The 288,358-nt window shown below is 42.1% G+C and overlaps 12 protein-coding genes across 17 annotated transcripts in view; 5 read left to right on the top strand and 7 right to left on the bottom strand.

Annotated features, from left to right (window-relative positions):
* Positions 1 to 4,627: 4,627 nt before the first annotated feature.
* Positions 4,628 to 62,411, bottom strand: LOC134434835 (mucin-17). Of its 3 annotated transcripts, none has more exons than XM_063183456.1 (14): positions 62,233 to 62,411; positions 42,813 to 42,908; positions 25,546 to 25,641; positions 25,204 to 25,365; positions 23,659 to 23,808; positions 21,260 to 21,334; positions 17,878 to 18,047; positions 12,066 to 12,115; positions 11,026 to 11,076; positions 10,652 to 10,754; positions 9,119 to 9,152; positions 7,485 to 8,784; positions 6,683 to 6,765; positions 4,628 to 5,850 (listed from the first exon to the last, which is right to left on the bottom strand). In XM_063183456.1, exons 1-14 carry the CDS (start codon positions 62,242 to 62,244, stop codon positions 5,824 to 5,826), a joined length of 2,409 nt encoding a protein of 802 aa, XP_063039526.1. In that variant the 5' UTR covers positions 62,245 to 62,411; the 3' UTR covers positions 4,628 to 5,823. The 3 variants fall into 3 exon arrangements, with proteins under 3 accessions (XP_063039526.1, XP_063039525.1, XP_063039527.1); XM_063183455.1 differs by lacking the exon at positions 62,233 to 62,411 and adding an exon at positions 53,575 to 53,901; XM_063183457.1 differs by lacking the exons at positions 42,813 to 42,908; positions 62,233 to 62,411 and adding an exon at positions 27,091 to 27,187.
* A 2,558-nt stretch (positions 62,412 to 64,969) lies between these two features.
* mthfd1b (methylenetetrahydrofolate dehydrogenase (NADP+ dependent) 1b) lies at positions 64,970 to 88,204 on the bottom strand. The gene is made up of 28 exons (XM_063183441.1): positions 87,998 to 88,204; positions 86,024 to 86,108; positions 85,134 to 85,193; positions 84,598 to 84,651; positions 83,579 to 83,715; positions 82,875 to 82,975; positions 82,001 to 82,137; positions 80,817 to 80,928; positions 77,958 to 78,085; positions 75,216 to 75,313; positions 74,355 to 74,528; positions 73,112 to 73,248; positions 72,709 to 72,755; positions 72,179 to 72,286; positions 71,472 to 71,546; positions 71,049 to 71,151; positions 70,828 to 70,904; positions 70,571 to 70,711; positions 70,290 to 70,358; positions 69,407 to 69,518; positions 69,026 to 69,165; positions 68,799 to 68,840; positions 68,130 to 68,230; positions 67,493 to 67,670; positions 66,787 to 66,894; positions 66,247 to 66,399; positions 66,017 to 66,124; positions 64,970 to 65,831 (listed from the first exon to the last, which is right to left on the bottom strand). The coding sequence occupies exons 1-27, from the start codon at positions 88,030 to 88,032 to the stop codon at positions 66,035 to 66,037; spliced, it is 2,802 nt and encodes a 933-aa protein (XP_063039511.1). The 5' UTR covers positions 88,033 to 88,204; the 3' UTR covers positions 64,970 to 65,831; positions 66,017 to 66,034.
* A 721-nt stretch (positions 88,205 to 88,925) lies between these two features.
* Positions 88,926 to 96,509, top strand: c19h14orf28 (chromosome 19 C14orf28 homolog). Of its 2 annotated transcripts, none has more exons than XM_063183449.1 (6): positions 88,926 to 89,118; positions 90,907 to 91,057; positions 91,461 to 91,834; positions 92,988 to 93,077; positions 93,545 to 93,679; positions 94,637 to 96,509. In XM_063183449.1, exons 1-6 carry the CDS (start codon positions 89,033 to 89,035, stop codon positions 94,818 to 94,820), a joined length of 1,020 nt encoding a protein of 339 aa, XP_063039519.1. In that variant the 5' UTR covers positions 88,926 to 89,032; the 3' UTR covers positions 94,821 to 96,509. The 2 variants fall into 2 exon arrangements, with proteins under 2 accessions (XP_063039519.1, XP_063039520.1); XM_063183450.1 differs by lacking the exon at positions 88,926 to 89,118 and adding an exon at positions 89,765 to 90,703.
* A 528-nt stretch (positions 96,510 to 97,037) lies between these two features.
* On the bottom strand, positions 97,038 to 115,855 carry LOC134434826 (kelch-like protein 28). Of its 2 annotated transcripts, XM_063183444.1 has the most exons (7): positions 115,730 to 115,855; positions 114,540 to 114,614; positions 113,954 to 114,220; positions 112,488 to 113,125; positions 109,863 to 110,306; positions 103,658 to 103,866; positions 97,038 to 102,353 (listed from the first exon to the last, which is right to left on the bottom strand). In XM_063183444.1, exons 3-7 carry the CDS (start codon positions 114,218 to 114,220, stop codon positions 102,190 to 102,192), a joined length of 1,722 nt encoding a protein of 573 aa, XP_063039514.1. In that variant the 5' UTR covers positions 114,540 to 114,614; positions 115,730 to 115,855; the 3' UTR covers positions 97,038 to 102,189. The 2 variants fall into 2 exon arrangements, with proteins under 2 accessions (XP_063039514.1, XP_063039513.1); XM_063183443.1 differs by lacking the exon at positions 114,540 to 114,614.
* Positions 115,856 to 122,559: 6,704 nt separating this feature from the next.
* LOC134434822 (TOG array regulator of axonemal microtubules protein 1) lies at positions 122,560 to 150,326 on the top strand. Its single transcript, XM_063183440.1, has 24 exons — positions 122,560 to 124,681; positions 131,276 to 131,339; positions 131,876 to 131,989; positions 133,235 to 133,366; positions 134,517 to 134,660; positions 134,834 to 135,060; positions 135,658 to 135,738; positions 135,964 to 136,193; positions 139,162 to 139,244; positions 139,354 to 139,521; positions 139,810 to 139,887; positions 141,466 to 141,644; positions 141,937 to 142,108; positions 142,925 to 143,140; positions 143,677 to 143,800; positions 144,722 to 144,827; positions 145,019 to 145,254; positions 145,546 to 145,704; positions 146,728 to 146,854; positions 147,152 to 147,261; positions 148,142 to 148,325; positions 148,502 to 148,721; positions 149,290 to 149,376; positions 149,830 to 150,326. Exons 1-24 carry the CDS (start codon positions 123,620 to 123,622, stop codon positions 150,090 to 150,092), a joined length of 4,566 nt encoding a protein of 1,521 aa, XP_063039510.1. The 5' UTR covers positions 122,560 to 123,619; the 3' UTR covers positions 150,093 to 150,326.
* A 2,147-nt stretch (positions 150,327 to 152,473) lies between these two features.
* On the top strand, positions 152,474 to 217,529 carry fancm (FA complementation group M). Its single transcript, XM_063183454.1, is given in 24 exon segments — positions 152,474 to 153,344; positions 156,308 to 156,480; positions 156,751 to 156,828; positions 158,177 to 158,335; positions 185,598 to 185,729; positions 186,386 to 186,518; positions 187,513 to 187,605; positions 188,208 to 188,316; positions 189,179 to 189,335; positions 189,728 to 189,934; positions 190,501 to 190,744; positions 194,693 to 194,829; positions 194,988 to 195,170; positions 205,131 to 206,889; positions 207,478 to 207,536; positions 208,021 to 208,098; positions 208,538 to 208,711; positions 209,105 to 209,233; positions 209,751 to 209,913; positions 211,116 to 211,225; positions 211,727 to 212,287; positions 212,789 to 213,110; positions 214,988 to 215,279; positions 217,379 to 217,529. Coding segments are annotated over 24 exon segments (6,213 nt in total). The 5' UTR covers positions 152,474 to 152,692; the 3' UTR covers positions 217,488 to 217,529.
* Positions 161,150 to 176,820, bottom strand: soul3 (heme-binding protein soul3). The gene is made up of 5 exons (XM_063183453.1): positions 176,313 to 176,820; positions 168,898 to 168,992; positions 167,815 to 167,956; positions 165,198 to 165,381; positions 161,150 to 164,083 (listed from the first exon to the last, which is right to left on the bottom strand). Exons 1-5 carry the CDS (start codon positions 176,563 to 176,565, stop codon positions 163,912 to 163,914), a joined length of 846 nt encoding a protein of 281 aa, XP_063039523.1. The 5' UTR covers positions 176,566 to 176,820; the 3' UTR covers positions 161,150 to 163,911.
* Positions 217,530 to 221,015: 3,486 nt separating the features above from the next.
* On the bottom strand, positions 221,016 to 234,962 carry LOC134434830 (mitochondrial basic amino acids transporter). The gene is made up of 5 exons (XM_063183451.1): positions 234,638 to 234,962; positions 233,565 to 233,608; positions 230,065 to 230,148; positions 224,495 to 227,291; positions 221,016 to 222,369 (listed from the first exon to the last, which is right to left on the bottom strand). The coding sequence occupies exons 1-4, from the start codon at positions 234,669 to 234,671 to the stop codon at positions 226,506 to 226,508; spliced, it is 948 nt and encodes a 315-aa protein (XP_063039521.1). The 5' UTR covers positions 234,672 to 234,962; the 3' UTR covers positions 221,016 to 222,369; positions 224,495 to 226,505.
* A 1,314-nt stretch (positions 234,963 to 236,276) lies between these two features.
* Positions 236,277 to 242,054, top strand: slc25a47b (solute carrier family 25 member 47b). The gene is made up of 6 exons (XM_063183452.1): positions 236,277 to 236,581; positions 236,716 to 236,759; positions 236,846 to 236,917; positions 237,004 to 237,186; positions 238,197 to 238,455; positions 239,017 to 242,054. Exons 1-6 carry the CDS (start codon positions 236,545 to 236,547, stop codon positions 239,292 to 239,294), a joined length of 873 nt encoding a protein of 290 aa, XP_063039522.1. The 5' UTR covers positions 236,277 to 236,544; the 3' UTR covers positions 239,295 to 242,054.
* LOC134434828 (tryptophan--tRNA ligase, cytoplasmic) lies at positions 242,055 to 247,346 on the bottom strand. The gene is made up of 11 exons (XM_063183448.1): positions 247,126 to 247,346; positions 246,537 to 246,657; positions 246,248 to 246,458; positions 245,938 to 246,046; positions 245,731 to 245,850; positions 244,680 to 244,862; positions 244,420 to 244,520; positions 244,146 to 244,258; positions 243,564 to 243,737; positions 243,113 to 243,253; positions 242,055 to 242,712 (listed from the first exon to the last, which is right to left on the bottom strand). Exons 2-11 carry the CDS (start codon positions 246,648 to 246,650, stop codon positions 242,554 to 242,556), a joined length of 1,425 nt encoding a protein of 474 aa, XP_063039518.1. The 5' UTR covers positions 246,651 to 246,657; positions 247,126 to 247,346; the 3' UTR covers positions 242,055 to 242,553.
* Positions 247,347 to 247,598: 252 nt separating this feature from the next.
* Positions 247,599 to 264,154, top strand: wdr25 (WD repeat domain 25). 2 transcript variants are annotated; one of them, XM_063183447.1, is made up of 7 exons: positions 247,599 to 248,523; positions 249,273 to 249,410; positions 255,241 to 255,388; positions 261,365 to 261,495; positions 262,088 to 262,258; positions 262,792 to 262,932; positions 263,480 to 264,154. In XM_063183447.1, exons 1-7 carry the CDS (start codon positions 247,984 to 247,986, stop codon positions 263,699 to 263,701), a joined length of 1,491 nt encoding a protein of 496 aa, XP_063039517.1. In that variant the 5' UTR covers positions 247,599 to 247,983; the 3' UTR covers positions 263,702 to 264,154. The 2 variants fall into 2 exon arrangements, with proteins under 2 accessions (XP_063039517.1, XP_063039515.1); XM_063183445.1 differs by having other exon boundaries at positions 249,270 to 249,410; positions 263,480 to 264,152.
* Positions 264,155 to 269,987: 5,833 nt separating this feature from the next.
* LOC134434825 (brain-enriched guanylate kinase-associated protein) overlaps positions 269,988 to 288,358 on the bottom strand; it is a 25,311-nt gene continuing 6,940 nt past the window's right edge. Inside the window, exons 2-7 of the mRNA XM_063183442.1 lie at positions 280,261 to 280,425; positions 278,461 to 278,527; positions 273,650 to 273,757; positions 272,545 to 272,628; positions 270,866 to 272,039; positions 269,988 to 270,805 (exon numbers count right to left, since the gene is read on the bottom strand). Of these exons, the coding sequence (XP_063039512.1) occupies positions 270,219 to 270,805; positions 270,866 to 272,039; positions 272,545 to 272,628; positions 273,650 to 273,757; positions 278,461 to 278,527; positions 280,261 to 280,425 (2,185 nt within the window). The 3' untranslated portion in view covers positions 269,988 to 270,218. The remainder of the gene's footprint in view (positions 270,806 to 270,865; positions 272,040 to 272,544; positions 272,629 to 273,649; positions 273,758 to 278,460; positions 278,528 to 280,260; positions 280,426 to 288,358) is intronic.

Raw genomic sequence — 288,358 nt, 5'->3', positions numbered from 1 at the left:
ACCACCATTTACCGCTATGAGTTTTTTTGGAAATGTACAGTTTTCATACATTAATAGGTAGATATTCTCCATGCAAATCCGCCACTGTCATAGGCATCAAAGACATCTTTGGCTGCAAAACATACTCTGGTCAGACTAGACCTGGCTATATTCATGGCTGACAACTACTTCTCATTGATATGAATTGGTTTGTGGTTGAATGTTCAGATGTTTCGAAGTCAGTGTAATAAAGCTTGATAATGCACTAAGTTCTTGAAAATGTAACAAAGTGCAATAATAATATAATGATGTAATAATGTAATAATCGCCATACAAACATACGCATACTCTATAGTCATCAGCAAAGGTGCCAGTATTCCCTCAGTTACATGTACCTGTAAGGTTACAAAATGCTCTGTTTGATCAATTATATATCGTCTTTAATGGACTGGTCTCTCCTGTCCTATCACAGGATGTGTGCCAGTGGTGTAGTCTACGTAGGACGCAGGTATACGGAGAATACCCACTTCTAAATTTTAGGGGCTTCAGTATACCCACTTAAAATAGATTGATCCATTATTTAGAATAGCATTAATATATACAGTATACCCACTTCAAAAAACGCTCGAATATACAGTATACCCACTTCAAAAAAGTAGACTACACCGCTGATGTGTGCCAAGGTTCAAGAGAGCAGAAGTAAGGGGTCAATGCCAAAGTCAGTTGACCGAGGTGCAGAGTCCTGCCGGGCCAGGAGGCCGCCCTGGAGAGAGGCTGTGGAAAAAGATAATTAAAAGACTAACAGGCCTGTTGTGAGAGCAGACGTGTTGTGGGGTGGAGGTGTTGCCAGGACAACAGACTCCTGGGATGGGCTGCACTGGGACTTTTGAAATTAATCAAATGCTAATCCCATGACAGCATGCAGCTCGAAGGCAACAGTATGATATGGGTCGTTAGGCTTTTCAGCACGGGCTTCAGGTGAGACAATCATCATATCGAAAAGAGTGTTTTTAGCAACAGTTGATGCAAAACATATGATATTACACAGGGTGCGATTTGTAGGAGGGGATGGGGGGATTGTCTCCCTTCTGGTTTTGATATCACCACTTTTTCTACATGATTTTAATTTCAGTTTAATGTAATTCCATTGATATTGCTTAAAATCTGAACCATATCCCCCCTTCTGGTTTTCTGACAAATCGCAACCTGGTTACACACACCTGTGTCCAGGGCCGGATCTACTCAATATGGTGCCCTAGGCGAGCACCGATATTTTCTTTTGTGGAATTTGACATTGGCATCTGTAAACATACTGTCGTGCATCTGATCAAGCACAACTGATCTAGTACCATGTATATGTACTGAGAGCCCATTAACAAATATTGCCAATGTAGTTTCATGCTTAATTTTGCTTAATATTGTAATTCTATGGGCTGTGGTGCCCCCAAAAAACATTTGGTACCCTAGGCGACCGCCTAGTCTGCCTATGCCTAGCGCCTATGTCCTCATTCTCGACAGGGCCAAGTCTAGAATGACATAGGTCATCAGACCACTTAGTTTCTTATTTCTCAATATTGGAATATCATTGCATTGTATTAATATCCACTAAAGCCAGTGGTGTAGTCTATGTAGAACGCAGGTATACGGAGTATACCACTTCTAAATTTTAGGGGCTTCAGTATACCCACTTAAAATTGATTCATCCATTACTTAGAATAGCATAAACATGTACAGTATACCCACTTCAAAAAAATGCTCGAATATACAGTATACCCACTTCAAAAAAAGTAGACTACAACGCTGACTAAAGCTACCTGTTGTGGTGTGGTGGGGCAGTGGAAGATTCAGTGAAGCGTACCCTAAAATAACGGGAGCAGAAGGAGCCATAGTGACACTGGGAAACGTTTACGGGGATAAGAATCAGAGCAGATGCCCTGCCGTGACTTAACAGTAGGGCACTGGGTTACTACGCTGGCGACCGGGGTTCGATTCCGGCCTGGGTAATTTGCCGATCCTCCCGTCATCTCTCTCTCACACTCACTTCCTGTCGCCTCTCATACTGTCATATCGAAATAAAGGCAAAAACGCCCCTAAAAAATATGTTTTTTTTAAAAGACAAAAGAGCAGAGGGGCAGTCATTTGCTTCTTGTGGTGTGGAGCCTCCCTATGCAGATGGGTCTGTTGACGGGTCTACTCTCTCTTTGCTGAAAACACTCGACTGCAAAACAACATTGCTCTGACATCACCAATAATTTAAAGTAACAGGTTTTGAATTGTCTGTTACAATTATGGTGAAAATAAGTTTATAACAGAAGGGATCAAGGGGCCAAGAGTGCGACCTGTGATGCTGGCCACATGGCTTAGGGCTAAGATGTACTGTAACTGCTGTCTGTCAAAGTTGTGGTGCCGGAAAGTGGTAAGTGCAGTTGTACACATGGACTTGGACTGAGTCTCTCCAGATGTGACTGCTGCAGACCTGTTGTGTGCTTACAAGTGCACAGTGAAGCTATTCTACGCTAACAGGAGCTACGTACATGCAGGTCACACGATTATCTTTGGCACACAAGCTGACGAGAGAGAGAGAGAGACAGACACCACACTTGCTTGATACCATCTAAAGCAAATTTGTTTATCATGGTCTAGTCAGAGACAAACTGACTAAGGATATGGGTTACATGTCCTGTGGTCTGATGACACCAAGATAAACTCATTTGTTTTACATGGCGTCCAAACGTGTGTGGTGGTAACCAAGTGAGTAGTACAAATAAAATTGTCTACATGTATATTGAATATCAGATCCCCTAAACCACTGCTTTTCAAATCGAAGGGGTTGCTACGGGAGCAGTGGCAGGTCGGCAGGAAAAGTGCAGCAAAACAAAATGAAAAAAAAAAAACATAATAAACCAAAAATCAACTCAAAAATATTCTCATTAAAAGCTGCATTATAATAATATATTGCATTTATTTTTGAACATTTCTACTAATATAATTATTACTGTATTTTATATATCGCAGGGGGGCACTGCCTTACAGAACTAGACGGGATGTGCAAGAAAAAATAGCATCGCACGACACAGGTAAGTGGGCCCTTGGCTGGAATCTACCAGTATACACTATGGGGGTAAAGTTTGGGAACCCCTGTCTTAAGCCACCACATTGCAGTACACCTCCTGGTGCCCGGTGACAGGTGCCCGGTGGAGCCCGGTGACAGGTGCCCGGTGACAGGTGCCTGGTGGAGCCCGGTGACAGGTGCCTGGTGGAGCCCGGTGACAGGTGCCCGGTGACAGGTGACAGGTGACAGGTGACAGGTGACAGGTGACAGGTGCCCGGTGACAGGTGCCCGGTGACAGGTGCCCGGTGGAGCCCGGTGACAGGTGCCCGGTGGAGCCCGGTGACAGGTGCCCGGTGACAGGTGCCCGGTGGAGCCCAGTGACAGGTGCCCGGTGCCCGGTGCATATGTCTCCACCTCCTGCGATGATGCCAAATACTGTGACACCTGGCACAGGGATAGCCTGCTCTTACCTTACCATACCCTCCAATTCAGGGGTGTAGTCCACTTTTTTATGGTGGGTATACTGTATATTGGAGCATTTTTTGAAGTGGGTATACTGTATATATTTGTGCCATTCAAAATAATGGATCAATCAATTTTAAGTGGGTATACTGAAATCCCTGAAATTTAGAAGTGGGTATACTCTGTATACCCGCGTTCTACGTAGACTAACCCACTGCTCCAATTCATGTAACCCATTGATGCTGGATGCTGCGTGCCGTACGCATCATGGACCCAGGCGCCTGAAGCTGCATGGACACAGCAGCAGTCATGCTCATGAGATTCAAGTTTTTTTTTACTTTTCTTTTTTTAAAATGTGGGTAGGTTAGAGCTGATTGAACACATTCAAATGCAAGATGAGGGTCTTGGCTTTTAAATGCAGCGTATTTCCTGTTTTTATGTGCTTCGGAGGATGAGATAGGCCTATTTAGGTTTTTATAGGCTGAGGGCACCTTTTCCCAAAAAAAGGGCTCGGGTATTTAGCAGTGTTTTTGTTGCAGGTGCTTTAGGCATCAATGGGTTCATTCGTGCAGCAAATCTGGAACAAATCTGGAATTGAGTGGTGAACTTTGTTTATGTTTTAAACGTGCAGCCCCTCCCCTGTATGTTGATTGGCCAGTTGGCAACAACAACATCCAGCCAGTACACCCGACCCAGACGTAACATGAACAGAAATGTAAACTGACTGTAGCGTATGGATGGTTAAGACAGCCTATGATCAGGAGAAGCTGCATGTTACATTGCATGGAGCAGTACAAAAACACACAGACCCACTCATTGGTGGCACAGTTGCCATTTTGTTTTGGGTTTTTTTTTAGGAAAAAATACAGTATGATGTGGGAAAGCCTGATAGGATTATGCCACCATTGGATATCATATGATGTGACAATATGACACTACATTATAGTGTCAATGAGAATGGGAGAAACATTTACATTGACAAGTGGGTGGATACTGTAAGTGGTTCATAGTTGATAAACATGCAGATTGTGTTTAAAAAATATGTTGCATTCACCACGATACAGAGCAGATGCTTCTGGCAATCAGGGACATACAGTAAGATCACATCAAACAGCAGTCCAGAGTCAACAGGTGCAAATGGATGAGGAATTTTATTAAAGCTTTTTGATGGTCAACCACAATGTCTTTTTTGACTACCACTTGTTTTGCTTTAAGTTTCAAAGTATTATTCAACATAGACATAATAAGCCATAGCCTGTTAATCCCAAACCAGGGGTGCATTTCTCAAAAAAGAAGTTGTTAGCCTGTTAGCGACTTCGGTAGTTGCCAATGGGAAAATGCATTGAAAACAACAAAGTAGCTAATGTAGTAAGCAACTTTCATTTCGAGAAATCCACCCCTGTTTGGATGGTGTAACAATATGACTGAAGCAAATGTCCAGGTACAGCAACTTCCAAGTCTGTATTAGTTTCGCACGTGTGTCTGAACTGAACAGTGTTTATGATAATAGTGACAACAACAACAGATGTTAGACGTCCACTAGATTGCCTTTTTCTATTCCAAACAAAATAAACAAATCTGTTTTTTTTTGTCTTTTCACTTTGACTTTACATTAAATAATACTCATGATGACATGGTACAAATCCCAGGTTGAAGTCAATCTAAGGGAGCCCACGTCTAACTTTTCAAGGCCATCTGTAAACATTGAGTGACTATCATTAAAAGTTAATAGCTTATTTCTTCAGTGCAAACATATGTATGTTTAAGTCTTAAATACTGTCTTGCTGGCATAATACCTACCTCGCACACACTCCTATAGTACCATTAAGGCATGAATGGACACAGTCTATAAAATCACCAATACCATGCACTTCTTAGAATAATGGAGAGCATGGAGCTGGGGTTACTCCTTATGATCAGATGACCAGCTACTGTGTATCAAGAGTTTTTCGTTGTATTAAACCACAAACCCTCTGAGGGATTTTATTAATTTGAGAGAAATAAAGTGCTTGTATACAACATATCTTTAAGCAAAGATACCTAAAAAAATGTGTTTCCATCATTTGTTACAATCTAACGTTTTGTTTACCTTTGAGCAAACATTTATAGCCTTCATGATCCAGTGATCTGGTCTCTTCTAGAAATCGTCACGCGGACAAACTCTTCTAAAAATAAACACATTCATAGTGCTACTGAGACGTTTTAAGCATTACGTGAGCATTTGACATTTCTCTAACACAGTTAGGAATCAATATTTCGGAAAGAAAGGCATTCTTTTTTGGTTTCAGTTTGTATAATAAATTCACACGCCGAAGTGGGATATGCATCTCTTAAACCACTTTTCCATCTTCTCTTGCCTGGAAAAGAGAGACAAATATGTAATCAAACCACATTTTTTCAAACCACTTCATGTACATGAATCAGCAGTAATACCAGAGAGAATCGAAAATAGGCCCATTGTTTCTGGGTTCTAGACCCGCAAGGGGGGGTGGGGGGTGTTGGATGGGAGGTCCCCTTTATATAGACCTGAGGACCGTTCCATTGAAATGGAGGAGACGCATAGATTTTATACAAGAAATCGGTCATTGGAACCTTTGGGGGTTGTTGAGAGTGAAGGCCTACGTACTTGAATCTATGATCAAGAAAAGCCTACTGCTGTAACTTGTAGGCCTACAGTTTGAATTTTGAGGAAAAACAAACTTTTTATTTTGAGTCAATTGGCAATTGGGGGGCTATTGGCTAAAATAAACCTATCCGTGTTGATTGGTTTCCTCATAAACCCATAATGAATATAAGTTTATTCCATTTACATGAGCATTTGAATAATCGGATTACTCCAAAAACCTACATCATAATCGGTTTATTGATGCACACGTAAGCAAGCCCAGTATTTTGTACACTTACTATACGATTTCTGGTTATCCATTCATCTGTCCATTGTTAGTTTAGGTTGTCTGTTTGTCTGTGTGTGTGTGTGTGTGTGTGTGTGTGTGTGTGTGTGTGTGTGTGTGTGTGTGTGTGTGTGTGTGTGTGTGTGTGTGTGTGTGTGTGTGTGTGTGTGTGTGTGTGTGTTTATGTGTGTGTGTCTGTCTGTCTTTCTGTCTGTGGTTACATGCTGCTACATGACAAGGTCATTCATGAACACCTCATTCAAGGTCATTCATGCACATCATTGGCCTGCAGTCTCACCTTCTCTGTGCTGGTGAGATGGTGTGGATGCGTGTCGCATGTCTCCCGGTTCAACACAGACAGGCTGGAGTCAAGCAGCTCCTCTGAGTGGGGGGGCACAGAAGCAGAGTCATCATCACTAAGCTGTCTTCAAGTTTATGCACACACACACACACACACACACACATGCACTCACACATGCATGCAGGCACACACTCATACACATCATCTTCCTCCTCCTCATCATTATCAACCTCACTGGACACTTGTGTTTAAGCACGTCTCCACCTTCATGGTCCTTATGGGTCTTCAGGTGGGTGAAGAAGAGACCAATTTTCAACCATAATTTCACTGAGTCTGGTATGAATTAACCCAGTAAGACCTAGCGCGTCTAATTAATTGATCAGAATTGTTGATGCTGTTCCTAGCTGGACCCATAGGATTCAATGTTACTTGCTAGCTTGCGTGTGCACGTGTGTGTGTGTGTGTGTGTGTGTGTGTGTGTGTGTGAATGTGTTTGTGTGTTTATTTAACCTTTATTTAACCAGGAAAATACACCTGTTGAGATTAGAAATCTCTTTTACAAGGGTGTCCTGGCCATGTGGCAGCAGAAGTTACAAAATTAAAATTCCAGTTGCATTAAAATTTTGTAACTTGTATGTGTGTGTGTGTGTGTGTGTTTGTGTGTGTGTGTGTGTGTGTGTGTGTGTGTGTGTGTGTGTGTGTGTGTGTGTGTGTGTGTGTGTGTGTGTGTGTGTGTGTGTGTGTGTGTGTGTGTGTGTGTGTGTGTGTGATCGTGTGTATGGTACTGTATGTGACAAACCTGTGGCCCTGCTTGTGCTTGTCTTGGTGTGCTCTGGGCCTTGATGAGCTGGGGCGTGCGTGTTTGCGGCCTCTGTGTTTGGAGTATCCATAGGCTGTGTTTTCGGAACCGGTATGTTTGGCTCCTGTGTATCCACAGGTTGAGTGTTCGGAGCCGGTCTGTTTGGCTCTTGTGTATCCACAGGTTGTGTGTTGGGAACCAGTGTGTTTGGAGTATCCACAGGTTGTGTGTTCAGTACCGATACGTTCGGTTCCTGTGTGTCCACAGGTTGTGTGTTCGGAACCGGCATGTTTGGGTCTTGTGTGTCCACAGGCTGTGTGGTTGGAACCGGTGTGTTTGGCGCCGGTATGTTTAGAATATCCACAGGCTGTGTGTTTGCGGCCTCTGTGTTTGGAGTATCCACAGGTTGTGTGTTTGCAGTCGGTGTGATTGGGTTCTGTGCCTCCACAGGTTGTGTGTTCAGTGCCTGTGTGTTGGGGGCCTGCTGGACTGGTGACTTTGTGTTGCCGGCTGGTGTGTTTGTGTTTGCGTTTGCAGCCTGTGCAATAGTGTCCACCTGTGAGGCATGGGACTGCTCTTGCGGTGTGGGGGCTTCTTTGTCTTTATCTATGGTGGGGACTCTCCCTCCAGTCTCTTCTGTGTGTGAGGCTGTGGAGAGCTTCTCTGCTTCTCCCTCTGGTTGCTTTGCATTTTCTTGCGTTTTTTGTGTCTTTTTTTCACTCTCCTCATTGTCAGTCACTTTCTCGTCCTTCTTTTCGTCTGGCTTCTTTTCCTCTTCTTCATGCTGTGATGAAACAGCAGCATGGTGACAGTCCTTTGTGTGTGTGGCGATGGTGTCGTGGTTGTCCTGGTCCTCCGTCTGCTGCGGTGTTTTTTCCCCCGTGCTGTCGTTCCGCCCCTCGGCTCCAACCCCCACGCCTGTTTTCACCTTCACCTTCACGGGGACTGCTTTCAACGAGCTCCCCTTGGTCTCCACGGCGACAGCACTGGCATTCTTCAGGATGTGGGAGGTGGCACCTTGGACGAGCTCCTCGGAGAATCGCACCTTCTTCTCTGGTGTTGCTTTGGGGAGGGGTGTGATGTTCTGCACACTCCGCTGCTCCTCTGTGACTTCATCGGCAGCTGGTGATGGGGCGCATTTCTTTTCCAGAGTTATGGATCCCGTCTCGGTGCCGCTGTTGCCAGCACCGGGCGCTATCATGTCTGAGTTCTTACACATCTCCGAATCTGCGGAGAGGTCGTTGGGTTCACAGAGAGCATCTAGCTCCTCGAGGAACTCCTCTAGGCTTGCTTCTGATTCCTAGAGGTCAAACAGAGGTCAACATACATTCCCAAAGGCTTATTGATAATCTTAAGATCAGCAATACAAAGAAATACTCTATACAGTATACTTTCCTGAAATACTAACAGTGAAACAAATGGCTGCAACTGAGGCTTCAATGACAAGTGATTGTGTTGACTTAACAGGGAGACAATTGAAAGTCTGAATGTCTTGAGCTTGATCTTGAACACCATATAAACTCAATTAACAATATAATGAAAAAGTCAGTAATATAAAAAAGAATATAATTTATATAAGAATATAATTTATGAAAACAGTCAAGTGTATTTGAGGCCAAAGCATGGCTACTTGCCTGTTTGTTTCCATCCTTATCCTTTTCATCCCATCTGCATTGAAAAGAAAATATTGAAAATATTAAAAGGTGTTTTTTTTTACTCTTCTTGATTTCAACTGTTGGCAGGATCACATATCACTCCACGACTTCAATATACACAACAATTGCCTAAGATGTAAGGGTAACACTTTACTTGATATATTGATAGATTGCATATGTATGACATAACAGTGTCATAACAGTGTCAGAATAGTGTCATGTCTATGTCATGTAGTTCCAATGTCATAAACGTTTTATGGCCATGAAAATTTGACATTATTGGGCCTGTCTTTGTCATAACCAAATTTCACTTAAAGGCAGTCATACAATGTTTATGACATTGACATAATGTAATACAAGTGCAGCACTGTTGCCTAGGCTTGCATGAGTGAGACATAGCATAGGCCTACAGTGAGTGACATCTCTAAAGATTACATTGGCGTGAGATGGCAAAAGTGTGTATCCCTTGGGAGCAGAGGGAGAGAAAATACAGGAGTACCTAAAGTGGCAGACTCAGCCATCAAGTCACACATTATTTCTGCATCACTTGCTAGGTGTTGCTGCAATAGTGTGAGGTAAAGCTGTACTGTCGTTAAAGCTAAGTTTCATGAGACACTGTGATACTGTAGCACTAAAGAAGAACTACAATTATAGGGAACTACCCCAAGGGAAATATCCCATGTAAGACTTTTTGAAGCAATTAACTAGTCAGTGCTAATAACCAGGTTATATTTGGTTAACTAATATCTTCCACACCAATACACCACATCATAGGCTACTGTAGAATTATTGCATGCTGAGAGGTAAAAGTGAGGTCATTTAGGAGTAGTGCCATGGGGTTGAAGTATCCAAGGCAGTCTTTCAAAAAAGTTAAAATAGCTTTATTTAGATGGCTAAATCATCATAGAGAAGTTAAAAACGCCAACATGTTTCAGTCAAGGTGTAGCCTTCATCAGGAAACATGTTGGCGTTTTTAACTTTTCTGTGATGATTTAGCCTTTAAAAAGGGACACCGTGTGAGATTTTTAGTTGTTCATGTCAGAATTCATGCTACCCATTCACTAATGTTACCTTTTTCATGAATACTTACCACCACCATAAAATTCTAAGTATTCATTATGACTGTCCAAATTGCACTTTTCTTACATGAAAAAGGGGATCTTCTCCATGGTCCGCCATTCTGAATTTCCAGAAATAGTCATTTTTAGCTTTAAAAATGACTGTATTTGGGCCATGCTAGAAAATATTAGTTCATTACTTAGCAAATTTTCATGAAAAGATCAAATTTGGCAATAGGCAACTTAATTTCAATAAGCAGCATAGTTGCAGTACCCTTTTTGACCATTTCCTGTGTCCCTTTAAAAAATTTTGGAAAAGTGCCTTGGATACTTCAACTTTAGTGCTTTAAAAAAAAAAAATTCTACCAAAGAGCACCTTCGGACTACCAACCCAAGACTAACGCCATAGCCCTCCAAACTACCCTTTTGTTCCAGGAGTGCCACGGGGTTTTACCTTCGAGCTCTTCCAGTGAGCCGGTCAGTCCCTTTGGCCCTGCTGCCCACTACTTTTGGCACGTTCTTCTTCCCCTTCCTCTCTCGACCCCTGCCATGATGACCTGAGAGACAATAAAAGATTCAAGATTTCTTTTATTACATCTCATTATAGGTTTGAAGCCTATAATAGCGCAAACATTATTTTATATGATATATGATAAATAATGTATATATGATTATATAAATGAAAGGTGTGTGTGTGTGTGTGTGTGTGGGTGTGTGTGTGTGTGTGTGTGTGTGTGTGTGTGTGTGTGTTGTGGGGATTTTGTCAGGTATTGATACAGAGCATCACACCCACAAAGAGGAAAGACTAAATGAGACTCATTGGCTCACCTTGAGACTCGCTGGCTGATTTTGAGTGAGATTTTTTGGCGCTTTTGGATTCTGGAGGAAAACAGAAAAAAAAAATCTGGATAATTATTTTTTAATGGTAGTGTGAGTGATGCGTGCACATCCAGGAAAACAGGTGCAAAGACACGTAAAAGAAGAATGAAAAATCGGCACACTGTTGCTGCTCACCGATTTATTGAATACAATATTTCGACCTTAGGCGATCTTCATCAGGTGTATACTGTAGGTGACAACTGACGAAGACCGTCTGAGGTCGAAACGTGTTCAATAAATCGGTGAGCAGGAATAGTGTGCAGATTTTTCCTTCTTTTACCTAATTATTTTTTAACACCTTCCAGCTCATGTACTGCATTTGCCTGTTTTGAGGTCCCATGTAAATAAAAATACAGGTAAATACAGGGCAACCCACTTTGGGTTCAGATCCAGCATGCAGTTGTGGTAGATTATTTCCAAAATGTATGCTGTCCATTCGCAAAAGTGATCTTTCTTTTTTACGAGTATAGGACTGATCTGACTGGACAGAGTAGGTTTTGCAGACTGACTGATAATTACAAATTCTGGATTTACATGAAGAAGACCCACCTACTGATGTATCAAAAGGGTAGCCTAAATTTCCAAGCAATCACAAGAACTCCTAAATTGATGGTGGTAGTAAATATTAATGAAAAAGATAACATTTCTGGCAGCATACACTCTGGAAATAAACTAAAGATTTTTTTAAATTTATTTATTTTTTTTTACAAAATTTGTCATGTAGAAGATATGCTAATTAGTGGTCCTTCTGTGTGATATCATTTATTGTGGCATGGTCTTAAGGCACAAATGAACAAAATTGCTCCTCATTAAGACACATTGACAATTTAGGAACATAAAGTGACACACAATGGAATTTAGAAGTAGTAGAATAATGCCAAAGTAGTTTATAACATGTTTTGTTGAGAGGGTAAAATGAACAGGTAAACTGGCTGAACATGCTCAAAACAGGGCACATTAAAATATTTACTTCCACATCTTGTACTCACCTCCCGGAGCGTGTTGCCACTCTGATCTCCCTTGGGATTTATCTGCAAAACTGACAGTGTTTTTTTTAAGTGAGCTAACACAATACAGTACTGTGTTGTGGACATACATCTACAAAGATATGACACGTCAGGGGTTATGACATTTTTAAGCCAAGCAGATTCAGTAGATAATTGGTATACTAGTATACTCATGGGATGGTGAATCATAGATAGTGTACTCATGTGATGGTAGGGCATGACTCATTTGGAGACAGTGAGATGTATTATAAAACATGCACATGCAAACACAGACATTTTTGTGGTGCTGTCATATTTTCATAACTGATTAAAAAAGGGGCATCAGTTTTATTGGGCAAACTAAAAGAGGCATGTGGGACCTTCTTATTTGTAAAGCTTGGATAATACTACGTACAGCCAAAATGTCACTAATAATACTTTTTGTGGAGCATAGTGTGTCAGTCTTTTTTTAATCAATATTGCTCTGTCTCCTGATCAACAACTACTGTACAACAACATGGGCAGTCATGGGTAAGACTAAGTGGTTAGGGCGTCAGACTTGTAGCCCAAAGGTTGCCAGTACAACCAGAGAGAGTAGAGAGAGAGAGGTTCCATTGGCCCATTGTTTCACGGTTCTATTATTGCAAGGGGGCGGGGGCAGGGGGGGGGAATCCCCCTTTAGGCAGACCTAAGCAGACCTAAGGACTGTTTTTTTCAATGCTAGGAGTATTATGACACGCCCCTTTAGGCAGACCGGAACCTGGTCATGTTAGGTGCCCATAGCAACCTATTACATTGGCATCTCTATATACTTGAAGAGTTCAGATGCAAAACCCCCTAAGTGCCTTTTCAGAAAATAATCTTAATTCATTTTTATTTAATACAAAGCTATCAAAATTGCATATTTTTTCAATTTTATGTACAGTATGTAATATAACTATTTATATGTATTATCAAGTACATACATTTATACCAAACCAACAACCGGCTTCTCTAAAAATATAGAAGTGCAGGTCTTCAGAAATGGAGTTAGGGGGTTTTGCATCTGAACTCTTCACTTAAAGAATCTCTGGTACAACTCTCAACCAGCCGGGTTGGTGGGGGGAGTAATAAACCCCTGCTCTACCCCATCCTCTTTCATGGAGTTTCTCAGTTGGGCTTTGGCTTTCACTTTTAACACTAATACTGTAAAAGGTTACAAAAGGGTAGTTCCTCGCGCTTCTGCTTTATCATCTGGTGCATCGACGGGAGAGAGGCAGGAAATCTTCACTTGAAGGACAACACCGGAGCAGCACAGATGTATTTCTTTGTGTTTTTATTCAAGTGCACAACATGACTAACGTTTCGATGGTTAGACCATCTTCATGGACTCTGATGAAGATGGTCTAACCATCGAAACGTTAGTCATGTTGTGCACTTGAATAAAAACACAAAGAAATACATCTGTGCTGCTCCGGTGTTGTCCTTCAACTGTAAAAGGTTACGTTCATGAACTGAATAAGTACTGAGCAACTCTGCACATCTTGATGAATTAGTATGGGATGCATTGTGTCCTGTGATCTATCAACCTCAATGATTAAAAGCTGGACGAGACAGCAACTCAGTTTAATCCTGTGTAACATCCCTTTCCATTCTAAGAAGAGATACAAAAGTTCTGCCATCAACACAACCACAAATAGGAAAATGTCACAAGGTCCCTTGAATGACATATGTACAGTGTGCCACTGAAAAACGTGTTTTATGGACTGTGACAGATGAAAGTGATCCTGCTTGTGGAGAAAAGTTTTATGGGGAAAGGCAAATTGGCCCTCGCTACTCAAGGGAAGATGATCCTCGTTGTGATAATAAATACATCAATTTAATTTGTGTGCACAACAGCAGGCACTGCGCTGTGAAGGTTTTTTTTTAATGTTTCAAATGCTTCTAAAATTGGTTCAGTGGTACTCCTGAGCCACTTAACATCCATTCCTACCGGATTGCTTGTGTGGATGGATGGTGCAGGTCTCTGAGAGTGAGCGTGCATGCATGGGAATCTGATGTGAAACTTATCATAGCACACATATCTACTGTATGCCCTGATACTCCCTCCTGCTTTGCCTCCTCACAATGGAACAGCAAATATTGTATGAATGCAAAAAAAGTGTACGTATGATACATGCACAGTACACCTATACAGGTCCTTCTCAAATAATTAGCATATTGTGTTAAAGTTCATTTTTCCCCATAATGTAATGATAAAAAATAAACTTTCATATGTTTTACATTCATTGCACACCAACTGAAATATTTCAGGTCTTGTTTTGTTTTAATATTGATGATATTGGCATACAGCTCATGAAAACCAAATATTCATGTCTCACAAAATTAGCATATCATGAAAAGGTTGTCTAAACTCGCTATTAACCTAATCATCTGAATTAACCAATTAACTCTAAACACAGGTAAAAGCTTCCTGAGGCTTTAAAAAGTCTCAGCCTTGTTCATTACTCAAAAACGCAGTCATGGGTTAGACTGCTGACCTGACTGTGTTTAACATTGAAGTCAATGGAAGTGGCATTGCATGAGGGTTATGAAAGCCCAGATATCATTGATGTTTAGCTGTCAGCAGTTTTTTGTTCTTTGATCTGGTGACCCACACTTCCCTCTTCATTATACTCCATAGATTTCCATAAGTTTTTCTATTTTTGTTACAAATCTAATTCTAATTTCCCAAAATGGAAAAGTCAATGGAATGTTCTGGCAATTAGAATTAGATTTGTAACAAAAATAGAAACTTGGTATGGAAATTTATGGAGTATAATGAAGAGGGAAGTGTGGGTCACCAGATCAAAGAACAAAAAACTGCTGACAGCTAAGCATCAATGATGTCTGGGCTTTCATAACCCTCATGCAATGCCACTGCCATTGACTTCAATGTTAAACACAGTCAGGTCAGCAGTCTAACCCATGACTGCGGTTTTGAGTAATGAACAAGGCTGAGACTTTTTAATTCCTCAGGAAGCTTTACCAGTGTTTAGAGTTAATTTGTAAATTCAGATGATTAGGTTAATAGCGAGTTTAGACAACCTTTTCATGATATGCTAATTTTGTGAGACATGAATATTGGGTTTTCATGAGCTGTATGCCAAAATCATCAATATTAAGACAAAACAAGACCTGAAATATTTCAGTTGGTGTGCAATGAATGTAAAACATATGAAAGTTTATTTTTTATCATTACATTTTGGGGAAAAAAATGAAGTTTAACACAATATGCTAATTATTTGAGAAGGACCTATACATGAGGCTGACAGTGGTTCCTGACATGAACCAAAAGCGTTCCGTGTCTATTTCAGATTGAAGATTTTGTAAAATGGCTTTCAATTTTAAATAAGAGCCCACCCAATGAAGTATTTACCCTTTTTCCATTAAATAGGACACACTGGTAGTGTGGTAATGTGACAGTGTTGTTAAACCAAAGATTTTCATACAAGGCAATATTTTAAAAAGGTGCAGGTACTGATCATGATGCTGACTGCCAGCTCACAAAAAGTCATATAATTCCTGACTTTAGGTGCTGATGAGAAAAATGAAAAACAATGCACCAAAAATTCCAAATGTCAGATTCACAATATAGTGTATGCATTTACCAATGGTAAATTACTACTCTCTTTAGGTGCCGTTTCCACGTAGCTGGATATTTTTACATGTGGATATTTTTTTCTCCTGCTTGTATTGGTTTTGCATTGGTTTTGGCCTTCCGTTTCCACGTAGCAGATATTTAAAAATCCAGGTGCAGGAGAAAAAAATAGCAGGAGAAAAAAATATCCTGTTTAGGGGTCTGAAACGCATTTGTTACAATGGAGGATTTTTTTTATCCACATGTTGCGTTTACACCTAGCAGGAGAAAAAAATACCCTGCTAAAAAAATATCCGGCTACGTGGAAACAGCATCTTAGATTCCAAGTTAAATGTGTCCTGTTCTTTGTCCCACTATGCTGTAGATATAGATTAGACTTCTGTCTGCTATTTCACATAATTCCAGCTATACATGCAGCACATCCTATACATATTTCAGAATTCACATTAGCAGACTTTGGCTTTTTCCACTTATTTTAACTGTACACTTTCATCTGATTTGCATCTCGGTCACTGAGCGTGGTGGTCGTATGGTTGTCTTCCTGTGTCTGAGAGGTGTTTGTAAACACGTCCAGGTCCTAGGAGGAGCTGCAGGCTTTCCTGATCAGTAGCACTGTGCCCTGCTCTCCTCTCTTCTCTGGCGCTGGTGGGCTTCTGAAACTCTGCCTAATAAGGCAAGGTATTTCAAGACACTAAAAATAGTTTTCCTCTGTCTCTCTCTAAGCCCTTGTGTTTTCAGCTCCCTCGAAACTCCCTTAATCACTTGTTGGGCCTACTACTTATTCACATCCCTCCCCGTCATCCACTCTACCCCCAGCAAACATTTTTAGATGCCTGTGTCCTTTGTCGCCGTGTTGATTTTGCATATCGGAGGCAACGTCATCTAATGCCCCAGGAGATGACGTCGGCAGCTGTGCTCACTGATAGAAGTGAGACCTTGAAGAATATGACAAATGGAAATGAACGATTAGCCCAAACCAACCACTTCTTTACAAAGTGTGGCATCTTCAGTTGCTACAGTGTGCTTATTGTGGTAAGGGTAATTAAACCCATTTTAGCCTGATGACTCGTAAATGTTGTTTGACCTTTGGTGCCTGGAGCCACATACGCTGCATTCAGGCTCTTGAGATTTTAGCTTTTTTATAAAAAATATGGGTATGTTCCAGCTGAATGAACACATTCTAATGCAAGATGAGGGTCTTGGGGTTTAAATGCAATCATGTTCCATGTTTTCATGTGCATCAGAGGCTGACATATTTAGGTTTTTATAGGCTGAGGGCAACTCTCCCAACCAGGGCTTAGGCATTCAGCAGGCATTTTTGCTGGTGCTCTAGGCATCAATGGGTTAACTGCATTACATTGAATCAATATGACAGTGACACAAAGAGTAACAAGGCTTTACATCTGGTGATTGTCATGACAAGGGATGTCGGTGTAAGGTTAGGTCATAAACTGTATAGAGTACATTTTAAAATGTTAAAGGGACACTGTGCAGGAAATGGTCAAAAAAGGTACTGCAACTATGATGCTCATTGAAACTGGGCTGCCTATTGCCAAATTTGATCTTTACATGAAAGTTTACTGAGTAATAAACAAATATTTTCTAGTATGGTCCAAGTACAGTCATTTTTGCAGCTAAAAATGGCTATTTTTAGAAATTCAAAATGGCGGACCATGGAGAAGATCCCCCTTTTCATGTATGAAAACTGCAATTTTTCCAGTCATAATGAATACATAGAATTTGATGCTGGTGGTAAGTATTCATGAAAAAGGTAACATTAGTGAATGGGCAGCATGAATTCTGGAAATAAACAACTACAAATCTTACACAGTGTCCCTTTAAATGTTAAAAATGTTAGTTAGTTAATGTTAGCATGATTAGAGCAATGAAGGTTAGAAATGCAATGCATACAGTATGAAGATCAACTAAATACACACAGACAACACAATATGTTTCTTTCTTATTTAATAATTGAGTAGATTTTTTAAACAAATCAAAAGCATTAAGTCATGCAAACATGCAAGGTTATGCAAAACACATTTTAGATAAAGCTTGAATGCTTCCACTGCCAACAAAAAGGCACAAACAGAATGATCAAACAAAACACACGTGATGTAAATAAAGTTAACACAAACAAAATTAATGAAAAAAGAAGCAAAATAAAAAGGGTGGGGAGTGGGGAGGCACACTGCTTACGCAAGCTGTGGCTTGTCCATGTCCCAGGCTCTCCTCCACTGGCCCTGGGAGTTCTTGTGACGCGCCACCCGCTCCCGGTCGATCTGCTCACGCTCCGCTTTCCAGCGCAGGTACTCCTGCTGTTCCTCGGGGGACGTGGGGATGGTCAGGTCAGCCTCTGGCTGGGGCTCCTGGGAAGGATGCGGATACAAGTTAGGTGCTGTTTCCACGTAGCAGGATATTTTTTTAGCAGGGTATTTTTTTCTCCTGCTACGTGGAAACGCAACATGTGGATAAAAAAAATCCTCCATTGTAACAAATGCGTTTCAGACCCCTAAACAGGATATTTTTTTCTCCTGCTATTTTTTTCTCCTGCACCTGGATTTTTAAATATCTGCTACATGGAAACGGAAGGCCAAAACCAATGCAAAACCAATACAAGCAGGAGAAAAAAATATCCACATATAAAAATATCCAGCTACGTGGAAACGGCACCTTAGTTAGGCCCAGGAATATTTGGACAGCAACACACTCTCTCCTCCATGATTGAGGTACCATGAGCATGGTACCGACCGTCCCGCCGCACTGCTCCCTTGGGGCGCCATTGGGGGCTGCCCCCTTGCACGGGTGAGGCATAAATGCAATTTCGTTGTGTGTAGTGTGCAGTGTTCACTTATGTGCTGTGGAGTCCTAATTTAGTGAAAAGTGAAGTGAAAGCAAAGATTCTCTATTCTGCATTTAAACTGTCTCTGGTGAAAGCCCAACTGGGAAACTCCAGCTCCCATTGTCATTGTGACAGCACTCCACAGCCCAGAGTGTTCACTGCACACTGCATACAACAAAATTGCATTTATGCCTCACCCGTGCAAGGGGACAGGGTACCTCAGTCATGGAGGAGGATAGGGAAGAGCACTGGTTGATTACTCCCCCCACCAACCTGGCGGGTCAGGAGTCGAACCGGCAACCTCTGGGATGCAAGTCTGATGCCCTAACCCAGTGTTTCCCAACCTTTTTTGACTTGTGTACCCCCTAAGCCTTTTTGTTGTGCCATGAGTACCCCCTAAGTCAAGTTCTATATCGCTTTCTCCATCCCAATGTAACTAAGCTCCATATATTTGTTAAAATTTAATTTTTCCAAGTACCCCCTGCAGTGTGCTCGCGTACCCCTAGTGGTACACGTACCCCTGGTTGGGAAACACTGCCCTAACCGCTTACCCATGATGACTGCCCTTAAAGGGGTATGCCACTATTTTGGGGCTTAATACAGTTAAAATCGTTGGCTGGGGTTTATAAAGGTGGAAAAGTGTCTTATTTTTCATGTTAAGCATTGTCTTGCTTTAAGACAAGTTAAAAGAGGGAATATGTCGCTAAGCTAGTGAAAGTCAATGTATCCATGTAGCATGCTACAATGCTACACGGATACATTGACTTTCACTAGCTTAGCGACATATTCCCTCTTTTAACTTGTCTTAAAGCAAGACAATGCTTCACATGAAAAATAAGACACTTTTCCACCTTTATAAACCCCAGCCAACGATTTTAACTGTATTAAGCCCCAAAATAGTGGCATACCCCTTTAATAATGCCATGTGTGCCAGATTATCTGTCCAGCCCTGGCTGTGTATCAGGGATGGAAAGAAGAAAAAAGAAAACAACAAGACTAAGAGTGCTCTGGAGGTCTCACGAGGGAGGCAGGCAGTAGCAGCGGCAGAATAACAAGAATGACTTGACACCTGCGCACCTCACAAAGGGAGATGTAAGTTACATGACAAACACTCCCATACTGTACTGTACACCATCAGATCAGGTGGCGTAATAGGTGGCGTATAATAACTCTCAATCTGTGTCAGAGCCTAGACGACAAGCAACTCGTCTCTCCTTCTCATCCTCTTGACTGCCCTCATCCTTTGTTTCTGTCTCTCCATCTCTCTCTCTTTTCACCATGAGCTTCTCTTCTGTCAATCACCATCTGTGTGTGTGTGTGTGTGTGTGTGTGTGTGTGTGTGTGTGTGTGCGCGCACTACACATAGATTTATTCCTTAATGATCACAAGCTCAAACTGAAGTGTTGCACTCAAAAAAGGGGCTACTGTAGATATGTTCAATGGTGAGCTTCTCTTCTGTCAATCACCATCTGTGTGTGTGTGTGTGTGTGTGTGTGTGTGTGTGTGTGTGTGTGTGTGTGTGTGTGTGTGTGTGTGTGCACTACACCAGTGTTTCCCAACCTTTTTTGTCTCGCGTACCCCCTAAACCTCTTTGTTGTGCCATGAGTACCCCCTAATTCATGTTTTACATCGATTTCCCTGTCCTGATGTGACTGCTCCATACATTTGTTATAATAATATCTTTCCAAGTACCCCCTGCAGTGTGCTCGCGTACCCCTAGTGGTACACGTACCCCTGGTTGGGAAACACTGCACTACACATAGATTTATTCTTTAATGATCACAAGCTCAAACTGAAGTGTTGCACTCAAAAAGGGGCTACTGTAGATGTGTTCAATGGTGCACTCATCCTTTAACATTGCTCCCACGAGGACCCTGTCCAGGCACCATGCAGAAACAACACTTTGGTGTGGAACAGACAGCTCATGGACATAATAATAATAATAATAATAATAATAATAATAATAATAATAACTGTATTTGTATAGCACAATATCATACAAGGCATGCAGCTCAAAGTGCTTAACAAATGGATAAACATTTATCATATAGGACACCATAGTCTTGGTCTGTGAGGATATATGTAGCCTATAAAATAATAAACAATGGTAGTAATGTTCAGTGACTAATTGCACTAAGGGAATATCATCTACCTTATACTTATTTTTGTTTACTTTAGTTATTTGTTTTATTCAATTATTCTTTTTGTTTTGCCAATACATTTTTGACCAACCTGCCGCAGCCCCCCCAGGGGGTCCCGGTCCCCACTTTGAAAATCACAGCATTAGTGTGCTGCTCCACTAGCCTCAAAACAAATCAAAACAAATCTCCTGCGTTGCGATTGGTCTGCCAGTTTCAGGGCATGGGACAAAATAATGTTGGCTGCTGGCAGGTGGGGCTAGTTCACTAGGCTACTGCACCACAGCATTCCCGTGGGTGCAATTGTACTGGAGGCAGCCAATACCATGAGGAGGCGATATGGGGAAGAAGTCAACCATGACAAAACATGACTTTGCCGATTATTATGCCAATTATTTCAGAAAGCTGGCAATTTCACAAAAAGTCTGTTTCATTGGGTGAAACAGTTAGCAAAATTGTTCAATGAATGTCAACGAAGAATAAAAAGAACTGAAAATAAAGAAGGGTGTGTGTGTGTGTGTGTGTGTGTGTGTGTGTGTGTGTGTGTGTGTGTGTGTGTGTGTGTGTGTGTGTGTGTGTGTGTGTGTCTAACGACTCTCACCTGGTAATAGAGGTCACACTCCGCCTGCCAGTGAGCATCTCCTGCAGCCCTCCTGTCATGTCTCCCTCTATCCTCCTGCAGGCAGACATCGGAAAATATCAAAAGGGGTATGTGAGTGTGTGTGTGTGTGTGTAATAAAAACTAAAGAGGGATCGGTGAGATGAAACAAAAGGAAATAATGATGCCACACAGACCACAGCAAATGACAAATGTTCCTCTTATGCATAATCAGGCCTGAAGATGATTTTGCATTAACCTCAATTGATCTACCACTGTTTCAGTGCAAAAACATAACACAGTTATGATTTGCCTTCCTTGTGGAAAAAATGAGACATATCAATTGTGGAGACATCAATTCAGCCAATGCAAAATGTCTTCTGTCAAGCAGACATAAGATGTAACTTTAAAACTCCATGTCTCTCTCTCCCTCAAGAGCTATACATCAAGTTTGTTTGAAGCGTTAATCTACATGTACGCAAGGATGATTCACTAGTCTACAACACTTGCACACTCCAGAATCATACTGCACATGCAAACGAAAGGTCTGTACTGCCCCTCTGTGGGCAAAGTGCCTATTTCACACACCATAGCAGTACCTACCTACTACAGCCACAGGTCAAATGTCGCCCAGTCAACTATACATTCTTGTTAGATCCACCTTCTTTGACTATACATCCCTGAGTTAGTCTTATTTTACACTCATCAGCAGGTGGAAGAAGAGAGCACAGAGAGGCAATTTCTAAAAGGGACACTGTGCAGGAAATGGTCAAAAAAGGTACTGCAACTATGCTGCTCATTGAAACTGGGCTGCCTATTGCCAAAGTTGATGTTTACATGAAAGTTTACTAAGTAATAAACAAATGTTTCCTAGTATGATCCAAGTAGAGTCATTTTTGAAGCTAAAAATGGCTAATTTTCAAAATTCAAAATGGCGGACCATGGAGAAGATCCCCCTTTTCATGTATGAAAAGTGCAATTTTTCCAGTCATAAAGAATACTTAGAATTTGATGGTGGTGGTAAGTATTCATGAAAAGGTAACATTAGTGAATGGGCAGCATGAATTCTGGAAATAAACGACTAAAAATCTGACACAGTGTCCCTTTAAATCAAGATGGTCATTTGGAAAATACTGGTGGCACCAACTGTTCCAGATCATAAACACTGTAAATATTCCTTGTAAAATACTAGAGGTGCTCCGATTGCTCGGCTGCCGATCATGACCGGCCGATAATGGCCAAAAATAGCCTGATCGGTGATCGGAAAAACATGCCGATCAAAAAACCGATCGAGAGATATTAAATTCCTCACGCAACCATTTGCCTTTACACCTGGCGCTGCATGTAGGCTAGGCGCTGGCTCTGCACAGCTGCAACTGCACCAAAAGAAGGCATCTTTGCTTGTCTATAACTTTTCGCCATTCCCCCCTTCATTTCCACCATTCATAACCATATCTGCATCAACAATGATCTGATTTTCCGATCCATGCGCCGTTTACCTGACAATGTAATTTGCGATTGAGTACTCGCCAGTGAGCCATGTTACGTTATAACCTGTGTAGTTGCCTTGGTCAGCACGCGACAACTTCACGTTGTCAGCACAAACATGTCAATTATTGTTTTCAAAGTTGTAATTGGCAGTCAGTCGATTAGTTTGATAGTCGCTGAAACACCAAACGGCGACAGATGTGGTTAAAACTTGAGAGAGAGATTCAGAACGGTAGTGGAGCACTGCAACTGTGGACGGTGACAGAGAGGGGAGGGGCTCTCCTCACGAGGCTGCTCATTTAAAGCGACAGGTTGTTTTTTTCTCGTATGTGGAAGACTATTTGATGTAATGTTTCAGTTTCAATTCAATCTTAAATAGTTTAGTTATTCTATGCAATAACTTATACATTGATTAATACTGTAGACTGTATTACCAACACTAGTCTGAAAGATAATAATAATAATAATAATAATGATGATGATGATGATGATGATGATGATGATGATGATAATAATAGCCTAGTAATAGACATGTGCAAATTAAGATTGATTGGTTTATGGGCAGAAATGGTATTCAATAAGGATAATTAATAGGCTATTAAAAAAATAGGAAATCATTTTTGTGATCGGCAATGATCGGTAATCGGCAGATAAGGATTTTTGGTGATCGGTATCGGTGATCGGAGCCAAAAAATGGTGATCGGAGCACCTCTATAAAATACACAACAACATCAAGATGGAAAGAAAATGTTAGGACTAGTGCTTACATCTGGCAAGGGCAGGATAAGAACTCCCAATCCCAAAGTGTGTGAGTGAGTGTGTGTGTGTGTGTGTGTTGCATGCGAGAGAGAGAAACCGTGTGTGTGTGTGTGTGTGTGTGTAGCATGTGAGGTCCACAATATCTTCACTCTTACTTGTGTCTGAGAGTTCCTCTTGCGGGAATGTCCGGGCTTTCCTTTTTTGTGGAACTCTGTGTATTCCCCGTCCTCATCCTCAGGAGCGATCTTCCTCCCACCACCACCAGGCCTATGGGGCTCCGAACCCTCACTCACCACTCTGGTACCCTGGGACACCCAGCAACACACACACACCCAGCAACACACACACACCCAGCAACACACACACACACACACCCACACACACACACACACACACCCTGCAACACACACACACACACCCTGCAGCACACACAGGTACGCAACATGCTGCAACACACACACACACACCCTGCAACACACACACACACACACACACACAGCAGCAACACACACACACAGCAGCAACACACACACACACACCCACACACCCACACACACACACACACACACACACACACACGTCATCTCCACCATCGCTAGGGCTACATGACCGCGGATCTGACTGCAATTCACAGAGTTTGAGGTGCAATTGGTTGCTGACTGACAGCCCAAATTGTTTGGGAGGAATAGAAGTGTACGCTACTGGCCAATAGTACAATTACAACAGATTGTTCGAGTAGTTGATTAAAAAAAAGATTGTTTCAGTAATCGTTTAAAAAAAAAAAAAAAACAGGCCTACTGTTTTATCCACGGGCCGCATGTGGCCCCCGTGCCCCCAGTTGCCCATCTCTCCTCTCTTCTCCTTTCATATCTTCTCCTCTCCTCTCCTCTTCTCCTCCCCTCCCTTGTCCTCTCCTCTCCTCTCCTCCACTCATCTTCTCCTCCCCTATCTTCTCCTCTCCTCCTCCCCTCCCTTCTCCTCTCCTCCACTCCACTCCACTCCACTCATCTTCTCCTCCCCTCCCGTCTCCTCTCCTCTCATCTTCTCCTCACCTCCCTTCTCCTCTCCTCCCTTCTCCTCCCCTCCCGTCTCCTCTCCTCTCATCTTCTCCTCACCTCCCTTCTCCTCTCCTCTCCTCTTCTCCTCCACTCATCTTCTCCTCTCCTCTCCTCTTCTCCTCTGCTCATCTTCTCCTCTCCTCCCCTCCCTTCTCCTCTCCTCCTCTCATCTTCTCCTCCCCTCCCTTATCCTCTCCTCTCATCTTCTCCTCCCCTCCTCTCATCTTCTCCTCCCCTCCCTTCTCCTCTCCTCTCCTCCACTCATCTTCTCCTCCCCTCCCTTCTCCTCTCCTCCACTCCACTCATCTTCTCCTCCCCTCCCATCTCCTCTCCCCTCATCTTCTCCTCTCCTCTCCTCCACTCATCTTCTCCTCCCCTCCCTTCTCCTCTCCTCTCATCTTCTCCTCCCCTCCCTTCTCCTCTCCTCTCCTCCACTCCACTCATCTTCTCCTCCCCTCCCTTCTCCTCTCCTCTCCTCGACTCCTCTTCTCCTCCCTTCTCCTCTCCTCTCCTCCTCTCATCTTCTCCTCCACTCATCTTCTCCTCCACTCATCTTCTCCTCTCCTCCTCCACTCCTCTTCTCCTCTCCTCTCCTCCTCTCATTTTCTCCTCCCCTCCTGATCTATGGCTTGGGCTGCTCACCTTGTTGTTGCCCACCATGGTGACAAAAAGCTGGCGTCTCTTGCCCCGGCCCATGCCAAAGTGGTGGCCCCCGCCGTCGGCTGTCTCGCCCCCGTCTTTGGGGCTCCTCTCCTGGGGGCTGCCTCCACCAGACCCAGGGCTCTTCATACCCAGTCGCAGGTCCTGCTCCAATGATGTGATGGAGGAGGCAACAGAGAAAGAGGGGGGGAAACAGGGAAAAAGAGAAGAATATGCGCACAAGTAAGCGAAATGAGTTCAGACAAAGACATGGCAATAACTTCAATATTTTGATTTCAACTAAGTTACGCCCTTCTACACAGTATCCATTAAAGGAACACTCACACTGATGCCCTTGTTGATGGTGATGCAGACACCACTCTGGTCTTCTGACAGCGCCATCCCCTCTTTCTCTGCTTTTTTCTTATCTTCTTCCACTTCCTAAAAGAGGAGGAAACAAGACGGAGAGAAACACTTGTTGGTTAATGTTTATGAGTCACAGGGCAAGTTTGGCATTTTACACGTCCATGTGGGATTTATGTACGGTTTCCATTCAAAATCCACTATACATACAAGCAGTATGAAGAAATAATCCAACCGACATACCTTTCTTCGCAAATCATAGTTTTAAAAAACACCAAAATGGCACATGGTCACGGCATCATGCCATTTTCTTTTTTACTAGCGCATTTTTTTACTAGCGCTTTTTAACCATAGCGAATTCATTTTTAATAACAGCAAAAATAATGAAAACGTGATGCAAGGTGAGCGTTTCGTGTGTCTCCACGATCGTGTTGCAAGGGTGCCGCCATGTTGAAATAGATATTTACTTGCAAACGTTTTCTCAAAATTTCTCAGGTGTTCCTCAAACTTTTTTAGACTGAGGACCACACCGGAAAATTTTAGGCACTGCAAATTCAGATGCAAACCACATTTTTTTAAGTCGTTTTTTTTAGGGGATTTTATTCCTGTATTTGACAGGGCAGTGTGAGAAGGTAACTGGAAGCGGGTGGAAGAGGGAGATGGCAGAGAGAGTAGAGAGAGAGAGGTTCCATTGGCCCATTGTTTCCGGGTTCTACAATTGCAAGGGGAAGGGGGGGAAATCGCCCTTTAGGCAGACCTAAGGACTGTTCTATTCAATGCTAGGAGCATTATGACACGCCCCTTTAGGCAGACCGGAACCTGGTCATGTTAGGTGCCCATAGCAACCTATTACAGTGGCATATGTCTATATACTTAAAGAATCTCTGGAGATGGTGGACGACCGAGAAATGACATCAGGCCGGAACCGAACCCGGGTCCCCAGCATAACAGTATGATGCCTGAGCTGTTTGAGCCACGACCAAAGTCACTTTTAAAAAATAAATAATAGAAAGTACAGTTCTCTGTCGTTGTAATGAAATAACAACTTGGACTTGGAAAATATGTTCAGATGATGTTATAAATTCAAACTGTTGAGTACATGTGTGTGTGTGAGTGTGAGTGTGAGTGTGTGCGAGTGTGTGCGAGTGTGTGCGAGTGAGTGAGTGAGTGAGTGAGTGAGTGAGTGAGTGAGTGAGTGAGTGAGTGAGTGAGTGAGTGAGTGAGTGAGTGAGTGAGAGTGAGAGTGAGAGTGAGAGTGAGAGAGAGAGAGAGAGAGAGAGAGATTATTGTCAATCTCTTATTTATATGTTCTAGCTTTAACTGCACATTGGAGACTGGTCAAATGCAATTTCAAACTTTTGTGTTAACCCTGTTACATAGTTTTTTGACAATAAATTTCACTTGACTTGACTTGACATTTGCAGAAATCCCCATGCGACCACTCACAGACTATACTATCAGTGATCCCCTGACCACACTCTGAGAATCACTGAGCTAAACAATGTGTGTGAGAGCTGTGCCACCTACCTGGTATCTCTTCATACTGTAGTAGGCCAACTGAAAATTCAAATTAGAATGGTAGCCGTGGTAACCCATTCAAAAATGACCTGCAAGCAGCACCAGGGCATACTGGCGGCCCAGGCAGTTGAGGAGGAACTGTTACCTAGACAACAGTTCTTGGTTTGGTGCAGCTCTGGCCTAGCCCAGGCAGTATAACTGGGGATTTATCGCTCTTTGCCGGGATCTGGATCATATTGGCGCGTTCCTTTCAAAGAGCTGTTTTAAAAACCAGGCTCTTTTGAACATGTCTTCATTTTTTATTCAGAGTTAAGAAGACAGCATGTTTTACTCCACCTCTAGGTAATTTTGACACCAATTAGATGAACAGTTTAGGCTACCCAAACCATTGTGAATAACGGTCTTTACTTTGTAGTGTTGACGTAATGTACCGTGAGTGTGTATGCAACTCGGAGCCAGCTTTTATAGCTACGAGTCTTTCCCCATGATATTTCAGACGTTTTAATAAAAATAGGATGGAGATAACAATTATACCGGGTGTGATGTGGAACTAGATTTCATTGCACAGTTCTTTAATAAGTCATGAGGCTTAGCTTCTGGGTGTGTTTGTAGTGTAATCACAGCATAAGGCGAAGTGATCAAGCTCTGTCTTGCCACACAGAAGATGAGAAATGTAAACAGTGACGTCACAAACTGATTCCCTTATACATGGGTTCTCAGTGTTTATCAACACAATGTTATGAGGAGGGGAAAGACACTGGCAGCCAACCACGTGAGCTCTTTTTTGACAGACAGCGGTTTCTAACAATCAGAGGTTGAGTTATGCACAGCTAGGTTTGTGCAGTCAGGTTATAAACTAAATTTAGAACACATGTATAGACAACACCTTGTTAATGACTGCAGGTAAGGAATTTAAATTGTGGTGAATGGGGCTTTTCAATCCCTGCCCCACAATTCTCCTACTTAAATATTCATGATCTCGGACTTTCAACAATAGTGGATTCAAAGAGGCCTATATATGAATTACTTCAAACATTTAACCAAAATGAGGCTCATAATTAAAAGAAAAATAGTTTATGTCCAAGGTATTATGCACTGCCTGTTGCTAGTAGTAGACCTATTTACAAAGTATTTCCAGGCTATCTTTCTGTTTCACACATACTCATGGCTATTTGACTCGTATTTAATAGTGTGGGCGGGGCTGAAGCAATAGATAAGTAAAGGCAAAACCAGCTCACTTCATGTTGAATTCTCAGAGGCAAAATCCATCAGAGAACACCGCTCTCTCCATTGCATCAGCTGAGGAGAAGCAAAACGCAATTTTCATTGCTACTTAATCACATTTCTACCTTGAAGAATAAGAAGAAATACAAGAGAGGCAGACCATCACCATCACCATCACCAGAAGCTAGCCATGCAAGAGGAGATGGACCACCAGAAGCCATCACAAGACCTAAAAGCTCTTGCCAAGGCATTTAAGAGGTATGTAAAGGTACACCATCACCTTGACTTCTGCCTGAAATTCGTCAAGACAACAAAGGATAAGCGATGCTTCCCAGATGCACACAAAGTGCTCAGACTGGCTGTGCAGAGCAAACCAAGTGCCTGGAAAGTGCACACAGAGGTGAAAAGAGCCTGATGGGATTGGACAGAGGAGACGGTTGCAGCCATCACTGGATATTTCCAGGAGGAATTGGAAAGATTCAGCTTCAATGCCCCCAAACTGGTACGAGGCATGGGACATGGCGGTAAGGTGGTCCAAGAAAGAACTGATAGGTTTCAGCATGGACGTGGCAAAGAGAGCCAAAGCCAAGCTGAGGGAGAAAATGGCGGAGGAGACAGCGTAATTTACCAGACACCAGCATTTTAATGAGAAGATTACGACAACGTCAAGAGAGTATAGGGGACTCGTACTCAGCGGCTAAGCTGTGCCACACCTTTCTGGAGAACACAAAGAAATCGGATCATGTACACAAAGTTATTCTCTCGTTTGGACTCATGGACAAAAACGCCAGGGATGGAGGGCAGCAGATCAAAAGGGACCTAGCGGAAGAAAGATTTCCAAAAGCCGCTGTGGTCATGCCAGTGATCTCTTTCTCAAAGAACTTGTCTGAAAAATGCCAGAATGTCCTCTCCTGCATCAACATATTGATTGAAGTATCACCACACCTTCCAAGGTTACCCAAAGCAATGTTTCAACTGTACATGATGACCTACAGTGTTCTCCCAGGACTGCAGAGCATATGCTGTCTCACTGGAAGAGCATGTTTCATTTTTATTTCTCAATGTTAATCAAAAGCAGTTGTATTGGTTAATTTAGGCATACACTAGATATAGCCAATTTTGCTGTCATAACTCTAATTACTACAAAGAAAATAGCAACACATGCATTATGACTGCATGTAAATGCTAACTACAGTGGCACTATCTTTTTTATAGACAGTGCCTCAATGTCATTGGATGTGGCTACACAATATAGGCCTACTGTATAATTTCTATATAATTACTATGTAATTTCTCTTACATGCGCTGCACTATAGTTTCATCTTTTAAGTGACAATGCTCTTAGTATCAGGTGGTTCCCGACTGATGACCCTGCAGCTGACCCATGGGCACCGGAGGAGGTGCGACAGGCAGCAATGCCCAGCAGGATGTATCACCTTCCTGTACAAATTCTTTGTTTGTTTTCTTCTTTTTAGTTTAACTTGCGAGGGGAAAAGCTTTGCATTTTATACTCTCATGAGTCACCATATCAAAATATTTGATCGCTTTCTATCTTCCAGTGTTGATATTTTATACCTTTGGACAGAATAATAAACTACCCCCCAGTCTTACAATGCCATGTTTGTTTGTTTATAAATTCACTATTCTTGCATTGTGAATGTATTCACTATTCTTGCATTATGAATATAGTGAAAGTTGTTTGTGTAAAAAATTCCATTATTGGAACATACATGATTTGTAAAATGCTCACCCTTGTCATCCTATAACCTATAAGTGAATAAACAGTAATTTTGCATGTTATCTCCTTCTTTTGTATTTCTGTTCTCAAGGGTGCACTGTGTAGAATTGTGGCCAGAGAAGGTATTGCTACTATCCTGTTCATTGAAATTGTGCTGCCTATTGCCAAATTCGACCTGTTCATGAATATTTATGAAGTAATGAACTAGTAGCCTATTTACTAATATGACCAAAGTACAGTATGTTTTGCAGCTAAAAATATTATCTTTTTGGTAATTCAAAATGGCGGACAACATCCACATTTCCATGTTGGCCTAAGCGCAATTTGCGGGCAACAAAGAGTAAAACGCTATGAAAACTGCTTAGCAAGCAACTGCTTAGCAAGCCTATTTTTTCTACTTTGAACTAAAAACACCTAGTCAATCTTCATTGTCCACACTGGGAAACGAGATGACGGGTAAAAAAAAGTAGGTAATGATAATAATGGATTTTTTTCTATGCTGTCTGTCAAAATACATACTATGAAACATCTTATGCACGCCACTTTGTTTAAAACTTTATACTCGTATATAAATAAGCAAAATAAAGATATATTTAGGGTTCACAAGTTCACATGGATCAACCAGGCATCCTATCTAAACGAGGAGCTATCAAGGCCACTTATAGTACATTTGAATACTACAACTCTACTCTACTGAGTAGAGGTAGTGTTGGTATGTAGAGCAATTAATGTTGGCGCATATCGAGGGGAGGGTATTTGGAAGACAAACCTATCAAAGTCACTTGCATTTGAATACTACAACCAAAAATAGTCCATCAGAGCAAGATATCGCAAAACACGCCCACTCAATGCAAAGCGTGTGCTCAAGTTGGGTCTCCTAAGGGGGCGTTGTCCCCTTTGCAGGTGTTTGCACAAGACGTGCGCTACCGCCATCTACAGAGCTAAGGGGACTTAATTTATTCTCAACCTCAGGACTCTGAAGGTCTCCTAACCGAAGGTCTCCTAAAGGGGCGTTCACCCGACGTAAAGTGGATACCGGAACAGAATTCGAATTACTTATCTCTGTCTAGAATATCTCTGCTACAACTCTACTACTACTCTACTCTTCTGAATAGAGGTGGTGTTGGTACTATGTGGAGCAATTAGTGTTGGCACATATCAATTAGACCCATGCCATCTGTAAATGAGGGGAGGGTATTTGGAGTGAAACCTATCAAAGCCACTTGCATCTGAATGGAGGCAGTGATAGAGGTAGGCCTATGCTCAATAATTACTGTCCACGCAGATCAAACCGAGCAAATACAAATGAATTAAGGAAATCTCAAGGAAAGTAGTCAAAATAATGATTGAATTGCATCTAGAGTCGATTGCTGGAAAAATAAGGCTATTGACCTACCAACATTTTCACAGTGTATTGTTGACCCAAAGGCCTATTCCAAAAGAATAAGAAATTAAGATATTTCAAGATGGTAAGATCTATATTCATTTTATTTGTCTAGTCAACCTAATGTCTGTAAGGGGATAGTACAGAATTGTGCTGAAAACAGGTAATCTTTTATGAACATAGCCTTACAGCATAATGGAAAATGCATGAAAATCGGCCACCATATTGAAATCTGGGGCAAAGTTGAGATGGCCCCAAGTTTTAATTTTCACCCTAGAGAGTGAACATAATGTGCAAAATCAGCCAACAGACAACTCACTGGATGAAGCTTTATCAGTGTACCATGTGTGAAAATCTAACTGCTCGTCACCATCAGAGCCCTTCTCAGTCTCTGGAACCGATAACAGCTCTTACACAACGACTCCCACTCCAATTTACACCTTGATGGTTGACTCATCTGACCCTTTTAAAAATATTAATGAGGGGGTTGGTCTACAGCTCCACCTCCAGTGGCCCAGAGATGAAGCTCCTGGCTCCCCACCATCAGGACATCAGGTCGAATTCGATGGGCCATCAAGCACCGCCGAGGCTCGGAGGCGGGGTCAACCTCGGGCAGAGGTCAGGAAGGGGTCGGGGAGGGGTTAGTGTCCGAGACCAAATAAAGGGCAGATGTTGAGACTGAAGCATACAGTATTTCATTTTTTTATACACTACAAGAACGAAGAAAGAAGAAGATGGCTGCTGAGCGCGTGATCTGGTCTGTGGAGGACGTGAAGACGCTCCTCACCATCTGGGCTGAAGACTCAGTCCAGAGAAAAATCGATGGGGTATGCAGAAACGAAGACGTGATGAAGTTCATTTCTTCAGAGATGGCCAAGGTCGGTGTGTTCCGAACAACACGACAAGTCCGTGAGAAGCTAAAGAAACTGCGGGCGTCCTACAAAGCGGCCAAAATACACAACGGTCGCAGTGGTGTGGCGCCAAAGAAGTTCCCTTTTTATGACTTGATGGACAGCGTGTTGGGTCACCGGCCTAGTCAATCCACGGGACGGAACACATTTCAGCAGGACCTGCTGGCTAGTCTCGAGAGGGTAGCTCGAGAAGACCGGGAGTGTGAGGTGATGCTGCGGGAAACAGAGATGAAGAGAGAGCAGGAAATGCGAGAGAGAGAGATGGAAAACACACAGCAACTAGGGCAGGAACTCGGCCTCCAGATGCAACTTGCGAGGGAAGCGTGGGCAGAGCAGATGAGAAGAGAGGACAGCAGGGGCAAGGAGATGCTGAGTCTGCTAGCCGCCATGATCCACAAGAAGTAGACACTTCACAACACTGCGCAAGAGTAGAAGTCTATTTTTTGGCCTACTCATTTTTTTTTTATTTGAAAAGCTCTTTTTCAAATCCACCATTTTTGACTTTTTGTATTTTTATAGGATATTGGATTTGAATGTGATTTGCCTTTATTTATTTGTTATTGTTATTGTCATTTCCATCCATTTGACATTAAAGCCCTTGTGTAAATTTCAAACTGTGTTTGGCGATCTGTCTGAAACGTGCGATATAGCCTACCAGACCTTCGGCGATAATAGCGCAAAAGCTAAATAAGCCGACATAAATGTCATGTGTGAGTATTTGTGAGACACTTTTTATTGGTGTCCAGTGGAAAGCATGCCAAATCACGATAATGGCACAAGAGTTGGCGGCTAAAAGCAGAAAAAAGCCGACATGACTTAGCTATGACATCCCAAGTTTAAGTGTAGTGGTGCCCATGATGCCCTGATAACAACAAAAAAGTTATGTTGGCTAAATAACTTTAAAAACACAAACAGAAGTGCCAAAGTTGCATCTTATGAAATTATGCCATAAGAAAGCCAAACACCCCAAACTAATGCTTAACCATAATTTGCCCAGAATTTAGCGATAAGTCCCCCATGCAGCCACATTATTACACAGTAAAGCACAGCTGTTATTGACTTAGGCCTATTTAAAATCATCCTCACTGCTGCCCTAGTGTCTCATGTTTTGCAGACATACTAAACCATAGGCATACGTTTTGCAGACATGTGCCATAGTGCGCACACTTAGAATTCCCTGCAGGACACACACCGATGTTATGCAGATTGAACGACTTGTAGGCTACGCTACTTCCGTGGCTACTTTAATAAATAGTCGCTATTCCCCTGGCTCATAATTTTCTATAGGTACTGATGAAGGTGCTATGTCTCCGGGATTTGGTCTCTTTTCACATGGTAACTTATTCAATTACCTGCACATTCACCATGAATAGACAGGTGGCACGCCGCAACGAGGGGGTGTGTCGCTATGTCCGGGGCCCATCATTTTCTATAGCAGCTGATGAAGATGCTATGTCTCCGGGATTTGGTCTCTTTTCACATGGTAACTTATTCAATTACCTGCACATTCACCATGAATAGACAGGTGGCACGCCGCAACGAGGGGGTGTGTCGCTATGTCCGGGGCTCATAATTTTCTATAGCAACTGATGAAGGTGCTATGTCTCCGGGATTTGGTCTCCTTTCACATGGTAACTTATTCAATTACCTGCACATTCATGTCTCGCTATGTCCGGGGCTCATGCTTCTGTGCGCGATTGGGGGGATTAACTGGGCATGATGACAACACCTATTCACAGCAGCTAGGTGTCTGACATTGGGGGGACACTGGGAGGCTATGCTTGCTGTATTTGCCTTAGGCCTACGTGTCTTACATTTGAAATATAGTAATAGGCCTATTGTAGTGTAATGGATTATTTTGAAAAGACTGTCTAACACGAAATCAGTAGGCCTAATGCATTAGACCTACAGTTTCACTGGTGATGGTGAATACACCATAAGGCAGGGGTATGTCGTTGTGCGCGCTTGTGCATACGTTTGAGATTACTTGTTTGCATCACAGCTTATTATTTAAAAAAAAAAAAAAGCTTCATGTGCTGGACAAAGTGGACATGAAATAAATAACCTGTATTCCCATCATCCTACTGGGAGGTTATGCCTGCTGTAGGCTATTTGGGAAGACATTTGTCTACCCAGCAGACAACTATCAAAACCACATGTTCGGATAGAAAGGACAGAGACGTGTCTTCGATACATTCATTCCTTTATTTGTAGGCACAAAGGTCATAACGGTGGCTAAGCACGCCAACATAGGCAACATCAAACACACATAAGGTCAGAAAAACACCTGTCGCTAACGAAGAGGACGTTCATTTTGTGTTGCCCATCAATCTGCTGTTTCCATAGCAGCTAAGCTTTAGGCTACTGCTGTTCAGCGAACCACTGCTCCAATGCACGTCTTACGACAGCTCCAGCGTCGGCATTTTCCCCTTCCTCTGCCACGCGGAGAGGTTGAGCAAGTTGTGACGGAACGTCCCACTCTGCAAGGAATGCGTCCAGGTTTTGCTCGCAAAGATTGTGCAGTGTACAGCAAGCCAGCACCATGTCCTCAACAACTGTGACACTGCATTCATTTTTTTTGCCCAGACACCTCCATCTTCCTTTTAACCGCCCAAAGGCATGCTCAACAACACAGCGGGCACGGCTTGTCCTCTTGTTGTACAGCTCTTGACTTTGTGTCAGTCGACCAGTGTCCGGGAAAGGTTTCATCAACCAGCTCTGCAGAGGATACGCAGAGTCGCCAAGGATGAAGTAGCCCACGTCGGTACCACAGATGTTTCTGACTCTGCCTGACAAAGCATCCGAACCGAGGGCCCACCACCAGATGCTTGACTTCTTCAGCACCGTGGCATCGTGTTCTCGACCAGGTATGCCAACGTTCAAATCCCAGAACATCCCTTTCCCGTCAACAACCGCTTGCAGAATGATGGAATGCCATCCCTTTCTGTTGCAGTAGTCTGACTGGTATTGCGGTGGTTTGGTGATGGGGATGTGCGACCCATCTATGGCGCCCACACACTGAGGAATGCCGTATCTTGTTTCGAAGTAGTCTGCCATCTCTGCCAGTTTTGCTTGGCTGGGTAGCTTGATGTGTTTTGGTGTGAGGTAGGATATGACGGCCCGGCAGAAGGCGTGCACAGTCGTCACCACGGTAGTTTTCCCCACAGCAAACAAGTTGGCTACAGTCCTGTATTCAACGGTTGATGCCAGTTTATACAGCGCGATGGCCACTCGTTTCTCCAATGGAATAGCCAGCCGAAAGGAGGTGTTTCGTCGCTGCAATGCCGGCCTCAGTGCCCTACAGAGGTAGTCGAACGTTTCTCTGGACACTCTGAAGTCGTTCAGCCACTGCTCATCGTTGTAGGCCATGGCGGTGAGCTCCCACCAGTCACTCGATCGTGGATATGTCCACACTGATTTCAGACACATCACATCAGTGCAGTAGCTGTGAACAAGCTGCGTCAAATAAACAGAAGGGGTTTGGTTAGCGACGTTATGCTACTCAGTTCGCCGGGTCAGTTACCTACTTAATTCCAAACCTAGCCTGCTAGCATTCAGCCATGTTTACGAGCATAGCCTAGACTCAGTGGCGGCTGGTAGTCTGTCAAACAGGGGAGGCTGTTCAATTACAATATGTCCAGAACGCAAAATAAAGGGGGGCTGTCAATTTTGACACACATCTTACATTGGTCCAGAGCCACATATGGCCTCACACACTAAAGGACTCTCGTTGAAACAAATTTGTTAATCATTAATCATTATCCCCCTTGTAGGCTATAGGGAAATGTTTTATTATTATTATTATTATTATTATTATTATTATTATTATTATTATTATTATTATCATTAGGCCTACCTCCGCCACATAATGATGTGATTGAGTGATTGCTGGGTGCACGGCTTAACTTACCACTAAAGGTCGCAAAATCTTTAATTATTTACCAGACATTGCCAACACAGTAGGAAACAAGGACTCGCCACTCACGGGACTTGGCAGTTAACCAGTTGATCAGACACCACGAAAGCTCAAAAGAAACGGTTGTTCTTCCCTACCTTTTTCACCAAGTCAATATTAGGCAGTGCTCTGCTCTGCTCCTTGATATTCATTTTCTCCTCATAAGCACGACTGGAATTCGCCAGAATTTAATCCACAATGCTTGGCATGTTGCATAGCTCTCTAGCTTTCTTGCAAGCTAGCCCTAAAGAAAAGTAGGCAACCTCAACTTTTGAATTGGGAGATTAAAAAGGATAAGGACAAGGACGTGCCACTATTAAGACTTTATTCGCAACACTAGGTTTACAAGAATATGTACACAAAACTGTAGTACACCGCAATGAATAGCTTCCCCACTGGTTACCACGACGAAACTTCTCAGTCAAATTAATAACATGTCCGCATTTCGAAATGAAATCAACTACTGTACTGTACTGACACGGGGTTCACCCAATCACAAGTCGGAGCTCCAGTCTCCGGTCCCTCCCCCCTCCTCTCTCTTCTCCATTCACTCCCAGTGAGGCTCAGTCTCAAAATCAAAAAAATTTCACGGCAATAGCCAATGACCGTTTAGCATTTTGCCATTGAAAAAGCGTAATATCCCACATGCCATTGAAGTCCATTGAGACTCGACTCGCTTGCGTTGTCATGAGCGGAAAAAAAACTCGTGCTAGCCACGGGATCTTATGACAGATCGGTTTCATCTCTAAGTTGAGCACATGCATTTTCTATGGAGCTGGGTCTGAAATAGCAATGTTATTAAGTCGTGTAAAGCATTAGTTTACATACTATTCTCCGTGATTTGGACAGGAGGCGGCGCCTCCCTTGTACTCAAAGAGGAATCGCCTCTGCCTAGACTACTGGCAAACACTACACACATAATACGGACATAATACGGACTTTTTTATTCGAAATGCATGTTGGAAAAATTCCACCAATTTTATGATACATACCTGTGCTCTCGCACGTCTCCTTCTGTTCACTCTCAGTTGTCGAGCTGCTCGTATTTTCATGCGTCTTTGTCTTCTTAACATGCGCTGCGTCCCATACAGCTTCTGAATCGACAACTTTGCAGTTCTTGTCGTCTTTGTCCGTAGGCTACGAGCCAAACGGCGACCTGCTCCAGCAGAGTTTGCTCCATTTTCTTCTCCTTCTTTGTCGTTGTTCTGTTGTTGTCCTTCTGTGATTTGGCTTGTTGCGTGTTGCTCATGTTGACTCTATATGCTGATGCAGGGCGAAAGTGGGCTGTGCCCGACTGACGTTTCACAAACAAGGCGTGTACCTGAATGTGCCTGGGGTCGGCTATGAGTCCGATCAGGCAAAAAATGGCCCGGGGCCGGCAGCTCCGAGCCGGCCACTCTCCTGAGCCCCGGGCGGCCCCGGGCCGCTGAAGCGCGGCTAATGAGATCAAGGCTATTAGGGTTGAAAAACAACACGTCCTCAAGCTGTAGAGGCCAGTCCTGCTGGTGATATCAGCAGTCTCTTAATGACGATGACTTCGATGACTGAGATTAAAGAAGAAGACTTTAATATCTTGCAATTAGAGTGAGCGTTTGGGCAGAACCTTAGAATATATTGTTACTGTCACACCACAGTGCAAAGACGAAATGTCGTTAGGGTTGAAAAACAACACGTCCTCAAGCTGTAGAGGCCAGTCCTGCTGGTGATATCAGCAGTCTCTTAACGACGATGACTTCGATGACTGAGATTAAAGAAGAAGACTTTAATATCTTGCAATTAGAGTGAGCGTTTGGGCAGAACCTTAGAATATATTGTTACTGTCACACCACAGTGCAAAGAAGAAATGTCGTTGTCTCGTGGAATTCAGGTAGAAACAGAGGACAATATTATGGAATGTGGTGGCGTCACTTCTACTATTCAACCAACATCGGACATACCCACAGATGTGGTTAAAGAAGTCTTTCCAGAGCATTTAAAAGAACAAGAGGGACAAGAGTCTTACCATATGAATTATGACAATGGAGACATGACCACCACAGGTAAGTTTCAGAGCATAGAAACAGGGACTGAAAGTAATTCACATTAGATTTGATCTATCTAACGGCTTTGAATGTATGTAAAATATTATAGGATAGGCTTGGAGAAAGTCTATCCCTTTGTGATAAAGTAAACAAATGTATTCCTCTCTTCGTCTTTTATGTACTAAGATGAACCCCAGAGACGTAGCAGTGGAACAAAATGCCAGTGTACAACATGTGTACAGACCTTTGCTAATCTATCAACACACCAAAGAACCCATCCTGGAGAAAAACCTTACCAGTGCTCTACATGCGGAAAGGTATTTGCCCGGCTGGGCACATTAAATGACCATCAGAGAACCCATACTGGAGAAAAGCCCTACCGGTGTTCTACATGTGGAAAGGAATTTCCTTACCTGTATTGTTTAAGGGGACACCAGAGAATCCATAGTGGAGAAAAACCTTACCAGTGCTCTACATGTGGAATGGCATTTGCACATCGAAAGACTTTTACCACTCACCAGAGAATACATACTGGGGAAAAGCCTTACCAGTGTGCTGTATGTGGAAAGGCATTTGCTCACCGGACTGGATTAAGCTATCACCACAGAATCCATACCGGAGAAAAGCCTTACCACTGTTTTGTATGTGGAAAGGACTTCACACAGTTAAGTAACCTCAACACACATAAGAAAATACACACTGCCCGCAACTAATACCAGTGCACAGTACCTGCACTGCTCATGATGAATAGTCACAGAACTCAAGAAATCCAAGTGAATTACTCATGCACTGTAGATACATTTCCACAGATAGAACACAGAAATCAACAGGAAACAAAACAGATTCTGAGAGTATGGAATTAGTGGAGAACTGAATAACTAAATTGTTATGTGTTGAACTGAACTGGACGGATTACAATGTTTTAAGATATTTTGCAACGATACTTTTGATGACTACATCTCCATCAGCATGCAAAGTAACTGTATTTGTCTATGCTTTGTACGATGCACATTGGGTTACAATATGCTATGTCTTCCACATTGTTTAGAAAATAATTGCTCTCATTCATATAGTGCTTTACCCCATTGTGTCCTGGAGACACATATACGCTGCATTCAGGTTCTTGAGATTTAAGCTGTTTTATTAAACATGTGGGTACATTAGAGCTGAATGAACACATTCTAAGGCAAAACGAGGGTCCTATCTTTTAAATGTATCTCATGTCGTGTGTATGTGCTTCGGAGGGTTAATCTACACCCCTTCCGGTTTTGATTAGATGCATCTTCCAATCCACTTCGCCATTTACCCTGGATCAAACATGCTGTACCTTAAAATTAATGATTATAAATTTGTCAACCATTACATCATTGATTACATTTTCTGTGTGCAAAAATATGCCATTATTTGGACTGCGCAAGAGAGGTCACAAATGTGACACGACAAGACACTTCAACCACGGTGGTCTTGGTAGGGTTCACTGCCTGGCTTCAGCCTCAGTTTACTTTAATATGTTAGACATGTTGTAATGTCTGCAAATTTCAGATTTAAACTATGTATGCAATAAAATGATTTGGTGGGAAATAGAATCTTGTGACATTCTTAGATTGAAGTAATAAGCCACAATGGGAAAGTCAGGCTGTGCCATCCAAAGCAACCAATAGCAACACACATCAAGCTTGAAGGTGCTATAGCCACAATTGTATGTCTGCACTGGATTGTTGAAATGGTTGTGGTAAAATAGCCTTTATATTGTTTTGAAAGCTGAGGGAGATTGTGATAGAAAGGTGACAATGCCCCAGGGATGCATAACAGAGCTATCCCTGTGAAAGCTGAGAATTATGGGTAATGTTGTGAAAAATACAATTCTTGATCTATCAGTCTACGCTGAGGTTTTTAGCTCATGAGGCCTTACAATGTTGGATCTACCATATTTGGGTTATAATTGTTCCTACAGTAACTTATGTTAACAACAAACACACACACACACACACACACACACACACACACACACACACACACACACACACACACACACACACACACACACACACACACACACACACACACACACACACACACACACCATGTGTTAGTGTTATAATTACACAACAAATGTACTTTTACTTTTAATTTTGACACCTCTGCCAATATCCCAATCTAATGACACACCTGCAGCTTTCAACCACACTCTCAATCTGCACACCAGTTACCAAAGGAAAAGAAGACACAATCACGTCACAAAGATTCCAAAATAAAATCACAAAAACTAAAACACTTTACAACTTAAATAGCTCTGCCTAGTCTACTGAGACAAGTGGAGAACATTGAGGTTTGCTGGGCAGATGGGCTGCAGAACTCAGGTGGTAAAATGACTGTTGAGCTGAGACAGTCCACTGAGAAGGGCAGGTGTAGCCTCGCGAGCCATCCTATGTACTTCCACCAAAGGATTGGCTCCACTACGGTAGTCCGGTCCCCCTTTTCTGTGGAGTGTTTGCAGCATTTTGATGCGCAACGCCCCCCAGAAAACAGCCAATAATCGAATAAGCGCCCCACGTGGGGGAAAAAGGGGGAAGACGCTCGTGACGATGATGTAAACGTCTGCGCCAATGGCTCTGGTCTGCGCTATGTTGTTGTTGAGTAACTGTCGGCGATTGGGTGAGAGCTGTCCAATCATTTCAAACCATAACTGAGAGCAAACTTCCCGCTTCCCACCACACAAGCTTCAGACCATGAATACTGTACGAAATGAAATGGTAGTATTATGGGATGGTCAGCACCAGGCTAAATATTCCCTTCCACTCTCGTTTTCTCAGTGAGTATTTTCCAGCTGGGGAAATAGCGCCCCCACCCCCTCCCATAGGGTAACCATATGGTGAAACAAAGTACTACACGTCTCTTGTTGCTGAATGGTGCCATTTCGAGTTTACAGCCTTAATTTTTTGGATGGTTTGAAAAAAACGAATGCTTGACCAATCAGATTGCTCAAAATTGGTCACGAGATTAATCATCGCGCCCGTCTATGCTTTGCTAAGGACGGATGATACTTCAGGATTTGCAGGATTTGAAATGTTACCGGTCAGTAGAAACTACAGCTAGAGCTACATAGAACTAGCAAAATCAGTGATAGTCTACAGTGGGTAAAGGCGAAAAAACACAGCCGAGGGCTCCAAATGTCAAGGCAGGTATAAAATGGATTTGACATAACAACAGGATCTTCCAATGGACACGTACACTTTCCGGATGATAACTATACCGGATGAATACTAAGGTAGGCAATATTGTTTCAGAAAGGTAGATTATAAGCAGGGCTCTAAATTAACTTTTTTCATCACCAGCCAAAATGGTTTCTAGCTAGATGTTGATTTTACTAGCTTCACTAATGGGTCAAAGTGGCTAGTAAGTTGATCTTTATACCAGCCAAACTCACCAGTATTTGTTAGAGATGCACAGGATCAAAGATCCGGTTCCGGATCCGGCAGGATAATAGGGTTTTTCAAGGGATCCGGATGCGGCAGGATCTTAAGCAGTGGATCCGGCATCCGGCAGTTACCTAAAAATCAGGATCTGGTGCATCTCTAGCCTAGGTTTTTCAGTCAGTCATTCACAACCCCAATTGCTGCATGGAGTGAAAGAACTTTGAAAGCGGCCAGTGCAGGCAGTGTGGCAGTAACCCAATGAGTCTAAAAAATAGTTTGAGCCAACGTAATAAAAAGGGCCCACGTGTGCAAGTAGGCTATGTTTTTCAACCTTTTCGTAGGATCCGGTATCCGGTTCCGGATCCGGCAGGATCTTAAGCAGTGGATCCGGTATCCGGCAGGATCCTATAAATCTGGATCCGGTGCATCTCTAGTATTTGTAGATCCCTGATTATAGTATCTAACGTTTTGTGCAGCTAGCTTTGTTTTTAGCGTTGATGCTAACTGCTTATTGCTCATAGCTCATAATTATTCAGCTATGGTGATTAGATGGCATAACGTGCCACCAGGTCCTAAATATACGGTAAATACTCATCATGCCACTTCTCTGTGCAATGTTTCAACCATGTGCTTCAGGATATGTTATTTTTCCTAGTGGGTTTTGAGCATGTTTGGGCTGGAAATCGCCATACATCTGGCAACCATGGAGAGCGCACACATTCATACAGCATTTGATATTCGCTACCAGACTTGTTTGGAGAAGAGTGTCTCTCAGCTATGATTCGGTTCCCACCCTTCACATCTAGGAGCCGTTCACGAGAATGGATTGGTTCATGAACGTCACAACAGCAGGCTACATGGATGCATTGACTTTCACTAGCTTAGCGACATGCTCCCTCTTTTAACTTGCCTATCGATAAAGGCTTACATGAAAAATAAGATACTTTACCACCTTTATAAACCTCAGCCAACGATTTTAACTGTATTAAGCTCCAAAACAGTGGCATACCCCTTTAAGTTCCTGGGCCAATGGCCCGCAGATTAAATGGGGCTAATGTGTGTGAGAGACCTGTGCCACCTACCTGGTATCTCTTCATGAGCATCTCATTTTTCCTCCTTAGCGCCTCAATCTTCTTGTCCAGCTCCTCGTCCTTCACCTTCAGCAGCTCTGTGTGGGTCTTCACAAACACACAGAGCAAAAGCACAAGACACACAATCAACACAAGGAAGGCCATCATCAATTCATTATTGCGCACACTCCAGCAGCCACTTTGTCCAGTATGGTCTTGTTCTCGCACATATTTAAGAACCTGCTGAAATCCATCTCAATTGAGTTTGCCATATCAAAAATGTACCTTTAAAAATATATATATATATATATTTTTTTTTTAAAATCCGGCAAGTAATGATTGATTGACAGAGGACCTTCAGTATCTACAAAGGGAAAGCTTTATTCATGGCTGGCATAACTATGCAGAGATATGCAATATGCCCATTGTTTCCAAGTCCATGAATGGAAAATAACAGATTCATCTGCTCAATCAGCTCTACAGTACTGCCAAACAATATTGGCACCCATGACGTGAAGATTTCACTACACATAAGCATAGCCTGTGTTTGATACTAAATAGAAAATGATTAACAACATAAAAAAAATAAACTATCGGAGGAAAAACAGGTAACAGTCAAATATTCTATCAAACAGCTTCCTTGGCGGAGGTCTGCACTCTTTGAGTGCATGATTATCTATTCCCATGGTGAAGTACAAATGGCGATGAATACTAAATTATTTAAAATATCTTCATTGATTTAAATGCCAGGAAATAAAAACTGAGATTCTGAACTTTTCTTTCATATTCATCTTTGGGTTTCAAATCCAAATGTCTCCCGTGGACAACAAAAACAAGACAATTTGGCTTATGACTTATGAAGGAGACTGTATAATGTAATTTTGATTCAGACAGCAGATTTTATGTATGTTACTTCATCACAACAGCTGTTAAAAAAGGCAAGTGTGCTCTGCTCAAGTGTGTGTTAGGGAAAGATGGATGTAGGTTTGACAGCACACTAACATGTCCCTACCACACGAGGGCGCAGAGTAACCTCTGGGTCTCTGGTCTACATAGCAATAAGAGGTCAGAGGGCTTTGAAAGGGAAAAGGTGAACACTGGAGGCACCAGGGGTGGATTCCAATATGCGGACTTCTGTCCTCCCTTGCTCACTTGCCTGCTTGTGACCTCATGATGACGTCATCCACGACAGAAAATTAATTAAATATCTTGCAAAAGCACAATTCTAATGTCATTTCCTAATTTGCAATTGGAGTGGTGAAAGAACAGTCCCCCAAAAAATTGTTTTGGCTAGGCTGACGGCGGGGAAACTTTATTGATTTTTGCTGAGGCGGGGCATCAGCAGAATGCGAGGCCACAAGCACAAGTGGAGGACGGAAGTCAGCATATTGGAATGCACTCCCAGTCGCACACGGGGCCCCTGAGGCTAGTGTCACAGCGTAGCCTTTAACATACCAATGGAAGTCTATGGTACCAAACATTATGAAAAAATGTACTTCAAAATGAATGTAAAATTCACCAGTCCAGAGTGCAAAACATCCATTTAATTCCGTCCAGTGATCACTTGTGGCTTGATGCTAATGTGGTACCATTTACTTCAAGTGATTATGCTAAGCTATGCTAATAATGTCAATCTGAGTACTGTTTGAACACACTAAGAAGAAATTATGCACCTGTAATACTTGGAAAAATTACAAATATGTGCAAATTGAAAAAAGGGTGGACTGTTCCTTTAAAGTATATGTAAAGAACATGTAAATATACAGTAGCCTATATTAATAGATAATGATATATTGATAACTTGGACACATTTACTCTATTTACTTTTATTATATTTACCAAGTTTACTGCATCATATACTGTAAGCTTACGCTGTGTTGTTTAATACACATACTATCTTCCTCTAAGTGGTTTACTTGTTTTTTTTCACACGAGCTTCCTAAGTAGAAAAAAGAACATGTTGATTAGGCTAGGTCACATGACTGCATTTCAAAGGGGTTCACAAGCGCTCAAGCTCAACTGGTATGTTAACCAGCCCACCAGACTGAGTGATTGTGTGTAACTTATGCAATCTGACAAGTGTGTATTTCTGAGCAATCTCTGTGTGTGCGCGAGTGTGTGTATTCAATATTACAGGTTATGTACAGCAGTGCTGCCCTATGACTCCATGCAGTGTGTGTATGTGTATGTGTGTGTGTGTGTGTGTGTGTGTGTGTGTGTGTGTGTGTGTGTGTGTGTGTGTGTGTGTGTGTGTGTGTGTGTGTGTTCGTGTGTGCATGTGTGTTCAATATTACAGGGTGTGTATGCATGTACAGCAGTGCTGCCCTATGACTCCATGCAGTGTGTGTGTGTGTGTGTGAGTGTGTGTGTGTGTGTGTGTGTGTGTGTGTTGTGTGTGTGTTCGTGTGTGCATGTGTGTTCAATATTACAGGGTGTGTATGCATGTACAGCAGTGCTGCCCTGTGACTCCCTGCAGTGTTGTACAGTGCAGCTGGTAGGGGTGTAAATCACAGCCTCCATGACGATACGATACGGTATCAATTTCTTAACACAGGGATTCGGTTATTTTCGAAACTTAAGAATTCAATGATACAATTCGATTAGGTTCTTTCCAACTACTTTTCCACTTCTATCATGTTCTGGAGCTAGGGTATTGGACAGGGGCCAGACATTTGATTGCTTTCGATACTTACGAATGCCCCACGATACGCTGCGATTCGATTAAAATGCCAGCCAAATGCATCAGTGCATTTTAGAGGTGCACCGAAAATTCGGCCGCAGAAAATATTCGGCCGAAAACGCAAAAAAAAGACACTTTCGGTTTTCGGCCGAAAGCCAATTGAGCGGCCGAATCGGAGGCCGAATAGAAAATGAATTGAAAATGGGCATTAATTAAACTAATTTCAGTTGTACTCTAACATTTGAAGACTTCAAATACACATTTATTTTCTATCAAAAATATCTCAAAACATTTATTGTAAACCGTAGATTTCAGCAATATTTAAAAATAGTGAAAAACTTAACTTTTGATCACTTTTGACTAAATTGTAAGCTTAATATTCGGTTTCGGTATTCGGCCAAGTGCTTAATTGTTATTCGGTTTCGGACACAAATTTTCATTTCGGTGCACCTCTAGTGCATTTCGATTATTATTTACACTCCTAGCAGCCGGGTGGGGCAGATGGGCAGAACATTACTGAGTCTGGTGTCACATGGGGGCAACATGAGACCAGAGCATCTGAAGTATTCAGCCATGACCAGTTACCATGGAGAGACGCACACACACATACACACGCACGTGTGCTAATGCCTGCACAGGCGCGCACAGACTCTCTTTTGTTTACACACACATATGCACACACTAGCATCTGCCTGTTGGGGTAAGACAAAACAGACTAGACCAGGGGTGTCAAACATACGGCCCGCGGGCCGCATCCGGCCCGCCAGAGGGTTCCATCCGGCCCGGATGTAAAAAAAAAAAAAAAAAAAAAAAATAAAAAAATTAATTAAATAACCGAAATGCGCAATTACGGCCCTCGGGGCAAAATCGAGACCTGCATGACATTAACCAAATGGTCCCTCTGTTACACTGTATATATGTAGTAAAGTGCACATCACACTTCTATTATAAATAGTGAATTTGTACTGTAACAGGCATTTGATAAAGCTCATATATTATAGACCTCATATATAGAGATAAAATGTTAATACTTCTTATTCGTATTGTATTGGTATTGGTTGTAATTAAATAATAAATATAATTGGATTTGTATTGGTTCCTATAAAGCTCAAACTGGAAACGGGATGTTAGAATGCGTGAAAATGCAGGAAATTACATATAAGAAATACAACATTTTCTGGGGGAAAACCCCCAGACCCCCTGCCAAAATGAACTGTCCCATATTGAATTAATTGACGGTTGCCAATGAATGAATGAGGTCAAGGAAAATTTGCATAGGATTATCAGTATTGCATTGCTTTCTACATATTCAACACACTTAAAACGTGATAGTACTGAACACTAATCCTCTGCTTTATGGGGTTTTTTTTTTTTTGCGACGATGTTACGGCCCGCTTGAGGTCCACATGGGTTGTATGCGGCCCCCGGACCAAAATGAGTTTGACACCCCTGGACTAGACTAAATGTCTTGTTTAAAGTCACCATGTGCCTCTAAGGCGATTGGTTTAAGAAGTCAAAGGATCTATAGACATTGACTAGACCTGTTCAATGAAAGACAATATCAAAGAGGGTCATCTCTGTCAGTTTTCAGATGTTCAGTGTTTCTCAAACTTTTCCAGACCGAGGACCACTTTGTCCCCCCCAAAATGTTCAAGGACCACCTGTCAACTGAATTGAGAGTTGACGGGTGCCAATTTGACACTGCTAATTTCGATGCACTTTTTATTCATATTACAGTACAAGCCTGTCTTAATGGGGTGAAATTATGACTTCAGCTATGTTTAGCTTTGTAATAATGTTACGCATGTAGCCTACTGCTAACTTGTCTTGGAAAAGTAGAAATCCCCACAGACCACCTGTCTTCCCCGGACCACACTTTGAGAACCACTGAGACAGAAAGTCTGAATAGAGCAGCAATGGATTATTAAAAAAAAAAAAAAACAATAACTTCAACTCAACGTGCCAGGATACACAGTCTTAGTTACCACAACATTGCACATGTAAAAAAAAAACAGCAAGAAAGAAATGAATAGGACGATGGTGTGTTTGAAAGTCATGCATTGGGCCTTTAAGGGCAGTTTGAATGGGGAGCCAGTGAGGAGGCTACCAGGGGCACGTCGCGTCCTACTGCGGACATGACGAACTTGTGAGTGTTTATCCCCACAGGCAACCGCTATTACAGGCCAGGCATTTCTGAGTAATGCTGTTACTTTAAATGGCCTCAGCTGGTGTGTGTGTGTGTGTGTGTGTGTGTGTGTGTGTGTGTGTGTGTGTGTGTGTGTGTGTGTGTGTGTGTGTGTGTATTTGGGGAGGGGGGGCAGAGAGAGTACAGAAAGAGAGAGAGAGAGAGAGAGACGGACAGAAAGAGAGAGAGAGACGGAGAGACAGTGAAAGTGTCTTCATTGCTCACTGTGCAGTGTGCACATCCTTTGTTTTTCTAACTGAACAACCATGATGTAATGATGCAATGGAAGGGTGCAGATCTAATGTCAGAAAAACACACTTTTGTGTGTCCCGCCCCAAATCTGACGTATGCAACTCCTACCATGCCATAAAAAAAACATTTCTGAAAACATGGGCCCACGAGGGTGCGGGGCCCAAATATATATATATATATATAAAAAACAAAAAAAAACATATCTGGGCACGGGGCCCACCGGGAAATGCCCGCTATGCCAGATGGCCAAAAGAGTCCCACGAGGTACAGGGCCCATCAGGAAATGCCCGCTATGCCAGATGGCCAGTTCAGCCCTGCACGCCACTGTAAATCACAGCTACACAGAGGGGAGGACTGTCATATCAATCAAAATGGTGATTATCTTTCTTGTTCATTTGCTTAGTTTGTAGAGGACTCGGGAACTGAACCCCTGATGTAATGCAAAAATGGCTGTGAAACCCTACAGCTCAATCTGGTGTCAATGAATTGGTTTTGATGTTCTAGCATGAGCCTGCCCATAAGCTTACTTCCTGTGATGCTGCACAAAAGTTTGAGCCCACATCACTCTGACCAAGCAGGCTCTATAGTGTTAGGATTTCAGTTGCTGTCACTATGCAATACGCATACCGTACATACCTATGCATACATTACATAGTTAACCTAACTATGTCTTGGCATGGTATAGAGAGAGAAGCGTAATTTCATTTTCCTTGTATGACTTCTGCATATGAAGAAAGTGACAATAAAAGCTGACTTGACTTCTTCTCAAATGATGAGGGACAAACTTAATGAAGGGGTACTGTGTTAGCCTTCAAATGGAAAATTATTTACACTTTTTGCAAATGTTTGTAAACAGGATACCCATCTGTAATAAGTATAGAGAACAAGATCACAGCTGCAATATGTCTGACTACTTCTATTGGTCGATCACATGGTCAAAAAGCATTCAACATATTATGCTGTATGTGAATATGTGCATTGGGGGTTCAAATAATAATCAAAATGTATCGATGCATCGATCCTACGACTGACGATTTAATCGAATTGTATCATACCGTGGGGCATTCTTAAAGGAGCACAATGTAGGATGACGTTGTTTGCGCGGTGCATGTGGCATGGTTTTTCATCACGGTTTTTCATCATATAAGTGGAAAAGTAATTGGAAAAAATCGAATCGAATCGTATAGCATCGTAAGGAATTCTTAAGTATGGAAAATAATCGAATCCCTCCTTTAAGTAATCGATACTGTATCGTATGGAGGCTGTGATTTACATACCTACTGTGTTAGCTAGGCCCCTGTATTAGTTCAATGGTTAGGCATATTTAGATAACTAAGGCGAAAAGGCCCTGAAAACACTCAAGAGTGAAAACACTCTGAAAACAGAGGAGTGAGTCAGAACATGCATACTCTCGCTCCCCCGTTCTCTCTCTACCTCTCTCTCACACGCTCTCTCACACGCGCTCTCTCTCTCTCTCTCTCCATCTCTCTATACCCCTTTCTCACGCACTCCCTCTCCTTCCTCCAGTAGTGCCATAAGCGGCTGGTCTGTGCAGTCCTCACCAGAGGCTTCCTGGGTAGGCAGCCTTCCATGACTACAACATTGAAAGCATACCATCCCAGAGCACTTGGGAGTAACACAACCACCCGGATTCTATCATTGACAATGCAAAAACGCTACAATAACATTATTTATTTACATAAATTGCCGTCCGTGTTGTTTTCTTTCCTTTAGCTGAAAAAGCAGGGAATCGAGTGATTTTAACATGTTTCCATCTGTGAACTTGACCGGCTCAGCAAGCATCAGTAACTCACTTAAGATTCCCTGCATTCCTCTTTTCCTGTGGGCATACCAGGACAGATTGAACGGTTAACACCACATACCCAAGAGAAAAAAACAAGCAAGTTTCAAACAATCAGGGCTCTCTTCTAGCTGGCAAAAAGTTCTAAAACACTTTTATCAAATGTCCTCGCAACTATTTCAGGGACTTCTAGAGGGGAATGACAGAAGGTCAGGAGAGGGTAGAGGTGACAATTTTTTCCAGAAAATGGAACATTTTAAGTATATAAAAGTATACTATGTAGTTCATATCTTAATGTGACTTACAGTAATTTTACAGGGTATTGATTACAGATCCTGGAGCAATGTAGGGTTAGGTGCCTTGATCAAGGGCTCTTTGGTCATGCATAGGGGAGAGGTAAAGATGGGATTCGAACCTGCCACCCTCTGAACTTAAGACCACCTCCCTTAACATTAGGCCACGGCTGCTCTCCATTTACTGTAGGAAGAGCATCGTCAGTTAGGCTACGTTTTCATATGGGGTTTCACACACCTCAACTCAACTCCCAGAAAATAGCAAACTTTCAAAACATTTACTAGATAGATGAAATAATGGAAACTAGATAATCAAAACTATTGCTGTTCTATTTCCAATTTGCCGTTTGTTGTTACTGTGTCACTCACATTCTACTATGAAGTTATTTGTCTAGTTGCTTGTCTTGTGTAGTTCAGCACTACTGTTCATTGTTGTCTCTCATATTTTTAGGGACCATCAACCCATCTAGGGTCTAAAGGTGGAAATTAGGGATGCAAACGATTAATCGATGAATCGACTTTAATCGATCAATGCGTTAATCGATTAAAAAACATTAATCGCAATTAATCGACAATTCAACCTACAAGAGACCCAGGTGAAATGGGCATGTGAAGAGTGTGTGTGAAGAGGGGTGTGAATAGTGGGAATATTTAAAACACCTTTGGATTAAAGAATTGAAATAGAACTTTTTAGAATTTTTTTTGAGAAACATTGAGATTTCGGGGGAAAAACGGCGCTAATCAATTAATCGTAAGTCGATCGATAAAGCTATCAACTAATGATTAATGAATTAATCGATAATTTGCATCCCTAGTGGAAATTATGACCTTCCTAACCTTCTTCTAAATGAATAAATGGATATCTATATCTAACTAACAATCTAACTTACAAACTAACTAAATAAATAAATATTATTTTATTGTGGCAATATGCCGCCCTGTCCCTGTGTTAAAGGGGCTTTATGTAGGATTAATTAAGCAATATGACCCGAGTGGGAGGGATGATGTGCACGGACATCCTCCCTGGTGTGGTTCGGCCATAGGCACGAAGCCGAAGGCTGAGTGCCGTCGGCAATCATTAGAGCCATTAGAGTACAATTAAAGCGTTTTTGAATGAACCTCCCAATGATAACGGTATTTTTTAAAATATTAAAAAACTTAAAATGCCCGAAATGCTCTGTTCCAAATTATTACGCAAAACAGTTTTGTAGTGTTGTTATCCAAATGTCTTTCTTTTTTTCCCATTTACATCAAAACAGTGGGCATTTGGTACCATCTAAATTACATTTCAATGTTCAAAACTTGGTTATAAGCTGTAACTGGAATGCTGCATTTAACATTGAAGTCAATGGCAGGGCATTGCATGGGAATTATGGAAGCCCAGATATCCTTGATGCTTTGCTCTCAGCTGTTTTTGTTTGTTTGGTCTAGTGACCCACACTTCACTCTTCAATATACCCGTAGATTTCTATGCCACGTTTAGGTGCTTTGAAGGTGATGACGTTCTAACTCACCAGACATAACATCCCATTCGTTTTCAATGGGGTTTTATGTCTGGTGAGTTAGACAAACAAGCAAAAACAGCTGAGAGCAAAGCATCAAGGATATCTGGGCTTCCATAACTCCCATGCAATGCCCTGCCTTTGACTTCAATGTTAAACGCAGAATTCCAGTTACTAAGACAAAGAGCTTATCATCAAGTATTGAACATTGAAATGTAATTTAGAAGGTACCAAATTCCAACTGTTTTGATGTAAATTGGAAATTTGGATTACAACACTACAAAACTATTTTGCTTAATAATGTGGAACAGAGCATTTTAAGTTTTTTATTATTTAAAAAAATACAGATATCATTGGAAGGTTCATTCAAAAACTTTTAAATTGTACTCTAATGACTGATGACTTGAAAATTATGATGACTGTCATTTGTATTGATTATTTGGGGAAACCGCGAAAAATGTCATTTGCGTAATAATGTGGAATGCGGTGTATTTGAGTCATTAGTAAGTGAACGACGACTCTCGCGACCACTTTCACGGTCCGGCGTCCACTAAAAAACCCCAAATGTAACTTGACAGAGTAACCCGCTACGAGTGTCGTGGGAAACGCTTCTCATACGAAAAATCACATACTGTATTCAGATTTGTATCAGCTGATGACATTCTGTGGTGAAAAACATTCCCTCATGACAGTGTGGATTTTGAGACAGGCATGCCACAGGCACCTCGCAAACTACATCATTCTCCATTGTGCCCCTTTAACTTCAAACTTCAAACCCCCAGTGCAGTGCCTTCCCAGCTGTTCCACTGTTGTCATGGGGTGACATAACACAACAAACCACTTCCACAGTGGGCACGGCCGGCATGAAGGGAGGAACGTGATGACCCAGGCATGTTGGCTCGCGCTCGCTCGCTCTCTCGCTCGCTCACTCGCACACTCACACACAGGGCCGCTGACAGCTTTTGCTGGGCCCAGGACAAAGTCATAACAAAGGGGCCCCTCACCCAATACCTACAATGTAACGGAAACCCAATTTTGGGCCCTCTCTCTCGCTGAGCCCAGGACAAATGACCCCTTTGTCCCCCCTCTCAGCTTCCCTGCTCAAACACTCACACACACACACACCCCTCTACCTCAACAACACAGTCAAGCATGGTCATAGAATGGTCTCTGTGTGCTATACCCTTGGCAAAGACTATAGCCTAAAGAAAACTTTGACAGCTTTCTGGAGCTATTAAAGCTACGCTCCTTTTTTAAAACTAGTAAAAGCACTGAGTAAAGACTGAATATGAGCTCCAGCAGAAAAATAAACAAAAACTCCTGCCGACAGCCTAACAAAACCACTGCAGCCCATCAGTGCCCACCTCCAACTCCTTAAATAGAGCTACCACATTAGCCCTTTGAAGGCCCAAAACACTAGCGCCACAGGAGCTGGACACCTCCGTCTTCTCCTCTCCTCTCTGGGCTATCCTACATCCCTGGCGGTACTCTCTTCTACTGTCTTCTCCTCTCTGGGCTATCCTACATCCCTGGCGGTTCTCTGTGCCTTCCTCAAAAGCTGAGTAGCACTGAAGAAATCCCTGGACCGTCTGGTGGTGGGCAATCTCTAACTGCTGCTGCTATCCATCGCCCAGACAACACAACATCTGTGGTGGCGACACTTCCATCGCCAATGACAGACACAAACTGCAGACAGACCATGAAAGTAGCAAATGAACTGCTCTGTTTGTTATTGCACTCCACTCCACTCCGCTCCACTCAGCTACTCTCTATTCAGCTCCAAAGGAACAATAAACAACACCCTATGTGGTCGGTCTCTGGTAAAATCAAGAAGTGCGTATGAGAAAGCCTGTCCAGAGTGTGGGGAGACGAGAAAGGGTTACAGTCAAAGATGAAACAGTGGGAGGGAGAAATATGAGAAGAGAGAGCGAGGGAGGGAGGGAGGTAGAGAGAGGGAAAGAGAAAGAGAGAGAGAGAGAGAGAGAGAGAGAGAGAGAGAGAGAGAGAGAGAGAGAGAGAGAGAGAGAGAGAGAGAGAGAGAGAGAGAGAGAGAGAACTCACGGGTTTCTGCATGTCAGTGGCTTATGCTGGGCTGGGATCCGTCCAAAGGCAAAGACAAGGCAGCCGACGAGGCAGGGGCAGGGGGAACTGCGTGGACTCTGCGATCATGCCTCGACTACAAAAAAGCCAAGTTGGGCTGCGAGCCAAGACGTCAGCGAAAACACCACACGAGCGGAGCGGAGCGGCCCTGCTGACGGATTTCACACCACCCGGCTGCCTGCCTGCCTGCCTGCCAGCCAGCCTCTCCCCTTCCCTCACAGACCCTCTGGCTCACACTCACTCGCTCGCTCCCACTCTCGTTATCCTGCCTGCTTTACCCCGTCTCTCCCCCCTCCCTCTCGCTGTCTACTCTCACTGCTCGCTCTCTCTCGCTCTCTCTCGCTCTCTCTCTCTCTCTCCCTCTACTCTCACCGCTCTCTCTCCCCCTGTCTGTCTGCCCTCACCCCTCCCTCCCTCCCTCCCTCTCTCTCTCGTGCTCTTGCTCTGCCTTGCTCACTCCCTCACGCCTGTCCTTTCCCCTCATAAGCACTTGGGTGTCTCTTTAGCGTTGGTATAGTTAAAATTACCCTTCAGTATGTCACAGCCTCTGCCAGAGAGCGCATGCGCACACAAAAAAAGACATTCAGTAGACAAGTCTGTGTGTCCACTTTCCCCAGCCATGACTGTCCTGTCCCCTAGCCACATGTGACTCCGCCTGCTACTCTCCAAAAGGCATACACATACCAATAGGATTTGTATAGCAGCACATTATCAATCATCACTGTCATTCAATGTACTTCGGGGGAAAGAAAGAAAAAAAAGTATAGAAAGCAGAGAGTATCATACATGTAGAGCAGGGGTGTCAAACTCAAATTGACAGAGGGCCAAAATCAAAATCTGTAGCGAAGTCGCGGGCCAAACTCTATATGTTTTTACAAAAGCTGACTTAAATTGCTCAAGTTTGAATTTATGGTTAAGCAGATTCTCATCTTCAAATTCAAATGTGCCTGCACATATTGTGTTGCATTAGAGTGTGTGCTGTTTCAATGGCCTGGGCCCACTCATACTCCTGTGATATACACATTTTCATGTTAAAATCTTAATACGCTATACAGTTATGGTGTAGGAGGGCCAATTCTAATACACATTTGAAAAGATCTCGCGGGCCAAATAAAATGGCTCCGCCGGCCAAATTTTGACATCCCTGATGTAGAGAGTAGGTACTGCCAGCTACACTCCCCTCACTTACACACAATAACTTAGTTAACAATATTGTTGGTTACCAACACCAATAGGATTTGTACAGCACATTATCAAACATCACTGTCATTCAATGTACTTCAGAGGAAAGAAAGAACAAGAGAGAAGAAAAATATAGAAAGCAGAAATTATCAGAAAGTAGAAAGTTGTTTTTACTATTTCTTTTCAAAGCACAACACTGACGGAGCGGTTCTAATTTGAACAGGAAGCTGGTTCCAGCATTTTATCAGCATAATGGCTTAATGCCATGCCACCCTGTCTGGAGTGGAGGCACAACCAGTAGTAGCCGGGGAGCCAAAGTCCCAAAATTGGGTTGGACCTGACATGGCTTGCCATACTTTTTATTTGTGATTTTTTGGATAGTTCTATTCCTTAGGAAAAATAATTGGAGGGTCTGCTCGGGCGGAAATATCGCGAAAAAAAGTTGTGCCTATTTGAATGCATGTACCCTTCATTTTTTTAGAGAAATTTCTGAAAAATGAAAAATGACCTGAAATCCTTGGTGGCTTGGGTAAGCTGTCAATAAAGGCTTTCCAGGTGCACAGGACATACATGCTGACAACATTCAATAGAAAAAATATTCTTAAACCACATTTCAATAGGATTTTGACTCAATTTTGTGCTTAAAAATTAGGCGTTTTTTCACTTTTTTGTTATATTTTCATCTTTACCTCATTGGCAATCAAGTTTTTCTTCATGTTTTGACAATAAACAATATGCCATTCTTTTTATTACGAAGTATAGTGATACCACAACAAAAATTATGAAAATACAACCAAAATCAATGGATCTGCGATGACTGTAGTGTATGTACCCTTCATTTTTAGAGAGAATTTTCTGAAAAATGAAAAATGACCTGAAATCCTTAGTGGCTTGGGTAAGCTGTCAATAAAGGCTTTCCAGGTGCAAAGGACCCATCTACTGATGATATCCAATAAAGAAAATATTGTTAAACCACATTTGTACATGATTTTGGCTCAATTTTATGACCTAAAATTAGTAATTTTTTCACTTTTTTTGCTATATTTTCATAATTTCTTCATTGGCAATCAAGTTTTTCTTCATGTTTTGACATCAAACAATATGCTATTCTTTTCATTAAGCAGTATAGTGATACCACAGCAAAAAACATGAAAATACAACCAAACTCAATGGATCTGTGGGGACTCCAACTCTATGAAGAGTTCAGATGCAAACCCCACTAAGTGCCTTTTCAGAAAATAATCTTAATTCATTTTTATTTAATACATCAAAATTGCATATTTCTTTATTTTATTTATGTAACATAACTATTTATATGTATTATCAAGTACATAAATGTAAACCAAACCAACAACAGGGTTCTCTAAAAATATAGAAGTGCAGGTCTTCAGAAATGGAGTTAGGGGGTTTTGCATCTGAACTCTTCAGTTGTTGATCAACAGGCCCAGAAAGTCAATAGAATGTCAGCCTACAATCAAAATGCTGAAATGCATGCGGAATACTGAGCAATATGACACACACACACACACACACACACACACACACACACACACACACACACACACACACACACACACACCTAATCTGGGGATCCTACAATGATCTCCACCCCAGGTGACAACCTGCATACTGTACATGCTTCGTACATACCCCACACATACATAGCCCTACTTCCTGGATGTGACACAGTGAGCTATTTACACAGATGGGGGCAAAGGCGGGCCTACACAAAGCCTGGAAAGCCTATATTTTCAGGAATAACATAACCCATTGCAGTTTGCACACAGGGCAAACTGTTCTACATAGGACATCATCGCCAGTATGCTTCATACACTACTGGAGAACATGGAGCTGAGGAACACATATGCACATTTTTGGACCACAGTTTGGCCTCCAGCACCATCCAGCCATAGAGTCTTTGTTCTAAACCCCACTATCTGAGACTGTACAACCATCATGTACTGTGGATTTCCTCTCTAACTGCTCCCTCTTGTTATCAACACCAGCACACCTCAAGGGTGTGTGCTAAGCCCTCTGCTCTACACCCTATCCACCCACAACTGCCTCTTTCTCCTCATTTGCTGACACGTTGTCGCACTAATTATGAATGAAGACAAGACATACTACAGGAACAAGACAAAACATCTTCCGCCGTGGTGTAACGACAATTTCTTCGTATTGGACTCCAAAAACAAGGGAATCATTGTGGACTTTCACAAAAACAATCACAGAAGTCACAGACCCCTCTGGTGACTCATACAGTGGTGGAGAGGGTCAGCAGCTTTAAATCCCTGGAGGACGTGTCCTGGAGTATTCACATGGCCTCAGTGGTCAGCAAGGCCCAACAATGTCTCTTCTACCAGAAGAAACTGATGGGCTACCAAATCCTGAAGCCACTGTTGATCAACTTCCACATCTGTGCCATCAGAGGACAAAAGTAGGCACTCCAGCATGTGATGACAACAGCTCAGAAAATCCCTGGGATGCCTCTACCAGAGATTAGTACTATCAACCACACGCACTGTCAGGATGTGGACACCAAAAGCAGAAGAAGTGCTGAAATATTGGTTTGAGTCCACTGATTGGTCTGTTCTGCAGCTGCTGAAACATCTGCATGGGGGAGTTCCCAGTAGTTTGGTACAAATTTGTGTATGTGCATGTTAAATGGGCAAACATCCTCTGTACACGTTTTAATGTCATCAACGGGGTATGACGGGGGAAAATTTTATCTCCAGCCTTATTCAATGCTTATATGGATGAAATGAGGTATGACAAACACGTTTTATAGTTGGTGATAGTTGGTGTTGACTAATCACTTGCTATATGCAGCCAACCTTACCATTCTATCTCCAAGTAGAGTTAGTTCCCAGCTCCTTTATATCTGTTCTGATTATGAGGTAGAGTTTGACATTAATAACAATGTTAGGAAGAGTGTGATATTGTGATTAAAGTTCCCTCCTGTCTATCTATCTAAGAGCTGGGAGTAGCAAATGCCACAAAATATCTGTGGTGCATCCTGCATCCTGATGGCTTAAACTGATAGCGCAATTAGTTGATCCAGGTCATAGCTCTGTTAGGGACATGTCTATGAGCTGGGAACACTGGTATAAGTGCCTTCATTAGCTTCCCTGTTTATATGTACTGTATGTAGGCTACTGTATGAAAGTATGCTGTTGTGAAGTATTGGTGTACTGTGTATTTCATGTATCCCTTTTGGTCCTCAAGCCTGTAATATTATTTAAAACATGTGCAAAAGAGGTAGCTGAGCCACTGCAACACATCTTCAACAAGAGTCTACAAACAGGTAAGGCACCTGTAGATAGTGCCTACAGTAGAAGACCTCTTCTCTCATACCAGTCCCCAAAAATCAACACAACAATGATTACAGACCAGCTGCTCTCACATAATGAGAACATTTGAGTGGGTACTGCTGCTCAACAGAAAGAAAACCCAGGTTTGCCATGCTCTGGATTCCATACAGTTTATTTATCAGGGTAATGTGGGAGTTGTGGACGTTGTCCTGTAACTGCTACATAGGGAACATTCTCACTTGGACAAAGGATACAGTGAGAATAATGTTCTTTGATTCTCTAGTAGTGCCTCAAACATCCAGACACTTTTGCTGAGAGACTAACTTCTGCAGATGGTGGATACAGCTCTGGTGACCTGGATAAATGACCCCAGTACATCAGACTAAATGACCTTACATCACAAACTCTGGTCAGCAGCACTGGAGTGCCACAAGGAATGGTGTTCTCCTTGGTGTTGTTCACCCTATACCACCTACTTTTGCTACAGCACTACCACATGCTTTTGCTATACCTACCACATGCAAGTTTCCATAATGACACTGCAATTGTGAGGTGTATCAAGGGTGGGTAGGATGGGGAGTACAGGCGACAGGTGGATAACTTGGTGCCGGACCAACTAGCTGCAGCAGAATTCCATAAAAACTAAGGAGACGGTGATTGACATAAGGTGAACCACCCCTCCACTCTATCAGAAAGGGTTTTTCACAGTGTGGTCTAAAACGTCAGCATCGGAAAGGTCTCACACACTGTTGTGTTGTATGACCACCCTTTTCTTAAATTATGATACAAATTTGGTGTTGTATTGTCTTAATAAATGTATACAATGTCTGGACTTACTTTCACCAAGTTTTCACCAATGCAAGATCTTGTATTGATGATGGTAGAGTCTGGACACTATGTAACACCTTCTCCAGCATATCCCAAAGATTCTCAGTGAGGTTGAGGTCTAGACTCTGTGGTGGCCAATCCATGTGTAACAATGATCGCTCATGCTTCCTGAACCATGATTTTATAATTTGAGCCTGATTAATCTTGAAATATGCCTGTATTGTTTTTTAAATTCCACTGATATAATTGCATTTAACAATAACAATAACAGCTTTTCAATACAAAGTATTTCAGTGACTGTTGATGGAAATTATTTAACCCCTCAAACAGACTAGCATATTTTATATGACCTTATATGGTCATTTCTTTAAAGAAGTTTTAAGAAGTTAGAAACAAGTTGTTGCACCTTTTGGTTCAGGGAACACAATTGGTATTAACCTCCTCAGAGTTTAGATCTCTCATTCAGATTCTTGAGGTTGGTTGGAGAAGGCTTTACATAGTGTACAAATTCTACCATCATACAATACCTTGGTAAAAACATAAAGCAACACTAGAAGGAAAAAGTCCAGATATTGCAGATTGAGTGTGACCTTATAATATGCACCATATGCATTTTTTGCATGCCTGAATTTGATACATATTATTATGGTTACCCCACCCTCTGGAAGATGAGGGCCCACAACTTTCAACCTATAAGTGAGCTTATTCCTGGTAATGAATGGGCATTTAATCGCTAGAACCTCATCTCCATGGCATACTGCTGTATGTATAGGTGCTGTATATGATGTGTATTACAGAACAGTATGTGTGTGGTTGTGTGAAATGCCTTACGGCTAAATGTGTGTTACATGTTAAAGATGTTGTGCAATAATATGTATCATGTTTTGCATATCTATCTATTTATGCTGCTAGAGACCTTAATCTCCTTCAGGATTGATAGTTATGTACTCTACTCAACAGTACACACAGTGTATCTTTCAGAATTTTGAGAGTAGTCTAGGCTTTCCACTGGGTTACTGTGCCTGCAGATGGCAGGAGGTGTTGAATGGTAGTTGTGTAATTCTGCGGTCTCCCCCTTCTGTGAAAATAGCTCACTGTTACATCCACAAAGTATGTACAGAGTGTACGAGTGATTTACTGTACATAGTAGTACATACGTTGTGGGTGGTGTCACCTGGTATGCAAATCATTGTAGAATCCCCAGATTACTTGTGTGCGTGTGTGTGAGAGGATGTATGTCATTGCTAAGTATACAGTGTGCTTTTCAGCATTTTGATTGTAGCCGGAAATCCTATTAAGTTTCCGGGCCTATTGATCACCAACTAGAGGTGAAATCGGCACAGATCCATTGATTTTCAAGATTAAAGATTCAAGATTCAAGATTAGTTTATTACGTCTTATTATAGGTTTGACGCCTATGAAGAGTAAAAATTGTTGTGTTTTTTGGTTGTATTTGTTTTGCTGTGGAATCAGTATACTGCTTAATAAAAAGAATGGCATATTGTTTGATGTCAAAACATGAAGAAAAACTTGATTGGCAATGAAGAAATTATGAAAATACAGCAAAAAATTGAAAAAACGCCTAATTTTAGGTCATAAAATTGAGCCAAAATCATGTACAACTGTGGTTTAACAATATTTTCCTTATTGGATATCATCAGTAGATGTGTCCTGTGCACCTGGAAAGCCTTTATTGACAGCTTACCCAAGCCACCAAGGATTTCAGGTCATTTTTCATTTTTCAGAAATTTCTCTCTAAAAATGAAGGGTACATACACTACAGTCATCACAGATCCATTGATTTTGGTTGTATTTTCATAATTGTTGTTTTGGTATCACTATACTTCCTAATAAAAAGAATAGCATATTGTTTGATGTCAAAACATGAAGAAAAACTTGATTGCCAATGAGGTAAAGATGAAAATATAGCAAAAAAGTGAAAAAACGCCTCATTTTTAAGCACAAAATTGAGTCAAAACCCTATTGAAATGTGATTTAAAAATATTTTTTCCATTGAATGTTGTCAGCATGTATGTCCTGTGCACCTGGAAAGCCTTTATTGACAGCTTACCCAAGCCACCAAGGATTTCTGGTCATTTTTCATTTTTCAGAAATTTCTCTCGAAAAATGAAGGGTACATACATTAAAATAGGCACAACTTTTTTTTTGCGATATTTCTGCCCGAGCAGACCCTCCAATTATTTGTCCTAAGGGATAGAACTAACCAAAAAATCACCAATAAAAAGTATGGCAGGCCATGTCAGGTTCCTCCCATTTTAAAGCACTTTTGAGAGTTTGGCTCCCCGGCTATAGAGGAGACTCTGAGGAGCTCAGACTCTTCGGTCTCGGATGGACATCAGAGCATCTTTTAGGATTATATCTTCGAGTTATTTAGGGCTTATGGCCTCAATTCTAAACGCCAATGTAAAATAATGTCATAGAATGATGATCTCTATTCTTTGTTTTGGTTAGAATTCTAGCAGCAGCATTTTGGATTAGTTGCACCTGCCCAAGCCCAAAGGCCACACACACACACACACGGCTCGACATTGGCACCTGCTTACTGGGAAGATGTGCTTGAGAAGATGCGCGTGTCATCTTTGAGTCAACTTTCACATTTGGATGGTTCTCACACATGGAATCATGGAGTCATGGAAGCATGTGACTCACTTTGTTGAATATTTTCCAAATGGGCTGTGGCTGTTTTGCATGAATAGAAGAACAGCTTAGGCCGATAGACTGGGCATGAAGGAACGCATCTGTCTGGCTTCTGACATGAACGACTTCAACACTCAAAAGATTGGGGGGTAGGCTACCAAACAAAGCCTAATAATGACAAGCAGGAATGTTTCCAAGACCACTCTACAACAACCCCACCTCATGCATCTCGATTTGGGAAGCAGACATTCGAGGATATCGATTATTTAAACTCAGATGGATGAAACTATCGATGGCAAGGCGGCAAATAGACTTCACTTCACTCAGTCAAAGCAACTAGCTAGGCCTAGCATGTGTAGCTGACTGTTGTTTATGGCAGCAACAAGCATGGTACAACAAAAGGCAGCTTCACTTGACTTGTGAAGTCCACATTGCATTGCCTTGTTGGAAAATGCTTTGTCAGAGAAAACAAACACGCGGCCAATGTTTGTTTCCACATATTTATGACATCCTGAAGCAAACTTCACATGTTGGACTTTCAGGTCTCAAACGTAGTACACTCTGTGGCGTGATGAACATCCTTTATTTTGGCACACAAATTGATGTGTGAACTTCAAGAAATGCATTTAGTCCTACTTACTTCTTCTGGCATGGAGGTTGCAGATGTCAACGAGTGTGCGTGGGATCAAGTTTGGTTGCGGACGTCCTTTGCTACAGGTGTTTCTGGTTTTAGCAGCACTGGAAACTGAAATTTAGATGTCGTGTGAACGCAGATCTAACTGGTGGTACGATTCTGATGATGAACCGGTAGGTGGTGCTTGCATCCCATGGTCGCCAGAGCCGTGGTCACCAATGAGAAATGTTAAAGGTGCACTGCGTAATATTTTCAGGAGTTTTTCCAGAATTCATGTTGCCGCTCATTCACAAATGCTACCTTTACCATGAATACTTACCACCACCATAATCAAATTCTATGGACTTGCATACCCAAGGGAACCCAGGTTTGAGTCATCCCATCCCTACCCCAACTCTCATTTTATTACTCCACTGTCGTCATAACAAAGCTTCATTAGCCCCCAAAATACATTAAATAAATAAATAATAATTATATATATATATATATAACTGTGTCTTGTTTTTACTTTATCTTAGTGTCCTTCAGTGCTTAAAGGATTAAATGCATTATTATTATTGATACTAGGCCTACAACCAGTGATGGGCAGTAGCTTCACTACTTGTAGCGAAGTTTAACTACATTCTCCAGTAGCTTGGTCGTAGCGTCACTACTTTATGTATCGAGTAACTTCTCTGTAGTTAAGCTATTTTTTGTCTCAAGTAGCGACGTAGCTTTCACAAAAGCTACATTTTGTCCCGCAATGTTGCTCGAAGAAAAAATGTTGACTCTCTCTCCTGAGATCTAGGCAGTCACACAGGGGTTCCAAGACCCACCTGCATGAAATGAAGTCAGAGGTGCGATACACTTGTAACTTCGTTCCATGCTACTTTTTAACACCTTACCTTAGCAGCAAATCGACAGTTTTTTCCATGTTACGTTCAATATTATGAAAGTTAACTGCGAGTAGCGACAGTTCTCAATAGCGATGCGATGCGCACATCGTATGCGCACAGCTCATGTAAGTAGGCCTATGTATGAAGTAAAGATTTTAGTGAAGTGGGGGTGCGCGCACACCAGGGAGGGGAGTGCCCCACACTGTCCCTCAGAGACATGTCACCCCTTGGACTTATTGGTCAGCCTAGGCCTGTGGCCTATAATGATATTTAAGACGTACTGAATGTATAATAAATCAATAAAGTATAATGAGGTCAATAAAGTTTTGTTTAATGAAGGTAGGCCTATCTGTTATTTTAAATCAAGCTGATATTATGGCGGGATAATGTAGCTTCTGGTGTAGTGAACTACATTTCCACACATTTTTGTAGCTTAGCTCACTACATTTCTGATGGTGGTAGCTTTAGTATAGTGAAGCTTAATTTATGGTTGAGTAGCTGATAGCTTAGCTCACTACATTTTACAAGTAGCTTGCCCAACACCATGGTGTATGCAGGCTATGCTGTTATGTAGATAAACATTTCATCAATGCGGGAAATGTATGCTAAATGTAGTCTTGAAACACCATACAGAGTATACAAAATGCAGCATTGTACTTCCACTGTAGCCTTGCCACTTTCCCACTTTCTTAACACCAGCACACTGCTGTATTTGAATACTCCAGAGTCTGTGTTAGCCTTGGCTTTATCTTTTTTTGACCTATTGATCAAACCAGTGCATGAATGTAATAGTAAAAAAACAAAAACCTAAGCATGCATTCAAAATATTCCAATGACACGAAAGTGTCAAGGCCAGCACTTATTTGCAGGGTAGACCTATTTCATAATGAAGGTCCACGAAAACTAACAGCAGTTTTGCCCAACTCAGTACAGACAAGGCACCTTTCCCTTGATATAGCGAGTTTGGTAGGGGTTAGAATACCCAACTAAAAACAATGAAATATACAATGGAAGCTTGCCAGTAAGGGCCTTATACAATGAAATAGATGCATATCCCTTCTTTGAGAAAAATTGTTGTCATTTCAATGGCAATGATAAATGCTGTAGGCATCTCCAGTAATAAATCAACGCGCTGAATGATAGACACGTTCAAGTGCCTTTGAGATTAGTGATAGAAGTGTGTCTGTAGATGACATCTCACATTTCTATCTCTAATTATGTAGAAACTGAGAAATATTGTCACTATATGGAAAAAATAAACAATCTTGAATCTTGGCAAGCCATTGTGGGTGCTCTCCTCCACCAAGATAGGGTGCGAGAGAGCAAGAGGGAGAGAGCGAGAGCGAGAGCAAGAGAGCATTCTCCAGGCCTGAGCCCCATTGAAAACATCTGGAATGTGATGGGAAGGTCGCCATCATACAAAGCTGACCAACTTCAATTCCTGCACCAAGACTGGAAAAAAAGTCATCCAAGAGCAATGTGAAGAATGACTGGTGGAGAGCATGCTAAAACGCATGAAAGCAGGGAGTAAAAATCGGGCTTACTCCACTAAATATTGATTTCTGAACACTTCCTTAGTTAAAAGACTACTAATATGTTGTTTTAAAATGAACATTTTCTTTGCATTTTTTGATATCTGAAAAAACATTGAATCTTGGTGATATTTTGAACATTTGTCATACCTGCAAAAATGTCCTAAATGACTATTATTTCTTATTACCTGCTGTTAATCCTATTTAAGAAATTCTATATTATAATGTAGTTTAAGCTCAGAAGATTACGTACTACGACAACAAAATCAAGTGCTATGAGCATAGCTTCTTACATGGAAATTAACTCAGAGAAATTAAATGGAAACTGAGACCCAATTCATTCCAGTAAGGAGAGTTGAAACTGCAAACCAGCAGTTTTTTTTATTATTATTTTTTTGTTTTCCAACAATACCAAAAGTGTACATCAGCCTTAATGTATGAAGAGCATTATTCACATCACAATTAAACAAACAAAACACACAACACAGTGAAATGCATTTAGGATTAGTACAAATGTGGCTACAACTTTGTTCAAATATACAACTTTTATGGGTACTTCAGACATTCATTTCTGTGCGTCAAAAGACGTGTACAGCATGTCAAAACATATGATGTTCCACTGGTTGTCAAAAAAGAAGAAATAAAACCCACAAATTCATATGGTAACATTGAACACAATGTCTGGTCCCTGTTGCACACAAACTCTACCAACAGTTCTGTCAACACGTCTATTGCGGAGGGAAATTTCGCTTAAAGTTAGTGCACGTTTATGTCAGTATGAGTGTACTAGAGATAAAGAGACAGCAGAAGAGACATTGATACACATATTAGATAAAATGGCTGAGATGAGATCGTTTCATTTCACATTTTGCTGAGACCAATAAGTCATAAGGGCATGGAGAGGGCAGTCCAAACGAGTCACCTGGGGAGCAGAAAGCTGCGGACAGAAACAAAACAAAAAAAGCTGTAGCTCTACCAACAGTGCTGTCTATTGCGGAGGGAAATGTGGCTTAAAGTTAGTGCATATTTATGTCAGTATTAGTGTACATTGAGGTGAGAGAGACAGAATAAGACATTTCTGCACATTTTAGATATAGGCTAATGGCTGAGCTGTAGGTGAGTGTTTCCCATTTCACTGAGACCAATTCATAAGGGCATAGAGAGGGCAGTCCAAACGAGTCACCTGGAGAGCAGAGAGCTGCGGAAAGAAAAACAAACAAACAAACAAGCTGTAGTGCAGAAAAGTAGTTGTAACTAAAATAACAAATAAATAATAAACAATAATAATAATAATAATAATAATAATAATAATAATAATAATAATAATAACAAATTACATACAATAATAACAATAAACAAATTACACAAACCATTACAACTCACCATGAAATGGAAGATGTCTCAAAAGAGTCCCTTCACCTCCCCAGTAACTGGGTCCAGGTCAATATCATAGAAGCAGGGGCGGGTTGGCAACCCCGGCATCGTTGGCATCTGGATGAAACCAAAAATCCAGTCATGAAAGCAAAGTGCCAATAACAAAAAAGAAGAGAGATGTTGAACACGAGTGCTTGCATTTATTTTGATTTTATAGCTTCTTGGTCAAATTGACTTACCGAGCCAACCAATGGGTACAGAAATCCCGCCCCTACACTGGCGCGGATGTCTCGGATTGGCAGAGTGAATCCTTTGGGTACTCCCTTCTTCTCGGGGTCATGTGACAGGGACAGGTGGGTCTTGGCCATGCAGATGGGCAAATTGGCAAATCCCTGCACACAAGAAATCCAGAGTTAGGGCTGTGCAATAATATAGAATTTAGACCACAATATTGATTTTGGTGTCAAACTGAACTATGAAAAGACAGAAAAAAATTCTATGCAAATTCTATGCTAAGTACCCCAAAGACTGCAAAAACATGCAAGAGAGACATTGATGTCTGCATCGTTCATCATGTCCTAGGAGAGAGAGAGAGAGAGAGAGAGAGAGAGAGAGAGAGAGAGAGAGAGAGAGAGAGAGAGAGAGAGAGAGAGAGAGAGAGAGAGAGAGAGAGAGAGAGTACAGACTTGATTTCTGGTACTCTACTAGAAGGAAAACCTGGCCATACCTGTCGGGTATAAAACCTGGCCATACCTGTCGGGTATAAGACCTGGCCATACCTGTCGGGTATAGCGCTCCACTTTCTGCTGTGCTTCAGGAAGCAACTCGATGTCATCCGCGCCGTAGATCTTCTGAGCAATGATTCTGATCTTGTCAGCAATGGGCAGCTATTGAGATGCCAAAAGGAGTGTGAAAAATAACTTAATTAACCAACAGATACAGTTAAAGCATCCAAACATGAACTAAGTGGGTGAAGAGCCAAGACATTACAACACAAACGATAAGCTTGACACCAGATGCTATGCAATAGGGGTGTGAAAAAGAACTGAAAAGGAGCACTGTGTAGGATTGTGGCCAGAGTAGTTATTTCAACTATGCTGCTCATTGTAACTGTGCTGCTTATTGCCAAATCTCGTTATGAACATTTACTCAGTAATTGAAATAACTTCTTACTATGACCAAAGTGCAGTAAGTTTTGCAGTTAAGAATGCCCATTTCTGGAAATTCAAAATGGCAGACATGGAGAAGATCCACCTTTTCAACTATGTAAAAAAGGTGCCATTTTCCCAGTAAATACTTCGAATTTCATGGTGGTGGTACGTATTTGTGGAAAAGGTAACATTTGTGAATGGGCAGCATGAATTCTGGAAATAAACCACTAGAAATATTACACAGTGTACCTTTAATGTCATGAAGGACATACCATATCAACCACCAGACATTGTCAGCTGCGGAGATGAAGTGTAAGTAGAATGGGTGTGGTACCTCTGTATCGTACAGGAACCTGAAGTTGCTTGGTGCTTCTGATGCTTTCCTGACAGATTCTCCGAGGGCCATTGCACCAGTGCCCCCCTCTGCCCAGTGAGTGCAAATCACAGCATCAAAGGCACCAGCCTCCTTGGCCAGTTTACACACCATGTCCAGTTCAGCGTCTGTGTCAGTCCTGCAAAGACGAGATGGAAAATTGAACATTCAGTCAGTGAGGTTCAAGGAAATATCATTCCAGATGTGGGAGACAGAGGTGGCAGACAAGCAGTCATGACTATTCTATTCTCTAAAGGTGCACTGTGTGGTGGTGGATGGTGGCCAGAGTAGGTATTGCAACTATGCTGCTCTTTGAAACTGTGCTGCCTATTGCCAAATTTGATCTTTTGAATATTTATAAAATAATAATAAACTAATTTACTAGTACGACCAAAGCACAGCAAGTTTTGCAGCTAAAAATGTCTATTTCTGGAAATTCAAAATGGCGGACATTGAGGAGATCTACCTTTTCATGAATGAAAAGTGCAATTTTCCCAGTCATAATGAATACTTAGAATATGGTGGTGGTGGTGGTGGTAAGTATTCATGAAAAAGGTAACATTTGTGATCTCGTGATGCATTTACAAGGGTGACTTACTTGAAGGCGTTTACACCCACAATAACAGGAACTCCGAAATGCCTGGCGTTCTCCACCTGCTTCTGCATGTTACTGCATCCCTTCTCCAGGAGCTCCAGGTTCTGCAGCGGGACAAGAGGGATAATGAATGCATGCATGCATGTATAGTATATGTACGTACTGTGTGTGTGTGTGTGTGTGTGTGTGTGTGTGTGTGTGCGTGCGTGTGTGTGTGTGTGTGTGTGTGTGTGTGTGTGTGTGTGTGCGTGCGTGCGTGCGTGCGTGCACGCGTTAATGTGGGGAGACACTGGGACGTAGGGCGGGGCGGTATACCGTAAAAAAAACGTGATAACGGTGTTCACAAACACAAGGTTCCCTTTTTGATGAGAAAGGGTTTTTTTTGTTTTTATTCCAAATTTTAATTGAATTTAAATTCAGGATGTTCTCATTTTTAAATTAAATTTCAGTCTTTTCTTCAGAAACATTGAGATGTGGGGGAAAATCGCCGCTTATAAAAAAAAAAAACGTGCAGAGAACCGTGATATCAATTTTCATCAAGAAAACCGTGATACACATTTTTTCCAGAACTGCCCAGCCCTACTGGGACTGCTTATAAAATGTTTGGATGGATTAATTTACAGGCCTGGAAAATACCAGTGCTATGGGGAATATTGAAAAAAAAAAGTTTACCTCCTCCAAGTACTCCTTTGGCAGAGGTACGCCTGCAGTCACCTGGAAATCAGTAACAGAAGGGGGAAACAAAAGACATAAAAAGTTGCTAAGCAAGTTCATTTTCATTGAAGGCTAACAATTAGTCTCTGCTTCCATCAACCCAAAATGGTCTATACCAGTAGTTCTCAACCTTTTTGTAACATACGCCCCCTGGACCTCATCATAAGCCTCTAGTCCAGACGTACCGTGGGACCTCCTCCGTGCATCTTCAGGGCCCGCACTGTAGCCACCAGAACCACCACATTGGGTCGCAACCCTGAGTGACGGCATTTGATGTTGAAGAACTTCTCCATGCCGATGTCAGCGCCGAAGCCTGCCTCAGTCACTAAAATGAAGGATTCAATTTCAATTCAATTTAATTGTATTGGGGACTATGTACTTGTACCAGAGTTAGCCTGAGGCTAATTTACATATTCAGTCCCTGACGGGACATAAAACATCAAAAATATGTAGGGAATTGTGTGAATTCATATGGAATGACCATTTATAAAAATCACTTTCTTCAATAATCACAAGTCTGTAGACATCTTAAGCAAGCTGCCTTTCAGCCAATCAGTCCGTCTTACCCACAAACCCCTCTGGTCCCACTAGCTTCAGGGCTATTTTATCCGCCAAGATGGAGGAGTTTCCGTGGGCGATGTTGGCGAAGGGGCCAGCATGCACAAACACTGGGGTTCCCTGAAACAAAACAGGTGTTCAAATCAAATCATCCTTCCCATACATGTCATCTGCCTGAAAATAAAGGCTCCTTTGCTCATTTTCTTTTTTAAAAGGTGGACTGTATGGGATGGTGGCCAGAGTAGGTATTGCAACTATGCTGCCCATTGAAACTGTGCTGCCTATTGCCAAATTTGACCTTTTCATGAATATTTACCAAATAATAAACAAAGATTTACTATGACCAAGGTACAGTAAGTTACTGTATTTTCAGTTACAAGTCTATCTCAGGAGAAGATCCACCTTTTCAAGTATGAAAAGTGCAATTTCCCCAGTGGTGGTAAGTTTTTGTTGTTGTTGAAAAAAGTAACATTTGTGAATGGCCAGCATGAATTCTGGACAGAACCTGCTAGAATATTACACAGTCCTCCTTTAAATTTAATAAATGGACATCATGGGCTTGTTTATCAACAGTTCATAGAAAGCTAAATCTCAAAATAAGTGAGAGTACAACAAAATCTGCAATTATCACAGTTTTGTAAACTGGTCGTATGCATACTCAGGACAGTTTGGATCCTAAAACTTACCCAGTAGACCTTATGTACGTGTAACTGTTCATTACAATAACATCTTGCCCATTTACAAACCAGTGCTTTTTAAGGGCATTCTTATTGATTTTAAATTACACGAAAGTAAACCAATTAAGTATGCAGCGCATGGGTTTTCTGGCAATGATAAATACTACAGCTCGCGCCAGGGCCATCTTAATTTCATCCAATGGAGCTTCCTCACCTCCAGCGTCTGCATGAGATTGGGCTTAATGGCATCCCTCATCAGGACAGTCAGAGCTCCACTGACACCCTGAGAGACGCAGAGAGACAGAGACACAGACAGAGACACAGACACAGTGAGAAATATGAGATAACAAGACAGGTTCAGTAGAAACTGCAGTTTTAAGTTGTTTTCGTAGCAGAGGTGCCTGTCTTTTTTTCTTGTAGTGTAGTTCTTTTACACATTTTAAGAAATCATACCCTTCCCAAACATAATCATTCAGCCAAACACAGTAAACTGACCAGGTCCTCTGTGGTGACTGGGACTCCACCGCGGCTGGAGGCGACCACCATTTTGGCCAGGCGCTGGCGCATGTCCTCCATGCTGCTGGTCAGGGCCAGCACAGCCATGATCTCACTGGCCACCGTGATGTCAAACTGACACTGCAGAGACGAGAGACATTTCTTTCATTACATCTCATTATGGGTGTATATTCTTTGAGTTTTGTCTCCACAAAAGATTAATACCGGTAAATGAAAGGGGTGTGTGTGTGACATACTGATCTGGTGTGTCCTTTCTCTGTTGCCGACTCTCCAACGGTGATCTTCCTCAGGAAACGGTCGTTGGTGTCCAAGACTGATGGAGACACAGAGACACTTATGTAATTAATTATCATCACAAAGTCTTAATAGATAGCATACAGTTTTAGTTTAAGATTAAGTAGTAGATGGCAGATAAATAGATTAGATGGCAAATTTGTGCTGGAAAACAATCCCCCACCTCTTTGCCAAGTTATGGTTTCGGGGTCAATGTCAAGCCGAGCAAATCTGGTGATCTCCTCTTCAGTTAAAGCAGTGGGATCAGTCTTCTCAATGCCAAGTTTCTATTCAGAAATCAAAACAAACCACCATTATTCAACACCCAGAAAGATTTAACACACACAAGGCACTTACTGCATGCAAACAGAGTTAAATGGTGGTTTTAAATGAGCCAACATGGGCAAAATGAACTTCAAAGTAGAGTAGAGCATCATTTATTGATCCCAGGGGGACATTAAGGTGTCGAGTAGCATACACACATACATACATACAAAAGACACAACACACATCCTTACACATATATTAACCATGTATAGCTCACTCCTACATACATACAGCCCTCTCTCTCTCTAAGCCCAATGTTACACTGGATGAATAAAATCACCTTCAGTCTGTTGATCTGGATGGGGGAAAATTTCCTCTGACCACCACTCAGTGGAACCAGCCGGTTATACAGAGCCTGTCCAGAGGAGGAGAGACAGGCAGAAAGAAAAGGAGAATCAAGTTTTTTTTTCCACACAGCATCAATGTATATAATAAATAATGTTAAAACAAATTGTTTAATAGAGAGAGAAGATCTGGGAGGTGAAAAAGAATATGAATGAAACAAAAAAGTATCCTCTGTACGATCAAAAAACATGATGTACGGTCATTTCAGAGTTCTCATTCAGTTCATTTAGTTGCCTTGAATTGAGTTACCATTTGGTTCTCGTACGATAATTTCCTCCCAAAAACAATCATTTTGATGTTTCGGTACGATAGTTCAGCATTTTCCATCTGGCAGCACTGGGTTGGTCCCTGGTGTGCAGGCTGCTTCAGCTTTTTTAATTGTATTATTTGTAGTGTATTTAACAGGGACAATGCCATGTCATGTTTGTAATAATGTGCACTGCAAAGCCCATGACAAAACTTGCAGATGTGAATACATAAAAGGTTTGTAGCTAGATCAATTACATGCCATCTTAAAACATGTTTCCTATGACATTAAAACCGTGTGCAGAAAGAAAAAACAATATGATGTGTGATGTATGAGTGTGACCCATATATGCTGTGTGTGTGTGTGTGTGTGTGTGTGTGTGTGTGTGTGTGCACCTTGTCGGTCTGTGTGGCCTCATGGAACATGCGGGCCTCAATGGCAGCTGCCACCAGGTTGTTGGCGGCCGTGATGGCATGGATGTCACCCGTCAGATGCAGGTTAAACTACAAATCAAACAACATACAAAATATTTGAGAACAAGGATTATTTATGTGGTAAAATCTTGCAGATTATATACATACATACAGCATAAAACAGTAATTCAGCAGACTGCATCGTAACACATGCACAAATGCATGTGTAGGGGCAGCCATGGCCTAGTGGTTAGAGAGTAGGTCTTTCAATCTAGGGGTTGCTGGTTCGAATTCCCCCCGACCTCTCCCTACATCTCCATCCATGGCTGAAGTGCCCTTGAGCAAGGCACCTAACCCCACATTGCTCCAGGGACTGTAACCAATATCCCTGAAAAATAATAGTTGTAAGTCGCTTTGAATAAATGAAAGCGTCAGCTAAGTGAAATGTAATGTAATTTTGAGGCACAGTAGCGCTCTTATCAGAATAGCATCTTAAAATAGAACTATAATACCTCCTCCATTGGAATGACCTGCGAGTATCCACCTCCTGCCGCACCACCTGAGTACATTAAAAAAAGAAAGATAAAGTATTTTAATACAGTATGTATAAAGCCAAAAAATGCTGTTGTCACTTTGAAAGTAATTTGAAGGTGTAAGACCATGATGGGGATTAAACGTGCATGCTCATTTGATTACATGCATTTCATACATAAATTAAAATAAAAACAAGTAGAACAAGTAGAATCCTCTGCTACAAAGTGAGTTCAATTTTCAAACCACTTCCAGTACTGCAAAAGCTCTGCATTTCAAGACTGTATTCACTTGATTTCTGAATGTTGACATTCCACAACAGACCTATGTTAAGCATGGATTAAGGGGGGAAGAAAGAGTAGAGGTCAGTCTAAGCCAGCATACCTTTAATGCCAAAGGTTGGACCCTGGGAAGGCTGTCTGACGCAGGCAAACACATTGAGCTTGAGATGGGCACCCAGAGCCTGCACCAGGCCAATGGTGGTGGTGCTCTTGCCCTCACCCAGGGGGGTTGGAGTGATCCTGTAGGGGGATGAAGAAAGAGAAAGAAAAAAAAGAGAGAAGGTGGGGGGGGGAGTAGGCTTTGATTGTACATATATATTGAGTGTACCTTAGGGTGCAGCAAATGCCCCCTATGAAAAGATAAAGCCTGGGCCCTATAGTAAAAATGTTCTACACCCAGTAAAAACACACTGTGTAAAATATTTTGAAATTTAGATGAAGTCTACCGGGGCCACCGGCCCCGGTAGACTTCATCCAAATTTCAAAATATTTGTATCTCAAAATATTTGTATCAAGGCAATATCTTTTCATAGGGGGCATTTGATGCACCCTAGTGTACCTGGGTGTCATGTTTACCCAACACTGAAGAAGGTTAAGACCAAAATGTCTGATTGACAATAAAGTCAAAAGTAACTAGGAGTTCTGTCCTTCATTTGCTTTTGTATCATTTCTTACGACATTAGTACCCAGTCGCTATACTTTTGGAAACAAATGATGGATTTTGTGTTACACACCTCATCAGTCTTTTGTACAGACAGTAATACCTCTTTTCCACTGCTGGTTTTCTGGTAGGCCTACAGCTCGACACAGCACGACTCGGCCGCCACTTTTTGCTCTGATTGAGCTGTTTACTATGTTACCATCTGGGAAACGGTACAGAAGCCTGAAATCTCATACTACCAGACTCCAAAGTAGTTTCTTCCACCAAGCAATAAGATTACTGAATTCATGCTGAAGACAACAAGGCACTTTCTTTGCACTTTTTTTCCACCACCCCCCCTCTCTTTTTTAATTTTTTATTTTTATTTTTAATATTTTTGAGGACACAGGAAAAACACAACAATTTTTACTCTTTATAGGTTTCAAACCTATCATAAGACGTAATAAACTTATCTTGAATCTTGAATCTTGAATCTTGAATCTTGAATCGTACCCAATCGAAAAGCAAAAAGTGGCGACCGAGTCGTGCTGTAGGCCTCCCGGAAAACCAGCAGTAGAAAAGAGGCATTAGTGGCTTAGTGGCCTTTTACACTTGTGAACCCTATTCTAAAGTGTTACTGGAGAAAAACCCCAAAACAAAAGGTATGGGTATACAACAAAAAAAACAACATGTATGGCATCCATACCCGGTGACCACCACGTATTTCCCGTCGGGCTGGGCCTTGAGGCGCTCGATGGTCTCCAGCTGGACCTTGGCCTTGGTCTTCCCATACAGCTCCACCTCCTCCCACAGCAGGCCGATCTCATTGGCCAGCCGGTCTATGGGCTTGGGAATGCAGGACCGCGAGATCACAATGTCACTGAGGGAGAAACAGAGACACAGGTAGTTTTTGTCATCAAACATCTTCTAGTCGAGTAAGATAAAAATCAGGCCTGTACTTTTCAGGGATCCATGTGACGTCAGGGCAACGTCCCTTCAGGAGACTTTAGACGAGTTCAGAATAAATGGAGTTTCCTTAGCGCTGTAGATGGCGGTAGCACACATCTTATGAAAGCCGCCACCAAAGGTCACAGAAAAGCAAGAAGGAGGAGGGGACAACGGCCCCTTTGGAGACCCTCCTTTAGACCCCCCTGAGCACACTCCTTTTGCATCGGGAAGGCAGCGTTTGATTCATCCTACTCTGAGAGTCTGTGTGTTCAAAGACAACCTTACAAGTGGTGACATCCAACCAGATCCATATAAGCAGCATGCTGTATATTTAATAAGTAAAGAACAGCGCTCCAGTTTTGAGTTCATTCGGCCACAAACATTTTCTGGGGGAGTAGCTATAGTCTGATAAATTTGAAAGAGCTAGCTGGTCTCATTGGGCTCAACAGCTAGCTTGGAGGTCAAATTTGCACTGCCATACTCAGAGAGCACAAGAAAGTACAGGAGAAAGGTAAAACTCAATCATTTAACTAAATGAGAGGTGCAAAACAAGCTTATTTCCAAAAATGGTGCTGCATCACTTTAAGTACGCAAGGTTGTTAACTGTATAGAGACTCACCTGGGCACTGGTTTCTGCAGGTGTAGCGCGGTGTAGGAGATGTTCCATTGGCCTGGTTTATGGGTATCAAGGAATCGCCTGGCACTCAGCACTGTGTTCTGAAGACGTTCACAGAAAAACATGAAGAGTAAAATCAAGGGATGGAAATGAGATAACTACTCAGGTTTCACTTACATTAGGGTGCATCAGTTGCCCCCTATGAAAAGATATTGCCTTGGCCCTATAGTAAAAATGTTCTACACCCAGTAAAAACACACTGTGTAAAATATTTTGAGTCTACCGGGGTCTACCGGGGCCACCAGCCCCATGAAAATAGAAAATAATGGTGATAGTCAGAATCTTGGAATAGAAATGGACATTTTGCTGCATAAAGCTACCCAATAAAAACATATTGTCTCAGCTGTGTGATAAAAATGTTCTATGCACAGTAAAAACACACTGTGTAAAATATTTTGAAATTTGGATGAAGTCTACCGGGGCCACCAGCCCCATGAAAATAGAAAATGATGGTGATATTCAAAATCTTGGATAGAAACAGGGCTGGACTGGCCATCTGGCATGGCGGGCATTTCCCGGTGAGCCCCGCACCCTTGTGGGCCCCCATTTTTTTTATTTTTTACATTACTGAAAATAGGGGCCCATGAGGGTGCGGGGCCCACCGGTGAGTCAGTTCTCCGGCACTAATAATAATTAGGGGGGCCCCTTAAATCCAAAAGTGCCCGGGCCCTATTTATCGCCCAGTCCAGCCCTGAATAGAAATTACATTTTGACATTTTGTTGCATAAAGCTACCCAATAAAAACATATTGCCTCTGCTGTGTGATAAAAAAAATTCTATGCACAGTAAAATCACTTTGTGGAAAATGTGTTGAACTTTAGATTAATTCTACTGGGTCCACCAGGCCCATGAAAATACAAAACAATGGCGATAGTGATGGGCAAACTGGATTCCAAAGTCCAGTGTCACATATTCCAAATATAGCCAATAGAATGAACCAGCTGACCCACTGCCAGTATCAAGCAAGAGATTGCGAAGTTGTATGACTTCTCTGTGCTTCACCTGTGGGCCTAGAGGATTGTACAGGTAGCTGTTAATACCTGGTGGAACATCTGTACTAAAGCTGTGAATGCTCCTTGGAATGACTTGTGTTTTTTCCAATAAATCCCTGCAGTAGTTCAATAGAGTACATACAATACAACTGTATGTGATGTTGGAAAGAGTGGCTTCCCAAAACCTGTACTTAAGTGGCTTCTAGGTATGTCATGGGTATCACCAGGTCCAGAGTCCATTGCCAAGGGCCTCTCAGATAAGTTATGGTACTCGTCTGATGGAGTAAAGTGAAATACTACCACAGGCGATGGGATAAAGAAGTAATGGCACTCTTCAATACAGTTGTATTCACTGCCTTGTAGCCTAGGCATTCCAAGGAACATTCACAGCTTTAGTACAGATGTTCCTCCATGAATTGTAGGCCCACAGGTGAAACACACAAATATAACAGTCATGCAGCTTTGCAATCTCTTGCTTGATACTAGCAGTGGTCCAAGGCAGCAAGGAATTGATATTGTGTTGCAAAAGAGCACATTTGCCTAAATATAGCAGCTTGACCATCAGTCTGTCCTGAGACTGAAGTCTGTGTAAGTGGATCGACTGAATACACAACCTGCTTAGATATTCCTTCTGTTTGTGTTCCCAATACAGGTGATCTCACTAATTACCTCATCAACCTGGCTTAAGTGGTAATTAGGCTCAGCTGGTTCCTTATATTGGCTGGGGCAAATGTGTCACACGGTTTGTCCACCTCTGTTTCAAGACAATGGGAAACCTGGATTCAAAAGCTACAATCCAGTGCCACAGATTTCAAATTACCTGGTTTTACCTGTCCAATTGCCCTAACTGGAAAGGTAACACTAGGTATGTCATTTGGAATATGTGGCACTGGACTTCAGCTTTGGAATCCAGGTTGCCCATCACCATCACCATTATTTTGTATTTTCATGGGCCTGGTGGACCCGGTAGAATTCATCTAAATTTCAACATATTTTACACAGAGTGATTTTACTGTGCATAGAACATTTTTATCATACAGCTGAGACAATGTGTTTTTATTGGGTAGCTTTATGCAGCAAAATGTCCATTTCTATTCCAAGATTCTGACTATCACCATTATTTTCTATTTTCATGGGGCTGGTGGCCCCGGTAGACTTCATCCAAATTTCAAAATATTTTACACAGTGTGTTTTTACTGGGTGTAGAACATTTTTACTATAGGGCCAAGGCGATATCTTTTCATAGGGGGCAACTGATGCACCCTAACTTACATCCATTAAAACAATATTACCATTAACACATGACAAGGTTGACAAGGCAGTGGTTTACAAGATGGGCAAAAATAAATGAAATGATCAGTGTTTTATGGTTTATGGTATGTTTTAGCATTTTTTAAGGATACCAAATGTCTACAACGCCCCCTTGACATCATCATAAGATGGATAACACCCCCCTTAGTATTAAAAAAATTAAATGGACTAATGCCCCCCAATGGCAACTAAACACCCTGCGCTGTGCTGTGCTGTGCTCAGCTGTATCCTTCTCAACGCTACCCTAGAGCTCTCCAACGCCCCCAGGGGAGCTGTACGGCCCCCGTTGAGAAACACTAGTCTACAGCACGTCACGTGAATGGAGAGGTTCAGGAAAGTGATGAGGAGTGAATTTCTTAATTCTAGTGGCAGGTGCATTCACCTTCATCAGCATAGCGACCGTCATGGGGCCAACGCCGCCCGGCACTGGTGTGATGAAGGATGCTCGCTGCTTAGCTGACTCATAGTCAACATCCCCCACCACACGCTTCCCACTTGGCTTACTGCTGTCTGTAGACACACACAACAACAAAAAACGTAAAGGTTGTAGTCGAAGATGGAGAAATGCCATAGTGGACACGAAACCACTGATTTCAATACTGCTGAAACAGACAGACAGACAGACAGACGCAAACACTACCGGAGAAATTCCATCCTGTATCTGTGCTAATCTCAAAAAAATTAATTACAGTCCCCTCCAAAAGTCCTCGTTTTCATTGTTCACTGAAACAAAGGGTGGAATGTCTAGAGACGTTTCACACATTTACATGGAAATGGACAATAAAACAAATATCACAGTTGGAAAAACAAAGGCTATGCATTTATTTTCATTGTATACTGGGGCAAAAGTAACAGTACTCGGTATCGGCAAGTACAGATATTAATGTACTCATACTTGCATTGGTTTTCAAAAAGTGGTATTGTGCATCCCATGTTCTCAAGAAGTCTATAGCCATTCAACACTAAAATCATTTTTTTCATATACACTACCGGTCAAAAGTTTAGGGTCACCACACTTTCCTCCCACAATGCTTCTTTCTGACAGTTAAGCTTATTCCTTTTCAATTTCAGTTCTGGTATAAAATCAGTGTATAGAGTAATTGTTCCTTGAAAATAATGCATGCAACAAATAAGCAATTTGATATTGGAAAAAGTAACTGTTGAATGGATTAACTTGTATAGACAAACCAAAATGTATCACTAACTTCTGACTAATCAAAGTGTACCTTTACTAAGGTAGTGTCTAGTCTGGTGTACTAATCAAAGTGTATACTCCTTTGGCATTAATAATAGCCAGTTGCGGTTCTACAAATTCATTCCTTGGATGAGATGAGGTCCAGAATTGCCCACGAGTTCTATGAGCCCCATGCATGCAAAAGTTGATGTCTAGTCCTGTCAATTCATACAATGCCGGATGATATACACATCATTTGAAAGAGGAGAATCGACACTTTCCAACGATGTATGGCACTGGCTTGCACACTAAAACATCGCTGAGACAATGGATCCTGCATTCATAAGTAGGTTCATTCTGATGGCTAGAAAATAATGCAGCAGACACTGAGCTTTCCAATAGTTCCATGCATTCTCTGATAAACCAAAGAAATGTCTGTAGAAAAATGGACTAAAACACGTATTTCTATGTAATAAATGGGTGAAAAAGCTTGGTTAGATTTCACTCTTCTGTCCAGTTTAACCAATTTTATGGGTAATCAAACCTTTTTTCACCTGTGGCTGTTCAGTACTTTCCATTATTCCATTTCAAGCTATTCAAAAGATGTTTGCGACTTGAATTGCAAACAGATAACTGGAAAAATGAAGGTGACCCCAAACTTTTGAACGGTAGTGTATATATTTTAGGGCTTTTTTATTTTGTTTTTGACAGGACAGTGGAGGAGAGACAGGAAATACGTGGGGAGAGAGAGAGAGAGAGACAGGGAAGGATCAGCAAATGACCCTGGATGGAATCGAACCCTGGTCGCCGGCGTAGTAACCCAGTGCCCTATTGTTAGGCCATGGCAGGGCCAAGCATCACAGGCTTGTAATAGAGTTCGGTCTTAAGGGCCGTACCAGAGAGTGTTTATGGGTAGTACGAGAGAGCAATCTCGCTACTTTTTCCGGGTGGTACTGTCCACTAAGTGGCGCCATCCAGACAGCGCAGAGGAGCGCCAAGGAGCGCAGAGGCTGTTGAAATGAATGTGGTCCCATGGAGCTCAACCACGATGCTGCCATTGCTTTGGGAGAGAATTGGTATCATCGTTTCATTTTATTTTTCCAAAAGGCAGGATAGATTATCCTTTCAAACAGCAGTTAGTTTGAATGTTTAAACTTGCTGGATCTTTGTAAAATACGTCTTTATTGTCAATATGACGTCACGAGTGGCTTCACACACTGCGTTTGGATTGGTCGGCCGGCTGCATTGCTGTGATCACGACGGCCGTAAAGCAATTTTGTTAGCAAGATGCTAGCGGAGCCTGACTCATAAATGCCAAAGCTGTAGGAAATCAGAAGGACATAACTCCCATGTTATTGTACATTTCATTGAAATCCACATTGGTTTCACAGAACTTACAGTAATATTGTCAAGTTTCAGCAGACAGCGAGCACAATTGTCAGTTATTAGCGCCAGCCTTATGACCTCTGCTGTCTCGACAGCGCTCCCTAGGTGAACTGCAGGCACGGGTTTGAGGGCGAGATTCAACACTGTATGTAAACCCACTGTGGCCGTACACACACGTCGCTGCTATTTACTCGCTACTTGCTCACTCGCCTACTTGCCACTCGCTCTGGGTGATTTTGTTTACTGGTTGTCATGGTCCCCGCTGTCCGCGCCAATAACGTCCGTACGAAACAAAATATAGGCCTACACTGTTTAACGTTGATCGTGTGCTGTGCACAACCATGCATATGAGCCTTTGATGGTGTACACTGTATGTATTTTCCTCAACACTTTTAACCAAAGTGTGATGGCGTGCAGAAGTTGGGTGGTCAGAACACCACAGGGGCAACGTCACCTGTCAATAATCTGTATTCTGCATTCCAATTGGTTACTCGCTTAACTCGCGTCGCTCGAAGATAAAATAAGTTTATCTCGGAACCCGCCCACATCGCATCGCGCATGTACTCTCCTCGCCTACTCGCCAGCGAGACTCGCTGGAACACGTAGACATTCTATTGACTTCATCCGCTGAGCGAGTAACTAGCAGCGACGTGTGTGTACGGCCCTTTATGAGCTAGTCACCTGGAATGTGGTTGATGCCACAGTCGATTACCACGGCTCCCTCCTTGATCCACTCCCCTTTCACGATCTGGGCTTTTCCAATGCCGGTCACCAGGATGTCTGCCTTGCCAATCTAGAGGGCAGATCAGATATGGCAGATATGAACGCTTTTTTCTATACACAGTTAAGGAATACCTGTTTAGACTGCTGCCCAGACAGATTTCAACTATTTGGGATCTAACCTATGAGTTAGCTAGAATGAGAGTGTAACTGGATGATAATTGGATATTTCCCTTCATGGTATCACAAAACAAGCTTTGATGATTGATATCAAAAAAAAAAAAAGAAAGATGGCTACACTGCCCTCAAGTGTTCATACACCTCAACAGCACTATGTAAAAAAAGGAAATCTGCACATGTCATGGACAAGCATTGCACAGTGATGCATCTGCCCTACATTTATGTTTCACTTCATTCTGCGCCATTCTAGCATGCAACCCATCGTCTTGGCAAAGCGGCTGAGCCACGGCAAAGCCCCAAAGGTCTAAGGCAGTGGTTCCCAACCTATGGGTCGCGACCCAACCTATGGGTCACCAAAGATCCACGGGGGGTCGCAAAGCCCTCTTGAGTTTTAAGGGGTGTCACTTTAATACCATATGTAGCCCATTTTGAATAAATGACAATTGCATAGAAGCAACAAAATTTAAGTGCTACATTAAATATTTATTCTGTTTTTGAACAAAGACGAATTGAGGAACAAAATGATAACTAAACTGAGTTTTCGCAGGAAACAGAGCGCATCACGTGACTCCCTCTCATGCGGGCGCTGGGTCACCAAAGCTTACAATGGTAAAAATATGGGTCCCTGGAGAAAAAGGTTGGGAACCACTGGTCTAAGGTCTCTTAAAGGGTTGTTCACCTGACATCCCATGGATTCTGGGAAAGTATGGGCTTGATTTATCTTATCTTATCTTTTAAAAAAATATATTTTAGGGGCTTTTTATGCCTTTATTGACAGGACAGTAGGAGATGCTGACAGGAAGTGAGCGATGGGGGAGGAGTGGGAAATGACCCCGTCCGGACTTGAACCGGGTTCCCCATGGGCATGCAAGCCCAAATGTGGGGGGCTTAGCGTGTTGCCACAGAGCCCCCATATCTTACCTTCTAGTAAAGATAAATCCATAAGATAAGATGTTTGCCCTTACTTCTGCAGCCAGATCGGCAGTCTTGGAGTGGCAGGTGGTCACTGTGGCATGGTTCCACAGCAGGAGGTCGTGCATAGGGGCGCCCACGATCTTACTCCGCCCCACTACCACTGCCCGCTTTCCGGCCACAGACACACCTGGACAAAACAAAAAACAAACAACAACAAAACAAACATTTGAAACAAAAGTTTAGGTCAGTGGCCCCAAAGGTGAGAACCAAAACTGCATACTCAAGCCTATCCCTCACAATATAATGATCATAATCATTGACACCAACTAAAGAGGACATCTGCTGTACAGCTACAAATGTGCGGAAGAACACATGAGTAACAGTCACTGCGCAAGTCATAATAACGTCAGTGAATGCAGAGTTCAGGAAAGTTGTGGTGAGTGGAGTTTGTTTTATCGTGAAGGACAGCACTCTCTGAAAATAGGAATAAGATGACTGCACTTGTTGCAGCTAGTAGCTTGTTCCACCATTGAGAGACAATGATAGAAAACAGTGTGGACTTGGATTGCTTGGATTGAGCATTGAGTAAAATGCAAGGCTACACAGCTTGTATTGGAGGATCAGTGTTCTGAAGGGTAGTGTAATGGCGTACCGTATATCCCTTCCAGAACAGAACAGCTGCGGCGCACCCAGAAGTTACTTTGAGTTCTACTTAATTCGATCGGACACTGACCGGTAGCCAATGACTGTTGACTAATAGGAGTGTGACACACGCCCAGAGGTAGTGGAACATAGGACTAGAGGCGTCAGGGCAATTCATGACAGCACTGGAAAACTGCAAGCAATTTCCAATGGGGTTTCATTTCCGGTGATTTAGAATTAAACTGGTGATGAACTCCCCCCCCCCTCAGAGCAATGCCCCACCTGTATTTCTGATCAACTCCATGCAGCCATTGGGGGTACAGGGCAGGAAACAGTCCCCCAGGTCTCCTCGAGAAAGCTTCCCAGCATTTATGCTGGTTAATCTGTACAATAAACAAATGCATGCATTACATTACATTACATTAGGCAGACACTTCTTAACCAAAGCGACTTACAATCGAGGACATAATCATAGCCAACAACACTTGCAGATACAAAGTTCACAGGAAATATACAGAACAACAAGTGCAAATGCCAAGTAGGATTAGTTGGGTTACTTTATATTTTTAAATGCATGTATTTACATTAGTACAGGGTTCAGTAGAGTGCACACATACAAACACAAACACACACAACATGCCATAGAGCGGGGGTTTTCAAATTGGGGGTGGCTTGCCATGGTTAAGCTTGGGAACCCCTGCCATAGAGTCTACCCCCGCATGCACAATAAACCCGAATGAAAGGGTTTGTAAACAATCCCTAGCTACGCAACCCTGGCTGCGCACTGTTCAACCTCTCATTGCTGGAAACTGCTGTCGTGGTTGAACGTGGTTGCCTGCTTAGCATCTTGCCCCTTCTCACAAGTCACAACAACGAAAAACCTATGTATTACCACATACAGTAAGAAGTACTTTTCCACACAATTGCGCATAGCTCATTTTACCGTTCGACTTTCATGACTACACACTTTCACTTTCCTCACTCACCCATCCACATCTTTCTCAGGAGCCACTGCATTGGTCACTTTCTCAGTGTCGATTTTGTTGATTGAGTCCATCGGCAGCTGTACTATTAGCCCGTGGATGCTGGAGTTCTCATTCACCTCTCTGACACTGTGCAAAACCTTCATATAGGGAGGGGGGTGGAGAGATCAGGGGGTCAGGATTTGGCTGATTAGCTTCGCCGATTAGCAAGGCACTTCCTCATCGCAATTCCACCACCACTTCGCTCAAAGAGGATGGACGCGATTGGTGGGTGCGCGAGTTTAGTGTTGGGCACACATACCTATACAGGTGTGTGGTTGGGCACCTCCATGCATCCAATGCCCGTCTTCCATATATCTTTCTGGTCAATCGTAAGTCAGTCATTAACGTGTCACGTAATTGGCTGAGTAAACTGGTGGTGGAAACGACTTCATCTTTGAAGCTGAAAAATTTGTTCAATTTTGGCTGAATTCACTAGCCTAGCATTTCCCATTGAAATGACTGGAGGCGGGACTTATTCACTATCTCCAGTTCTTATACTACCTCCATGGGAGAGATGGTAATAACAGCAGAGCATTAGGGTTGTAACAATAATGTATCGAACCAAGAAATTGTGATACTGAGTCACGATACTGTCTTGCGGTGCAAGAAGGCAGTATTGTGATACGTCCATCAAGTTATTTTGTAACTCTTTAGTCCACACAGCATCATACGATGCGATGCGATGCGATGTGATGTGATGTGATGTGATGTGATGTGATGTGATGTGATGTGATGTGATGTGATGTGATGTGATGTGATGTGATGTGATGTGATGTGATGTGATGTGATGTGATGTGATGTGATGTGATGTGATGCGATGCGATGCGATGTGATAGTGCTTCCAAGCTGGAAAGCATCACCACCAATTATTATTAAAAACTTTGAAATTATGAAAAGCCTCTTGTAACCTATTCTACTCTTGGGAAAATAATAGTCATTATATTTATACATGACAGTTTAAAATGGTCGGTCTTATTTACCTCTTCCTCTGTAGCAGTTTTGGGAAGCCTCAGGTGCGTGGCATTTATTCCAATCTTGGAGAAGAGAAAGAAAACAAGAACAAAACAGCATGAGCCACAATATATCTTTGCAATGGTGTAGGCACACCAGTCATGGCCAATTATGTCTGACAAGTTTCTCCCTTTTACTTGCTGAGACTCATTTCAAAGTTATTAGACTTAATTGATATCTAATTGGATACAAGTCCACTACATAAGTACTACCTCAACTGACACATCATTCGAGTTGTGTGTGTGTGGTAACAAAGAACCCCACTGATAAGTAAAAGAAATAAAATGTAAATATTGTGTGGAAAAGTACTTTTTACAGTATGTGGTAATACATAGGTTTTTCGTTGTTGTGACTTGTGAGAAGGGGCAAGATGCTAAGCAGGCAACCACGTTCAACCACGACAGCAGTTTCCAGCAGAGAGGTTGAACAGTGCGCAGCCAGGGTTGTGTAGCTAGGGATTGTTTACAAAGCCATGTACAGGGATCCTGGCCTGGCTTTTACTCACCTCAGCAGCAGCTTTCAGCTTCATGCTTATGTACAGATTAGAGTCGTCACGATCCCCAACCTGAAGGGAAAAGAAACCTTTGAATTAATTACTACAAAGAAGCTGTGGGGAAAGGATGCAAAGCAGCCCAGCAACTGAAAGTGAAAGTGAGAGTGGCCGGATGCTGCCCTACCAATGGTCAAAAACGCAGTGCATGAACGATGGACACGCACTAAACCACTGCCATGCTGTTAACGGAATGGAAGAAATGTGGCGTTCAGTTCAGTCAACAATCAACAATCTCTTAATTTAGTAAGTAACGTACAGGCACAAATGCAAAATAATGTCTTATTAGATTGTGATGACTACAGAGGATGAAGGATGCTGACATAAGCTTAATTAATCTCAAGCACTGTCCGTCTGAGGCTGGAATGTTTGACATAATTAACTAACGTAATACTCTAGAATAGATAAAACCCCATACAAATGCAAAGACAAATGCAATTTGCAAACACATGTGTGCAAGTATCACGATGGTGCAGGAGGCAGCAATCTGCGCACTGAGAAAGTCCTAAACAGAATGCATTGCAACTTTGCAGGGTGCACGCACGTTGCACAGATTGCTGCCTCCTGCACAATCACGAATGAGCTCATTCGTTCTCCATCACCACGACCAAGTACCAGACCCTTGGAGACAGAGCCTTCGCCATTGCTGCCCCCACCCTCTGGAACTCCCTCCCTCCCCCGGTCATCCGTAACCCTGATATAGGTGGTGGGTGGGTGTGTGTGTGTGTGTGTGTGTGCATGATATTTGAACCTCCTGTTAAGCATCCTTGAATACCTTGAAATACAAAACTGATTCCATACAAAATTGATGCAATACAAAACTGATGCATTATTATTATTCTGACCTGTAGGACGACGAGCCCCGGTTTGAAGTCGGGGTTATTGGCCTTCATAGACTCCACCTCCTTCTTCAGGCTCTCTCTTACCTGCCTGCAGACGAAGAGAGACGGACAGATTCAAGTTCAAGAGTTGTATTGTCATCGTCATTGAAGGTAACGAAATTGTGTGTGGAGCAACAACACTATGTGGTTTCCAGTAGTAGCCTATGTACTTCGAAGCAGGGTTGCGGATGTCTGTGCTTCAGCCTTGGTGGTGCTCAGTCAAGAACAGCAGTATCAAGACAAACTGGACTACGTTGCAGTGTCTAAACCCAGGAATGAATGGAGCACTCAGCAACTTAAGAGTTTTTTTTATTTTGGTGCACAGGGTGACTGACGTTTCGGCGCACCTGCGCCTTCCTCAGAATCGGAGGAAACCCAGTTTGTCTTGATAGTGGCCTATGTACTGTACATAGCACATAGTACAAGTGCAGCCCCCCTCCCCAATTAATTAACAAGTAAATTAACTAAATCAAAAAGTGCAGGCACCAACCACCACTCCTCCCACCCCCATTCATCATTATTACAGTCAAGGAGAGCAGTGGTGGACAAAACAAGTGTTGCAATTAAACTCTACAAATGAAGACAGTGTGTGAGTTTTTCTTTGTAACTTTTAACTTTAGTGACCTTGTGGATCTCCTCCAACACGCACACGCACACACACACACTCAAGTAGCCTACTACATTGGAAGAATTCACTGGAAGAATGCATCTGTGCAAGTTTTACTGATCTGAAGGGCGTTATCAAATTTGCAGATGCGTGGAATATACGGAGGGGATGTCTCGATCTGCATATTAATATGCAAGAACAAGAATATGACTTTGTCAGGGTGGCTTTGTAAAGGCTGTCAAAATGTGCAACCTTTCCTTTGTGGTTTTCCCAAACACAACCCACTAGACTAGTGTTGGCGCTGATTAGGGTCACTGGACCAGTGGGGAAGGTAATGCTCAACTGGTCTCCCTTAATGCCTACTGGAAGGAGGGAAGTCTACAGTGGGGGGCAAAGGGGTCAGTTGCCCGGGGAAATCGGACCACAAATTTGGGTTCTCAGTAAATTGCACTGGATTAGTGGGCCATTCATACGACTTTGTCCTGGGCCCGGCCACAGCTGTCAGAGGCTCTTCGTACTCAAAGAGAACTCTGGTCAAGGCCAGCTGGCTTGGCTAGTCGGTATGTCTTTGCCTACCATGATGCAATTATCCGATATCTCGTTTTAAGATAATGACAAAGGTCACGCCGGTTTGGCTACACCAGGCCTGTGCTTAACTTAGGGCCAGTCTTCATGAAATCATTAACAAATGAGTGAAGTGAGGCATCGCATTAGAACTCACTAAGTAATCTCGTGACAGACAGTCGTGCAAGTGAAAGTGTGCAGAAAGCGCTGGTTGCAAAAACATTGTTTAGAAGAATCACATCCAAATGTTGGCCAACATTCGATGAAGAATGTGATCAAGGAATGCATCTGAATCAATGGTCTTTGCAAGAACAGCGATGATTTAATGACTAGGATGTGCTTGTGCAGTGCACAAAATGTCTTTTCTTGAAATCCTTTATAGGTATAGCGAAAAAGACGACCATGCAGTGCACACACATTATTCAGTTTGTGCCGTCCTGACTGGATCAGCGTCCTACTCGGAAGGAATCGTGAAATGACAAGTTACAACCATGCAGAGAGAATTTCTTCAAAATACACGATGCGCTCTCTGCACAAATACACTTTGCACGTGGTCGATGATCAGTTGGATGCCTTAAAAACAATGGCTTACTGCACTGCAATCACGACACATGGCTGAATGGGCCGACATGGACCGTAGAAGCAAAAGCCTAGCGTAAACATGTGGTTAATAAATTAATGCTAGCCTGCAACATAATTCGCACACACACTTTCGTCCGCGATGTGCTGAAACAACAAACTGTTCCCCAAACTTTTTTGATACTTACGCGGACACCTCTTTACCGCTGATAACTTGAGCCATGGTGGACCTTTAGTTACTTTTTTTCAGGTTCGAGTAGAACAGGTAAAGGCAAAATAAAGCGTGGGCAGGCAGACTTTCAGCGGTGTGTGTTTGCTGTTTGTAGGACGAAGTTCGTGAGTGTCATGAAAAAGTTGTATGGCTTGGCCAAACATCGAACGTACGTGAACTGTGCGCTCAGCGTAATCGGTGGGTGGATTTGACTGCTGTCAATTGAACCAATCTCGTTTCAGTCCGCATGCGCTCTTTGAAGCACAGTGCACTCCGAAGTCCGTGTCCAGTTTTTAAATTTGTTACATAATTATACAGTAGTGGGGGATCTCGTCTGGCTACGGTGTCGCGCACAGTAGCAGTCTGTCTTTGATCGGTTCAGGGCATTTATTGATGTTTTGGTTTATGTACAAGATTTTAAAAGCATTCAAAAACCACCATACAGCTGTCACGTAGGCCTAGTGAGTTGGTAATCGCATACGGTACAACATGTTGTAGCCTGGTGCTGCAGCATACGTGTAATATTTACTGTGGAACAATTGAATTCTCACTGCTATATGTTGCTATTGGCTCAAAATGTGCATTCAAACACATAGTTCACCACATTGCACTGGCAGCAGTCACACCACTAGACCACTACACTGAAGTGATGCTCCCACGCTCAGGGTAGCTGCCATGCTGTCTTTCAGATCGGGACGATTGTGCAAAGCAACATGGTATTTCTCAGGCTACCAATGCAATATACAGCACTGTCTACTGTATAGTGCTATGACCAGGTATTATTATTGATTGATATGATTTTAACATCGCTTCCTGGATTCCTGCGCCTGTATTCTATCTCCTCCCTCGTCACGTGTGTGTGTGGGGCGGGGTTGGAAAGTGGGCGTGCCTAGCGCTAGCGACAGCAGGATGTTTGCAGGCAGCTATTGTGGTTGATGAGTAGCAGATCCAAAACACAGGCAACTATTTTGGCTTTCTATCTTTTTAAAGACATGAAGATATTCAAAAGAGGATGGAGAGTCATTTTTGCTCTTTAAATGAGCCCGAAGACTTCAACATTTTAATACCAAATCCCGGCGAAGGGGTACAGATTGAACGGTAACATTTTTATGGCGTTAGCTCGTGCACATAGATAGCACGCCAACACCCCCACAATTTCCTTAATCTTATTCTCTTGAATGACTAATTACCGCACTAGATCAATGTTGTTATCATATCTAGAAAGATGCATGATTTGTAAGGCAAGACAAGTTGAATGCAGTTCCTGCCTGTTTACATCACCACTCCACAACCATGGGGTTGTGCTTTGCATTGCATCGACTGAAACGTCAAACGCTATCAATCATGCATGAAGTTGTCCAAATCTTTTAGACTAGAGCAGTGGTTCCCAACCTTTTTCTTAAGGGACCCATGTTTTCACTATTGTAAGCTTTGGTGACCCAACCACGCGAGCGCCCGCACAAGACGGAGTCACAAGATGCCCTCTGTTTCCTGCGAAAACTTATTTTAGTTATTTTATTCCTCAATTCGTCTTTGGTCAAATATAAAATAAATGTTTAATGTAGCACTTACAATTTGTTGCGTCTATGCATTTATTAGTTAAATTCTTTTTCTTTTATTCAACATGGGCTATATACATTTAAAACGAAACCCCTTAAAATCAAGAGGGCTCCGCGACCCCCTGTGGATCTTTGGCGACCCATAAGGGGGGTCCCGACCCATAGGTTGGGAACCACTGGACTAGAGCAGCATGCATACTGTATGTGTAGAAATGTAATGCTACTATCACGACCTTCCTGATTAGTTGTTGAGTTGGAAAGATGTGCTGCTTATTGTTGGCATATAGCTGCATGACTAGGTGTTGGATGCAGGTTGTGTTTTAGGGACATGTTACAAGTTGAAAAATATGTAGGTCTTTATCTGCTCTCTTATGCATTGAGTATAGGAACAGTTTTTTCACAAATTAAGTCAAGATCTACCAGTATCTGTACATATGATCACATTACACTTCCTTGACACTTAAATCCATGGTTATTTACACTTTATTGCAGGGTATTGGTTACAGGAGCATTGAGGGGTTGGGTGCCTTTCTCTTGTACACTTCAGCTATGGCTGGTATTGGATTTGAATCCTCAACCCTCTGATTCCAAGACAAAGTCCATAGCCATTAGGCTACAGGTTCCCACATAAATTGTGAACATCATGTCATATAGCCTACTATTATGGTCATGCTGGTCAAAGCTTAATGGTATGGAGGAAGGCACCTCCTGTGGATGCATTATGAATGTGTATTCCCTATGTTTGTCTAGTAATTGATACAATAAAGATGTTTGTGTCACAAGTCTTATTTTCTCTCGCTGACCCATGGGCACCGGAGGAGGTGCGACAGATAGCAATGCCCAGCAGGTATTAACAGCTACCTGTACAATCTAGGCAGCAATGCCCAGCAGGTATTGACAGCTACCTGTACAATCCTGATCCCTATGGGCAGTCATGGGTACGCGGTTAGGGTCTCAGACTTGTAGCCCAAAGGTTTCGACTCCCGACCCGCCAGGTTAGTGGGAGGAGTAATTAACCAGTGCTCTCCCTCATCCTCCTCCATGACTGAGGTACCCTGAGCATGGTACCGTCCCGCCCCACTGCTCCCTTTCTGAGAGCCAATGGGGGCTGCCCCCTTGCACAGGTGAGGCATAAATACAATTCTGTTGTGTGCATTGTGCTGTGGTGTGGAGTGCTGTGTCACAATGACAATGGGAGTTGGAGTTTCCCAGTTGGGCTTTAACTCTCGGCTTTCTTTCATGATGTGTTCTCTGAAGAGTATCCATAGATAGTCAGATGAAGTGTAACTTTTTTTTCCCACTTGTTTGTGTGCCGTGTGTTGATAAGGGCCAAAACCTTGTTTGAGGAGATCCGGGCATCCCTCAGCAACAATAATGAAGAGGACCGCTCCTTCTGGCGGCCTGTCCTGCCCTGGGGAGGCATGTATTCCATCCGGGCAGGCCGCAAGGCCATCTCCTGCATCCCTCTGTACGTCAAGGTGAGCCTGAAGAAAAGTATGCATAGTAATATAATTCTTTTAACTTTCCTACATGATATTCATCATTAAAAACATTTGAAATGTTTTGATTATCTTGCTGCTTAAAAGGAATGAATTAAAATGTAAAATTAAATGAATTTTAAATTAAATTCCAATGTAGCCTACCTAGTATTTAAAAATCATTTAACTTATTGATAAAATGCAGCACTTCGACTGTGGTTACTTTTTGTATTGTGACAATATTTTGGTGTAATGCACGTGCTGAGGAAGAAAACGTTTTTTTAGCCATTTTGATCCCATATACTGTACCGAAAACGTACCGAACCATGACCCCAAGTACCGGTACGTAGTAGTACCGAACCATGATTTTTGTGTACCATTACACCCCTATCTTTACGTGAAGGTGAGTCTGAAGAACACCTGCACCATCGATGGCTTCCTCATGCTCCTGTACGTGATCCTGCGGGACAACCAGACTTTCCCACGGGAGGTGGCTGTGTTTCTGGGGCGGGAGTTTGTGGACCACTTCCTGCATCTCATGGACTCGTACGACTACACCACTGTCAAGATGCTGTGGATCCTGGACCGCATGTCCAAGCAGCAGTATCGCTCGGTCATCCACCAGACCGCCTTGGAGATCGACCTGTTTGGGAACGAGCACGAAAACTTCACCAAGAACCTTGAGGACCTCATGTCTACCATTCAAGAGAGCCTGTGCAACAATTGGAGTTGTCCGTCGCGCTTCCAAGAATTCCTCGAGAAGAGCATTACCATCAGGTATTTCATGTGGTGAAGTTGCTTGTGTTTAATTTTAGGCCATGCATTGTCATGACAATGCCTCAGTCAATCAGAGTGCTATTGCAGCATTTTGCTGTGCTCATTCTAGGCCTTCAGAAGACATACACTGCATTTGTACTCAACATAGACTTAAAACACTTCCACAAAAAGCAATGACCAGGGTCATGTCACATGAAATCAGAATCTTTGCGGGAAGTGCTACTCAGTGTGTCTTCTTTTAGTGGTAAGATAGAACCCCAGAACCAGGGTTGCCAGATGAGGCTGATTATTTCCAGCCCGAGAAAAGTTCAAAGCCCTCCTGGAAGCACTAAATCCTGCCTAATTCTATTGATTTCTATGGCCAAAATGTGGGTGTTTTTTCTTTCTACTGAATGCCATTTTTACCCGCAGACGGCCATCCCAAGCAGCCCAATTGGGCAGGAAACCTCCCAATCTGGCAACACTGCCTAGAACTGCTTTGTCATGAATCTGGCACCAATATTAAAGGAACAGTCCACCTCATTTCAAGAAATTGCTCATATGTAGTTACTGTAAGCCCTAGTAAAATATGATGATGCATAGGGTTTTTATTCTCTGTGTTTGCATTGCCTAGTTGAACAGCATAAGCCAATAGCATTACATAGCAATACAAGTCTATGGTACCAAACAAAAATATCATCAAATGTATTTATAAACCACTTACAGTAGTAATAGAGCAGTGTTAGAGATTACCCCACCTGACACTCAACATTAGCATTAGTATTTTGGGTACGATTACATCTTTTTATGAGACTGATGGATGTTAATCTCTACAATCATCTGTGTATCCTGAAAAACATGTTTGCACGGTTAGATGTTGATATTTCGATGGGGTGTGTGTGTGTGTGTGTGTGTGTGTGTGTGTGTGTGGGGGGGGGGGTTGTGGTATGACCCATGGCCTATGGATGTGCTTACTTGTTTATATTTTGTTTATGTTACTGTATTTTAATATTTGTTTTACCTGTCCAGGGACTGCAGATGGAAATTAGCTATATAGCTATAATCTGGCACAAGCCATCTTTTTATTTTACTTCTGTAATCAATGTGTATTGTGCATGGTCCCTGTTGAACTAAACTAAACTAAGTTCATTTTTCCATTCCTTTTCCCCCACAGCCCCCCACATCAGCTGCCTCAGAGGGACCCTATCCAGTCAGCTGTAGATGAGTTTTTCTGCCCCAGGATTGTGCTGTGTCAAGAGTTTGGGTAAGACGTTCACTCTATGCCAAATCTAGTGCATTCCTATTCCTAAGCTATCAGGCATGCATAGGAAGGAATAAAATACCGTACATTTTCCACAATACTCTGGCAGAGATGTATGTCGACTTGTGACTTGAACTTGAGTCAGATTTGAGTCACAAATGACTTGATTTGAGACTTGACATGGCAATATTAGGAATGACTTGTGACTTGACTCGAACTTGGACACTCTTGACTGGAGAGACTTGACTTGACTTGACCGTTTTAGCTTGTAATGACTTGCAATAGCATGCCAAGTCTGAATATATTCAATGTTTTGCATTTATATGTGTATATTATATGTGAAAAAATTACACGAAAAATTGGTCCCAACTCTGCTATGTTAGCAGCAGGCAGCGGCTAGTGTGTCGCTGACGAGTAGTTTTAACTTTGTTTTAATCTCTTGCCTCCCCTTTTCTCTGCGCTGTGTTCAGCTGCAGTGGTCTTCGGGAAGTGTCCCAGCGGGTCTTCTGCCATGGACCCCCACCCTTTGTTATTCTCAACATGGAGATGTGGAAGTCAGAGGAGTTGTCCTATGTGCCCTACCGCTTGGCACTATCTCAGCACAGGTACACCACTCACCTCCTGTAGCAGGGGTGCGGAAGCTTTTTCATTCGAGGGGCCACTTGGAATTCCTCCAAGGGCCATAAAAGTCCTCCGAGGGCCGTACTATGAACACAAACCAGAATACAAACCCCTGTACTTTAGGCCTATATTGAAGGTAGCCACCTTTTAAAACAGACCCCATCTTCTCTAGGTCCCCTGAATATAACTTAATTGTATTGCAAATGTAATTTCTAAGATTCCTGTACAAAATATGTCATATTTCATGTGAAGCTAGCCTGGTCCTGACCATCCCATAATACTACCATTTCATTTCATATTTATGGTCTGGCATTTGTTTGCTCTGAAGCGATTGTAGGGAGCAGGAAGTTTGCACTCAGTTATGGTTTGAAATGATCCCTCTCACCCAATCGCTGGCAGTTACTCAACAACAACATAGCGCAGACCAATGGCTCTGGCGCAGATGTGTACGTCATTGTCACGAGCGTCCTCCCCCTTTCGCCCCCACGTGGGGGGCGTATTCGATGATTGGCTGCTTTCTGGGGGGGCGTTGCGATCAAAATTCTACTGCTCCAGGCACTCCACAGAGAAGCACGGCCAGACTACAGTAGTGGAGCCAATCCTTTGGCGGAAGTACGTAGGATGGCTCGCGAGGCTAATGTGAAGCTGCATAACATTACATTTATATCGGGGGCTGGATAAAACGGCCTCAAGGGCTGTAAAGAGCCCTCGAGACATAGGTTCCCCACCCCTGTTCTATACTGTTTTCAGATGAACTGCAACCAGCCTGCCGCCCAGCCCAGCCCTCACCCAAACACCATGTCCACACCATTATCATAATTACTATGTCCTTACCATTATCATAATCACTATGTCCTCACCATAATCGTGGTGACCAGCGCTGCACTTTAATACCATAGAAAACTTGTTGGCTGACAACAATATAAATTGTGTTTTCTCAGATACTCTCTAGAGGGCGCCACACTCTTCAACAGGGATGAGCACCACTACTCTGCAGCCTTCCAGATCGACGGCTCTTGGATGCACTACGACGGCCTCCGCAGTGATAACCTAATCCTGCTCAACAAGCCACCAGAGCTCCTGCTCCTCTCTTCTCTTGTCTATGTCCGTTGTTCAGACAAGTGACCTGCCGTGGCCAGTGGCAATGGAGTTAGGCTTTTGGAGGATGCCTTTGAGCAGTGGTTCCCAGAATTTCTCCCCCTGCAAACCCCCTTGTACATTTCAATGTGGTTCGCGCAACCTCTTAAACGTATACCTGTATTTTAGTGTGCTGATGGCCACGCAAGTATGGATTCCCTGCGCATTCACTGCACAGTATGCACAGTCGTTTTGCGGAATCCTCTTTTCCAATAGTCAAGGAGTTAAACTACACTTCAGATGGACCCCCCTGCACGCACCCCAGTCTGGCAATGGAGTTGGGCTTTTTGGGGGATGCCTTAGAGGAACAAAATAGCAATATTACCGGCTGCTGCTGCCACACCTACAACAATGTGCACAGATGATGCAGGTCAGGGTTGGAGCGGCTTTTGCCGTCGCAGAACAGAATGATGTGAAAGATGCCTTCTCTCCTCCTCTCTGTTTCTTCTGCAGCTATTCTTGCATTGAGCATTGACTACAAGACAATTACTGCATTTCTACATGTTTCTATGCCCCCTGTCTGTCTTTTTTTAACAATATATGCATCCTTTGTTTTGTAGGCGATCTCTGCCCAGATTTGCGTATACTTGCTATTTATGGCATTTTTGATAATTCCTTCCTTGATATTTCACCAATTGCGTTTGGATTCTGTCCATGATGTGTCTTTAAAAATAAGCCAAGGTGAATCAAGCCAAAGCCATTTTTTTATATTTGATCTGCATGCTTGGAATCCAAGAAATGTTGTTTTATGGACTATAATAGTTCTGGGGTATCAAGTACAGGCTGAAGAGTAAGCGCAGGGTTAACCTGGTTAACTTTGGGGGTTCATTTTGGCCTCATCTACACTACCGTGCATGGATGGGTCCCTTTTTTAAAAATAAATAAAAACTAAAATAAAAATAAGTTGTGCTATTGATTCAGTGACTATTCAAGATTATCTAGGCCAGGGATGTCAAACTCGGGCCCTGTGACCCAACTTTGGCCCGTGGAGCAGTTCTATTTGGCGTTCAAAATCATTTCAATTGTGTATTACAGTTGGCCCACAACATATACCATTAATATATAGAACATATGACTTTAAGTCAAAATGTGTGCATCACAAGATTTATGAATGGGTAAAGTACTAGTGTAACAGCACAAATCTGCACAAAGCAGTATATGACAGTACAAGTAGGGCTTATATACGATGGATATGTGATATCTGCCTAGCTTTAACTCCTTAGCGCAGAGCCCATGTTATAACCTTACTGTCACCAAAATAGTAATGGTTATGTCTTAATGTTAAGGCTCTCAGTAATGTCATAGCAATGTTGTTACAATGTAGTTGAGTATTTTCAGCAAATATTAAACAGGCATCTGCCCCATCAGGCAATACCCCATCTGCATCCTCATCAGGGTACGTATTAAGCGTGTGTAGCCTACTGTACGCACGATGTACTTTATGTGCATTTAAAAAATATATATTTTGAATTCGGGCCGTGACTTCACGCCAGATTTTGATTTCGGCCTGCTGTGAATTTGAGTTTGACACCTCTGGTCTAGGTCCTCTTTTGCCACATGTACTGCAATTGGCTTATCAGGATTATGACCTGGTTCCTACTGTGCAACAACCTATGCACCCCTTTGTTTTTTTAAAGACATTTTTTAAGCATTAAAATTATTTTTGCGTACACTACAGTCATCTGTCTGTTTGACTTTGTTTGTCTGAGCAAGAGTTCAGCCAATCTTATTGACCTCCGTGTTCCATTTCTACACAAAGATGGCGGCTCATGAAGCCTTTAACACACAGATCTCCATGAACATAGTTCCAAAAGAGTTCCAGGAAGCGAGTGAACACATAAAGTGCAGTAAAGGAAAATGTAATTCATTTTAATGTCATCTTTGCTTGTTATGTAGTGGCTCTGTGTTAGTCTTTAAGCAAAAGAAAGACACTGTCTAGAATTATTTGAATTTATAGGAATCATGTCACCAACCGACTTCCTGTACCAGGGTTGTCACAACTCTGAATTCTTATCTACGGCTCTGGGGTGAATTTCTCAAAACCAAAGTTGCTTACTACATTAGCTACTTTATTGTTTTCAATGCATTTTCCCATTGGCAACTACCGAAGTTGCTAACAGGCTAACAACTTCTCTTTTGAGAAACTCACCCCTGGTCTGAGCCACCAAGATGAGGAGGATGAGAAAGTGAAGATGACCAGCGAGCAACCTTGTAAGGCAGGCATTTATTATGTATTAACTCCACATATGTACACCACACATAAATAAATAAACTAGCAAAAATCAAAATTGATTAACCAGTTAATGATTGTGCTGCTTCTAGTTAGGAAGTAGTAATAGACTAAGACTGGACTGACTGACTGATCATCATCAGCAGATGTGTCCAACCTAGTGGTGCAGTCCACAGAGATGTGACCACCAAGCTAACTCCAATCTCCTAATTCCAGTAATAATCAACTGCCAAGCTTATTTCCAAACAATGATCAGACATGATGACGTGAAATGTAAAAACAAGATTTTGACGTTTGGCTAAACATTGACATCAAGGTTTTTTTTGTTATGTTTTCTTAAGTTGCAACCCCAAATCTAGTCACTATGTATACGTAGGTCCTTAACTTTAATATCATTATTCTTTTTTTCTTTCTCTTTCTTATTTTACACATTTTTAGAAAAGCACTTGGGTGAAAAGTGGCAAAACAGGACATGGTAATAGAATCCGTATATTATATACACACATTATACAAACAGACATTCATACACACCTATCAGGAAACATATGGTACACACATATCCCTTCATTTTGCAGTTTCACGTTTTCAGATTTAGATTCGTTTTTCACAACAATATACATTGACAAACAAAAAAAACAAACAAAATAAAAACCCAACCTGACCACCCTCTCAGCAATGTCTGTGTGTGTGTGCGGTGGTTATGGGGGGGGGGGGGGGGTGTTATGACACATTTTGTTGGACATAGAAAAGTAGTAGACTTAAATAATATCCATGGATGGATATCTAGAAATTAGGTGAGCTTACTGATTTGTTTGTCCATTTCTCAAGCATGACCCATCTCCCATTTGAAATCAAAGTGAAGGGTGGTAAGGCGGTAGTGCCTTGCAAAAATATTCATAGGCCTACGACTTTTTGCCACGCTACACCCACAAACATATATTTGATTGATTTTTTTTTTGTAACATAACATAACACAATAATGAAGAGGAATGTAATTTAGATTTGTTTTACAAATAAAACAAACTGAAGTTTTCAAATAAGCTGACTCATGTCAGTGCCTGCTAACATCTTATTGGTAGGGTAGTTTACAGTGGTTTAACACCAATGTCAGGAATAGGCTAATAGACATGATTTTTCTTTAGATAAGGGATGTTGTGCATAAAGCAATCAAATCATACTTAGGGATGGCAAAATGTGAAGTAAATTTAAACCAAATAAGGCTACATGTAAAAATAAAAGTAAAGTAGTCCATGTTAACAAGTAAAACATTTTAGTAATTAGAGAGTAATTTCTCTAGCAGAACATTATTTCATCCAGATGGTCAGGTGTAACTAGCCTGGTTCTCAACGTCGGTGAGAACCAGGCTAAGGTGTAACGCCTTCTGTGATAGCTCTGGGGTATGAATCCCTTCACAAAGCTGACCTCCAAGCTTCTTCAGAACAAAACAAGACATGCATGTAGCATTCAGCCCCGTCTACATGGATTAAAAAAAACCAAAAAACAAATGGATTAAAACAAAAAAATTTTTAACAAAAATCTTCAAACAATGACGGCAAAAAGACATGTGCTGAGTGACGTGTCATGAAGTTGGGATCTCTAAAAGGAGCCCGGAATGGCTGTCAGTCTGTTAGTCACACAGCAATCACAGCTGATTTGATTCCTCCTCCTGGCTAGGCGTGGTTGTCCTCGAGCATGATCAGTCCAAACTGGTCCCGGTGTGCAGAATTACATCTGGCACAGTAGCCTTTGCAACCAGTGAATGGGTGAATATGAGGCATTCAATGTAAAGCGCTTCAGGTTACTCGTACAAGTACGAGAAGACGCTATAAATGCAGTTTTGTTAGTATCTACCAAATAAGTTAAGAACAAAGTGTACAAAATAAAATGTAGAAAATAAGTAAAAAAAAAAAAACATGACTTGAACACCAACAAACAAAATGAAGCTCACACCACGATTTCCAGACATTTGCCTTCACCTGACGATTAGCAGTCACTGACAAACACAGACATGCCACACAGTGGATCATAGCTGTAACCAGAAACACCTTGGCTTCATGAACACACAAAGAACATATCTCTGCTTGTAGAAGAATTGTCTTATTGCATTGTCTTGAAATGCCATACATCCTGGGGACAATTAATTTTTACCATGTACAACATATTGATATTAAAAGTATCAAATGGTTTGGTACATTAACCTACGCATACCAGCTCACATTTTCAAGTCCCAACCCACCTTAACTGTAATAGAAATGGTACTATATGATGAAACTATTCACACACAATGTTCTCACGAAATTGGATGCGTTTCTGGGCATCTTGTTTGCCTCATGTTGGGGTTGAGAAATTATACTGCATAAACTCCCTTATGTAAAACTTACTACCTTACTACAGTTACTCTAAATGCCCCTTCCATCAAGCCAAATGCAAAATGCTGAATGTAACATGTAAGCTTGCTGAGCTCAAAAAAAGAAAAAAGAAAAAAAGGTGTATTTTGGCACTTGTTCTCAGAAGGCCAGTGTGCATTTGTTAAGTGTAAAACTAAAAACAGTGACTAATTTCTTTCTGGAGACACACAGATAATACAGATACAGGTAAGAACAAGGACCGTTTCTAAGTATAACCAGTAAATAAGCAGCACATTTGTTGAAATGCTGCTGACTAAACAGGCGAAATGTTCCATCTAAAGAGACGGGGGTGGGATTGAATGAGAATAGTGGAATTGCCTCAAGCTGGAGGAGCCCCTCTAGAAGACACAAGAGGGCAACTCCAATCAAACACAGGTGAGAACATAATGTCCATTCAAGACACAGGTGGGAAAATAATGTCAAATCAAGACACAGTCACCATTTCCCAATGTCAAGTGTATGAGCCTTGGTAGTGCGTCAGCCTAATAAGTCACGCCCAGTGATTGGATACTCCGCAGAGTTCACCAAAGAGTATACAATCACTGGCCGTGTTTTTGCGAAGGCTAATACACTTCGAAGGATGCACACTAGACATTGGGAAACGGCCATCGTCTTGACTGACTGGCACAGACCTACAGCTATCCATAGCCAAACTATAAAAAAGGATGAATAGATGTCTGGCCAACATCAGCTTGGAGTCTGTTTTACATCAAGAACTGTGACCTTTTCTATATGGTGAAGAAAAAAAAAACACATTTACAGGCACGCATGCACGCACGCACACACGCGTACACAATTATTGCATGGATTTGTAAAGCAAGCTTTTATCCTCTCAGACAGGTTGAAAAGTGACCCAATTACCACAACATAAACAATGCCATACCATGAAGTAAATCCTACACTTTGACACAAAAGCTGAATCCTGAATCCTAAAAAATAGCACCATTAAAGTATTTAGTATTTAAACAAGTGACAAGATGAGACATGGCAAAGTAGTATGGTAAAACTAAGCAAGATCCAGTTTCATGCAGGTGATCAAAAGCACACATTCAGACATACACATATTAAATAACCTGATTAAAAGCAAAACAAGAGGAAACGGGGTGAAATATGAAGTGCTACAGGAGTGAATGTTTAGCTGTACTACAAGTACTACAGTGGTATTAGAACTTTTCCACAAAAAAGACAGAAATTAAATGAAAAGAACTTGCAAACCACCAATGTCATGAATGATCACCACACACACAAACACACAGTGCGGGAAACATTTACAGGCAATGCATTAGAGAACATATTCTCTTGTTCACTCACGCGTGCACGCACGCACACACGCACGCACGCACGCACGCACACACGTATGTACGCGCACACACACATGTACGAGATATGATGAGACACCTTTAAGATGCTTATATTTTCAAATCTAAACACGAGGGATAACAAATGTATTCCCAGGAAAGCTGACATTCATGGACTCTCATACATTGGGTAACTACTTCAGGGGAAAGATGTCTTAATAGGAACTGTCTGTAGGTCTGGGATTTTTTTTTTTTTTTAAACTGAATCAGTCAGGAACATTCCAAATAATAACCTTGTATCAGCATATACAATGGTCATTTACACATTGGAAAGATACATTACCAGTCTAAAATAATAATAAATATTTATTTCCAAACCTGTCCTTACGATGTAAGATATCTTTAATTTCATAGAGAAATGATCACATTTTGGCTTTCCGGTAATATATATTTGTTATTCTCTAGCATTTTGTAGATTCAAAGACATAAGCAAACGCGTCCCTTATTCTTGGCACACGCCATGGTTTGTGTGTGTGTGTGTCACTATCACTCGAGAGAGAGGTACAAGAGTGAGATAAAGGCAGCCCTTATTAAGTGCGTATAAATATTTAGTTTTTTTTTCTTTCAATTTTTTTGTGAAGCACTGTTTCTTTTTTTAGTGCAGACAACTTGGCCAGCAGAATCACCACCACTCTACCGGTTGTGTTTTGTCTTATACACACACAAACTTCCACGCTGATCAATTGCTTGGCCCAACATGCATACAGGAAGAGGTGAACATTAGTAATATGCTCACCTTGACCACACTGTACTAGGAAATGGGTCACACCCCACAGCTAACGCCCTGGTTAGAGCTGAGAGACCGATGACAGAAGACAAAACGACATGCATGTCAGGAGTGAGAAACTTAAGAAACACATCCAGTGCTACTGTGTAAACAAAAACATAACACAACAAATGAGAAAAAAATATATAAAATGTTGATGAAAGCAAAGACACTGAATTCTATCATTCTGTTAATGGCTCAAAGAGAGAAAAACACAACACTAGTTCTTCTCTTTGTAGGTCTCAAGACTGTTCTGCGACGATCTGTGCGTTCTTCCTCATCCTCTGTCGTCTCGTTTCTCCAACGGGACTCTGGTCATCTTTCTGGACCCAGATGCTTGCTCGTCAGCTTCAATATCCTGCATGCATTTTGTCCTCCAGTCCAACAGGGGGCGAGCTTTTACCACTCCATTCGCCTGCCTGCCCGTCTGCCCTCCATCTATCCATCAATCACCGCTGTAGAGCGAAACGAGGTTGATCTAGGGGACGAATAACAGAAGAAAACCCCAAAAGAAAACCATTCGTTTTTTTTCAATCCCTCCTTCTTTCTTGCTGTGCATCGGTGAAGAGAGTCTGTCCCCCAGGTGACCCTAGGGTCAAAGGGCAGTAAGGCCAAAGTTACAGCGACAGCACATCATGCCACTGGAGTCCTGCCAACTGTCCGTGATGGGGTTGTAGCGCTGCACAGTGTTCAGGTAGGAGGAGCCTGAGTGGCCCCCCACCACGTACAGGTAGTCGTCTACCACTGCAGCGCCAACTCCTGCCAGACAAAACAAATCAACAACACACACGCAGTCACATCTGAGGCCAGGGCACAGGGCACAGGGCAGCGCATCACATGATTTCACCATTAAGAACGGCCGCACACCGGCTCCGACAAAGTGCGGCGCACTTTTGCTTCCGACAGAATTCGGACCCCCAAACCCAATTTCACACAAACATTGCATTGATAGTCAATGGGCGGCGCCGACAAAATAGAACTTGTCTCTAATTGCTATCGGACATCGGCGAATGTCCGCGGACATCGGCGCCAGTGTGCGTGGTTCTATTGAAAACAATGGAATCGAATTTTAGCTGAGCAGTGCTCAGCACTTTGTCGGAGCCGGTGTGCGGAAGCCCTAACTCTAGAGCAAAGACTCTTGAATACACAAGCATAACCAAATACAATAGCCTTTTAAATCTCTGGAAGACCTGTGTATTTCATGCTGAAATGTCTAATTTCTTTACATGCACCGGTCATACAAAGAATTGTCATTACGTTTCCTTTCCACACAGACCAGTGTTAATTTTGTCAGCTTTTTTTGATTTAGTCATAGTCTTAGTCACAATGACAAAAATCAATTTTAGTCTTAGTCATATTCTAGTCATTGCCTTCCCAATTTAGTCTTAGTCTTTGTCTAAGTGACGAAAATCAATTTTAGTCTTAGTCAATTTTTAGTCATTTTAGTCATCACTGTACATAATAGAACTTCTCCACACACTGCTTCTCTTTTTAACATACGTATATCATTGACTGTACAGAATAAACCTTCTCCATACACTGCTTCTCTTTAACATATATCACACTGTGCAGAATTAAACTTCTTCACACACTGGTGTTAAATAAAATAGAGAAAAAGAGAACCAGTGTTAATTTAGTCAGTTTTTTAAAATGTAGTCTTAGTCTTAGTCACAATGACGAAAATCAATTTTAGTCTTAGTCATATTTTAGTCATTGCCTTCCCAATTTAGTCTTAGTCTTACTCTAAATGACGAAAATCAAAAAAGGGCTTTGACGAAATATTTTAGTCATAGTCATGGTTGACGAAATTAACACTGACACAGACATAGACATAGTTTAGGTAGAGACATAGACAAGAAGACATACAGACATTAAAGTGCAACACAGGACAACAAAAGACATAGTAAGAACATACAGTATGGTAAAAAAAATATTTGTGTTGTGCATATATTTACATTGCTGTCGGTGTAATGTCATCACAAATAAAAGAAACATGACCATAAAGTAATTAAATAAACTCAGCGAGCCGGGTATGGTGTATTGAGGGGGTTCACTTCATTTACCTGTGCGGGGCTCATTCATTGGTCGACACACTGTCCACTGGTTCTGGTAAGGGTCGTAGCGCTCGATGCTGGAGAGATGAGAGACGCCGTTGTGTCCCCCCACCACGAAGATGAAGCCCAGCATGACCCCCACCCCGAAGTTGATGCGCTTGTCTGCCATGGGGGCCACCATTTCCCAGGCATCTTTACTCGGGTCGTAGCGCTCAACACTGAGTGGTAAGTCCAAGTGCATAAAGACAACACAACAAAACAGATGACCGTTAAAAATACTGAAATACACAGACTGAAACACACACACACACACACACACACACACACACACACACACACACACACACGCAAGCCCGCCCGCCCGTCCACCCACCCACCCGCACGCATCACATTTAGGGTATTGACTAGGGCTGGGTATTGCAGCCATGTTCCTGTATCGATTCGATTTCGAAGATGCTGTTGCCTATTTTTATATAAAAATGTCAAAGGGCTGTAGCTTGACAGTGTTAACAGATTGCTAATTTGTAATAAGTAGGCCTAGGCCAAATTGACTAATACCTACTGGGTATTTTCCATAGACCTAAATTAAACAAAAAGAAAAAGAACCAAAAAAAACGATTTTGCGCCCTGTGAATCGATTATGTGAATTTTAAATGAAATGGATTGATTATCGAATAAATCGATCGATTATCGATTCAATCGATTATTTTACCCAGCTAGTATTGACATTTGCTAAAGTAATGTGTGGAGCAAGAACATCTGAATATATTCATCTACTTCTGGAAGGCTGCAAATAAAAGAAATGACAATCATTTTATTTCAGGACATATTCATACCAGCAGCAGCGCATATTATTTCCTACACTATTTTAATACTTATATCCATTCCAAATGTATATATAATGGTGGCAATTGATATTAAGGGGGCGTGTCAGTCATGTTTTTGTTTCGTTTACAAACACAGTGTTGTGAGGAGGGACAAGACACTGGCAACCACGTGAGCAAATTATTTGACAGACAGCGGTTTCCAACAATCAGAGGTTGAGTTGCACGCAGCCAGCGGGAAACAAAAATGTAGAACCCATCTATTGGTTAACTTATTAAGAGACTAAGCAACTCTGTATTTCTCTCACATCAGTTACAGTTTCAGTCTTGAATTAACTTGGCAGTGCAGGGTCCTCCTGAAACCATAACAAAGTTACAGGGGACTTAACTAGAGAACTGGCTTTCAGGGCATGCACTTTGGAAATTTGGTGAGACAGAGCGAGCATGTGTGCGTGTTTGGCTGTGTGTCTGCAATCAAAACAAAGTGTCTGCAGAGACTCAGGTGGTGTCAAGGAGATGGCTCCACAACAACAGAGCTCTGCAGCTCTGTAGGCAACGTGGTTGAAGCCAAGACAAAGGAGACATCTCAGGGGGAGAAACTGGCACTTATCGTCGTTCCCAAGAGGATCTGGCCATATGTTTTTTTCCACCATCACCATTAATTTTGATGAGAAGACATTGTCGATGACAAGAGACACTTAGAATGTTTTAACACTTGTAGTTTACAGCAGAGTAGTTTAGGAGAGAAGAGAGGTGCACCATGCCAAAAAGGACTTTTGCACCTTGGTAGACGACAAACATCTAGATCTCCATCTCAATCATTTTGCTGTTCAGCAATTAGCAAACAGCAATGAAAGTAGAAGAAATGAATCTAAGGTAAACAGTTGTGGTGAAGGGGTTGCTGATGCAGCAGATGGGTAGTAGTGTCTTCATTCATAGAAAGTGGAGAAATGTCATGTTCAAAACTAGACTGCCTGTGCAGTCGCCTTCGACTGCTTAAGGCAGGGCTATTCAATTGGAGGCCCGGGGGCCACATGCGGCCCAGATGCAGTCCACATGCGGCCCAGGCAAGGCCTCCAACTGAAGCAGTATACATTTCAGTTTTGTTACTGCAGTACAACACATTATTCGCTTGTGAATCTTCTGCTCGTCTTATACATTCACATTCAATGTGGTTAAGTTTTAGGTTAGAGGGACATGTTTAAAATTTGTTTGTGGACTACTGATTTTAAGTGTCATTTCAGTGGTCGTGATGTCTGAAAATGGGCGGCCCGACTGCAGTTCTTGGTTTCGAAATGTGGCCCAGATGAAATTCTAATTGAATAGCCCTGGCTTAAGGTATATCCCCTAAACGCGACGCTTCCAGTCCCCCATTATTCCTACCACTCCCGTCCACCATTTCGTAAACGTATATGATACATACAGACATGACATGACGTGCATAGGCTTAAAACCAAACGACTATTGTGAAAATGAAGCAAAAAATGGGGCAAATGGTAATACTGTTTTAATGGTTCAGTGGATATACCACATTAGGTACAGTGTAATAACCAGTGTAACAATATTTAATACAATGTTATACCAGTGTAACACCGTCATTTTTTTAAACTTACATCATGTGTTTGTGCGTAAGTGGTATTACATGGTATTGCATATTGTTACACTGGTATTACACTAGTATTACATGGTATTAAATATTGTTACATTGGTTATTACACTGTACCTAATATGGTAGATTCACTGAAATGGTGAACCATGAAAATAAGGTGTTACCGGGCAAATCAATCCACCCAGTCAGAAGTTATGGGCCAAATGAAAATTCCGCCATTTTGAAAGTGTTGTCTTCCAAACTCGAATCAGTTCATGACATGAACCTACCCTAGAGCATTCACACACAAAATCTGGGACAAATCCATCCACCCGGTCAGTAGTTATGGGCCAAACAATAATTCGGCCATCTTGAATTCAGCCATCTTGAAAGTGTTGACCTCCCAATTCGAAGCAGTTCATGAACCTACCCTAGAGCATTCACACACCAAATCTGGGACAAATCCATCCACCCGGTCAGAAGTTATGGACCAAACAAAAATTCGTCCATCTTGAATTCAGCCATCTTGAAAGTGTTGACCTCCCAACTCGAAGCAGTTCATGAACCTACCCTAGAGCATTCACACACCAAATCTGGGACAAATCCATCCACCCGGTCAGAAGTTATGGACCAAACAAAAATTCGGCCATCTTGAATTCAGCCATCTTGAAAGTGTTGACCTCCAAACTCGAATCAGTTCATGAACCTGCCCTAGAGCATTCACCCAAAAAATCTGGGAGAAATCCAAACATCCGTTCAAAAGTTATCGCGTTAACACGAAAGACCTTACGCGGCGGCGGCGGACGCGGCGCACGCAAAACCATTACATCCCCGACGCTCCGCGTTTCGGGGATAAAAAAATAGCAGTGTTGACATCGGTCTTTGGAAACTCTAAGATGGTCTGTACAAACTAAGAAATTCTTGTCAATTCACCTTTGCTGAGCATCCTAAACTAATATTTGGTTGCTTAACCATGGTTTGGGACAACTGTTTCGCATCTGTGGTGCATGGAATCAACCAAAGTCTTGACATCTGTCTTTGGAAACTCTAAGATGTTCTGTACAAATTCTTGTCAATTCACCTTTGATGAGCTTCCTAAACTAATATTTAGTTGCATAACCATGGTTTGGGACAACTGTTTCGCATCTGTGGTGCATGGAATCAACCAAAGCCTGGCAACGGTCAATGGGTAGTGCAGCCTAGGTTAACTGTAGGGCTGGGAATTGATCCAAATGTCCTGGATCGATTAAATTCCGATCCAGAAGGCTACGATCAGATTCGATCCACGATCCAATCCGATTCGATTCGATATCGATCTTTTGTATTGCTGGGCTGTCACTTTAACCCATTTATGCCTAGAATTCTAAGACCGGTTATAAAAACCTAAATATCTCAGCCTTTGATGCCCACACAAACATGAAATACCTTGGTATGTGAGAAATAAGTGGGAAACTGTGGAAGAGAGCTACATGATGTGGATGAGAAAATAGCGCCTATAATGACCAGCAAAAGATCGATCCACAAAGTTGTGAATCGATATCGCCCTTTTCGAACGTGAATCGATATTGGATCGCGATTGGATGTTTTGAACACAGACCTAGTTAATTGTACTACATTCCACAATTCCTCTGCATTTTTCTTGGCTTTTCCTCATGAACAGCATCTTTTATGTCCACCCACAAGTTTTCGATGGGATTAAGGTCCGGGAATTAGTTAGATGCGGTTGGTCTGGAACCATGATTCTGCTCACTTGTTGGTGTGTTTGGGGTCATTGTCTTGTTGAAACATCCACGTGAAAGGTAAGTCCTCTTCAGTATACTTATTCCAGTATCCCGATGTACTCAAACTGATCTATGATCCCTGGTATGCAGTAAATAGGACCAACATCATAGTACAAACGTAGTACAAAAACATACCCATCATGATACTTGCACCACCATTAGATAAGATTAGATAAGATTGTTCTTTTTGGGTCTAAGGGTCACAGACAGTTTGCCGGACATCCTGCAAATGAAGAATTCAACCCATAATACACAGTGAAGACGGTTGGGCATGATGATGCAAGCATCATTATATGTGGATGTTTTCGCACTAAGGTGTTGGTCTGATTTCCTACATGCCAGCTATCATGGGTCAGTTTGAGTACATTCTGACGGGGACCATTATTGCATGGTATGGGAACTGTTCTCAATCCAACAGGAGACCTCTTCAGAGGGTTGTACGTACAGCTCAGAACATATGCGGCTGTGACTTACCCTCCATATTGGAGCTACTCGAGGGAAGGAGCATCAGGAAGGAACACAATCTTGGCTGATCCTAGTCACCCCAACTGAACTGTTTTCTATATTACCATCTGGGAAACGGTACAGAAGCCTGAAATCTCACACTACTAGACTCCAAAGTAGTTTCTTCCAACAAGCAGTCAGATTACTGAATTCATGCTGAAGACAACAAGGCACTTTCTCTGCACCCCCCCTCTTTTTTATTTTTATTTTTTAAATCTTTTTGAGGACACAAAAAACACATTTTTTTTTACTCTTTATAGGCTTCAAACCTATAATAAGACGTAATAAACTAATCTTGAATCTTGAATCCATGTAGAGAGCAGAGAGAGGGTCCGAGGCACTCTGAAGTAAAGTTAAAAGTCCTTTATTTTTCTAAGTTAATGTCCCGCTTTGAAGTAAAGTTAAAAGTCCTTTATTTTTCTAAGTTAATGTCCCGCTTTGAAGTAAAGTTAAAAGTCCTTTATTTTTCTGAGTGCGTTGGACCCTCTCTCTGCTCTCTACAAAGATTTTCTTAGTTCCCAAATAGAATGTCTCTGGCACAACTGTAAAGTTGGAGACCAACATATTTGTAACCTCTCAGAAAGGGATAACTAGACACAAGTCCTCACTTTGACAAGATTAGGATAAAAAACAAAACAAAAACAAAACAAAACAAATTAGCACACATACACAAAACGGAAACTTTTCATATTCTTGGACCATTAAAATAAAGACGAAATTATCACAAGCTAGACATAAAGGCTACATTTAGGCTATCCTGTGCACAATAATACACTAATAACTAGTCTGCACTCTTGCAGAAAATGCAAAAAGTGAGCAACAACTGTTCCGATTCTGCCTACTGACAGTTAATGCTGAACACTGCTGAGTCATTCCAATGGCTTATATGTTAAAGTTTAACTTAAACTGCTGTTATTCAAAACCTATAGAGAATTTGCAAAAGAAATTTGCAGTCAGACCACAACCTCTCTGACAAACAATCCACTTTATACATGGGTCTTTCTTTAAACATTCGTGTTGTGAGGAGGGGCAAGATGCTAAGCAGCCAACCATGTGAGCTCATTTTTGGACCGACAGCAGTTTCCAACAATCAGAGGTTGAACAGTGCGCAGTCAGGGTCGTGCAGCCAGGGATTGTTCACAAATGTTTAACCCATGTTCAGATTTTATGGCTGAAAAACCTTTTTCTCACTCTGACCTCCTAGATACATTTCATCATTGTTTTCAATGGGCACAAGAAGTCGCACAAAATCGTCAGTAACAAAAAAATGACAAGAGGTACCCTCTCCAAACCAGGCCGGTCGTTTAAGTGTTTGAACAGTGAAGCCCTAGGAGGAGTAGTAACGTTTTAAAATTTCCACAAATTTCCAAACTTACGGCAGACAATAAGCAAGCAATAAAGAGGACTAGGATTACAGTAAGTGGGATTTGCTGGGTGAAGTCCTAATAATAACAACAACAACAACAATAAATCAACTTCAAACATCACAGGGAGGTCCCTGGAACTATGGTACTCACCTATTCATATGAGCAGGGCCATAGCCCCCGATGGCGTAGATCATGCCGTCTAGCACGGCCGTGGCGAAGCAGCTGCGCGACTCCGTCATGGGCGCCACGTGCTGCCACTCCTTCACCTTAGGCGAGTACCGCTCCACAGACTGCAGGTAGTACTGGCCGTCGTAGCCGCCGAGCGCGTACAGCTCGCCCCCGAGCACCACCAGCCCCAGTGTGCTGCGGCACTCAGCCATGCGCTCCACCGAGAGCCAGGTGTTGCTGTCAGGGTCCCAGCGCTCCACCGAGCTCTCGTGCCGCCGGTAGCTGATGCCCTGACGCATGTGTGTGGCGATGCCGCCCACCACGTACACCTTCTGGTCCACCACCGCCACGCCAAACTCGTAGCGGGGGACGCTGAGGGGCGCCAGGCCGATCCACGAGTCCGTCTGGGGGAAGTACATCTCCATGCTATATAGAAAAGTATTATTATTAGTAGTAGTAGTAGTAGTAGTAGTAGTAGTATTTATTATTATCTGTACTACACAGGGCTTTTTCTGAACGGGGAAATAGGGGCGCTCCACCCTCATACCTCCGCGGGTGCACCCTCCTACTTCTTTTTTTTTAATATATATAAATTACTTTTTTGAGCGCCCCTAGTAAATTCCCCCCTTCACCCCCCGCAACCTGTCATAATGCTCCCTCATGCCAAAAATTCCTAGAAAAAGCCCTGCTACATTTCATAACATTTACATTACATTATAACCAATATACACTAAAGATCAAAACGTCAGACCCTCTTCGATGTACTTTCATCATGAATGTTTAATGGTCAATAACAAGTTCATGTTTGTTTAATTTAGACTATTTCATTTTACTATGAGATGCAGTTCTATGCAGTGTCATGTCTGCTTGCTGGAAAACAATCCAAGACAACACAAGTGCTCATTCAATTTCTACAGGAAAATAACATTACAAATCTAAAAGGAAGACTGTTCAATGTCTTTTCAGAATCAAAACCATAACTATACTGCCTAAAGTATTCAGTAACCTGACTTGACTCACACATGACCTTAAAGGGGTATGCCACTTTTTTGGGGCTTAATACAGTTAAAATCGTTGGCTGGGGTTTATAAAGGTGGTAAAGTGTCTTATTTTTCATGTTAAGTGTTGTCTTGCTTTAAGACGAGTTAAAAGAGGGAATATGTCGCTAAGCTAGTGAAAGTCAATGGATCCGTGTAGCAGCATGCTACACGGATCCATTGACTTTCACTAGCTTAGCGACATGCTCCCTCTTTTAACTTGTCTTAAAGCAAGGCAATGGCTTACATGAAAAATAAGACACTTTACCACCTTTATAAACCCCAGCCAACGATTTTAACTGTATTAAGCCCCAAAATAGTGGCATACCCCTTTAACTGCAATCCCATCCCTAACCCATAGGGTTCAACATGATGTCAGTCCACCTTTAGCCGCTATTACAGCCAGTGTTGCCAGATTGGGCGGTTTCAATTGAATTGGGCGGGATTTAGTGCTTCCAGGCGGGTTTTGAGCAATTTTTGGACTGGAAATCATCAGTTTCATCTGGCAACCCTGATTACAGCCTCAACTTTTCTTGGAAGGCTATCCAGAAGATTGAAGAGCTTGTGGATTTTTTTGACAACTTTTTTCCAAAATTGCATTAGCTATCCAGTAATGCAAAAATGCATTAAGTTAGCTATCCAGTAATGCAACATGAGCTGTAAGGTACTTTGATTGAAATAGCTTTTGATCTCAGTGACTAATCTAACTACAGTATGTCCTGCTAATGCCACTAATGTCACAAATGACCACTTTCAGGTCTTTACAACAGTTAAACATTTTGAAACTCTGTTTTGCGTAATACTTTGGATGGAACAGTGCATTTCAAGCTTTTTCTTAAAAATAAAACACCAAACACAATCATCATTGGAAGGATCATTCAAAAACATGTGATCTACTCTAACTGCTAATTGCTTGACTATTAAGATGACCGTCATTTATATTCACTACTGATGAACATCAATGAACAATGTCATTTGCATAAAATATCATTTGCACACTATATGAACTTCACCTATTATTATTACAACCGATTTAAAGGGACACTGTGTGAGATTTTTAGTCGTTTATTTCCAGAATTCATGCTGCCCGTTCACTAATGTTACCTTTTTCATGAATACTTACCACCAGCATCAAATTCTAAGTATTCATTATGACTGGAAAAATTGCACTTTTCATACATGAAAAGTGGGATCTTCTCCATGGTCCGCCATTTTGAATTTCCAAAAATAGCCATTTTTAGCTGCAAAAATGACTGTACTTGGACCATACTAGAAAATATTTGTTTAATACTTAGTAAACTTTCATGTAAAGATCAAATTTGGCAATAGGCAGCCCAATTTCAATAAGCAGCATAGTTGCAGTACCTTTTTGACCATTTCCAGCACAGTGTCCATTTAAAACTCAAGTGGATAGAGGACCTCATACTTCAACAGAATTACAAAATTGTCAGAGCAGTTTTTTGCATTTTGAGTGAAATTAAGGCAACATACTATTTGTATAATTCTCTAACCATTTTTTTTTGTTGGCAGTCCCACACTCTTATCTGCAAAAAGAAAGTTTGGTCGTTACCTCTCGAGCGTAGCAAAGAGTCCAGTCTTGCCTCCGATGGCGAGCAGGACCTTCGGGGCGCACCGAGGTCTTGTGGAGAGCACAGTCTGGTAGGAAAGGCGGTGCTCTGGCATGAAGTGGTACTTTAGAGCCTCGTTCAGCAAGTGCTTACAGGCGTGGTCATCGCGGATTAAGTGGTTGGCCTCGTAGAGGCGAGTGAGGAACTTGACGCTGAGCAGCGGCAGCCGCACGCAGTGCAGGAGCTGGGACAGGTGCTGCTGGCGCTCGCTCACGTCGTACTTAATCCACGACTCCAGCGCGTAGAACACCGTCTCCTCCGTCACCACCTTCAGGCAGTCGTTGGAGACGATGTCGTCCAGCTCCGTGCGCGTCAGCTCAAAGAACTCCTCCGTTTGGCACACCTCCTCAAAGTTCTCGCAGATGAATTTGGAGGCGGCCAGGCAGAGTTCGTGGCAGCCGTAAGTCTCTGCGAAGCGGGAGATGCCGATGCAGTTCCCGGCGTCCAGCTGGCCCTCGAGGAAGCTGCAGCACTCCTTCAGGACCAGCTTGACCTGCAGGAGGTTGGCAGCCGGCAGCAGCGACTCCACCGTCTCCTGAGAGATGAAGACTGTACCAGTGTAGGCGTACTCCACGATGGCCTACATTACACAGAAGGCCAGGGGGAAGAAAAAAGGAGGGGGGGGGGTTATGTCTGCTCTGTTGCCTGTGCTGATATTTCAGATTTTCATATTTCCTGATTCTGCTTGATGACGACATAACAACAATATTCGTGCAGGGCATGCTGGGATGCGAGTTCAGTTCAGTGAAATAAACGGCTGGTATGGCTAGAGTCGTACACCTGTGTGTGTAGTGTATTGTTTACAACCAATTGGGTGGATATTCATAAGGACTACACAACACAGGAAGAGTAATTGGCATCGTGAAATGCTTTCATTAAATATACACTCCTCCAAAAATAAATAAAAGGAACACCAAAACAATGCGATGAGAATCATACTTCTGTGACATCAGCCTGTCCAATTAGAAAGCAATAACTCATTTTGAATCCATTTTGCATACTGTTGTGCAAATTTAACAAGCAATGATTAGACATTAGAGGAAATGCAGTTAGTAGATTGGGTGCAATAGCACCTAAAAATGTTTGAGGTGCACAGTTCAACCAACGCAAAACAAAAAAAGTTAGTCTAGCTCTAGACTAGAGCCCTGGAGGAGACACAGAATTTAATAGTAGTCTCAATGAATTGAGGGACCCGGCCCTAGTAACAATGGCTTAATGGTAGGGCACTCGTCTACTACGCGACTGACCCGGGTTCGAGTCCGGCTCAGGTCCTTTGCTGACCCTTCTCCATCTCTCTCTCCCAACTCACTTCCTGTCATTACTACACTGTCCTATCAAAATAAAGGCACCCCCCCCCCCCAAAAAAAAAGAACTGAGGGACCCAAAAAGTGCAATGGCATGGCATTACCTTTAATGCGGTTTCGTCAATGCACTGGAACTCCACCTCGGAGGTCTCCTTCTCAGACAGGTTGCCGGTGAACATGGCCTTGAAGTAGGGACTGATGCTGGCCAGCACTACTTTGTGAGCATGGATCTTGGAGTCGCCCACGCGCAGCACAATGTCACACAGCTCATGGTCCTGGCGGAGCAGCTGAAGACCCTGCAGCAGCTGCTCGGAGTGGGGCCGCGTCAGACTGGCAAGCATGTAGGACTGGCCCTGCTGCTGCTGGTCCATCTGCACATATAGACAGATAGACAGACAGATAGATATGATAGATATGATGGATAGATAGAAGTGGAGCTGCGCAGAAATACAGGTCGGGCAAGAGCCAGGCAAGCATAGGATAGCTTTAATGCCAGATTCATGCAAATGCAATTCTAGGATTCTACCTTGCCACAAAAAAGGCACATCTAATTGTATGAAAATCTGAGTTTGTCGGGTCCAAAGAGTGTCTGATGTCTTGAGAAATGGCCCAATACCTTTTGGGGCATATTTATCTGAGCAGCAAACAGATTATAGGCTCAACCTTAAATTCCCACCAATCGCTTCATACCTGGAGCAAGAAGTCAATCCAACCACCTTCTCTAATGGGATCAGTGATGTAGGTGGTTCATCAGAGCTGTCTGTGCTGGAGAGACAATTAGCGCATCACTGATCATGCGCTTTGACAGAATGGTCTCAGGAACGCCAAGGCTGCATTTGAGAACAACAACTTGGGAACTATTTCAAACGGACATTGATACATCCCAGATGATTCGTGGCCACAAAAGCAAACCGCAAAATTCAGTAGTTAAACCAAGAAAATTAACTTGGCGTCCATAACAAATGTCACACAATTTGGAGACACAAAAGGCTGACGTTGAGTTTCAAGCTATCTATCGAGTTCACTTCTTCCTGTGAGACACAAACTGACATTACCACAAGCAAAGCATCATGCTCCATAATGGAGAAAATGATCAACTACATTGAAGAAAGAGATATAGGCGTAAATTAACGTCAGTTGCTTCTGCAGCTATGTCTATCGGCTAATCAATGTTATTGTGCTGCCCAACGAACAGGGTACTAGGGTAGTTAACAACCAGGAAGCAATTGAACCATTTGTCATAGGATAAAATCAGGACATAACAATGTCATCTTGTAGTGTACAACTGACACTCTTGATACCGACACTCGCTATGGAATAAATACAACACAAAGATATTCATTATATTGTATTTTTCTAACCACTAGCCGAAATCTCTTCAGCCATTTAATGCTAACGCTAACGTGTTGCTTGTTAGCTGACGTTTTGGCATGGCACTATCTTGCACGTAACACAATTTGTCAACCCTCTACACTAAACGGACTAACACAATGTCATGCTAAGTAACTGAGTACAGGCTTTCACATCGACATTGACAGCGTTTGGTTTGATATTTGGCTAACTCGAAAATATTGTAGCCCACTGAATGCCGTGGCATCGTTCAACAATAAAAGAAACGGTCGCCATTGTTAGAAAAATGCAATAGTAGTCATTATAAACACATTAACGTTAGATATCACTGTTTAAAAGAACAACACAGGAACTGTCCGTTATCCAAAAAGCCATTAATAGCAATACTCGATGTTAGCAGGAAATCCAGTTATCCTAGTCCCTGTGACAACCATCCCCATTTGCTAGCTGACGTGAGGATTGCAGGCACATTATTCACTACATACCAAGTTGCCTGACAAGAAAACAGAAGGAACACAGACACCAAATACCTGTATTGATGCTGCTGCTGTTCTGAAACGGTCACTTTTATTGCCTTGGAGAAGTTCTCTTCATCGAAAACGACAAAATTGTCTAGCGTTACCTTGCCGTCTGCTAAGAAAACAAACACAAATCAGCATCAATCTACGTCACTTCCGGAATTCTGGACCACACTCACAGAGCTCATTTTCATTGGCTAGAAGTAACCTCAAAAGGTGTCCATCAGGGATTTTATAGGCCTACAAACATGATACAGATGAAGAATGCATGAGGGTGATGATTCTATGTAAGAACATTGTGTGTGTGTGTGTGTGTGTGTGTGTGTGTGTGTGTGTGTGTGTGTGTGTGTGTGTGCGCGTGCGCGCGTGTGTAGCCTACCTTGAATAATGACATAAAAGACTTGCATTGTGTGTGTGTGTGTGTGTTTCGTCAGTAATCAAGTTGATGATGATGCACATTTCAAGTTAATCTACAAGAAGTGGAAACCTGCCCATAGCCGCATTTGAGATGGTGCATTGCTGCTTTTGCTGTGCAGCGCACATGCTAACTTTGCCATTTCAATGCATTCTGGTTATACAGACATATTCGTTTGGGATACCAGAGATGTGGACTTGTGACTTGTGACTTGTGACTTGGACTGACTTGTGACTTGAGTCACAAATGACTCGACTTGAGACTTGACTTGCCAATACTGTATTAGGAATGACTTGTGACTTGACTCGACTTGTACGCCATTGACTTGAGACTCGACTTGACCTGACAGTTTTAGCTTACAATGACTTGCAATAGCATTCCGAGTCATCTATATATATATATATATAATTTGTTTGCATTTGTGTGTGAAAAAATGAAAAAAATAAAGAAAAACTAAACCATTTGCCTTTAAATAGTACCAGTAGGCCTATTATATTTGCTTGCCTTTACGAAAAGCGTCCATTGTTTTACTGTAAACATGGTTTTACTGTAGTAACCATGGTCTCTCTAACTCTGAACCATCCATAGTATCACACATATTTGCAGCCGTTTGCAGCTGTGGTTTAATGGTTAGGCAGTTGGACTGAAGATCACAGAGTTGCAGATTTGAATCCCACCCTTAGGCCTACCTCTCCCTACACCTCCATCCATGACTGAAGTGCCCTTGAGCAAGGCACCTAACCCCACATTGCTCCAAGGACTGTCACCAATATGTGCGTTGGATAAAAGAAGCGGCAACTAAGTGTAATTTAATGAATAATTATAAACCGTGGTAAAACCATGGTTAGTTTTCAGCGTAAATGAGTGGAGGTGCAAAACGCACACCAGAAACAGAGGTGCTGGCAACCAGAAAATACAATTGTAGAAGGAGAGAGGTGCCGCACACTCACAAGTTAAATAAACAGTTTTTAATGTGACAACGTTTCGGCCTGTCGGCCTTCTTCAGGTCACGTGTGTAGTTTTCAGCGTAAAACCATGGTTCATTTTATAATTAAACCTAGTCAAACCAAAAAACAAGCCAAACCATGCTCAAAAAAGCATGAAATCGTGGTATACCATGGTCGATTTCCGTAAGGGACATGACTGGCAAAGGGGAACATGAGGTAATGAATTTATGACCAAAAGTAGGCCTAATTGTCAATATTGCACATAGAATACAAGGTGACTTGTTAAGGACTTGGAAAAAATAAGACTTGGACTTGGACTTGACTTGGCTTTGGCACGACTTGGACTTGGACTTGACTTGGTCAAATGTATCGTAACTTGTGACTTGACTCGGACTTACTTGCGACTTGCAAATTAGTGACTTGGTCCCATCTCTATGGGATACAGATTTGATAGTCATCATGATTGTGAGATCAAAGATAGTTTATTGGTGACACATAGAATCACGTTCATAATGAATGCCTGTACAAAAATGAGATGCATCTGAAGGCCTCGCCGTCCTAGTGACGCAACACCTTTGGCGCTACTTAGAGCCGAGCAGTTCTGCACATAACGGGCAGTACTGGACCATTATACCATCAAGATGTAAATACTGTGCAAGACAAGTGGAAAAACCAAAACCTTTCCCGTTACACTCATGATGCCATGTCCTCTCCAGTGTTGGGTACAGCGTACAAGCTGTTTGTGGACAATTCTCATACAAGCCCAATGTTGTTCCGGCATCTGCTTGCTGAGAAGGAGATATGGGCTTGTGTAGGCCTATCATCCGCGAGCAGCGTCCTGGTGCCATCAGCAGACGCCATCCAAGTGGCACCATCCTTCGTGTCTGAGAGGGGAGACTGGTGTTGACTAGCATGTAGGCTGGCATGTAGTTTCTCCCTTCAAAGCAGTAACGCGGGGAAGTGTTTTAGGCCTATGTCACTGATTTCAGCACCACGCGCGTGGACAGCTCCTTTTCAGATTTAACAGCCTTATATGAATACCGTATGAAGGGAAATGTCGGCTGTTCTGATAATGATAGGGCTTCACAGTTTGAGTGGCAGCATTCTCAGAATGGTTTAGAACAGTGGTTCCCAACCTATGGGTCGGGACCCCCCTTATGGGTCGCCAAAGATCCAACGGGGGTCGCGGAGCCCTCTTGATTTTAAGGGGTTTCGTTTTAAATATACCGTATATAGCCCATGTTGAATAAAAGACAAAGCATTTAACTAATAAATGCATAGACGAAACAAATTGTAAGTGCTACATTAAACATTTATTCTATATTTGACCAAAGACGAATTGAGGAATAAAATAACTAAAATAAGTTATCGCAGGAAACGGAGGGCATCTTGTGACTCCGTCTCGTGCGGGCGCTCGCGTGGTTGGGTCACCAAAGCTTAAAATAGTAAAAACATGGGTCCCCTAAGAAAAAGGTTGGGAACCACTGGTTTAGAATATACACTCACCGGCCACTACATTAGGAACACCTGTTACAACTGCTCATTGAGGCAATTTTCTGATCAGCCAATCACATGGTGGCAACTAAATGCATTTTTGCATGTAGACATGGTTGAGATGATCTGATGCAGTTCAAACCGAGCATCATAATGGGGAAGAAAAGTTATTTAAATGACTTTGAACATGGTATGGCTGTCAAGCTGAAAGGGCTCGATTTGAGTATTTCAGAAAATACTGATCAGCTGGGATATTCACACACAAATGTAGGCAATGAGGAGGAGCTGAAGTGGGGACCTGCGCAAACTTGTGTAGAGGTGTGAGACAAGACCCATATACACACGTGCGTGAGTTGTTGACCAACCAGTTCATGGGCGCGTGACCTCGGAGGCAGTCCGCCGACGAGCGTTGAAGGGGACAAGCAACTGCAGAGGTTGCAAGATCTGACTGCAGCCGCATTCATCCCGCGATAGTTTTACACCATGTGACATGTCACCTCGTCAACGCAACGTCGACGAAATTTCGAAGTTTGACAGGAAATCTAACCGTCATGCAGCATTTTCATCCAGGATGCATTGCTGTCTGCATGCACATGTCTGCGTTGATGTCATGTCGAATGTACTTATTGACTTTCAAGTCTCAAAGAGGCCTTCTGGGACATGGGCCTCTGGGACATGGGCCTCACCTCCCCTGGATCTGGCCACCTCCTTGTGGAGGATGAATGTGTTAACGATGGCGATGTGAATAAAATGAAGAAGAAAAAAGATTGGTAGGGCCTACCTAGCCTGACTATCATTGACTTTCAAGTCTCGAAGGCCCTACCAATCTTTTTTTGTCATTTTATTGACATCGCCATCGTTAACAAATTCATCCTCCACAAGGAGGTTGCCTGATCCAGGGGAGGCGAGGACCATGTCCTAGAAGGCCTTCATAGAGAACCTGGTCCTGCAGCTCAAGGACGCTGGGCATGGTGAAATTTTCCATCCTTCACAGCCACCACCTGCACCCGCTGCACTAGAGTCTATGGGTGCGTTCCAATATGGGACCTGGCGTCCTCCACTTGTGCTTGTGGCCTTGTACCAGGAAGTAATACGTCGTGATGACATCACTGACAACAGCATTATATTTCAATATCTCGCACAAGGTCAATTGTAAAGTAATTTTCTCATTTGCAAACTGGATGGTAAATATATGTATTAGGTTCATTATGTCTAACTGTTTAACATCACAGTGACCCTCTGATGAAGACGGAAGTAACACCGTCGAAACATGTCAGGTAAACGATAAAAACTTTTACATGTCTTAAGGCAAAAGAAAACCCTAAGTGTGGATGGTGAATGATGAATGGTTCCCCCAAAAATTGTTGTGGCTGGGCTGACAGCGGGGATACTTAATTGTTTTCTCCACGGAGGCGGGGCATCAGCAACACGTGAGGCCACAAGCACAAGTGAAGGACGCAAGGTCGCATATTGGAATGTACTAAGTATTAGAGATGTACAGGATCCAAGATCCGGTTTCGGATCCGGCAGGATAATAGGGGTTTTCAGACTATCCGGATCCGGCAGGATCTTAAGCAGTGGATCCGGTATCCGGCAGTTACCTAAATATCAGGATATGGGTCATCTCTACTTTTTACGTAACCTAGGCCTTTCAGTCAGTCTTTCACAACCCCAATCGCTGCATGGAGTGAAAGCCCTTTGGAAGCGGCCATTGAAGGCAGTGTGGCAGTAAGCCAATGAGTCTATAAAAATAGTTTGCGCCAACGTAAATAAAAGGGCCCACGTGTGCGAGTTGGCTATGTGTTTCAACCCTTTCGTAGCATCCGGTATCTGGTTCCGGATCCGGCAGGATCTTAAGCAGTGGATCCTGTATCCGGCAGGATCCTAAAAATCAGGATCCAGTGCATCTCTACTAAGTATACTATTGCACTTCAGGACAGATGGAAGACAAGCATGGCGGCAGTGTGTGCTGTGTAAGCAGAAGGCTCCGCTATTCTGCTCCATGTGCAATGTTGCCTTGTCTTTAGTGCCCACAAGAAACTGCTACAAACACTGGCACATACAAAAAGACATCTCTGTATATAAAACATTGTAGAAAGTGGGTCCTTTGTGCTGACCTAGCCCACATTTAGCCGGGTTCGATTCCCGGCCCGGGTCCTTTGCCAACCCCAGCCCGTCTCTCTCCCAATTCGCTTCCTGTCCACCTCTCACACTGTCCTATCAAACAAAGTTGAAAAAGACTTTAAAAAAAAGTTTGGGCACCCTTTTTTGGAAAATCAATACACTTCATCTTTGGTAGAGCTTTTGAAGCAGCAACTTCATTTCGACATATGTTAAACCGTAGAGAAAGAGAAACATTTCAGTTGTGAAATCAGTTCAATAGTCATTTCAGCTACCTCTTGCATCCACAGTTGAATCCTGGATGTGTGGTGGAATGCATACATTACCTTGGATACTGTGGCTCTTGATACATCACAAAGACTTGCTGTCTCGGTCAAAGATGCAACAGTTACGCGCACACCGAGATATTCTCATTTTTGAACTCTGATATGTCACCCATAATGTTGTGTGCATTGCAATTTATTTTTTTTTAGCAAAATGTGCTCTTTATGAATCTTCACACTTCACTTTACTTGTGCAAATGAATGTGCATTTATTAATGAAACTTCCCACACTAAAATGACAGGTGTTTCAGTTATTTTGTCCCACCCCTGTATGTGCCCTAGCCAATCGAGGACCAATAGAGCTCTGAAGATGTACTAGGCCAGGGGTCCCCAAACTTTTTTCTCTGGGGGCCACATTATCATTCCTGACTGTGATCAGGGGCCAGGATCAATCATGTGGGCTGTATACTAGGCCACTGCTTGTTATAGCCATAATTTCTAGCACGGCAATCGCCATTACAATATATATATATATATATATATATATACAATATACAATATATATATATACAATATACAATATCTTTTATTTGTCATTGTGACAAGCACAACGAAATTGTGCATTCCTTGTTGAAGCAAAAATAAATAAAAATAAAAATAAAATAAAATATATTTAAATAAAAAATAAAAATAGAATAAAAAGAATGGTATGTATATAAAAACTATGCGTTTGAAGCAAAATTCAGTTCTGTGATGGTCGCTGCATAGAAACTGTTTTTCAGTCTGTTAGTCCCTGTCTTCATGGACCTGAATCTCCTGCCTGATGGCAGCAATTCAAACAGACTGTGACCTGGGTGGGATGTGTCTCTCAGAATGCACTTGTGTTGTATAGGCCCTCCAAAGATGGAAGAGGGCAGCCAATGATGTTCTCTTACACGCTGAAGAAGGGCTCTGCCCGAAACATTCGTAGACGAATAGACAGAGAAAAATCTGAAGAGTGCTTCGCTTCCTTCATTCATAATTTCTAGCACAAAATAGTTCATCATTACAAGTGATTTGCAAATGTAGTGAGTGAGTAGCCTACTTCAAATGTTTTTTCAATTTGAAATATAACAGGTATTGCTTTTAATTTCCAATAACCATATAAAAATAGCAAGGAAAGGTTAGAAAAATATGGTGATTGACCGTTTAGGAGTGATACAATAGAAATGTCAGGCCTGTTTATATTACAGTGAGATCAGAAACTATCAAGACAAGAAACTTCTGGTGATTCACACTAAGCTAGTGAAATTAAACTGTAGGAAGGCCTGTTGATAAACAAAATAAAATATTTATAAAATGTATTTGATCTTTTTTTCTGTGAGGATTGCTTCTTTGGGCCACTTCAAATGGTGAGATGCAGAGAGGTGGAGGGCCGGTCAAAGGGGCCTGGTGGGCCGCATCTTTGCACACACTGGGTAACCAAGGCGCGCGGCGCAACAACGACGCCCTCTGTTGGCTAGCTGTACGAGGAGTCTGGAGGATTGCTTGAGTTCTGTGTCTGCAACCTTGTCACGAAGGCTCGCGTCACCATGGAAGCAGTCGGTTTGAGACAAGCGCTACGCCATTTTGCTGCCTTGCAGAGCCATAGATGGGAAACACAGCAAACTCAATGCAGTAAACACCTGAGAAACACACCACCAAGCGGATAACGGTTTTGAGCTCGATGGCACATCATGCAGCGCTCAACTCTTGATTTATAACGGGATGGAACTGGACACTTTATTTTGCCCAAGACGTCTCCTGATTGAAAACCGCATCGCATCACTGGATATGGGGTTTGAATTGCCAAAGTTAGCGGCTAATGGGGTCGCTAGCTAAATAGTACCGTTAACCTTACTTTATGCGATTGTCAGTTCAAGCCAACAGCTGAAAGATTCCGTCTAAGCATTAGGAAACATTAATGTGTGAATTTGCTACGTTGTTTACACAGCAGCATGTCCACAGTCTTGATTAACGTGTCAGAAGCTGCAATGCAGAAGTTGGAGTGCTAGCCTGGTCCTGGCAAAGAACTGTGTTCTGTCAGTTAGCTTAAGTTATAGCAGGGATGTTTTTGGGGTAATGTCACATACCTCTATGCCTATTGAAAAGCGAGGGTTTTTTTTGCAAGGCATTTGTTGAAAACAATAGTTTTGTAAACACGCTCATCTAAAGAACAACGTAGCTAGCTTCTGTGAGTGAATACTGCAGCAAAATTAAAATTAATATTCCATTCGTATAGGAGATGTGCATATGAACTGGCTATTCAATTAATATCAGTCAAATATCTTTAGCCACTTAGTTTCAACCAACGAAAGTTTATGCTTTTGGCTTTGCTTCCTACTGACAGTCAGGTTTACAGCCTGTCACTAAGCGGTCGAAACTAAGTGCCTTTTGTCGTTCAAAGAAAAATGGGTCGAGATTTCACCAAAATATTACACTAAGGACGATTGGCACTGTGGTGCCAGATAGGAGGACCAAGTGGTGCACCTTTGCCGAGATGTCCTACACAATAAAGTTTGAAGCCATTCCCCCACCTGTTGCTGATATGAGCTAGGTGCATCTCAGTGATCAAGATGGATGTGAACATTGAGATGTGCACCAATTGTCAGCAAAATCTTATTTGGTCCTTTCATCCTAAATTATGACTGGGCTACCGTCATACTCATCCATAATGATTTATGGATTAGTACCCCAGGAGTTGCACGATCAGCTCTTGGACCATAACAACTACCAGAAGCGCACAAGTGGGGTGGAGGAGCTCAAAAACATTCTGTTCGGGCTGGATCTGAAGACAATTCCACCTGACAGCATAGTTGAATTTATTAGTTTTTTACGTAAACTGTTGGACGACAGCAACTTTAAGGTCTTGTATGGCACTTTACAGGTGATGAATCTTCTCATTCAGAAACTAGACTACAATACAGAGAAATATTGCAAACAGATTGTTTACGTCGGCCTGAAAGCCCTAGGAGACACCCGAGCGGTCACTAGGAATGAGTACATGAATGTTTTCCATCAGCTGATGAAAACTGTAGGCCCCCAGAAAGTCCTGGACCTTGTGATCGGTCACCTCAGGCATAAGAACTCCAGGGTCAGGGAAGATGTCCTCAACATCATCACCGCAGCTATGCTCACCCACCCCAGGAAAGACTTCAACATCCCCAGCCTTTGTTTTGAAGTGGCCCCGTATCTGGCAGATGTGAAGAGGAAAGTCAGACACGCAGCCCTGGAGCTCTTTGTCGTCTTTGACCACTGTCTAGACGCGGGTAAGAAGCAACCCCTCCTGAAGGCCATCGACCAGGTGGAACTCACGGCGGATGTGGAGGGCCTCATGGCAGCTGTACAGGCTAGAAAAGCCAGACACATGCTTCCCCGGCTATCCACTGAGGGCATGATCGAGTACGCCCTGGTCATACCCAAACCTGGACAGAGACGCTCCTCTCAGTTTGGGTCGGGGGCAGACGTGGACTGGGTGCTCAACGGCGGCAGGAGCACCAGCGCCCGGAGTCAACGCACTGAGCCAGACGTGGAGCGGCTGTGTGGCTACGGTAGCCTTGGCTCGCTCACGGATGAATTCCCGCTCCAAAGGAGGATTGTAAGCGCAGGGAAGGGGAAGAACAAGCTGCCATGGGAAAGGACCAGTCTGCCCAGTGCACCAGACCCACAGCCCTCTAGTCCTTCCGGCGCGAAGCCATTTAGCCAGGTATGGTGTCTCATTACATTACCTTACATTACATTACACTTAGCTGATGCTTTTTGTCCAACACGACTTACAGGTATTTTAGGTACAGGGTATTGGTTACAGACCCTGGAGCAATGTGGGGTCAGGTGCCTTGTTCAAGGGCACCTCAAGCATGGATGAAAGTGCTGGTAGGGTTGGGATTCGAACATGCAACCCTCTGATCTGAAGACCATAGCTCTAATCATTGAGCCATGGCTGCCCCAAGGCCCCCATGGCTCATAATCTGTTATGCTGTCTTCTTTTAGTCTGTGTGATTGCAATGCACAGTTTTAAACCCCACAGTCTGAATTTGTAGGACAAAGGAAGGTAGTCCAATTGCATATCAGAGGTACCTGGGCCTGCCCATGCTTCCTGTGTGGCTGCACAAAATCCCCCAAAATTGACCATGACCAAGTCAGTCTGGCAAAGATGGGTATGCCTTATGTTTCAATTATTTTCAATGACGTGCTACTTTAATGACTCACAGATTCAACAATAGTGTTTAAAGAGCAGCATTGATGCATAACTCTTCCATGTGAGCCGCCATTGTTGTTATCTGGAATAACTGACCCCTTTCAGTTATCTTTTTCCTCTTCCACTACATTTAACCTATTTCATTATAATACGATTGATGAATTCATTAAAATGATTAATAATCGTGATTTCAATTTCAAACTAGAAGCACCCAGAGAGGGCAAGCCTCCGCCAAGGCCATGATCCGGATCACCACCAAAATTTAATCATTTGTGACTGTTAGAAGTTAGAAACTGGAATGTCAAAATTTGCCCTATCCTGCAATGGTGAAGAATCTTTAAAAAAAAAAAAATCCTGTGTCCAGAATGATCATCCTGATCACCACCAAAATTTGGGGATTTTTTCCTTTTGCCATTTCCACGAACTCAACAACATTTCATCAAAATCCATTCATAACTTTTTCAGTTATGTAGACAGACAGACAAACAAACAGACAAACAAATCAAAGTGACCGAAAACATTATACCACCTTGGCGGAGGTAATAAATGTGATTATAATTTTTTCCCATTTTTTTGTGCAGCCCTAATTTGATGCACACGGAACCTTCTAGTTTGCCCTTGGAGAAGTCTGAAATTGGCACAGGTTGGCCAGACAAGAAGCTCAAAGGAACTATGTTGTTGCGATGTAAAGGGTCTTATTTTTAAAAACAAATTACAGATGTCCCTATGATTAGGATACAGTATAGTTTTCACTGTAATAATAGAGGAACAATGCATGGTGTACAGCCCACCCAATTGTACCCAATTTTTATCAAAGGGGGGCAAAAGACTCTTTTTATGGTTTCTGATTGTCCTTAGAGGCTATTAGACACAGTACACCATTCACTTCAAATCTCGTATCTGAATGGGTTTTCTCTTGATTTTCCGAGGCCCCACTCCTAGACTTTCATCTCACTGATTAAAGAGCTCTATGGAAAGATTTTCCTTCTGTGTAATATATTTTTTCAAGCGCATGGTCTTACTACGCAAATGTACAAAATGTCTTCTCAAAGGTGCGTTGTAACTTACCATTTTGAGAATCTAGACGTCGACTTGATGGATAGGTAACAATTCCTCAAGCTAGAAATAATACATATGATCTCCTGTTTCTTTTTATTGATGTTAAACAAGACTATGGCAGGAGTATGCCAAATTATGTCATTGTCTGTTTTATTGGGAATTTCTCCTCTTTTTGAATAAGCTCATTTGGTGTTTTTATCGTGTTGCCACATTGACATTTCCACCATTACACACTCTGTTTTCTCTCAAAATACAATTGCAATCAATTAGACTTGGTCACCAAAACACATCCAAGTAAGTTTTAAGAGTTTTGCCAAATTTGAGCCCTTTTCTACTACAGAAAATCAAAGGAACACAAACAATTGGCGTCCCCTCAATTTTTCGACCGTTATACAGTGCCAGTGCAGGTCAGTTGCTAGTTCTGGCTGTTATTCTTTATTTTATATACTATCTTTGGAATTCTTGCACACGTCTTTAGGCCAGGTGCATAGGAGTGGAACCACTGGGTCACCAACGTTAAGACAAAAAAGGCTCCCATACCACCTTCATCCAATTGAATTGCTTGAAGAAGGTCATTAGACCGAAACGTCGCGAATACGAAATACGAATAGTGTGCGGGAGCCTTTTTTGTCTTAACTGTCATGGTTTGAAAGATGAACAGACAGAAGAGGAACATTGAAAGCTAGTGCCTGGTGTGCGTGGCAGGCAGCTTTTAATCCATCAGCTTGCCTGTACCATGACTCACCTCAATCATTAGGGTGGACAAAGGTCCGTGACATGGTTTTGTAAGGGCATTCTCTGTGACATCACTGTGTGTGTGTGTGTGTGTGTGTGTGTGTGTGTGTGTCCGTGTGTGTCCGTGTGTGTGTGTGTGTGTGTGTGTGTGTGTGTGTGTGTGTGTGTGTGTGTGTGTGCGCGCGCCCGTGTGTGTGTGTGTGTGTGCGCCCGTGTGCGCCTGTGTGTGTGCGCGCCCGTGTGCGCCTGTGTGTGTGTGTGCCCGTGTGTGTGTGCGCGCCCGTGTGTGTGTGAGTGTGTGTGTGTGCGCCCGTGTGTGTGTGTGTGTGTGTGTGTGCGCGTGCGTGTGTGTGTGTACGCTTGTGTTTGCGTGTGTGTATGTGTGTGTGCACGCGTGTCTTGTTCTGTTGAGTCTTTCGTTGCTGGTCCAACTTGCTTCATTTTCACCAATCAGGTCAGGTGTTTTAGCACTACTGTAGAAGCTTGTCTGTTTGTTTATAAGCACATGTCTTGGAGTTTCCTCGAATAACATCATTACAGGAAGTTACAGGCAGCGGTGTCAATTTGACAGAGAGAATGCAAAGAGGTTAACTGGAAAGGTGTAGAGCAGGGGTGGGGAACCTTTTTCATTTGAGTGGCCACTTCAAATTCATCCGAGGGCCGTTAAAGTCCTCCGAGGGCTGCACTGTGAACACAAAACAGGATTTCCCCCTGCACTTAAGGCCTATAATGAAGGCAGCTACCTAAAACAGACCCCGCCTTCTCTGGGTCCCCTGAATATGACTTAATTGTATTTCAAATTAATTTTCTAAGATTCCTTTACGAAATATGTCCAATTTCATGTGAAGCTGCAACATTAAAACAATATCGTGGGCCGAATAAAATAGCCTCAAGGGCCGCAAATTGCCCTCGAGACATACAGTAGGTTCCCCACCCCTGGTGTAAAGGTACACACTAGGGATGTTAACCGGTAACCGGTTAACCGATAGTCGACGCGGATCAACTTTAACCGGTTAAAATTTTCTGTCACCGGTTAACCGGTTGTAATAATAAGCTTAATAATAATTTCCTCCCAAAAAACGATCATTTTGAGGTTTTAGTGCGATAATTCAGCATTTTCCATCTGGCAACAGTGGCTGGACATGGCAGGTCCTGTCTGCGCAGCAAAAAAAGGCTTATGTGAAAAATAAAATTTTTAAAAATCAGGCACGCGAATGTTGTATAATTTAAGATTACCGGTTAACCGGTTAACCACAGGTTAATGAGTCTCAGTAGCCGGTTAAGAGTTTTTTCAATTTTCACCATCCCTAGTACACACTGCACAATATGGTCGGTCATAAAAGTAGGACTATGTAGATTAGGCTCCCCTGTACACTGTGAAGTGAAGTTCTGAAGTACGATGGGTGATTTAGGAATCAAACACTGACCCAAGAGTAGGGATGCCGATGCACTGATGTGAACATTTTGACAGATACCGATATCCGATATTAATATTGCAGTTTTGGCCGATAACCGATAAATTGAGATGATAACATTTAATACAGACTGAAAATCATGCAGACTGAATAAAATCAGGGTGTATGCAGGGTTTTAAAAAGTATTAAAAGGTGATATGAATGAATTCAAAATTCAAAATTTAATGGCCTTAAAAGTAGTAAATTTGCTCAAAAGGTATTATTTTTTGAAAAACGAGGTATTATTTTTTTTAGTTGTACCATTTTGACAAAAAAGATGGGTTGATTCTGTATCTGAGGGCAGTATGAGGGCAGTCATGGGCACGCGGTTAGGGCGTCAAGTTGCCAACCTGCCAGGTTGGTGGGGGGTGTAATTAACCAGTGCTCTCCCCCATCCTCCTCCATGACTGAGGTACCCTGAGCATGGTACCGTCCCGCCACACTGCTCCCTTTTGGGCGTCTTTTTGCAAAAAATGAAAGTATAATGAAATGTTAAGGAGGTAGAAATGACAAATGATGTTTTGTTAGTCGCATCGGAGTGTCGTGATGGTTGTAAAAAAAAAAAGGTAGTGAAAAGGGGTATTAAATGGTAGTAAATTTGACTTCAAGACTGGTGTATATACCCTGGAAAATGAATCATGCAAAAAAAGTACATTTTTGAATGTGTTCTTTTATTCCCCAAAACAGATTTTGACTCCATAAATGTTTTAACTCCATGAAGCTTTTTTTTCAAATAAGAGAGAGAAGCATGTACTGGTGCAAGTTAAACTGAACCCCGTGAGAGTTAATATTAAAAAGAAAATAAATACATTCAGGATGAACATCAGTGTTAATATCGTCCCAGTTCTACCCATCGGACCGATGCCCGATATGTTGAGAAATGTCGAATATCGGCCGATACGATGTTGTGCATCCCTACCCGAGAGACATTAGGGCTACTTTTTAATTATTTTCCTTTCTGCTGTCTCTTGTACATTGGAATGGTTGGCTTCAGCCCTGAAATAGCCAGTGTCAGGGGGGCTGTACCGTTAGAGAGAGATAATCAAATGTGTGCGGTCCGTCGGGTCCCCTCACCAAAGAATTACTTACTGGATGTATTGGGTGGCATGGTGCCCAGATTGCAACTACGGTCTCCAGGGAAGGCCTCTCCTGTCAGGGTGAAGAGCAGGCCCATCAGATAACCTGGGTGTCAGGTTTCAGCCTCCCACAGTGCTGGTGCTGCTGCTGCTGCTGCTGCTGGTGTGAGGGCTGTCAGGGTGGGTAAAGCTGGGGCGAGGGGATCCAGTTCATCTTACAGTATATCACGAAAGTGAATACACCCCTCACAGTTCTGCAGATTTTTGAGTATATCTTTTCATAGGAAAACATTACAGAAATTTCACTTTGACACAACGATTAGTGACCTTTTAACAACATATTTAACCGCTTACATTTTTTTTGCTCAAAAATCTGCAGAACTATGAGGGGTGTATTCACTTTTGTGATATACTGTACATCCTCTTTAGATCTGCACTGTAGCACACCAGGGAAGCCAGGCAAGGTTGAGGTTTATGTTTGTTAATGAAGTTGCCTAGTAGGCTGGCCTATTGTTTTTCTTTGTGCATCATTGCCCTAGTATCCACTTTCTGATGTGGCACTAAATAGGCCATATACTTTTCCCCACATTTCATTCCGTGTGAAATCAGACACTTTTAGGACAACTGGTAGCTTACAGATTTTACCTAAATTTTGCTTGAACCAGAGCCATGTAAATCAGGGGTGCATTTCTCGGAAGGTACTTTGTTGGTTGCATTGCAATTTCCCATTGGCAGCTACCCAAGTTGCTAACTGCTAACAAATACGCTTCGAGAAATGCTCCCCAGAGTTGTGACACTTGCTTCAGTGTAGATAGAAACAGTGCCCAGAAGCATCTTTCTTTCCACAGGACCACTACGTAACATACCAAAATTATGGAGAAACACACTAAATGTCTGGGTAATTACCAACTAGTAGTGCACTAGCAATGGGTTTATTTATGACTGATTCATTTACATTAGCTGATAGTATGTAAGTCTGTGAACTGTGAACTATTTTTTAGCATAATGGCTATAATAATGGCTATAAACTACCTACCTATAAACTACCTTGCTGCTGCACAGAAGCAATTCTCTGTTGCTTCAATCACGTCGCTGCCTGTGTATTCGCTCAGTAATAGCGCAGGAAGTGAACACCATGAGCAGCCCTGTGGGCCTTTATAACGTATAGAATAAAATGGAACAGGGCGGTCAATGGGATAAGCTTGACTCTCCAGAGCTGCATTTGCACAAATCTGGCACCAATATTAAGGGAGAAACAGACTTATAAAGTCCTAAATTAGGTGGGTGGTATACCATGCATTCATCCTCTATTATCACACAGTTCAATCTTGTCAGGGCCTAGAAGTGATTATGAGACCATTAGCTGTTGTGAGTGAGCAAGTTGTCATGGCGAATGGGTATTTAGGCAAATTAGGAATTATATTGTACCTAAGTTCAATGTGTCATAAGACGATTATGCAATACAAATGTGAACTCTGAAGCCAGTTGGTATTTGAAATTGATAGGGGAGGGAAAAGGACACGTTAGTGAATGGGTTGACGAAAAACTAATTTTGATCATGAACACGAGGCTTAACCGCACAAGGCCTTCTAGTGGCATGGCAACACGGCAGATGCAGGGTGATATGGCAACATGGCAGATGCAGGGTGATATGGCAACACGGCAGATGCAGGGTGATATGGCAACACGGCAGATGCAGGGTGATATGGCACTTGGTGGAAGCTGTTTCAAGGAAGCCACTCCTCTTTTCATATCTCCTTTTCATGTGAATCTTGTAGATCAGCAGCAGTGACGACATGCTGTCATCTTACTCGCCACTCCGGGGAACAGTCTTGAGTTTTGGTGAGTATGTCTCCCACTGTTTTTTTTTTTTTTGCAGCTCAACGGCTGGGCATGGCAGGCATCTCCGTCCCATGTCTAGATAAAAAAGAGAGCCCAATGAATTATGCCTCCTTTCCCTTGGTGTCCTTTGAAATCGCATTTATTTTCCATCTCAAGCCAGATGTCATCTTTTGACCAGTGAAAGATTGTGGTTAGACCAACAAGTATAATCAGAGATGGCAACTAACTGGGTAGGAAGTTTCCAAGTGGTTGCATGGAGTGATTAACCACTGAACTCGTCCCTGAATAATGATACCGTCCCATCACACTGCTAGCCTGATTGTAATGACTTCAAATCTCTTCAAATTTTGTCGCAGAACCGAAAGTGTTGCGTCACTGCGAGGGCGGAGCCTGGGTACCACACTGCTCTCTTCGGGACCATTGTGTTGTGTGCGCTATGTGCTGTGTCACAATGAAAATGGTGACATTTCCAACTGGACTTTCACTCACTTCAAATGATGTGCGCTGGGGGCCTTTGTTTTTTTTTGTGTGTTTAGGGTCGGTGGAGTTGCCTCTGTCTTCAGATAGACTGGAGCGCGTGGGACGGCTGCGGAGGAGTGGGAGTCTGGATTCAGACCCTGGCATATTCAAGTCTAATGACGCTGAGAGAGGTGAGGAAGGAAGGATCTCATCACATACTGTACCACTTCTCAAAGAGGCTTTTATTTTGTAACGAAGGGTTTTACCAGAGAGAGTAGAGAGAGAGAGGTTCCATTGGCCCATTGTTTCCTGGTTTTATTATTGGGGGGGAAATCCCCCTTTAGGCAGACCTAGGCAGACCTGAGGACTGTTCTATTCAATGCTAGGAGCATTATGACACGCCCCTTTAGGCAGACCGGAACCTGGTCTCATTAGGTGCCCATAGAAACCTATTATGTTGGCATATCTCTATACTTAAAGAATCTCTGGTTTTACGGTATGTCATTCACATGTTAGAATTGGTAAAGCGGAAGTTTTGTGATCCAGGCGCTGTTTCTTACAGGTAATATGGGTCATTGCCCAGTAAAATGAAGTGTAAACGCATGTTTTCACGTTATATGATTTTACTGTGGTGGTGATGATGACACTGCATGATAGTGAAAGTCAAATCAAATAGGAATAACACCTTCATTTTAGTTAGATGTATGGTGTATTTGGGGGTGCTGTGGCACAGTGCACTAACACACCCATACCATATGTGGACAGTTTTGAGTCAGGACTTGGTCATTTCCCAACCCTATCCCATCTCTCTCTTATTCATTTAATTCTTCACTATCTTGGCATAATAAAGGCATAGTCATGTTGGAAGAGGAAGAGACATGCTTCAAACTGTTCTCACAGCGTTGGGAGCATGGAATTCTCCAAAATGTTTAGCGTCCCTTCCTCTTCCAGCATGACTTTGCACTAATGCACGAAGCAAGGTCCATAAAGACATGGTTGACAGGGTGTGTTATGGATGAACTTGACTGGCCTCCACATAGTCCTGAACTGAACCCAATAGAACACCTTTGGGATTAATTAGAGCGGAGACTGAGAGCCAGACCTTCTCGATCAACATCAGTCTGTGACCTCACCAATAAGCTTTTGGAAGAATGGTAAAAAAACCTATAAACACTCTCCTCAACCTTGTGGACAGCCTTCCCAGATGAGCTGAAGTTGTAATAGCGGCTAAAGGTGCGCCGACATCATATTGAACCCTATGGGTTAGGAATGGGATGGCACTTAAATTCACATGTGAGTCAAGGCAGGTTAGCGGATACTTTTGTCAATATAGTGTATATTACAGCTGTGAGGTATTTTGTACAGTAGATGGTGTGTGGGTTTTGATATTTATGTATTTTATATTCTATGTATTTTATGAAAATGTCTATTTTCAGTGTTCCCCAAACCAGGCTGTCTCCTGTCTGGAAACCCCAGTGTGGAGAGAACCTTCTCCCTGCCCTCTAACGCCTCAATCTCCACAGTTGGAACATTCCTGCTGCCTTCCTACCCCCTTGCGTCCTTGCCAGGTGAGCCAATGAAGGAGATTTCTATTTGTTGTGGGGGTGGGATTGCGAGTAGCACTTCAGCCAAAGGGCCCCAGCGTGTACTTCGGTGTAACTGTTACGAGAGTCAAATAAACTTAAACTCCTCAACATGGTCTACCGTCTGATAATTTAGGAAATAAGAACAGTTTCTACTTCACCAACAATGCGCGCACAGTCGGTGATGACGTGACGTAGGTTTCGAAAATGGTCTATTTCAGTGGTGCTCAAACTGTGGTACGCGTACTGCCCTACAATATCAGAACGCAGTATCTTGAAAATGGTCGAAAATGGGTTTAGACCGGAAATTGGCTTTAAAATACCTTCTTTTTCTTGTGTTAAAATTTTTTGGCCCAACTTGGTCCCGTTTCGGAAAAAAACGCAAAAAACTGATTATACTGCGCTTTTTGGTTTTAGGTTACGTCGTACTAGCCAAGAACGCAGTATAATGCGAATTATACTGCACTTCTCCATTGACACCGTGGTTTTGGTGTAGACAGTAATACCACAACAGAGCGCAGTATAATGATTTTTCAGCTAAAAAGTAATGAGAATGTTGTTTTTTTTGCTTTTTTCTTGTGTGCATAAATTTTCACCATAAAAAAGTATTATATGGAAGTGTCATCACCACTTAACCTCCAACACAGTCGCGTGGACAGAAAGGAAACTTTAAAGCCTTTTTTCTCAGTTTGGCATTTTGAATTATACTGCGTTCTGAAATTGTAGGGCAGTGTACCACTGGTGGTACTTGAGACATCTCTGGTGGTGGTGGTACTTGGAAGAATTCATTTTTTTGTGCATTGATTTGAAGGCTGATCAAGTTGTTGCAGTTGAAAATGTCTCTTTGGCCTCACATTTTGTAATAAGGAACTGTATGTATTTGAAAACATGATGCAGAATAATACCAGGCAAGCAAGAAATTTAAAAACAAACTTGCACTGAATGTGACCGTAGCTGTTGATGCCGTTATGAACCTCTCCTGTATTGACTGGCAAAAGTGAATATGGAAGGCCTTTGCTGCGATATTCTAATGTTGGTTGTCAAGGTGGTACTCAGTGTGGTACTTCACACAATAAGTTTGAGAAACACTGGTCTATTTGACTTCTCATCTCTATTGGCCTTGCCTCCTTGTCAGGTGGTGTCCTGACACCCACTCTGTCTCGTCGGCGAAGAGCTGACTCCTCCGTCTCCCTCTCCCTCTCCATGTCCAACACCTGGCCCAACAAGAGGGAGGGCACCCCTCAGCAGCGAGACACTAGCCCCTGGAGAGACACTGCTGGTAGGAACACAAAGGGCCCCAAAGCCAGATGCATTGGTCCTATCCCAGCTGTGCAAGAACACATTACATTACATTACATTACATTATATTACATTACACTTAGCTGATGTTTTTTTATCTGCCTATCTCTCTCTCTCTCTCTCTCTCTCTGCCTCTCTCTCTGTGGATGACAGGTGAGGTGTTCTCCAGCAGGTGTTCCCCGTTACCTCTGCGTGCCTCTCTGGTCAGCTCCTCGTCCACCTCCTCCTTTCGCCAGGCTCTGAGCAGCTCTAGACCCATCTCCTCTGTCTCTCCCGTCTTTCCTGTCTCTCCCATCACCCCGCTGATGGCCCGGCCTGACCGCAGCGCTCCCTCCAACAGCCAAAGAACCAGCAGATTCGAGCCGCATCTCCCGACGCAGGTCAGGTGGAGCTGAAGAATTGGACATTCTGGATTAGCATGTTTCTTGTTAAAGGTGCACTGTAAGATTGTGGCCAGAATAGGTATTGCAACTATGCTTATCATTGAACGTGTGCTGCCTATTGCCAAATTTGATATTTTCATGTATATTTACTAAGTAAGAATCTAGTAATTACTAGTATGACCAAAGTACAGTAAGTTTTTCAGCTAAAAATGTCTATTTCTGGAGGTTCAAAAAAAGCGGACCATGGAGAGGATCCCCGTTTTCATGTATGAAAAGTGCAATTTTCTCAGTCATATTGAATACTTAGAAATGATGGTGGTGGAAAGTATTTGTTAAAAAGATAACAGTTGTGAATGGGCAGCATGGATTCTGGAAATTAACTACCGGTACTACAAATATTACACAGTGCACCTTTACCTTTATATTGCTCTGGCCCACAAGTAAAATGCAGTTTTTGTTTAAAGAAGACCTTTTGAATATGTATTTATTTAATTGTTTGTGTAATTTACATTTATACCCGTTTTGGGCGTGAAATAGCCATTGCTGCTTATTTGGCAGTAAACTAAACAAGCCACCTTACTACCTAACCAGCAGCAGGTGGAGCGAAGCCTCCATCTTAATCTGTCCAACCTAAGGCTGCATGACCAGGAGGAAGAGCCCCTGAACCGCGAAGAGGTGAGCAGGCCTGCTGCCGTTTCCTCACTGCTTTTGGGCGTGCTATTTGTTTACTGAGCATGGAAGTGCATAGACAGATAATAATGGCAGAAAATAATGTCATACTCTGACTGGGATGTTTTACATTCTAAGTTGTATTTCTTATTCTTTTTTTTAAATTGTTTTTCTTTCTTTCTTGCTTTCCTTCTTTATTTCTTGCTTTCTTTCTTTCTTTCTTTCTTTTAGATGATGAATTCTTTGCGCTCGCTGCGCAACAGTGCGGCGAAGAAGAGGGCCAAAGTCAGCCAGAGTGGATCGGAACCGGACCCCGACAGTCCGGACTCCGCTGTACGCCTAGAGGCAGCATCGGACTCGCCCTCCCACACACCCCCTTCCATCACCTCGCCGCTCAGTGAGAGCGGCCTGTCCAGTCTCTACTCACCCCCAACACCCACCGGCAACGGCACGCAGACCAGGTTAGCCAAATGACTACCACTGCCACAGTCAGTTGCCAGTCCGTGCCCTCCTAGTGAAGCAACACCTTCAGCATTGCTACTAGTCAGGTGAAGAGCAATGTAAGTACTCTCTGAGCTCCGGAAAAATCGGGAACTCCTCCCACTTTGTTGGGAAGCAAAAAACCATTAGCAAACCAAGCGAGACGGGTCAACTTTTTAAATTTTAATTGTTATGGTCTTGGTCAGACCAAGTCTCTAAGAGATTTGAAAGTCGATGATAATCAGGCTAACTGTCAGTGGATTTACTATAAATTTACATGTTTTCGTTTTCATTTTTACATCCGATATACAGTCCCAGGAAAAAGTTTGTACACCCTTTGAAATGTCTTACATTTCTGTCAAAATTGATCATAAAACATGGTCTGATCTTCCCGGAAATCTCAAGAAGGAACAATCAGAGTCTGCTTTAATTAATTCCACCCAAACATTTACATGTTATCATATTTTTATTGGTCATAAGGCCATAACATTCATAGGAGAGCAGGGCATAAGTAAGTACACCCTTGCATTAAGTAGGTTTTAACCCTCAGTTAGTTGCAATATCATCAACCAGACTTGTCCTGTAGTTGCAGATCAGATTAACAAAACAATCTGTTTGTATCTGGTCTCCCTCTTCTTTAGAGAACTGCCTCTCGTCAGCAAAGGTTTGTGGGATGTCTGGAGTGCATAGCTTTCTTGACTTCATGCCATATAATCTCAATTCAATTGAGATTATATGGCATGAAGTCAAGAAAGCTATGCACTCCAGACATCCCACAAACCTTGCTGACGAGAGGCAGTTCTCTAAAGAAGAGGAGACAAGATACATCCAGATTGTTTTGTTAATCTGATCTGCAACTACAGAAAACATCTGGTTGAGGCTATTGCGACTAACTTAGGGATAAAACCTATTGAATGCAAGGGTGTACTTACTTATGCCTTGCTGTCCTGTGAATTTTTACATCTTATGGCCAATGAAAATATGAAAAAATGTTTGGCTGAATTAGTTAAAGCAGACTCTGGCTGTTCCTTCTTGTGGTTTGCGAGAAGATCAGACTATGTTTTATGACCAATTTTGACAGAAAGGTAAGACATTTCAAAGGGTGTACAAACTTTTTCCTGGGACTGTATGGAAACATCTCTTTGCACCCTTGTTCACTTTTGCCAAAGTCCCTTATGTCAACTTTCACTTGCTCTGCACTGAGAATGAAAAGGCAGCAGTCTTGTATTGTAGGTGTTAATATGTTAATAGCTTTTGATAGCATTTCACTATGTATTGATGTTCAAAAACGTATTTAAGCTATTTATTTATTTATTTGAGGTCGTTGGTTTTGTGAATGTCATATGAATATGTTCTATCTGTAATGGCCATGATCTAGCCATATCTGCTGAACTGGCAATACATAAAAACAATCAATCAATTATGTCAACTGCTGCCATGCAACAGTAGATACAGGTCCATACAAAAGGACTGAAAAACACAACAGGCAACAGCCATTACTACACTATGTGTATGTATGTGATATGTGTGGATGGGTGTGAGATTTGAGGTTTGTATGCACTTGGGTGTGTGGTTGGGGTATGTGGAAGTGTGAGTGTGTGAGGTTTTTGAATATTTTTCTAAGCACTTTTCTCTTCTTACAGTCATGGCCAAAAGTATTGGCACCCCTTCAATTCCGATAGAAAATACTCAATTTATTCCAGAAAATGGTTGCAATCACAAAATTCTTTGCTATTAATATCTTCATTTGTTTTTCTTGCAATGAAAAAACACAAAAGAGAATGAAAAAAAGTCAAATGAATGATCATTTTACACAAAACTCCAAAAATGGGCCGGACAAAAGTATTGACACCCTCAGCCTAATACTTGGTAGCACAACCTTTAGACAAAATATCTGCGAACAGCCACTTGCGGTAACCATCAATGAGCTTCCTACAACACTCTGCTGGAATTTTAGACCATCCTTCTTGAGTTTTGCAGGGTGCTTTCTCCAAACCGCCACTGTGAGACCCCTCCACAGGTTTTCTATGGGATTAGGGGGCGGACTCCTACATTATGCAGCAAAATTTGTTGATAACCTTCAGACTTCATAATTCCATGCACATGGTCAAGCAGTCCAGTGCCAGAGGCAGCAAAGCAACCTCAAAACATCAGGGAACCTCTGCCATGTTTGACTGTACAGACTGTATTCTTTTCTTTGAATCCCATAGAAAACCTGTGGAGGGGTCTCACAGTGGCGGTTTGGAGAAAGCACCCTTCAAATCTCAAGAAGGATGGTCTAAAATTCCAACAGAGTGTTGTAGGAAGCTCATTGATGGTTACCGCAAGTGGCTGTTCGCAGATATTTTGTCTAAAGGTTGTGCTACCAAGTATTAGGCTGAGGGTGCCAATACTTTTGTCCGGCCCATTTTTGGAGTTTTGTGTTAAATGATCATTCATTTGACTTTTTTTCATTCTCTTTTGTGTTGTTTCATTACAAGAAAAACAAATGAAGATATTAATAACAAAGAATTTGTGATTGCAACTATATTCTGGAAGAAATTGAGTATTTTCTAACAGAATTGAAGGGGTGCCAATACTTTTGGCCATGACTGTAAGTATTTATTATACTCTTAATTATTCATATTGCTTCACCAGAGAAGTACCGCTCAATTTCGTTCTACTTGTTAAAATGACAACGAAAGAGATATTGTATTTATGTAGTGAAAGGCAGGACCTGCAATCTATCAGGACACGGTGCAATAAAATCTCTTCTTTTTTTGGCCGTAACCCTGTGAAGTTCAGGCTGAGTACAGTCATTTTTTTGTGTGTCATCATAGTTTAAGATGGGATTTTCAAGTAAGGATGTTTCTGTAAAATGGCAGCTGATTTTTAACAAGTCAGTAGCACTGATATTCCACAATATTCTTTAAAAGACTATGTTGTAATGTGCTGTATGTTTGTTTGCAGCCCTGGGAACTCTCTCGTGAAGACTTGCCACGTGTCCTTGACTAAACACAGAACTGCAATTTCCACGGAACGTTCTTTCCAAGGTATAATATGCTTTTTCCCCTGCTGTTTACAATCTCCTTCTGACGTCTCTATGGCCCGTCTACTATCATCATTTGTGTTTTCCTCTGTGTACCTGTCCTGGTGCCTTAGGTGTATCACCGAAAAATAAAAACCCCTTAGAGGTGAGCCTGACTGGCCATCGGGTGGCCCATCACAACGGGCCATCGGAATCTGAAGAGGACTGTAGTGGGGAGATGTCCCCAGTCATTCCCAGACCCAATGGCCGTGAACCAGTCCGAGCCCTCGGGCTTGGGAAAGGTGAGGGCATCAACCACCTGAAATCAAATGAGTGTCAGATGTATTGTCATTTTATGGTGGTGTTAAGTATCTGTATTTGGGAGCATCCATTACTGGGCAGCATGAATTCTGGAAGGAAACTAGTAAAACGTTACAGAGTGCACCTTTAAACGGTGTCTTTAAAAAGTGAGGGTGAGGGTTTCTGGAGCATCCAGATGTGGAAAAAGATGCGGAGGATATCTCCCTTTTCTCTGAGGGTGAGGGTTTGTTTGGTGGTTCAGCGTGTCTATGTATCTCTTTCCTCTCTAGCCTCTCAGATGCTCAGCAGCAACAACAGCAGTAGGGCCTCTCCCGCAGGTGACATGTCTGAAGGTGTGATCGGCAAAGGTCAGTACTTGGTCGCGGTCTCACATGTCACTGGGTTATTCATGCCACCTCTCATAAGCAGCATACAGCCATATAGATGCCCACAGAAGAGGTTCCCTTGACATTGCAGCTTGTTGTGTGATACAGAGAACCGTAAGCCTCTGCAGTGTCCACGGAGTGACCAGACAACGATTGTTTTTCACATTCAAGAGGAGCGCATTCAATATAAAATTATTATAAACCAGCAGTTTTTAGCCTTCATTTTACAATGTGATCTAGCTGGTATTCTTTTCTAGTGTAACTTTGTCTTTGTTATGCCTCCGAGGATGATTGCAAGGAAAAAATACTTCATATAAAATATTTTGTCGTATCCACTGACTCTCAATTGCCCTTGTGTAAAAGGCATCGAAATAGGCATCGACACTTTAACGTATTCTGATTTTATATATATATACATCTTTTTAGGGGCTTTTTTGCCTTCATTTACAGGAAAGCAGAGATGTTTGACAGGAAGTGAGTGGGGAGAGAGAGATGGGGCAGGGTTGGGACATGACCCCGGCCGGACTTGAACGCGGGTCCCCATGGGCATGCAAGCCTAAATGTGGGGGGGCTTAGCACGTGCTCCACAGCGCATATTCTGTTTTGATCGTCACCATATAAAAGTAGCCTTAGAGCAGAGGTACTCAATTGAAAGTCTTTATAAATTCCTCCCAATAAAGGGTCAATTGAAAGTGAAAGAAAGCCCATTGGGAAACTCCAACTCCCATTGTCATTGTGACACAGCACAGCACTCCACAGCACACAAGTGAACACTGCACACTGCACACAACGAAATTGCATTTATGCCTCACCCGTGCAAGGGGGCAGCCCTCAGTGGCGCCCCATGGGGAGCAGTGCGGTGGGACGGTACCATGCTCAGGGTACCTCAGTCATGGAGGAGGATGGGGGAGAGCACTGGTTGATTACTCCCCCCACCAACCTGGCGGGTCGGTAGTCGAACCGGCAACCTCTGGGATGCAAGTCTGACGCCCTAACCGCTCACCCATGAATCCCCCCGGGGGAGGGGCATGACATGCTAAGTCCTAGCGTCTAGGGTGAGATTTCAAAATAAGAGCAGACAGCGCAATTTTCAGAACTATTTGTGGGCCAGAGATCGATTCCCCGCGGGCCACAAAAGGCCCACAGGCCGCTTTTTGAGTATTGGGGCCTTAGAGCATGTGTTGTGAGTGTGAGCATGGTGGTGACAAGACCTGGGGAGTAAAATCACAACCACTCCACATGTTATGCTTCTCTTCATAGTCATGGTATAGTATAGTATGCAGTGGTGTAGTCTACTTTTTTGTGGTGGGTATACTGTACATTGGAGCATTGAAGTGGGTATACTGTATATATTTGTGCCATTCTAAATAATGGATCAATGCATTTTAAGTGGGTATACTTAAATTCCTGAAATTTCGAGGTGGGGGATACTGCGTATACCTGCATTCTACGTAGACTACACCACTGATAGTATGGTATACTTTATAATTTAATCAAAGTAATGTGGCTCTTTCACAGGAACATAAACACTCTAAAAAAAAGGTCTCCTACTCTTCATAGGTGTTTTCGGCTCAGATCATCTATCCAGTTGTCCAAATGTGCCTTTCTCGTCATCTGAGCTGGGCGACTCACCTGCAACGCTGGTCTGCAGTCCTCCAGAGGGTGTGTATGGAAGAGCCGTGCCTGGCAGCCAACATCACATAGAGACCAACATGGACGCACATGCAGAGGATGCTGCTGTGAGTGGACTTTCAAATGGGTTAAATTATCCACACTGATGACCACACACTATTTTTATGCTCAGCCCTTTGGGTAAACTGTCTCATAAAGCTTGTGTGTATATAATATGACCATATACAGTATGTAGTTTCATTGTTAGAGTTTGTTTTATGACATTGTCTGGATAGTCTAGATTTGAAAACCTACAAAGTTATAAGCCCCATAACTTTCTAGATTTAAAGTATATTCCTCTGTGTGACTGAAACCATTAGAATTTAAGAATATGTTTTGCTTGTGTGCGGATTTGTGCAGGAGAAAGTGAAACTATCCAAACTGACAAGGGACAAAATGCGGCAGCACTGTCTGGAGCAGCAGGGTAGTCCTCATCCTCCTTCAGGCGAGCGGCACAGAGGGGAGAGAGTGAGACAGCGGGCAAGAAACATGATGACGGACAGCAGTACCGATGAGTCTGGAAACATGCAGGGTCAGTACCATATACTGTCATGACATTACGTTTTGGGTATGTACTTTTTTTTTTTTTTTTAAACCTATTTTGACCTGAAAACAGCTGCTGAAAAGGCCCATGTAACATGTATACAGAAAAAAAACAGGGAAAAGATGAACAGATTTGTCAACACTTCCATTTATTCGTCTCTTAAAGTGATACTGTCCCTTTTTAAAAAAAATAAGCTTATTTTACACCTCCCCTTGAGTTAAATGAAATGGTTTTACCGTTCTTCTGTATTTTCCACCGTTCTATCGGTATGGCAATGCAAATTTTACCTCCAAGCTAGCAGTTAACATTGAGTCCTATGATACCAGCTGGCGGCTAACTGCTCTCATAGAACTCAATGTTAACTGCTAGCTTGGAGGTAAAATTTGCACTGCCATACCCAGGGAACGGTAAAACCCTATTATTTAACTCCAAGAGAGGTGTAAAATAAGCTTATTTCCAAAAATGGGACAGTATCACTTTAAGCACATAGAGAGATGACATCATTTTTTTTTCTTTTAAAGATAGCTTAGGCTTTCTTTTGTACGGCATCTACAGGTGAGGGTGAAAGTTTACTATTGTCACACAGATGCGTCTCCCGGTCAAAAGGGGTTAAACTTTTTTTTCTTTTTCTTTTCTTTTTTTTTTTACAAACCTCAAATCATACAAAACAAAATAATTGATGTATTACATTATTGTATTACCAAGTCATTTACTTCTTAAATGCATGTTAAAATGTAATATGTACAGTAGGTGTTATTGAATGAAGTCATGTGACTCAAAAAATGTTTCTTTTGGCTCCGGCAGACCTGCAACTGAATGGCAACACGGTTATGTCCACCAAGTCAAACTCGGCCCTGCATGACGCTTACTCCAGCCCAGCCAGTCCTCAAGGCTCCCTGAGCCCGCCCCACCACCCCAGCCCTCCCACGGCACCTCCCACCTCCTCCAGGAGCACGCTGCCTCGCATGAGGAGGGCACCAAGCCTCTCTCGGGCACGGCCCTCTTTCTCCCAAAGCACAGGTGAGTGGAGAGGTCTGTTGAAAAGAGAAGACGGAATAAGACAACAAACGGCACAGAAATATGATCATTTCAATTTAGCAGAGTTGTCAAAAGTAAAAGTTAAGAAAAAAGGAACACAGATTCCTTCCAACGACCTACTTATTTGTCTTACAATCAGCTAACTGTGCTGGTTGGATCAAATTTGCGGTGGATTCTATGGGTGTAGGTTTGTTAGGTCATTGAATTCCATTTGGATGGCAAGCACGGCCAGAGAAAACCAAATCTACAATTTCTGAATTCATCACCTAATAATAAGTTACCTACGAAAATGGCTAGTGAGACTTTTCGTAACCCCTACTCGCCAAAACTGATTCCTACTCGCAATGGGCAGGTAGGCAGGTGTTAATGTCAAGCACTGATGGGAAGTATTGTTAAGCCTAATGTTACAGAGATAGATACATACAGTAGATGCAACACAGCAATGAAATAGAGTCCAAATGGTAAGAGCTGGTAAGAAGCTGTTCCTCAGCTTCACAGTTTTTTTCTCTTTCCTCCAGATGAGTTGGCCCCTGGCAGCCCAAAGCAGAAGAGTGACCCCCAGGAGCAGGCAGAGCTGCGGCCCTTCTCCAAGCCTGATCTGGCTCTCACCCAGAGCTTCAAGCTTCTCAACTCAGATGACTGGTGGGTGCACAATGCATACTGTAGCTGAGCCTCTAGGTAGCTCAGTCTGACTTAAGGGTTCCGCATACTTAACATGCGTAATTTGGCGCATTTGGCGTGAGAATCATTAAAATGTGACAGACCATTCATAGTCAAAAGCGCCATTTACAGACGTTTGCTTGCGTTTTCGGAAGTGTGCCCTCTGCTGTTCATGAGAGAAACTGCAGAAATTGGCGGCAGAATCAGATGCAGCGGTTGTAGAGATCTAAAATAGAAAGCCAAACACGGCTGCTGTAGGGCTACTGAACGTCTGACGTATGACTTATCACAATAAAACATAGATTTTTGTTGTAGCCTACATTGCCAGATCATTCCAAGACCATGTGAGAGCATTGTTCTAGCTGCAGAATTTATAAATAGATCGCCAAACACAATGTGCTTTGCTGAACAAAGTAGCCTAAACAATTGTTTCACTGAACAACATTTAAGGGAGAAGACAAAATAACTCTAAGACATTTTATTATCCTCAAAATGATGCAGGGTCCCCTTCTGTAGTCCAGTAGCGGTATAGCCTATATCTCTTCGCAACTCCTGCTTTGTCTGCCTACCTGCATGGTCGCTGGTGGCGCACGCCAAGTTACAAAAAATGTGGGGTGCACGACCTCGCGCCGCGGCAGCTTGCAGAGGGGCATGTGACGTCATTTTGAACGCACGCCATCGTCGCCAGGGAGGTATGAATGAGGTTAGCGCCAGTTACGTTAACTGTGAATCCACCTTTAAAGCGATACTGTGCCATTTTTTGGAAATAAGATCATATTACACCTCTCCTTTATTTAAATAGTTGAGTTTTACGTTGTAAAGTATCAAAAGTATGTATGTGTCAGTCATTAGTTCATAATTGTTTAATAATGTGTTGTTGATGGTATTTGTTGATGTTTACAGGGAGAAGAAGATTGAAGGATTGACGTTCCTGCGCTGTCTTGCCCAATATCACACAGACCTGCTCTCTAGCAAGCTTCATGACGTCTGCCTAGCCCTCGTTCAGGAGGTCAGTGAGTGAGAAAAAAAAAAATCAATCAATCAATCAATCAACATTACTTACTTAGCACATTATCATACATAAATGCCATTTAAAACAAGGGAAACGATTCTTTATCAGAGCCAAATTGGTTCACTTGCGCATTTCGACAAACCAGTCTATGTGTCTCATCTGTTGTTTGCTTGGCCTTTGTCCTCCAGGTGCGGAACCTGCGTTCGGGCGTGTCGCGTGTGGCAGTGGTGACGCTCGGGGAGCTGTTTGTGAATCTCCAGAGGACCATGGACCAGGAGCTGGATGTGGTGGCCCGGGCGCTGCTCCACAAAGCGTCTGAATCCAACGCTTTTATTCGACAGGACGTGGATGCGGCGCTGGACAGCATGGTACAGCACTGCACTGCCACGCGGAGCATGAGCGCTCTGCTGACGGGCGGACTCGGGTAATTACCACTTGCTGCCCTGTCGTCGTATGATATGTGTATTGGCTTTTATTGTCATCTGATTTAAATGTTGTTTTCTTTAGCAGTGAAACAAGGTTGTAAAGTATGCATGTGTGTGTGCGGGTGTGTGTGTGTGTGTGTGTGTGTGTGTGTGTGTGTGTGTGTGTGTGTGTGTGTGTGTGTGTGTGTGTGTGTGTGTGTGTGTGTGTGTGTGTGTGTGTCTGTGTGTGTGTGTGTGTGTCTGTGTGTGTGTGTGTGTGTGTGTGTGTGTGTGTGTGTATGTCTACACAGTCACTTAAATTCAGTGGTGAGGAAATGCACGGCGCAGCACATGACGACCCTGGTGGAGAAGATGGGAGCCGGCCGTGTCCTGTCTGGTGGCAAAGACCTGACCGACCGCATCCTGCCTGCAATCACTAAACTGGCACAGGACTCCTCACAGGAAGCCAGGTGAAGATTCCCGGCATTCTCAGGGGGCGTTTATACAAGGACGATTAAAAAATATTTAAATATTTTATCAGAAGTGCCTTTCGTTTACATGGCAACCCTGCCATCGGGGCTTGATGGCGCAAAAAAAGACTTTTCCAGAGTGGGGAGTTTTGAAGACGAACCGAGTTGCATCTCCGTCTAAACGGCAAAAAAAGCCAAATCATGTTCACGCCCCATATACCTTCACATCACACTTCTCCAGATTTGTGTGTCTTCAGGCCCTGACGGCAAGATTGCTGTGGAAATGAAAGACACTTCAGCTAAAATCTTTTGTCATATCTACTCGCAATCGTCCTCTTGTAAAAGGCACTGAAAAATTGAAGACAAGGCACTACTTTTGCATCTTCTGTTCTGATCATCACCAGTTAAACGTATCCTAAGGATAGCTCAACTAAACGTTCTGCGAACAGGTGGCTTAAATCAGGATGGAGCCTTGGCAGGAATTTGCTTCATTCGCTCTTGGCGGGATATTGACTTGTTTGATTTAGTAAAGAACTGCTCTGACTTGAGGACCTCGGACCATTCCAATTGGTTCTTGACAAATAGCGTCATAGGTCATTACCACAAAGTTATCTGACGTTCAAACGAAATTGAATTTGCATGTCGCCCAATTCGCCAACTTTCCACTGTGATATAATGACTTCTGTTGCTCTGGTAGCTTTGGTTTCCCCTGGGCTGGACGTACGGTAACAGTGAAAGTATACTAGTTACAAGTTAAAATGGCACCAGCAAGGTTTTATGTATTGGAATTTATGTACAGAGAAAAATCTCTGATTTCATATTTTTTGAAGACCTTGATGGATGGTTTAAGTCCATCATTGAAGCAGGACATCATACTTTGAGGAATTCTTGGTATTGTTTGAAATGTTTCTATTCAAACCAAGGAGGTCTACAACAGAGTAGAACGTACCTTATCCCCTTACTTACTGTATCATTGATTCAAACTCTATGAGTATCTTGACTCCATAAATGATCTTTTTGCAGGTACTATGGACGGCGGATGTTGCTGTTTCTGTCCTCCCACCGGGACTTTGACAAAATGCTGGAGAAGTACATCCCCACCAAAGACCAGGCCGCTGTCAGGGACACAGTCTTCACGCTGAAAACCAAGGTGCCGTATTGTTGCACTCATGACAGTCGGCACACTTTTGATAGAGCATAGCTCTATGTGTAGTAGGTTTTCGGACAGCCTCCACACTCACTATTCACTGCGATGATATCGAATTTTGGCAGTCTAGGGGGTAGGGGTGTGACGAGATCTTGTGTTCTTCTTGTGATCTTGGTAATAGTTTATTTCTCAAAATATTGGCGAAAGCCTGCTGTTAATGAAATGTAAGGTGATAAACCTGCAGTGTGTGTGTGTGTGTGTGTGTGTGTGTGTGTGTGTGTGTGTGTGTGTTTTCAACAGGGGCTTGGGGAGATGCCCCAAGACACTCCTTCAGCTCGCGGACGGCGCTCCCTCCCAGGAAGTGGCACGGTCAGAGCCTCGTCTTTGACCAGAGATCCTCTGTCAAACAGGTATACTACAGTAGGTGTTGTTGGTTTAGTCTGTAGAGCCATTTGGTTTAAGTGCTGTGCCCTTTCGTATAACCACTGATGTAGTAGTTCCTGTTCACAGCTGGTCAACAATGGAAACATGTGAACATTTCTCCAGGAACTGGAAGCAGTTTCCTGGAATAGCTGTAACTGCTTTGGATAATAGTGTCAGCAAAGAGTAATGTGATGTAGCGACAACTGAGAAGCAAAGCAATGTCTGTGCACTCTGACAGGTGGCTCATGCCTTCACTTTTTTCTCTAAGCCCTGTTAAGTGGTCTGCACTAGAGGTGCCGGTATGCTTGCTGCGAGCTGTAAATTACGCGCATCACCGCGAGCAACCGACAGCACATGCTTGTGTCAAAAGCAGTTGACCAAGACGCAAAATACTGGCGGTATCATCCAGGGGGCAGAGAGCACGCAACATTGGAATGCGGAAATTGGGAACACAGATGGCAAGGAAAACAACAAAACAAAAAGAGGGGCTCCCTGGGCAAGGAAAGAATACTGCTACTAGCCTCCTCCTGTATGTGCATGCTCCTTTTTCAAAGTGCATCAATGAAGTATGATCACAAATGTTTGAAATTTCGGACAAACTCAACGAGACGCTCTTAAAAGTTGCTGCCATTGTCGTTTTCATACCAAGCACACGCATGGAACTGCGCAGTCTATCTTACGATCACCCCAGCGAGTTTGAAGATATTGCACCTGACGCACGCATTTGGCTGCCGTGTCCAATGCGCGTGAAATTGACATTAAATACGCATGTTAACGCATTCATGAACGAATCGTGCATGCGCTCGCGTATCTTGCAGCAAGCAGACCGGCACCTTAATACCGTCTCATTTTGTCTTTTTTAAATAGCAAAGACTGTAGGCAACTCAGCAGCAAGGGCCAGGCCCACAGCATTGCGGATAAGACGGAGTACATCAAGATGATAACTGCCCTGCTCAACTCAAAGGACTTCCGTGAGCGCATCAAGGGCATCGATCAGCTCGTTGCAGACTGTGAATGCACCCCAAACCTGGTCATAGGAAGCATGTTCCAGGTAGCACCTTTTTATTCATCAAAACCTTCAGCAAAATGATACTGTGGTTTTAGCCTTGTATACTGTAACATTACACTGATTGGTATCTTATTGCGACCTACTGTATGTGTTTTGGTGTTAATAAATATGAAGTGGGTAAATGAGCTTGTTACTGAGGTCTTTTTGCTTTTGTTTAGGTGTTTGATGCCTACAAGGCCAGACTCCAAGAGTCCAACAGCAAAGTGAATCTGTACGCTCTGGAGGCCTTGCCCAGGGTCATCTGCTTGCTGAAGGACAACTTGGCTCAAGTGGTTTACATCCTGGTCCCCGCTGTCGTCGACAATCACCTCAACTCCAAAAACAGCGCCATCTACAGTGCTGCTATCAGTGCCATCAATGAGCTTATTCAAAACCTTGGTAAACATTCCATTCAGTGTTTTTTTTTTCACGAGGCGTGATAAAAAAAACAACAACATAATTTTCTCATGAATTATGTAATTAAACTAGGCATGGAGTTGCTTTGGTTCTGTTATGTCTGTTATAGGGATGCAAATTATCGATTAATTCAATAATCATTAGTTGATAGCCTTATCGATCGACTTACGATTAATTGATAAGCGGCTTTTTCCCCCCGAAATCTCAAAGTTTCTCGAAAAAAAAGTACTAAATCAAAACATTTTAATTAAACATTGAGATAAAATACCACATTTAAATTAATTGTATTTCAACTCTTTAAGCCAAATGTGATTTAAATATTCCCACTATTCACACCCCTTTTCACACACACTCTTCACATGCCCATTTCACCTGGGTCTCTTGTCAGTTGAATTGTCGATTAATTGCGATTAATGTTTTTTAATCGATTAACACATTGATCGATTAAAGTCGATTAATCGATTAATCGTTTGCATCCCTAGTCTGTTATACATAAAGCCTTTACTAGTGAGCTGAGCTGTCTTCCTTCCCTTTCTGTCGTCCATTGCAGATAACTCTCTTCTGCTTCAGCCGTTCTGCACTAAGGCCCAGTATCTCAGTGGGAAAGCTAAAGTTGATCTTATTGAGAAGGTTGCAGGTACAGTACATTTACCACAATACACTTCTGGCTTTTAAACATACAAAGAGTTAATTTGTCACATGCATAGAGCATAGAAAAGTTAGTAGAAAAGTTAAAAATACTATCAAAACCGTAATTTCACTATTTTATCTCAGACAGTGTGGTTATTGTGGTTGCACCCCGAGCCCCAACTGTGCAATGGTTGTACTGTATAAGTGCACTGAAACAATCAAGACATTTAACTTTTGTTTACAAAGATGTGAAACCCACCGAGTTAGAAAAAATGCAATTCGTTTTTGTTTGACTATTCGGTCCAATTCATTGAGAACCACTAGAACTTTTGTTTTATTGTTGTCGTGAATGGTCCTGTATAATAAATAAATAAATGATAGATTGATACATTGATACATTGATTGATTGATTGATTGATTGATTGATTGATTGATTGAATGATTGGCCTGTTTTTCTCAGAGTTGGTGAGGGAGCTGTACCCACGTAAGCCTCAGATGGTGGAGCTGAAGGTACTGCCTCTGCTATGGCACCTCCTCGGAACATCCGCCAACAACAGCGCTGTCCACGGACGAGGCAGCAGTGTTCGGGCGGCCACCGCCAAACTGTGCCAGGCCCTGTACGATCAAATGGGCCCTGCACTGGCCGAGTGTGCCACTTCGCAGCACCCCAGCATCCACAAGAGCCTCAACGAGCTCCTGAACAGCCTGAACGCACCACACTGAGCCCGTCTTAAGCAAACACGTGCTGGAGGTATCCACAGACTATTACCAAAACAAAAAAAAAACTTAGAGAGGAGGGAAAAGACATTCACAGAAACTCTGATGTTACTTGAAGGTAGAGATGTTTTGTTGAATTTCTCACAGTGCCTGCACTTTTTTCTTTCTTTGGTTTTCTGACCTATTAAAAATAACAGTTAACCCTCTTCCAAGAATAAACATGTTTTAAAAGATGGTAAATGTCTAGATATATTTCACCAACGGAGAATATTTACTAAAGCAGCTCAGATTTCAGCTGAGAGCATCAGGTTATGGATTATAAAACATTATACTCTTTGCACTTTGAACAAATGGGACTTATCATGGTAACTGTTGTGAGTGAATCTTAAATCAATCTTAAATCTTTAAATCGATACTATTGTATGATTTAGTGGTGTTTTCTTGTGAAAAATTCAAATGGCACCTAACTCAAAACAGTTTATTTTTTATTTTTAGTAACGCATCATCTGATGCATAATGACAGAGATATGAGTATGTTTACTAAACATGTTGGAGTAATGTCTTTTTATATTTCTCAACTGTGTCTTAACAAGATTGTTTTAAAGATTTGTGATTGGCAAGATGTGATGACTACAACTAACAAAACGTGTTTTGCACTGTACAGGTACCATGTTTAAAAGCCCAGTATTAGTTTAATCTTATCTATCTTATGTTGCAGTATATATATATATATATTTGTGTGTCTTTTGTTTCAGTACCTGATTGATGTAGGGTATACTGTTGTGTGAGAATTGATGTTAAGTCTTGTGCATGACCAAATGAATATATGGATATGATATGAAAAGATGGAAAACAAAAAAAGGAAAAACTATATTTGTACTTTTGGTAAAGAGGTTTTTGTTTTTGATGTACACAGATGCCTAAATCAGCCGTGAAAGTAAGAACTGTATATTTTTGGTGGGAACATTCAGAATATATTTAATGCTTTGTACAGAGACACTTTAAGGCCAGGTCTGTAATTCTCAGTCAGTGTAGTGCCAGTCCTTATAGCCTTAGAAATGTTAAATTATATGGAACTTTATCACGTGTAAGAGATTGATCTATCATTAAATGGTTTTTATTTCTTTAAAGCCTTCTGTTGAAAATATTTTGTTGGTGTTTACTATTATGCTTTTCCAGATTTATTATGTTTATTCTGTAGTTAGAATTTATGCCGCCCATTCAAAAGCGTCCTCTGTCATGTATATTCACTATCACCACTAATTTGTAATAGTGTACTTGAAAATGTAAACTTTTCATACGTAGATGGGTCTTCTCCATGTCTGCCTTTTTGGATTACCAGTGTACTACATTGGTCAGACCAGTAAATATTAGTTTATTACGCAGTAAATAATGATTCATGAAAACATCACATTTGTGAGTGAGAGAGAAGCATACATTTTGAAAGTAAACTACTAAAATGACATGCTTAACTGGAAGCATTCAGAGAGTGTAAAACTGCCAAGGCCATTGGGGTCACTGATGTTATGACATCTACATGCTGTGGAATTTGATGCCTATGATATAACTTACAAAAAAATAAATCCTGGATCCGGATCACCACCAAAATGTAATCACTGTTCCTTTTGTCATTTCCAAAAACGCAATTTCATCATAATCCGTTCATGACTTTTTCAGTTGTCCTGCAGACAGACATAACCTAAAAAACATTACCTCCTTGTCGGAGGTAATAATTAACAGCAAACTAACTGGCAGTAGGCCTAAGCCATGTCTCCATGCCGTCATATAGCTCTATACAGCAGCAGAAAAAATTGAGAGACCACTGCGGATTTTTCCGTTTGCTTGGTCTTACTATGGATAGGTATGTGTTTGAATAAAATTAACATTGTTCTATAAATTACCAACTACATTTCCTCCACATTTTGAATGAAAGTATTGTCATTTAGAGCATTTATTTGCAGAAACTATTTCTATTCAGCTTCAATGCTTCAGGGGTCAGGCTCATTCTTTTGTACAGTCATAGATCCCAGTGATGCCTGGTGGTGTGTGTCTGACTGGGAGCAGAGATACTGTGAAGGCTTTCCAATATACGGACTTGCGTCCTCCAGTTGTGCTTGTGGCCTCGGAGCAGTAGGCCTACGCCAGAGATTGTTTGGGTATTGACATCAACAACAGCATTGTTTTTCAATATCTCGCAAAAGCTCAATTGTAATGTTATTTTCTCATTTGCAAGCTGGATGGTGAAAGAAGATTAGAAATCGTTGTGGCTAGGTTGACAGCAAGTGGATGACGGGAGGCCGCATATTGGAATACAAGCACGCACACACGTCCTGTGCGTGGCTCTCAACTTTGACCTATGATGCACGCAGTGGCGGCACATTTGACAACATAACACAGCAACGTTCTCGTAGTGTTCACTGGAGCGTTTACCAAGAACTATCGTTTCACTTCTATTATACCCTGGTCATCCGTGGACACTTTAACTTGTGTTCTTGTGCGTGTGTCATGAATGCGTTTCCAACATCATATAGTTTGGAGGAGGACAAGAACCCGGCACGCTAAACATTGCTAGCAGCTCTTGCTAGCAGGATATCGAGGCATGTAAAATGAGTGGGGCAAACCAAAAAACTTTATTTCAGACCTGGGGAGCAAATGTACCGAAGACACTCGTCACAAATGAGCTCGGGAAGAAGACTACCGGACGGGGTAGAACTAAGGCAAACCCGAGCAAACGTCTGCCTAAGGTTATAAAGCAGGAGAAACCCAAACAAACCCCTGCACGCAAGTCATTCTACAGTGAAATTGGTCAAGGCTCCAGTGTCAGTTCATCCAATGCGGCAGAGGAGGAGGAGGATGATGAGCTTATGTTGGTGGCCGTACACGAGGCCGAGATGTCTCTTGGCAACGTTGATGGACATCATGACCTACAGACAGACAATATTTCCTGTGCAGCCTCTTCACATTTACCTGGGTTTGACATATCTTCTGGGAAAGTATGGATATACCCCACAAATTACCCCATCAGAGATTACCAGTTGAAAATATCAGAGGCAGCACTTTTCCAGAACACCCTGGTTTGTTTACCAACTGGGCTTGGGAAGACATTTATCGCCTCTGTGGTGATGTACAACTTTTACCGCTGGTATCCAAATGGGAAAATAATTTTCATGGCACCGACTAAACCCCTTGTGGCTCAGCAGATAGAGGCGTGTTACAAAGTGATGGGCATTCCCCAGGAGCACATGGCTGAACTGACAGGTGAGTTCAGGAGCAGATTGTTGACAGGTGTTGTGCTCAAAAGAAAACGACTGACTTCATGGACTGCCCCCCTGTAGGAGAGACTGGGGTAAGATGAGCCACTTTTTACATTTTTCGTCACAGCTAAGCGATGAAGGCGTTTTTGGTTAAAATTTTCACATCATACCAAATTTCAAAGTGTCCTGATACTATTAGAGCAAAAACTAATTGATAAACTGTCATGGTTAAAATGATATTGCCTTTTAAAAATATTTTTTTCAGGTGGCTCATCTTACCCCTTGTATGGGGTAAGGTGAGCCACTGCTTGGGGTAAATTGAGCCTAGGCAAAAATCTCAGCTAAACAACTTTTATCTATTATAACAAATGTAACTAATGAATCTATGAAATAAAACAACTAAAGCAACAGAACTATGCCAAAAAATACATATTGTGGGCCCTTACAGCTTTGTTTGAATACAATGGCGAACAATGCAGAGTGCAATGTAGAAAAAAAAGTTAATATTATTGTTTGAATTGGCTGAAACATACATAAAGTCATTAATCTCAAATCACCTGGGTATGATATGAAAGAAATTATCTGATTATGCTGAAATATCATAACATGGTGTTCAACCATTATGCATCCCATTAGGATAAGCGGCTCATCTTACCCCATCTCAAAAGGCTCACCTTACCCCATGCCAAAATTATGTAAATAAATGCTCATAAAATTATCATAAAAGTGCAAAAAAACGTAAAATATCACTCATATTGTAGCTTATTACGTAACATTTCAGACATGATGAGCCCAGAAATTGTTCTATTTTTGTTTTCTCTAAATCATCCATGTTTTGAATATACATGAAGAGTTCAGATGCAAAACCCCCTAAGTACCTTTTCAGAAAATAAACTTAATTCATTTTTATTTAATACACAGCCATTAAAATAGCATATTTTTCTATTTCATTTATGTAATATAACTATTTATATGTATTATCAAGTACATACATGTAAACCAAACCAACAACAGGGTTCTCTAAAAATATAGAAGTGCAGGTCTTCAGAAATGGAGTTAGGGGGTTTTGCATCTGAACTCTTCACATGGAATTCACTTAAAGAGCAAAAAAACACATTTTCACAAATATCTCTCTTGCCAAATTTGGTACATGCTTCACTTTTTCACAGGTGTTAGAAAAGGATTTCCACCACCTTAGAATGTGGTGACATATTAAAATGTATTCATCTTTTTCGAGAAAAAGGGGGTGGCTCACCTTACCCCGTGGCTCACCTTACCCCAGTCTCCCCTAACTCTGGACTACACAGGGTCAGCTGCATCAAATTTGTACACCCCTCCACCCTCCACTGTCACTCCAGAAAATTCACCAACATTTATGGGGTGATAGTGGAGCGTGCCAGCGAGGTGTATGTACAGTGACTTTGGTATACAGTATATCACGAAAGTGAATACACCCCTCACAGTTTTGCAGATTTTTGAGTATATCTTTTCATAGGAAAGCATTACAGAAATGTAACTTTGACACAATGATTAGTGACCTTTTAACAACATATTTAACCACTTAAATTTCTTGTTCACTCAGAAAAAAACAAAATACAGCCATTAATGTTTGAACATGTACTCACAAAAGTGAGTACACCCCAGATTAAAATCCGGTAGAGAAGGGGCTATGTTGGCTCGAATCGTCTCGTAATGAAACGAAATGAAAAGGGATGACAAGGGAGGTCATCAGTGTGCATTTCAACCTTTCTTTGCATTGAACTTTTACATTTTGAGTCTGCATCTGGCTTAAATAGATTGGTGTGAGATTTGAATGCAATCCTATGGAGAATATCATGATCTGCTTCAGTAGTCACAGTGCATGTTGACATTTATGTTTCTTTTAGGTGTATTTCAGATTGCCAATGTTGACAGCATTCATGCATCCCCAAACCATGTCAGTCCCACTACCATGCTTGGCTTATGAGAGGATACACCTTTTTTGTAAAACTCACTTGTTTACCACCACACATGCTTGACACCATCTAAAGCAAATTTGTGTATCTTGGTCTCTTCAGATCACACAACATGGTTCCAGTGATCCATATCCTTGGTCTGTTCAACTCTCTTGAGACCAAGATAAACAAATTTGCTTTAGATGGTGTCAAGCATGTGTGGTGGTAAACAAGTGAGTTGTACAAAAAAGGTGTATCCTCTCATAAGCCAAGCATGGTAGTGGGACTGACATGGTTTGGGGATGCATGAATGCTGTCAACATTGGCAATCTGAAATACACCTAAAAGAAACATAAATGTCAACATGCACTGTGACTACTGAAGCAGATCATGATATTCTCCATAGGATTGCATTCAAATCTCACACCAATCTATTTAAGCCAGATGCAGACTCAAAATGTAAAAGTTCAATGCAAAGAAAGGTTGAAATGCACACTGATGACCTCCCTTGTCATCCCTTTTCATTTCGAGACGATTCGAGCCAACATAGCCCCTTCTCTACCGGATTTTAATCTGGGGTGTACTCACTTTTGTGAGTACATGTTCAAACATTAATGGCTGTATTTTGTTTTTTTCTGAGTGAACAAGAAATTTAAGTGGTTAAATATGTTGTTCACTAAAGGTCACTAATCATTGTGTCAAAGTTACATTTCTGTAATGCTTTCCTATGAAAAGATATACTCAAACATCTGCAAAACTGTGAGGGGTGTATTCACTTTCGTGATATACTGTAGCTAACTCTCTGTCGCCTAGAGTTACAGGGGGGGCAGTCTATGAAGTCAGTCGTTTTCTGGAAGGCAGTCGCTTTTGAGCATGACACCGGTGTCACTGAACTAGTACTCATGTTCTATTCTACAATCTATGGAAACTATTGGTTTCTCCAACCACTGATTACCCAGATGTCAGAACCCACAGTCTCTCTCTCTCTCTCTCTCTCTCTCTCTCTCTCTCTCTCTCTCTCTCTCTCTCTCAGGTAGCACACCAGCACCACAGAGATGTGAGCTGTGGCAGTCCAAGAGAGTGTTTTTCTTGACGCCACAGGTGATGGTGAATGACCTGTCTCGAAACACCTGCCCCGCAACCCAAGTCAAGTGTGTGGTGATAGACGAAGCCCACAAGGCCTCAGGAAACCATGCCTATTGTCAGGTACATAATTCTATTTATTATTATCAGTGATTGATTATTACAAAACATTCCTATTGTCAGGTGCATAATTAATCAATCAATCAGTAATCAGCGGTTACAACATTCCTGTTGACACAATGAAAATAGGCTGTTTCATACATCATGTAATTGATATGCATCTAGCAACAGTTTAAGCTTAACCTACAAACAGGAAGTTTAATGGTTAAATCACTGTGAATTAAGTCAAGTGGCCCGTGTTTGAGCTTCGATTGATGGCTCTTTTTTCTGCAGGTTGTCAGGGAGCTGTTCAACCAATCACGTCAGTTCCGTGTGCTGGCTCTGAGTGCAACTCCTGGGGGAGACATGAAGGTGAGCAGTGTGTGTGTGTGTTGAAAAGTGTCCGTTTGTCTTCAGTGTGTCTTGGCTACTGGCTGCCGTTTCCCTCTCCTATTCATTTCCCAGTCCTGTCACCTAATAAGGGCAGCCGTAACTAGGGATGCACAGATACCACTTTTTTGAAAACCGATACAAGTACGAGTACATTAATGTGTGTACTTGCCGATACCGAGTACCGATACCGATACCTTTTATCACCAAAATACAATGAAAATAAATGCATGGCCTTGTTTTTTTTTTCGCCTGTGATATTTTGATTGTCCATTTCCATGTAGATTTAAATGTTAGTAAATGTATGAGGTGGCTCATGAGGTTTTTTCCATGCTGATTTCAAGTCCACAGAACATGACAAGATTTTGCATTGTTTTGAGTAATAGTAGTACTCATAGCTGGTATCGGCAAGTGCTTGACGAGTATGAGTACGAGTATAATGAGCAGTATTGGGAGCCGATACCGATACCAGTATCGGTATCGGTGCATCCCTAGCCGTAACCTAATGGTTAGGGACGTGGTCTTAAATTCCGAAGGCTGCAGATTCGAATCCCACCCTTACCCCTCCCTACACCTCCATTCTCCAGGAGAATTTAATACAATTAGTAATATCCTTGGCTGAGGTGCTCTTGAACAAGGCACCCAACCCCATTGCTCTGGGGACTGTGGAACCAAAATCCAGTAATCCAAATAAAGACTGTACTTTCCTTTGTATAAACGCGTCAGCTAACACTTAGGGCTGCACGATTATGGAAAAAAAAAACATCACGATTTTTTAAAATCAAAATGGAAATTACGATTATTAATCACAATTATTCAACAAAAAATCACTGAATTTTGGGCAGAATGCTGTTTAAATATATAACCAATAATGTATTGTATATTATGGTTAAACCAAACAAAACTGAATTGTCATAACTATGTAAACGGCAATAGCATGACGCTTAGACATTAGGCTTAGATGTTTGACCAGAAATACCAGCCTGTCAACATGTTCTGGCTTCAAGGACTCTGAAGGCAGGTCACCATATCACCCCTTGTGATTTTCTTTCTTTCATATTTTTTTTTAATCGTCATGTCCAAAATCACATTTTTATATTAATTTCAATTAATTGAGCAGCCCTAAGCTAAGTGCAATGCTATGTTAGGTAATGTAGTTTCTGCAATAACAGTGTATTTCATTTGAGGGAAAATGATTTGCTGTATGTATATATACTGCACATAAACACTGTCTTTTCCCATTGTTCTTACTGCACAGGAGGACACAAAGGGTGAACGAACACAGACATAGATCAGAGATTTACACGGTTATTTTTGTTTGTCTGCCCAGGCAGTGCAACAGGTCATTACCAACCTGCTCATCTCCCACATAGAGTTGAGGTCTGAGGAGAGTGCCGACATCAGGGCCCATTCTCATCAGCGCAGTGTGGAGAAAATGGTTGTCCCACTTGGGGAGTGTCTAACTGGGTACCAAACACGCTACATTCAGGTGAGGCAAAAAAAACACAATACTTGTATTTATTTTGTGGGATTTTGTCCTTGTGCAACTAAGGTTTAATTTGGCATGACCACTAGAGGGTGCTATTGTAGTGGCTTTTTCAAAGCCGTCTATAACAAATGTCTTGTCCTCTCAGCATTAGGATTTGTTCACTCCATTTAAGGCTGGTAAATTATTGAACTAACCAATGGATTTAACCAATCATTGCCGTTTAGGGTTGTGACATATGCAATTACTGAATCACAGCCGCTCTTCTGATTGGCTGCTTGGTTCAAGTATTCAAAGCTCTGACAGAGGTGAAATAAGGAGGAGACTTTCCCAGTCTCTGTCTTTGTCTTCATGGGAAAGTAAGAAACGTAATTTCAATTCTTTGTATGACCAGCGCATGTAAAGAAATTGACAATAAAGCCTACTTGACTTGACTTGAAAATGGAGCGAAGGGACTAGGTGGGGGCCAGCCGGGCTAATTTTTGACAGCTATGGCCAAAAAAAGGAAGGGATGTTACCTTTGACCTTGAACTTGGCCCAATTTTACTCAAAGCTTTAATGGAGTTCATCTAAGAGTATAAGTCCTACATGTAAATCCACAAAGAATTCTGACAGTCTTCTTGGTTTACCAAATGAAGGATATACATTATACAATCTATGTCTATCTACGTGTGTCAATAGACAGGTTTCTAACCTGACTTTTGTCTGTGTTGCTAGCTTAGTATAGACTCAACCAAACCCAAACAGCAGAATTGATATACTGTATGTTTTGCATAGCAGGTTGGTCTAGTCCTTTAATTACAATCAAGGCTCTTAACACCAGCCAACCGGCCAAATGCTGATGAAATTTAAGTTTGGCTTATAGAAAAGGCCAACTCACTAGCCACTTTGACCCATTAGCGCATGTGTGTTTGGTTAGTAAGACTACCATCTACTAGCTATTTTAGCTGGTGACGAAAAAAGTGCATTTAGAGCCCTGATTACAATGCTCTGTTTTAGTTTAAAATCTTTGTAGAATGGCATTGGGGTGGCTACATTAGTACGGTGCCTACATGACATGTTCTAGGCGGGCCTTGTGCTACTGCAGGTATGTCAAACTCAGGCCCGGGGGCCAAATTTGGCCCGCGGAGCAATTTTATTTAGCCCGCGAGATCATTTCAAATGTGCATTACAGTTGGCCCACATGCACCAGTAGTATTAAGATTTGAACATGAAAATGTGTATATCACAAGAATATGAGTGGGCCCAGGCCATTGAAACAACTCGCACTCAAATGCAACAGAATACGTGCAGGCACATTTGAACTATAATGGGAATCTGTTTAAACATGAGCAATTTCAGTCCATTTTTGTAAAAAATATATATTGAGTTTGGCCCGCGACTTCGCTCCAGATTTTGATTTTGGCCCTCAGCCAATTTGAGTTTGACACCCCTGTGCTACTGTGTTGCTGGTGATGTGAGAGTCTGTCGAGGATCCCCCACCCGCCACCCCACCCGCCAACCCCACCCCCCACTGATGCTGAATGTTGTCATATGACACATTAATGATTGGTCAAGGGTGTTTCATTTCTCTCATGCGGTTGTTTTTGATTTGTCATGCATTTCTTGTATTTTTGTGGAGGAGAAAAACAAATGAAACGGTAGCTAGGAGGATTCTGAATGGATGGATGTACCCAGATGGCATCTTGTTTTTTGATTTGGGATTCTGTTGCCACTGTGTGATGGTTGGCTTGGCAGCAGTGCAGCAGTCTATGAGCATGTCAGTCAAGTTTACAAGTTGATTATTTCAGCACCACTGACCACACGCATCCAAAAGCAGCACGTTGAGCTTCTTAAACATTATGTGATTTTGTGAAAAAGGACCTGGATGAACACGTTTTTACTGCCCATATTATCGTCATCATCATCATCATCACTAATTTGCCAAGAGTGCATGTCTCCTTTAAGGCTGTGTTGTGTTTGAAGAGTGCATGTCCCCTTTAAGGCTGTTGTGTTTTAAATAGTCCAGTCTCCCAGCACACACCACCCTGCCCCTGTTTCACTTCACACATGACATGAGCTCATTACCACAGGCTAAGCTCCCTCCTCTGTCTCACCAAACGCACGGCACGCACACACACACACGCACACGCACATGATGGATCCATACATAAACTGAATGTAGACTGACATGCTTGTAGATGTGCATGCTCACTGTTTTTCCATTAGTAACATTTGAGAGTGAGACTCACTTCAGCCTGAGAATTGTGTATATAATGTTTGTATGTTAGTAAGAGACTGGGGGAGCTTATGATGACTGAAGTTGAAAATGTAATGATGATGCAGCGCCTGAATGGTGTGGAATGCTTATTAGGTGCTGCTTATACATACCTGGGCATTTTCATAAATGAATACCTTTCCCTTCGTTTGTGCCTTAGGTTTATACACAAACGGAGTTTTTTTCCTCTGAAAAGGAATCTTTCTAAAAACTGTCAAAAGCAGAGATTAAAAAGAAAAACAAATCTGTTAAAGGTATGGGTATTAACAAAGAAAAACGGAGACTTGAATGGCATCATTTTACCGAGCACAGGCTTAACTTATTTATGACAGCTCTTAGCAGCTTATTTAACTTACCGGTAGCTTATTTGTGGATTTGCTGATAGTATGAATGAAGATGCCATATTTTCCTAAGAACATTTCTTGTTTTTCAAAATACCCGGCTATGTGTAAATGGCCTCTTAGTCAAGTTCAAAGAACCCTCTGCTCTGACTATTACAATAGCCTGGAATATTTTTTCAGCGTAACAAAACAAAACAAAAAAAACACAGAAACGAGCAATAAAAATACCTTCAGGTTCATGATCGTATTTATTTTGGATACAGAAAGGAACTGAACATTAACAAAATCATCAACAAACTCACAGTTAACTCTGATTCCATACACTTTTCCTGACATATACGACACGATACAGCACATTTGTACAAAAATAGTTGCAGTTTGGGGGGTAGGGGGTGTCTAGCTCAATGATCCCAGATAACCAGCTGCAGGAGCAGAAAAAAACACTTTATTTTAGTGTTGCATCTATTAGCACTAATACATACAACATTAATAACTGTATAAGAAACTTCTAAGGCATGATCTAAGCAAAATCAAACATTTGTTAGCTCCTTACTAAGGTTATATTGGTAATAAATCCCTAATTGTGCATGAACAAGATATTTGCAAATACATGCCTAACAAATGTTTGATTGTGCTTAGTACATGCCTTACAAGTTACTTATACAGTATATACAGGCATTAACATTGTATGTATTAATGCTAATAGATGTAACACTAAAATAAAGTGTTCCCAAAAGTAGTAGTCATGGGGCCAAATGCCCACTCTCTCTCTTCGCGAGAACCAAGACCCGTCCAGCAGTGAATGGCAATATGTTTTGAAATCCTGTCTGTCTGACGTTGCAAATAAAGCCTAATAATACATACATGGTCAAGACTAGGTAAGAGTGGTCGTTTTGGCATTGACTTGTCAGTTGTTGATACAATACAACAATACAGTACAGTACAATTGTATTGTTGTTGTTGAGCAATGTGAATATGAGACAGATGAAGAGGAGATGCGTTTTGAGCTTGGACTTAGCTCTTACTCCAGTTACTACTCATGTTGTTTGCAGAATGCAGAATGCGTTAGTTTGGAACTGTAAACCATGCAGAGCTGATGAATGTGCACAAAAGGGGCAAAATATTTTAATTTTTGGTGACGTGTTGCAGAAATGTTCATTAAGAGTTGTCCTTTTTCAAACAGAAATCCTTATGAGGAAACAAGCCAGAGCAAACTATATCAAATACAAAAAAGCAAGTCCATTTCCGATGATGACCGCATTAAGCAACAAGGTTTCTATGATGATCTTGTCTCACAGTGCAAAGGCTCAAGGCCAGCCCAATCTTGCCAACATTGATTATTTTACTTATCTGGATGTCACTTCTTATTATTAATAAAAAGTTACAGATAGAAATTTCCAAAAAATAAAAAAACTCTCTGGCTGCAACTCCACAAAATTTGTGTCAAACATCATGAAGACATTAGACTTCAACGCAGCGAATAGAAACACCAATGTGTTTTATATTTTCTTATGTAATAGATTTTTTTTCCTTGAAAAATAGTGAACAAAAATAGCGCTATGACTCTCTCTCTCACTCATACTTACACACAGCCCGTACTCAAATAGCTGTATCCACTAGCTGAGTGTCTCCCTGGTTTGCTGGCATGAGTGTTTGATTATTATTTTTACTAACACTGACCTACAACATAGTGACATAAGAAATTGTTTATTTGATGGAGGTATATCAGAAGCCGTGTGTGAGAAAGCGAGAAAGACAGTGTATTCACAGCATTCAACAAGAGCGAGGAAAAGCGTAGAGGTATGTCTGTTTTGTACACATGCCAGAAAAGGAATATTTGGTTTTGGGGCAAACGGGCTGAAGGTTGGCTCTTGTATTTCATCTTTCTCTCGCTCTCCCCCTCTCTCTCTTTTCTCTGTCTGTGCTTGTCCATCCCTCTCTCTTTTCTCTGTCTGTGCTAACCATGTTAAGTAGATTTTTCACAATAAAGTACACTTGACTTGACTTGACTTGTACATCCAAGTGACTCAAGCTGTGGGCTGTGTGTGAATGTGGGGTTAGGGTGGTTCCTATGTATTAAGTGCAATAGTTGATTAAATCATTATCAAGTCAATCCTCTAACCTCACCTCTACAGCATTAGTCCAGCATTTTATTTTCCGCTTAAAAAAAACTTCTGGTGATGCCAGACAAGACAAGACCACCCCATGTATTCCGATGTGTCTCGGATCACTTACAATTATACATTTTCTGGAAACTCCCATCCAGGTGTGCAAAAGTTCAGGTGCAGGTCAACTGCTGTTGCAACCACCACAGACACCTTTAGTCCATGTCTCTATACTGTCTCCTAAAGCAGCTGGTAAGGGGAGGGTTGCCTTTAGTCCATGTCTCTATACTGTCTCCTAAAGCAGCTGGTAAGGGGAGGGTTGCCTTTAGTCCATGTCTCTATGCTGTCTCCTAAAGCAGCTGGTAAGGGGAGGGTTGCCTTTGTCCGTGTCTGTGGTACGGGGAGTGTGAGCACTGGTGTAGAGGAAGCGGCTGCTTGCTGGTGTTTTGGTTTGATACTAAGGGTGCATCCCAATATGTGACCTTGCCTCCTCCACTTGTGCTTGTCTCCTCGTCCCGCCTCCTGGCCCCTCCTCCGTGGAGAAAACGATAAAGTTTCCCAGCTGTCAGCCTCGCCTCAACAACTTTTGAGGGACTGTTTTTCATTCACCATCCCAATTGCAAATGAGAAAAAGACTTTACAATTGAGCTTTTGCAATATATTGAAATATAATGCTGCTGTCAGTGATGTCATCATGACGAGAAGCAAGTGGAGGAGGCAAGTGGAGGAGGCAAGGTCACATATTGGGATGCACACTAAGTGAGGGATAAAGGTCAGCTTGAATTGGACGGGGATTGTCTTATGTGGAGGGGCGGACGGGTGGGCGGTCGGGACGCGTGTTGGTCCAACCAGGCTGACAACATGGAGGGCGGCCCTTCAGCGCCTCTCGAGGAACCAGATCTCATTCTGTCGGTTGGCGTGAGCAGGGTTGGTGTAGCCGGCGATGATGAAGGTGTCTCCCATGCACTCGCCCGGCTCCTCCAGCGCCTCCCCCATGGCGTGGATCTCACTGATGATGGTCACCTCGTTTGTGGGACCTGTGAAAGCCCTATTGGTGGGCCACGGAAGGACAACATCATGTATTAATTAATTATAGAACAAAATAAGCAGCATGTGGCCTGATCGCATGTTTGAGCAGGCAAGACTGAGCTATCCCAATTGTCAGGTTGTGCAGTACGGCTCAGATACTAACACACAGCTGTTTTGGTATGAGATCACGAGCCACATATTGTTTTGTCTCCTCAGTTAACCCATTTTAGCCTGATGCAGCGTATGGGTTCGCCGTGTTTGTAAACACGATGTTGTGAGGAGGGGCAAGACACTGGCAGCCAACCGCTTGAGCACATTTTTTGACCAACAGCGGTTTCCAACAATCAGAGGTTGAGTTGTGCGTGGCTAGTTTCGCGCAGTCAGGGGAAAACAAAAATGTAGAACCCATGTATACGTTGTTTGACCTTTGGCACCTGGAGCGACACATACACATTCAGGCTCTTGAGATTTGAGTTTTCTTGTTAGACATGGGGGTATGTTAGAGCTGAATGAACGCATTCTAATGCAAGATGAGGGACCTAGCTTTTAAATGCAACTTATTTTAATGTTTTTATGTGCTTCGGAGGCTGAGATATTTAGGTTTTAATAGGCAGAGGGCACCTTTTCCCAAAAAGGGCTCAGGCATTCAGCAGGCAATTTTTTGCAGGTGCCCTAGACTCAAATGGGTTAAAAATAATTGTGCCTTGCTGCGTTAATAGGAAGTGGTTGATGTGCATGCTTCCAAACCACACAATGGATTTCTGAGATTACAATAATGTTGTTTCAGCGTGTCCCTTCTTCAGAGGTTGCGTCTGTGTAAATCAAGATACTTGATGCAAGGCGAGCCCCCTTTTCTGGTCTGCTTTAAAGTTTTTATTGGGGCCAGCACCCTCAAAGTAATTAATGATACCCAGAGTGAAGCCTGCTCCCTGCTACTATAGATGTTTTTTTTTGTTTATCAACATGGTGTTGTGAGGAGGGGCAAGACACTGGCAGCCAACCATGTGAGCAAATATTTTGACCGACAGCGGTTTTCAACAAACGGAGAAGTTGTGCGCAGTTTCGCGTAGTCAGGAGAAAACAAACATTTCGAACCCATGTATGGACAATGATGTCACAGCCATATCACTCACCTGGCGTAGATGATTTGGGCCGGCCAGTCCTCGATGACGATGCCAGAGTCCTCAGGTTGTGGGGGCGTGGCCTGGTACTGCGGGGGCAGGTAATAGGCGATGGTAACGGCCTGCATCAAGTCCTGACGCATCTCATCCGTATGCACAACCGTAACGATGGGCAGAGTCATTCCCAGATAGGTACCTAAACGCATCATGTCAGAAGGGTTCAAGTGGTCAGAGCAGAATGTTTATGTGTCATTGAGTCATGCTCATGAATTCTATGATTTACTAGAGTGTCATGGAAAAATGAACTTTCTGATATCTAAATGTATCTCATACTTTACTGCACAAGTCACCTGTGAACAGCCAAACCAAAATATCTGTGTCCAGTTTGTGTTTAGTCACTCTACTCAATAAAAAGCATAATGATGACTGACAGTTGTTCGTAGCTAGTCAATCAAAATAAAGGAAAGTAAAGAAAAGTAAGACACTGGCCTCGCCTACATGATGTGTTTAATTCTGAATGAATAATTCTGAATTAAATAGATCTGTCGATTTTACATTGCAATTTCATTGAATTCTGAATTTTTAAGGGTTTACATGAGGTTTTCAAAGCAGAATGAATGAAGTTTTCTTGAGCATTAAATAGACTAAATTCTGAATTAAATGTCACATGTAAACGAGGCCACTCTGACATTTGTTGTTTATTGGTCGAATTGTCCAGTGCCTGAAAAACAAAAAATCGCCAACTTCGTCAGTTTGCCTACTTAAGACAGATCAACTGATAATGCCATCACCAGCGCACTGCATACCTAAAAAAACTACAACAAAAAACAAAAACAAAACATGAAACAGCTGATGATGTTATACATGGCTTGACAAATATATAGTTTCGAAATGTATATGTAGTCACAAGGTCTCAAGTACTTAATGTTATGCGTCAGAGAAACACATAATTGTTAGGTCAGTGTAATCTTTTGTTAAAATGTTTATTGTACAGAATGTTTGAACATTTATGCTTAAAAACACATTTTTGTTTGGTGATGGAAAATGACTTTTTTTTCACCTGGTCTGGAAAAGTGTCAAAAAATCGAAACCAACCAACATCATGGCAGGTATCTAGACAGAATGGGAATACAAAGTATAACAATTCAATTGGGAAATGATTCTGATGATGATTTTGTGAAAGTGTCCAGGTCAAAAAGGGGGTGAGGGGGTGGGTAAGTTGGAGAATCCCCCATAAACGCATGGTACAGAAGCTGATCTGTTAGGCCGTAGGGCTGTATGCCTTAAATTACGGCTGCAGCCACTTGCGACCAAGTGCACTTGCTTTGGGATGATCAGAGCTCTTTTCATGCTACTGGAAGTATCGTCAAGGGGGGCAGATAGCCAACAGGGCTCTCATTAATGTTTTCCACCATTGTTTGACTCGACATGAAAGTTCTGTGTTTTGTCAGTTTTGCACCATACACACTCGTCTGTGTCAGGTGTTGTCCCGTGCACAAAATTGACATGAAATACGCGTGGCAACTGGCAACGCGTTCATGCACAAAACATGCCCGCGCACATCACACATATCCTGCAGCAAGCATCTCCCAGGCCGTAACAACAGAGAGTAGGACACACAGCACATGATTCTGGTTGTGATTTATAAAGTAAATTTTGAGTAAACTAGATCAAATCTAGTTTGTTGTGGGTGTGTGGATGCAATACATACAGTTTTGCTCAAAATAATAGCAGTGTCTTTACAAAGGTTGATAAATGTCAAAATTTCTCAAATAAGTTGTACTTTCATGAGCAAAAATGCACTCTGAATACACTGCACATTCAATGCACATTCTATTTCAATGCAAGACTATTGGGAAAAGTAATTCAATTTATAATATTTCACAGAAAGTGAACAAAAAATAGCAGTGTTTACATCGGTCTTTGGTAACTCCAAAATGTCCTGTACAAACTAACAAATTCTGATCCATGATCTCTGGTATGCGATTAAAGGACCAACTACAAACGTAGTACAAGAACATCCCCATCATGATACTTGCACCACCATTAGTTGAAATTAGCTAACATTGTTCTTTTTGGGTCTAAGGGTCACAGACAACTGGTCGGATGTCCTGCAAACAAAGAATTCAAGCCATGGTACACAGTGAAGACGGTCAGGCATGATGGTGCAAGCATCATCATTTGGGGATGTTTTCGCACTACATTGCTGGTCCGATTTACTGCATGCCAGGGATCATGGATCAATTTGAGTACAATCAATTTGAGGATATTGGAAGAAGTCATGTTGCCCTATACTGAAGAGGAAATGCCTTTAAAGTGGATGTTTCAACAAGGCAATGACCCCAAACACACCAGCAAGCAAGCAAAATCATGGTTACAGACAATCCAGATCCAACTAATGGAGCGCCGGACCTTATCCAATCTCCCTTTTTTGATACAGAATGTGCAGTGCATGTGCAGTGTCCCAAATGCATTTTTGCTCGTTGAGGTACAATTTATTTGAAGAAGTTTGACATTTACTTAACTTTGTAAAGGCATTGCTATCATTTTGAGCACAACTGTATGTCATGTAGCTTTGCACATGTTGCCAAAATCAAGGCTTACAGATGAAAGTTTCTCGAAAAGCTACCTGCTGAGTTTTGCTGGCAGATGTATCTCATGATGCGCATGAAGCCGTAGCAGATGCTCTGCTCGTACGTCTCCTCGGAGACGGTCACGCAGGCCCACTTGGCTTTCTCATAGTGCCGCTTCTCATAGTACACGGTCTCCATCTGTATACACACACACACACACACACACACACAGGGAAATAAGTAATCCTTTAATACATGCACAGTACACACAGGATAACTAAGCTTATCAAGCTAAACTTTTTTAGTAATCTCAACCACAGTTTGTCAGTAAAAGCCTAATGCAAGTAGACATGATTTAAAAAAATGTTGAAATATAAAAAAGAAAAAAAGAAAAAAAAAGCCTCTGTTCTTTTGTTAGTGGACACTTTTACTATGCAGAATGAATGTGTAGGTTCTGTGGTGGTACACAAGGGGTATCGTTTTTAAGCGGAACACAATTGGAAACATCTCCTTTGAAAACACAGTGGCTTGAATCAGCTAGAGTCACACACCGTCCCTCACGCACGACTCACACGCACACACACACCTTCTCATAGCGCTTTCTTTTGGGTAAACCTATTAGAGCAGCTGCTTTAGCCCGGACAGTAACTGGCTTACAGCATGATACTTGTGTTGGAGACTATAAAAAGCAAACCGGGACATCTCCAACGGTGTGTCATGAGTATGTGTTGTACGTGGATGTGTTAGGGGTGTAAATAATAATCGATTGTCATCCATGCATCAATCTTACATCCAGCGATTCAACTATCGTTATATTCGTTATGAACCCATTAATTGATATGTGTTATTATTGCACTCGTATTGTGAGGGCATTTTATTTTGCTCATGCAGTAGTGAGGATACTGATGCTCCTCAAATAAAATGTAAGCAGATATTTCAGCTTTTGTTACTTTATTAAACATTTCAGTGTTTTTTACTGATTGAATGTTTTTCTTAACCATCGCGATCGTTCTCAAATCGTGTTCAGGTAGAACACTGAATAACCCGCGCCTCAACATGACGGGGCTCAAACTTCACTGAATGTTCGCTACCATTCGTGACTATCCTCAAAACAGCAGGAGACAAGATTTTCCACTTGCCTTCTCCTTTCGACCGAGGAGTGCGAAGGGCACCCGCTCCCTGGTGTGTGCCCCATTGTTGTTGCTTGTGATTTGCTGGATCGGCTCTGCCATGTCTGTAGGAGGAAAAGGTGCAGTATCTTAATTAGACAGAACAAGAGCACTTAGTTACAAATAAATGCAGACATTGTTGGGCTCGTTTACATTATGCTTTTAATTCCAAATTAATCATTCAGAATTAAATAGTTCTGTTGAGTTTACTTTGCACTTCCATTTAATTGTGAATTGTGAGGTGTTAAGATGATGTTTTCAAAGAGAATTAAGTTGAATTCTGAAGTAAATTGAGTTCATTCTGAATTAAATGCTATTGTGTGCAAAATTGTTCCAGTCACTTGAGTCCCCCTTTTATAAATTGTATTGTTTCGGAATTAGCAATGAAAGCATTTGGCCCAGGGTTTCAGGATTTAGCTTGTTAGTCTTTAGGCCTCAATTCACTCTCAATAGGGGCTCTGCACAGTACATGGACACATAATCAAGGGTTTGTTCCAGTTATGTGTTTATATTGCGTGTTAAAAGAAGAATTTGACTTATTCTCACAGGGAATCTGTTGACAGTGCACGCTGCTTTGTGGTTTCCACTTGGAATATCCACTGGAAATAAGACGGTGTATTTTCCTTTCATTCTTGGAGTACCAGTATAATCTACATATCGGTAAATCTTATGGAAAATTAAGCCCAACTACAGAGTTGACAATTCAAAAAGCTACGCATCAACCAATCCTACTCAGAATGCAAAAAAAAAAGACCAAAAAGAAGGTCCAGAAAGGATGTTGTTTGCCTCTCAATTCTACCTGTTTGTTATTACATTGGCAAACAGTAGACAAAATGGATCCACAATCAGTGCTGCTTCCTAACTGGACAGGCTGATTTATGTGATTAACTTGGAATTATTTTTGAGCCTCGTACTTTTCTTAGCTATCGGTGTTTGTTTCAAATATATGGATAGCAGCTATGGCTTCGGTCTCGCCATTTCTGATTGTGTTTATGTTGGTATGTGCTGGATTTGTGTGCAAGTTGCTCATAAACATTACAATATTACTATATTTAAAATGTAAGGCATTACACTACTTTTGCGTTACTTTATTTACTCTCACCAAAATAACTGTCAATATGGTTCTGGCAATTTAGAGGGTAAATCAAGCTCGTCATGAGTCATGACTTTCACATCCAATCCAGGAGGTCTTTCGGCAGCATGCAGCCTAAAAACTAGCAGGTTCAGGAATATCTTCTTTTTGACCCACCACACTCAACAACATTAAAACCCAGGTTACAGTAAAATGTTACTAGCATTGTACCATTTGTAATGAGTTACTCCCAACACTGGTGACATACAGATGTGAGCAAAGAGAAATTGTAAAATGCCACTCGGATGATGACCGCAACGCGTAGCTAGTTTCAGCAGTGGCGTGATTGATACTGTGATTGTAACAATACAATAGAAAATACAATTGGATTACCTCCTACTAAGAAAAAAAATACTGCCGTCAGCAACTATTTATTTTAACGTTGTTATTCCCACTGACATTTAAGCTGCTTAATGAAGCAATAGTACAATCGGGCAAAGGTTAAGCCATGGCCATTTTTTGCTGATGATTTCAGGTGCACCGTGCTAATATGCTGCAAGGAAGCTGAGACCGAACAAATGAAATTCTCAATCAATCTGACCCAAATGCTTCAGTTAAACTGAGTCAAGAGTGTCCGGGTCTCTCTTTAGGATGTGCTGTGTTTGGGGTGTAAATAATAATTGTTTTGTGTCGCTGCATTGATCCTACAGCTACAGTCCTACAGTTCATCGATTCACCCACAAGAGAATCGGTTAATGCTTATTTATCGAACAAATGTTTGTTCTTATTTCACTCATTTAGTAAGGCATTTTATTTTGCTCACCCCATAATAATAATACTGAGTGTAATAATGAGGTTCTTCAAATAAAATGCATGCAGATATTTCCACAAAAAATATGAACTTTTTGATTTAAATCAAAGAGCATTCTTAAGTATCAAAAATAATCGAATCGCTGGCCTTAGAAATCAATATCAAATCTTATCGTCACAAAAGCTCTGATTTACACCCCTTGGCTGTGTTGGGATGTGGATACCCACTCCTGCACAACCTCACACTCATGTTTAAACGAATGCATGATGATTGCCATACACGGTGTATGCTCTAGTCTAGCACATGATTGAAACGCCCCATGGGGTTCTCTCTGTCTAGGGGATTAGAAAGCAACCTTGACTCAAGTTAAGCCTTTAAAATGCTCTGTACCCCACCAACCTCAGGGTGAAAACAGTTTAGTTTTTGTATGATGCGAACGACAGAAACCAAAATGCATCTTACATGGAAATGTTTGTTAAGTTATATATGTTGTGCTTTTATGGTTAAGTTTATCACTTTGAAGTGTATCAACTTCCCATTCTACCACACTGTGATGCAGAAGAATGAATGCTGTGCTCTCTTCCATTAAACGACAGACCATGCCGTTTTGGCTGCAGTAATTTGCCACGACCCTCTGACAGGTGTCCTGCCCAATGTTCGCAAGGGCGCTTGAGACGAACACATGCTGATTTGCTCCTGGTCTTCTTATGCAACACGGTGGTGGTGGTGGGCAGTTTTTTACGCTAATCTCTGCCAAATCCCTCTGCTGAAAGCATTGAGACAGGATTGTCTGTGTGTGTGTGTGTGTGTGCGCGCGCGAGTGTGCAACACAGAGTGGTGAAGCCCACTTCCTTTAAGTGACTCATAGGCACACAACACAATGTTGTATTGCGCACAAGCATCACTAGAAAGACACCCACCAGCAACGTTTGACGATTCCAGGCATTTACCATTACATTTCTAGACCAGGGGTGTCAAAACATACGGCCCCCCGGTATGACTTATAGGGTTGCTAACCGTCCCTTGAGATATGGAATAGTCCCGCATTTATTAGTAAAACTATGGGTTCCGTATTTGATCTGAAACGGACACAGGACGTTAAAATGCAGGAAATTACATCTTAAGATTTACAACATTTTCTGGGGGAAGACCCCCACACCCTCGTCAAAATGAACTGTCCCGTATTTTATTCATTGACAGTTGGCAACCATAGTTGTGTAGGACACTGAAATTATGAAATTTATGAAATTATTTCTGCATAGGACTAAGTATTGCATTGCTTTCTACATATTCAACACACTTTTAAAACACACTGAAAAGATAAGCGATAGTACTGAAAACAAATCCTCTGCTTTAAAGGGTTTTTGGCGATGATGTTACTAGTACGGCGAGCTTGAGATCACATGGGTTGTATGCGGCCCTGAACCAAAATGAGTTTGACACCCCTGTTCTAGACTGTAATCCGGGCAGCTGCTAGGGTAGGAACAAAGTCGTAGGGCCAGACTTAAAAAAATAAATTAAAAAAAGAGCGGAAAAATATCACAAAACAGAAACATCCCCTGTGTAATGCTGTGAAGTGTTATGACAAATCTAACTTACTTTTTACTTTCTGAAATATTGTCTACCATTACATAGGGGTGTAAATAATGATATATTTGAATCGATGCAGCGATCCTACAGTTAACGATTGAATTAATTGATTCATTCACAAGAGAATCAATTACTCGTTATTAATCGATTTTTTTAATTATTGCAATTGTTTTGTGAGGCTTTTTATTTTGCTCATGCAGTAATAATAATGCGGGCCATAATAAAGATGCCCCTCAAATGAAATTCATGCAGATATTTCAACGTTTAGTGATTTATTTAACATTTCACACACAAGCAAAGCCTGTGAGGTAAAAGAAGAACCATTGTTTTGAATTGAATCGAATCATTGCATTCTTAAGTATCGAAAATAATCGATGGCCTCAGAAATAGATATGTTCTCATGTCCCAGAATTAGCTCCCAACAACAACAACAATTGTTTTGAGGGGCTGATGAACTATTTAATCCTAAATGCCCCTCACAAACAAGCGGGAGAGGGAGGTAAGTTGGCTGGGAAAGTTGGTGGACGGGGGCAAAGGTTTATTCTGTTTTGTCCGCCTCAGTATTTCTGAAAGGTAGATTGGGCTAGTAGTTTTCTGATCAGTACTGTAGCTCTATGCCCTGTTGCCACATCAGCCTATTATATGTAGATTTTCTAAGAACAACACGTAGATGTTTCCGAGTTTTGCCAAGTTTTAATTTCAACACAATCCGAAACAAACAATGCCTTAGTTCTCTCACTCTCTCACATGGCGATGTGAGGGCGCATGGTTGTTTGCCACCATACTAGGGCTGTAACGACATACTAAACTCACAATTCGGTTCGTATCACGATTTTTTTACCTACTGTTCGATACACCCCACGATTTCTGAAATGTATCTCATTTGAAGCTTGGAAGCTCGATCACATTGAATCATATGGTTGTTTTCTGGAATGACCGATAACAAAACTTTGAAAGGGTTTATGTATCGTGCCTCCTTACATCACACTACAGTACCGTGACTCTTGAGTATTGCGATTTCTCGGTTCGATCCAATATCGCTACAGCCCTACACCATACCCTTCCCACACCAACAAAAGGTTACAGGAAATATCACCCCTTGTTCCCAGGACATGAGGACATTAGTTAGGGTGGAGCATTGGTGCTCAGTGTCATCCCCCTGGAGATTATGGAGCTTTATACGGGCAGCTGCTCTCCCATAGTGCATGCATGTACACATGTGCACGTACACACACGCACGCACACACACAATATTGTATCAAACCGAGAAATTGCGATACACAGAGTCATGATACTGTATCGCGGTGCAAAAAGGCAGTATCGTGATTCGCTCTTTCAATGTTCTGTTACCCCTCAGTCCAGAAAACAACCACACGATATGATGCGATGGGGATTTAATTCCCATTTTTAAACTTTTAAAAAATATTGGTAGCCTCTTGTAACCTATTGTACATATAAACTATTTGTAAGTTATAACTAACTTTATAACTAGTTTTTTATCTTACAATGTTGGCAAATAGGAAAAAGCAAATTGATTACTTGAAAGATACATTAAAAAAATTGTGGGGTGTATAGAGCCATAGGTCAAATATCACGATACGAGCTGAATCGTGAATTGAGTGTATCGCTACAGCCTGTCTATTCACACAAAAGTGTTCCCAACTTCTCACACATGATGCTTGTTCATTCATGTGCCGATACATTAGCCTATCAGTTATGCGCACACACACACACACACACACACTTTAAAATAGGGTTTCTACTGACACAAATTTGGCAGTTGCAGGGGTACTTAGAAAAGATACAGATAATTGAAACCACACTAAACAAAGTGTATTGTCCACAGGGAAGGTTTTTCATGGGTAGATGCAGCACCTTCTTTTCCAAATGTGTCAGCTACCAATTACTGAAGATATTGAACAATATTTTAACAGGTTTTTCCGCACTTATTTTTCTCTCTCTCTCTCTCACACACACACACACACACACACACACACACACACACACACACACAGTCCTTGTTCTTTTAGTGCAACATTCCATAGTCTGTCTCAATAAGTAGGTCGAGACAACACTGACTTCACCTCAAAACAGCAACACAGGTGTGTGTGTGTGTGTGTGTGTGTGTGTGTGTGTGTGTGTGTGTGTGTGTCTGTGTGTGTGTGTGTCTGTGTCTGTGTGCGTGACCCAAGGCAATATGAACCTGTTGCCATCTCTGCTATTTGCACCAAGGGATTTATAATGTCATTGTGAGAAAAGGGGAAAGTGTTGTAAATATGTCTGAATGGCAGGCTAGATTCGTATTGTGTTTTTTTATGGTGCTTTGCAGACACTTTAGCTGTCTGGTGTGTCTGAGTTATTAACACCACACTGGTGTAACTACACCGAGGCAGCATACCGTAGATGTTTGTGGTTTAGTCCTATTGCAATACTATAGCGCACACAATTACTGTTAATAATCTACTCCACTAAACATGGACAAAAAAACATGTGGCTGAGCAAGCCAAATATAACCTGCTAACCAGTAACAAACGAGTAGCCGCCGGTCTTCTCTGGAGCCCCCCCTCCCTCTCTTAGCCACCAAATCCCTCTTCCCAGCCCCCCAGCTATTTTACTACGGCCATACCACGCACGGCTGCTTGGCTGAGTCACACGGGGAAGTAGGTCAGGGTGTCCAGAGGTTTGTAATTTGACTGTCAGCCTGCTGTGCTGGGAACACAGGAGGTTGGGTTGAGCTCCTGCGACTCGCATGCAACTAAACACACACTCAAAACAAATGTAGAGGTTGATTCTATACTTTTTTGGTACGTCTACAAGTGTCTTTTTGTGTTGGCATTTTTCTTTGTTTATTTTTGTCATTTGTTTTGAGTAGGCTAGATTTTCTTTCCAACACCACTGAGTGTTTCCCATACATAGACTAATCTGTGGCTTAGCACCGCAAAGGGGACCCATAGCACCACACACTAATGTGTGGCCTACTTTTGCTCTCTGAGAGAAACTCAATTTTTTTTTTCTATTTCAAACAAGCTATTTTTCTCTTGTAATGATGAATATCCAGGTCATGTTATTGTTATTCAAATGAGCTTATTTTCACATTTTTAGTGCTTCGAAATAAGCACATTTCCTTACAACTAAAAGATTTACTTTAGTGCATTAATTGCCCAGTTGGAAAGGATAAAGAGATACAGAAGTTCACGAACATACATGAAGTTCATCCTAGTTTAGTATGGCACTTGTACAGCATTGCACATGGTGGCTTTGCAAAGCACATAAAACTGATGGGACTGTTGCTGTATCATTATCGATAGTATCAACAAACAACATCAACACAGCCCGGAAGTGAGGACGGTGAGCTTCACGCACACACATCAGACTATGCGTGCGTGCGAATGGAAAGACTTGACATATTAAAGTTTCCCCACTGAGGCAATGCAAAACGATTCTAGTTCCCTGCTGATGAAGACATTCCTTAAATTTGTCAAAACACTAACAACATTACCATAGTCTACTACACAATCATTTTGGCAGACTATTGTATTGGAACTGTAGCCTACGTTACTTTCTTGAAGGGAAAAATGGCGGCCAAACGGTGGGATGTATTCCGACATTGGTCGGAAACTTGTCGGTAAAAGAACGGAGCGTAGGCATATGCACGGGTTGACACGAAATAGCAAAAGTCAATTGTCACTGGATACTCAGAGAATAAAATTAAACGGTGGTCCTGCTTGTTCAAACCTCGCATATTTGCTTGGATCTTGTGACAGTGGGTCGGTCGATAAAATAGTGCAGGGAATTTTCAAGCGGACAGGAAACGTCATTCAATTGTGCACGTAGGACTCAGCAGCACTATGTTTAAATCCTCAACTCTGGTCGTGAGGAGCATTCACACCAATACAACACTCAGGGTTTTACCTCCAGGAACCTCTACTTGATGTCCTCTAGCCACGTCCTGCCAATAGTGCAGCAGTCGGTCCTGATCCTCGTCGTCCTCCATGGTCTCGCCCTCTTCCAGACTCCCATTGCCGGAGTCTGAGAGCTGGTCCTCCGACATAGACTCGAGATCTTCCAGTGTTATCACCCCGGAATGGGATCCCATGCCTGGCCCGTTGATCTCACGACCATCGCCTCCTCTACCACCATTCATACGACACCCACCTTGGTCCATGTTTCTTCCGATTGTATTTATCTTCTTCGTCCGTGGATATCAATGCGATTGACCGACAGTAACTAAATATAGTTCAACCGTCTCTATGAGTGAATGTATCAGAAGTCGGAGAGTTGAAATCGCCAAGTCCAGCCATTTACGGCGTACGCGTCGTTACATCGCTGTGTTGAACTTCGTATGCAGTTTAACAACATGCAAACATCCTATTTTGCGTGTTATCGCTAACCCCAGTCTAGCGGCCTACCGTGCATGACGTTCGCTCACACTGGACTGCTGAAGTTGTTGTTTATAAGAGCAGATGGTAGACCACGTGACCATCCCCCGCCCCTCTCGGAATTGGTAAAAAAAAAAAAAAAAAAAGAAGAAGCTGCACAACATAAGCCAACAATTTACCAAGAAACTAATGTTCATTGCAGTAGCCTATGCAAAAATATAGTTCTATTCTCCCATAATCCAGGGCGTTTGTAAGTTCCCACTTTAAAAATACATTTCTGAATGTAAATGGCTTTTGTTATGTAGAGGAAAAGTTATTTTGGTGAACGTTTCTAAACAGACAATGGCGACCCCTGGCGTATGTTTCAAGCTGACCGAGTTGTGCGCAGCAATGGGTAGGCCTACTTTTTAAAAGTAACTTTTTGAGCAATATTTCAATAAACATGCAATCAATTTCACAAAATATGCAAAGAGTAAGTTTAATACAACATCTGAAGTTTACCACAGAAAAGTAAGTTTAATTAGGTGACTTCATGTTTCTCCTTAAACATAGTTTGCTTAAGCTTATTGAACATATGCATATGTCTATTGTGGAAATAGCTTTTGTGTTTATTGAAATATTGTACAAAATGTTACTTTTCAAAAGGGGTGTGTACTCATTATTGCTGAGCACTGTATGCTACTTGTTATTGTCACACACAAGTCGTAGCCTGCCCTGAACACTACATTTGATTTGTTAGCTCAGTGTTTTCTACTGTCTGATTCATTAAAAGCACTACTATTACAGAATTTACCAATATGTATATACGGTGCACAGCAATAATAAGTACACCCCTTTTGAAAAGAAACATTTTGAACAATATTTCAACAAATACACATGTTATTTCCAAAATATGCATTGAGTAAGTTCAATACAACATCTGTGAAGCACAGACAATTTAAAGTTAAATTGCATAGCTTAAGTGACCTGTTTTTTCTCATTTTTGTTGTTATTAAAATTATGGTGGTGTCAAAGTGAGTACACCCCAGACTGATGCCCAGTTTGTCTCTTCAAAGCTCAAGGAAGAAGAAATCCGCACTCACAAACTGCGTCTCATTATTTATTTATATTACCACCATGTCCAAAAAGCAAACGCGTTTCGGCTAACAAGCCTTCATCAGTGCGTGGTACCTCTTCACCTCTCTTCAAAGCTCCCCATTTATGCTCAATCAAGTTCAGATCAAGTGTCATACTTAATCGCTGAATCGCTGTTCAGAAAATCATCATTGGCTTTAGGTGTGTGATTAGTTAGAACAGAATACAACCATCAATAAAGGAGAATGAGTAATGGTAACATATCCATTATTCGTAGAGCAATACATATAGATATTCATGTTTCCATAAATGAAAACAGCTCTCAAACACCAGCAGCACTCATGCACATACAGTGAGTCCAATATGTATTTGATCCCTTGCTGATTTTGTTGGTTTGCCTACTAACAAAGACATGATCAGTCAATAAATGTTATGATAATATGTATTCTAATATGGAGAGACAGAATATCAAAAAGAAAATCCAGAAATTAACTGAAGAGAATATGTATTAATTTATTTCCATTTCATCAAGCAAAATAAGTATTTGATCCCCTGCCAACTGATTACAGTTCCGGGCCCACAGACCAGATGGGCACTTCCAATCAACTTGTCATCTGAATGAAAGACACCTGTACATACTAACATGCATAAAAGACACATTTAATCAGCAGAATCAGTCCATAGTATGAGTGAATCAGTCACACTCCAACCTCACCATCATGGGAAAGACCAAAGAGCGGTCAAATTATATCAGGGACAAGATTTTAGACCTGAACAAAGATTAAATGGGCTGCAAAGCCACAAGAAAGAGACTGGGTATTAATGACCCAGCTGTTGATGCATTTCTTCCAAAATGTGAGGAATACGAAATGACTATCCATCAGCCTGTCTGGGGTTCTATACAAGATTTGACCTTTTGTAGGGATTTGATAACCATGAGAACAGAAAGAAAGCACCCTAGACCTGTACGGGATGAACTAGGCAATGATATCAAAGCTACTGGGACCAAAATCACTGAGAAAACTACTGGTAGAACTTAATGCCACAGATGTTTAAAATCCTGTAGTGCACACGTTACCCTGCTTCAGAGGGAACCTGTGCAGTCCCACCTGAGGTTTGCCAACGAACATCAGACTGGTTTAGGATATGACAAGGAGATGCTAGTCAGATGAAACCAAAATCAAGCTGTTTGGCATTAAAGGGGTCCTATTATGCTTTTTCATGTCCACTACCCATTTATTGGGTTACACAGCATCTGTTGTATGTAAAAGCTTGGTGAAAGCTGCATTTCACAAATTGGCCTCTTGGGGGAGAATTTCTCTGCCGCAGGAACGCTATTTCTCAACTGTCAGAGAACGCGTGGTTGGGTTTTCAACATTCTATAGCTTTTGTTTCCTGTACGGGTCTACGTCATGCTGTACCTAACATTGCTACTTATGGGATGGAGTGTTGACGATGTCACAGACCATTTATTAATTGCAGAGACAGTAGACCTAATGCGCATTTGTTCATCGCAGCCACATAGCCTATCTGAATTTGACAGTAGTGTGATGAGATGTATCCTATTTGTGAATACACCACTCAGTGTACAAAATAGTGTACAAGAATAGTGTAGCCTACCAGGATGTGTAGGATTTCGCCATCCAGAAGTTGATTCCATTACGCATGCCTTTTTTTGTATTCATAAATCAGCTCCGTCTAATAGGCTATAGCATCGGTCTAGGCTGTAGGTTACACTCACCTGTGGCCCAAGTTATATATTTTTTCTTTGATTGTGATATTAAAGCTGCTTTTTACATTGATAAAATACAGGTAGGCCTATGGCTAATAGGTCAGAAACAGTTGAATGAGGAAGGTTGAAAACAGGCATAGCGCGTTAACTCAAGTTGCGCAAAAACACTTCCAAGTGGGTGAAAGACTCGAATCGCCTCTCTCTCTCTCTATTCGCTTCAGGGCCGTTTTGCATATGCTGTTGGCAAGACTAACTTTTGTTTGTTAAGATGTGAAAACCCTACACTTTTATTGCCTCTTGAAGCATAACATTAATTAGAAGACGTGCGCTGATTTTATCCAAATAGGTATATATCACGACATGACCAGCAGCCGTTTGCATCAGCAATGTTGGCAACGCTTAGCCAGTTAGTATAGGCTATGCATAGGCTACAATTCAGTAATTAAAATGCAACAGAGTTTTGTTCATCATATCTGCAACAGTAACGTGGATATTGGCTTGCCGTCGTTTAAAAAAGGGTCGCGTCGTTGGGCGGCATGCAATTAATGAAACTGAAACTGAAACGGATATTGTAAAAAATAAAATAAAAATAAAAACCTCCTGTCCTGTCGATAAACGCGAACAGAAATATCACGAAACAGAGATAGGCCTAGGCGTTATTATAAGACCCAGTATGAAACCAATCCATCGAGGACAGCCCATTGCGCAACCAGTCCACCGGGCGCGTCATTTCTGCCGGGGACTGAATAGAAATGCAGTTACTAAAATGAAACCATGCACCTGAAAATACTCTGAAATGTATTTTTATGAAGCATAGCCTATCGCCATTGTGCATTAGGCCTACAGACAACGAGCAAACAAGAACTAATCTTTAAAAGCCAACAGCAGCAACGCCTGCGCTCAGTATTCAGTCTGGCTTGCAAAAAGACCACAGGACGCATTTCAACACGGAGTTCATATCACAAATAGGGTGTCACGATATCACTGAAAGGTGTTGAATTGATAGGTTTGAGTCCGACAAGTCGTGCCGCTTGTCTTATACTGGGCGCACTCTTTCAATTTCGGATTGCGTCTTTGACAGCCAGACAGAGCTCAAGGGGCTGCCGCGGGAGCGAAGAAAAGAAATATTCACAACTTCGCTGAATAAATATCATTTGAACTGTGTACAGCAATTGCAGATGATTAGCTTCTTGGATAGCCCATTTTGTGAAGGTTAACTTTCCATTAACAAAGAAAGGTGATCTGATTTCAATCCTCCCCGAGAATATTCTTTGTGTCTCCAAATTTCCACCTGTCAACAGCAGATCTACGACCAGCGCGACACTTGGCTTGGCTGATAACTTCAACTTTAGGCCTGTATGCAGGCTAGACAGTGGCTTAACCAATCAGCCCCCTTCTATTGCGTTAATAATGTTTAAGATAAAGATGACTTCGGCGCAGGATATCAGAAATAAACAAGACAGCGCAGGTGACTTAGTTTTTTTTTTATATGGCCACAATATCGCGTTATTACGCATCATATGCAATGCATATTATTTGATGAAACCACAAATCTGACGTAATAGCCTTTACCTAGCACCTTTCAAACCTTTCTCAGATATATGGTAGCCTAATTCTCCCAAGCGATTTTGAAATCAAACGGACCCATGCACAGAAGACTCGCATTGGATAGGGATGGGCTTCCTTCAGCAAATAACACAGCAAGGCCCTCAAAAGTAATGGTTAATAACATAACGTGGGACTTATGATGCGTCCTTTTCAGATTTATTGTGAACATTGGGTGGACTATTGACTTTAGACATAGGCTACAGACAGTGGTGTAGTCTACGTAGAACGCGGGTATACGGAGTATACCCACTTCAAATCAGGGATTTCAGTATACCCACTTAAAATTGATTGATACATTATTTTGAAAAGAACAAATATATACAGTATACCCACTTCAAAAAATGCTCAAATATACAGTATACCCACCATAATTAAGTAGACTACACCACTGGCTACAGAGTTGGATTCCAGGTCAAAAGCAGCTATGCTGCTGACGTAATATTAGTAATAGAATGCTTGATGAATCTCTGCGTCGAGATTTCAGAATGTTGACGGTCTAACATTCTGCACTTCCACGCGTTTCAAACAGGCGGCGTAGGGTGCATGTACACAATGATAAAAAATAATGGACATGAAAACAAGTGGTCATTCGAAATTAACTCCACTAACCACAGTAAAGCAAAATATTAACAATGAAAGTTATTCTAAATAGCATAATAGGGCACCTTTAACACAATTCAATGTGTTTTGAGAAAGAGTACTGCTGTCTATGATCCCAAGAACACCCTCCTCACCATCATGCATGAAAGTGGTATCATTATGGTTTGAGGGTGTTTGTCTGGCCAAGGCACAGGACAACTTCACATCGTCAACGAATGGATGGAGGGAGACATGTAATGTGCAATCCTGAGTGCAAACGTCCTTCCCTCCACCACTACACTGAAGTGTGGGCCATTTTTGGATCTCCCAACATGACAATAATACACAACATACAGTCAAAGCAATGAAGGAGTGGTTCAATAAGAAGCATATTAAAGTCGTGAAGTGGCCTAGACAGTCTCCAAATATTAACCCTATAGTAATTCTATGGAGAGAACTGAACCTCCCATTTGCCAAGCTACAGCCACAAACTATTAATGTTTTGGAGATAATCTGCAAAGAAAAATGGGCAAAAATATTTTCTACCATATGCACAAACATTGTCATCAACTAAAAGAAGCATCTGACCTCAGTGCTAGACAACTAGGGCTTTGCCACAAAGCACTTTATCTTCTTTAGCTAGAGGGGTCAAATACTTATTTGCCTAAATTAAATACAAATAAATTAAAATATATTATTTTATGTTATTTTCTGGAATTTCTTTTTGATATTCTGTCTCTCCATGTTTGAATACATATTATCATAAATTTATAGACTGATCATGTCTTTATTAGTGGGCAAACCGGCAAAATCAGCAAGGGATCAAATACATATTGGACTCACTGTATAAGAGCTACAGTATCCTTAGCATGTTTCACTTGAGGCACCATGCACTTTTCTTCGCATTATTTATCTCCAACATCATGATTAGTTCTAAACAGATTGATCTTGTGATCATGACTTCAGAGTATAGAATCCCATTAGTCTTCATTTTTGTCAGAATTAGGCCGGGCAAACTCTTGGTGGGCTTTTCTGTGACTGGGCTGTAGGGGTATAAATAATAATAAAATGTATCAATGTATCAGCCGACGATTTAATCGAATCGCATCGTATCGTGGGGCATTCTTAAGTATCGAAAATAATCGAATCGCTGGCCCCTGTACAATGCCCTAGCTCCAGGACATAATAGAAGTGGAAAAGTAATTGGAAAGAATCAAATCGTATCGTATTGTGGGGAATTCTTAAGTATCGAAAATAATCGAATCCCTGCTTTAATAAATCGATACCAGAGAGAGTAGAGAGAGAGAGGTTCCATTGGCCCATTGTTTCCGGGTTCTATTATTGTAAGGGGGAGGGGGTGAAAATCCCCCTTTAGGCAGACCTAGGCAGACCTCAGGACTGTTCTATTCATTGCTAGGAGCATTATGACACGCCCCTTTAGGCAGACCGGAACCTGGTCACGTTAGGTGCCCATAGCAACCTATTATGTTGGCATATCTCTATATACTTAAAGAATCTCTGTCGATACCGTATCGTATCGTCATGGAGGCTGTGATTTACACCCCTACTGGGCTGTAAGAGAGGTTTATTTGGTGGATGACACTCACAAACTCCATTCCTCTATGCACCTCATCTGTGAGAGGCAGGCAGTCCTCTGATGATTGATTTCAATTTGACTAATAATCTCTTTACATAACAAGCAGTGGCAGGCACAGGCACATCAATCCCTGTTCGTTGTATTAACTACTGCAGTGGAATTAACTTGGTAGAGGTAAAATTGCAATCACTTTGTTAACTGACTAAAGAGGTTCCAAAATCTCACCCAGCCAGTGGAGCTTTTAAGTGCACATCTAATTACTTAGTTATCTTCCACACACCACACTCTTCCGTCTTGTTGGTGCGTCTCTGGAATAATCAAGTAGTTAGGAAATGGATCGCACTCAGTTTTATTCTTCTTTCTTACTCTTTTCTTTTAATTCAAACATTGCAGGGACAGACAGACGTTTCGGCTGCAAGAGCTGGCTAATTTCTTGCATTATCTCATCTACTGTTTCTCTGACTTAGTCAGACCAAATGCCAACGATGCAATGAGAGTTTCAACATGGAAACTTTGACACTGTTCATAAATTCCGGAATACTCGTCTGATGGAATGTTTTTAATGTTCTGACCAAATGTGATTCTCTTTTCCCCATCAAGTTGCCCATTATCATTGATCAGAGCCTTAATTTCGATTCGATATTGATTTCTTAGGCAAACGATTCGATTATACTAGAGTAGATACTGAAGAATGTTCCACGATTCGATTCAATCCGATTTGATTAAAATAAATGGTTTTTTTTTTTTACCTTACAGGCTAGGCTGTATAAACTTTTAAAGAAATGTACAAAAGCTAAAATATCAGCATGCAATTTATTTTGAGGAACATTGTTATTACAGTCCATATTATTATTGCATGAACATAATAAAATGCCTCACAAAATGAGTGCAATAATGACTAAAATAGATTAAGCGATTAATAATGGCAAATCGATTCTCTTGTGGACAAATTTAATCGCCGGCTGTAGGATCGAGGCACCAATACGAATTAGTGTTGCACCGATACCGATACCAGTATCGGCCGGGGCCCCGATACTGCACTAAAATGGTGGTATCGGTATCGGCCGATACCAACGAATAGGGCACCAATACCATTTACAAATGCTAGTATGACAGTTAAACGGAGCCTTGATCTTAGTCATTTTATATCATAGGTATTTAAAAGTATAAACAGTTCTACTGGTGTAGGCAGCAGCCTGACAAAGCCATAATAGCAATGATGTTACATCCAAGTAGTAGCCTATATAACTTTTCATATATATACTGTATATACATTTCGAACAGAGTAGTATCGGTATGGTATCGGTATCGGCCGATACTGCACAATCAGGTATCGGGTATCGGTATCGGGGCTGAAAAATGGTATCGGTGCAACACTAATACGAATCGATTATTTTGGGCTACTTCACAGTGACTAGACCCAGGGATGACTGGAGCACTCAGCAACGTTTTAAGAGGTTTTTTTATTTTGGTGCACAAAGTGACTGACATTTCGGCGTACCTGCGCCTTCCTTTGACTCTGAGGAAGGCGCAGGTACGTCAGTTTGTCTTGATACTGCTGTCCTCGACTGTGAGCACCTCCAAGGCTGAAGCGCAGATATTCCCTTTACAAATCGATTATTATTTACATCCCTATTGCCATGTGTCTGTCTGCAATTGTTGGAAAATGAATGAATGCGTCAATTAGCAGGGATTACAATCAGCAAGTTGTTCAAATTATTACAAGAACATGGCGACGGCATGACTTTCATGCTGATGTTATCTGTGTGTATGAAACTTATTTTTCTGATATGGGAATGCTTCAATAGTTTCAAAGATTTCAATGCTTGTATAGCTGACTCTGTTCCCATTTAGTTGGACTTCCATGGAAAAATATTGAACTTTGCTCTCCATATTCATGTCCTGCTCTTTGTCTGCAGTAAAAAAAAAAAAAAAAGTATATGTAAATTCATGGTGTAAGTACAACACTAGCACACGCATGCTATTACATAGCTGTTACACCAGTTACTCCATTGTACCTAATGAGGTAGATGAACTATGTGGTACTGAAAAACACTAAAAACTTAACAAGGGCTCACCACAAACTTGCTCCAACCAGTCAGCTGATCATAAGACAAGTACACAGATCTACTGGTTACTCAGATAAGTTACCCGTCTTGGAAGCAAACTGTACTACTTTTTTCTTTTCTTTTTAAAACTTTTAACACCCTTGTTTATCTGTGCCACAGGTCCTTGAGAGGTTCATGTCCCGTTTGCTGCAGTTGAACCTGATGTGTCATCGTGACCTACGCTCCCTCACCAAGTACCAGCTCATCCTTTCTCGCCAGCAGTTCCGCAGCAACCCACCACCACAAGTACAGGTACAATCACCACAGCAACCCACCACCATAAGTACAGGTACAATCACCACAGCAACCCACCACCACAAGTACAGGTACAATCACCGCAGCAACCCACCACCACAAGTACAGGTACAATCACCACAGCAACCCACCACCACAAGTACAGGTACAATCACCACAGCAACCCACCACCACAAGTACAGGTACAATCACCGCAGCAACCCACCACCTCAAGTGCAGGTACAATCACTTACAAAGGCCCAGAATATACAGTGCCGTGACATTGCAAGCGCATGCAGGTTTTATGGGATTATTCTGCATTTTATGTTTGCATGGGTCATCCTTGTTTAATGTGTTAATTTGTTTGGTGATCTGAAAATGTTAAGTGTGCCAAATGTGCAAAAATTTGAAAAATCAGTAGGGGGGGAAAAACACATGCACTGTCGTTTAAAAAAAGAAATCAATGACTGAAAAATTAATGTCGTTCAAATTTCACAATTGTTGTTGAGTTTACATCAAATGTTTTTTTTTATCAATTACAGCACATTGTATTACTCTGTGTATGAAATGTTCTTAGAAATAAAATTGCCTTGCCTTGCCTTGCCTTGCCTTGCCTTGTTATGGCATCAGCCAAGGATATCCTGCCCTGATTTGCCCGATTGTATTGCTAACAGGTTGCCCAGTACGGTGCGTTGGAGGGAGACTTTGCTTTGTGCATCAGCTTGTACCATGGTTATGAACTGCTCATGCAAATGGGCCTGCGGTCGCTCTACCTCTTCCTGCACGGCATCATGGGAGGAGGAAAAGGTAATAACAGGAAGGAATTCTTACACACCTCCTTAGGCCATGTGCATAGGAGTGCAACCACTGGGTCACCAACGTTGAGACGATAAAGTCTCCCACACACTGTTCGCATTTGCAGAGTTTTACTTGCGACGTTTCGGTGTAATGACCTTCTTCAAGCAGTTGAAATTAATTGCTTGAAGAAGGACATTGGACCGAAACGTCGCAAGTAAAACCCTGCAAATGCGAACAGTGTGCAGGAGCCTTTATCGTCTCAAAGGAGGAAAAGGTAATTACAGGAGAAAGGGAGATATTTATGACCGTATACTGTCATGAGTAGTGGAAAGAGTAGAAGTGATTATGCCTGATGAAGACCCTGTTGGGTCAAAAAGTTGTATGGCCTGAATAAATGTTCAAAGTGGAGCTGCAGTGTGTGCGGACTTCTACTCTTTCCACTATCAGATACTCTTTTGTTCTTTGGCCTCCTCTTTTGAAGATCGTATGCCGTCATGACCAATGTAGCATTGATTTTGATTCAAACTTATTGAAAATTGTATGTGTGCAGTAATGAGTGTGCTATGATAAAAAATACCTTTTTTATTTTTATTTTTATTTAGGAGCTTTTATGCCTTTATTTGATAGGACAGTCTGAAATGGTGACAGGAGACGGGGTGGGATGGGGAAATGACCCCGGCCGGACTTGAACGGCCGGGGTCGGTGACCATCCTCAATGCTGTTTGTTATACACCAAAACACATTTTTGTGCAGTACAAGTAAATAGGCAGTGTGTTTGCTTTTACTCTTTTTTTTGTTCTGTACTTTCATGAGCCGTAATGAGTAATCACTACATTCATCTGCCGAGAGTTGGGTTGAAAATGAAAGAGATTCTATGTCTAAAAAAAAAGAAAAAGACAAAAGACAACGGATTTCTGTAAAAACACACCCCTACTTAACATGTCTTTATGTTACGTACAGTATAACATGTAGATGTGTATCTTCTTGCTTTCTATGAATATAGAAACATCTCGAGTCAGAAGTGAGCTTCAGAGAAGCGCAGAGTTTATGGACCTGTACAAGGATATGGAGGCGGTCTTCCTTCCACCTGCTGCAGGTACTTCACATTCAACCCATTGATGTCGAAAGCACCTGCAAAAAACGCCTGCAGAATACCTAAGCCCTTGTTGGGAAAGTTGCCCTCAGCCTATAAAAGCCTAAATATCTTAGCCTCTGATGCACATAAAGCATGAAATAAGTTGCATTTAAACCCTTAGACCTTCATCTTGCATTAGAATGTGTTCATTCAGCTGTAACATACCCGCATTTTTATTAAAAAACTAAAATCTCAACAGCCTGAATGCAGCGTATATGTCTCTCCAGGCACCAAAGGTCAAACAACATATACGAGTCATCAGGCTAAAATGGGTTAAGTTAAGGAGAATGTTGCCCGATATACTATAATACTAAGTAATGTCCTGGTGATATAGTAGAGTAGAGTAGAGTAGAGTACTTTTATTAATCCCGAAGGAAATTAAGGTGTCTATCAGCTTACATAAATACACAAATACAAAACATACAGAAGGAATTATTCACATAATTGAACATTACAGGAAAAATATATCTTGAGTACTACCGCCACACATTATCTCACATACACACATGTTCTCTCTCTCACACACATATAATCCTGGTTTCCATGGTGTTCTCCTCCAGCAGGTGCTGCAGAGCAGGTCTTCTACAGTCATCCCAAACTGCAGAAGCTTGAGGAGGTGGTGCTGCAGCACTTCCAGACCTGCTCAGAGGCCGCAGGCAAGTAGCTACTCAAGTACTAGTAAGATAAGATGGTGCACTTTATGGTCTCTTGGGGACCGCTTTGGTTTTTATTCATGGGTCCCCTTGATAGGGCTGTAAATCACAGCCTCCATGACTAAAAGATTTGATATCGATAGGCAGTGATCCGATTATTTTCAATACTTAAGAATGCCCCGTGATTTGATACGATACAATTCGATTTGACTTGTATGGACCTAGGGCATTGGACAGGGGCCAGCGATTTGATTATTTTTGATTCTTAAGAATGCCCCACGATACGATTCGATTCGATCGTCGGCCATAGGATCATTGCATCGATAGATACATTAATTATTATTCACACCCCTACTATTGGAGGAAGGTTTGGGTGCAAAAGCAGAAATTGCCACGCTAATACTGTGAGAAGTGGCGTTCACAGTGCAATCAATGTAACCTGGGGGGGTATTTTGACTGCCTGATTGTTTCTCCATGCGTGTGAGTTTGGTTCTATGTAACGGAGGCCAACTAGCAGAGTGGGGCTCTACAGCCCCCCAGGGCTCAGTTGCAATTGAAGTGCGTTAGTCATTTTTATTATTTTGTACTAAGGGGGGCGTTGGCATGCTTATGATGAAGTCAAGGAGGCTTTGGGAAGCTTATGATGAGGTCAAGGGGGGCGTTTGTTCAATAAAGGTTGAGAACCACTTCTTTAAATGAAAGTTCATGCTTGTCTGTGCATGCTTAAAAATCTATGCATGATAATGGTGCTATTTTATGAAATGAAAGGGGTGTGTGGGTGTTAGTAGTTAGTAGCATGTTCAGTCCTGTTTTGTGAGCGTGCTAATTAGCGTGTTGCTAATGTCTACCGCAGCTTCTGAAGGAACGGGTCAGGCCACCAGCACGCGTGTCATGATTTTCTCCTCTTTCCGGGAGAGCGTCCAGGAGATCGCCAGCATACTGAATCGCCACCAGCCCCTCATCAAGGTCATGACCTTCATGGGCCAAGCTTCAGGCGGCAAAGGAGTGCGAGGGTTCACACAGAAGGAACAGTTAGAGGTACTACACATCAAGCTATTAACAACAAAAACATAAAAATAACACATATAAAGAAAAATATGCTTAATTGAACGGGCTAAATCTGAATTATGTAACAGAATTATGCATCAATTACAATTCAGCACCTCATCAGTAGGAATGCTATTGGTATAGTTTAGACAAAATTAGAAAAGTTTAACTCTTTAAAAAACACTTAACACCAGCACCAGCTAACACCAGCACTTGAACAAACAATCTGTAGGCCTCCTAAAAAAATAAGTAAGATCATTCAGGAAGTGTGTGTGTGATTTTTTGTTTTGTTTTGTGTATTGTGTCTTGCATTGCATTTTTTGTATGAATTGTGCTATTCAAGCGGTCATTATGATTAATAACGATACAATTCTGTTGTGTAGGTGGTCAGGCGTTTCAAGGAGGGCGGCTTCAATACGATTGTTTCGACGTGTGTGGGTGAAGAGGGCCTGGACATTGGCGAGGTGGACCTGATTGTGTGCTTTGACGCTCAGAAGAGCCCCATACGACTGGTGCAGCGCATGGGCCGCACAGGCCGACGCAGGCAGGGCCGCATCGTCGTCATCCTGGCACAGGGTCGGGAGGAAAGGGTGAGGAGAGGAGAGGAGAGGAGAGGAGGAACACCCCTCTGAGTGTGTGTGGCGTGCATGTGAATGTTAACCCTTTGAGGAGTAAGGAATCTACCACAGTTCTTCTAGAATTTTGCTTGAACATTCTACAGATCCCATGAAACTCTGTGAGTGCATTTATATGCTGTTCAGTATCCCGAATATGATTGGGATATTAAAGTATCCCCAATTTGTGTTTTAACACAGCAAAGTTGACAGAAGTATGATGTGAAAGTTCGATGACGGGTGTAAATCGCAGAGTACTGGCTACTGCGAAGACTGTAGGAAACACGCCAATGAGAGAGACTGAAACTGAAAAGCATGTCCTCCTGTTAAAATAAACCAACAAATTTGCACTTAACTGGAAAGTGACACTATAGATCTATTCAGCAATATGCCTTTACAATAATCATACTTTTGGTAGACATCGTAATGACCAAGGCAAGAGGAGCATTGTTTAACATTCCTCACTCTTGATGTGTGTGTGTGTCTGTCTGTCTTCCTGCCTGCCTGCCTGCCTGCCTGTCTGTCTGTCTGTCTGTCTGTAGACGTACAACCAGAGTCAGAGTAACCGTCGCAGTGTGAACAGGAGCATCCTGGAGAATAGCCGCTGCTTCCACATGTTCCTCAACAGCCCACGGATGCTTCCAGAGGGTCTGACCCCCACACTTCACAAGATGCACATCACCTGTGGACAGTTTGAGGCCAAAGACCTGACGAGCCGGCGTTCCAGCAAGGGCCGAAAGTCGATCACAGAGGGCCGAGAGGGCCTAGTGCACCCTGACACTTTAGGTGAGGCCTCATTGTATGCTCGGGTGGGGAACCTATGACCTGAGGGTGTCTTATCCTAGCCTGATTATCATCGACTCTCAAATCTCTTCGAGACTTGGTCTGACCAAGAATATAACAATTAACGTTTCCCAAATGGCATGGTTGACCCGCCTCCCTAGGTTTGCTACTGGTTGACTGGTTTCCAACAAAGTGGGTGGAGTCCCCGATTTTTATGGCAAAAACGGTATTTACATTGCTCTTGGCCTGACTAGAAGCAACGTCGAAGCAACGTCATAGGTGTTTCGTCACTAGGAGGGCATGGCCTGGCTAGTCTTATCCGGCTTCCAATATACTTTAAATGTCATGCAGTTTCACAGGAAATATGACATGCTTTGTAAAGAAATCTTAGAAATTGCATTTGCAATTCAATGAAGTTATATTTTCAGGGAACCTAGTGATAGTAGGGTCTGTTGTAAAGGTGGCTGCCTTCAATATAGGCCAAAAGTTCAGGGGGAAATCCTGGTTTGTGTTCAGTACAGCCCTTGGAGGACATGTAAAATTGGAAGTGACCCCCCAATGAAAAAGGTTCCCCACCCCATGTACTGTAATGACAGGGTGGCCGCGGGTCCTTAAAAAGTCTTAAAAAGTCTTAAATTTCATTTTTGTCAAATAAGGCCTTGAAAAGTCTTATTTTGTCTTAATTTTTCAACCCAAATGTCTTAAATGTGTGGAGCTTAATTTAGGGAGGAATAATTATGTCAGCCATTTGATGAACTTCGCGACGGAAATCGGGAGTTGTAGCCATGTAGTAGCCTGATAAACCAGACTAAATGTGGATGTCTAATTTAGTTTGGCCTCGATGCATAATACATCCGAAGATTTTTGATGAGAACAACCTTTCCTCAAAACCCTGCCTCTGATTCAAAACACATCTTTGCGTTGTAATTAGTTTGCCAGATTCTTGGCATTCTGGCTTCATTGAATCATTATGCGAGGCCAGACCCACCCGTAGACAAAACATTTTGCCGTTCAGCGGGTGGCGCTGGTTCACTAGGCTAGCCATGTAGTGTAATTTAGAACGCATTATTGAATTTTATTTAGTGTAAAGTTTCATTTTGTATAGTTTTGTGTTTTCAAACGGCTACATTAATGTAAATAACCAATTGTTTTTTTGTGCTTCATTTGAACCTGTGTATGATCTTGCAAGTTGGTCCTAATTTCATTTGGAAAATGGTATTGAAAAGTCTTAAAATGTCTTAATTTTGACTTGATGAAACCTGTGAACGCCGCGAGTTGGTCTTAATTTTATTTGGAAAATGGTATTGAAAAGTCTTAAAATGTCTTAATTTTGACTTGGTCAAACCTGTAGACACCCTGTAATGATGATTCAGGGGTCATCCAGGTAAAAATCACAATTCAACATCAGATATGGATGTATTGCTCTGTTCTTCTATTTTACCCAGAAAAGCATACATTCCCATATGATTTCCCTTGTACAAGTATCAAAGACCTTTAACCATGGATTCCAGACATTTTCAAATCATACAGTCCAACAGTGCCAGAGCATTTTCAGCATTTTGGATGTTTTTTCCAACACCCCACAGAAAATTTTATTATATGCCCATGAGCCTGTTCCAATGTTCGTACTTTCCGCCCTTCCCGCACTGTGTTTGGGTACACAGGGCGGTTCCATTTCTAATCGCGGCGGTGAAGTGTACTGTAAACTACCTGGATAACGGCCTCAAACTGGCCGTTTTTTGAAGTGTGGAGTTGTGTACACTTTTCACACTCAACGGCCGCCATGTTTATTACGTAGTTGAGTGTCAGATCGGTCAAACTGCCGAATCTCTGTGATGACAGCATAGTTTTGATTCCAAAGACAATAGTCATGTGTATAAGAGAAAGGGGTAACTTAAAAAAATTGTCAACATAAGGAACAGTGTCTTCCGTGGTGAATTGTATATTGGCGGTTGGTAAACTCCGATGACGCATGACAACTGTCATTTCCATGAAGTCCATGTTCTTCCTGTATAAGTTATGTCACTCTGCCGCCATCTTGTTGATGCCTTCGGGGTGCTATTTCGCGATTAGTAAGACCAGATCTGAGAGTCAATGGGAAAAATGAATGGGTAAACTGAGTACAGGACGAGAGGGAACCCAGCGGTTGTGAAAACCATATGGTTGAAACCGCCGTGAAAAGTTGAGCAATCTAGACTGCTTGGTTGTGTCATGCGAGTTAAAATAAAGCTATTTAAGCCACTTTTCTCACGTGTTTTTTTTACACTGCGCAGGGCAGGCGCAGTAGTTCCATAACGGCACGAAAGTGACAACTTTTCACAACTGAGCTCGTGCAACAATTCGCGTGCACCGATGCAGCTAGATGATTGGATCAATGGCAAAGCAGCTCAGCAGGCAGTTGGTTCTTGTTGCCAGAAAGGCGGGAGATGTGCGGGTAGACGCCATATTTGCGTTACGAATCTTCACCGTTAATTTCTATGGACACTTACGACAATGACCAATCTCCTCTTCCTAATAAAAATCTCTGATGAAGTGTATCAGACGTGAATTGGACCTGCACTTCACCCTCAAATGTAGCCGTTAAGTTGAGGGTGGAAAGTGCACTGTATCTCAGTACACAGTGCACAGTGTGCAGAATGGAACACGCTCCATGTCAACCACACCGTAGAAAACTGAATTGACGCACTTAAGCATCATTGTTGCTGAGAGTTCGGATCCAAAATGATGTGCTTCAGCGTCATTGGCATTAATTGAGTTAAATGGGTCAACAAGATGCTTTCCCATGTATCAAAGACCTTTAAATGGGTCAACAAGAAAGAATAGGCATGTACATTGAATACATATTCATCAGATTCATCAGGCAAAGTACAAAGCAAACTGCCCTCCTGACACATAATGTAGACAGGAATTACACAACACAGAATGCAGCGCTGCTCATACGTTTAAATACCCCTGTAAAATGTTTAGGCTTTTTTAGTCATTTTTGAAAGAATATTAATGAGAGCACAAATCCTTGTCTATCACTTGTGATTATAGTTTCAATTAAGTGATTTATTGCAAAACAACTATGTTTTGTCTTTCGAAATAACGATAACAACTTAAAGGTGCATCGTGTAAGATGGTGCCGCAGGGTGGCCAGAGTAGGTATTGCAACTATGCAGCTCATGGAAACTGTGCTGCCTATGGCCAAGTTTGATCTTTCATGAATATTTTCTGAATAATGAAACCAATATTTACTAGTATGACCAAAGCACAGTACGTTTTGCAGCGAAAAATGTCTATTCCTGGAAATTCACAATGGCAGAGACCATGGAGAAGATCCCCCTTTTCATGTATGAAAAGTGATATTTTCTCAGTCATATTGAATACTTAGAATTTGATGGTGGTGGTAGTATTTGTGAAAAAGGCAACATTTGTGAATGGGCAGCATGAATTCTGGAAATAACAAACATTATTACACTCTGCACCTTTAAAGTACATACATGTCCTCTTCCTGTATTTCATGAAATTGGTTTAATGAAAAGTTTAATCATTGGGGAATTACAACCCAAAATAGTCTGTTGACTTCCAAACTTGGTTTGCCATCGTAGAACACTTCGATTAATTGAGTTGCTCAATGACATCAGCTAATTCTTTGCAAGAAGTAACCCGACTCCTTGCGGAGTGATGTGAAACAACAATTGGCGGCCAAAAGTCTGTTGCCAGTGGACAGTGGTCTGATATAGAGTTCACACGCCTGTTCTTCAGAAATAACAGACATTGGGGAGTCACATTCAAATGAATGGCATGTTCTACAGTATGAACACGAGCCATGCAATAAATTGTACACATTACCCACAGTTAGTCAAAATTACTCAAAATGACACTTACAAAGTCAGACGAGAATGTGCATATATTTTATTTATTTACTGTCTATTTGTTTATTTTTGTTTTCTTATCTATCCATGTCAGCTGCTGAGGAGAGCCCGACCAAAGATGGCTTCCTGACTCCCAGGGAGTTTTCTCTGTGGTCGTCCACCATGAGGCTGGGAGAGGATGAGCCCCGGCCCACACTCCCCCGCTCACACTTCCTGTCTTTCTCAGAAGAGGTAAACCCCCCTTACTGAGCTTCACCAGCTTCGCTTTGCCCCCGTTCACTTTGCCAGGCTAAATTCATGCGTATGTGTCCCTGCCGTATACCCCCCCCACACACACACACATACGCACACACACAAAAGTAAAGTAACTCTACTGTTTTTTACTTCAGCAGGAGGAGGCTTTAGAAAAAGATGGACCCACGCAAGAGCTCTGCCTGTGGGAATGGAGGCATTGGCAGAACAGACCTCAGTACACACACAGCGTGGGGCACTCGGACCGATGTCTCCATTTCACGTCCATCATGGACCTGATTGACAACTTGAAGCAGGAGGAGGGAGCATCTGGAGGGCAGGTGGGTGGCAGCTGGAGTACCAAGAGTGATGCTGTCGCTTCAAACAGCAGCCTATCCGGTGACATGTCTTGTTTTTTTCGGGTCAATTTTCCACTTGGATCAGGCGTCACTCTTAGCTATTTAATCTCTGAGGGTGCTGGCCCAAAAATTACATTTAATGTTTCAAGAAGGAGCCCGCACCTTGCTTTTTATTGCAATGAAAAACACTGCTATGCAAGGTGCGGCCTCCTTGAATCATTGTTTTTTTTGTGGTGACATGTCTTGTTTTTCATGTGACGGACATTGTAGAAAGTGCAACGTTTGTTACATTTTGTAACAGACATCAAAGCCATATAAAGTCAAGTGTAGCCGTGCTTTAAAAATAACCCTTTTACCCTCCTGCATGTGTTGAAACCCCCAGAAACCTTGTTCCTGTATGTTTACTTACCATCTGATATGACCCTCTGGTGATCTATTTATAATCCAGTCAATCTAGCTTTAAAAAAAAGGCAAAACGTGGCACAAATTTCAATAGTTATTGCTCCTACTTTTTAGTGATTCTTAAACCTGGACTATTACTGCAATTCTCCATTTGGTTAATGAAGCTCATTTTTAGTTGTAAAATCCAGGGACGTTTGGGACAGAGGTGATTGTGGCAAGCTCTTCTGTCTTCTCTGAATGCACAGGTTGCTCATTAAAGAATCCAGAAAGAAAATTGAGAGAGCTAGGCAAAAAGAATGACTGGCCAGACTTTTTTTTTTTTAACCTTGCTCAATATATACTATATTGTATATAAAAAAAATCATTTTCATCCATTTAAAAAAAAAATCAGATTGAATTAAAAGCTTCTTATTAACCCATCGTGTCCTGGAGACACATATACGCTGCATTCAGGTTCTTGAGATTTGAGCTGTTTTATTAAAAATGTGTGTAAGTTAGAGCTGAATGAACACATTCTAATGCATAACGAGGATCCTAGCTTTTAAATGCAACGTATTTCATGTTTGTAACTTATGTGCTTCGTAGGCTGAGATATTTAGGATTTAATAGGCAGAGGGCACCCTTTCCCAAAAAGGGCTTAGGACAAAATGGGTTAAATGAAGCCCTGTGGTCTTCACAACTGGCATATATTCTACTGAACCACTACTGTACCACTGAAATGAGGTAATACCAGTAATATACTGATGGGTAATACACTGGAGGTAATCCACTGGCTGCTTACCTAAACTGACCTACATGGTGACCTTGATGGCTTTGTTTATGTGGCTGCCCTGCTTTACTGAGACCACATCGTGTATGACGCAGCAGGTGTGACTGTTGGGACCAATGCTGTACTGGGGTTTTCAACCAAAAGGCGGTCAGTGTGGTCTAATTGCAGACTGGCCTAGTTGTGAAGGTATTGCTCATAAGAACCTCATAATCGATGGGCTCTCCTCGTCCCCCCCCCCTCCATGGTTCAGAGCACACACACAGCTTGTTGCCGATAGATACGGCCTCCTCTGTTGCTAGCTAGACGGTTGACAGCAGCCTTGATTGAAGTGGTTGGAACACAATAACCGAGTGATATAAGGTGTGTTTTTCTAGCATGGAGTTTCTCAACTGGGGCGCTACTGCCCCTCAGGGGGCATTGGATCTTCACATTTGAAAGGTCAAATTGTTGGCATTAGGAACCCTGATCCACCTTGTGCATTAAACGCTAGATTGAAAGGTGATAACAGTACTGTAGGTCTATCAGTGACCTGGGTATGATTTATTTTCTTTCTTTTTTTAAGGGTTTTTTTTCAGGCTTTCAGGAAATAGAGAAAACTGAAGCACTCCTGTTTCTTTTTTTTACCTTATTCAAGGCAACAAAAAGACTGAACGGCGTGTTTCAACCTTCTTGGTTCACCTCAGGGTGCAGTCAATCAATTAATAGAATATATCACAGCGGCCCGTAGATCATGATGACAGATCACACACTTTGTATTGCAATTGGCAAAGTCGTTAATTTTCTATGGTTTTTGGTTATATGAGTCTTCATAAGAATATCCCACCTCTCTGAGGCCAGGTACAAGACAAAGGCGCATCTGATAATGGACATAGAAGATGTCCGCACACTGTAGCTCCGCTTTGAAAATGTATTCAGGTCATGCAACGTTTCGACCCAACAGGGTCTTCATCAGATACGTGACGAAACGGAGCTACAGTGAACTTCTACTCTTTCCACTTTTGGTTGAATATGTCCACAATTGGTCACTTTTAGAAACGTGTTTATTTACAGTGGCAGTAATGTCTGCAGTGGTCGGTGCCCTTTCGTTTCTGGATCCAGTAAGTCCTTGGGTGAAGGTGACTGGACCAGCATGTCCTGTAGAGTAGGCGCTCTCCTGGAATCAAAGGAAGGTTGGTTAGGACAGTGTTTCCCAACCAGGGGTACGTGTACCACTAGGGGTACGCGATTATACTGCAGGGGGTACTTGGGAAAATTTAATTTGAACAAATGCATGGAGCAAAGTCACACTGTAATGGGAAAAGCAATGTAAAATATGAGTTAGTGGGTACTCATGGTACAATGAAATGGTTTGGGGGGTACATGAGACACAAAAGGTTGGGAATCACTGGGTTAGGAAACTGTATGAGTAACATAGGATCCCCATGAATGGGACAAATGTATTCAGCCCCTCGTCTCTCTTTCTCTCAGTGCATCTAGTTGTCTTCAGAAGTTGCCTGATGATGGCAATTATCATCATAATGGTAAAATGTTTACCTAATGACAGAACAGTTACGTAACTTGACTCAATGATGAATTCAATTGTAGAGATCCATAGCTAAAAAATAGGGGAATCTCTACACGGGACAAGTGCCAGTGGTGAACTGCACAAATGTGGCCTCTATGCAAGGTCCGCCTTATGGACTGCCAAGAATAACACCATATGGCGCCCTGTTTGCCGTTTGCCAGGGACAGCAGACATATTGAAGAAGGTGCTCTGGTCAGGCCACAAAAATGATTAAAAGTTTGAGGCTGAATGCAGAGCACTATGTCTGGTGTAAAAGTGCCGCTGTACATCAGCCTCAACACCTCCTAGTAGTGGAATCATCATCCTCTGGCTGTGTTGTTTTTTTCCCAGCAGGGACAGGGAAGATACTAAGAGAGGATCGCAAAATGGCTGGGGTCAAATAAGGGGCATTTTTTTTTAAATAAAACCTGTTGGTGCATGCAAAAGACCTCAGGCTGGCATGATTCACCTTCATAAGACGATAATCCTACATAAAGTTAAGGGTGCAATGTTTTTTTTTTTTTAAACACAAAACATATTCAAGTGTTAAGAAGGACCAATTCAAAGCCCAGATCTGAAAAAATGCTGTTCACAAACACCATCTAACCGAACCGAGCTGAAGTTGTTTTTGCCATGAGGAACGGCTGTTCATTTTACTTCACGGCTTTCAACATTCTCATTTTTTTGTCGGCTAGGTGTGATTCCAAGAATCTTTGTTGTTATGGATTTGTTGCCATGGAAACTGTCCAGAGTGGCTTTTGTGTGCCGTGTCCTGTAGGCGTAGGGCCTCCTCGTCTCACCAACACAAAAGAGTCAAATGGCCTCAGAGACTGGCAACTCGATCAGCCAGATGACGCTTATTGGGTTTTGCAAACCTCATATGTACACTGGGAGGAGAAAGAGGTTGCATTAACAGCCAGATGGTATCTAATCTTAGTGGAGATTATCTGCATAATCACTGATTGTGAAATATGATTCTGCTAAATGTACATAGGCTTCATTGCCATCTATACTAGTGGTGCACTGAAAATTCGGCAACCGAAAATATTCGACCGAAAACGCAATAAAAAGACACATTCGGCTTTCGTCCGAAAGCCAATTGAGTGGCCGAATCGGAGGCCGAATAGAAAGTGAATTGAAAACAGGCATTTATTTTCTTTGAAAAACATATAAACATTTATTGTAAGCTGTAGATTTAAGCACAGATGTATAAAGTACTGGAGGAAAGTAGTGGAGTAGAAGTACCAGTATCATCTTGTCAAATGACTTGAGTAAAAGTCAAAAGTAACCTTTCCTTACCTTACTCAAGTAGAAGGACAAAAGTATTCAAAATGTGTTGTACTTAAGTAAAGCAAGTAGAAGTATTGCAAGTTTTGCTACTTGAGTAAAAAGTAGAAGTAGAAGTAAAAGTACTGCATTAAAAAAATGGGGGGAAAAAAGTCAGTCAAAAGTTTGAATACCATTTGGTTTATTAGAGCTCTGTACAATAAGTCTCTTATGAAGTGCAAATACCATTATGGTTTGTTATTAAAACAGCTTTGTAACACAACTTCAGTTTTTAAGAAAACGTAGGGCAGTAGTTTTACTGCTTAAAACATACGAAATGAATTCTCTTTTTTTGTCCCTCAAAGGAGAACATTGAATCTAAATAGGACCAGGGATGGCAGTCGTCATCCTCCTCCTCCTCGCCGCAATGTGAGGTGGTTGGTGTCGTTGATGTTGATGGCGATACCTCGTCTACCTCATCCATCTTGCCAACATGCCAGTGTCAATGCCAACTGAGCGTCACTGACCGCGCCAAAAGACATGCGCGAGAATGCGATCTGCTTTTATTTCCCTACCATTGCATCGCCCACTGACCGTGAACACGTTCCATCATATCTGGTGATGACAGAGCCATCTAGCGCTCGGGCATAGAAACGAGTAACGAGTAGCGAACGCAGCACATGAAAAATATATCGGAGTAAAAGTATTAATTTCATCAGAAAAATGTAGTGCAGTAAAAGTACAAGTATGAGGAAAAAAAATATTACTCAAAAAAGTACAGATACTGCAGTTTAGTACTTAAGTACAGTACTTCGTTACTTTTACTTCATTACTATACATCTCTGGATTTAAGCAATATTTAAACATAGTGAAAAACCCAACTTTTCATAACTCTTAACTGAACTGTAAGTTTCGGCCACAAATTTTCATTTCGGTGCATCTCTAATCTTGCCTGGTTAACACCAGACCTAATCACAAGTGAGATTAGGTCTGGGGAGTTGCCTATTGTAAATTCCGTATGGGGCCGGAATACTTGGCTATTATGACGCACTGCCCTGCTCTCTGATTGGGCAGAGAAACTGTTAAGGTCGGAATGCTTGGCCATTATGACACAGATCCCATGATCTTGTACGTTATGAGTCATCCTCGCCATACTGTCTTACAGATCGTAAGGGTTGTGTAAAACTAAAGGCAGTATAAGAGTTCCCAGGCTATCTCTAATCTATACCACAAAAAAAAAAATACTTTGAAAAACAGCTTTCTGGTCTGAATAGGCATTCTAACCGCAGAGATACACCAGCGGCGACGCGATTCAAGCGACAGAGTGCAGCAGCAAGCGATACGAGCGATTGAGGAGACAAGAGTATGTCCGTACAGGCAGAAGGCAAAGCATTCAAGCATTCCCATTGGCTGTGGTCACTGACCTCTATACAGTCATTGGCTGTCGCGGCTTGTCGCCGAACCGCGTCATAGAAAGTTGAAAAGATTTCAACTTCAAATTGTCGCGCTCGTCGCGCAAATCGCTCTAGTCTCCAGAATCGCTTTTGTCTCTCGACTCAATACAAAGTCAATTACTTCCGTCGCTCGACTCGCTCAGATCGCCGCTGGTGTATTTCTGCGGTAAGGCTTCCAGAAGTTTTGGAAAACAGTTAGCGGGATGCATGTTCCTTTCATACTGACCAGCGTGGGATGAGGTGTCTAAATGACACAACAATGTAACCTCCTCCACCACTATGCTTGTTGGCACGAGATATCATCGATTTGCAAAATGCAAAGTTTACAGTGTAAAATAAAAAGTCACTGAGGGACAGTGTTTCAAATTCCTTCCAGTAAAGGGGCCAGGCATAGAATCTGCCAAATCGCGAGCAGCACGGTGTCTGAGGTTAGGGTGCGAAACAAGCGGATAGCTTCCAGACAGAATAGATATTTGCTTCTCTATTTGTTAGTAGTCCTTTGATGGTCTATTTATCAGACTGTTTTAGATAAGATTTCACTCTCATGTAAATGCATAGGAGAGAGATCCCCAACCTAAATTGTTAGTGATCGCAAATTATGCACGACCACAGATAGCACACATAGGCCTATTTGTTTTTATTTTGGTCAGACCTTGTGAGGGGCCAGAACCTTGCCATCCAGGGCCTGCATTTGAATAGCCCTGGTGTAAAGTGTGCAAGTGACCATGTGTATGAATATGGGTGGGAGACGTGACGCCTTGTTTTTTCGTAACATTGGTTAGAAACCTACAAAACTTTTATTTTTCCTTTAAAAAAACAAATGTCAATGAAAGAAGATGTGGTCCATTATGTTTCATATTACTCTTAGATGAGAAGAAACATTTTTGTTAAGATTAATGTAAAGGTTTATATGTCAAATATCCTGCGGTGTGACTAACATTAATGAAACCTGGAATATAATATATATATAAATTAACCAACAACATTTTGAGTAATGTATGAAGCATTTGGCATGATTGCATAAATATTAACTTTATATTAAGATATGTGAATGTGAAAAAAACTCAAGACAGTAATATTAACTACAAGTTCAATTTCGTAGCACAAATTGCGTCCTGTGGGGTGACATGTATGTCAATGTTTGTGAATGGGCAGCTGCAAGGCCAACTACAAGGGTCTTAAAGACTGGCTCCTAACCAGTCAGTACCTCAGTTATTGGAGAGTGCTGTGGAAGTTTAAGGTGACTATTAACCTCTTAATATGTCTTCATATTGCAATGTTTCTGCCCTGCAATGCGTAGGTTCATTTTATGGTGTCCTGTGGTGTGACTGCTCTTATAGAAGGTACATTTTTATAAATGAAAACACACAGGCTATTAATATTAAACACAATATCATTATAAAGTTAGCATGAGCTCAGATGTCAGTCATGACAAGGATTAAAATGGCCATAATACAGTGAATTTCCTGTGGTGTGACTTCATTTTCCTGCGGTGTGACATGCCTATGCAATGTGTTGATGCAGGACACATTTTCCCAAAAATGGCAAAAATAAGGCAAAATTCCACGGACCACTAAGTGCTTTATTTTTTTTCTATTTTTTTCCAATTTTTTTCCATCATTTTCTTCAGGAATTGGAAAAACTTTTTTTTTTGTGGGCGTTACGCCCTTAAACGTCAACCACCCATATACAGGTAACGTGTGTGTGTGTGTGTGTGTGTGTGTGTGGGGGGGGGTGTCGCTATCTAGTGTGTGTGTGTGTGTGTGGGGGGGATCAAGCAAATGCTTTTTGACACAATGCAGAACTAATTAGAGATCGGCACAGTGGGGATAGGGGTAAAGAGAAAGAACCATACAAAAGAGAATAAAGCATTAACAGCATTAAAAACTGCTCTGATTGGAAGTCCTCCTGTCACAGCAAATCAAGCTCCTTTCATCTGTGGATGCAGAGAGAGGGGGGGGGAGAAAGAGGGGGGAAGAGAGAGAGACTGAAAGAGAGAGAGTCGGAGAGAGAGAGAGAGAGAGAGAGAGAGAGAGAGAAGGAGAGAGAAGGAGAGAGAGAGAAGGAGAAGACAGGGAAAAAGTGAAGGAGAGAGAGAGAGAGAGAGAGCGTGCACGATTGTGTTTGCAGCATGAGGTGTTTATAAGCCAGTCTTTGTTCAACAGGGGGTTGTTATGTTGAGTGTTCTTGTCCTCCAGTCCATTTCTTGTCGCTTCATATTTTCATTGCTCCCATCTCCGTGGCGAGAGGCACAGGGCCAGGGCTGGATTGGCCATCTGGCATAGCGGGATGAACGTTTCGGGTCTAGCCCATCATCAGTATTCCCAAAATCAATTTGATTTTGTGAACACTGATGATGGGTTTTGGGAACACTGATGATGGGCTAGACCCGAAACGTTTGCATCCCACTTTTTGTTTTGGCTTCTCGTTATTTTTCAGCTTTTAATACAGTTTCACTGAATAACATCAAGCTCCTGTGTGCGACTCCTTTTTCTTCACATTTTTGTTTGGAATCACGCACCGAGCTAAACTCTCAAGTAAGACAAAGAACGCCATCTCTACCTTCATCTGGCTAGCGGGCATTTCCCGGTGGGCCCCGCACCCTCGTGGGGCCCTATTTTCAGAAATGGGGTGCGGGGCCCACTGGTGTGTCACTTCTGCGCCGCTAATGATGAAGAGCCCCTTAAAGCCAAAAGTGCCCGGGCCGTATTCCTCCTCCAGTCCAGTCCTGATACAGGGCACGCTGGCTCGATATGCTCACGTAACATTTCTCAGAACAATTACATAACCCATGCAACGCAGGCTTGAAGTAGGCCAGCCTCCCTCCGGTGACCTAGATGTGCACCCATGCTGCAGAGAGAGAGAGAGAGAGAGAGAGAGAGAGAGAGAGAGAGAGAGAGAGAGAGAGAGAGAGAGAGAGAGAGAGAGAGAGAGAGAGAGAGAGAGAGAGAGAGAGAGAGAGAGAGAGAGAGAGAGAGAGAGAGAGAGAGAGAGATGGGAGGAGAGGGAGACACACTATAGAAAGGGTAGGGCTTTATAGGCAAGTAGACTAGTCTAGCCAGTTTGACAGAAATGATGGATGTATTTGGGAGATGAGTGGGAGAGAAAATAAGAGGAGGATCAAACAGCCTAACAGTAGCTACAGAGAGGCTAAACTACTCTCTTCTCTGACAAGTCCCTGTCAGACCCCATAGCAGGACAACGACATAATAATACACAATAGAATAACGGGACTATTCTATTTGTTTTGATCACTGCATGATCATCATGAACATAATAGAGCATAATGAACTCCACTGTGCTTGTGTCTCTGGTTTGCACAGTATGTGACCTCTTGAATCTGTGCTCCCTGTCAAACTGTGAAATGGAAAGACAACCTAATAAACCACCAGCCAGCAAAGCAGAAATTAAATGAAAATATTTCATCCTTTCTGAATAATGTGACAAGTAATGTCAGTACATTTTAAAAGGAATGTTCCGACATAAAATGGATTACCATGCCCCATTATGTGTCTAGTGATGAGCCATTCTGGGAAGTACCGTGGCATTACGGAGTTAGCTTAATTTGAGCTTTTTAGCGAAAAACGCTGCCAATATTAACTGCTGGGGCCAATGTGAAAGATCTAAGTTATCGGTTGGGTTTCAGCAATAAACACGCTTGAAAACATTCCATACTTCAGAGCTGTCATAACAAAGGTCTTGTCAACCGAGCTGAGGCACAGACAAGAGAATAGCTCTTAACAGTCTGTCACTAGTGAGCGTTTTTGAGGTGTTGCGCTTGCTTCAGCCATTAGTAGGCCACTCACTCAACAGGTGCAGATGAACAACGTACAGGAATATGCTTCTGGTGAACAGCCGTAGGAATAAGTGGATCACACTGCAGGAAGCAGTAGTCCAATATGTAAATCCAGTGAATCCACATGAAGGCAGACAAACGGTTTAGGCTATGCACTTTTTCGCTTCCGACAACAGAAGTCAGTAAGCATACGAACGGGAATGGCCTTCCCTAACAGGGCCCTGACAGTGTAGCCCCCCATATGTTCCGTTCCCATTATTATTATCCACTATGTAGCAACAACAGTGTTTGATTGTATTGGAAATGGAGATACACAGCATTCAGACACTGAGGAACCACCATTTTTACCCTACATGATGAGGGAGTCTTTTGAATCATTGAAAGTATTGGATGAATTTAAGCGCAAGTAAATAGTGATTTTAACTATCTACATCCAGACATCCATGACATTATATTTTATCTTATGTCCCCCTTTGTGTGTTTATATGTTCAGACTGCTTTTTCTTTAGGTTTTCCCATCGGTTTTGTCTGTATTTAACAGGATCACACCGCACTCTCGATTAAAAGGTGCCAAACATAACCAAAAGCTGTGATAAATGAAAGAAAAACGTCTGCATACTTAAATCCTCTTTGTGTTCTTTTTAATCAGCCAAACTTTTCTTTCCATTGGTTTTGTAATACTTAAAATGCTTTTTCTTTGTGTCTAAAACAGGGCGAGTGCAGCTATGAGACTGACCTGAAGCCCTACCTGCACAAGGAGGACGTGACTGGGCTCACGGATGACAAACTAAAGGGCAGGTGCGCCAAGAGGTCGAAGGAAACCAAACCGACGACCTCCGCAAAGCAAAGGAAAAACAGCAACTTCTCCCGTGTGGCCAGCTGTTCAGAATACTTAGAAGAAGACTCTGTGGACTTGAAAAGAGCAAAGGTGACACCTCCGAGTGCCTGGACCATGGTGAAGGAGATGACCCCTGAAGCAGTTGTCAAACATGAAGACAAAGGTCCAGAGATCCACAGTCAATGCTCCTCTGCTGGTTTTAATCAGCTGATGCTCATGGACGATGACTGTATTTTTCACAATGACGGAGATGAAACCCCATCGAAGAGGCTCCATCCAGTAGAGACTGAGGTCAGAATGACTGGGTCGGACGGCATGAATGAGATGCATCCAATAACCAAACTGGACTTTGATCATGAAGAACCGACAGAAGAACAGGCATCCGAGTTTGAGGATATTTTTTATTTCCCAAAGTACTGCAAGAAGTCAAGAATCAAACCCATCATAGAATACTCACCAAATGTTTTAAAGGTTCTACAAAATGTCAAACAACTTCTCTGCAAATCCCCACCCCTAACTCTCGATTTGGAGCTCTGTCAGATGGAGATGCCCCCCGATCACGATACGACCAGAGAATCGAAAGAGCTTCAAATGGATTTGCTTTGTGATGATGATGACCCATTCCAGATCAATTTCTGTTTGGAGGCCAAAGTTGATATTGACGACGATGATGAATCAACAGAAGTAGAGTCTGTGCAAAATGAAGAAATTTCTCATGCAATGTCTCCAAGCTTCAATGAAACCTCCCATTCATATGCTCTGCAAAATAACGCTGCTGAACACTCGCATGAAATGGCAAACAGCCCCAAATGGGATGCAGTTTTCGGGGATTCAGAAGATGAGCCAGAGCCTGAAAGAAAAGGCCTTAAAAATAAGGTTCTTAAAGACATTCAGCCTTCACAATCATTGGAAATGGTTCACAAAAGAGATTCACTTGGGCACAGCATCCTGAATGAGAGTGTTGATCTTTTTGTTGATGATGAATTCCTGGAAATAGCTACGCCAGACAGGTCGAGCTCAGACAAAGATGACATGAAGATTGAATTGGTGGAAGTCAAAAACGGGGACATGGAAGTTCGTGAAAACACAGTTGATATTACCTTGCAAGCTTCCAAAACTATGACACCCATCGTTCAGCAGAAACCTGCCGAGAGCTCTGAGCATTTCGACAACTCTCAGGACTTTTTCTCTGTGAACTTTGACCTGGGATATTGTCTTGAGGACGACGATGAGGACGAGATGGAAGTTAATGACAACCTGCAGTCACCTCCAGCTCTGCCTTCCTCACCCTCACCTAAATTGGCGATAAGTCCAAATTCATCCCATAAACCTAATAACACAATCAATACCCCAATACATGCACAACCACTCTCGATCTCCACTCCAAGTTACAGCTTCATGAAGCCCAAACATAAGACCGCAGCCCCGAACCACCAAGAGAAGGTGAAGAGGTTAAGGACCTCAATGACATCTGATGTCACAGAAGCTTCGGTAGACGGATATCCAGAGGCCATTACGTCAAAATGGAGCCTCACACCCCCAGGACGGGGTACCTCATATATGTCACACAAGAAGTCTACACTTCAGAGGCCATTGCTCCAAGTAGAGTCTACAGACAATTTCGCAAAATCAGGTCAGACGGAAGTATTTTTAAATTCTATTTAGTGTACTAGTGTGCGTTCTACTTATTGCTCTTATCTTCTGTTATTGCTCTTAAAGCTATTGTTGTTGTTGTTATATAGTAATAATGATAATAATGACGTGTCACTATTCGACTCACCAGACCGCAATGTTGGACGCCAAGAGTATGCATTTGATGTCTAAAACTGCCATTGCACTCAAAACCATGGCAACATGACTTCACTGACAGTTAGGTTTTAGGCAGGGTCTAGGTCTCGGTGACATCATGTGACACATAATGGAGCGGAGTCAACATGTGACACGTAACATTGCCGCCTGGTTAAATGGCGTCGAAAAGTCCAGTCAGATGCTAACTGCGCCATTCGATGAGAGATGCTAGTCTGGAGGAGTTAGTTTCGCCGCCAGAGTCAGAGAGCGGCTGGAAGGAAGAGAAAGATATAACTCAATTATTAATTAGCTGAGGGGAGGTGGGTAATGATGAGCACATCTCCAGAAATGGTGGGATGCCACTTTAAGTAACCTGTCTGACTGTGTGCATGGTATTTATAGTGATTCTATGTTTGTGTGTGTTCGTTTCTAGAGCATCCTGTAAGTGACAGTGAGGATGTCCGTCAACTCAACCCACTCTCTTCCCCCGAGGTTTGTACTCTATTCCAAGATACTAGACATGCACTCCCCATTTCTCTTTGTACTACAGTCCCCTCCGAAAGCCTTGTAACGCCAAGCCGAATTCTATTGTTTTGTTATCCTGTAGCGAAGGGGAGTTGAGTTGCCCAGCCGGGACTGGAACCCGGACCTTCTGGGGTTCGAGTCCCGGCAGGGCAACTCTACTCCCCTTCGCTACAAATGGTGTCAGAAGTGGGATGGCTACCGTGAGGCCATCATCATGTTGGGTGTTCGTCTGTTCGTTGGTTACTTAGCATGTTTGGCTGTGTGCTTGGCCTGCCAAAAGGAGCCACCAAGGAGGTTATGTGCCTGTCTGAGTTTGTTGATGTTCGCAGACAGTGCGTGTCCGTTTCTGTCCACCAGAGAGCGGAGGTGCACTCTCTTAGCACTTTTCTTGTTTGCACTGTAACTGTTGACCGGGAAACACCCACTACCACTGATCAATGTTTCTTGTCAGCATTCAAAGGTGTTCAGTGATGTGGACTCTCCGGTGCAAGTTACCAGGAGACGTGTTGGGGCCCGACACAACCTTATGGTAGGAATGATCTTCTAGTGTTGCAAAGGGCGCACTCAACTTCTAGAATAAAATAAATAACTTTGGGTGCGCAAACAAAATTACAAACTTAAAGAGGAGAAAATCTGCACTCACGAACTGAGTCTCATTGTTTATTTACCACCATGTCCACAAGCAATCACGCACTGATGATGGCTTAAGAGCCGAAACGTGTTTGCTTGAGGACATGGTGGTATCTAATAAATAAATAATGAGACACGTGCGGATTTTCTTCTCTTTAGGAATGACATTCTCACAACTGTTTGGTGACCACTGGCAAAGTTTTAGAAAGTTGTTTACACTACCTGTATGTCAAAAAATAGGCCGCTACATCGGTGCGTTGAGCATTTATTTACGATTTCAAAAGTCAGGCCTTTATGTAAATGAATGAGGAAAACTGTTTCCATCTTCATGTCTGCAGTCTGAGGAGAGTGACGTGGAGGCGATATCTGACGCTGACTTCCAGGACACTTCTCTGAGGCAGACCCGTGTGCCACTGATCAATGATTCTTGTCAGCATTCAAAGGTGTTCAGTGATGTGGACTCGCCGGTGCAAGTTATCAGGAGACGTGTTGGGGCCCGGCACAACCTTATGGTAGGAATGATCTTCTTCAGTAAAGGAAAAAACATGCACCTCCGTCTCAAAAATATTTTGGGTGCAGGACTAGCAAAGTCAGATGGAAATTGAAAATAAAGTCGCACACCAGGTCCCGTTTCCTTTCATTTAATGTGACGTATTAAATAAAAAGAAACGGGAGCCTGGTGTGCGGACTTAATTTTCAAATTTCAAATGAATGATCTTCTCACATCTGTTTGATGACCACTGGCAAAGTTTTAGAAAGTTGTTTATGTTTACTATTTGTAACACTATATCAAAAAGTAGGCCACTACATTGGTGCGTTGAGCATTTATTTCCGATTTCAAAAGTCAGGCCCTTGTGTGTGTAAAGTAATGTGGAAAACTGTTCCCATCATCACCATGTCTGCAGTCTGAGGAGAGTGACGTGGAGGAGGTGATATCTGACAATGACTTCCAGGACACTTCTCTGAGACAGACCCGTGTGCCGGCACCACGCAAACAAGTCCACAAGCCTTCCCGCGCAACACACTCAAAGCAGGTAATGATTTGCCTTTTTTTTAAAAACCTCGCTTCCTTATCAGACAGGACCAGTACCTGGTTTGTGTCCCTTGGGGAGAATGGTTGCCTTTGCTGCTGCATTGCAGGTATTTTAACCTTTGAACAGTCTCACCTTAACTAAACTCACTGTTGGCACGGGGGCCATCAATAGCATACAATAGCATACATACAATAACATGCATTTATAAAACAAAGGAGATACGCACTCCGCGCTTCTAAATTAACAATCCGGTGCAACCAGAGCAGGACCAAAACATAGGCAAAAAGGGAAAGAAATCTGGTGCCACACGGATGTCTATTTTCTGTAATTTATTTTTTAGTGCAGTGAGACTAACGTTTCGACATGCGTCTTCATCAGAGTCCTCGAATAACATGCATTGTTTTCATACAGTAAACTGTGTACCAGGAAATGTAGTGCACAAGGTCTTGGAGCTTGTCGTCTATAGTCTAGGGTTTTTTTGTGTTCATTGGCAACCCCTCTAAAACACATTTCTTAGGCAACAAAGCAGAGACGGGGCCGTGTGTTTCTGGACGATGAGGCGGAGCTGTCTGAGGAAGACGGGGCTGTGTCATCTGATGAAGAGGACGGTGAGGAGCAGGACACGATGCTGCAAGGCTTCGTGGTGGACAACAGCTACCTCTCACAGGGGGGCCTCAACGGTACACTTCATTTTATTTTTTTAAAATGTTTTTTGGGGGGCTTTTTATGCCTTTCATTTAGACAGGACAGTGAAGAGATGACAGGAAGCGAGTGTGAGAGAGAGACCGGAGAAAGGCCGAGAAAGGACTCAAACCTGGGTCCGCCCACGCATGGTACGATGTCTTAGGGCCCTGCGTGCCACAGTGCCCCCCATGGTACACTTCTATTACAATGTGCAACTGCACTAAATTATGCTACCAAAGCATAGTTATATCTACATTAATGTGGATCCGTATGACTGTGATGTTTGTGGGTGGTTGTGTGAGGTTTGTGAAGTATATACCAGTGGTTCCCAACCTTTTTCTTCAGGGACCCATATTTTTACCATTGTAAGCTTTGGTGACCCAATCGCACCAGCGTCCGTAGGAGAGGGAGTCACATGATACTCTGTTTCCTGCGAAAACTCATTAGTTATCATTTTATTCCTCAATTTGTCTTCAGTCAAATATAGAATAACTGGTGTAATGATACATGGTGTAATGTATCACTTACATTTTTTTTGCTTCTAAGCATTTACATTAGTTTAAATGCATGTCATTTATTCAACATAGGATATACAGTACATGTATATGGTATTAAAATTAAACCCTTTAAAATCAAGAGGGCTTCGCGACCCACTGTGGATCTTTGGCGACCCATAGGTTGGGTCCCGGCCCATAGGTTGGGAAAGACTGGTATATACTATACTATTCCTGGGTGTGTGGATGTGTGTGATTGGACTACATGGTTATTATGTGTGTGAGATCTTTTAAGTGCTTTTCCATCCTTTTTATTTTAATTATTAAGTGATTCAATTAACAAAGAACGCTCAATTTCGTTGTATTTGTTACAATGACAAATACAAAATTCTATTCTACTCTATTCAGCTGCTACTACAGTGAACTTAAACTTGTGAAAATGTCCCATTATGAAAAAAGGTGACGCAAGTCCTTCTGTATACATAAAGGCTTGTATTGTAAATTCCCTTCAGTGGCGTTTAGAAACATTTAAATGCTCTTTTTTCTTGCAGACTGTTGCCGTACAAGCGCTTCAAGTACAAGATGACTAAAAATCACCCATCTAAAAATAATCAAGGCCATTCAAATAAAATGTCGAAACAAAAGAACATTACCATCTAAAGATTTTAATTAACACCAGTGCGTTAAACTCCATGCCTCTGTAGATTCTGAGATGCAGAGCGTTTACCTCAAATCAGTGAGGAGTCCAGCCGTCCCACAGAAGTACAAGATGCAATTCAGGCCCAAGAACAACAACATGGATATCTTTTCACAGGTGAGGCTTGTAACTAGGGCTTGACATCATACTACTATAATACTAACACACTTCTCGTCAGTACGGTACAATATTAGTAATATTAAGGAGCCGTTGTTCAACACCAATACTGATACTGTGCATACAGAACTCATATGAACTAGTATGACCAAAGCAATGTAATACTTAAGCTAAAAATGCCTATTTCTGGAAATTCAAAACGGCCGACCATGGAAAAGATCCCTCTTTTCATGTATGAAAAGTATAGTTTTCCCAGTCATAATGTATAATTAAAATTTGATGGTGGTGGTAAGTATTCATGAAAAAGGTAGCATTTGTGGATGGTTAGCATGCATTCTGGAAATAAACTACTAAAAGTATTACACAGTGCACCTTTAAAGCCCATCCCCTATTTAAAGCCCATCTCCTTTGGCCACACTTTGACCACTTGGCCACAGTTACCTCAGAATATGGTTTTATGGATGATTGTTTGATGATTGTTATGACTGACTGCATCTACAGGTGCCTGAGCAGGACGAGTCGTACGGCGAGGACAGCTTCGTGGTGCACGGCAGTGATGTGGAGGAGCTGGAAAGCAGTGGGGGAGACGAGGGAGAGGAGGAGGAGGAGCAGCAGGAGTTAGTGCAGCTTCTCGGTGAAGACTCCTTTGTGGATGGAAGAAGGAACTACGCCACGCGTCGCAAAGTTCAACAAAGCCGGGCCAGGGGAAGCAAACCGATCCCCCCTAAGCCGACCGAGAAAACCAAGCGCTCCCGCATCGTGCGGCTGGCTGACTCCAGTGACGAGGAGCAGCAGGAGGAAAGTGACAGGAGCACGGCAGCAACGAAGACCACTGGCCCAGTCCACGCCCAAGCAGCCAATCGGAAGCAGCCGAGCCCTCGTCCAGATTTCAAAGCTCCCATGCCCCCGCCGCAGCCCTCTGCTGTGTGTAAAGCTGTCGCTGTCGCTGTCGCAGACGCTTCAGAGAAGAGGAAACTTCAGCGTTATCAAGTCCAGGCCCAGATCTCAGACGAACTCGACTTTGATGTGAAGCCCTCCACTTGTGCCCATAATGAGTCTCAAGTATGTACAAATCACTTATGGCAGACAGCCTTGATGTAAAACATTGAAAGAGATTATGCATTTTTGCAGCCTACAAATTTTGGCAATTTTTCACAAACTTGACTCATATTAAGCTCAGGCAAAAAAATCTATCCATCAGTGCTTGATATTGGCACCTGCCAATTGGCCAAATGCTGGTAAAACTTGGCTGTGGCTTGGAAAAATTTCAGTTTTAGTTCAATTTCAGGTATCTAGTTCTTCGGTGTGACAAATCACAGTAGTTGCATCAATTGTATTGAAATTCAAAAATATTATATATTTATAAATACTGACAACAAAATTCTGGCCACAAGAAACACTGAATGGCTAGTGACTCGGTATAACCACAAGTGGCCACTGAGCAAAAACGTTAACGCCTATCTATCTGTCTGTCTGTCTGTCTGTCTGTCTGTCTGTCTGTCTGTCTGTCTGTCTGTCTATTGATCTATCTATGACTTTAACGTGTACTTCTTTTTTGTCAAGGCTGGCAACTCCATTGCCTCTGTGGACGGTGATCTCACCACATCTACCGCGGCTCCCATGTGCATTCTGGTGGACAGCCGCTGCATCGCGCGAGGGCCTGAAGTGGTGTCTGCCCTGCGTCTTCGCCACAGCCTGACTGCAAAGGTCTGCTCGCTGGACGGCTGCGACTTCATAGTGAGCAACCGCATGGCAGTGGAGCGGCAGACTCAGGCGGAAGTGGCGTCGGCGGCAAATCGCAAGCGGCTGCTGGAGCGCATGCACAGCCTCCAGGGCCTCTACGAGAGGGTGTGCCTCATACTGGAGGCCGACCGGATACGCCCAGGTGAGCAGAAAAAAATGACCTATCTGTTTATGTATAACATTCATTATGTCTAACCGTTTAAATCACACTTGAGTTTTTCTTTTACTTCAGACATGTAAAAGTTGTATCTTTTACCTGACACACCTCCACTCCACAACAACATCAGCTGATTTTAAAGCACGTCGCACATCAACATCCCAGTGACCCTCTGATGAAGACGGAAGTTTTTATTTTATTTAAAGTATTTTTGGGGAGCTTTTCAGCCTTTATTGGTTTTCGTGAGACAGGATAGTGGAGGAGAGACAGGAAGTGAGCTGGAAGAGAGAGATGGGGAAGGACCGGAAAAGGACCCGGACAGGGAATCGAACCCGGGTCGGCCGAGTGGTGAACGTGTGCCCTACCATATCAGCCACAGTAGGGCCATGAAGACAGAAGTTATACCGCTGTAACATGTCAGGGAAAAGATCAAACTTTTACGTGTCTGAAGTAAAAGAAAATCTCAAGTGTGACGTATCTGTTTTCTGTGGTCACATTTTGGTTCTTAGCCCCTTAGTGCAGGGCCTCTGTTATTAACTTATTGTCACCAAAATGGTAATGAGTTACCTTAGACTCCCTGCGTTGTCATAGCAATGTTGTTATGATGTAGTTGAACGTTTTCAGCAAAGACTGAAAACTGCCGACGGGCCCATCTGCAGTAAGTGGCTACTCATACATTTATACCAGAGATTGTTTCTAAAGGAGTAGCAACAGTATCTCTGTTTATACTCTCCGAACTCAACATTGTGCTTCTTGGAAAGAAAAAAACACAAATGCTGCAACTTTGTCCACTATTCTATCCTGTTTGTGGTAGTTACGCTGTACTGCTAATCTTCCCTAAAAGATACAACCACTTGTTGGTAGTGCTGCTGCCATAGCAACCGGTATTGCAATCACCAGAGGAGTAGGTTTGGCTAGGAAAGAAGTGGGGACATTAATGTAGGAAATTGTCCGGGTATGCTATGTTTGCATTATGTGAGAAAGTGGTGGAGACAAGCTAGGTTTACCACAAAAGTGGTATGGACATGTCCCCACCATCGTCACCTAAAATTACGCCCATGGCTATCAGCATGATGGAGAGACTGTGTGAGTTTCTGAGTGAAAAGAGCAACGTGGAGCAACATGAATAGAAGACGGTACAGTAAATGGGATAAAAGTTGGCATTCACGTAGGAGTAAAAGTCAAGTTAGATGATATTTAATGGCATGAGGAAAAAAACAGCGAACTGAAAAGATGTATGGAGAATCGGGGATGACTGGAAGCAACGATGGAAGGCTCGTCTGAGGACGACCTAGAGAGAGAGAGAGAGAGAGAGAGAGAGAGAGAGAGAGAGAGAGAGAGAGAGAGAGAGAGAGAGAGAGAGAGAGAGAGAGAGATGAGGGAAAAAAAAACATTGATCGATCATATGATAAACATACTTGTTTATGTACCTTTTCTATTCTGTCCCATTATCACTAATCCTTGCAGAGGGCTTTTACGGTAAAGAACTGTAATACCATCATGCCCAGTAGGAGGTTCTCAGCCAGTTGACAGTTTAAATCCAGTCTAATCCAGACCAGGGTGTAATCACTGTCTGAGAAACTTAACTTTTATACTGTACTGTATGTCCTCCACTGGACTGAATGGCATTTAGGATGACTAGGACCACTGTGAGATTTTTTAACTGCAAAACTTACTGTCCTTTGGTCATACTGTACTAGTAAATATTGGTTCATTATTTATTAATATCCATGAAAAGTTCAAATTTGGCATTAGGCAGCACAGTTTCAATGAGCTGCATAGTTGCAATACCTACTCTGGCCATCCTGCGCCACCATCTTACACGATGCACCTTTAAAGTTCGGCCTGTTTGTTGTCCATAGGAGAAACCGCTCGACCTTTCCAGCGCACCCGTTACTACGACAGCGCCCTGGGGGGTCTGGTGCAGGCAGGGGTCAGGTTGCTGACGAGCGCCGGGCCAGAGGACACGGCGGCCATCTTGGCGGAGCTAGCACGTGTGGAGCAGAGGAAGGGCCAGGCCATCGCCGTACCTGTGGAGGTCAAAGGTCAGCAGCAGCAGGCGCTGCAGTTCTACCTCACGCTGCCGTGCGTCAGCTACGTCAACGCCCTCAACATGTGCCACAACTTCCGCACCGTGGCCCAACTTGTCAACAGGTATGGGTTTACTAGCCAGTCTGTGCCCTCCTATGCCTCTTTTCCACTGCAGGTTTTCTGGTAGGCCAACAGCTTGACACAGCGCAACTCGCTGGACACTTTTTGCTCTTCGATTTAGCTGTGTCGTGCCCAATCGAAAAGTAAAAACTGGCGTCTGAGTAGCGCTGTGTTGAGCTGTAGGCCTACCAGAAAACTGGCAGTGGAAAAGAGGCACTAGTGACACAACACCTTCAGCGTTGCTACTAGTCAGGTCAGATTTCCTCCCACGTAATAAGGGAATCTGTGCGTGACGTCACTGTTTACATTTCTCAATCTTCCGTGTGGCAAGAAAAAGCTTGGTCGCTTCGCCTTGTGTTGTGAAAACACTACAAACACATCCAGAAGGTAAATCTCATGACTTATTAAAGAGCTGTGCAATGAAATCTAGTTCCAGATCACACCTGGTATAATTATTATCTCCATTCTATTTTTAAAATGTCTGAAATATGTGAAAGACTCGTAGCTATCAGAAACCTAGCTGGCTCAGAGTTGCATACACACTCACGGTAGCCCTACATCACGTCAACACTACGAAGTAAAGACCGTTATTCACAATGGTTTTAGGCAACCTAGAGTAGTGTTCATCTGTTTGGTGTAACAGCTCGCTTTTATGACAAGTGGAATATACTGGAATCTGATCTTGACGTTAGCTAGCAAGCTAACAAAATAGCTAATTTCCCAGAGCTATGAATTGTGCTCTCCACGTTAAAGGGACACTGTGTGAGATTTTTAGTTGTTTATTTCCAGAATTCATGCTGCCCACTCACTAATGTTACCTTTTTCATGAATACTTACCACCACCATCAAATTCTAAATGACTGTAATAGGACCATACTAGAAAATATTTGTTTATTACTTAGTATACTTTCATGTAAAGATGAAATTTGGCAATAGGGAGCCTAGTTTTAATGAGCAGCATAGTTGCAGTACCTTTTTTGACCATTTCCTGCACAGTGTCCCTTTAAGTAACTGATATTGCAACTTATCACACTTTGCTGTGCCATCGGTATGCAAACAGCTATATAATAAAATGAAAATCAGCTTAGCAAATTCCAATGTTTGGGCTTGCAGCTGGTGATGGTAGATAATGATAGCCTTATCCCGGGTGTTGTGTGGAACTAGATTTCATTGTACAGTTCTGTAATGAGTCATGAGGCTTATCTGGGTGTGTTTGTGACATTAAAAACGATTATAGCCTACTGTGTATTTATGTGACCAACTACACAGCTAACTTTCAGAAACAAAACCGTTTTGTTTCAGTTGATGCAATGTCTTGTCTGAACATCTGGATAAAGACATTCAGTGACACACTGTTTTAAGCACATTCCATACCTGGCCAAATCTTCAATTAGCTAAATAAATTGAGACCATAACCCAACATAACCAATAGCCTATGTTGTATAACAAGTCATGTGATATTTCTGGCTAAGTTTCTGCCAAGATGTGAGGTTTCATGCTAGGGATTTCGCATTGTACCCGAATAGAGAATGCTGTTAACTCAGCTCTTCTTGCCACCCAGCATTTTTGGCGCATGTGCAGCTTTGCGCACAGCGTGTTTACAAGATTCGCCTATAGGGGAGCATACAACCATAAGCAAACTAAGGGAGGCGGGTCAAACATGCCGTATGGGAAATGTTAATTGTTATGCTCTTGGCCAGACCAAGTCTCGTAGAGATTTGAAAATTGATGATAATCAGGCTATGGGTTTACAATATTGGGGACTTTTTCAACCCTTTGATTGACTTAGATTTTTTTTTTAAATTGAATCGTGTTAATTAAATTAATTCTTGACATGCACAGTAAAATGTTGCTAGCCTTTGAAAGTTGATGAATACAGTTTTTCAGAATTTTAAGAAATTAAATGTCCTGAATTTTGCTCCTCTTTAAAGTAATGTTTTCATGTCTATGCCCTCACATTTTCCATCCCCATCCTTCACATAACTACAAAGTAATGCCATTCACAGGCCTATCTTATATTGGATTTTCTGTGTGTGTGTGTGTGTGTGTGTGTGTGTGTGTGTGTGTGTGTGTGTGTGTGTGTGTGTGTGTGTGTGTCTCAGTTCTGTGGAGGAGCTGCAGAAAGGTGTATATGTGAGTCACTCCAGGGCTGAGGACATCTACCGTGGCCTACACTATCCCTGTGACATCACCCTGATGGTCACTCGCTGAATTGCACGAACGCATGCACGCACACACACACACACACACACACACACACACACACAGCACACACACACACACACACACACACACACAGAGCATTGGGATAGAAACCAAATATTTTGATGCATTGGGTATGCCTCACATTCCCCTGTATGGTCCATTGTAATTGTGATACTGTGACTCAACTTTTTTTTATCATTGGCTCATCCTTCCTTGACATTCACTAGGCCTAATCGTTTGGCATGCTGTATGTTGTGTATTGCCAAAATACTGTAATAGCTCAATCCTCAGGGAGTATGCTTTTGACAGTCAACACAGCCTTTACAGAAAAATAGCTCTTATAAAATAGTCATTTCCTTTCCATCTGCAAGTCTGGACTCATTTCACAGTTGAGGAAGAAACAGTGTGATCTATATCTGTTCGTAAGAATAGTTGTTGTTGTTTTTTTATCTTTGTCTTATGCACTTTATGTATTCATCTGATCAAACAGATAGAATGCAAAGAAAATATTGAAAATGTATTTTGTTTACTTTGTTTTTGACATTGTGATACAGTATTTTCCTATAATGGCATGAACAATAATAAGTAGCCTAAGATGTGTTTATAATGGCAAAAACATTAATGATGGAGGTTTTGTACTGATGATTTACAGATGATAACATATGCAATATTTGTTTATTAATAAATGTTATTAATAAATATCCGTTTTTTGTTTTATTTTTAAAATCTATTCATTGATAATTTGATTGGGTGGTGATGCTGCATACACTCCGCACCCACCGATTTAAAGAAATATTATTATTATTATTATTATTATTATTATTATTATTATTATTATTATTATTACACCTAACCTACTCAATTGCTTGTTTAGAAACTTGTTCTCAACCCGTGGTTAATCGTTGAGTTGAACGATCTATCGATCTACCTCTCTATACACACACCCTTAAATAACATAAGAATGGTTTGTGCACAAATGTTAATTTTACCTGCACAAACAACTCCAACCATTTTCAAATCATGTGGATGTTGACGGGGTGCTGTGTGACCTACTTTCAAAAAGCTAAATAAGCTAAATAAATAATATAAAAACAGTGTGTGCACAAACGCTCATTTTGCTTCCACTGTCATGCACAAACGATGCACAAACAAAGCAAAATGCTTTCATTCAGATTTTCAACATATGGGGCGCAAAGTTTACACAGGAAGTGCAGTTCTACTCTCCTTTGATCATACATATTGATGGGAAGTGAGCCAGTATTTTTTTAAAGGTACTGTCGGGTTAGTATGGTGGCTGACAAACTCAAATTGACTGAGGGCCAAAATCAAAATCTGGAACAAAGTTACGAGCCAAACTTAATAGTTATAAAATTGTACATACACACACTTAATATTCATATTAACATTTCACAAACAGATTCCCATCATAGTTCAAATGTGCTTGCACATATTCTGTTTCACTGGCCTGGGTCCATTCATATTCCTATGACACACACAATTTCATGTTCAAGTCTCATTGCGCTATATATTTGAAACTATCTCGTAGGCTAAATTAAATGCCTCTGTGAGCCAGATTTAGACCGCAGGCCTGAGTTTGAAATCCCTGTCCTAGGTCCTTGTAATGTAACATTTTTATAGCACAAGATGGCGCCATACTGCAAGTTTTTGGAATTTATAATAACGACACGACACTGCTACTCAACCCAGGGTTGAGAGTGCTACCTTCAGACCAAAATGAAACTCTCCTCCATGAAAGGTGGACATTACTCTGAATCATCCCTTTAAATGTAGTATTCAAATAAAAAGAGACCTGACCTGAGCTTCATTATATGACATTTCTATTTCTTTAAACGTGCACTGGCTAGAACGTTTAAGCTTAGTAGTTTGTTTCCACAAGTCATCCTTCTCATTCACAAATGTTACCTTTTTCATGAATACTTACCACAATCATTAAAATCTCAGTGTTCATTATGACTAGAAAAATGGCACTTTTCATGCATGAAAATAGGGCTCTTTTCCATGGTCTGCCATTTTGAATTTCCAGAAATAGCCATTTTTACCAGCAGAATGTGCTATACGTTGGTCATAGTAGTAAATATTAGTCTAATATTTAGTAAATAGTCATGAAAAGATGAAATCTAACAATAGGAAGCAGTTTCCATTATCAGCATAGTTGCAATACCTACTCTGGCCACCATCTTACCCAGTGCACCTTTAAAATGAAGGGTTGTGGGGACCATAGAGAACTGTGGGAACATAGGGGCAGAGATTCTTTAATAGAGATATGCCAACATAATATGTTTCTATGTGCACCTAACGCGACCAGGTTCCGGTCTGCCTAAAGGGGCGTGTCATAATGCTCTTTCAATGAATAGAACAGTCCTTAGGTCTGCCTAAGTGGGGCCATAATAGAACCAGGAAACAATGGGCCAATGGAACCTCTCTCTCTCTACTCTCTCTGATAGGGGTGTATGGAATATATATGTCACGGCCACTTCATTAAGTACAACTGGTTAGTACTGGGTTAGTACCCCTTCTTGCCTTCTGGGCTGATTTATCTGCCTCCAACAATACCTGTATATGGGCTGTGGCATTGAGACAATGCTCAATTGGTACTAAGGGGCCCAAAGTGTGCAAAAATATACCCCAACCATTATACCACCAGCCTCAACCGTAGATATAAGGCAGGATAGATCATGTTTTTATGTAGTTGACGCCACATTCTGACCCTACTGTACCATTCGAGTGTTTCAGCAGAAATTGAGACTCATCAGACCAGGCAACATTTTCAAATCTTCTAATGTTCAATTTTGGTGAGCTTGTGCAAATTGTAGGCTCAGTTTCCTGTCCTTAGATGACAAGATAGCCACCCTGTGTGGCTTCTGCAGCTGTGGTCCATCTGCCTCGAGGTTTAACGTGCTAAAAAATGTCTATCGTGTGACTCAGCTTTATGGTGCAAATGTGTCCCGTTAAAGAGATATTGCGATGTCAAATTTGCAGTAACTACGATATCCAACCCAGTAAGAACTCTGAAGGGCTTTTTCTCAGTTTCAATGTTGCTGTAGTTACTGCACATTGCCTTTGTAAGGCAACATAGTAATTAAGTTCTTCTAAAGAAAGAAGTCTACCGCACACATTCTTGACTTTATGCTCGTTTTATTAGAGCGAACAACGCGTTTCGCCTCAGTGCGTCATCAGGCTCGCTCAGGTATTGAGCTATACCTGAGCGAGCCTGATGACGCACTGAGGTGAAACGCTAATAAAATAAATAATAAAACGAGCATAAAGTCAAGAATGTGTGCGGTAGACTTCTTTCTTCTGAAGTATTGAACATTCCTGCATCTACCAGCACCTAGGAGCTGTGCATGGAACTTAAAACTGTTGAATAGTAATTAAGTTATTTAGGGACAACATGATGGTAACATTTAATACAACATTTACTATTGTAACAATACATGTAATTTAACAGTAATGATACTAATGAATAATAAGGTATGACCAAAACCAAAACACCGTAAATATGACAAATCTCTGAACACTTTTAATATGTTTTATTCAGTTGTCGTTTGCGCTTAAGATTGGCACATCATCACAGCTTAAATGTACATCTTATCAACAATTTGTACCAATGTCAAGGCAGACATGAACATTTTCTCAAGGGAAACGAAAGACAAAAAAACAAGAAAAAAAAAACAAAGAAAACATGTCAATAAAATGGCTCCCTAGCTAGCTGCTTAAATAGATAAATAGCTAGCTATAGGTGGATTTGACCTTCCCTTTAAGTCATCAATTGTGTTTTGCCCACAACCTCGATGTAACATACAAAACCAAGTACACTAGTATTATATAGTAGCACCATAAAACGACCACCATTCATCCCAAAATATTCCATGTCAATTACATTAACACCATTTCCATATATTATCAAAGTTATCATAATTAGTGAGGATTGATTGGGAAATATTGTACTTTACTGTACAGTATTGTATCGTGTACTAGACCGTGTAAGCAGCATTTGACTTCAGGGTTATATGGTGCTGAATTAAGGTGCTTCGTTTAAGATGTTAAGACTTTTAAAAAAGAATTACCTTCTTTTTTGGGAAACATGTACAAAATACATTTACAGTAACATAGTAGCAGTTGGACATGAGTGTGTACTGTTACATAACTTTAAATGACACAAACAAATGTACATTTACAATTTTTAGTTTGGCCCGGACAGTAGTTCGTAAGGCTACACAGATTGTATAATGAGGCTACCGGTATGCTTCTGCTGCCCGTCCACAGTGTTTACACTTGTCATACAAGCATTATCAATACGCACAATAACTTAAAATCAAGTTCTCCCCCAATGATTCCAGTAGCCTTGGCATTGGAACTGACACCAAGCTGCTGGGGGTCAAATCCACAGATAATCTTTCTAAGTGCAGTTGTTGACCTCTAACACAAAATCACACCCAGCTCTGGAATGTGAACAAGAACTCCAGCGGGGAGGGGATAAATTTAGGACGGGGGGTAAAGAAAAATGACACACAGTTAAAGGTCCTGAGCTTTCAGGATTAAGTCCAGAAAAAGTTTTTTAGAATCCTTAGGATTACTAATGTTTAAAAAATATCAATATTTTTAAAACTTTTCATAGGAAAGCTTTGTGTGTGTGTGCGTGCATGCGTGTGCGTGTGCGTGGTGTGTGCGTGCATGTGTGTTTGAGGACGGATGGATAAAAACATATGCACAAAGAAAAACAAAAGGTATGCTGCGACAAAAGAAAAAGACACTTAAATCTACAGTTAAAAGACTGACCTGCTATACCTGACATAAAGTCCAAATCCTGACCTAACAACCCTATAAAAAATCTGCACACCTTAGGTTCCCATTCCTTAAAAAAACCCTGCAGGGATTAAAGTAAAAAAAAATCCTGAGCCTGAACTTTTTGGTGCGTCCACGCGACCCTATTCGATACACGGTGAAACGAGAATTTCAATGCTTTTTAAGCTTAGTATTTACACTTATGTTTGTCTTATTTATCTTATTCTGATGTGGGTGCCATGTCAGGGTCAAAATGACTTTTGCAACTCGAATAGGGCCTACCAAGGAGACCAAAAGGGTGTAGCGATAATCATTATTACATAATTACATACTTATTATGCATAATATTGTAGTTACATAGGCCATTTCATCACAAAAGCATGAGAAAAGTATGTGTAGCAGAATATGACCAACAAAGATTGAAATACCATGACATGTTAGATACATAACAGAGGTAAGAGCATAATCTTTGGTTACTTAGGCCTAAGTGTTTAATCTTGCCTTAAAATATAAGAAAATGCAAATGCCTGGACATGGCTGAATAATAATGCAAAATACTTTTAGTTTTAACAAATTACAAATGCAAATCAACTTAATTCATTAATGTCATTTTGGTGGCTACTATGGACTAGATGTTGTCTGTGTCTGTAGATAGATGGGTTCTAGGTTTTTCAGCTGTACAGTCAGTCTGAATAGAGCCTTGGATAGAGCTAGCTCTAGGTCAGAATTTGTGGTGCCTGCCCTGTAAATATTTTGGCTACTCTCCTATTGGGCTATTCTCAGAAAAAAGACTGCCTTGCTTCATCATCAAGCTCAAGTTGTTCTGTCCATCACCATATAGCAGTATTATTTTTAGCCTCCAATCAATGACTAGAATTCCACTGAAAACTAAAGCCCATTAACAGATTGTTAAAAGCCATCAACAAGCCATTAGGCCTATGTGACATATTATTTAACGATCTCACAATCATCATGAAAACGGCAACTTGAGATGAATGTAGACTAAAAACGTGCCAATGACCGGAATTATACACCCAACAACCAAACCTGTATTATACTACAGCTAGTGGGATGAAACTTGCTGCTGTCTGCATGCAGACTGCCATCTTGCTAGGCGCTATTTGAGTCACTTTTAAGTTGAACACAGCGCCAATGTCAATACTTTTGCATTGATTTTTCCATCGGAGATAATATCAGTTAATATGTAGGTGGTGTTTATTATAAGTAACCCGACTCCTCTTAGCTAAAACATTAGCATAAAAGTTCGGTAGTTATCTGCAACATGCTGAAGTGAAACTAAGCTTTTTTGTTAAATTCTAACTAATAACAAATTATTCTCTTACTGTTGGTGTTCTCACAAGTAGTTGTAGACTGAAGCACATCTTCCTACAACCTCTTCCAACAACCCCAGAAAGTAATCTGGTGATTGATTCATGAATCACGCTATCCAGCCATTATTTTGAATGGAACTACCGGTAGCATAATGCACAGGCAGTGGTTGACATTAGGAGATGAGACACAGATAAACGGTCCGCTCGACCGCTCCACACTCCGGGAGATGCTGTGACAGCTCCGTGTTACTTTCTAAGTTGGGTTCAGAAATTATGAAAAGACACAGAGGGATCGAACGTCTGTGGAATAAACAGAACCTTGTGTGTTGTGGAGAGCTAATTATTAGCACTGAGCAGAGAAGCTTTATCAACACTATGCTTATCGACATTCTGTAGGCTATGTCCAAACACACAATGTCCAGTTCCATTTATGTTTTTGACGACAGCGGCATCACCAATCCATAGCATGCAGTTTAGTAATCTTAACACATATTTCTGCTCATAGAGCAATAAACGGTGCAAGGTGCCTTGCCATGTAGAGCGAGTTGTTGACACTGCTCTGTGACCGCGGCATGAGAACGGCGAGTCGGCGACTGCTCGTAGACCGCCGGCTCTCTATGGTGGTCCGACTCGAGCGAGATACTGAAGTAGCACGCTTTCCTAAGACATGCCCCCTTCTTCTGATTGGTTAACAATGTTAGTTTTAGTGAGCTCCTTTGCTACCATTGGCTGACAAACGCAGGAGGGATTACGGTTGTCTTTTTATTTATTTATTTACCGTCAATTTATTTTCGAGTATTTAAAAAACAAATTAACCCACGGGCAATCGCTAAATGCCGGAAATCCGGTATATGCCGGAGAACTTTAATCCCTGACCCTGATAGACTTCTACTCAACTACAGTGGCTAGAATTTCTGCATGAATTCGGCATGAATTGTGTTCTCATCTTCATCAAGGTCACAATAGATAAACACATTCTGCACAGAAATTATGATACATTTTCATTTTTTTCTGAACACATGTACAGTGCAAAGTGTGAACAGTATGTGAACCCCTTGGCTAATGATTACTTCTAAAGCTAATTGGCAGCCAGGTGTCAGCCAACAAGGGCTCAGATTAATGTAATGAGAAGATTGCAGGTGTTGGTCAAAGTTGCCCTGCCCTAGACATGGGTTTTTCGTTTACAAACCTCCGTGTTGTGAGGAGGGGCAAGATGCTTGACCGACAGCAGTTTCCAGCAATCAGAGGTTGAACAGTGTGCAGCTAGGGATTGTTTACAAACAGTAAACCCATATATTAAAAACACACACCAGTTTTGAATCAGCTGTTCTCAAGAAGCATTGCCTGATGTGAAAGATGCCTTGCACAAAAACAGTACCAGGAAGGTCTGTGATCCAAGAGTTTGAAGCGTATTAAACTGCAAAGAATGTATGTCTTGATGTTAATGTGCCTACACAGTAAGTCAAATTGTGAAATGGAGAAAGTTCATCCCTGTTGCTACTTCCTCTATGTGTGGTCATCCATGTAAAGGTGAGCGCAAAAGCAGACTGCAGAATGTCCAATGAGGTGAAAAAGAATGCTTCAGTGCTAGCTAAAGACTTGCAAAAAAATCCCTGGCTAGTGCAAACATTTTTGACAGATCTACAATAAGTAAAACATGAAACAAAAATCGAGTTCATAGTAGGACGGTAACATAGGAAACAACTGCTAATAAAGACAAACATTTCTGCACATTTCAGTTTTGCGATAGAGAGCACCTGTGTCAAAAGCATCAAAACCCCATCCCATTGACCTACTGTACATTTAGATGCTGTGGTAGAATCTCTAGAGTGCAATTCACAGCAAGACCATTTCTGACCTGAAACACTTTCGTGAAGAGGAAAAGTCCAAAATATCTCACTTTAGTGCAGGTCTGAGCAGCAACTACAGGAAACGTTTGAGGTTATTGATATCAAAGGTAGGTCAACCAGTTACTAAATCCAATGACCACTGTGAATATTTACATGTGGGATTCTTTTTTTTTTTTTAAGAGAGAGAGTCCATCATTTTGTGCAGTTGGTTACACCAGACTGTATTTCTGTACTGTTGTGAACTGGATTTTATGCCCAATTCATGCAAAATTACAAGTAATTCAAGAGGGTTCACATACTTTTTTTCTATCCACTGTAGGTGTGCAATTAACCCGCAAAAGTAATTTGTGTTCAACCTAATTTGCTGCTTAAAGTGACTAGACGACATACAGTATTTGTTAGCAACCCAAATAATCCTAATTGAGCCTTTGTAGAAGAAAAGCAGTGACTGACAACAACATGGAGGAGAGAAGAAAAGGGGGATATTCAAAAAGGACGGGTTCATACTTACACAGATAGAAAAGCATCTAGGTAACTCAGGCACTGCCATCAGTTCATTGTCGTGCAAGAACCATTACATCATCTAGAGGGCGCTGTAGAGCTCCATATCCACTGAAGTCGGGCGTACACTGTACAATTTTTGGCCAATCTTGACACAATTTTTCAGTGGTACAACTATTCAGATTGGGCCTACAGTACTTTGGTTCAATCGCGCGCCTCACATCGTGTGTAGTGTACATGTGGTAACGACAAGCGATGAACACCTCACAACTATCGATCTGATGGGGGAAACCAAACCTGCTTGAAATCCTGATCGGCTCTGTGTGTGTGTGTGTGTGTGTGTGTGTGTGTGTGTGTGTGTGTGAGTGAGAGAGAGAGAGAGAGAGAGAGAGAGAGAGAGAGAGAGAGAGAGAGAGTAGCGTCGCAACCATGGGCTTCAAACTCTGTTAAACCGTTCCGCAATTCACTACTCGCTCAACATAAGCAGCAGCTGAATGTCATGATTGGGGAAAAAATCGTACAGTGTAAGTCCAGCTTTACAGGCTGTTGGTGTGTACCTGCTGCTGTTGCTGCTGCTGCTGCTGCTGCTGTATGGCCTGTGGTGGAGGCGGCATCTCGCACTCGGCACCTTGCTGGTCACGCATGTACATGAGGAAGAGAGTCACAGTGGCGAAGGTGGCGGCGTTGACGGGGAAGGCTCGGAGCAGCGTGGACACCAGGCCCCGCGTGAAGCACCGCCAGCCCTCGCGCTCCCAGCTCTGCCGCACGCAGTCCGCGATCCCGCTATAGCGGTGGACGCCCCCGACGCCGTCCGCCTGCAGCCGCGACTTGATGACGTCCACGGGATACGTGGAGAGCCAGGACACGATGCCCGACATGCCGCCGGCAAACAGCAGCTTGGGGATCATGTAGCTGTCCTCGGGCTCGCAGCCCAGACGCCGCGTCAGCGTGTCGTACACCAGGAAGTAGAGGCCGAAGGCCGGCGTCTCGCGCATCACCGTGGTCACCATGCCTCGGTTGATGCCTCGGAAGCCCTCCTTGCGGTAGATGCGCACCAGGCAGTCCAGCGAGTTCTTGTAGAGCTTGCGCGCCGTCTTCTTCTTCTCGCCGGTGCCCTGCATCTGCATGCGTGTCTTGGCCAGCTCCATCGGGCAGCAGATGACGCACTGGATGGCACCCGCCGACGCGCCCGCCAGGAACTGGTTGAGGGGCGTGTCCTGGGCCAGCCTCCGCATGGCGTTGCCCTGCACACCGAAGACGATGGCGTTGATGAAGGCCAGGCCCATCATGGGGGAGCCGATGCCCTTGTAGAGGCCCAGGAGCTGGGGGGGGGACGCACACAAACAACAAAAATGACTTATTAATGATTTATCACTATTACATTACATTACATTGCATTTGGCAGACGCTTTATAACCAAAGCAACTCTCAAACGAGGACATAATCATAGCCAACATCACTAGCACAGGAAATATACAGAACAACGAGAACGTGCTGTACTAATGTTCCCTTAATGCCTCATCAAACATCCAACCAGTAGGACCATTCTCCTCTGACCTCTGGCATTCAAGGTGCACTGTGTAAGATTTGGCCAGAATAGGTATTGCAGCTATGCTTCTCATTGATTGAAAATGTGCTGCCTATTGCCACATTTTATGTTTTCATGAAATTTAAGTTCTGCCACCTGCAATCTTACTGTAGGCCATGTAAGATTGCAGGTGGCAGAACTTAAATTTCTTTGGGTCTTGGAAAAAAAATGCTCAAAATGTTGAAATACTTGTATGAATGATGAATGGGGGGGGGGGTGTTTTGAAAATAGCTGGCATGAGTTAATGGAATACAGTGAAGAAAAGAAAGCTCCGCACATCTGCATGGTTTACTGCAACGTTTTTGTCTGCTGACCTTCTCCAAGCAATTCAGCCTTGAGGTTGACCACAGGATGTGGTCAGTAGACCACAGTAAACCATGCAAATGTGAACAGTGTGCGGAGGCTGTCTTTTCTTCAACGTTGGTGACCCAGGGGTTCCAACGCACCTGACCTAAGGAGGTGTGCAAGAATTCTACACAAACAGTTAATGAAATATAGTGCAATATGAAGGATCTGTGGGTACTTAATGGGTGCACAATTTGTGCTCGTTATGCCAGGGGGTTACCTCAATCTATGTCCAGTTTCATTCATTTACTATCCAGCCTGCTTGGAAGTAGCCAGGGCACGCGGCACGAGGACGAGGGGTCATGTAACATACTGAAGCACACATGCAGCCCACTGGCTCACAGGTCTTCTGAGGTGTCCCGTTACTCTCTAGGCTTGGCAACACGAGGGTCAGCAGAACGCTGAACGCCACTTCCAGACGGACAGGACAGCCCTTAGCGGGAGCGTGTCTACCAGAGCACATGGGAACTAATTTAAGCCAGAGAGATTGGATGAATAGAGCACAGAACTGTATAGCGTACAATTTTTGATTACGCCTTAACCCCTTAGCACAGAACCTATGTTATAACCTTACTGCCACCAAAATGGTAATGGCTGTGTCTTAATTTGTTACTCAAGGTTCTTGGTAATGTCATAGAAATGTTGTTATAGTGTAGTTGAGTATTTTCAACAAATAGTGAATAGGCACGCCGGTGACCCCATCTGCTCTAAGAGGTTAAAGGGACACTCCACCCATTTGCATTAGGCTTTCCATTGCTAGACACCCAGTCATACTTTTGAATGGTCGTGCAACACTCCCCCTGAGACAGGAGAAATCCGTATTCACTCGTCATTTTTCATCATTGTAGGAGGAAGTGTAAGAGAGGTGGATTTCTGTTGAGACTACAGCCTTTTCCCACCCTTTCAACCCCGCCCATAGGGGGTTGAACCTAATGCGCTAACAGACCTATCACAGATCAGTGTGCCAGTGCTTTTGAAATCACTGGCATTGAGGCTCCAGTAAGTCACTGGCAGAGCTGCCTGGGTGTGGCCTGTGGAACTTGAGCATTGCAATGCATTATGGGGATTGTTGTCACAAATCCACAAGCACTAAAAAGTCATTTTCTGCCTTTTCTCAGCTAAGAAGGCACCAAATTAGAAATGTATGCTACTATTCTACTACATATCTGACCCACTTTAAATACATATTCCTGTCTCCACCGGTGGAATGCCCCTTTAAGGGAACATTAGTACATTTTGTGCAGTAGTTGTGGAGATTGTGTCATGCTCCTGGCTGGCTACCCTTCAATGTCCTCCTTGGTTGAATTGTTCAGTACATGCAAAACATTGTATAGCACGACATAGTAAATAGGGATAGGAATAGTAAAAAAAAAATACTTTTATGATAGCTGTAACTTGAATGTATTCAGTTAATGCTTTCAATGCAACTGACTGTTGTCCCTTCACTTAAGAGATCCAATGTTGACCTTTAAAAGCATAGTCAATGATCATGTGTTTCAGGCTGCATGGGGAAATACACACACCTTTGCAACTGCTCATTGCCATTTTGTATTTCTAGAAATAGACATTTTTAGCTGCAAAACTGAGTTGAACTTTGCTCATATTAGTAAATACTAGTTTATTACTTAGTACTGTAGGTGTAGAAACCTGACATTTTCAATTTTTACACAAAGTTGTAGAGATAACTTTCCAACTGTCTGACAACTTTAAAATAGGACAAATTCCAGAAATATTAATGACTCTAGTTGGTAGTTACCATTTTGATTATAGTGCACTGGCTGTAATAACTACTTCAAAGGCATCAATGATTGACCTTCAGTTACATCACTAGGGGGGCATAAATGCTCTCACACACCTGGACCACCATCCTGGGCCACCATGAGAGGACAACTCGAACAGCAGGAGGTGTGACCAACCTGTCATTATTGGCAGGGAGGTCACATCTCCACAACAACATCGCCTGATTTTAAAGCACTTCACTCATCAACATCACAGTGACCCTTTGATGAAGTTGGAAGTAACACCGTCGAAACATGTCAGGTAAAAGATAAAAACTTTTACAAACTTTCACTTTTGCAAAAGAAAATCTGAAGTGTTTAAGTTAGACATAATGAGCCTAATACATATGTTCAGTTAAATCAGTCTGATGATGATATACTTACAGACTCCTGTCTTATGATGGACTGGAAGCAGTGGATTGTTCCTCGATACAGGGGCTTGTCCACACTTTGAACCTGCAGTCTGACCTAAAACAATAAAACACAGTTTCACAAACTGGCAGATAGTCCCATCTTTATAGTTATACATTATAACAATGTTAAAACTGAGTTAGTAAATATCAACATTAACTTCAGGAAAGTGGTGAGTGTTGTAAGCATTCAACAGTCTTTTTTGGAAGGCGAATGAGAATAAATGGGAGGATATTTTACCAAACAGTTTAAATATATAAAATGGTTTTGTATTTCTCTCTGGTTAGGTTCGCAAAAGCTGTTTTCAGACCGACTAAGGGCATGATTCAAGAAAAATTAGTACAGTTGCGTAGCTACATAATGATGCTAGAAAAAAACCTTTCCTTTGACTGTGCCTAAAGAGCATTATATTTTCAATCGCGATACACTATATCAGAAGCATGCGACTAAAACAGTACACTTACTGTAATAAACACGTGCTTACGTCGTGAATGTACTTTTATTTAATTTCCTACATATAATGTAAAGACTGTCTGTGTTTAATAGGGGGGGGGGGTCATAGAGAGAAGGGAATTGTTGCTTAAATCCTATACAATTACACCTACATCTTCGTGATTGCAACATTAGTGGACAAAAAATTATGCGGTAAAATATTTGTAGATCCAAAAGAGGGGTCCTCAAGTCTGAGAACCAGCTGCATTAAAGGGGCTCTAGAGAGGATTAAAAGTTACGTGTAGCCCCTTAATGCGCGCCGTACCTCCAGTGGCACGCTGTAATAGACATTGAAATGTACCTACCATTGCACTACAATACTATGACACAACACAGGCTCTTTAGTAATGCACCACGACTTGGTCATTACCATACTGGTAACAACAAATGTATAAAGCCGCGTCTTTAAGGGGTTAATTAATCACTGTCCAGAGTCAGACGATCCTTATTTGAGTCATTGGTATGTTAACAAAGGACTCTTGTGACCTCTTTCACGGTCCACTGTCAGAGAACCCCAAATGCAACTTTTGACAGAGCGGTCCGCTACGAGTCTTATGGAAAACACTTCTCATACGAAGAATTGCTTTCCATGCCGTATTCAGATTTGTATCTGTTGCTGGCATTCTGTGATGAAAAACATTATCACAGGGAGTTTATTTTAACATCATTTTTTCATGACTGTGTAGATTTTGAGACAGGCATGTCACGGGCACCTCGCAATCGACGTCATCCTACAGGTACATTGTGCCCCTTTAAAGGATCTTTCAACATGCAGTTGTAGGTTCATGCTCTAGCTTTGACCAGAAACCAAGTCTGGACTTCTCAGTACCAATGGTTCATTTTGGTTGTTCAGCCCTTTCCATGATCCTGGTCAGCTAATCAGTTAGAATTCTCAGAAAGAGCAGAACAAAAAAAACCCTGTGTCTTCGGGTAATGATGAGTCAAGAGTACAGTATCTTGAGCGATAGGCCTACAGATGTATGTTGAAATGGATCTACTTGCAGACAGTACTGCTATGGGCACATTGTTCTCCTGTCTTCTGCCCATAAGTTGAAGAGCGACCTGAGTCCCTCACATATTTTTGGTTGCACAATAACTTTTGAACAGGTGAATGGATTTTGACCAAATCTTGTACAGCATGGTTGTACTCTATAAAACGTACATGAACTGATTCACTCCAGTTTCAGCGAGTTGAAGACATTTTTTCTTTCTTTCTTTATTATTATTGTTATTATTATTATTACTGTTATTGTTGTTGTTATTATTTTTCTAAATCCTCACAACCTCTCAGTTGTTTTTGCCGTATCAGACTTCATAGTAATGTGGTCAGAAGAATCTGCTGCTTCACCTAATGAAATCTCACTTCGGCCAGTTGTTCTATCATTTGCTCGGAACAGCTACTGCACCCTATGTGTAGACACACTGAGGTACGGCTTGTGCTCATAACACCATGGATACCATGAGGTGTAGTCAACAGAGGCTGTGGCATCCTCAAGTTTTGCTTTTGGCTTCCTAATTTCAGGTTCACAAACTATCTCTGATAGTCATGAGAATGGGTGCAAGACCGACCAACAGCACAGCACAGCTCTCTGTCGGTCTGAAAACATCTAAGCAGAAAACACGAGGTGAAAAAAAACAGAGGAATTGACCTTGACCGTACTTACTAGGTCACACATCCGTGCAGGGCTTGCATATCCCTCACCCTCATCTACAACAAACCACACTTGTGCTGTTAAATGAATACAGACCCCTAAAAAGGGGACTAGAGAGCATCAAAGCAAACACTGGTGACAACCAAAGCTCTTTGGCCCTTTAAAGAATTGCTGCCCAGAGCACCTCATCAGAAGCAGACCTTGGCTAAGTACATAAAGTCAATTTCTTTCATGTCAGACCCCAAGATATCACCACAGAGAAACGGACAGGTTAATAAGATAAATGTGTTGTTATGTAGATGGTTTTGACTGTTCCCTACTAACAGTAGGGAAATGAGAACCAGAGACAAAAAACATTGACTAAGTCAATGATTTGACAGGAGTGAAAAAAAATGAATATGCAAATCTGGTCAAAACACAAGGAAGATTAAGAACAGCAAAATGTTATTTCCACATTAGGATTTTCATACCATTATAAATAAAATAAAATAAAATAATAATAATAAAAAAAAACACCTTTCTTAGTACAATTATTCAATTAAAAAAAATACCAGGTAATTGTAATTACCATCTTAACGCACAGGGAATCCTTACATAAAGGCAATCAGACAGTCGGACAGGCAAGAGAGAAACAGGGTGAAATAAGACAAATGGGGAAAACAAGACGGAAGTTTACCATTCCGAAGAACTTGGCATTCTACAGCTCTTATGTCATGAGCATAGCAGAGTAAAAACATAACCAGTAAGCAGGTCTGTGCATGCACACCATGCAGTCATGGCCGCTTTCAGCATGCTGCTATTGCACATGTTGTTTCTGGCATCAGAAGGAAGTGTCTGCTGATGTGTAGCTAGCCGGGTGCAGTAATAGCCGCACATGGTGCAAGGGGGTACAAATGTCACAAGGGTGCCAAACACTAGTACTACAGAGAAATGGCTGGTTTGATGTTATTCAGGCCACATCCGTTTCAGGCAGCTGATGGAATATGAATTATTTGCTCTTTTCAACTGTATGAATTGAATAGGGTGTTTTAGTGCCCTGCAACAGTAATACAGCTACATCTTGATGCATTGCTCCCTTTAATTATTCTGGGACAACAACTATTAAGAATTACATTTTCATTCACATAACTGTGGTTGCACATTTCACAGATGCATGCCCTCTCTTGGTGGACTGTGCATATTTCAAAAGGGCATCTTCTTGTGTCTGCGTTGGTGGGAAGGGGGTCATTCATAAAACAGATGTCTGTCTTGCTAAAAAAGAAAGAAACAAAAAAAAGACTACTACCTTCATGCAATAGGCACAACGTAAATGAAATGCCTAAAACCCACCTTCACAGTGTCAAATGGATGCCCCACCAGCACACCAGCAGCTCCTGTTAAAAGATTAAATGGCTTTTACAAATGGGAATATTAACACCTGGACAAACTTGGCAGATGTACACACAGGATGTGATCACAGGAAGCAAGCGTGCATGTAATTTAAGATGGACAATCCTATAACTACACAACTGCTTAGTATATTTATATTGATTGCTCATTTGTCCAGGTTAGGCCTAGGCCTATAAATTAACATAGACATATATTTTTTTTACTTACTCATCTGGTCTAAACTTCAACTGAAAAGTGCTGGGAGATTACAAACCAACAAAACAAAAACAAGATATGCACTTGAACATGTGTTTGAAGCACTTTTGGGGGGCAAAAAGTGGCAAAGTCAACCACTTAATTTTAAGGAAACTCATCACAGATGGTGCCCACATTGCTTAGCCTAATGAGCTACCTTGTCCCATTGTATGTATACGCACTCATAGTAACAGTTATTGGACTGACAACGTGGGCGGACAACTTGAATGAATGAAGTTATTGCCTGACTCGTCTATCTGGTTAGAGAACAAGTCAACTAGAGGCAATGCTTCCGCGGAAGAGGCAGACAGACGCCCAAATGGTAAAACTGGCTCAACTACCATCGGCAATTTTGCGAGAACGAGGCAGATTCGGTAGCGCCAGTAATTTTCCATTACAGTAGGCCCACACACTGTTGTTCTGTAACCCATTCATAAACGACATGGACGCAATTTGAAACAATGAAACTGAACACAAGCTTGGTATGTATCCAACTGTTATCGTCAGTTTGATATCTTGATGATTAACCGGCGTAATTCGGATGTGCACGTGGATAAGTGATGCTGGGCATACAGTGGTAAACATGATCGAGATGATTGTAAATGTTGGGGTAGCTAACACGCTCCAGAAAGAAACCCCCATTTAAGTAAAGGATATTAATGCAAAATTTAAGGATAAATGCAAGAAATAAGTACTAATTGCGCTTGCTTCCTGTTCAAAGAAACTGCTCTGTGAAAGAGCCGAAAGAAAAATATCGCCCCTTTCCCAACTTTACTCACCTCCGATACAGCCTGCGGCAAAGTCTAAAGCCATTTCTTATATCGAGTAGAGTTCTAATGTTGGGCTAATGATGGAGCTTTCTCTTGAAGTTTCGCCCTCTTCCCAATCACAAACTCTCCAGGTTGATGAAATCACACTCAATGTTGCACACTATGGTTTCCTCTTTGCTATTGCTAGAATCTCACAATAGTGCCTCTCTGACTGCACATGCAAGTGCTAGCATAATTTACTCTGCAGGGATGTAGTCCCAAATGCCTCAACCTGGACTCAACAACCCCAACTTTGACAACGAGGCGGACTAGAACTAGTCTACACACCTTCCTATCTATTTTAGTACTGTGTAAGTAGCCTGCGCGGGAGGAGCCTTGGCCTTTGCCTTTTTGAGGCAGCATTTTTGTCCAATCGGTGCTCTGTTTGGAAGACAACTCCCAGAAGTGTGCCACTCTCCAGAATTTCTTTCTGACGAAAAGATAGTTCTACATGTATACTTCAAAGTCAACTGTAATTCATTAACGCACCAGTCGGTGCCCAACTCAAGTTAGACAGGAACTGTATGGCATGATTTGGGACAAGCGAAACATTCATTCATTCAGTTCCATGCAAGCTTTGGACCGGGGGAAAAAAAGAATCGGCCTAATTATCTTCTTCACATCACCCATGTTCACCATATGAATTAATAGAGAAAGAAAAACAAAGAAACATCTGCAAATAACAAATCTGAGCGAATGGAGCTGAGCAGTCACGTGTAATATGGTCGTAGTAAACATGCGGGGTTGTGCTACAGGTCCACCCTTGATTTATTAGGGGGCTGCACGGGTAGACGCCGCACGCCGGCCCGAGGCACATGGTGAAGTCAGCGAAGCGCAGAGGACTGTGGTGCTTCGCTTTGCTTTGCCAAATTCGCGTGGCCCCGCAGCGATACCGAATATTCCAATAATTCGGTGGTGGAATAGATGTATAATAACATGTTAACAATCAATGACACATTTTTACACGAATACACACACACATTCACAGACATGCTGCTGTTGGCTGCCTCTTGTGAGATTAAGAAAGTATTTAATTAAGCTTTCACTTGACAGTCCAAGTAGTAGAACCAAAAAAGTTCTCTGGTAGAACTAGAAAATCACAAATCACCAGTGCATTCTGTGCACGAGCTGCGTTCCGATTGGTCCGCGGCTGCAGTTGATTGTTGTGATGTGTGATGCATGTGAGCAGCACGTATGATCTAAGATCTCTGATTGAGGGTAGAGATGGGATTTATGGCTCTTTTCCGGGATCCGGATCTGAGTGGCTCGTTCCTTTCAAAGAGCCGTTCAAAAAACTGGATCTTTTGGCTCTTTTTTAAATGATTTATTCAGTGTTAAGAATGTAATATTTTGACTCCTCCTCAAGGTAATTTTCTCCAAGCAACAGCTGATTATTCTTCTGCTTCTAAAGACCGTTTTTGCCTCTATTTGGGGCAAACAATTGTGTTTTTTCCCAAATTTTATTACTCTGGTCGAGGTCACGTGCTTAAAATGAATGAGAAATGAACGAAATAACGGTCGAGTGGCTCCCCCAGCTGTGATCCGGTTCCCATCGTTCACTTCAGGGAGCCGTTCAAAAGAACCGGCTCGTTCATGAACGACACACCTCTGATTGAGGGTCGAACAGTGTGTTCCCAGGCTTCGTGGTGGTGTGCTGTAGCTGATCCACTCAATTTTAGTGTAATCAGGATAACCATGGACACATGTGATGATAGTGGTGTGACTTTTGACATGATCTCGGCGCTGAATTAGCTTGCGTTGCTAGCCCGGTGTGTCGGTCTGTCTGCCTTCCCCGTGCCTGTTCTGACTGTTCTGTTCCATGTTAGCAATGGTCAGCAACTATATCAACAAAGGGTGGTAGAGATCGGTAAAGCACGATGTCCTTGGTGGATTTCATCGGTGGCTCGGTTGGGGGTAATGTACTTGTTTTCACTAATACCTACGGTATCAAGCAACTGTGTTGTGCTAGTACGAAGGCTTGTTTTGAAATATGCAATGTTGTAAGTTACATTCAATTGATTGTAGCTTTACCGCTGCTTTCGGTCTAGGGGCCTGTGGAATAGCGGTGGGATATCCGCTGGATACCGTGAAGGTATGCGCATTTAAACACATGTAAAACGCATTTTAGACAGTTAATTTTCGAGTTCGATTTGTTTTATTGTGAGTTTCATTCCGTAGGTGAGGCTGCAAACACAGCGAAGATATACAGGTGTCTGGCACTGCATTCTGTCCACGGGCAAAGAGGAAGGGGTATGTAATTCTCGACTCTCACACACTTAATGACCTTGACTTAACATTTCTGGCACTTTCTTGACCTCAACATTTTGACTCAACAGATCAGGGGCTTTTATAAAGGTATGTCGATGCCTGTCACTACGGTGTCGGTAAGCTCTTCGGTGGTTTTTGGTGTGTACAGAAACGCTCTCAAGGGCTTCCGCCAGCTGAGACACGCGGCTCCAGAGGCGCCCCCTGCCAAACTCGAAATCTTCCTGTCGGGGATGTCCGGTGGAGTTGCTCAGGTAGGCTACAGCTGATTTGATCCATATACAGTAGGGGTTGAAGTTGACTTCCTGCACACACAAGCTCACTCTGTTTTATTGTGGTTCATTAACTGGAACTGAGCACAGCAAATCTCTGACATTGAGGGGGTGTGGAGGTAGCCAATCAGTATCAGTGTTGTTGTTTTTTACTGTAACACCACCAACAACAAAAAAACACAGTTCATTGTCACAATACAAATTATGTCAGATACATGAAGAAAGTCATCCACCCCACTGGTTTGAGTTTACAAGTCACTGATTAGGCCTATCTAAACCCATATTTAGCTCACCCTTGCTGCCCTCCAATGGCAAAATAGTAGGTCTACCATCACCATGGGTGAAAGTAGTTTACATTCCTTACCGGTGCTACCCCCACCCACCATCACCACCCGAAAACAAACAATAAACAAACAAAATAAACATGAGCATTACATATCTATAATCGCTGCATTACCATTGTCTCTTCACAGGATTACACTTGTCTCAAATGGCATAGTGTGGTTGTATGTGTTTTCTACTGAAACAGCAGACCTTACTTTTTTCAAATGTGGGATTTTGGACAGCATTAAACCTATTTTCTTATCGGTACTGCGCACCAGCTGTACATTTTATACCGGTGCTGTGCACCTGTGCATACCCGTCTACTTTCACCACTGACCATCAGTGACGTTGAAACACAGTGATGCTTTCATATAGCCGTAGATTCAATTACAAGACCAAAGAAGTGTCATGCTGTTTCCTGTCAAAACACAATATTATTCAATTATTAATAATACACATATATGCCTCCTGAGTGTGTAGGGCAGTATGCTGAACTCGGAAAACAATGTGCATACCGAAAACCCGATTTTGATCAACACTGATCTACTTTTTAATACCCTTCCCCTGTCATGTGACTCGTGCCAGTCATGCAAACTGGAATGAGAGTGTTTTTAACACATTTTTTTTAAAATCTTCTACGCTTTGCTTTTTTTTGGAAAAAAAAAAAGGTTTCAGTGATGGCCCCAGCTGACATTGTAAAAGTGCGACTTCAGTGTCAGCGAGAGAAGATTACAGAGCAGCAGGTAAAGCCCAAGTATCGGGGCCCAATCCACTGCCTGTTCACCATAGCCCGTGAGGAAGGTGTCTTGGGGCTCTACAAGGGGGCTGGAGCCCTGGCTTTACGAGATGGACCCTCATTCGCCACCTACTTCCTCACCTACAACACCCTCTGTGATTGGCTGACTCCAGACAAGCAGAACAAGCCAGGTAAGGCAGTTTTTTATACTATTGCTGTAAAACACTAGGCTGGTTCCTACCAGACCTCTGTGTGTTTGTGCTCTGGAGCCCCCTGATGGCGCTCAACACACACGCCGCGGAACTACAGGTCGGGCAAGAGCCAGGCAAGTAAAACACGGGTGTCATTAGACGACAAATCAAACACTTTTGGGCCCAACCTACCCGAATTTTAGTACAGCTTAGTGTGCCTTTTTAGTGGCAAGGTAGAACCACAGAATTTATTTCGCCTGAATCTGGCACTGATGTTTAAGGGAGAAACTGACTCTAAGAAAGTCAAGAGGGTAGGAAACTATCCATTGATCCTTGATTATGTCAGACAATGTAAGTCACAAGGAGATGGGCAAGGCAGCTTTTATACTATTGCTGTAAAACACACATTACCGTAGTTTCTCAACTGTCTTTTCCTAACTCCCATTTGTTCCAGATTCGGACCATATTGTATTTTAAAGCACAGCAACACTATATATGTTAATGTAAACTTATGTTTGTTTGTTGTTTTGTGTGTGTGTTTCTTAATTTTTTCAATTCAAGAGTGGAAGGTGATTTTGTTTGCTGGCGGGGTATCTGGGATGTGCGGATGGTGCTTCGGGACTCCAATGGACGTGATCAAAGCCCGTCTGCAGATGGATGGCCTGGGGAAGAGGAGATACAGGGGCTTTTTTCACTGCATCCTGGACAGCGTGCGCACCGAGGGACCAAGGGTACTCTTCAGAGGCCTGTCGCTGAACTGCATTCGTGCCTTCCCAACCAATATGTCCGTGTTTGCCATGTACGAGTTGGTAGTGCGGCTCTTGCGACCAGACTCTTAACCCTTCACAAGACTGAGTGTCAAAAAGGAATAGTTGACCTGGAGAAGTCTAAGCAGGTGCTTTATCGACTAACCCAGGTAAGTGATAAACATTGTGGAAAAGTTAATGATAATTCTTAATTAAACCACTTCCCTTGAGGTAATTCACACTTACCTGGTTCCTACCAGACCTGTGTGTTGAGCTCTGAAGCCCCCTGGTGGCACTCAACACACATGGAGGTCTGGGAGAATGTAGCAGAATTCCATTTCTGGACTCAAAAAATAATGCAGAGCATTTATTGCTTCAATATCAATGGCAGCTTGCATTGAGGAGTCACAGGACAGACTACATTGAAGCTTTAGAGATCAACAGAGAACGTGTTTGAAGGAATTTGTTGATATTGAAGCAATAAATGCTGCAATCATTTTTTTTGACTGGAGGAATGGAATCCTGCTACATGCTCCCAGACCAAGTAGTGGAGCTCATGAAGCTGCACGGAACTACTGGTCGGGAAAGAGCCAGGCAACATTCGCACCAGTTGTGGAACTAAACCTTGGTCCCGTCTATGGACCATTCTTGCATCTAAGGCCAACCATGCTGTGCCTACAAAATTCACTCAAGACATTTCAGATCCAGGCTTTTACGGTGGCCTCCTCTTCACTTGAACCAATGTCATGTTTATCTTTATTATTTAATGATTATTTGTCATCATGTTAAATTAATCCTTACTAAAGCAACATAAAGTATTATTTTCCCCTTTTGTAAGCGTGGTTACTATTACAGACACCGATTAGAGTATTTTCTAGCCTACTGCCACTGTGCTGTTACATGCAAACATATCCAATTTGTTTGATGTTGTTTATTCAGCCATCATTGTTGAATCCGGACTTCGAAGTCCAAACTTCGTTTTGTCCAGTAGTTTCAAGCTAAGGGTAACAGAACAGCTTGTTCAGAAGTGCCTAACACTTAGTGAACTGCTACTTATTTCTATGATTATAACCTTTGTGAAGGTTGAAAAAACTACTTTATGTTGCTGTGACATTCATTGTACTGTACTTGCAAATGCTGAAAAATGGCATTTTACAAAGGGGTCATTCCACGCCAAATCTTCAAATGATCCCAACTCCCGCATGACCATTTCAGATTTAGCTGAAAAAATTCCAGGAGGTTCACTCCTTGATTTATTTATTTACTTTTTTTTCCCATTTAACCAGGAAGTGGTCACATTGACTTACAATAACTCTTCATGAAATATTTTTAGCTGAGAGCTTACATTTTCCTTTCCTTGTGAAGCATATGAACCTCCTTGAGTCTTTTCAGCCAAATCTGGATCATTCGGCTGAGATTTGGAATGGAATGGAATGACCCAAAGGTTTGTACTGTATATCTGTGTTTGTTGTCTGAAGTGATATTGCTCCATATCCGTGACCCATATGATTCATTCATATGTTACCTCATTGTATCATTTGCTAAGTCACTGATGTCATATCATTACATACCTCACCTTGGTTCTATATACAGGGTGTCCCAAAAATGTACACACTTTTTAAGTCATTGTGAAGTAGTTGTTTATTAATATTAACTGAATATTTTTATTCAAAATGTAATAACATCTACAAACATTATTTTACTGTTTTTCACTGCCTGTTCTTGAAAAATTGATGTGTTGAAAGTCTACGCTACAAGACTTGGACCGGTCACACTGACTTGACAGCCACTGAAAATGAAAGCAAGCAAATACCAAGAGAATGGTGTGCCATTCACATGGTCAGCAGTGTACTGGACCAGAGTCCTGGAATTCAGAGTTGTGACAATCAGAGTACAGGAAGTCGGCTGGTGTCACATAGATTAAAATAATTCTAAGCAGCGTCTTTCCTTTCACTAGAGACGAGCATAAAACTACATGAAGTAAAAAATGAATTACGGTACATTTACATTAACTGCACTTTCTGTCTTCGACGCTCACTTCCTAGAACTATTTTGGAACTATATCAGTGGACGATCTGTGTGTCAAAGGCTCCATGAGCCGCCATTGTTATATAAAACGGGAACACTTGAGGTCAAAGGGATTACTTCCATGGCCCTGGCCTGGACCAGAATGGACAGCATTTTAAGAACAGGTGCTGATAAAACAGTAAAATTATGTCTGTATTCTATTACATTTACAAGGTTTAATTAACTTTAATAAACTGCTATTTAACTATTTAAAGTATGTATAAATGTTTGGGGATGTTCTGTATTTGAACTTTTTGCACCTAATCACATGCTTAACAGATTACATATTGATTACTTGTAATGCTACTTTTTTTTCCTAAGTAGTCTATGTGATGAACTATGGAATTTCGACTACAAGCACATGACATTCCACAGTTGCGATTGCTGCACACAGAGGTGGCCATCTGAGAGATGTTCATGTTATCAGCTATGGTTTTCAAAGAATAAGAAAAGAAACAAGTAACAGCCTTGTCGACACTGTATCAGACCAATGTCATGATTCTACATTTCGTTTTTGTTTGTTAATTTTATCTGCACAATGAAGTAAGTTCATTTTGTGAATTAGGATAAGGAACATTTTTTTTTCAGCCAGATGAATTTGTTTGCCATGTAATTTGCCTGGACAATCAGCATTGATTGTAATTATGCTGTTGTAATGTTGGGAGTTCAAGGGGATTCATGTGAAACGATCTACCTAACACGTGTGATGCATGTGATCAATTGTGGTGCATTTGACACTATGTGCTATTATTGACACTCTAAAATAAACACACAACGAAAGATGGACACCATCAATTTACATTTATTCTTTTCATTTTTTACAGCAGAGATATTTCTAGATTAATCATGCGTATGTCAAGTGTGGGCACCAGGCTTCTGGTGACTCGTGGCCAGTTTCTGACCTTCATGTGTCCAGGACAAAGGGTGCAGTGCCTCTTTTCCACTGCCGGTTTTCTGGTAGGCCTACAGCTCGACACAGCGTGACTCGGCCGCCATGTTTTGCTCTTCGATTTAGCTGTGTCGTGCCCAATCAAAATGCAAAAAGTAGTGGCCGAGTCGTGCTGTGTCGAACTGTAGGCCTACCAGAAAAACGGCTGTGGAAAAGAGGCACTAGGGAACTGTTAAAAGCTGTTTGATTAAATCTTCAATTTATTATTATTATTTTTGTAAGCAAATGTAAAAAGCTCTTGATGGGGTGGAGCCTCAAGGCATCAGGAAACTGAATTTCAGTAAAGTACGGTGTTTAAATTGCCAACTCCACAACCCTCTGTGCTTCCCTCCATCACTAGAAGTTGAAGTCTAATTTGCGTGGCGTCATGAACTGTTTCACCATGTCCTCCGTGACCTGCTTGCGTCTCTCTTGGTGGGAGGCGATCATTGGCTGCAGGGTTTCAATCAAAAGTTTCTTCAGCTCTCCTGTTAACAAAGCACCACTGGTGTAGTCCTGAACAAAACAAAAAGAAGAAACAAAAACAGAAAACTGGTAAATCACCACCAACAAGTTGCATTTCCATAACCACTGACAAGACCACATGCATACGCCTCATCTGAAAGACACTACTGGTTCAAATGACCCAACTACAAACTAGGTAGACTGTGAAAAACAACAAAATCATTTTCAAAATGCCCGATTCTGACATTACATGGAGGATGGTGCAAAGAAAGAGGACCTATTGGCTGTTAAAATTCATGAACCTGAAAAATGAATATGCCTCAAGATAGTTTGGACAGGACAATAAACTGCATCAAATGCAGAAGACTAAAGACAACACAAAGTGTTTCTACAAGTATATGCACTATTTGACATTTTTGAAAGATTATGCAGTTTATGGAGTCAGGTTCACCTGTCGAATTTTCTCCAGCTGTTCATCGTCTTCCAGGAAGAATGTGAGGTACATGAAGGACACGTCCACCTCGGTGTTGCCACCATACTGCCTGTGCTCTTCAATGGTGTCCTTGCCTCCAGAGAAAGCGTATTTGTTCACCTGTAAGGAACATGGTGCCATTGTGGCTCAAACTATTCAGTTGCATACACAAGATTGAGGACAGTGAGACAGAATGTGCAGATATGGGCAGTCATGGGTAAGCAGTTAGGGAGTCAGACTTGTAGGTTGCTGGTTTGACTCCCAACCTGCCAGGCTGGTGGTGGGTAGGGGGGGTAATTAACCAGTGCTCTCCCCCATCCTCCTCCATGACTGGTTCAATAAAAGGGAACTAGGGGTGAAAATACTGTAAGATGCCCCATCACTCTTCACTGAACACCCTGCACAGACTAGAGTACCTGGCCATACATACCTTGGTTTTGATCTGTTTGGGGGTGTCCGTGAGGAAGATGGAGGAGTTGGCGTCGCTAGCACTCATCTTGGTCTGCGCCCCCTGCAGGGCGGGGAAGAAGGTGGAGTGCAGTAGTGCGGGTTTGGGGTAGCCGATCCGGGGAGCAACGTCCCTGGTCATCCTAAAGTACGGGTCCTGGTGAAGGCACCGGCAGGAAGAGAAGAAACATCTTAAGTTTGTTAAATACTTAAAACTTTACTCCAGTGGTCTATTTTTCCCCAAGGACCAAATTATGTAGTGCAAATGAGGGTGAGGGACAAGCAAATCGTCCGACTGTATGGCCACGGATAGCACGCAAATGGCTGCATTCCCAGGCTGGATCTGGCCTGCAGCTAAAAAAAAGAAAGGAATTCAAATGGTATTTCTGTGGTTATATCTACTATTGTTTCACGAGTTAAAATGAACATTTCAATTGAGAAGACAATTATCACAGTCTTGTCAAATGAAATCATTCTGTTGAGAGTAGGAGAGAGAGAGAGAGAGAAAAAGAGAGACAGAGGTGGGAAAGACATTGTCATAATAATAATAATAATAATAATATACCTGATCGATTGCACAGGGGATGAGGCACGTCACGTCCTTCCGGTCGTTGAAGATCTGGGGGAAGGAGTTGCTGAAGGACGGAGCTGCCTGAATAGCCGGGAAGCTAATCTTGCCTAGATGGACAGGTGTGGACACTTGTCAGGTTTCTGAGTTGTTGCATATTTCTAAAGCCACCAGTGTCATTGCTAAAACAATATGGTAGCTGGATCTGTTGATGTCTTTAAACCATTTTGAATAATCAACGATGTCCATGTACATGATTTTTAGGACTAACCAATGCAGTCACTGTCGGTGAAGCCAAAGATTCCCTTCACTTGGTTAAATGTTACATGTTTCTGGATCTTCACGACATTTCTGTAGAAGGACGGACTGCTTCTGCAAAGAGTAAAAGGCATCAGATCATGAGTGACCAAAGCATCAAAATATAAAAATGGAACATGTGCCTTTCTATTCTTCCTTTCTAGGCTTTCTATTCTATTCTATTTTATTCTATTCTATTCTATTCAATACAATACAATACAAGGTTTGCTTTACCCCATGTAGTCCAGGTCGGAGAAGATAAACGTTTTGTTGACGTCAAAGCCACAGGCGATGATGTCTTTGGCGTTCTCTACAGCAAATCGGTTACAATCCTCCAGTGTCAGATCTTTCCACAGATACTTCTCGTCATCAGTCAGCTGGATCACCAGAGGAATGTCAAACACATCCTGTAGCCACCTGCATGAAAGTAAAGACATGGTATTTCTGTTCAAACATCCTCACACAAGGCAGTCCAGAGCCGTTAAAGGACCAGTTCAGTCAATTTCAATATGCTGTTGTATTGGTCACGCTACCCTTGACTTGTCAGTACCCGGTGATGCCACATTTTTCGGCTAAGCCCTTTCCGAGATATGAGCTATTCTAATGGGGGCAGTGTTTGTTTACATTTTTTTTTAATTAACATAGGCCTACTCCAAATATTTTCCCATACGGTACCGCTGTTTGCTAGTTGTCTGCTGATGTTGTATAACCTTTCGGATGTTTTTGGGAATAAATAAAAATGTTTTTATCAAATGTAAACAAAGAGCTGCCCCCATTACAATGACCAAGATCTCGGAAAAGGCTGAAGAAGAAGAAAAAAAAACTCAGGTACTGACAAGTCCAGGGTAGTGTGAGCATTACAACTGCATGTTGAAATTGACCAAACAGGTCCTTTAAGTAAAGACAAGGTATCACTAAACAAACAACCTCACATAAGGCAGCCCAGATCCATGGAAGTAAGAGGTAGGCTAATACTTTTGACCTCAGTGTTCCAGATGGCAGCTCATGGAGCCTTTGACAGACATATCACCATTGCCATAGTTCCAAAATAGTTCCAGGAAGTGACAAAGCCAAACACAGAAAGTGCAGTTAATTAAATTGAATTCGTTTTAATTCAGTTCTACATCATATTTGCTTGTTAGTGTGTTAGGCTGTAGCAAAAAGAAAGTCACTGCCTAGAATTATTTGAACCTACGTGTACCCCGGTTGTCACTCTAAATTCCATAGCTCTGAGGCACCCAAACCTCATGCGGATGAAAATAGCAAGAGAATAAGAGGATCTTACTTGGTGAAAATAAAAGGGATGAGATGCCCAACATGCATAGCTTGAGAGGATGGACCACGGCCTGTGTACAGGTAAAATGACTTCTTGTTCTCATAGGCGTCTAATACCAGGTTCATGTCTCTGGAAGAGAAGCAGCAGTTATTAATTTATGAGTCAGGGGCATATGGGTAGGAATGGAAAAACAAACAACTTTCAACTAAATCTCACCTGTGGGAAAAGAAGATTCCTCTTCTGAGAAACCTGTGAGCCTTCTGCCCTGATACTCTTTCTATCCTGTCCACAAGATCCTGCTCAATCTTACTGCTACCAAATCTCACTGTGGAAGAATTGATGAAACACATACTTAAAACTGTCAAGCTGCGGGGGACAAAACTTAATTCATATGGTCTGCCCAAATTTATTTTCATACAGTATTAGTAGTATAGCAATTATTTATATAGTCACAGATTGCAGGAATAACAACAACTCCACTGTTCAATTAGGAAAAAAATTGATTGTCAGGTCAAAACATCCATACCAATGAGCTTGTCATAATCGACTCCTTTGGCACTGCTTGTAGACACTGCCCAAGGGTTCACCATATCATCTCCTTCTTCTGAAGCTGGTCCATTATCGGATGGAGTTCCATCATTGGTTGGTGGACATCCAGCTTTGTAATCCTGGCCAGTTACTTTTTTATAGTCCAGCTTCAGCGCAAGGAGCAATTTCACAGCTGCTTCTATATCAGACTGAGCAAGGCATAATTTAGTCAGTCTTGATGTTTTAAACGTATACTGTAACAATAACCACATTTGTCTTCAGCTCACCTTGTCTGCCTTTTGTGATTTGAGCTCTCTTACTGTGTCTCCTTGAGCAGTTAACTTTTCGTACAGGTCCAAAGGACTCAAACCTAGTGAGCCGTCACCTCCACAGTCCGTCATTTTCAGCCTGAGAAAATAAATAATTGCAAAATAATTAAATAATGGCCTTCGTTTTTGCCAGGTGCTCTATTTACGCACATCTACCATTTCACTCAAATTTCATACGACATTCCCACAAGGCTGACTCTCCCAGACCACTGCACTGTCCACCAGGACTGTTTCGAGAGCAAATGACAGACACAAACATTCGAACCTTTCCCGTGTTGTGGTCCATGTTCTACTCCATTTCCCTTTACTTAACGCTATTTACCTTTGTAACCCATATTCAAACAGCACGTGTTGTTTTGAAATGTAGCCTACGATGAATACACAGATATGACTTTAACCTTTAATGATCCATGTGCTGTGGTCTGTATGAAGAAGTATAATAGATAAATATCGGCAACTCTGAAGCTAGTCTGATTCGCTTTATTTTGTTGTGATCCATGTGACATAATATGACGAAAATTACCAAAAATCGCCTTGTAACACGTACCGTATGGTGTTCCTCAGCTTGCATCAGCCATCAATCGAATGAAACGAAGAACCAGCTGGGTTGACAACGTACACCATCTAAACCGGTCCGTAAGCAACCTTTGCTGTAATTGTTTTGTTCCTTAACACAATTTCTAAACTGGTTATTTTCCTGTCACTATGTACGACACTGTACCATGGTGTACATCATATTTGATATTTAAGTGCTGAATTAGATTATATAAAATAGTGTATAGACAAACCAAATGAAATTGTTATATCGGAACCAACGAAGTACTGGATCCTTCAGGTTGGTGGACAGTTTCCGCTAAAATGTCAACGCAGTGTTCAATTGTCATAATAAGAGTGTCAGCGATTCTGCTTCATTTTCATTGTCAAAGCATTTTTGTATTTGGGACTTGTATGTAGTTTACTTGAGACATTAAACCGGAAGCCGGAAAACTGAGTGTTTATTTTATCACACCAGAGAGTGTATGAGCGTCTCTATCACACACACACAAACACCAAATGTAACATTGATGATGATGATGATGATGAGTAACAGGTTATGTCAATACATTCTCTATGTCCGATTCCTTGAAGTCAGCATCAAGAGTGTGCTGTTCTGTCAGTAAGCTTATCCTACGGTCCTTGTGGTTGTCGACTGGGTAATGATGACAATGTGTAGCCAAGACAAGAGTATTCAGTAATTGTTATTCTTTGGTGTAGTGGTACTGCAAAGATTTAACCTAGATCACACCTAGTGCTTCTGTAGTTTTAGACTTAGTCTATAATGCATCCAGCAGATGGCAGTGGCATGGTTGAATGAGTTTTTTTGGACTAATCAGCCTCAGTCTTACTCTTTTTCTCAAACTGCAGCATGGCCTCTTTGTCTCTAGTTGCGTATGAAGACTCGGGATCAGACGAGGAGTCTGCATCAGACAACGATGCCCCCACTTCCACTTTAAAAAGGGACAGCACTGTTAGGCAGCTTGATAGACCTGACAACTCTACCGTTGGATTCAATGAGGACAGGCAGTGTAGGCCTACAGCATCAGCCGAGGGGCTTTCCTGGCAGTTGAATAGGCCTCTTTTGTTGCAACAACCACAATTGGTGGAGAACTACAAGCCTGCATTGCCTATTCCTTCCAGTATCACACCACAATTGGTGGACAACTACAAAATTGCATCGCCTATTCCTTCCAGTATCGCACCACAAAGCCCTGCTTACCTAAATCCATCCAAGAGATGTCTGACAGCACCGATGGGAGTAAGACCTTACATCTCCAAGAGACAGAGGCTGACAAGGACAGAGGATGACGGTGTCGCGCTGTGTGGCACTGGCACCTCTAGTGGTCAAGCCTCTACTTCCATACTGTCTTCAGAGGTGTGTGAGAGAGTGCTACCCTACCTGGGACAGGTCAGTGATGTATAAAGTAAAAGTACAAGTAGGCCTACTAAATCAACTACAACTGCTTTTCTAATACCATACAGTACAAAAGTATGGAATATGTCTTGCACTTAAGTATTTCAAGTAGACATGCTTTAAAAATACATCTCCAGTACTGCTACTGAAGTACTTAAAGTACACATAGAAGTATTTAAACATTACTACATTAAATGTGTTGGAGTAAAGATATTAAATTCATCGTAAATATGTAGTGAAGTAAGAGGGGGGGGGGGGGGGGCGCGGATTACACCAATTAATAGTGGTGTGCATTGGCACTGCCCTCACGATTCGATTCGATTACGATTCGGGAGGTAGAGATTCGATACGATTCGATTCAATTCTACAATGCATTGCAATGCATTACATTTCTACTGAAAGCAAAGCAAATGTGTCATCAGTCATGATGAGGCAATGCAAGTAGTCACATACTGAGCAACATTTTATTGGCTGTTTTCTGTATCAGTCTTGCCGTTTTCAATGCTTTGAAGTGCTTTCATTAAATTTAACATTCATTTGCTCCCGAAATATCCACGGAAGTGATTGAAACTTAAAAAATTTGCGATTATGGAACTTACCGCATTGAATTGAATTGCCCATGCCTTGCATTGCATTGCCGAATCGATTATTGTTGACGACACTACCAATTAAGTACAGGTAATGCATTTTAGTACTTACTGTACTTCAGTATTTTACTTTATTACTATACAACTCTCCAGAAGGTGTGCCGGATGGAGCTGCCAAGACGCACCCTCTTCCAGCTCCAAGCTCACCAGGGAGCGGTCAACACAGTGCAGTGGTGTCCAGCAGCGCACACTAGCCATCTGCTCATGTCTGCCTCGATGGACAGGACCATCAAGGTATGGAATAGTTTTGTTATTATGTTATCTAATGATAATACAAGGAGCAATGATTATAAATACGGCTATTAATAACAGCTACCAGTAATGATAATAATAATAAAGGGGTCATTTCACATGAAAATTGACTTTTTGGGGTCCGATCGATACAGATTTTAATTAAACTTTTTCTTTATATTGACAAGGTAGAACCCCAGAACTGCATTTGCATGAATCTGACACCAAAATTCAGGGAGAAACAGAGTTTAATTAAGAGGGTAGGACACTATACATTTGTTCATGACTATGGCAGTCAATTTAACTCACACAAATATGGGTTTGAAGTTGTTTGAAAGCTCTTTTCTGGCTCCACATATTAGACAAACAAGCACGGAAAACAATAAATGTCTGGGTATGAAGTTTGAGATATTGAAATATTAAGACATCAATATCCAAAAAAGCTATATTTTTAAAGTGTGGGCGTGAGCTAGCAGATGCAGATTGAAGTGTATGCCTAAATAGAATTGTCAGAAATATACCTGTAGATCTTTGAAGTAAAATGAGGACAATGCCCATCAGCACTGAATCAGAGTGCTTGTTGGTGGTTAATCAATGAACATGATTGTGCAAAAATAAAAGAGCAGATAGTGTTTCTTTTTGTTTTTTTGCGTAGACCTTTTTGAATTTGGCTTTGGGTACAACTCCCTGGATTGAGACTGAAACTTTATTTTTTGTAAGGTAAGGGATACCTGTCAAGAACAGGAAACAATTTAACATAATGCAGAGCCCAAAAGCAGTTTTCTGAAGCCGTGTCAGAGAATCTGTGTCATGGCCCATGGGCTCCACTCCCATGTGGATCCAGTGTTGTGCACCAGGCTCGGGCCCAGCTCTCCTGGAGGATTTAGAGTTCATCAGTTTCCTCCAGAAAGGTTAAGTGACGCAGGATTCAGGGTGCCGCCGCTGAATATTTTCATTCTAGGGGACAGGGCCGCTGACAGTTTTGGCCGGGCCCAGGACAAAGTCATCTGAAAGGGCCCCCCAGCCCAATAGACACAATGGAATGAGGACTTAATGTTCGGCCTCCTCTCTCCTCGCTCGGTACAACTGTCCCCTTTGTCCCCCCATCCTGTCAGCACCCCTGCTTGGGGATATTGTGCTTCCTGTCTGTCGGAGCGGAGGCCTCCTGACGGGCTGTGCAGTGCACACGATATAATTAACAATTTAAATATTCATGAGGGGATTTGCCTCTCTGTGCAGGGGCACCACCAGGAAGAGAAGCGAGCAATGAAGTCTGTGGAGGGTGTAGCCAACAGCTGTCGAGGAAGAGACAGAACAGGTGGTGAAGAGTCGAGACGGTCTTCACATCACACGCTGCCATTTAAATGAACATTCTGTTTGCCACTAGCTTGTCTGTCGTGCCGTGGTATACTATAACAGCACTGGTTGTTCTGGCTGCCACTAGCTTGTCTGCCGTGGTGTACTATAACAGCACTGGATGTCTGGCTACCACTGGCTTGTGCATTTTAAAACGAATAAGGGAGCCATCATGTCAACCAAATACATTGATTTGCTGATCAGGACACCTTATGTAATAATGTAGGCTAGCTAACAACAGTAAGTTAAGCGTGGTTCAAAACCTGCTATATTATTAGCTTCACAATTGTCTCAAATTGTCTCAAATATTTGCAGAAGTTTGGTTTTGCAAATTAGTTGAGAATGTGAGGGAGTGTGTGAGGGAATGTGTGTCAACTAGTATTCTATGTGAAGACCTTTTATTCATTAGATTTCTAATCATATTTTGAATGTGTTTTTTTAGGCTTTTTTTAGGCTATACCCTTGTGAGTATATGATGCTTCCTATTGGATTTAGTCAATATCCCACGTTGGCCTTTAGGAGGCGCTGCATCACTATACTGACAGAGGATGGTCTCTCCATTGTTGCATTTTGGTCCCGGCTTGTGTTATAAGCTTGTCATCATATCAGATCAGTTAGACACGTGATGGTGTGCTTTTTTAGTGGCAAGGTAGAACCCCAGAACTGAATTTGCCTTGATCTGGCACAAATATTAAGGGTGAAACGGACAAAGAAAGATTTAAATAAGAGGGTAGGACACTTTCCTTTCATCCTTGATTATGTCAGTCACGAAGAGAAGGTTGTTGTTATTTGCTGATGTTCGAAAATCTCTTTTCTGGCTCTACAAATTACACGATCAACATGGAACACAACAGTTATCCGAGCCTGAATGTCATGAGCCTGAATTTATGGTTTCTGGCTCTTGAGTCATTTCAGAGATCATTTGTCTTAAAGGTTGAAATGAGTTGTAATAAAGTAGTAATAGAGTATTGTCAAGGAAGCGTACCCCATCTGACATGAGTCTCCTGTAGATGAACATTTAATGTTGCCTATTAGCACATGGGAGTGGAGTTGCTTTGAGCTTGAAGGGGACAGGGAGACATGGCATTGGTCCTCAGCAGGGCTGTGCAATATATCGTATTAATATCTTGATATCGATATTGCAGTCAAACAATATCAAATTTCATAATATCGATTAGAAACAATATTTTTGTCATTTGTCTATACTGCCAAAAGGTCAGTTAAACCAAGTGCAACGCATTCCCCTCCACTTCAGCCATTGTGAGCAAAAAGCAGACTTGCTACCCAACACTCATGCAGAACACCACTGTGTCTCTATGGCCCTCCACTCCAACTGCTGAAGGGAGGGAAGACTGTGAATTGTTTAGCACAATTAGTTTGTCTTTAAAATAAATATTGTCTAAAAATATTTTGATATCAATATTGACTGAAATAATCGTGATATTCATTTTTCGAGCAGCCTTAGTCCTCAGTAGCAGGGCTTGACACTGGCACCTGCCAACCGGCCAAATGCTGGTGAAACTTGGCTGTGGCTGGTAACAATGTCTTTGTCACTAGCCAATTTGGCAGGTAGCTTATTCTATGGCACGACGTACTTTGCCCCTTGTGTATCAATTGTTTATATTTAAGTTCAAGAAAAAGCTCAGTTGCTCAGTTTCTATTTGTTTTATTTCCATGTAGAAACCCATAGACTCATCTTAATGCTTTAAGCACCTCGGTTTCTGAGGTTAGATGTACAGCGTAATGGTTAAAAAGAAAAAAAAAAAAATCAAATTTGTGGCTAGTAGAATAGCTGGATGGCTAGTGACTCGGGAAAACCAGTAGCCACAGTGGCCGGCAAGCGAAAAAGTTAATGTCAAGCCCTGCTCAGTAGGATAAAGATTGTGTCCTTTATTGTATCCTTTATCCATTACCATGACACTCTTGATGTATTCCTCCTTGACAGTACAAGTAGAGCAGGAGAGGAAGCAGTCAGAGTGTATTGTCAACATTAACACATATATGAGCAAAATAACTACAACCGTTAAATAATGGGTAGTGATTTACAGAGGTGCTAAATCATGAAGAGAAGACTAACTTATAATATCTCCAATGAATTTGCATAAAAGCCAGTGAAGTGTTTTGCTATTCACAGTTGTAAACCCTGCTATTTTGCATAATGGGCTCCTCGAAATTGTATCACGTCCTTCTTTTTGCATCAAAATATATTTAAAAGCACCCCTTACCCCAATTACCTCTCCCTTTATGCAGCTTTTCCATTACCTGGAATTAAATTTACAATCAGAGAGGCGCACCGTTTGTGATGAGCCCACATAGGGCACAATTTTTGCCTCAGTACAAAAATCCTCATTCTGAGCGACTGTACTGGGAAAATGGAATACCAATATGCATGTTTAACCCATTTTAGCCTAAGTCCTTTTTGAGAAAATGTGCCCTCTCTGCGTATCGAAACCTAAACACATCAGCTTCCGAAGCACATAGAAAAGCATTTAAAAGCTAGGACCCTCATTTTGCAGTAGAGTTTGTTCATTCAGCTCTATCATACCCACATTTTAATAACAAAATCTAATCTCAAGAGCCTGAATGCAGCAAATATGTCGCTCCAGGCTAAAATGGGTTAAAGCATTGCGTTTGTTTGATGTTATATAATATGTGTAATATCATCCTAAAAGATGTCTTTGAGTCTCTTCTACTAGTTGGGCCTAGGGTGACCTCCAGACAGGGCGAAAAAAGTCATTATGCTGCCAAATGCTGGAACCAGGCTCCTGTCCAAATTTGAACTGCCCCAACCATATCATGTTTTCATAAGAATTAAAAACAGCTTTATTTTGGTCTGTCTTTGGTCATAGTTTTGTTCTTTTTATAATTTCTACTTTCTACAATATTTTTTCTTCTCTCTTCTCTTTCTTTTCTCTTTAGCACATTGAATGACACTTGTGTATGATAATGTGCTATACAAATCCTATTGCTATTGCTATATACACTGTGAGCAGAATTATTAAGCAAACATGTTTTTTGACCATATTGTCTTTTTTATGCACATTTTCCAACAGCAATCTATATGAACATGAAAACCTATTGGATTTAAGCATTCCAGGTCATGCATATTTGTATAATAAGATGGGGGTGTAGTCGAAGGTGCCCAACACCTTATATCAGGTGTGCATAATTATTAGGCAAATTTGTTTTCTTCTTGGAAAATGGACCACAAAACAGATCTAACAAACTCTGAAATGTCTATAAACAATTTTGAAGTGTTCTAGAGGGATGTGGCTGTCTTGAAATTAGCAAGATGTTGGTCACATTCGCACAGAACTATCAGATGCACCATTACAAAGTCATCAGTCTCTTAAGAAATGTCACTGCCAAAGATTGAGAAGAATTTAACGTGGAACTACAAAAAAAATATTACCCTGCAGTCCTATCATATTCCAGAACAGAAACCAACACCGAGTGTCCAAAAGAACAGGGTATTGAGCGCTCAGAGACATGGCCAAGGTAAGAAGGGATGACACCAGACAACCATTCAACAAGTTATTTAAGTCAAGACTGGGTCAAAAATACCTGGGGACAGAGTTTTCAAAGGTATTATGGACTTGGGAAAGTGACTCTTGACAGACAGGGTGGATGAACCCATGGCTGGATCTTTTAGAGGGAGAAAATCACATCATTTACAAAGACAATGGTATTTATGCAGTAATCTGCTGGTATTTGAGTGGAACTCGGGAACTGATCTGAGTGTGCACATCACTGATCTAGCCATAGGCTCATCAACCTGGTCCATAAACAGTCACTTTCACTAGTTCATAAAACCATTGAAAAAACTGTCTAAAGACATTTCTTGACCCAGTCTTGACTTAAATTACTTGTTGAGTGGTCTTCAGGTTTCCACCTGTTTTACCTTGGCCATGTCTCTGAGTGCTGAATACAATGTTCTTGTGGACACTCGATGTAGGTTTCAGTTCTGGAATATAACAGCACTGCAGGGTAATAGTTTTGTGGTAGTTTCATATTCAATTCTTCTCAATCTGGCAGTTACTTTGTGGGCACATGTTATGTGACACTGATGGCTTGTAACGGTGCATTAGATGGATGTGACCAATATTTCAAGACAGCCACACCCTTCTAGAAGACTTCAAAATTGTTTATAGTCTTTACAGAGTTTGTTAGATCTCTTTTGTAGCTCATTTTCTGAGAGGAAAACAAAGTTGCCTAATAATTATGCACACTAATTTTGCCCTGATATAGGGTATTGGGCTCCTTCGATCACAGCATCTCTTATTATACCAATATGCATGACCTGGAATGCTTAAATCCAATAGGTGTTCATGTCCATAAAGGGTGGTGTCAGACAATATGCATACAATGGACGATATTGTCAAAAAACGTGTTTGCCTAATAATTCTGCACACAGTGTAGTAGAGTACTATTAAATATGTGTGGGTGTCAGTCATTATCCTTTTCTTCTTGTGTTCAGATCTGGGATGGTGCAGGAAGTGGACGGTGCTTGCGGACGATCTGCTGCCACAGTGGGGCTGTGCGGGACGCATGCTGGACCCCCTGTGGCCGACGCCTCCTCTCCGGATCCTTTGACAACACTGCTATTCTGACAGACGTGGAGACAGGTATGGATAATCGCATGCAGAGCCACAGAACATCCCATCCCCATCCCATCCCCATCCCATCCCCATCCCATTCCCATCCCCATCCCATCCCATCCCATCCCATCCCAATCCCATCCCATCCCATCCCATCCCCATCCCCATCCCCATCCCATCCCCATCCCATCCCCATGCAGAGCCACATCCTATCCCCATCCCATCCCCATCCCATCCCATCCCATCCCATCCCCATCCCCATCCCCATTCCATACCATCCCCATCCCATCCCATCCCATCCCATACCATACCATACCATACCAGGCTCTACTCACTCAGCAGTTTGTCTGTGGATGAGTTTGATTTGGAAAGGGGCCGTCTCGAGTTTAGTTTGTTTAGTTTATGTTGTTTATTTAGTTTAGGTCAGCAGGGACCATGCACAATAGTCATTGTTTACAAAATTAAAATGATGGCCTGTGCCAAATTATAGGTAATACAACTCATTTCTATCTGCAGTCCCTGGACAAGGTAAAACCAAATTGAAATGCAGTTCTGTCCGCCTGTGTGTGTGTGTGTGTGCGTGCGTGCGTGCGTGCGTGCGTGCGTGCGTGTGCGTGTGCGTGTGTGTGTGTGTGTTGACGTATGTGCGTGCCTGTGTGTGTGTGGGTGTGTGTATCTGTCTGTCTGTCTGTTTGTTTGTGTTTGTCTGTTTTTGCTCATTCCCCATCCAAGTCCCTGCAGCAGTCAGCCGTGCCACTTAACAAGCCCCACTGCACTGCACCACACAAGCAAGCAAGGCCTTCTACGCAGGAGGGAAAACACACACACCACAACACACTGACATGTGCTGACAGACGTGGAGACAGGAGGGCATCATGCCGGGGCACAGAACATCACGCGCTCCTCTTGGTCACACTAGGATGGAGATGGAGGAACGCTGACTCCCAAAACATCATTTTATGTTGTCCTTTTTTATTAGGAAGATAACAAACCCTATGTGTGATTTTGGTAACTTTGTGATGATCACAAGCGACATAGGTTTTCACTAAAAAATAGGTCATAAAATGTCACTGTCTAGAAATCTAGCAAACATAAAAGTCACTATGTCCTCATTTCTAGGGAAAAATAACAGTTTGCCAAAAACTAAAAAGAGCTCACAATATTTTTTTGTAACCGAAGCATGTAGAAACAACCCATTTGCAGTTTAGAATAATATATTCAAACATTTTAAAATTTCTCATTGTGCAATCAATTGTCACTGACCCATGGGCTATTATGTAGCTAGGAAGGGATGGATAATGCTGCTTTCAGTCGTAGAAATGATACTAAACTGAAAGGAAAAAAGGGGGGATGTTTAAGCAATTCTAGATGGAGTGAGGGAGGAAGGTGACACAGAGAAAATGGATTGTGATGACATATGAATTGGATTTATTTGAAGGGTATTACAGATAAGGGGCAGTAGCTGCCGCGTCCCTTGACACTATTTGGCTCAGATCTGAACGAGTGCCTTATACAGACACTCACACACACACACACACACACACACACACACACACACACACACACACACACACACACACACACACACACACACACACACACACACACACACACACACACACACACACACACACACACACACACACACACACACACACACACACACACACACACACACCCATCCTTTTTATTTTATTCTATTTCATTTTCAGTCCGGACGTATCCCCCTACATGTTCATGATTAATTATTCTATTTTAAAACACATGCCAGAGAAATCATAATCATGAACTTCCATACCCATGTCCAAGTGTCAAACTAAAGTATTGTTGTTCTGTGTTAAGGACATGATATTTTAGCTGCATTGAGTAACTGTGGTATCTTGTCAATTCTTAGAGTTGTCTGCCTTCAAAAACTGTTGTTAGCAAACTATTATGAGCTTATCCAGTAAATGTGTAAATTACAAGTAGGCATATTCACACTGGCAAAACACGAGGCCGCAATGTGTTTCTGTGCGTATTATCATTCATGACATACAATAACCTGACTCTCGCCTAACGCCTAAAGAATGTTGGTTGGTTACCACAGAGCGTTTCTCTATTTTCATCCTTTGTGGCTGCTTTTTGGTCACGTGTACACAGAAAGCTCGGTCACCAACAGTGCGAAGTCTGGCTCGGGTGGTGATGACAACAATTGGCTTTATTTGCAGGGCATTACAGATAAGGGGCAGTAGCTGGCGCGCCCCTTGACACTGTTTGGCTCAGATCTGAACGAGTGCCTCTCAGACACACACACACACACACACACACACACACACACACACACACACACACACACACACACACACACACACACACACACACACAGCCATTTTTATTTTGTTTTATTTTATTTTATTTTATTTCACTTCATTTTCAGTCCGGAAGTATCCCCCTTCTCCTTCATGAGTAATACTTTTTTAAATACTATTTTAAAACACATGCCAGAGAAATCATAATCATGAACTTCCATACCCATGTCCAAGTGTCAAACCAAAGTATTGTTGCTCTATGTTACAAGGACATGATATTTTAACTGCATTGAGTAACTGTGGTATCTTGTCAGTTCTTAGAATTGCCTGCCTTCAAAAACGGTTGTTAGCAAACTATTATGAGCTCATCCAGTAAATTTGGAAAATCACTGTGGCAACAGAAATTCGGCAGCACGGCAGGAAAACTGCACAAACCTTTTCACTTGGCAAAAGTGTTTTTTTCCGGAGTGCTGAGGGCCACGACTTAACTTGCAAAGGCGTCACACCTCAAAGCAGAATGCACTGTCGTGAGATACATACTGTACAACTTAACGTGATGCCAGTCTTTCTATGGCCTCTTCCATGTCCCCTGGTGTAGTGGCATGTCCCCTCGCATCTCCTCCATGCTCTGGACACTGAGCTGGGGGACACAGCAAACCTTCTCGCCACAGCACACATTAATGTAGGGACCATCTTGGATGAGTAGCACTACCTTAGCAAATTAAGGTATAGATAGATACTGCCTCATTGTATCTCCAGGGGTGTGAAACGGTCAAAATGCACATACATATGACCAAAAAAGCAGCCAGTCAGGATGAAAAAAAGAGAAATGGTCTGTGGACACCGCCTGCAGAATAATAGCTTTATTTTTTGGGGTGTATTTTGGTTGATACCTTGAATTTCTACCCATTTGCTTGTTAAATTTGCACAACAGTGCAATCATGCATGGCAAATTTAAGATTGTCTGAGAGAGAGAGAGAACATATTACTGGGCCTGTATGAAGAGTGAAAAGTCTCCTATCTTCTCATTTCAGTTGAGCTAATCATGTTTCTTAATTAAAATGTCGATAGCGGTTATTAATTATGCAGCAGGCACAGAGCCCCAGAGAGATTAGTTTGACACTTGGCTTTGGCAAGATGAAGATAATACCATATCTCCGATATACCTTCTTAATATTCTGATCCTTCACTGTACCCCATAACACACATGGAACTCTACTGAGGGTTGTGATGAGGAGAGACCGCCTTTCTATTTATTTTTCCCCCTGTCATTTTACAGACCCATTTCAGTTTGCCTGTGAGTTTTTTTCATTTTGGAGCATGGTTCCCAATAGGCCTGGAATGTGCCATGGGCACATTTTGTGCACTGACGTGTTGCAAGGCGAATTTTAGAGTAGAGTAACTTTATTGATCCCCGGGGGGAAATTAAGGTGTCAAGTAGCTTACATAAATACACATAATGCCCACATAATGTCAGAACACCTGTAATACAGGGAATAGTCAGGAAGGGAGAAAATAAATACTACAAAAAAAAGGCAAATGTGCGAAAACATATTCTGTGAGTTGGGGTAGACAAATGTGCAAAAACGTACTATGTTATGTCATTTTTGAGCATGGTAGAGCACCAGGCAAAAGGTACACAGACGCGCTTGTGCGATGCAATATTGACAACAAACTCAAGGGGCGATCTTCCAAACTTGCATGTTGAGTTCGCGGTAGAGTCAAACAGTGGTGGAAAATATAAATGGGAGCCCCATTGGTATCTGACCTCTAGATCAGAGGTGGGGAACCTATGTCTCGAGGACCGTTTGCGGCCTAAAGTGCAGGGGGAAATCCTGGTTTGTGTTCATAATACGGCCCTGCCCTAGATGATACCGTGATATCATGCAAAGTGCTTTGGTCATCCTGAAGCACAGCCTGATCTCCAAAAATTCCGTGCTTCTGGACACGGATGTTAGGGACACAAAATCCGTGTCCAGGAGCACGGATTTTGCCAAAATTCCGTGCTCCTGGACACGGAATTGTTTTCCGTGATGGGCACACGGAAGTGCTTTCTATATTCCCACAGCACTGTGTTAACTCTATCATTGGAAAATACATACCAAATGCTAATACTAAGCAAGATAATGCTGTAGCAATTTAAGTTGTGCCCTGACCAAAACATTCCCTAACCATAACCTGTCATTTAAGACATATTTTTGAGAAATACCTTTTCCAGTTGGTTGATAGGCTATCAAATGCATATAATGAACGAAAGAATACTTGCTGTGCCCAGACCAAAACAATCCCTAACCCTAACCTGTCAGTAAGAAATGTTTTTTTTTTAGAAAAAATATTTGACTGAGGTCAAAGACTGTGGAAACATAGAGCTGTTCTGTGTGTCCATCACGGAAAACAATTCCGTGTCCATGAGCACGGAAAACAGTTCCGTGTCCAGGAGGCCGGAATTTTGGCAAAATCCGTGCTCCTGGACACGGATTTCATGTCCTTAACATCCGTGTCCAGGAGCACGGAATTTTTGGAGATCATGTTGTGAAGCAAGTATGTGCACTCGGTGGCACGTGGTTGCATGCATAGTTTTAGGCCCACAGCAAGCATGTCCCCGCCCGGCCTTATTCTCTATGAGGACTGAGGTATGCATTAAAGGCTGGCCAGATCACTGGGAACAAGAAGGCCCTTATTCTCTATGAGGACTGAGGTATGCATTAAAGGCTGGCCAGATCTTATTCTCTATGAGGACTGAGGTATGCATTAAAGGCTGGCGAGATCTTATTCTCTATTAGCGCATTCAGGCCGACTGAGAACCGTGCTGGAGCCCGTTCCCGCACATAATCGCGAACCGACTGTCGTGTTCACGCCACAGATGTTTGCGTTCCGCAAAATACTAGGTTTTTCTCTGCGAACCGTGACGACAGCGTGGTCGTCAGGTTCATCCAGGTAACACAGTCACGTGTGGAAAAAGTTCAGAGCCCGGTATGAACACTGTCGGTTCGCAGACAAACACTTTAGTGCCGAACGTAACTGGTGTGAGCACCGACACCAGCTCCGTTCTGGTCGGCCTGAAAGCCATATATGACGACTGAGGTATGCATTAAAGGCTGGCCAGATCTTATTCTCTATGAGAACTGAGGTATGCATTAAAGGCTGACCAGATCTTATTCTCTATGAGGACTGAGGTATGCATTAAAGGCTGGCCAGATCTTATTCTCTATGAGGACTGAGGTACTGTATGCATTAAAGGCTGGCCAGATCACTGAGGTATGCATTAAAGGCTGGCGAGATCACTGGGAACAAGAAGACTGTGTTCACTTGAAAGTGTTTCTGGAATGCAGCAAACGCTTGATTCAAAAATAATGTCAAAGTTTACGGTATTGTCATTAAAAAGTCATTTCGAAAACAGCATGACATTTGTCTTCCAGCAACATCATATCAAATTTCAATTTGAAGTTATCCCAATAAAAAACATTTTGTGATGCAATAATGTGAAGTAACTGTTTAGCTCGTGCACAGTGCACTGTGTAGTTGAAAAAAAAAATTGTGTCTGCAAATTAATTGCAATGTTGAATTCTTAAAAAGGTGAATGCCTGTTGTCTTTATCAATGTTTGCTTTTATTTTATGAATTGTATTTTTTGTTGTATGAGTGTTTTGTATTTCTTCTCTGGGTTACTGATCTTCAGCCCTCCTCCAAAACGCTGTCTTCTCTTGTCTCCTAAGGTTCGGAGATTGTTAAAGTGGGGAACCAGTTCAAGGTGACCTGCCTGGCTGTACAGCCTGCTGATCCTGAGGTGTTTCTCTGTGGAGGCTTTAGCCCCGAGGTCAAGGCATGGGACGCCCGCTCCTCAAAGGTCACTTCCTATGGTTTATCTTTTTAATGGCCTGTTATTGCAAGGTCAATTTATTTTATTTCTCCTTCATTTTACTAGGGTAGTCACATTGAGGCAGTTGCCTCTTTTCCCAGTGGGCCCTAGCTAAGAAGGTCGCTTCTTATTGTTTATCATCTTAATGGCCTGTTAAGGCCTGTGCTCCTCTATTGACCTTGTATTCAGTAGTGTAGTCTACGTAGAACGCGGGTATACGGAGTATACCCACTTCTAAATTTCATAAACTTCAGTATACCCACTTAAAATTGATTGATCCATTACTTTGAATAGCAAAAATATATACAGTATACCCACTTCAAAAAATGCTCAAATATACAGTATACCCACCATAAAAAAGTAGACTACACCACTGCTTGTATTCCTTGACAAAATGATAACTATAAGTGGAAATCTGAAATGTACTGTAATTCTAGCTCTAAAAATAGACATTTAACAGCAGTGGTTTAACAGCACTGCTGGTTTTATGTAATACTGTTTTAAAAAAGTGCAACATTGTTAATTATACTATATATACGTAGTGTTGGAAAGGTTTTTTTTTTAATGCTGTTTATTTTAGATGGTGAAGACATATAAGGCTGGGATACAGCAGACTCTGGATATCCTGTTCCTGTCCGGGGGAAAGGAGTTCATCACCAGCAGTGACTCTGTCAGCCGAGACTCAGCCGACCGCACGCTCATGGCCTGGGACTACGGAACCACCGCCAAGCTCTCCAACCAGATCTTTCATGTGAGCACTGCTTTGTCAAGACGCAAGATTGGAAGAGTTTATGTGCAAAACGGTGTAGCCACCATTTTTGACTTTTGCAGTTGATTATTTCAAATTACTGTTCAGAGGTCCTATCACCTGGTGGATCTTTTCCATGTCTGTAATTTTGATTTTCCAAAAATAAACATTTAACTGCTATACATTGGTCATACTAGTAAGTATTTGTTTATTATTTAAGCTTAGTAAATATTCATGAAATTATCCAATTTGGCAATAGGCAGCACCGTTTCAATGAGCAGCATAGCAACAATATGTACTTTGGACACCATCCTACCCAGTGCACCTTTACGTAATCTGCAAGACATTAAATATTAAGTGTTGTTATTATTATATATATATATATATAATATTATGTTTGTGTGTTTGTGTTCATGCTTGATCTTTATTGCATCCCTATCAACACTTTAACCTTGCTTGAACACCTTATTGTGAACACCTTGTAATGCTTTAATAATGTACTCTCTGATTTAAACTCGTCTGCTGTGCATATTCAGGAGAGATACACTTGCCCCAGCCTCGCGCTACACCCAGAGGGAGAGTCCTTTGTAGCCCAGACCAACGGGGACTACATCGGCATCTTCTCAGCGGAGAGGCCGTACCGCATGAATAAGAAAAGGCGTTTTAAAGGACACAAGGTGAGATTCTCATGGCAAGGAGTTTTCAATTAGGGCAGTTAACAGCCAGGTCTTTGTAGCCTACTGCAGGGTGGAACGAGGCATGGAGGGCTTTATTTTTCTTTGGCTTTGGGAAAAGGCCCCCATGAGATGATTACTTCATTGACTGTGTTGCACACATTTGAATTGTTTCTGTTTTTCTGGACTAAGAGAACTTGTCCTATAGGCAAGTTGGCCAGACTGATATGAGATTCTATAAATCATGAAAGGCATGATGGGTAGGTCCAGCATTGTCATTCACAGCTCTAGTATGTGAACACACATTCAGTCAAGAACTTTAAAGCAATGTTTATCATTGGAATGACCAGAGTTGTATGAAGTAGAAGTAGAAGTACTCTTACACATGTAATTACAACACTAGTGGTATGATATTACATGGATTCAACTTGGTAATATCATACTACTAGTGTTGTAAGTGTACTTCTACTAAACGCAACTCTCAAAATAACAATTAAACAAGAGTTAAACGTATTTGTATTCTCTGTGTGTGCGCGTGTGTGCGTTGTAGGTAGAGGGCTATGCCGTCCAGTGTGAGTTTTCCCGGTGTGGATCGCTGCTAGCTTCGGGGAGCTCCACGGGTCTGGTGCATTTCTACGACCACCAGAGCTCTCAGACGCTCCACACCCTCCGCGCCCACCAGCAGGCCTGTGTGTGTGTCTCACTTCATCCCGTGCTGCCCTCGGTAGCAGCTACATGCGACTGGAGTGGTGAGATCAAAATATGGCAGTAACTGAAAAACACTGAAAAAGACATCTGCGACTGGAGTGGTGAGATCAAAATATGGCTATATTAACTGAAAAACACTGAAAAAGACATCTGCGACTGGAGTGGTGAGATCAAAATATGGCTATATTAACTGAAAAAGACTGTTTACATTATAAACACACTGATGCACATGTTTTATTTACTATTAGTTTGTATACTTGAATTGTATTCATGAAAGATCAATCTTGTAAATGGGAAGCCTCCATTTTTAAAAAATAAACTAAAATGGCATCCAACCATCCAGCTGACTCCAATACTTTGAACTTGTTCCAACATAGTCAGGGCTCTAAAATTTAGGGTCTAAATGAACACCAGCAAAGTGACCAAATGCTGGTGAAAATGAAGTTTGGAAAACTTACTAGAAAACTTACTAGACAATCTTTACTGATATAGAGTTTGTTTGGCAAGTAAGATTTAACATCTTCTAGCCAAATTTGCTAGTGGTGGAAAAAGTTAATTTATAGCCCTGATCATAGTTTTCGTATGAGCAACTCACAAAGCTACCTGGTATTTAGGTTGTGCGCTACCAAGTGACAACTTGGAACCTTGGAACACCAGTTTTGAAAGGGGCAGAGACACGTTTACCAAATACAGGGATTGTTTAATAAAATAACATTACATTATATTACATGACATCAGCTGATGCTTTTATCCAAAGCGACTTAGAGTTATTTACAGGGTATTGGTTACAGTCACTGGACAGACACTGGACCTCAGACACACATGAAATGTATGCTATACACACAACATGATTTTACACACCCCCGAGACATTCATGGCTTTTATCGTCCTGTGAGAAGCCCTGACTGCTTACGGACTGTCTGTATGTGTGTATGGACTCTAAAGTTGTTTTCACTTAATGTTCTGTGGAGAAGTGCAATGCAAGACATATTTCTGTGTAAACATACATTAAACTTGTATGTAGTCTTGAGATAACAGCAGTAGTGTATCACTATTTTGCCCTAAAAATGTGAATGGGCATGGAAAACAGACCAATGAGCCAACTACATTTTGCAGGATTATTAATAGTTGAGGTTACCTGGAATATGAAGACATTTGATGTGATATACTTGATGATTGTGGGAATCCAGGAGACTCAACACACATCCATTCATTGGTCCAGGAAGACAGATGCTGAGGCACGTATACGCCCTGAAGAAGGCCATAAGGGCCGAAACGCATAGGCATTGTAGCCAAATAAAAAAGTAAAAAAAATTGCAACCTTGAGTGCCTCAGCATCTGTCTTCCTGGACCAAGTTTGAGAGCCCCTACACTGATGAGCACCAAGGAAAAAAGGTGAAAACCCAGAAGCACTCCAATTACCTGCTTGCGTTTAGCATCCATTCATTGTTTTTTTTTTAAAAATAAACGTACAGCAACATGACAAAATGTGGACATGCATGCATGTGGCAATTGGTTCTCCTCTCTGCTGGAGACCTGTCTGGATGTTTGAGGTAGAACAAGATGTAGACGGCTATACATTTGGGAAGGGTAGAAAAAACAAAGAACATCCAACATGGTAAGGGAAAAATATATGAAACTGTAATTATGTTATATCTAAATTATGTACTTTATGTAGCAATTTAATAGTTTTATCATAGTATGATGCGTTCATGTCTATGCTAGTAGGCTTATCAATTGGGAGAAAAGATGCGTCGTCCTTCAACCTTGCAGTGACAGAGCACCCAGAGTCTGAGCCAGACTGGGATTATATGGGCTTTTACTTTTCTCCTCTTCATTTCTGTGCAGTGCCATTATGATCCGATTTCTCTCTGTTGCATCAGGGAAGTCTGACAATCAAGCCTAAGCCTACCAGCATGTCTCTTTTAGTTCTGGCCCTTCCGTGAGCACAGCTAATAATGAAACACAGTTTTGCTGTCTGTCGGTCTGTCTGTCTCTTGTTAGTAAATTTGGAGTGCTCTCTGCTTCAGACAACTCATGACCAGTTTTATTTGCAGACTAAGTTTAGAACAATATCTCTGAAGTTTTTATTATTTTTGGAAATAGAGATTTTAAAGGGGCCAGTCCAACTGTTTTAAAGGGGCCAGTCCAACTGTTCAGAATGAGGCATTTGTGTCTGTTAGTCTGTACTTTTATCATCTTCAGCGATCACAGATATCAGTCTGGTACTGTTCAACAATATTGTTTCCTGTATTGAGCAGTGGCAGTCCACATGTTTCACGATGCTTCTCGCAAACACAATATGACATAGACAAGCAGTTCAAAGCTTGAAATGATGTAACAGTACAATGGCAGTCTTTTGAGAGTCATAAAAACGCAGTATCCAAAATCTTTTCCTTGACTCAATGCAAACAAATGAATGTGATTTTTTTTGGCAATGGGACTGTTTTTGGGAGCAGTACAAACAGTACACCCAAATAATGCATACAACAACATGCATTTTTTGTCTAATTCAGTCTTAACCATGTCTTTGAACTAAACTGATCATGAGGAGATTTAATTTGGGCATTCATCAGGTCTCTCACATTAATGTTTTTTAATCAAAGGCTATACTGTTCCTGTGGAGAAGAAACACACCATACCCTCATAATGAATAGTCACTGACACCAATGGTGTGACACCAATGGAGTGTTAGGGCCATGAGAAGTCTTGTGTGTGGAGGGAAGTACCTGTATGTGGTTTGGTATATTCATATAGAGGTTGCTCCGATTCAGTAGAACCCATAGAATATTTGCAACTCAGTGTACACTCACAGGCCACTTTAGTAAGCACACCTTTCCAACTGCTCATTGACGCAAAAATCAGGCAATCACATGGAGGCAACTTAAAGCATTTAGGCATGTAGACATGGTCAAGACGATCTGATGCAGATAAAACTGAACATCAGAATGGATGAAGAAAAGTGATTTAAGTGACTTTGGACACAACATGGTTGTTGGTGCCATGGGCAGAATTTGGCATCAACAACATGAAAACATGGATCCACCCTGCCTTGTATCAACGGTGGTTCAGGCGAAAGGATTTTTTCTTGGCATAATTTGTTGAACTTTGTTGGAATGCCAAAGCATAGGCCAAGCTGAGTATTGCAGGCAGTTAAGGCATTTATGAAGGCAAAGGGGGGTCCAACCCGGTATTGGCAAAGTGTACCTAATAAAGTGGTCGGTGAATGTATATAAAGCACAAGAGAACAAAAATGCAAGTGGCAAATGTGTCCTGTGGTATTGTTTAAGGCATAAATATACAAATTGTATTTTCAACAAGCAAGTGAACAACATTTAACCAATGATACATTTAATCATGCCAACAAGACTGTGTCAACTTGCGCACAACTTTCTGAAATAGAGTCCTTGGCCTGCATTCAACGCATTCAAATGGTTTCAAAATGTTGTGCTGTACGCTCCTGCAAGTGACTTTGGTCATTTTTATTACTGTTGTGTACACTTGTGTGTAACATACTGTAATTGCACAAGGAGGGTATTGGAAAGGTATAGAAAGAGCAAAAGCTAGAGGAGGAGAAGGAAGGAGAAAAAACATTAGGGTCATTCCACGCCAAATCAACAAGAGCCCGCACACTTAGGTCTCAAAAAATTCTGAAAATATTACTGAGTGTACCCATGGTACTTAAGAGAAACACTGTACATTTATTTGAATGTAAGATGTATACTCTCCATGTTACAGCCAATTTCACTGGGGGAGGGGGGTGCCCATTTTGTTCACACTCTTTTTTTTGTCAAAGTTCACAAGCCCGTAGCTCAAGAACTAAACCATGTAGGAAGCTCAAATTTCGCATTCTGGTACATAGATAGGAATTGTTTGTTGCAAAACTGTCAGTTTTGGTCTGTATGATCTTGCATCATCATGGCATTCCCTCAAAAATGATACAAATTGTACTGGAGTTTTTGGCTGTGCTCTGTTTAGGCCTTCAGAAGACATATTTGTGCCCAACATAGCCTCATGATTTTTTCCCCTTGTAGATACAAGTAGAAACACTCCCATACAAATCTATGAATAGAAAGGAAACCCCATCAGTGTTTGACCAGAAGACCTCACAAGTCTGACAAATCATTTTGGGTGTCATTTTCAGAGCACCAGAACACCTTGTGGGATTGTCCACAGATTTTTATTTTATATTTTTCTTCATTCTCCATGAAGTCTTCTTTTTAAAAATGCCAATGAGACTTGTCTTATGTGATGTTTTCTTTTGTAATTTCCACCCTGAACATGGGCAAAATGCAAAAAGAGAGCAACATGATTTCGATAACATTTAATGTAAAGACTAAATAATCAAATGCAAATTTTGCCCAGACATGATCACCCGAGAGTCCCTGTGCAGGGGTGCAGGTATCCCTTTCAATTTCAATGATTTCAGGAGCGTTCAATGTGGGAGCAGGTTCGCTCACCAAAAGAGACAGTAGGTCAGGCACAAGGACTCATGTTGTTACTTTTTTTGACCAGCAGATGGCAGCGGAAGAAACGCATAGAAAACATATTGCCCTCAATGTGCATGTTGCCCATGTTCAGGTTGGAAATTACAAAAGAAAACATCACATAAGACAAGTCTCATTTGCATTTTTAAAAAGAAGAATTCATGGAGAATGAAGAAAAAAATAAAATAAAAATCTGTGGACAATCCCACAAGGGGTTCTGGAGCTCTGAAAATGACACCCAAAATGATTTGTCAGACTTGTGAGGTCTTCTGGTCAAACACTGATGGGATTTCCTTTCTATTTATAGATTTTTATGAGAGTGTTCCTACTTGTATCTACAAGGGGAAAAAATAAAGAGGCTATGTTGAGCACAAATACGTCTTCTGAAGGCCTAAACAGAGCACAACCAAAAACTCCAGTGCAATTTGTATCATCTTTGAGGGAATGCCATGACGATGCAGGATCATACAGACCAAAACTGACAGCTTTGCAACAAACTATTCCTATCTATGTACCAGCATGCCAAATTTGAGCTTCCTACATGGTTTAGTTATTGAGCTACGGGCTTGTGAACTTTGACAAAAAAAAGAGTGTGAACAAAATGGGCACCCCCCTCCCCCAGTAAAATTGGCTGTAACATGGAGAGTATACATCTTACATTCAAATAAATGTACAGTGTTTCTCTTAAGTACCATGGGTACACTCAGTAATATTTTCAGAATTTTTTGAGACATAAGTGTGCGGGCTCTTGTTGATTTGGCGTGGAATGACCCATTACTAAAACATAAACGTGATCAAAGCACAAGGACATTTCATAGGACTTCTTGTGTTCAAGGACTTCCATGTTTACCTGAGACAAAGAAAAACAAATCATAGAGCTCCTCAGCCTTTTTTTTCAGACGGACAAGGCTTGCTTTTAACAGGACCTTTTACAATAAACCTTTATGTCAAAACATGTACCACTATGTACTTATGCTGTACATCTGTACGTATATACCATTTTCAATACCTTGTGACATAATGGTCACTGTAGTAGGCACCGTTCAACTTTGCTGCTTACTTACATGACCTGTGACCCCGACTTAAATGGGGATGGATAATAGGATAGCTTATAGTGGTGTCAACAATAATCGATTCGGCAATGCAATGCAATGTGGGGCATGGACAATTCAATTCAATGCGTCAAGTTCCATAATCGATGCAGCACATTTTTTAGGTTTCAATTACTTCCGTGGATATTTCAGGAGCAAATGAATGATAAATTAAATTAAATAAAAGCACTTCAAAGCATTCAAAACTGCAAGACCGATACAAAAAACAGCCAATAAAATGTTGCTCAGTATCTGACTACTTGTATTGCCTCATCATGACTGATGAAACATTTGCTTTGCTTTCAGTAGAAATGTAATGCATTGCAATGCATTGTAGAATTGAATGGAATCGAATCGAATTGAATCGCTACCTCCCGAATCGTAATCGAATCGAATCGTGAGGGCAGTGCCAATGCACACCACTACTAGCTTATAAAGTTAAAGGGACACCGTGTGAGATTTTTAGTTGTTTATTTCCAGAATTCATGCTGCCCATTCACTAATGTTACCTTTTTCATGAATACTTACCACCAGCATCAACTTCTAAGTATTCATTATGACTGCAAAAATTGCACTTTTCATACATGAAAAGGGGGATCTTCTCCATGGTCCGCCATTTTGAATTTCCAAAAATAGCCATTTTTATCTGCAAAAATGACTGTACTTGGACCATACTATAAAATATTTGTTTAATACTTAGTAAACTTTCATGTAAAGATCAAATTTGGCAATAGGCAGCCCAATTTCAATAAGCAGCATAGTTGCAGTACCTTTTTTGACCATTTCCTGCACAGTGTCCCTTTAAAACCTGCTGTTAGCATGCTGGCTATTTGGCAACTGACACGATGGTGTTTCATTAGATAAATGTTTGTTTTATAAGGTAGAGGAAATGTTCATCTGCATGAGAATGAGGGTATGAAACACTCTTTTAGTACTTTTGTTTGCTATCCGTGGCACCCCCCAAAGTCTCCCCAGTTCATTTGAAACACATGGCTAAGCTTTGTTAGTTCATCAGGGTCCCATACAGTTGTGCTTTCGTCAGACTGTCTTTTCGGCTGAGCCCTGTAGTACCAAATTTCTGGTATTGCCTGGGCGTTTTCCGTTGGGGGGGTAAAGGGGGTGGCAGGAGAGGACGTTTATAGTGATGCAGAGTGGAGGAGGAGGCTGAGGTGTTTCGGGGGCTTTGGTGCAGACTAGGTTCTGCTGAGCTGTTCGGACTCGCGTCCACGTCCACACACTCCTTCTTCATACTCCTGTCCCTATTGTTTTTCGAACTCGCTGAATGGAGTACGCTTACTTCCAACTCCTCCTGGCTGTCATCTTTCGATGCTCTGTAGAGGCTTCTCTTCTCTTGCCGGCGAGGAGGCAGCTTGGGGCCGGGACTTGGCCTCGGACTACTAGCCGACGTGGGTGCGGCAGCTGTGACACCGGCGGTGTATGAGAAGGGCTCCACGGTGCGGCCCAGGAAGACGGAGTCATCACCCTTCTGTAGGCTGTTGTATAGGGGCCCCAGCTTGGTTTTGGTGGGGCTTGTTGTTGCAAAGTGGCACTCTGAGAAGCTGAAGGGCGACACACGGCCACTCTGCCCTCCTCCTCCTCCTCCTCCTCCTCCTCCACCACAACCACCACCACCGCTGCTACCAGGGCTACGGTAGGAGATGGCGTTGAGCTCTTCCACGCTTAGCTGGCGCCAGCGTCGGCTTAAATCCTCCTCACAGGCACGGACGCCCACCCCCACCCTGCTGCTGCTGCTGCTGCCGTAGCTCTCCCGGCTATCTGGCCGCAGTGCGTCTGATGACGAAAAGACAGCGTTATTGCGGGGCGGGAGGTGAGGTGAGTGGTAGGGCTCACTGAAGCATGACGGTGTGCGCCTGTAGGAAGGAGGGGCGGCGGCGCTACTGATCTGCACACCGCCCCTGTTGTTCTGTGGGCTGCCAGTAAGCTGACCCATGTGCTGGAAGCTGCGCGATTTCTGAAACCCCAGCCCGCTCCCCCTTTCGTACGACGATGCGCTCGTTTTGCGCTGGTAATCCGTGCTGCCGGCCTCCCGCCAGTCCCTGTGGAGAAGCTGCTGGGAGGAGGAGAGAGCTCCGCCCAGGCCCAGGCCCAGGCCACACCCAGCTTTCTCATCGGAAGTAGCACTGAAACCGGAGTACGAGCTGGACATTGGCAGCGATCCAGCGGGGGTGAATTTGTGGAAGGACGGATGTGAGGAGTGATGGCGGTGGGACCCGAAGACTCCAGAGGCAGAGGACGCGGAGGAGAGAAACCCGTCCGCCCCGACTTCCACAACCCCACTACTACTCAGACTGCCGTCGTCGTCGGGGTTGCTGTCGGTGGAGTTCTGAGCGTGCAGCAGCTGCAAGCCGCCGGCCTCGTTTCCCTGCATGTCCATGCTCTGCCTCCGCTCCTGCCAGCGCTCACGCCTCCGGTCCTCCAGGGGGCAGTAGAGCGCCGTGTCGCTGCTATATAGGTCCGGCATCTTGTGCCGCTGCTGGAGTTGCTCTCCACCTCCTCCTCCTCGTCCCGCTCGTCCTTGTCCTCCTCTCAGCCCCCCTGTGATGGTGCTGCCCTCCCCGATTCCGATTCCGCTTCTGTCCATGGAGGACCTGAACACGTCAACATCCGGATGTTGTGGGCTCGGCGACCGTGTCCGTGGGCTGATTCTTCCTGGTTCTGGCTTCTCCAGGACCTTGCCGATGACTGATGCAGGCACGGAGGAGGTGTCGGAGTACGGGGAGTGGCACAGTGCCGCCACCGCACGACTGTGGCCACAATGCTTTTCCATGTGGGAGCTGAGACGGTCCTGGAAGTCAATTGGGAGCTGTAAGAGAAAAGAGAGCAAAAGCCAACCTGGGGAACTCCCATACTGCCTTAAGTTCTACACAATCGTTCTGATCTGAAAGACAGTATGGAAGCTTTGCTCAGAAACGGACCAGATCATGGCCCCTGTCTCTGTCCAATCAGGGAGCGGGTCGGGTGTGTCATAATGGCCAAGTATTCCGACATTTACAGTGTCTCTGTCCAATCAGAGAGCAGGGCAGGGTGTCATAAATAATGGCCAAGTACAGACCTTATCTCACTTGTGGTAACCAGGCAAGGATCAGAGCAGAGGACCGGTGAAACAACTGTTCGTGTGAATATAAGAGAGCCATCAGATTGAAAAATAACAACTGTCAAGAAAGAAAAATGTATGAAACAAGAGTGAGAGAAAGATATTGGATAATTTTAAAGGAACGAATAGTTGACATCTCGAGGGACCAATGGACCAATTTGCACCAATATGAAAACTAAGCAATTTCAATGCAAATATGTAGCTCTAGTTCTACCTCCAATACCTTGTGCGATTGGTAATGAGTTTTCCCACACTGCAGAAGCTGAGCTGCCAGGTTGCAGTCCTTGCGATACACTTCCTATGGGAGAGAGAAGGATAAGATAAGGAGTGACCATTAAAATGTCAAGGATTCTAACATTTGAAAACAATGAAAATAGCATCACATTCGAGTTTGATTGCTTGATTGACTGCTTTATTGACAGCACATCATTTTTTTTTCCTTTACAGGAACACTGTTCTTCCTGTGGTCAAACAAATCTTACATTCTTCCTTTCTCTTTTTACAAATCATACACACACACAACAGAGGACAAAAAAAACAGGACTTACACACAAAATAAAATAAAAACAAACACAAAAGAGGAATTGAAGGCTTGTCACTCATACAGGTTATACGTTGGTCCCATTACTGCCTTTTACCATATACAGAGGGCAAAAAATATAAAATAAAAATTTAAATATAAAAATATAAATATAAATTTTGGCATCTCAAGGCGTCAAGAGAGACAACATTTTCAGCATATCCCAATTTGAAACAAATGCTTTCCCTTACACAATGTATATAGAAAGCATTTCATTACATCTGTTTTCTGTCAGGGAAAGTTAGGTGTGTGCATGCCAACAGATTCCACTCCAAATCATTTTGTCCTGTGCAGCGCGCAGACAGGGAGTGTTCTGACTCCATTCTAACCCATGCTGCTACTACGAAATGGAACTTGGGTCTGATTTTCACTAGTGGGTCATGAGCAGTCCCATTGAAAACAAAGGCACACTAGGCTATCTATGTTGTTCTCCGCGTTGAGTGTTGAGCTGTTTCTATAGTGTCCCATTGGCATGAATAGCGCTACACAGGTTCACAGAATATCCGATATGAATGGAGGGTTCGATGTTAGGTGAGCATACTAATTGAGACGCCCTCAATGGTGTCTACACTCAAAACCTCAGCCCAGAGGACGGACAAACAACTGGAGGAGGTATATGAACACATTGGTTCATTGATCCCCCTAATAATCCTCTGCAGGTTCCCGAATCACTCAACCAATAAACCTGTGAACCACCTAACTTGCATGAGGAGTATGTGTACTGTACAGGCATACTTACATTGTCTTCTCTGAGCTTTTTAATGGTGATTTTGGCCTCCATCAGGTGATTGTTGAGGACAATGATCTCGTGGCTGAGTGCTCCTTTCTCCTCTTCATGGTGTTGCTTCTAAGTGAGACCCATAGACAATGCATTCGGTTTTTAGATGGAAAAATCCCAAGAAACAATAGTGCTTAATTTGTGTACAGAACCTGTTTGCCTACAAAACCTGGAAAATGAATAGGCCTACAAATGAATACCTAAAAACTGAGTACAAACTTTAAATCATTGTGAAGTAGGTGGTTTTTAAAATGCATATAATTTCCCAGAAATGGTGACACCAATGTCACCACCTGTTCTAAAAGAGACATCCATTCTGGTCCAGACGCTGCCTGCTGGCAATGCGAATTGCACGATTCTACTGGAATTTTGAACGTTCAGTGACCGTTTCAGGTCTCATAGCATACAGTTTCGACAAGTGGTGACAAAACATTAATGTGATATCTGTAATTTCTATTACATTTTGAAATGTACATGAATTCACCTGAAACACCTACTTTTCATAGGCCTAGATATAAGGCGTGTATATGTTTTTGGGATGCCCTGTACAAGTCAGTGATACTTACTGAATCTATTTTAGAAAGGCACTTCATATTCTCATTGTGAACCCCTTAGTCACTGAAAGTTTAATTAAGCTCCTTTTCCACCTCCCTTTGAGTTAAATCATTGCGTTTTACATTTCTCCAGTTCTTCCAGCCATTCTCTGAGTCTGCTGACGCAAATTCATCCTCCAATTATCTGGTCACAGCTGGTCCAATATGGTCCATTGATACGTATATGCTAGCTTGGACATAATAAGTAATACTGGTAAATACTGGCAAATTATTTTCACAACTAGTGAAAAGATGCTTTTTGAAAACTCAATTTTAATATTCCATTCACAAAGGGCACACTTGTTCTGCACTGAAGTGTGCGTGGGTGTGCCTATGCATGACATAGATGACAGATAAATCAATGGAAATAAATTGATATTCAGAATCAGACCTGACTCGTGTTATTCATCAAGTTATTCATAAGGACTTTGGCTTGAGTGTTGCAAAGATTTTTAGTCTATCTAAGAAATAAAACAGGTTTTGACTTCTGCAATTTCTTTTTGGAGTGAAAGAGGATTTGATGACTGACAAGACAACTAATTCATTCAGGCTGAATCTATCCTAGGTCAAACCTCTGGTTAAAGGAAGACCAAATCTTAATGGCACTGTAGCGCTGTGCAAGAAGTGGGAAGAAGACACTAGGGATGATGTTGAGTAGAGAAAGTCAATAAATGCATAGATTACTCTGATTAGATGGATTTAATTAATTGTTTTCCTTAAAAGGTGAAATTAAGCCTAAGCAGGGGCAATTTTAATTGCTTGATTCATCTGGTCTCTGCAGCCCATTTTAAACTAAATTAATATTGCTCATGTGAGACCGGATATTGAAAGACGAAAGCAGTGTGTAGAGTTCTTTAGTACAGCACAATTGTCTTCCTTTTATAGAACCGAATAGGCGGGAAAGTAATTGCCATTCTGTTTAACATTCATTAATATTGCGTTCTGTCTGTCAGGCTCCCTTCTGCTCCCTCTATGAACGTGTGGAGTTAAATCATCTGCATAAAGAAGTCAGATCGGATACTAGTGGTGTCAACAATGATCGATTCGGCGATCCGAATCGATGCGGGACATGGACGATCCAGAATCGATCCGCCAAGTTCCAGAATCGATCCGGCAATTTTTTTAAGTTTCAATTACTTCCATGGATATTTCGGGAGCAAATGAATGTTAAATTAAATAAAAGCACTTCAAAACATTGCAAGACAGATACAGACTGATACAGGAAACAGCCAATAAATTGTTGCTCAGTATCTGACTACTTGTATTGCCTCATCATAACTGATTAAACATTTGCTTTGCTTTCAGTAGAAATGTAATGCATTGCAATGCATTGTAGAATTGGATCGGATCGGATCACATAGAATCGGATCGAATCGAATCGCTACCTCCCGAATCGTGATCGAATCGGATCGTGAGGGCACCATTATCGGATACCCAGTATCGTCACAGATGTGGGATTCTTCAAATGTTGTTATGTAGCTCCAATAGCTTGTGCCTGCCTTCCCCCCCTCACTCAAAGCTGGAGAAACGGTTTCCTCAAGACCTGCGTTTAGTTCGACCTTGACCTTGTGCCTTAGAGAGAAAGTGTGCCTGAGTGTATGTGTGGATAGCATACAGCATGCATACGTATATGTGCTTCTCCTTATGTTATAATTTTACTGTCACCAACATTGTAATGGCTATATCTTAATATGTTACTTAAGGCTCTCTGTAATGTCATAGCAATGTTGTTATGATGTGGTTGAGTATTTTCAGCAAATAGTGAACAGGCCCGCTGGCCCTCATTTGCACCAAGAGGCTACATAAGAGCTCTCGGCTGACAGGAAATGTCAGACCTAAAGGTCAGACCTTTTCTGACCTAAGTCCTTAAAGAATTGCAGCTAGGAGCAGTAGTTTGTGCTGAGTATACTGATCACAGCACATGTGCAGCCCAGTTCGTGATTTATGTCAAATATTTTCAAAATGTACGCTGCCCATTTACAATTTGAATCTTTTCATGAATATTTAGAAATAAGTTTAGTGTTGCAGCTAAAGCTGTTTATAACCGGTAGGCCTAACTCTAAATGACAGAAATGGAGAAAGTCCACCTATTCATGCATGAAAAATAATGTGAATGTCCTAGTTTACCGTGTAGGCCATTGCACTTGCTCACTCTCTTTCCCTTGATGTGTTAGTCTTGTGTCACTAATTGGGGTTTAGGGTTGGCATTGATTAGGCTACGGATGATATTGAACCATAAAATCCCTTGGGGTCTTCAGTAGAACAGTCAAATAGCATGCTCTCATACTTATTTCTCTGTGCTGTACTTGGTGAATGAATGGACACTCAAGTCTTACTCATTAAGTGTGTCTAACTTTTAGGTCTGTGCAACCAACTCTTGGTGTTTGTGAATGTAATGTGGTACTGCTCTCCTATGTTTTGTTTTTAATATATCCTTGGGTGTTGCATTTTTTCCCTCTATTCTGCAAGCTAACTCCATTGTAGTGCAGCACTTAACAGCCTTGAATGCTGTAGCTGCAGGCTAGAGTGGGTTTATTTTTTCTTCTTCTTTTCTAGCTATATGTTATTTGTCTCGTCCATTTCTATTACCTGTGACCATACAGTACATTGCTGGAGTACAGGGTTGCCTACTGAAGTGTGTGTGTGAGAGACTACAGTGAAAGGCTATTTTTTTTATCTTCTGCACTGTTTGACGATTGAAGGGTGTCCAGTGTTATTGTGTGAAGCCTATTTTGCCCTTATTGCACCAAGCGTGAATCGTAGTGTAACAGGACGTGTGAATTCAAGTATGTTACAAAACAAGTGTGTACCACCAAGCATGAATCCAAGTGTGTAACATTAAGTGTAAATTCCAGTGTGCAACAAAGCATGTGTGTTTGCACCATGGGGGTTCTTAGGGCCCTAGCATCTCCCTGGTGGTTCGCCGCCTCAAGCTCAGCAGTCTTCTTCCTGACCACGCCTGTGTCTTTGTAGATATTTACTTTTTCTTTTTTTAGTTGATGTATTGGTTATTTTCCTATTTTGCTCCTCATTACAACTGACTGTGGAAGCCAGACTTTTTAAATATGTATTTTATCAATATTTTTTTTATTTTTTTCTAAGACCTGAGTCAGTGCGCCTCATTAGGTATTTGGTCCCTTTCCTTTCGCCTGCAGCTAGCCATATGAAAGCAAGGAGTGGCGTAGTTCGCTCCATATCTGGGGTGTTGCACTCAGGGCCGCTGACAGCTTTGGCTGGGCTCAGGACAAAGACATCTGAAAGGGCTCCTATAACAATCAATACAATGTAATGAGGATCCAATTCTGGGGCCCCTCTCTCCCTGGGCCCGGGACAAGTGACCCCTTTGTCCCCCCTCTATCAGCTTCCCTGGTTGCACTAGTGTAACCTACCCAGTGCTGCTCACAGCACAAACCTACAGTGCTGCTTAATGATACCACAACAGCTGCTTGATGTTTGAAGTCATTTTAACATAATGTGGATATGAAGGTGAAGGGGTAGTGACATCATCATTTTCAAAAGACAGTGGTCTCCTTTTGCACATTAAAACACAGATACTGTATGATACGTCTTTGTTATAATATCATTAGAAAAGCACACTGTTATTGGAAGAAATACCCTGCTAAGGCTCAATTTTGGTTAAATTGGCTGGTCTACACTCTTGAGTTCATGTCTAGCTTTCTATTGTGTGGTTGATGGATACTACAATTATCTTTGATGTGTCAGTGGCTGATACAGGTTCCAAGTTCCAAATGGCAGATTTTTCCCGTTTCTCCCATCCCAAGCAGTCCAATTGGCTGGATAACCGCCCAATCTGGCAACACTGGATACAAGTCAATGAAAAAATATATCCAAGGCACTCTTCTTCTGGGTTAAAAAGCTTTTAATAAACAGCTAGTTCATAGTAGAACGGTTAAGAACTAGCTGTTTATTAAAAGCTTTTTAACCCAGAAGAAGAGTGCCTTGGATATATTTTTTCATTGACTTGGATGGATCCTTCGTAAAGGATAACCAAAGAGCACCTTCGCCAAAACTTCAGTGAACGCCGAAGCCCTCTGACCCTTTTTCTTTGTTCTGAAACTCTGGCTACAGGTTCCAAGTTATTAAATGGCACCCCTGCTGTCTCCCAGCCTCCCACTGAGTTTCCCCTCCGCAGGCGGCCGCATCATTGGGTTTCCTCACCGTATGGTGTATCTTGTCCTCCAGGTCCTGGTTAATCCGCTGCAAGGCTGCATAGCTGCTCTGGACCCTACGAGAAAAGAGAAGACACAGAAGTCACCTTGTTAGACTCGTTAGTGAAAACTCTTTTTGCTCTTCACTAGTGTTGAAGCTGTATAGCCTATTAGTGGGACGTCAGTTTGCAATGGACACTATAACCATAATAACCAACAGGGACTTACATGCAGTCAGGGTCCAGTGGAGACAATGGCCCTATTAGGACGGGACTGTGGTTTTATGCATCTACTCTCTCCAGGCTTGCAAATCGTCGCTGTCCAAAGAAAACCACTTATCTCCACTATTATTTTTAGTTTTTTATGTTCGTTCTTTATTTATAATAAAATATAAGACAGTACTACTGGTCAGTCTCCATGGGTATATGTGTATGATAAATAATTTAGTAGCCAACTTTAATTTTGCATTTTTTTTTTTTTTTGAAAATGTGGTTTTATAAATCAATACATAAAAAACAATGAGAAGTGGAGATAAGTGGTTTTCGTTGGACAGCGACGATATGCTGTTACAATCTTGAAGAAAGCATTCAGTTTTGTTGTAGGAAGATGTTCTAAAATGCTTTCGCTGTCAAAATCAGACACAATAATGGATACTGATGGGCTAGTAAACTAGCAGGCAATTATTAAAATTGTTCAACTGGACCAAATGCCTCCATAGATTCACCGTAAAATGCACACATGCATGGCTCACACATCATGACAAGACTGTCACAGCGGTGTGTGAACAACGGTTCTGTACGCCTTGCTCCTGCGTGTTTTTGGGTCATGTGCCATTGACTCCTCGCCTTTTAGTGACATCATCTCATTTAGGCACATCTCAAATGTCACATAGCCACATTTGGGGGACCGTGCACTATTCCGACATACCGCTACTCCGACATCCGACATGCCGCTATTTGGTTAGGGTTGCAGGGTTCCCTAAACTGCTAAAAGCTGAGCAACGTAGCACAAACCACAGACATGGCATATCTCGGTGGGAAACGTGCCGGTACTCAGACAATAGACATCAGTGTCGGAATAGCGGCATGTAACCCCACATTTGAGGTGTCAAGACAAATATCTGTGCATGCAGTCATTAATGCATTCTGGGCTGAAAATGTTGCTTGATTGTTCGTGTCTCAAACTGAGCCAAACGCTGTTCCAATGAACTTCTTGCAGCTTCGTTGGGAGTATGATCGACCGCCTTCCCCTTCTCCCCCTTGCGTTTGTGTCAATTACAGGATACGGATGTCGTATAAATCCCACTCTACCTGTGCGCGAACTTAGCGAAACACAGGGCGATGTTGTGCCCGACCGCGTTTCTCGTCTTCAATTGGCTACAACGGCTCTATGACCCATAGGGGAGCCGTTGTAGCCAATTGGAGATGAGAATGGCTCCCTTCTGATTGGCTTTCATTTGACAGCGTGCACGCGACTGACAGATGTGTAAATGCCGTACGTGAAGACCCCTGGTTTTATCACGTTTTGCAAGTGCAGTGAGTGAGAAGAACACATTGGGTCTTTCTCAAATGCAAGGCCAGTGTCCTTCCAAGTGTATCAGCCTAATTAGTCACGCCCAGTGATTGGATACCCTTTATTAGTCATACCCAGTGATTGGATATTCTGTAGAGTTCACCAAAAAGTATCCAATCACTGGATGTGACTAATTAGGCTGCTACGCTTGGAAGGACACTGGCCTTGCATTTGAGAAGAACACATTGTAAACCTGTACCTGTGCAGTGGGTGAGAAGAACACATTGTAAACCTGTACCTGTGCAGTTTGTCCATGAACTTGTCCAGCTCCTCCTGGGCGCGGCGCAGCTCCGTCTCCAGGTACTGCCGCGTGGAGTCAAACTCGGCCTCCAGCTGCTCCAGCTTGTGGGTGGTGTAGTTGAGGCGCTTACGCAGGTTCTCCTCCTTCTGCTCCTGCAGAGAGCTACAGTCAGACAAGCACACAGGAGTGGGTTAGAAAGGGGTCGATCCTGGAGGTGCTGTGGCGCAATGGCGCGCTAAGACACTGTGCCATATTCAGGCGACCCGGGTGCGAGTCCGGCCTGGGTTCTCCTTCTGCTCCTGCAGAGAGCTACAGTCAAAACAAGGATACAGGAGTGGGTTTAAATATATATATTTTTAGGGGCTTTTTATGCCATTTGACAGGACAGTCGAAGATGGTGACAGGAAGTGAATGGGACAGAGAAGCAGGGGGGGATTGGGAAATGACCCCGGTCAGACTCGAACCGAGGTCCCCGTGGGTGGGCGTGCAAGCCCAAATGTGGGGGGCTTAGCGAGGAATGGGTTTAGATCAGGGGATTTCTTTGCAGCCCTTGAGGCCGTTTTATTCGGCCCCCGATGTAATTTTAATGTTATGCAGCTTCACATGAAATATGATATATTTACCTCCACCAAGGAAGTAATGTTTTCGCATTGGTTTGTCCGTTTGTTTGTTTGTCCGTTTGTTTGTTTGTCTGTCTGTCTGTTAGCAGCATAACTCAAAAACCAATCATCGGATTTGGACGAAACTTTGTGGGTTTGTTGATAATGACCTAAGGTACAAGGGATTAAATTCTGGTGGTGATCCGGATCACGAACCGAAACCAGGACTTTTTAAAAATATTCTGTCTGCAGGGTAACTCAAAAACTAATCAACTGATTTGGACGAAACTTTGTGGAGTTGTTAGTAATGACCCAAGGAACAAGTCATTAAATTCTGGTGATGATCCGGGTCACGAACCGGAACCAGGACTTTTCAAAAGATTCTTCACTATCTAGACGCCCTCTAGTGACCAGAAATTGAATTGTGGGGACTCCACAAAAACAAGACAGAAAGACTTAGGATGTAACATAGTCAAATGTATCAAGCAGCGTCCTTGGCGGAGGAATCTTAAAAATTAAGTTATATTCAGGGGACCTAAAGCGAGGGTCAGTTTTAAAGGTGGCTGCCTTCAATATGGGCGTATAGTGGGTGGTGTAGTTGAGGCGTTTACGCAGGTTCTCCTCCTGCTCCTGCAGAGAGCTACAGTCAGACAAGGATACAGGAGTGGGTTTAGATATTGGAGGGGAGGTGCTGTGGTGGCGCAGTGCGATAAGACACTGGCCGTTTCCCAATGTCTAGTGTGCGCCCTTCGAAGCGCCCTTCGTAGTCTTGCCCAGTGATTGGATACTTTGCAGAGTTCCAAAAAAAGTATCCAATCACTGGGCGTGACTACGAAGGCTGACACACTACCAAGGCTCATACACTTGACATTGGGTAATGGTGACTATTCCATATTCAGGTGACCCGGGTTGGACTCTGTCCTGGGTCTTTTCCTGACCCTACCCCGTCTCTCTCTCCCACGTACTTCCTGTCACCACCATCACTGTATCTATCATAACAAAGGCAAATGGCTCCAAAAAGACCCGCCAGGTTGATGGGGGGAGTAATCAACCAGTGCTCTCCCCCATCCTCCTCCATGACTGAGGTACCCTGAGCATGGTACCGTCCCACCGCACTGCTCCCCATGGGGCGCCCCTGAGGGCTGCCCCCTTGCACGGGTGAGGCATAAATGCAATTTCGTTGTGTGCAGTGTGCAGAGTTCACTTGTGTGCTGTGGAGTGCTGTGTCACAATGACAATGGGAGTTGGAGTTTCCCAAGGGACTTTCACTTTTTTTTTTAAATGTTTGTAAAAAAAGATTTCACAATACAACATGGTCAATGAGACTAGCCTAACTCTTACCTCCATGGCTCAGGTTAATGGCAGATTGCCTAGACTGTCAGTGAAAATGTATGACTGGGATCTAATGGACACATCAAAACTATCTTCCAATCCACATCACCTTTCACCCCAGATCACACATATAATGCTCTTCAAAATTAATGATAACCAATGCTGTGTTGTTGAGTGTAGGCCTACTTGTTTAAAGTAATTTGTGAATTGTGTGCGTGCAAAAATATGCAATTATTTGGTCCACACAAGATACAGTAAGTCACATATCTGACGTGTTTCGCCACTTTGGCCTCAGCTCATGGCAAGTGTGTGAGGTCCACATTGTAGTCTCTTGCCTTATCTCACAATCTCTCTCTCTCTCTCTCTCTCTCTCTCTCTCTCTCTCTCTCTCTCTCTCTCTCTCTCTCTCTCTCTCTCTCTCTCTCTCTCTCTCTCTCTCTCTCTCTCTCTTTCTCAGCCATATAGCCTACAAAGTACAAACATAGAATAGAAGAATAGAATAGACCTTATTGTCATGCCAGCATTAAAATTGCCTTTGGTCTCACAGAATAAAAACATAATATAAACACGAATAGACAAAACACACATACAAATCGCTGCATCCACCCCCCTCCAATCAAACATGCTGAGCATGGTCAACACAGTGAAGGGTGTTGATAGACATGGCCAGAATAGTAATGATTTTCCATCCTGGATCACAACACATCTCACAACACTACTAGCTGTCCCTGTGCAGCCAATGAAAATGGATTTTGATGCCAGGCTGAATGCTTCTGTACTGTGTGTGTATTTTTTGTTTTGTAGACATATATGCTTTAGTAGGTGACAATCAAGAGATCCATGGTGCAGTGGTGAACTTTTTCAAGAGTCGCTGGCTTATGAAAATTACCCCCAGAACAAAGTGATAGTTGATCCAAGAGAAAAGCAAACAGAACAACATCGTATCAACTGAAGGCATCAATTAATGGCAATGTTGCACTTTGATGAAGGACTGAGCGTCCGAAACCTTGTGCCATTAAACTTTATGCGTGCCACATTTGGGCTTGCATGCCCACCCACAGGGACCCTGGTTCGAGTCTGGCCGGGGTAATTTCCCGATCCTCCCCTGTCTCTCTGTCTCTGTCTGTATTTAATTAAAAGCAAAATACTGTACAATTAATCAATTAACATTATTCCACTCAGACAGTGAATTCTCAGAGATTCCCCAGATGTGTTGACATCAGAATTTTTTTTTAGCCCATGATCACCAAATCAAACAAACAAACAAACAGCAGCAGCAACAACAACAAATAGGATCGTCATTGCCCATACGATTTTCATACAAATTCAAATCTGATGCAGTAAGGTATGAGAGAACTTAATCATGTAAGACAACTTTTCAAAATCAAAAGAAATAATTTCAATATGCAATACAAATTATCATACATTGACTGACTTCATAATAATCACCATACTTCAAGCTGTGGGTCACATGACACTGCCTCTCTCTCCACAAGAACACAGGCTGCCTGAGGTGTCAAGACAGACAGACAACTTGTGAGTGCGACTGAGCAAGTGACAGCTAGCAGCACAGTTCACAGTTCTGTAAAACACACATCTCACTCACTCACTCATAAAATGCAAATTCAAAAGTATAGCACCTGTTCACACAGTTCACACCCACACACGCATATGAACACACACACACACACACACACACACACACACACACACACACACACACACACACACACACACACACACACACACACACACACACACACACACACACGCGCAAGCACATTGATATGCAGTGTGGAATAAATCAAGGGGGACACAGCAGGCTAGCGTACACTAAGCAACCCCTCCGTTCTGGCTTATGTAGCTCTTAAAAACAGTATACCATCCAGACAGACACTGCTGTTATGACCTTCAACAGAATTTTGATTTATTTTTGAATGTAATGAAACGAAATGGTTTAACCTGTGGAGTATGTTGTAACATTGAACATCCTTCACTTCTGGTGTAAATTGTAAAATAATGGTAAGGTTTAGGATTTACACATTTCCTGCAATCAATTACAGCAGAGATGTGCGTGTTAGCTGTGTAAAAATAACATACATCATTCTCGAATACAAATATACTTAGATATAAACCCAAAAGCAAAAAGGTTTCAGTAGTTTCCTGCTCTCCCCTATGTTTATCTTAATTACAGAATATATCTCCTTCCAATCTACCAATATCACTGTTTCTTCAATCTTTACCATATACAGTGAGTCCAATATGTATTTGATCCCTTTCTGATTTTGCCGGTTAGCCCACTAATAAAGACATGATCAGTCTATTAATTTATGATAATATGTATTCAAACATGGAGAGACAGAATATAAAAAATAAATTCCAGAAAATAACTTAAAATAATATATTTTAATTTATTTGTATTTAATTTAGGCAAATAAGTATTTGATCCCTCTAGCTAAAGAATATAAAGTGCTTTGTGGCAAAGCCCTAGTTTTCTAGCACTGAGGTCAGATGCTTCTTTTAGTAGATGACAATGTTTGTGCATATAGTAGAACATATTTTTGCCCATTTTGCACATTATCTCTAAAACATTATTAGAGTGTGGCTGTAGCTTGGCAAATGGGAGGTTCAGTTCTCTCCATAGAATTACTATAGGGTTAATATTTGGAGACTGTCTAGGCCACTTCACGACTTTAATATGCTTCTTATTGAGCCACTCCTTCGTTGCTTTGACTGTATGTTGTGTATTATTGTCATGTTGGGAGATCCAAAAATGACCCACCCTTCAGTATAGTGGTGGAGGGAAGGACGTTTGCACTCAGGATTGCACATTACATGTCTCCCTCCATCCATTCGTTGACGATGTGAAGTTGTCCTGTGCCTTGGCCACACACACACCCTCAAACCGTAATGATACCACTTTCATGCATGATGGTGAGGAGGGTGTTCTTGGGATCATAGACAGTAGTACTCTTTCTCAAAACACATTGAATTGTGATAATGCCAAACATCTTGATTTTGGTTTCATCTGACTACAGCACCTCCTTATCATATCCTAAATCAGTCTGATGTCCGTTGGCAAACCTCAAGTGGGACTGCACAGGTTCCTTCTGAAGTAAAGGTACCATGTGTGCACTACAGGAATTTAAACCTCTGTGGCATTAAGTGCTACCAGTTGTTTTCTCAGTGATTTTGGTCAGTAGCTTTGATATCATTGCCTAGTTCATACCGTATAGCTCTAGGGTGATTTCTTTCTGTTCTCATGATTATCAAATCCCTACAAAAGGTCAAATCTTGTATAGAACCCCAGACAGGCTGATGGATAGTCATTTTGTATTCCTCACATTTTGGAAGAAATGCATCAACAGCTGGGTCATTAATACCCAGTCTCTTTCTTGTGGCTTTGCAGCCCATTTAATCTTTGTTCAGGTCTAAAATCGTGTCCCTGATATCATTTGACCACTCTTTGGTCTTTCCCATGCTGGTGAGGTTGGAGTGTGACTGATTCACTCATACTATGGACTGATTCTGCTGATTCAATGTGTCTTTTATGCATGTTAGTATGTACAGGTGTCTTTAATTCAGATGACAAGTTGATCGGAAGTGCCCATCTGGTCTGTGGGCCCGGAACTGTAATCAGTTGGCAGGGGATCAAATACTTATTTTGCTCGATGAAATGGAAATAAATTAATATATATTCTTTTCAGTTCATTTCTGGATTTTATTTTTGATATTCTGTCTCTCCATATTAGAATACATATTATCATAACATTTATTGACTGATCATGTCTTTGTTAGTAGGCAAACCAACAAAATCAGCAAGGGATCAAATACATATTGGACTCACTGTATCTGTCAGCCCAAATCAGTGGCGTGCACAGACATTTTTGGGGGCAGGTGCTTGAGGGTTGGGGGGTGGGACTCCATGTGGAACTTCCGGCTAACTTGTAGGCTATAGAGGATATGGTTAAATATTTTTATATATCATCAGTACATAATTATAATACGCTTTTAATTGTCAAGTATTTCAAGAGTATCATGTCAACACTGACCATAGTATATTAAAGCAGACAAAGCTTAGAAAAAAAAACTTTAAAAAGGGCATTTTTTTGTCCAGTAGGGCAAAGGGGCAGGTGCTTTAGCACCGTCTCATCTCAATAGTGCACGCCTACGCCCCAAATGATGGAAAACTGTTGTGAGAACTGCTGAAACATCTATACGGTCTCCAAAACATCTCCCAGGCATGCATGAAACAAAAAGACTTATTGTCCTAGGTCTGGTTCAAACAGGCTGGGCAATGCATTCGAAATTACAGATGTAGCCTACTTGCCATTTCATCCACATCACACCCTCAAATATTCAGCAGTGAGACTTGTCTCCGGCATCGGCATGGTCAGCCAGTGATGCATGCCTCCCTCCAGGCATAGCGCATCGACTCCAGGGTTGGTCTGGGACTCAAAAAACAGCCCGGGTATTTTTGGCATAGACCAGCCATTCACCTAGCCCCCTGCTTTTGTACGATATTATGATTAGATCAGTCCACTGTCTGTGTTAAAGACAGACCAATGGGTCAGCCCATCTAAACTGAGGGGGGGGGGGGTCACTGAGGGAAAACAAATAAACAAACAAAAAAACAACAAACAATGAAACTACTACTGAGGCCTGTTGGCCCATCGGGAAAATGCCCTGTATGCCAGATGAGCAGTCCAGCCCTGTGATCGACTCTAAAACGGATTAGGGTCAGACCTCATCCCAGCCAGCCCTGCCCTGCTGGCCTCCCTCTCATATCCTTCACCTGGGGAATGAGGGCTACTGCAGGCTTCTATTCAGGGCTGGACTGGCCATCTGGCATAGTGGGCATTTGCCGGTGGGCCCTGCACCCTCGTGGGCTCCTATTTTCAGAAAAATGAATAAAAAAAAAAATAATAATATATAATCATTTAAAATCTCTCCACAGAACTGACTCACCGGTGGGCCCCGCACCCTCGTGGGCCCCTATTTTCAGAAAAATGAATAAAAATAAATAAATAATATTAAATAATCATTTAAAATCTGAAAATAGGGGCCCACGAGGGTGCAGGGCCCACCGGTGAGTCAGTTCTGTGCCACTAATTATAAGGAGCCCCTTTAAGTCAAAAGTGCCCGGGCGCTATATTCCTCCCCCAGTCCAACCCTGCTTCTGTTGATATATGGCACCACTGCAATGTGCACTATAATGAAAATCCCTCTGACCAGTGCAGCAAACAAAGCTCTGGGTGAATAAATGTCTTGTCCAATATCTCTTCCGTTATTTCTCTCTATTGACACACTCTCTTTCCCTATCTCCACCGCACAGTGCTAATGTCTCCACCGCACAGTGCTAATGTCTCCACCGCACAGTGCTAATGTCTCCACCGCACAGTGCTAATGTCTTTCCATCCAAAATGATTATGGGCACAGCAGAGATGACGGGTAAGCAGTGTTGCCAGATGTACGATAATTATCGTATTTGTACCATAATTTGTCCATTTTGTCCTCATACGATCAAAAAACATAATGCATGATCATTTCAGAGTTGTCATTCAGTTCATTTAGATGCCTTGAAACAACAATTTGGGTCTTGCACGACAATTTCCTTCCAAAAAGCCCCCAAAAACGATAATTTTGAGGTTTTTGTACAATAATTCAGCATTTTCAATCTAGCAACACTGGGTAAGCAGAAGTTACTCGACTTTACGTTCCGTCTTTTGTATTGGCCAGACAGTGTGCTGCAGTCAGCCATTATCCACCATTGTTTCCCAGAGAGACAGCACAGGGTAAATTATACATGAAGTTGTCTGCCTGTCGCCACGGTCCTGCCATGTGTGATACTGGGTTTAATTAATGAAGGGCATCTTTTATTTTGTGCTTATCACGTGCTAAAGGTCAAGGAAATGGATCAGCATTCTAACTAACATCCTCTGCCCTCTGCTTCTCCCAACCCACAGGAGGTTTGGAAGGCTCTGTGTGTGTGTGTGTGTGTGTGTGTGTGTGTGTGTGTGTGTGTGTGTGTGTGTGTGTGTGTGTGTGTGTGTGTGTGTGTGTGTGTGTGTGTGTGTGTGTGTGTGTGTGCGCGCGTGTGTGTGTATGCGCGTGAACATACATGCGTGAGTGTGGTGGGTGGGTGTGTCTTTGGCTGATAAATT

The sequence above is a fragment of the Engraulis encrasicolus genome, chromosome 19 (assembly GCF_034702125.1).
Source record: "Engraulis encrasicolus isolate BLACKSEA-1 chromosome 19, IST_EnEncr_1.0, whole genome shotgun sequence".
Taxonomy (NCBI): domain Eukaryota; kingdom Metazoa; phylum Chordata; class Actinopteri; order Clupeiformes; family Engraulidae; genus Engraulis; species Engraulis encrasicolus.
This window is presented reverse-complemented; position numbering and strand designations above follow the sequence as displayed.

Bases quoted from the DNA above. Each gene is read 5' to 3' on its own strand.
- LOC134434826 (XM_063183444.1), bottom strand. From the start codon at position 114,220: ATGGACCAGCAGCAGCAGGGCCAGTCCTACATGCTTGCCAGTCTGACG. The intron at 113,126-113,953 runs GTAATGCCATGC...TGTGTAATGTAG, and splicing joins TTGACGAAACCGCATTAAAG to GCCATCGTGGAGTACGCCTA. The intron at 102,354-103,657 runs GTAAATGAAGTG...TTTGTCTGGCAG, and splicing joins AATGAATGAGCCCCGCACAG to GAGTTGGCGCTGCAGTGGTA.
- LOC134434830 (XM_063183451.1), bottom strand. From the start codon at position 234,671: ATGGCTTTAGACTTTGCCGCAGGCTGTATCGGAG. The intron at 230,149-233,564 runs GTGGGTTTTAGG...TTATTGTTTTAG, and splicing joins ATCCATTTGACACTGTGAAG to GTCAGACTGCAGGTTCAAAG. The intron at 227,292-230,064 runs GTAAGTATATCA...TCCCCCCCCCAG, and splicing joins CCATCATAAGACAGGAGTCT to CTCCTGGGCCTCTACAAGGG.
- wdr25 (XM_063183445.1), top strand. From the start codon at position 247,984: ATGGCCTCTTTGTCTCTAGTTGCGTATGAAGACTCGGGATCAGACGAG. The intron at 248,524-249,269 runs GTCAGTGATGTA...ACAACTCTCCAG, and splicing joins TGCTACCCTACCTGGGACAG to AAGGTGTGCCGGATGGAGCT. The intron at 255,389-261,364 runs GTATGGATAATC...TTGTCTCCTAAG, and splicing joins TCTGACAGACGTGGAGACAG to GTTCGGAGATTGTTAAAGTG.
- LOC134434835 (XM_063183456.1), bottom strand. The intron at 11,077-12,065 runs GTGAGTACAAGA...GTTTTCCTCCAG, and splicing joins GTGGCAACACGCTCCGGGAG to AATCCAAAAGCGCCAAAAAA. The intron at 5,851-6,682 runs GTGAGACTGCAG...TCTCTTTTCCAG, and splicing joins ATCTCACCAGCACAGAGAAG to GCAAGAGAAGATGGAAAAGT.
- LOC134434822 (XM_063183440.1), top strand. From the start codon at position 123,620: ATGACTGGGCTACCGTCATACTCATCCATAATGATTTATGGATTAGTA. The intron at 143,801-144,721 runs GTGGGTGCACAA...TGATGTTTACAG, and splicing joins CTTCTCAACTCAGATGACTG to GGAGAAGAAGATTGAAGGAT. The intron at 148,326-148,501 runs GTAGCACCTTTT...GCTTTTGTTTAG, and splicing joins TCATAGGAAGCATGTTCCAG to GTGTTTGATGCCTACAAGGC.
- c19h14orf28 (XM_063183449.1), top strand. From the start codon at position 89,033: ATGGAGAGTCATTTTTGCTCTTTAAATGAGCCCGAAGACTTCAACATT. The intron at 91,058-91,460 runs GTGAGCCTGAAG...CTTTACGTGAAG, and splicing joins GCATCCCTCTGTACGTCAAG to GTGAGTCTGAAGAACACCTG. The intron at 91,835-92,987 runs GTATTTCATGTG...TTTCCCCCACAG, and splicing joins GAGAAGAGCATTACCATCAG to CCCCCCACATCAGCTGCCTC.
- mthfd1b (XM_063183441.1), bottom strand. From the start codon at position 88,032: ATGGCTCAAGTTATCAGCGGTAAAGAGGTGTCCGC. The intron at 80,929-82,000 runs GTAAGGGCAAAC...TCTGCCCTCTAG, and splicing joins CTGCCGATCTGGCTGCAGAA to ATTGGCAAGGCAGACATCCT. The intron at 69,166-69,406 runs GTAAGACGGACT...CCTTCATTTTAG, and splicing joins GGGACCAGAGGGGTTTGTGG to TGACTGAGGCAGGCTTCGGC.
- slc25a47b (XM_063183452.1), top strand. From the start codon at position 236,545: ATGTCCTTGGTGGATTTCATCGGTGGCTCGGTTGGGG. The intron at 236,760-236,845 runs GTATGCGCATTT...TTCATTCCGTAG, and splicing joins ATCCGCTGGATACCGTGAAG to GTGAGGCTGCAAACACAGCG. The intron at 238,456-239,016 runs GTAAGGCAGTTT...TTTCAATTCAAG, and splicing joins AGACAAGCAGAACAAGCCAG to AGTGGAAGGTGATTTTGTTT.
- soul3 (XM_063183453.1), bottom strand. From the start codon at position 176,565: ATGGACCAAGGTGGGTGTCGTATGAATGGTGGTAGAGGAGGCGATGGT. The intron at 168,993-176,312 runs GTAAAACCCTGA...TTCCTCCTACAG, and splicing joins TCAAGTAGAGGTTCCTGGAG to ACATGGCAGAGCCGATCCAG. The intron at 164,084-165,197 runs GTGAGTGATATG...GCCCACCAATAG, and splicing joins GCCCAAATCATCTACGCCAG to GGCTTTCACAGGTCCCACAA.
- LOC134434828 (XM_063183448.1), bottom strand. From the start codon at position 246,650: ATGACGGACTGTGGAGGTGACGGCTCACTAGGTTTGAGTCCTTTGGAC. The intron at 244,863-245,730 runs GTAAGATCCTCT...ACTTTCATGCAG, and splicing joins ATCCCTTTTATTTTCACCAA to GTGGCTACAGGATGTGTTTG. The intron at 244,521-244,679 runs GTAAAGCAAACC...TACTCTTTGCAG, and splicing joins TCCGACCTGGACTACATGGG to AAGCAGTCCGTCCTTCTACA.